Raw genomic sequence first — 284,039 nt, 5'->3', positions numbered from 1 at the left:
TATTTTTAGATATTTATACTGGCGGGGGTCTGTATTTAGTGCCCAGGCACTGTATACACTTGTGCCAGTCGCTATATGAGGTTTTATGCTGCCCAGGGCGCCCCCCCTGCGCCCTGCAGTGCCGTTTTGTATGTGGGAGCATGGCGCGCAGCGCGGTACCTCAAAAGCCGTCACTGAAATCTTCTGATCTTCTTCTACTCACCCGGCTTCTGACTTCTGGCTCTGCAAGGGGGTTGATGGCGCGGCTCCGGGAACGAGCATCTAGGCGTACCTAGCGATCAGACCCTCTGGAGCTAATGGTGTCCAGTAGCCTAAGAAGCAGAGCCTTGAAACTCACAGAAGTAGGTCTGCTTCTCTCCCCTCAGTCCCACGATGCAGGTAACCTGTTGCCAGCAGGTCTCCCTGAAAACAATAAACCTAACAAAAAAGTATTTTTTCTGAGAAACAACTGGAGTCTGGAGGAGGGGCATAGAGGGAGGAGCCAGTTCACACCCCTTTTAAAGTCTTAAAGTGCCCATGTCTCCTGCGGATCCCGTCTATACCCCATGGTTCTTGAAGCATCCCCGGCATCCTCTAGGACGTATGAGAAAAGATATTCAAATGATTAAAACTGATTTTCCACTATTTAAGAAGTTTCCTGAATTAAACCCCTTCAAAATTTTAGAACACTGGTGGGACCCTGAGCTGGGACTGTGAAGATACATTTGAATAGGAAGAAAGATGTGCTTGGACATTTCCATTTGGAGTTGCTCTCATTGTACTAGAAGAACAAACCTTTAAGTGCATAGATATGCCAGTCATGATCACCAACTCCAAAGCTTGCAGTAATGGGCCCTACACACTGGCCGATAACAGTGATCGATATGAACCTTCTCAACTCGTTCATATCGGTCAGTGTGTAGGCACCAATGATGAACAATGTGCGGCCCCACTGAATATGTGTTAATGCCGCGATCAATTTGGATAAACAGGACCAGCATGCTTGAATGAAAATGCACACTCCACCAGCTATTACACCCAGACGCAGGTAACACTTTTTTCTCCTTCAGCCCTCTCTCATTTCTGAATTGCGGCGTGACACCCTGCAATGTCATTTGATATCAGAGTGTCAGCTACGTTCTAACAAAAACAGCAGAAGGACCCTTTACTTTCCTTCATACCAGCAGAGGTCCGGCTACACTCTCATCCACCCTCCGCTGATTTAACCTGATTTGCCAGGCGATCAAGAGGGTCAGAAAGCAGATATCAGCAGGAACCAGATCTGCTGGACTATTCTCTACTCAATCCCTCTTTGATATTGCCTATGTGATACCATTTGCATTGAGGTCATTAAGCTTATATTGCTGGTGATATTATTTGCTGGCTGCTCACATAATATTATTTGGACTATAAGCAATGTTATGAGAATTTTTTTAATTGATTAATATATGTGATACAGTAAAGAGGTACAGTGTCAGTTAAAAATTTTGTGTTTCATACTATTCTGCTGTGTTTTACAACCTGAAGGTTTATATGACACATTGCTGTTGAATTAGGAGCAGCGATTGCACAGGATAAGTGCCCAAAGAGGTACAGACTCAGTTATACCCCTTTCACACCAGCACCTCTGAACACGGGTTATTGGCACATGAACGCGCATAACCCGTGTTCATGTGCGGTATGAAAGGTTACCGGGGTTGAAATACCAGGTCCAGTGACCCGGTATTTCAACCCTGCTCTTAGCCAGGGTTGAACCAGTGTTCAACTCGGCTCACTATGCGGTGTAAATGGGAGCCGGGTCAATGCGCCCCGGCTCCCGTTCACTCTCTATGTACAGGCGGCGCTTGGAGATCATGTGATCTCTAGCGCAGTCGCTGCTGACTGCGGTATGCAAGGCATCTTACCCGGGAATGTCCCTGCATGATCCCGGGACCGTATTCCCGGGTAAGACCCTGCATTTTTGGTCTGAAAGGGGTATTAAAGATTTTGTACTTTATACTGCTATACTGTTTTGCTGCACCTTACACCTTGAACGTATACTTGATACATTGCTGTCTGATACAGGAGCAGTTATTCTGCTACTAAAGGGAATTATTCTCTGGCTTTCAATGAGTGAGAATATTATCTCTGTGTTACTTATTGGGAATTGACAGTTTGTTTGTAAGCTGAATGGTGTTCTAGATGGAACCATAATACTTATTACATATGTCTGATACTGGTAACAGTTCCCTATCTTATTTGCAAAATAGCATTTTTTGGGACTTCTTTATCTGTGGTGTATACTGAACAAGCCCCATGGGCGTTCTAGTGATTATTACATAATATTGGAGTGTCCTCTCTAAGCGCATCTAACAATCAGGACTCATTACAGTCCGAATAATATTTTGGTCCCTAAAATCCACACATTATTTATAATGAACCTGCACTACACATTATTTATAATGAACCTGCACTACACATTATTTATAATGTACCGGCATTTATTTACTGTCCAGGAACATAGTTTTCCCCCTTTTTTGTGTGTATGTGTGTCTGTGTTTTTCCTCTTATTTTAATGCATAGCCAATAAATAGTAGATTTTAGACTGATCAATATTGATACCGTTCTGGAATTTTTTTCCTATTATAGTTAAGTGACCCCAGTATAGAGTCTTCTTTTTTCCTCACACCAAAACTATTCTCTTATGCAAACTGACCCAACTCACAGCCTGAAGAGAGATTTGCTAGAGAGTACACCAAAATTGCTAAATTATACAAAACCACAATGAAAAACCAACAGTTCTGCAGTAAATTCTGAAATTACCCACAAGCTTTGTGAATTTAATGTAATATATGTGACCGATATAATTATTCTTTTTATTAAATTAGCATTTTTAAATATATTCACTTTCTGGTTAATAACCCCCATTAATACATAGGAGCGCAGCATACTTTGATATTTTGGACAGCACTGCATTCTGTAGTGTGCATCAGTGAGCACTTGTAGATTTTTTTCTGGGGGCCTAGTAAAGTCCCCCCCTTGTACCCCTGTTATCATGCCTGATTCTGAGATAGTTTAAAATATACCTGGTGAAAGTACTCTTTGCATAATTACAAAAATTGAAAAATTAAAACAGTCAAATGGATCAACCAATTCTGGTACTATTTGTTTGGCCTGCACATGATAAATCATTTAAGGCACCTCTTAAAGAGAAGAAGATCTATACAAAGTGGCATAGGCATCATTTGAGACCCACCCAATATTTGTGCTGCCACAAACAGAAGGGTACAGACTGAATAGGGTACCCAGCAGTGCTGATGATCCCAGTTCTAGACTGCTTCTCCTTCACAATCTGTACCATGGAATACCAATTTGGTTTATATACTATTTCACAGGTTCTCAAACTCTGTCCTCAGGACCCCACACAGTGCATGTTTTGCAGGTCTCGCAAGTGAAATAATAAGCTCCACCTGTGGATCTTTTAAAATGTGTCAGTGAGTAATTAATACACCTGTGCACTTGCTGGGTTACCTGCAAAACATGCACTGTGTGGGGTCCTGAGGACCGAGTTTGAGAACCTGTGTACTATTCCAATCAACTACCCCTCTCAATTAACAGGCTGCTAATCAACACCTGCGGCTCCCCTCTGTCCTAATAAAACTGCATAGGATGCAGCAGTACTATGAAGACGGGAGTTGTACAAGTTCATTTGGGAGTTTTGGGGTGTCTGTGTGTGACAGGTAACTAACATTAGGCAGACCCATAGAGAAGATTCTGTTACTCCAGGACTGGTTTGACACTTCAAACAGGTAAAATACCATATTTTAATCATTAGGAGTTGTTCTATCATTACTATATCAGGCTGGTATATGCTCTCAAAGGGCACTTGAATTCTTCTCTCAATAAATGAGCTGGAGGACATATGTTATAGTGCGAGAAATATGTAATGGCAAATTTTTTATTTTTTTTTATTGAAGCCCGAGGTGCGGTGCTTCATCACCCAGTGTCTGTGACCAAACGTGCTGGGGGCGAAGGTTCTTGGACCCTCTCCCAGAGGAGAAGGGCCCCGTTACTCCTCTAACCCTCAGAGCCAAAAGGCCCTGAGGGAAAAAAGGGACTGTGGGTCCCCCTTTGCCAAAGCGCAGGGGAACCCTCGGGTGTCCCCAGGGTTAGCCGAAGCGTCCCCCTGGGGACCGATTTCTGCGTCTGGTCCTCCCCCCGTGGAGAGGACCTCAGCAACTTTAGAGGAGAGGGCGGCCCATAAGGGTCTCACCTTAACCCCAACGAAAAACGTGAAACGTGACACACTACGAAAACCAAATATAAGTGCTAAAGTTTGTGCAAGTGCGGGTGCAAGTGCAAAAACTCATATGTGGGCATAAATAAATAAATAAGCCCCAGCCAAAAGGCCGGGGTGGGGGGTAAAAAATTATCCCTGCCCTAGCCGGAAGGCCAGGGCAAAGGATGAGGTGCACCAGAAGTTGGGAAGAAGTGACAGTGCTAGTGCTCTCAAAGTGCAAAGGTTAGGACCAGTGCAAGTTAAGGCACCCTTAGGGTTTTCACCCTAAGGGCACATGTCACCTCGGGCTTCTAAGCAGCTCCCGGCCTCTCAGCCAGACCAAGTTTCGTACTGCTCTATGCCAGGGTAAACCCCCAGTACGAGAATGGGTGACACACCAGGCCGTTCCCGATCCATCGTAAGGCCTATTACACCTTACGAAGTAGGGATACTAAGCCCGGCGGTCCTCCCATCCCGACCGGGAGCCTTGCCAGCCCCCGTCAAGGGTGGGTACTAGACCAGGCCATTTACCCTAACAGTCGCAGGAAAATAGCCGTAACGCTGTAGGGAACTGAGCCTGGTTTTTCTCCATCCTCGACCGGAGCCTTCCTTACCCCGGCACGGTACTCCACAGGGTGTTTCTCCATTCCACATCTAGGAACCTCTCACGCTCCTAGTGTAAGAACGGGTACTCCACCCCATGTTTCTCTACCGCAGGTACTCCACCAGACCGCTCCCTATACCCATGGGGGTATGCTTAAATCCCCATGGGTTAGGGGTAGGCGGTCCAATGTTTCTCCACTGATAAGAACAGATACTACACTTGATCTTAGCCAAATGGCAAATATTACACTTCAGTAATATAGTGGTGGGCATCACAGCATGCACATTCTCTGGGCGCCATGACACTTGACTCCTGCATCAACCAGGCCATGGAGAAGAGCGCATTTGAGGGACTGCATATTTAATTTGTACTGGGCCCCAATATTTTTCATGGCCCGTGCTGCCACTAACAATGTCTATACATTGCATTATGCAGTTACTTTGGAGCTGGGGTTAACATGAATACCTACTAAATATTTAAAAAAAAAAGTAACATCCTATGTAAAATGAATATAAATTTATTCTAGGTTCCAAAATAACTTCACATAATTAAGACATGGCTATTATTCAATAAGTATCTTCTAAACCTCAAACTTAATATTCTCTAGCATACTGTACATAAACTGTTTTTTATATACATCAGCCATATATAACGCTAGAGTTTCCACAGACTGTACATGAAATAAATCTACTGCTTGCAATGGATGTCATGTATATACTTAGGAAACACAAAATACAATGGAACATACAGTACATGAACTTTTACTTTCAAGATCTGTGAACATGTTACATTTCAATCACACAAAAGTAAAATTTATACCATGCACAAGCAATTAAATACTTGGTGCCAATAACTGTTTGTGTTAACTTCAAATAACATTGACAACCACGTTGTCATTTTATTTATGACACACACCTGTGTGTAAGTTGCATTGCACTACCACTGCCATGCTCTGCTTATATGACACAGGGCCCCCACTCCATACATTGCTTAACGTTTCCTTGGTAACAGACAAAAGGCCTCCATCCTTACTCCAACCTCACCTGCTCTATAGCCTGTTGCACCTCCGGAGCCAGGTGCAGAACAGCCTCCAGCTCCTCCACCACCTCCAACTCTTCTTCCTCCATCCTGCCCAGCTGCTTCTGAGATCCGGCGTTTAGACAACACCGGCCACTTCCTGGAGCGCGTTGCACACTGGGAGCAGACGTAGTTACCATAGAGACGAAAAGAAACCACATGGCGGCCATGTTTGATTTGGGCGGGGGTAAGCAACCAGTGACGCTCTCAGTTGTGGAACTACACATGCCAGCATGTATTGTCACAGTTTAGCATTCCCTAACAGTTAAACTGTGGCATGTCTTGCAGGGATATGTAGTTACACAACACCTGGAGTGCCTCAGGTTGCCTACACCTGGGTCATGGCATTATTTATCTGGGGACTCGCGAAACTGTTGCATGTAGTTTATCAATTAATATTTGTGTTATGTCAGGGCACCGTGCATTAATGTGAATTCGATTTGGCACTACCAAATATGTCCGCTGTTGCACTGTTGGCGACAATGTCCTAATACTGTGTAGTGAGCCCTAACTCCTGTTTGTGTATATATTTCGTATCCGCAGCACACCTAATACAGGCTTTTACAGACAACATATTCCATAAGGGAACGACGTGCACGTACAAGAGCGCCCTCAGGTTGTCACCAGGCGGCGTGCCAGTGCCACGCTCGCTCTACACTGTCCGTAACTGGAAACGCCTAAAGCACGTGATGCCGCTATTGGCCGCAACCCGGCTGCGTGTGAGCCCTGCACAGCGCCGCCTATTGGCTGTACAGCTTTCACTAAACAGTGCTGAACAGACAACAGCGCGCCCTCTATCGGTGTAACCGAACCGGCCGTACCGGCGTGCAGACTAAACACAATATAGTAAAGGACACGGGGAGAGTGCGTCATAGCGCCCCCTATTGCCAGTTAATCTGTTAAGAGAGAGAAAGTAACAATATCATGTCTGCGGAAGGGTTGTCATAAACCTGAAGAGACATGTTTAAATATAGCCCCTTTCACATCTTCAATGCCGGATTCCACCAGGGAATTGGAAACGGGTCCCTCTCGGGCAGTGGGGGCGGGGAAGACGCTGGTAGACAAGCTTATCTCCGTGACTCCTCTCCCTATGTAGTAAACGGGTGCCGACTCGCATCGACCCCGGAACCCGTTTATACTGCCACTGACCTGGTATTCAACCCAGGAATAACCTGGGATGAATTATACCCCTTTCACACTGCACAAATAACCCATTATTGACCCGAAATATTGCTGGGTCGGCGTGCGGTGTGAAACGGGCATAGCCGAAATCGCGGGTCGCCTGACCCAGCAATTCAACCTGGGAATAAAGCAGTGTTATACCCGAGTTGAATACCGGGTCAGTAGTTGCGTAAATGGGCTCCCGGGTCGATGCGTCCTGAGACCCGTTTACTACAGCAGGGAGAGGCGGCGCAGAGATGATATCATCTCCCAGCTCCGCCTCCACCTCCGGCCCCACTGCTATGGCAACCAGCACGACATATTACCAGGTCGGGGAAGCCTGCGGCCAATGCCGTATCCCACCCGGGAAGGACCCGTTTCCAATTCCCGAGTGGGATCCGGCATTGGCAGTGTGAAAGAGGTATTACTGGATCAGGCGAACTGGGAAGTCCTCTATCACAACACAAACTGACCCATGTAATTTTTGCGATGTGAAAAGGGTATATGATGCAAAGTAGCATATCAGCGGAATTTCAGTATAACTTTTGTGGAACTGACGTTTTATATTAAAAACCATTTAGAGAAAATCCATGCCAAATGAAGGCTAGCAGTGAAACTAGCATGGTTCATTTGAATATCTTTATGGTTTTATTACAACTAACACCCAAAAGCAAGCAGGAGGTGGTTTGTATGTCATTTGTCGTGTTTATTCCCCATGTTTCTTATTTTTGTCATAAAAGAAAGATATAAAAGGTAGTATCTTTGTTACATTAATATTATGTAATCTGTCGCTCTTATTACTCTTCAAATACCAGCCTACATATGAGGTTCTGTTGCATCGAACAACCCCCCAGCGTAAAATGAACTAACAGTAGAGGAACAGAAACAAAAGCACCCATCCCACAGCAAATATAACATGATCGTCAGTGATCTACCAAGCAGAATTGTCACCATGCCAGAAAAGCACGTGTTTAGACTTTGTTTTTCTCTATAACATATGTTTGGTTTTGTGATCCTGACATTCTGTGTGCATAGTCCGTTATTAGCTGAGGCTGTTGTTGCTGCTTTAAGCTGTGTCTCGGCTGTTTCAGAGGTGCTTCCTGGTTGGCCAGAGTATCTTAAATATGCAGATGAGCAAGTGAGTGCACAATCATAGAAGAATACATTCTGTAAGAAAAGCTGAGTCCATCGTTGGTCCACATTTTAAAGGCAGCATAGTTTCTTACTATCTGATATATTCAAGATATGTTCAACTGTGAGATCATTTTAAAAATCTCCATTATATTAAAAAGACTCTCCTTCCCACGGCAGTAAAAATGCTAGGCTGTTATGGTTAAGACTATACTTTCAGGGATCATTTCTATAGTTTTTAACTTTTGGAAATGTGCTCTAAAGTGTCCAGACCTACCAACCATGAGGAAGAGCAATAGTAATCTTTTCTGAGCGCGAAGTGAGCTCTCAGTGCTGCTTCATTGTAGCTGCTGTTTGCTTTTGATGACCGTTCCTTTTCTTCTATCATGGGAGAAATGGAGGAAGAGATTACAAGCTGAGTGGTTGTTTTTAATGCTTGTTAATGACAGATTTTCTTACTCTTATGGCTCCATGTGTACTGCTATTGTCATGTGGCATGATGCGATGTGCCCAAAAACATTGATAATGTGCTCATGTCAAAGGATCCCTGCAAGGGACATGGTGACATCACCAAACATTAGGAACAAGCCATCGGAACAAAGGGGCCGATGGTTTCCACTTCTACAGAATCAAATTGAAAAGGACTGTCAATTGGAGGGAACAAAAAAAATATTGATGATTGTGGATCATTGCTTTCTGATGTCCATTCCTGTTGTGTGGCAAATTCAGGCACATTAGTAGTGATTTATCCCTATTACTGAGCTGGCTTTATATCTTCAAAATATTTTCAAGTGAAGCTTATTTGGGGATTGTCACTTCAAACTGGAAGTATTCTTAACACTATATGGCAAGTGCAGTTCTGCATGAATGGCCAGCAGGTGGTGCTCCATGTAACACTGCAGCTCTCTGCTCTGAGCTCCAGCACAAAAAAAATAAAAGCAAAACTGTCACGACTCATGGCATTGTCCCCTTCTCTGCACATAGGCACCTGGCACTCCTGTCACGGCAGTGTCCCCCTCTACTGCATCCATACACCCGAGTCTCCTGTCGCGGCAGTGTCTGCCTTGGGCATGAAGGGCCCACCGGGGAACTGCAATGGTAGGGGACCGTATTTTAGGATGTGGACAGTCTCCAGAGGGGGGGGTGGCCAGCTGCCACAGAGGCTTGGCTAATCATTTTATAGTAAAAACTGCTTGTTCATGCTTAATAATGTACCAGATTAATAACAGTAATGCAGAAAAAACACCATAGTCCTGTGCACTATAAAGCAACATGTGCGTAATCTATCATTCAAGTGCACAATCTGGAACCTGATCCCTAGAAGAGAAGGTGGGGCCCGCCGAGGGTTTCCCCTGTGCCCCTGCTGGACAGTCCAACCCTCTGTCACGGCATCATGTCCACTGCTCTGTATGCAGGACTTGATTCAAAGATGTACATAAAGCAAATGGTTTATGTACGTCTACGATGGTGGGCGCATGTGTGATCGCACGCAGTGTCCTCTGTGACGCAAGTCTGATGGACAGTCTGCAGACGTGTGGGGTGGGTAGATTTCACTAAAACAGGAAGTTGTACCTCTATTTTCTGGGAGTGGCGAGGCCAGGCTCTGCATCGTCTGATGCAAATTTCCTGGCCCCAGCAGCGCAAACAGCCTGGCCATCCTGAGTACTCGGTTGATGTTTACGCAATTGATCCGATGCTGTCTCTTTGGATGCAGAAGCACCCTGAGGACGCTTCGAGCTGTTGTACGTACTGTAGGGCTCCTGCCTGAAGCATCCAAAGGGCACTCCAGGTGGCACTGCTGCAGCAATACTGACTGCAGGGCAGCACCGATCGCAGACCCTTAGTTATGGCCCTGGTCCAGTGTAAGTGCTGAGTTTCTAGGTCTGATTATAAGTTGTACGGCAAGCAGTAGCAGCCATTAGATCACTTGCGTGAACATCGCCCATCTGAGCAACCAGGTTACTCAGGATGGCCTGGGGTTTCACTCTGCCAAGACCAGGAATTCTGCACTGGAGGACGCAGACCCTGGCCTCGGCAAGCCTACAAAACAGGGGTGGGATAACACCATTTTGGCCACAGCATGTGAATCATGTTGAGGCTTAGGGGGCCCTGCGAGCAATCTCGCAGTCACAGATCACCAAACATCACAGTTGTATGGAAACGGCTGCGTTTGCGTACAACTCTGAATTAGACCCTCTGTTTCACAACCTATTTATGTTCATGCTCACAAGACATAGGGATGGACGTTTGAGGTCGATGGCTACCAATCAACAGTCTTTCCAATTCGATCAAAGTACCCTTTTCCACTAAATTGCGAGGATTCGATGGTTGCCAATCCGTTGTTCAGGTACTTCTGTGCATTTGCGGACACCCGGAAAGGGGTGTCCGCAGCTCAGGTAAATGCACGCTTGCACAAAGCTCTGAAAGATTCTACACATGTTCACAGTAAAGCAATTGATGGTTACACCATTGCAATCATTCAATGTGCATGGCTGCGTTTGATGTCATCAGCCCGGCAACCAATTAATGCCAGGCTTCCGATGTCCATACCTGCTGTGGCGTGATGGGAAGCCTTCCGGGGAGCAGAGGACACATTATTTTGGAAGCATTTGTGATGTAAGGTAGAGTAGTTGCAACATTTCAGTACATATTTCGGGGAACCCCCTTTTTTTTAATATGAAAACCATTTAGAGGAAATCCATGCCAAATGAAGGCTAGCAGTGAAACTAACATGGTTCATTTGAATATCTTTATGGTTTTATTACAAATTACACCCAAAAGCAAGCAGGAGGTGGTTTGTATGTCATTTGTCGTGTTTATTCCCCATGTTTACTCATTTTTGTCATAAAAGAAAGATATAAAAGGTAGTATCTTTGTTACATTAATATTATGTAATCTATCGCTCTTATTACTCTTCAAATACCAGCCTACATATGAGGTTCTGTTGCATCGAACATCCCCCCAGCGTAAAATGAACTAACAGTAGAGGAACAGAAACAAAAGCACCCATCCCACAGCAAATATAACATGATCGTTAGTGATCTACCAAGCAGAATTGTCACCATGCCAGAAAAGCACGTGTTTAGACTTTGTTTTTCTCTATAACATATGTTTGGTTTTGTGATCCTGACATTCTGTGTGCATAGTCCGTTATTAGCTGAGGCTGTTGTTGCTGCTTTAAGCTGTGTCTCGGCTGTTTCAGAGGTGCTTCCTGGTTGGCCAGAGTATCTTAAATATGCAGATGAGCAAGTGAGTGCACAATCATAGAAGAATACATTCTGTAAGAAAAGCTGAGTCCATCGTTGGTCCACATTTTAAAGGCAGCATAGTTTCTTACTATCTGATATATTCAAGATATGTTCAACTGTGAGATCATTTTAAAAATCTCCATTATATTAAAAAGACTCTCCTTCCCACGGCAGTAAAAATGCTAGGCTGTTATGGTTAAGACTATACGTTCAGGGATCATTTCTATAGTTTTTAACTTTTGGAAATGTGCTCTAAAGTGTCCAGACCTACCAACCATGAGGAAGAGCAATAGTAATCTTTTCTGAGCGCGAAGTGAGCTCTCAGTGCTGCTTCATTGTAGCTGCTGTTTGCTTTTGATGACCGTTCCTTTTCTTCTATCATGGGAGAAATGGAGGAAGAGATTACAAGCTGAGTGGTTGTTTTTAATGCTTGTTAATGACAGATTTTCTTATGGCTCCATGTGTACTGCCATTGTCATGTGGCATGATGTGATGTGCCCAAAAACATTGATAATGTGCTCATGTCAAAGGATCCCTGCAAGGGACATGGTGACATCACCAAACATTAGGAACAAGCCATCGGAACAAAGGGGCCGATGGTTTCCACTTCTACAGAATCAAATTGAAAAGGACTGTCAATTGGAGGGAACAAAAAAAATATTGATGATTGTGGATCATTGCTTTCTGATGTCCATTCCTGTTGTTGTGTGGCAAATTCAGGCACATTAGTAGTGATTTATCCCTATTACTGAGCTGGCTTTATATCTTCAAAATATTTTCAAGTGAAGCTTATTTGGGGATTGTCACTTCAAACTGGAAGTATTCTTAACACTATATGGCAAGTGCAGTTCTGCATGAATGGCCAGCAGGTGGTGCTCCATGTAACACTGCAGCTCTCTGCTCTGAGCTCCAGCACAAAAAAATAAAAGCAAAACTGTCACGACTCATGGCATTGTCCCCTTCTCTGCACATAGGCACCTGGCACTCCTGTCACGGCAGTGTCCCCCTCTACTGCATCCATACACCCGAGTCTCCTGTCGCGGCAGTGTCTGCCTTGGGCATGAAGGGCCCACCGGGGAACTGCAATGGTAGGGGACCGTATTTTAGGATGTGGACAGTCTCCAGAGGGGGGGGTGGCCAGCTGCCACAGAGGCTTGGCTAATCATTTTATAGTAAAAACTGCTTGTTCATGCTTAATAATGTACCAGATTAATAACAGTAATGCAGAAAAAACACCATAGTCCTGTGCACTATAAGGCAACATGTGCGTAATCTATCATTCAAGTGCACAATCTGGAACCTGATCCCTAGAAGAGAAGGTGGGGCCCGCCGAGGGTTTCCCCTGTGCCCCTGCTGGACAGTCCAACCCTCTGTCACGGCATCATGTCCACTGCTCTGTATGCAGGACTTGATTCAAAGATGTACATAAAGCAAATGGTTTATGTACGTCTACGATGGTGGGCGCATGTGTGATCGCACGCAGTGTCCTCTGTGACGCAAGTCTGATGGACAGTCTGCAGACGTGTGGGGTGGGTAGATTTCACTAAAACAGGAAGTTGTACCTCTATTTTCTGGGAGTGGCGAGGCCAGGCTCTGCATCGTCTGATGCAAATTTCCTGGCCCCAGCAGCGCAAACAGCCTGGCCATCCTGAGTACTCGGTTGATGTTTACGCAATTGATCCGATGCTGTCTCTTTGGATGCAGAAGCACCCTGAGGACGCTTCGAGCTGTTGTACGTACTGTAGGGCTCCTGCCTGAAGCATCCAAAGGGCACTCCAGGTGGCACTGCTGCAGCAATACTGACTGCAGGGCAGCACCGATCGCAGACCCCTAGTTATGGCCCTGGTCCAGTGTAAGTGCTGAGTTTCTAGGTCTGATTATAAGTTGTACGGCAAGCAGTAGCAGCCATTAGATCACTTGCGTGAACATCGCCCATCTGAGCAACCAGGTTACTCGGGATGGCCTGGGGTTTCACTCTGCCAAGACCAGGAATTCTGCACTGGAGGACGCAGACCCTGGCCTCGGCAAGCCTACAAAGCAGGGGTGGGATAACACCATTTTGGCCACAGCATGTGAATCATGTTGAGGCTTAGGGGGCCCTGCGAGCAATCTCGCAGTCACAGATCACCAAACATCACAGTTGTATGGAAACGGCTGCGTTTGCGTACAACTCTGAATTAGACCCTCTGTTTCACAACCTATTTATGTACATGCTCACAAGACATAGGGATGGACGTTTGAGGTCGATGGCTACCAATCAACAGTCTTTCCAATTCGATCAAAGTACCCTTTTCCACTAAATTGCGAGGATTCGATGGTTGCCAATCCGATGTTCAGGTACTTCTGTGCATTTGCGGACACCCGGAAAGGGGTGTCCGCAGCTCAGGTAAATGCACGCTTGCACAAAGCTCTGAAAGATTCTACACATGTTCACAGTAAAGCAATTGATGGTTACACCATTGCAATCATTCAATGTGCATGGCTGCGTTTGATGTCATCAGCCCGGCAACCAATTAATGCCAGGCTTCCGATGTCCATACCTGCTGTGGCGTGATGGGAAGCCTTCCGGGGAGCAGAGGACACATTATTTTGGAAGCATTTGTGATGTAAGGTAGAGTAGTTGCAACATTTCAGTACATATTTCGGGGAACCCCCTTTTTTTTTAATATGAAAACCATTTAGAGGAAATCCATGCCAAATGAAGGCTAGCAGTGAAACTAACATGGTTCATTTGAATATCTTTATGGTTTTATTACAAATTACACCCAAAAGCAAGCAGGAGGTGGTTTGTATGTCATTTGTCGTGTTTATTCCCCATGTTTACTCATTTTTGTCATAAAAGAAAGATATAAAAGGTAGTATCTTTGTTACATTAATATTATGTAATCTATCGCTCTTATTACTCTTCAAATACCAGCCTACATATGAGGTTCTGTTGCATCGAACATCCCCCCAGCGTAAAATGAACTAACAGTAGAGGAACAGAAACAAAAGCACCCATCCCACAGCAAATATAACATGATCGTTAGTGATCTACCAAGCAGAATTGTCACCATGCCAGAAAAGCACGTGTTTAGACTTTGTTTTTCTCTATAACATATGTTTGGTTTTGTGATCCTGACATTCTGTGTGCATAGTCCGTTATTAGCTGAGGCTGTTGTTGCTGCTTTAAGCTGTGTCTCGGCTGTTTCAGAGGTGCTTCCTGGTTGGCCAGAGTATCTTAAATATGCAGATGAGCAAGTGAGTGCACAATCATAGAAGAATACATTCTGTAAGAAAAGCTGAGTCCATCGTTGGTCCACATTTTAAAGGCAGCATAGTTTCTTACTATCTGATATATTCAAGATATGTTCAACTGTGAGATCATTTTAAAAATCTCCATTATATTAAAAAGACTCTCCTTCCCACAGCAGTAAAAATGCTAGGCTGTTATGGTTAAGACTATACTTTCAGGGATCATTTCTATAGTTTTTAACTTTTGGAAATGTGCTCTAAAGTGTCCAGACCTACCAACCATGAGGAAGAGTAATAGTAATCTTTTCTGAGCGCGAAGTGAGCTCTCAGTGCTGCTTCATTGTAGCTGCTGTTTGCTTTTGATGACCGTTCCTTTTCTTCTATCATGGGAGAAATGGAGGAAGAGATTACAAGCTGAGTGGTTGTTTTTAATGCTTGTTAATGACAGATTTTCTTATGGCTCCATGTGTACTGCTATTGTCATGTGGCATGATGCGATGTGCCCAAAAACATTGATAATGTGCTCATGTCAAAGGATCCCTGCAAGGGACATGGTGACATCACCAAACATTAGGAACAAGCCATCGGAACAAAGGGGCCGATGGTTTCCACTTCTACAGAATCAAATTGAAAAGGACTGTCAATTGGAGGGAACAAAAAAAATATTGATGATTGTGGATCATTGCTTTCTGATGTCCATTCCTGTTGTTGTGTGGCAAATTCAGGCACATTAGTAGTGATTTATCCCTATTACTGAGCTGGCTTTATATCTTCAAAATATTTTCAAGTGAAGCTTATTTGGGGATTGTCACTTCAAACTGGAAGTATTCTTAACACTATATGGCAAGTGCAGTTCTGCATGAATGGCCAGCAGGTGGTGCTCCATGTAACACTGCAGCTCTCTGCTCTGAGCTCCAGCACAAAAAAAGAAAAGCAAAACTGTCACGACTCATGGCATTGTCCCCTTCTCTGCACATAGGCACCTGGCACTCCTGTCACGGCAGTGTCCCCCTCTACTGCATCCATACACCCGAGTCTCCTGTCGCGGCAGTGTCTGCCTTGGGCATGAAGGGCCCACCGGGGAACTGCAATGGTAGGGGACCGTATTTTAGGATGTGGACAGTCTCCAGAGGGGGGGGTGGCCAGCTGCCACAGAGGCTTGGCTAATCATTTTATAGTAAAAACTGCTTGTTCATGCTTAATAATGTACCAGATTAATAACAGTAATGCAGAAAAAACACCATAGTCCTGTGCACTATAAGGCAACATGTGCGTAATCTATCATTCAAGTGCACAATCTGGAACCTGATCCCTAGAAGAGAAGGTGGGGCCCGCCGAGGGTTTCCCCTGTGCCCCTGCTGGACAGTCCAACCCTCTGTCACGGCATCATGTCCACTGCTCTGTATGCAGGACTTGATTCAAAGATGTACATAAAGCAAATGGTTTATGTACGTCTACGATGGTGGGCGCATGTGTGATCGCACGCAGTGTCCTCTGTGACGCAAGTCTGATGGACAGTCTGCAGACGTGTGGGGTGGGTAGATTTCACTAAAACAGGAAGTTGTACCTCTATTTTCTGGGAGTGGCGAGGCCAGGCTCTGCATCGTCTGATGCAAATTTCCTGGCCCCAGCAGCGCAAACAGCCTGGCCATCCTGAGTGCTCGGTTGATGTTTACGCAATTGATCCGATGCTGTCTCTTTGGATGCAGAAGCACCCTGAGGACGCTTCGAGCTGTTGTACGTACTGTAGGGCTCCTGCCTGAAGCATCCAAAGGGCACTCCAGGTGGCACTGCTGCAGCAATACTGACTGCAGGGCAGCACCGATCGCAGACCCCTAGTTATGGCCCTGGTCCAGTGTAAGTGCTGAGTTTCTAGGTCTGATTATAAGTTGTACGGCAAGCAGTAGCAGCCATTAGATCACTTGCGTGAACATCGCCCATCTGAGCAACCAGGTTACTCGGGATGGCCTGGGGTTTCACTCTGCCAAGACCAGGAATTCTGCACTGGAGGACGCAGACCCTGGCCTCGGCAAGCCTACAAAGCAGGGGTGGGATAACACCATTTTGGCCACAGCATGTGAATCATGTTGAGGCTTAGGGGGCCCTGCGAGCAATCTCGCAGTCACAGATCACCAAACATCACAGTTGTATGGAAACGGCTGCGTTTGCGTACAACTCTGAATTAGACCCTCTGTTTCACAACCTATTTATGTACATGCTCACAAGACATAGGGATGGACGTTTGAGGTCGATGGCTACCAATCAACAGTCTTTCCAATTCGATCAAAGTACCCTTTTCCACTAAATTGCGAGGATTCGATGGTTGCCAATCCGATGTTCAGGTACTTCTGTGCATTTGCGGACACCCGGAAAGGGGTGTCCGCAGCTCAGGTAAATGCACGCTTGCACAAAGCTCTGAAAGATTCTACACATGTTCACAGTAAAGCAATTGATGGTTACACCATTGCAATCATTCAATGTGCATGGCTGCGTTTGATGTCATCAGCCCGGCAACCAATTAATGCCAGGCTTCCGATGTCCATACCTGCTGTGGCGTGATGGGAAGCCTTCCGGGGAGCAGAGGACACATTATTTTGGAAGCATTTGTGATGTAAGGTAGAGTAGTTGCAACATTTCAGTACATATTTCGGGGAACCCCCTTTTTTTTAATATGAAAACCATTTAGAGGAAATCCATGCCAAATGAAGGCTAGCAGTGAAACTAACATGGTTCATTTGAATATCTTTATGGTTTTATTACAAATTACACCCAAAAGCAAGCAGGAGGTGGTTTGTATGTCATTTGTCGTGTTTATTCCCCATGTTTACTCATTTTTGTCATAAAAGAAAGATATAAAAGGTAGTATCTTTGTTACATTAATATTATGTAATCTATCGCTCTTATTACTCTTCAAATACCAGCCTACATATGAGGTTCTGTTGCATCGAACATCCCCCCCAGCGTAAAATGAACTAACAGTAGAGGAACAGAAACAAAAGCACCCATCCCACAGCAAATATAACATGATCGTTGGTGATCTACCAAGCAGAATTGTCACCATGCCAGAAAAGCACGTGTTTAGACTTTGTTTTTCTCTATAACATATGTTTGGTTTTGTGATCCTGACATTCTGTGTGCATAGTCCGTTATTAGCTGAGGCTGTTGTTGCTGCTTTAAGCTGTGTCTCGGCTGTTTCAGAGGTGCTTCCTGGTTGGCCAGAGTATCTTAAATATGCAGATGAGCAAGTGAGTGCACAATCATAGAAGAATACATTCTGTAAGAAAAGCTGAGTCCATCGTTGGTCCACATTTTAAAGGCAGCATAGTTTCTTACTATCTTCAAGATATGTTCAACTGTGAGATCATTTTAAAAATCTCCATTATATTAAAAAGACTCTCCTTCCCACAGCAGTAAAAATGCTAGGCTGTTATGGTTAAGACTATACTTTCAGGAATCATTTCTATAGTTTTTAACTTTAGAAAATGTGCTCTAAAGTGTCCAGACCTACCAACCATGAGGAAGAGTAATAGTAATCTTTTCTGAGCGCGAAGTGAGCTCTCAGTGCTGCTTCATTGTAGCTGCTGTTTGCTTTTGATGACCGTTCCTTTTCTTCTATCATGGGAGAAATGGAGGAAGAGATTACAAGCTGAGTGGTTGTTTTTAATGCTTGTTAATGACAGATTTTCTTATGGCTCCATGTGTACTGCTATTGTCATGTGGCATGATGCGATGTGCCCAAAAACATTGATAATGTGCTCATGTCAAAGGATCCCTGCAAGGGACATGGTGACATCACCAAACATTAGGAACAAGCCATCGGAACAAAGGGGCCGATGGTTTCCACTTCTACAGAATCAAATTGAAAAGGACTGTCAATTGGAGGGAACAAAAAAAATATTGATGATTGTGGATCATTGCTTTCTGATGTCCATTCCTGTTGTGTGGCAAATTCAGGCACATTAGTAGTGATTTATCCCTATTACTGAGCTGGCTTTATATCTTCAAAATATTTTCAAGTGAAGCTTATTTGGGGATTGTCACTTCAAACTGGAAGTATTCTTAACACTATATGGCAAGTGCAGTTCTGCATGAATGGCCAGCAGGTGGTGCTCCATGTAACACTGCAGCTCTCTGCTCTGAGCTCCAGCACAAAAAAATAAAAGCAAAACTGTCACGACTCATGGCATTGTCCCCTTCTCTGCACATAGGCACCTGGCACTCCTGTCACGGCAGTGTCCCCCTCTACTGCATCCATACACCCGAGTCTCCTGTCGCGGCAGTGTCTGCCTTGGGCATGAAGGGCCCACCGGGGAACTGCAATGGTAGGGGACCGTATTTTAGGATGTGGACAGTCTCCAGAGGGGGGGGTGGCCAGCTGCCACAGAGGCTTGGCTAATCATTTTATAGTAAAAACTGCTTGTTCATGCTTAATAATGTACCAGATTAATAACAGTAATGCAGAAAAAACACCATAGTCCTGTGCACTATAAGGCAACATGTGCGTAATCTATCATTCAAGTGCACAATCTGGAACCTGATCCCTAGAAGAGAAGGTGGGGCCCGCCGAGGGTTTCCCCTGTGCCCCTGCTGGACAGTCCAACCCTCTGTCACGGCATCATGTCCACTGCTCTGTATGCAGGACTTGATTCAAAGATGTACATAAAGCAAATGGTTTATGTACGTCTACGATGGTGGGCGCATGTGTGATCGCACGCAGTGTCCTCTGTGACGCAAGTCTGATGGACAGTCTGCAGACGTGTGGGGTGGGTAGATTTCACTAAAACAGGAAGTTGTACCTCTATTTTCTGGGAGTGGCGAGGCCAGGCTCTGCATCGTCTGATGCAAATTTCCTGGCCCCAGCAGCGCAAACAGCCTGGCCATCCTGAGTACTCGGTTGATGTTTACGCAATTGATCCGATGCTGTCTCTTTGGATGCAGAAGCACCCTGAGGACGCTTCGAGCTGTTGTACGTACTGTAGGGCTCCTGCCTGAAGCATCCAAAGGGCACTCCAGGTGGCACTGCTGCAGCAATACTGACTGCAGGGCAGCACCGATCGCAGACCCCTAGTTATGGCCCTGGTCCAGTGTAAGTGCTGAGTTTCTAGGTCTGATTATAAGTTGTACGGCAAGCAGTAGCAGCCATTAGATCACTTGCGTGAACATCGCCCATCTGAGCAACCAGGTTACTCAGGATGGCCTGGGGTTTCACTCTGCCAAGACCAGGAATTCTGCACTGGAGGACGCAGACCCTGGCCTCGGCAAGCCTACAAAGCAGGGGTGGGATAACACCATTTTGGCCACAGCATGTGAATCATGTTGAGGCTTAGGGGGCCCTGCGAGCAATCTCGCAGTCACAGATCACCAAACATCACAGTTGTATGGAAACGGCTGCGTTTGCGTACAACTCTGAATTAGACCCTCTGTTTCACAACCTATTTATGTACATGCTCACAAGACATAGGGATGGACGTTTGAGGTCGATGGCTACCAATCAACAGTCTTTCCAATTCGATCAAAGTACCCTTTTCCACTAAATTGCGAGGATTCGATGGTTGCCAATCCGATGTTCAGGTACTTCTGTGCATTTGCGGACACCCGGAAAGGGGTGTCCGCAGCTCAGGTAAATGCACGCTTGCACAAAGCTCTGAAAGATTCTACACATGTTCACAGTAAAGCAATTGATGGTTACACCATTGCAATCATTCAATGTGCATGGCTGCGTTTGATGTCATCAGCCCGGCAACCAATTAATGCCAGGCTTCCGATGTCCATACCTGCTGTGGCGTGATGGGAAGCCTTCCGGGGAGCAGAGGACACATTATTTTGGAAGCATTTGTGATGTAAGGTAGAGTAGTTGCAACATTTCAGTACATATTTCGGGGAACCCCCTTTTTTTTAATATGAAAACCATTTAGAGGAAATCCATGCCAAATGAAGGCTAGCAGTGAAACTAACATGGTTCATTTGAATATCTTTATGGTTTTATTACAAATTACACCCAAAAGCAAGCAGGAGGTGGTTTGTATGTCATTTGTCGTGTTTATTCCCCATGTTTACTCATTTTTGTCATAAAAGAAAGATATAAAAGGTAGTATCTTTGTTACATTAATATTATGTAATCTATCGCTCTTATTACTCTTCAAATACCAGCCTACATATGAGGTTCTGTTGCATCGAACATCCCCCCAGCGTAAAATGAACTAACAGTAGAGGAACAGAAACAAAAGCACCCATCCCACAGCAAATATAACATGATCGTTAGTGATCTACCAAGCAGAATTGTCACCATGCCAGAAAAGCACGTGTTTAGACTTTGTTTTTCTCTATAACATATGTTTGGTTTTGTGATCCTGACATTCTGTGTGCATAGTCCGTTATTAGCTGAGGCTGTTGTTGCTGCTTTAAGCTGTGTCTCGGCTGTTTCAGAGGTGCTTCCTGGTTGGCCAGAGTATCTTAAATATGCAGATGAGCAAGTGAGTGCACAATCATAGAAGAATACATTCTGTAAGAAAAGCTGAGTCCATCGTTGGTCCACATTTTAAAGGCAGCATAGTTTCTTACTATCTTCAAGATATGTTCAACTGTGAGATCATTTTAAAAATCTCCATTATATTAAAAAGACTCTCCTTCCCACAGCAGTAAAAATGCTAGGCTGTTATGGTTAAGACTATACTTTCAGGGATCATTTCTATAGTTTTTAACTTTTGGAAATGTGCTCTAAAGTGTCCAGACCTACCAACCATGAGGAAGAGTAATAGTAATCTTTTCTGAGCGCGAAGTGAGCTCTCAGTGCTGCTTCATTGTAGCTGCTTCATTGTAGCTGCTGTTTGCTTTTGATGACCGTTCCTTTTCTTCTATCATGGGAGAAATGGAGGAAGAGATTACAAGCTGAGTGGTTGTTTTTAATGCTTGTTAATGACAGATTTTCTTATGGCTCCATGTGTACTGCTATTGTCATGTGGCATGATGCGATGTGCCCAAAAACATTGATAATGTGCTCATGTCAAAGGATCCCTGCAAGGGACATGGTGACATCACCAAACATTAGGAACAAGCCATCGGAACAAAGGGGCCGATGGTTTCCACTTCTACAGAATCAAATTGAAAAGGACTGTCAATTGGAGGGAACAAAAAAAATATTGATGATTGTGGATCATTGCTTTCTGATGTCCATTCCTGTTGTGTGGCAAATTCAGGCACATTAGTAGTGATTTATCCCTATTACTGAGCTGGCTTTATATCTTCAAAATATTTTCAAGTGAAGCTTATTTGGGGATTGTCACTTCAAACTGGAAGTATTCTTAACACTATATGGCAAGTGCAGTTCTGCATGAATGGCCAGCAGGTGGTGCTCCATGTAACACTGCAGCTCTCTGCTCTGAGCTCCAGCACAAAAAAATAAAAGCAAAACTGTCACGACTCATGGCATTGTCCCCTTCTCTGCACATAGGCACCTGGCACTCCTGTCACGGCAGTGTCCCCCTCTACTGCATCCATACACCCGAGTCTCCTGTCGCGGCAGTGTCTGCCTTGGGCATGAAGGGCCCACCGGGGAACTGCAATGGTAGGGGACCGTATTTTAGGATGTGGACAGTCTCCAGAGGGGGGGGTGGCCAGCTGCCACAGAGGCTTGGCTAATCATTTTATAGTAAAAACTGCTTGTTCATGCTTAATAATGTACCAGATTAATAACAGTAATGCAGAAAAAACACCATAGTCCTGTGCACTATAAGGCAACATGTGCGTAATCTATCATTCAAGTGCACAATCTGGAACCTGATCCCTAGAAGAGAAGGTGGGGCCCGCCGAGGGTTTCCCCTGTGCCCCTGCTGGACAGTCCAACCCTCTGTCACGGCATCATGTCCACTGCTCTGTATGCAGGACTTGATTCAAAGATGTACATAAAGCAAATGGTTTATGTACGTCTACGATGGTGGGCGCATGTGTGATCGCACGCAGTGTCCTCTGTGACGCAAGTCTGATGGACAGTCTGCAGACGTGTGGGGTGGGTAGATTTCACTAAAACAGGAAGTTGTACCTCTATTTTCTGGGAGTGGCGAGGCCAGGCTCTGCATCGTCTGATGCAAATTTCCTGGCCCCAGCAGCGCAAACAGCCTGGCCATCCTGAGTACTCGGTTGATGTTTACGCAATTGATCCGATGCTGTCTCTTTGGATGCAGAAGCACCCTGAGGACGCTTCGAGCTGTTGTACGTACTGTAGGGCTCCTGCCTGAAGCATCCAAAGGGCACTCCAGGTGGCACTGCTGCAGCAATACTGACTGCAGGGCAGCACCGATCGCAGACCCCTAGTTATGGCCCTGGTCCAGTGTAAGTGCTGAGTTTCTAGGTCTGATTATAAGTTGTACGGCAAGCAGTAGCAGCCATTAGATCACTTGCGTGAACATCGCCCATCTGAGCAACCAGGTTACTCGGGATGGCCTGGGGTTTCACTCTGCCAAGACCAGGAATTCTGCACTGGAGGACGCAGACCCTGGCCTCGGCAAGCCTACAAAGCAGGGGTGGGATAACACCATTTTGGCCACAGCATGTGAATCATGTTGAGGCTTAGGGGGCCCTGCGAGCAATCTCGCAGTCACAGATCACCAAACATCACAGTTGTATGGAAACGGCTGCGTTTGCGTACAACTCTGAATTAGACCCTCTGTTTCACAACCTATTTATGTACATGCTCACAAGACATAGGGATGGACGTTTGAGGTCGATGGCTACCAATCAACAGTCTTTCCAATTCGATCAAAGTACCCTTTTCCACTAAATTGCGAGGATTCGATGGTTGCCAATCCGATGTTCAGGTACTTCTGTGCATTTGCGGACACCCGGAAAGGGGTGTCCGCAGCTCAGGTAAATGCACGCTTGCACAAAGCTCTGAAAGATTCTACACATGTTCACAGTAAAGCAATTGATGGTTACACCATTGCAATCATTCAATGTGCATGGCTGCGTTTGATGTCATCAGCCCGGCAACCAATTAATGCCAGGCTTCCGATGTCCATACCTGCTGTGGCGTGATGGGAAGCCTTCCGGGGAGCAGAGGACACATTATTTTGGAAGCATTTGTGATGTAAGGTAGAGTAGTTGCAACATTTCAGTACATATTTCGGGGAACCCCCTTTTTTTTAATATGAAAACCATTTAGAGGAAATCCATGCCAAATGAAGGCTAGCAGTGAAACTAACATGGTTCATTTGAATATCTTTATGGTTTTATTACAAATTACACCCAAAAGCAAGCAGGAGGTGGTTTGTATGTCATTTGTCGTGTTTATTCCCCATGTTTACTCATTTTTGTCATAAAAGAAAGATATAAAAGGTAGTATCTTTGTTACATTAATATTATGTAATCTATCGCTCTTATTACTCTTCAAATACCAGCCTACATATGAGGTTCTGTTGCATCGAACATCCCCCCAGCGTAAAATGAACTAACAGTAGAGGAACAGAAACAAAAGCACCCATCCCACAGCAAATATAACATGATCGTTAGTGATCTACCAAGCAGAATTGTCACCATGCCAGAAAAGCACGTGTTTAGACTTTGTTTTTCTCTATAACATATGTTTGGTTTTGTGATCCTGACATTCTGTGTGCATAGTCCGTTATTAGCTGAGGCTGTTGTTGCTGCTTTAAGCTGTGTCTCGGCTGTTTCAGAGGTGCTTCCTGGTTGGCCAGAGTATCTTAAATATGCAGATGAGCAAGTGAGTGCACAATCATAGAAGAATACATTCTGTAAGAAAAGCTGAGTCCATCGTTGGTCCACATTTTAAAGGCAGCATAGTTTCTTACTATCTGATATATTCAAGATATGTTCAACTGTGAGATCATTTTAAAAATCTCCATTATATTAAAAAGACTCTCCTTCCCACAGCAGTAAAAATGCTAGGCTGTTATGGTTAAGACTATACTTTCAGGGATCATTTCTATAGTTTTTAACTTTTGGAAATGTGCTCTAAAGTGTCCAGACCTACCAACCATGTGGAAGAGCAATAGTAATCTTTTCTGAGCGCGAAGTGAGCTCTCAGTGCTGCTTCATTGTAGCTGCTGTTTGCTTTTGATGACCGTTCCTTTTCTTCTATCATGGGAGAAATGGAGGAAAAGATTACAAGCTGAGTGGTTGTTTTTAATGCTTGTTAATGACAGATTTTCTTATGGCTCCATGTGTACTGCTATTGTCATGTGGCATGATGCAATGTGCCCAAAAACATTGATAATGTGCTCATGTCAAAGGATCCCTGCAAGGGACATGGTGACATCACCAAACATTAGGAACAAGCCATCGGAACAAAGGGGCCGATGGTTTCCACTTCTACAGAATCAAATTGAAAAGGACTGTCAATTGGAGGGAACAAAAAAAATATTGATGATTGTGGATCATTGCTTTCTGATGTCCATTCCTGTTGTGTGGCAAATTCAGGCACATTAGTAGTGATTTATCCCTATTACTGAGCTGGCTTTATATCTTCAAAATATTTTCAAGTGAAGCTTATTTGGGGATTGTCACTTCAAACTGGAAGTATTCTTAACACTATATGGCAAGTGCAGTTCTGCATGAATGGCCAGCAGGTGGTGCTCCATGTAACACTGCAGCTCTCTGCTCTGAGCTCCAGCACAAAAAAATAAAAGCAAAACTGTCACGACTCATGGCATTGTCCCCTTCTCTGCACATAGGCACCTGGCACTCCTGTCACGGCAGTGTCCCCCTCTACTGCATCCATACACCCGAGTCTCCTGTCGCGGCAGTGTCTGCCTTGGGCATGAAGGGCCCACCGGGGAACTGCAATGGTAGGGGACCGTATTTTAGGATGTGGACAGTCTCCAGAGGGGGGGGTGGCCAGCTGCCACAGAGGCTTGGCTAATCATTTTATAGTAAAAACTGCTTGTTCATGCTTAATAATGTACCAGATTAATAACAGTAATGCAGAAAAAACACCATAGTCCTGTGCACTATAAGGCAACATGTGCGTAATCTATCATTCAAGTGCACAATCTGGAACCTGATCCCTAGAAGAGAAGGTGGGGCCCGCCGAGGGTTTCCCCTGTGCCCCTGCTGGACAGTCCAACCCTCTGTCACGGCATCATGTCCACTGCTCTGTATGCAGGACTTGATTCAAAGATGTACATAAAGCAAATGGTTTATGTACGTCTACGATGGTGGGCGCATGTGTGATCGCACGCAGTGTCCTCTGTGACGCAAGTCTGATGGACAGTCTGCAGACGTGTGGGGTGGGTAGATTTCACTAAAACAGGAAGTTGTACCTCTATTTTCTGGGAGTGTCGAGGCCAGGCTCTGCATCGTCTGATGCAAATTTCCTGGCCCCAGCAGCGCAAACAGCCTGGCCATCCTGAGTACTCGGTTGATGTTTACGCAATTGATCCGATGCTGTCTCTTTGGATGCAGAAGCACCCTGAGGACGCTTCGAGCTGTTGTACGTACTGTAGGGCTCCTGCCTGAAGCATCCAAAGGGCACTCCAGGTGGCACTGCTGCAGCAATACTGACTGCAGGGCAGCACCGATCGCAGACCCCTAGTTATGGCCCTGGTCCAGTGTAAGTGCTGAGTTTCTAGGTCTGATTATAAGTTGTACGGCAAGCAGTAGCAGCCATTAGATCACTTGCGTGAACATCGCCCATCTGAGCAACCAGGTTACTCAGGATGGCCTGGGGTTTCACTCTGCCAAGACCAGGAATTCTGCACTGGAGGACGCAGACCCTGGCCTCGGCAAGCCTACAAAACAGGGGTGGGATAACACCATTTTGGCCACAGCATGTGAATCATGTTGAGGCTTAGGGGGCCCTGCGAGCAATCTCGCAGTCACAGATCACCAAACATCACAGTTGTATGGAAACGGCTGCGTTTGCGTACAACTCTGAATTAGACCCTCTGTTTCACAACCTATTTATGTACATGCTCACAAGACATAGGGATGGACGTTTGAGGTCGATGGCTACCAATCAACAGTCTTTCCAATTCGATCAAAGTACCCTTTTCCACTAAATTGCGAGGATTCGATGGTTGCCAATCCGATGTTCAGGTACTTCTGTGCATTTGCGGACACCCGGAAAGGGGTGTCCGCAGCTCAGGTAAATGCACGCTTGCACAAAGCTCTGAAAGATTCTACACATGTTCACAGTAAAGCAATTGATGGTTACACCATTGCAATCATTCAATGTGCATGGCTGCGTTTGATGTCATCAGCCCGGCAACCAATTAATGCCAGGCTTCCGATGTCCATACCTGCTGTGGCGTGATGGGAAGCCTTCCGGGGAGCAGAGGACACATTATTTTGGAAGCATTTGTGATGTAAGGTAGAGTAGTTGCAACATTTCAGTACATATTTCGGGGAACCCCCTTTTTTTTAATATGAAAACCATTTAGAGGAAATCCATGCCAAATGAAGGCTAGCAGTGAAACTAACATGGTTCATTTGAATATCTTTATGGTTTTATTACAAATTACACCCAAAAGCAAGCAGGAGGTGGTTTGTATGTCATTTGTCGTGTTTATTCCCCATGTTTACTCATTTTTGTCATAAAAGAAAGATATAAAAGGTAGTATCTTTGTTACATTAATATTATGTAATCTATCGCTCTTATTACTCTTCAAATACCAGCCTACATATGAGGTTCTGTTGCATCGAACATCCCCCCAGCGTACAATGAACTAACAGTAGAGGAACAGAAACAAAAGCACCCATCCCACAGCAAATATAACATGATCGTTAGTGATCTACCAAGCAGAATTGTCACCATGCCAGAAAAGCACGTGTTTAGACTTTGTTTTTCTCTATAACATATGTTTGGTTTTGTGATCCTGACATTCTGTGTGCATAGTCCGTTATTAGCTGAGGCTGTTGTTGCTGCTTTAAGCTGTGTCTCGGCTGTTTCAGAGGTGCTTCCTGGTTGGCCAGAGTATCTTAAATATGCAGATGAGCAAGTGAGTGCACAATCATAGAAGAATACATTCTGTAAGAAAAGCTGAGTCCATCGTTGGTCCACATTTTAAAGGCAGCATAGTTTCTTACTATCTGATATATTCAAGATATGTTCAACTGTGAGATCATTTTAAAAATCTCCATTATATTAAAAAGACTCTCCTTCCCACAGCAGTAAAAATGCTAGGCTGTTATGGTTAAGACTATAATTTCAGGGATCATTTCTATAGTTTTTAACTTTTGGAAATGTGCTCTAAAGTGTCCAGACCTACCAACCATGAGGAAGAGTAATAGTAATCTTTTCTGAGCGCGAAGTGAGCTCTCAGTGCTGCTTCATTGTAGCTGCTGTTTGCTTTTGATGACCGTTCCTTTTCTTCTATCATGGGAGAAATGGAGGAAGAGATTACAAGCTGAGTGGTTGTTTTTAATGCTTGTTAATGACAGATTTTCTTATGGCTCAATGTGTACTGCTATTGTCATGTGGCATGATGCGATGTGCCCAAAAACATTGATAATGTGCTCATGTCAAAGGATCCCTGCAAGGGACATGGTGACATCACCAAACATTAGGAACAAGCCATCGGAACAAAGGGGCCGATGGTTTCCACTTCTACAGAATCAAATTGAAAAGGACTGTCAATTGGAGGGAACAAAAAAAATATTGATGATTGTGGATCATTGCTTTCTGATGTCCATTCCTGTTGTGTGGCAAATTCAGGCACATTAGTAGTGATTTATCCCTATTACTGAGCTGGCTTTATATCTTCAAAATATTTTCAAGTGAAGCTTATTTGGGGATTGTCACTTCAAACTGGAAGTATTCTTAACACTATATGGCAAGTGCAGTTCTGCATGAATGGCCAGCAGGTGGTGCTCCATGTAACACTGCAGCTCTCTGCTCTGAGCTCCAGCACAAAAAAATAAAAGCAAAACTGTCACGACTCATGGCATTGTCCCCTTCTCTGCACATAGGCACCTGGCACTCCTGTCACGGCAGTGTCCCCCTCTACTGCATCCATACACCCGAGTCTCCTGTCGCGGCAGTGTCTGCCTTGGGCATGAAGGGCCCACCGGGGAACTGCAATGGTAGGGGACCGTATTTTAGGATGTGGACAGTCTCCAGAGGAGGGGGGGGGGGGGGGGTGGCCAGCTGCCACAGAGGCTTGGCTAATCATTTTATAGTAAAAACTGCTTGTTCATGCTTAATAATGTACCAGATTAATAACAGTAATGCAGAAAAAACACCATAGTCCTGTTCACTATAAGGCAACATGTGCGTAATCTATCATTCAAGTGCACAATCTGGAACCTGATCCCTAGAAGAGAAGGTGGGGCCCGCCGAGGGTTTCCCCTGTGCCCCTGCTGGACAGTCCAACCCTCTGTCACGGCATCATGTCCACTGCTCTGTATGCAGGACTTGATTCAAAGATGTACATAAAGCAAATGGTTTATGTACGTCTACGATGGTGGGCGCATGTGTGATCGCACGCAGTGTCCTCTGTGACGCAAGTCTGATGGACAGTCTGCAGACGTGTGGGGTGGGTAGATTTCACTAAAACAGGAAGTTGTACCTCTATTTTCTGGGAGTGGCGAGGCCAGGCTCTGCATCGTCTGATGCAAATTTCCTGGCCCCAGCAGCGCAAACAGCCTGGCCATCCTGAGTACTCGGTTGATGTTTACGCAATTGATCCGATGCTGTCTCTTTGGATGCAGAAGCACCCTGAGGACGCTTCGAGCTGTTGTACGTACTGTAGGGCTCCTGCCTGAAGCATCCAAAGGGCACTCCAGGTGGCACTGCTGCAGCAATACTGACTGCAGGGCAGCACCGATCGCAGACCCCTAGTTATGGCCCTGGTCCAGTGTAAGTGCTGAGTTTCTAGGTCTGATTATAAGTTGTACGGCAAGCAGTAGCAGCCATTAGATCACTTGCGTGAACATCGCCCATCTGAGCAACCAGGTTACTCAGGATGGCCTGGGGTTTCACTCTGCCAAGACCAGGAATTCTGCACTGGAGGACGCAGACCCTGGCCTCGGCAAGCCTACAAAACAGGGGTGGGATAACACCATTTTGGCCACAGCATGTGAATCATGTTGAGGCTTAGGGGGCCCTGCGAGCAATCTCGCAGTCACAGATCACCAAACATCACAGTTGTATGGAAACGGCTGCGTTTGCGTACAACTCTGAATTAGACCCTCTGTTTCACAACCTATTTATGTACATGCTCACAAGACATAGGGATGGACGTTTGAGGTCGATGGCTACCAATCAACAGTCTTTCCAATTCGATCAAAGTACCCTTTTCCACTAAATTGCGAGGATTCGATGGTTGCCAATCCGATGTTCAGGTACTTCTGTGCATTTGCGGACACCCGGAAAGGGGTGTCCGCAGCTCAGGGAAATGCACGCTTGCACAAAGCTCTGAAAGATTCTACACATGTTCACAGTAAAGCAATTGATGGTTACACCATTGCAATCATTCAATGTGCATGGCTGCGTTTGATGTCATCAGCCCGGCAACCAATTAATGCCAGGCTTCCGATGTCCATACCTGCTGTGGCGTGATGGGAAGCCTTCCGGGGAGCAGAGGACACATTATTTTGGAAGCATTTGTGATGTAAGGTAGAGTAGTTGCAACATTTCAGTACATATTTCGGGGAACCCCCTTTTTTTTAATATGAAAACCATTTAGAGGAAATCCATGCCAAATGAAGGCTAGCAGTGAAACTAACATGGTTCATTTGAATATCTTTATGGTTTTATTACAAAGTACACCCAAAAGCAAGCAGGAGGTGGTTTGTATGTCATTTGTCGTGTTTATTCCCCATGTTTACTCATTTTTGTCATAAAAGAAAGATATAAAAGGTAGTATCTTTGTTACATTAATATTATGTAATCTATCGCTCTTATTACTCTTCAAATACCAGCCTACATATGAGGTTCTGTTGCATCGAACATCCCCCCAGCGTAAAATGAACTAACAGTAGAGGAACAGAAACAAAAGCACCCATCCCACAGCAAATATAACATGATCGTTAGTGATCTACCAAGCAGAATTGTCACCATGCCAGAAAAGCACGTGTTTAGACTTTGTTTTTCTCTATAACATATGTTTGGTTTTGTGATCCTGACATTCTGTGTGCATAGTCCATTATTAGCTGAGGCTGTTGTTGCTGCTTTAAGCTGTGTCTCGGCTGTTTCAGAGGTGCTTCCTGGTTGGCCAGAGTATCTTAAATATGCAGATGAGCAAGTGAGTGCACAATCATAGAAGAATACATTCTGTAAGAAAAGCTGAGTCCATCGTTGGTCCACATTTTAAAGGCAGCATAGTTTCTTACTATCTGATATATTCAAGATATGTTCAACTGTGAGATCATTTTAAAAATCTCCATTATATTAAAAAGACTCTCCTTCCCACAGCAGTAAAAATGCTAGGCTGTTATGGTTAAGACTATACTTTCAGGGATCATTTCTATAGTTTTTAACTTTTGGAAATGTGCTCTAAAGTGTCCAGACCTACCAACCATGAGGAAGAGCAATAGTAATCTTTTCTGAGCGCGAAGTGAGCTCTCAGTGCTGCTTCATTGTAGCTGCTGTTTGCTTTTGATGACTGTTCCTTTTCTTCTATCATGGGAGAAATGGAGGAAGAGATTACAAGCTGAGTGGTTGTTTTTAATGCTTGTTAATGACAGATTTTCTTATGGCTCCATGTGTACTGCTATTGTCATGTGGCATGATGCGATGTGCCCAAAAACATTGATAATGTGCTCATGTCAAAGGATCCCTGCAAGGGACATGGTGACATCACCAAACATTAGGAACAAGCCATCGGAACAAAGGGGCCGATGGTTTCCACTTCTACAGAATCAAATTGAAAAGGACTGTCAATTGGAGGGAACAAAAAAAATATTGATGATTGTGGATCATTGCTTTCTGATGTCCATTCCTGTTGTGTGGCAAATTCAGGCACATTAGTAGTGATTTATCCCTATTACTGAGCTGGCTTTATATCTTCAAAATATTTTCAAGTGAAGCTTATTTGGGGATTGTCACTTCAAACTGGAAGTATTCTTAACACTATATGGCAAGTGCAGTTCTGCATGAATGGCCAGCAGGTGGTGCTCCATGTAACACTGCAGCTCTCTGCTCTGAGCTCCAGCACAAAAAAATAAAAGCAAAACTGTCACGACTCATGGCATTGTCCCCTTCTCTGCACATAGGCACCTGGCACTCCTGTCACGGCAGTGTCCCCCTCTACTGCATCCATACACCCGAGTCTCCTGTCGCGGCAGTGTCTGCCTTGGGCATGAAGGGCCCACCGGGGAACTGCAATGGTAGGGGACCGTATTTTAGGATGTGGACAGTCTCCAGAGGGGGGGGGTGGCCAGCTGCCACAGAGGCTTGGCTAATCATTTTATAGTAAAAACTGCTTGTTCATGCTTAATAATGTACCAGATTAATAACAGTAATGCAGAAAAAACACCATAGTCCTGTGCACTATAAGGCAACATGTGCGTAATCTATCATTCAAGTGCACAATCTGGAACCTGATCCCTAGAAGAGAAGGTGGGGCCCGCCGAGGGTTTCCCCTGTGCCCCTGCTGGACAGTCCAACCCTCTGTCACGGCATCATGTCCACTGCTCTGTATGCAGGACTTGATTCAAAGATGTACATAAAGCAAATGGTTTATGTACGTCTACGATGGTGGGCGCATGTGTGATCGCACGCAGTGTCCTCTGTGACGCAAGTCTGATGGACAGTCTGCAGACGTGTGGGGTGGGTAGATTTCACTAAAACAGGAAGTTGTACCTCTATTTTCTGGGAGTGGCGAGGCCAGGCTCTGCATCGTCTGATGCAAATTTCCTGGCCCCAGCAGCGCAAACAGCCTGGCCATCCTGAGTACTCGGTTGATGTTTACGCAATTGATCCGATGCTGTCTCTTTGGATGCAGAAGCACCCTGAGGACGCTTCGAGCTGTTGTACGTACTGTAGGGCTCCTGCCTGAAGCATCCAAAGGGCACTCCAGGTGGCACTGCTGCAGCAATACTGACTGCAGGGCAGCACCGATCGCAGACCCCTAGTTATGGCCCTGGTCCAGTGTAAGTGCTGAGTTTCTAGGTCTGATTATAAGTTGTACGGCAAGCAGTAGCAGCCATTAGATCACTTGCGTGAACATCGCCCATCTGAGCAACCAGGTTACTCAGGATGGCCTGGGGTTTCACTCTGCCAAGACCAGGAATTCTGCACTGGAGGACGCAGACCCTGGCCTCGGCAAGCCTACAAAACAGGGGTGGGATAACACCATTTTGGCCACAGCATGTGAATCATGTTGAGGCTTAGGGGGCCCTGCGAGCAATCTCGCAGTCACAGATCACCAAACATCACAGTTGTATGGAAACGGCTGCGTTTGCGTACAACTCTGAATTAGACCCTCTGTTTCACAACCTATTTATGTACATGCTCACAAGACATAGGGATGGACGTTTGAGGTCGATGGCTACCAATCAACAGTCTTTCCAATTCGATCAAAGTACCCTTTTCCACTAAATTGCGAGGATTCGATGGTTGCCAATCCGATGTTCAGGTACTTCTGTGCATTTGCGGACACCCGGAAAGGGGTGTCCGCAGCTCAGGTAAATGCACGCTTGCACAAAGCTCTGAAAGATTCTACACATGTTCACAGTAAAGCAATTGATGGTTACACCATTGCAATCATTCAATGTGCATGGCTGCGTTTGATGTCATCAGCCCGGCAACCAATTAATGCCAGGCTTCCGATGTCCATACCTGCTGTGGCGTGATGGGAAGCCTTCCGGGGAGCAGAGGACACATTATTTTGGAAGCATTTGTGATGTAAGGTAGAGTAGTTGCAACATTTCAGTACATATTTCGGGGAACCCCCTTTTTTTTAATATGAAAACCATTTAGAGGAAATCCATGCCAAATGAAGGCTAGCAGTGAAACTAACATGGTTCATTTGAATATCTTTATGGTTTTATTACAAATTACACCCAAAAGCAAGCAGGAGGTGGTTTGTATGTCATTTGTCGTGTTTATTCCCCATGTTTACTCATTTTTGTCATAAAAGAAAGATATAAAAGGTAGTATCTTTGTTACATTAATATTATGTAATCTATCGCTCTTATTACTCTTCAAATACCAGCCTACATATGAGGTTCTGTTGCATCGAACATCCCCCCAGCGTACAATGAACTAACAGTAGAGGAACAGAAACAAAAGCACCCATCCCACAGCAAATATAACATGATCGTTAGTGATCTACCAAGCAGAATTGTCACCATGCCAGAAAAGCACGTGTTTAGACTTTGTTTTTCTCTATAACATATGTTTGGTTTTGTGATCCTGACATTCTGTGTGCATAGTCCGTTATTAGCTGAGGCTGTTGTTGCTGCTTTAAGCTGTGTCTCGGCTGTTTCAGAGGTGCTTCCTGGTTGGCCAGAGTATCTTAAATATGCAGATGAGCAAGTGAGTGCACAATCATAGAAGAATACATTCTGTAAGAAAAGCTGAGTCCATCGTTGGTCCACATTTTAAAGGCAGCATAGTTTCTTACTATCTGATATATTCAAGATATGTTCAACTGTGAGATCATTTTAAAAATCTCCATTATATTAAAAAAGACTCTCCTTCCCACAGCAGTAAAAATGCTAGGCTGTTATGGTTAAGACTATACTTTCAGGGATCATTTCTATAGGTTTTAACTTTTGGAAATGTGCTCTAAAGTGTCCAGACCTACCAACCATGAGGAAGAGCAATAGTAATCTTTTCTGAGCGCGAAGTGAGCTCTCAGTGCTGCTTCATTGTAGCTGCTGTTTGCTTTTGATGACCGTTCCTTTTCTTCTATCATGGGAGAAATGGAGGAAGAGATTACAAGCTGAGTGGTTGTTTTTAATGCTTGTTAATGACAGATTTTCTTATGGCTCCATGTGTACTGCTATTGTCATGTGGCATGATGCGATGTGCCCAAAAACATTGATAATGTGCTCATGTCAAAGGATCCCTGCAAGGGACATGGTGACATCACCAAACATTAGGAACAAGCCATCGGAACAAAGGGGCCGATGGTTTCCACTTCTACAGAATCAAATTGAAAAGGACTGTCAATTGGAGGGAACAAAAAAAATATTGATGATTGTGGATCATTGCTTTCTGATGTCCATTCCTGTTGTGTGGCAAATTCAGGCACATTAGTAGTGATTTATCCCTATTACTGAGCTGGCTTTATATCTTCAAAATATTTTCAAGTGAAGCTTATTTGGGGATTGTCACTTCAAACTGGAAGTATTCTTAACACTATATGGCAAGTGCAGTTCTGCATGAATGGCCAGCAGGTGGTGCTCCATGTAACACTGCAGCTCTCTGCTCTGAGCTCCAGCACAAAAAAATAAAAGCAAAACTGTCACGACTCATGGCATTGTCCCCTTCTCTGCACATAGGCACCTGGCACTCCTGTCACGGCAGTGTCCCCCTCTACTGCATCCATACACCCGAGTCTCCTGTCGCGGCAGTGTCTGCCTTGGGCATGAAGGGCCCACCGGGGAACTGCAATGGTAGGGGACCGTATTTTAGGATGTGGACAGTCTCCAGAGGAGGGGGGGGGGGGGGTGGCCAGCTGCCACAGAGGCTTGGCTAATCATTTTATAGTAAAAACTGCTTGTTCATGCTTCATAATGTACCAGATTAATAACAGTAATGCAGAAAAAACACCATAGTCCTGTGCACCATAAGGCAACATGTGCGTAATCTATCATTCAAGTGCACAATCTGGAACCTGATCCCTAGAAGAGAAGGTGGGGCCCGCCGAGGGTTTCCCCTGTGCCCCTGCTGGACAGTCCAACCCTCTGTCACGGCATCATGTCCACTGCTCTGTATGCAGGACTTGATTCAAAGATGTACATAAAGCAAATGGTTTATGTACGTCTACGATGGTGGGCGCATGTGTGATCGCACGCAGTGTCCTCTGTGACGCAAGTCTGATGGACAGTCTGCAGACGTGTGGGGTGGGTAGATTTCACTAAAACAGGAAGTTGTACCTCTATTTTCTGGGAGTGGCGAGGCCAGGCTCTGCATCGTCTGATGCAAATTTCCTGGCCCCAGCAGCGCAAACAGCCTGGCCATCCTGAGTACTCGGTTGATGTTTACGCAATTGATCCGATGCTGTCTCTTTGGATGCAGAAGCACCCTGAGGACGCTTCGAGCTGTTGTACGTACTGTAGGGCTCCTGCCTGAAGCATCCAAAGGGCACTCCAGGTGGCACTGCTGCAGCAATACTGACTGCAGGGCAGCACCGATCGCAGACCCCTAGTTATGGCCCTGGTCCAGTGTAAGTGCTGAGTTTCTAGGTCTGATTATAAGTTGTACGGCAAGCAGTAGCAGCCATTAGATCACTTGCGTGAACATCGCCCATCTGAGCAACCAGGTTACTCAGGATGGCCTGGGGTTTCACTCTGCCAAGACCAGGAATTCTGCACTGGAGGACGCAGACCCTGGCCTCGGCAAGCCTACAAAACAGGGGTGGGATAACACCATTTTGGCCACAGCATGTGAATCATGTTGAGGCTTAGGGGGCCCTGCGAGCAATCTCGCAGTCACAGATCACCAAACATCACAGTTGTATGGAAACGGCTGCGTTTGCGTACAACTCTGAATTAGACCCTCTGTTTCACAACCTATTTATGTACATGCTCACAAGACATAGGGATGGACGTTTGAGGTCGATGGCTACCAATCAACAGTCTTTCCAATTCGATCAAAGTACCCTTTTCCACTAAATTGCGAGGATTCGATGGTTGCCAATCCGATGTTCAGGTACTTCTGTGCATTTGCGGACACCCGGAAAGGGGTGTCCGCAGCTCAGGTAAATGCACACTTGCACAAAGCTCTGAAAGATTCTACACATGTTCACAGTAAAGCAATTGATGGTTACACCATTGCAATCATTCAATGTGCATGGCTGCGTTTGATGTCATCAGCCCGGCAACCAATTAATGCCAGGCTTCCGATGTCCATACCTGCTGTGGCGTGATGGGAAGCCTTCCGGGGAGCAGAGGACACATTATTTTGGAAGCATTTGTGATGTAAGGTAGAGTAGTTGCAACATTTCAGTACATATTTCGGGGAACCCCCTTTTTTTTAATATGAAAACCATTTAGAGGAAATCCATGCCAAATGAAGGCTAGCAGTGAAACTAACATGGTTCATTTGAATATCTTTATGGTTTTATTACAAATTACACCCAAAAGCAAGCAGGAGGTGGTTTGTATGTCATTTGTCGTGTTTATTCCCCATGTTTACTCATTTTTGTCATAAAAGAAAGATATAAAAGGTAGTATCTTTGTTACATTAATATTATGTAATCTATCGCTCTTATTACTCTTCAAATACCAGCCTACATATGAGGTTCTGTTGCATCGAACATCCCCCCAGCGTACAATGAACTAACAGTAGAGGAACAGAAACAAAAGCACCCATCCCACAGCAAATATAACATGATCGTTAGTGATCTACCAAGCAGAATTGTCACCATGCCAGAAAAGCACGTGTTTAGACTTTGTTTTTCTCTATAACATATGTTTGGTTTTGTGATCCTGACATTCTGTGTGCATAGTCCGTTATTAGCTGAGGCTGTTGTTGCTGCTTTAAGCTGTGTCTCGGCTGTTTCAGAGGTGCTTCCTGGTTGGCCAGAGTATCTTAAATATGCAGATGAGCAAGTGAGTGCACAATCATAGAAGAATACATTCTGTAAGAAAAGCTGAGTCCATCGTTGGTCCACATTTTAAAGGCAGCATAGTTTCTTACTATCTGATATATTCAAGATATGTTCAACTGTGAGATCATTTTAAAAATCTCCATTATATTAAAAAGACTCTCCTTCCCACAGCAGTAAAAATGCTAGGCTGTTATGGTTAAGACTATACTTTCAGGGATCATTTCTATAGTTTTTAACTTTTGGAAATGTGCTCTAAAGTGTCCAGACCTACCAACCATGAGGAAGAGCAATAGTAATCTTTTCTGAGCGCGAAGTGAGCTCTCGGTGCTGCTTCATTGTAGCTGCTGTTTGCTTTTGATGACCGTTCCTTTTCTTCTATCATGGGAGAAATGGAGGAAGAGATTACAAGCTGAGTGGTTGTTTTTAATGCTTGTTAATGACAGATTTTCTTATGGCTCCATGTGTACTGCTATTGTCATGTGGCATGATGCAATGTGCCCAAAAACATTGATAATGTGCTCATGTCAAAGGATCCCTGCAAGGGACATGGTGACATCACCAAACATTAGGAACATGCCATCGGAACAAAGGGGCCGATGGTTTCCACTTCTACAGAATCAAATTGAAAAGGACTGTCAATTGGAGGGAACAAAAAAAATATTGATGATTGTGGATCATTGCTTTCTGATGTCCATTCCTGTTGTGTGGCAAATTCAGGCACATTAGTAGTGATTTATCCCTATTACTGAGCTGGCTTTATATCTTCAAAATATTTTCAAGTGAAGCTTATTTGGGGATTGTCACTTCAAACTGGAAGTATTCTTAACACTATATGGCAAGTGCAGTTCTGCATGAATGGCCAGCAGGTGGTGCTCCATGTAACACTGCAGCTCTCTGCTCTGAGCTCCAGCACAAAAAAATAAAAGCAAAACTGTCACGACTCATGGCATTGTCCCCTTCTCTGCACATAGGCACCTGGCACTCCTGTCACGGCAGTGTCCCCCTCTACTGCATCCATACACCCGAGTCTCCTGTCGCGGCAGTGTCTGCCTTGGGCATGAAGGGCCCACCGGGGAACTGCAATGGTAGGGGACCGTATTTTAGGATGTGGACAGTCTCCAGAGGGGGGGGTGGCCAGCTGCCACAGAGGCTTGGCTAATCATTTTATAGTAAAAACTGCTTGTTCATGCTTAATAATGTACCAGATTAATAACAGTAATGCAGAAAAAACACCATAGTCCTGTGCACTATAAGGCAACATGTGCGTAATCTATCATTCAAGTGCACAATCTGGAACCTGATCCCTAGAAGAGAAGGTGGGGCCCGCCGAGGGTTTCCCCTGTGCCCCTGCTGGACAGTCCAACCCTCTGTCACGGCATCATGTCCACTGCTCTGTATGCAGGACTTGATTCAAAGATGTACATAAAGCAAATGGTTTATGTACGTCTACGATGGTGGGCGCATGTGTGATCGCACGCAGTGTCCTCTGTGACGCAAGTCTGATGGACAGTCTGCAGACGTGTGGGGTGGGTAGATTTCACTAAAACAGGAAGTTGTACCTCTATTTTCTGGGAGTGGCGAGGCCAGGCTCTGCATCGTCTGATGCAAATTTCCTGGCCCCAGCAGCGCAAACAGCCTGGCCATCCTGAGTACTCGGTTGATGTTTACGCAATTGATCCGATGCTGTCTCTTTGGATGCAGAAGCACCCTGAGGACGCTTCGAGCTGTTGTACGTACTGTAGGGCTCCTGCCTGAAGCATCCAAAGGGCACTCCAGGTGGCACTGCTGCAGCAATACTGACTGCAGGGCAGCACCGATCGCAGACCCCTAGTTATGGCCCTGGTCCAGTGTAAGTGCTGAGTTTCTAGGTCTGATTATAAGTTGTACGGCAAGCAGTAGCAGCCATTAGATCACTTGCGTGAACATCGCCCATCTGAGCAACCAGGTTACTCAGGATGGCCTGGGGTTTCACTCTGCCAAGACCAGGAATTCTGCACTGGAGGACGCAGACCCTGGCCTCGGCAAGCCTACAAAACAGGGGTGGGATAACACCATTTTGGCCACAGCATGTGAATCATGTTGAGGCTTAGGGGGCCCTGCGAGCAATCTCGCAGTCACAGATCACCAAACATTACAGTTGTATGGAAACGGCTGCGTTTGCGTACAACTCTGAATTAGACCCTCTGTTTCACAACCTATTTATGTACATGCTCACAAGACATAGGGATGGACGTTTGAGGTCGATGGCTACCAATCAACAGTCTTTCCAATTCGATCAAAGTACCCTTTTCCACTAAATTGCGAGGATTCGATGGTTGCCAATCCGATGTTCAGGTACTTCTGTGCATTTGCGGACACCCGGAAAGGGGTGTCCGCAGCTCAGGTAAATGCACGCTTGCACAAAGCTCTGAAAGATTCTACACATGTTCACAGTAAAGCAATTGATGGTTACACCATTGCAATCATTCAATGTGCATGGCTGCGTTTGATGTCATCAGCCCGGCAACCAATTAATGCCAGGCTTCCGATGTCCATACCTGCTGTGGCGTGATGGGAAGCCTTCCGGGGAGCAGAGGACACATTATTTTGGAAGCATTTGTGATGTAAGGTAGAGTAGTTGCAACATTTCAGTACATATTTCGGGGAACCCCCTTTTTTTTTATATTAAAACCATTTAGAGGAAATCCATGCCAAATGAAGGCTAGCAGTGAAACTAACATGGTTCATTTGAATATCTTTATGGTTTTCTTACAAATTACACCCAAAAGCAAGCAGGAGGTGGTTTGTATGTCATTTGTCGTGTTTATTCCCCATGTTTACTCATTTTTGTCATAAAAGAAAGATATAAAAGGTAGTATCTTTGTTACATTAATATTATGTAATCTATCGCTCTTATTACTCTTCAAATACCAGCCTACATATGAGGTTCTGTTGCATCGAACATCCCCCCAGCGTAAAATGAACTAACAGTAGAGGAACAGAAACAAAAGCACCCATCCCACAGCAAATATAACATGATCGTTAGTGATCTACCAAGCAGAATTGTCACCATGCCAGAAAAGCACGTGTTTAGACTTTGTTTTTCTCTATAACATATGTTTGGTTTTGTGATCCTGACATTCTATGTGCATAGTCCGTTATTAGCTGAGGCTGTTGTTGCTGCTTTAAGCTGTGTCTCGGCTGTTTCAGAGGTGCTTCCTGGTTGGCCAGAGTATCTTAAATATGCAGATGAGCAAGTGAGTGCACAATCATAGAAGAATACATTCTGTAAGAAAAGCTGAGTCCATCGTTGGTCCACATTTTAAAGGCAGCATAGTTTCTTACTATCTGATATATTCAAGATATGTTCAACTGTGAGATCATTTTAAAAATCTCCATTATATTAAAAAGACTCTCCTTCCCACAGCAGTAAAAATGCTAGGCTGTTATGGTTAAGACTATACTTTCAGGGATCATTTCTATAGTTTTTAACTTTTGGAAATGTGCTCTAAAGTGTCCAGACCTACCAACCATGAGGAAGAGCAATAGTAATCTTTTCTGAGCGCGAAGTGAGCTCTCGGTGCTGCTTCATTGTAGCTGCTGTTTGCTTTTGATGACCGTTCCTTTTCTTCTATCATGGGAGAAATGGAGGAAGAGATTACAAGCTGAGTGGTTGTTTTTAATGCTTGTTCATGACAGATTTTCTTATGGCTCCATGTGTACTGCTATTGTCATGTGGCATGATGCAATGTGCCCAAAAACATTGATAATGTGCTCATGTCAAAGGATCCCTGCAAGGGACATGGTGACATCACCAAACATTAGGAACATGCCATCGGAACAAAGGGGCCGATGGTTTCCACTTCTACAGAATCAAATTGAAAAGGACTGTCAATTGGAGGGAACAAAAAAAATATTGATGATTGTGGATCATTGCTTTCTGATGTCCATTCCTGTTGTGTGGCAAATTCAGGCACATTAGTAGTGATTTATCCCTATTACTGAGCTGGCTTTATATCTTCAAAATATTTTCAAGTGAAGCTTATTTGGGGATTGTCACTTCAAACTGGAAGTATTCTTAACACTATATGGCAAGTGCAGTTCTGCATGAATGGCCAGCAGGTGGTGCTCCATGTAACACTGCAGCTCTCTGCTCTGAGCTCCAGCACAAAAAAATAAAAGCAAAACTGTCACGACTCATGGCATTGTCCCCTTCTCTGCACATAGGCACCTGGCACTCCTGTCACGGCAGTGTCCCCCTCTACTGCATCCATACACCCGAGTCTCCTGTCGCGGCAGTGTCTGCCTTGGGCATGAAGGGCCCACCGGGGAACTGCAATGGTAGGGGACCGTATTTTAGGATGTGGACAGTCTCCAGAGGGGGGGGGGGTGGCCAGCTGCCACAGAGGCTTGGCTAATCATTTTATAGTAAAAACTGCTTGTTCATGCTTAATAATGTACCAGATTAATAACAGTAATGCAGAAAAAACACCATAGTCCTGTGCACTATAAGGCAACATGTGCGTAATCTATCATTCAAGTGCACAATCTGGAACCTGATCCCTAGAAGAGAAGGTGGGGCCCGCCGAGGGTTTCCCCTGTGCCCCTGCTGGACAGTCCAACCCTCTGTCACGGCATCATGTCCACTGCTCTGTATGCAGGACTTGATTCAAAGATGTACATAAAGCAAATGGTTTATGTACGTCTACGATGGTGGGCGCATGTGTGATCGCACGCAGTGTCCTCTGTGACGCAAGTCTGATGGACAGTCTGCAGACGTGTGGGGTGGGTAGATTTCACTAAAACAGGAAGTTGTACCTCTATTTTCTGGGAGTGGCGAGGCCAGGCTCTGCATCGTCTGATGCAAATTTCCTGGCCCCAGCAACGCAAACAGCCTGGCCATCCTGAGTACTCGGTTGATGTTTACGCAATTGATCCGATGCTGTCTCTTTGGATGCAGAAGCACCCTGAGGACGCTTCGAGCTGTTGTACGTACTGTAGGGCTCCTGCCTGAAGCATCCAAAGGGCACTCCAGGTGGCACTGCTGCAGCAATACTGACTGCAGGGCAGCACCGATCGCAGACCCCTAGTTATGGCCCTGGTCCAGTGTAAGTGCTGAGTTTCTAGGTCTGATTATAAGTTGTACGGCAAGCAGTAGCAGCCATTAGATCACTTGCGTGAACATCGCCCATCTGAGCAACCAGGTTACTCAGGATGGCCTGGGGTTTCACTCTGCCAAGACCAGGAATTCTGCACTGGAGGACGCAGACCCTGGCCTCGGCAAGCCTACAAAACAGGGGTGGGATAACACCATTTTGGCCACAGCATGTGAATCATGTTGAGGCTTAGGGGGCCCTGCGAGCAATCTCGCAGTCACAGATCACCAAACATCACAGTTGTATGGAAACAGCTGCGTTTGCATACAACTCTGAATTAGACCCTCTGTTTCACAACCTATTTATGTACATGCTCACAAGACATAGGGATGGACGTTTGAGGTCGATGGCTACCAATCAACAGTCTTTCCAATTCGATCAAAGTACCCTTTTCCACTAAATTGCGAGGATTCGATGGTTGCCAATCCGATGTTCAGGTACTTCTGTGCATTTGCGGACACCCGGAAAGGGGTGTCCGCAGCTCAGGTAAATGCACGCTTGCACAAAGCTCTGAAAGATTCTACACATGTTCACAGTAAAGCAATTGATGGTTACACCATTGCAATCATTCAATGTGCATGGCTGCGTTTGATGTCATCAGCCCGGCAACCAATTAATGCCAGGCTTCCGATGTCCATACCTGCTGTGGCGTGATGGGAAGCCTTCCGGGGAGCAGAGGACACATTATTTTGGAAGCATTTGTGATGTAAGGTAGAGTAGTTGCAACATTTCAGTACATATTTCGGGGAACCCCCTTTTTTTTAATATGAAAACCATTTAGAGGAAATCCATGCCAAATGAAGGCTAGCAGTGAAACTAACATGGTTCATTTGAATATCTTTATGGTTTTCTTACAAATTACACCCAAAAGCAAGCAGGAGGTGGTTTGTATGTCATTTGTCGTGTTTATTCCCCATGTTTACTCATTTTTGTCATAAAAGAAAGATATAAAAGGTAGTATCTTTGTTACATTAATATTATGTAATCTATCGCTCTTATTACTCTTCAAATACCAGCCTACATATGAGGTTCTGTTGCATCGAACATCCCCCCAGCGTAAAATGAACTAACAGTAGAGGAACAGAAACAAAAGCACCCATCCCACAGCAAATATAACATGATCGTTAGTGATCTACCAAGCAGAATTGTCACCATGCCAGAAAAGCACGTGTTTAGACTTTGTTTTTCTCTATAACATATGTTTGGTTTTGTGATCCTGACATTCTGTGTGCATAGTCCGTTATTAGCTGAGGCTGTTGTTGCTGCTTTAAGCTGTGTCTCGGCTGTTTCAGAGGTGCTTCCTGGTTGGCCAGAGTATCTTAAATATGCAGATGAGCAAGTGAGTGCACAATCATAGAAGAATACATTCTGTAAGAAAAGCTGAGTCCATCGTTGGTCCACATTTTAAAGGCAGCATAGTTTCTTACTATCTTCAAGATATGTTCAACTGTGAGATCATTTTAAAAATCTCCATTATATTAAAAAGACTCTCCTTCCCACAGCAGTAAAAATGCTAGGCTGTTATGGTTAAGACTATACTTTCAGGGATCATTTCTATAGTTTTTAACTTTTGGAAATGTGCTCTAAAGTGTCCAGACCTACCAACCATGAGGAAGAGCAATAGTAATCTTTTCTGAGCGCGAAGTGAGCTCTCAGTGCTGCTTCATTGTAGCTGCTGTTTGCTTTTGATGACCGTTCCTTTTCTTCTATCATGGGAGAAATGGAGGAAGAGATTACAAGCTGAGTGGTTGTTTTTAATGCTTGTTAATGACAGATTTTCTTATGGCTCCTTGTGTACTGCTATTGTCATGTGGCATGATGCGATGTGCCCAAAAACATTGATAATGTGCTCATGTCAAAGGATCCCTGCAAGGGACATGGTGACATCACCAAACATTAGGAACAAGCCATCGGAACAAAGGGGCCGATGGTTTCCACTTCTACAGAATCAAATTGAAAAGGACTGTCAATTGGAGGGAACAAAAAAAATATTGATGATTGTGGATCATTGCTTTCTGATGTCCATTCCTGTTGTGTGGCAAATTCAGGCACATTAGTAGTGATTTATCCCTATTACTGAGCTGGCTTTATATCTTCAAAATATTTTCAAGTGAAGCTTATTTGGGGATTGTCACTTCAAACTGGAAGTATTCTTAACACTATATGGCAAGTGCAGTTCTGCATGAATGGCCAGCAGGTGGTGCTCCATGTAACACTGCAGCTCTCTGCTCTGAGCTCCAGCACAAAAAAATAAAAGCAAAACTGTCACGACTCATGGCATTGTCCCCTTCTCTGCACATAGGCACCTGGCACTCCTGTCACGGCAGTGTCCCCCTCTACTGCATCCATACACCCGAGTCTCCTGTCGCGGCAGTGTCTGCTTTGGGCATGAAGGGCCCACCGGGGAACTGCAATGGTAGGGGACCGTATTTTAGGATGTGGACAGTCTCCAGAGGGGGGGGGGGGGGGGGTGGCCAGCTGCCACAGAGGCTTGGCTAATCATTTTATAGTAAAAACTGCTTGTTCATGCTTAATAATGTACCAGATTAATAACAGTAATGCAGAAAAAACACCATAGTCCTGTGCACTATAAGGCAACATGTGCGTAATCTATCATTCAAGTGCACAATCTGGAACCTGATCCCTAGAAGAGAAGGTGGGGCCCGCCGAGGGTTTCCCCTGTGCCCCTGCTGGACAGTCCAACCCTCTGTCACGGCATCATGTCCACTGCTCTGTATGCAGGACTTGATTCAAAGATGTACATAAAGCAAATGGTTTATGTACGTCTACGATGGTGGGCGCATGTGTGATCGCACGCAGTGTCCTCTGTGACGCAAGTCTGATGGACAGTCTGCAGACGTGTGGGGTGGGTAGATTTCACTAAAACAGGAAGTTGTACCTCTATTTTCTGGGAGTGGCGAGGCCAGGCTCTGCATCGTCTGATGCAAATTTCCTGGCCCCAGCAGCGCAAACAGCCTGGCCATCCTGAGTACTCGGTTGATGTTTACGCAATTGATCCGATGCTGTCTCTTTGGATGCAGAAGCACCCTGAGGACGCTTCGAGCTGTTGTACGTACTGTAGGGCTCCTGCCTGAAGCATCCAAAGGGCACTCCAGGTGGCACTGCTGCAGCAATACTGACTGCAGGGCAGCACCGATCGCAGACCCCTAGTTATGGCCCTGGTCCAGTGTAAGTGCTGAGTTTCTAGGTCTGATTATAAGTTGTACGGCAAGCAGTAGCAGCCATTAGATCACTTGCGTGAACATCGCCCATCTGAGCAACCAGGTTACTCAGGATGGCCTGGGGTTTCACTCTGCCAAGACCAGGAATTCTGCACTGGAGGACGCAGACCCTGGCCTCGGCAAGCCTACAAAACAGGGGTGGGATAACACCATTTTGGCCACAGCATGTGAATCATGTTGAGGCTTAGGGGGCCCTGCGAGCAATCTCGCAGTCACAGATCACCAAACATCACAGTTGTATGGAAACGGCTGCGTTTGCGTACAACTCTGAATTAGACCCTCTGTTTCACAACCTATTTATGTACATGCTCACAAGACATAGGGATGGACGTTTGAGGTCGATGGCTACCAATCAACAGTCTTTCCAATTCGATCAAAGTACCCTTTTCCACTAAATTGCGAGGATTCGATGGTTGCCAATCCGATGTTCAGGTACTTCTGTGCATTTGCGGACACCCGGAAAGGGGTGTCCGCAGCTCAGGTAAATGCACGCTTGCACAAAGCTCTGAAAGATTCTACACATGTTCACAGTAAAGCAATTGATGGTTACACCATTGCAATCATTCAATGTGCATGGCTGCGTTTGATGTCATCAGCCGGCAACCAATTAATGCCAGGCTTCCGATGTCCATACCTGCTGTGGCGTGATGGGAAGCCTTCCGGGGAGCAGAGGACACATTATTTTGGAAGCATTTGTGATGTAAGGTGGAGTAGTTGCAACATTTCAGTACATATTTCGGGGAACCCCCTTTTTTTTTATATTAAAACCATTTAGAGGAAATCCATGCCAAATGAAGGCTAGCAGTGAAACTAACATGGTTCATTTGAATATCTTTATGGTTTTCTTACAAATTACACCCAAAAGCAAGCAGGAGGTGGTTTGTATGTCATTTGTCGTGTTTATTCCCCATGTTTACTCATTTTTGTCATAAAAGAAAGATATAAAAGGTAGTATCTTTGTTACATTAATATTATGTAATCTATCGCTCTTATTACTCTTCAAATACCAGCCTACATATGAGGTTCTGTTGCATCGAACATCCCCCCAGCGTAAAATGAACTAACAGTAGAGGAACAGAAACAAAAGCACCCATCCCACAGCAAATATAACATGATCGTTAGTGATCTACCAAGCAGAATTGTCACCATGCCAGAAAAGCACGTGTTTAGACTTTGTTTTTCTCTATAACATATGTTTGGTTTTGTGATCCTGACATTCTGTGTGCATAGTCCGTTATTAGCTGAGGCTGTTGTTGCTGCTTTAAGCTGTGTCTCGGCTGTTTCAGAGGTGCTTCCTGGTTGGCCAGAGTATCTTAAATATGCAGATGAGCAAGTGAGTGCACAATCATAGAAGAATACATTCTGTAAGAAAAGCTGAGTCCATCGTTGGTCCACATTTTAAAGGCAGCATAGTTTCTTACTATCTTCAAGATATGTTCAACTGTGAGATCATTTTAAAAATCTCCATTATATTAAAAAGACTCTCCTTCCCACAGCAGTAAAAATGCTAGGCTGTTATGGTTAAGACTATACTTTCAGGGATCATTTCTATAGTTTTTAACTTTTGGAAATGTGCTCTAAAGTGTCCAGACCTACCAACCATGAGGAAGAGCAATAGTAATCTTTTCTGAGCGCGAAGTGAGCTCTCAGTGCTGCTTCATTGTAGCTGCTGTTTGCTTTTGATGACCGTTCGTTTTCTTCTATCATGGGAGAAATGGAGGAAGAGATTACAAGCTGAGTGGTTGTTTTTAATGCTTGTTAATGACAGATTTTCTTATGGCTCCATGTGTACTGCTATTGTCATGTGGCATGATGCGATGTGCCCAAAAACATTGATAATGTGCTCATGTCAAAGGATCCCTGCAAGGGACATGGTGACATCACCAAACATTAGGAACAAGCCATCGGAACAAAGGGGCCGATGGTTTCCACTTCTACAGAATCAAATTGAAAAGGACTGTCAATTGGAGGGAACAAAAAAAATATTGATGATTGTGGATCATTGCTTTCTGATGTCCATTCCTGTTGTGTGGCAAATTCAGGCACATTAGTAGTGATTTATCCCTATTACTGAGCTGGCTTTATATCTTCAAAATATTTTCAAGTGAAGCTTATTTGGGGATTGTCACTTCAAACTGGAAGTATTCTTAACACTATATGGCAAGTGCAGTTCTGCATGAATGGCCAGCAGGTGGTGCTCCATGTAACACTGCAGCTCTCTGCTCTGAGCTCCAGCACAAAAAAATAAAAGCAAAACTGTCACGACTCATGGCATTGTCCCCTTCTCTGCACATAGGCACCTGGCACTCCTGTCACGGCAGTGTCCCCCTCTACTGCATCCATACACCCGAGTCTCCTGTCGCGGCAGTGTCTGCCTTGGGCATGAAGGGCCCACCGGGGAACTGCAATGGTAGGGGACCGTATTTTAGGATGTGGACAGTCTCCAGAGGGGGGGGTGGCCAGCTGCCACAGAGGCTTGGCTAATCATTTTATAGTAAAAACTGCTTGTTCATGCTTAATAATGTACCAGATTAATAACAGTAATGCAGAAAAAACACCATAGTCCTGTGCACTATTAGGCAACATGTGCGTAATCTATCATTCAAGTGCACAATCTGGAACCTGATCCCTAGAAGAGAAGGTGGGGCCCGCCGAGGGTTTCCCCTGTGCCCCTGCTGGACAGTCCAACCCTCTGTCACGGCATCATGTCCACTGCTCTGTATGCAGGACTTGATTCAAAGATGTACATAAAGCAAATGGTTTATGTACGTCTACGATGGTGGGCGCATGTGTGATCGCACGCAGTGTCCTCTGTGACGCAAGTCTGATGGACAGTCTGCAGACGTGTGGGGTGGGTAGATTTCACTAAAACAGGAAGTTGTACCTCTATTTTCTGGGAGTGGCGAGGCCAGGCTCTGCATCGTCTGATGCAAATTTCCTGGCCCCAGCAGCGCAAACAGCCTGGCCATCCTGAGTACTCGGTTGATGTTTACGCAATTGATCCGATGCTGTCTCTTTGGATGCAGAAGCACCCTGAGGACGCTTCGAGCTGTTGTACGTACTGTAGGGCTCCTGCCTGAAGCATCCAAAGGGCACTCCAGGTGGCACTGCTGCAGCAATACTGACTGCAGGGCAGCACCGATCGCAGACCCCTAGTTATGGCCCTGGTCCAGTGTAAGTGCTGAGTTTCTAGGTCTGATTATAAGTTGTACGGCAAGCAGTAGCAGCCATTAGATCACTTGCGTGAACATCGCCCATCTGAGCAACCAGGTTACTCAGGATGGCCTGGGGTTTCACTCTGCCAAGACCAGGAATTCTGCACTGGAGGACGCAGACCCTGGCCTCGGCAAGCCTACAAAACAGGGGTGGGATAACACCATTTTGGCCACAGCATGTGAATCATGTTGAGGCTTAGGGGGCCCTGCGAGCAATCTCGCAGTCACAGATCACCAAACATCACAGTTGTATGGAAACGGCTGCGTTTGCGTACAACTCTGAATTAGACCCTCTGTTTCACAACCTATTTATGTACATGCTCACAAGACATAGGGATGGACGTTTGAGGTCGATGGCTACCAATCAACAGTCTTTCCAATTCGATCAAAGTACCCTTTTCCACTAAATTGCGAGGATTCGATGGTTGCCAATCCGATGTTCAGGTACTTCTGTGCATTTGCGGACACCCGGAAAGGGGTGTCCGCAGCTCAGGTAAATGCACGCTTGCACAAAGCTCTGAAAGATTCTACACATGTTCACAGTAAAGCAATTGATGGTTACACCATTGCAATCATTCAATGTGCATGGCTGCGTTTGATGTCATCAGCCGGCAACCAATTAATGCCAGGCTTCCGATGTCCATACCTGCTGTGGCGTGATGGGAAGCCTTCCGGGGAGCAGAGGACACATTATTTTGGAAGCATTTGTGATGTAAGGTGGAGTAGTTGCAACATTTCAGTACATATTTCGGGGAACCCCCTTTTTTTTAATATTAAAACCATTTAGAGGAAATCCATGCCAAATGAAGGCTAGCAGTGAAACTAACATGGTTCATTTGAATATCTTTATGGTTTTCTTACAAATTACACCCAAAAGCAAGCAGGAGGTGGTTTGTATGTCATTTGTCGTGTTTATTCCCCATGTTTACTCATTTTTGTCATAAAAGAAAGATATAAAAGGTAGTATCTTTGTTACATTAATATTATGTAATCTATCGCTCTTATTACTCTTCAAATACCAGCCTACATATGAGGTTCTGTTGCATCGAACATCCCCCCAGCGTAAAATGAACTAACAGTAGAGGAACAGAAACAAAAGCACCCATCCCACAGCAAATATAACATGATCGTTAGTGATCTACCAAGCAGAATTGTCACCATGCCAGAAAAGCACGTGTTTAGACTTTGTTTTTCTCTATAACATATGTTTGGTTTTGTGATCCTGACATTCTGTGTGCATAGTCCGTTATTAGCTGAGGATGTTGTTGCTGCTTTAAGCTGTGTCTCGGCTGTTTCAGAGGTGCTTCCTGGTTGGCCAGAGTATCTTAAATATGCAGATGAGCAAGTGAGTGCACAATCATAGAAGAATACATTCTGTAAGAAAAGCGGAGTCCATCGTTGGTCCACATTTTAAAGGCAGCATAGTTTCTTACTATCTTCAAGATATGTTCAACTGTGAGATCATTTTAAAAATCTCCATTATATTAAAAAGACTCTCCTTCCCACAGCAGTAAAAATGCTAGGCTGTTATGGTTAAGACTATACTTTCAGGGATCATTTCTATAGTTTTTAACTTTTGGAAATGTGCTCTAAAGTGTCCAGACCTACCAACCATGAGGAAGAGCAATAGTAATCTTTTCTGAGCGCGAAGTGAGCTCTCAGTGCTGCTTCATTGTAGCTGCTGTTTGCTTTTGATGACCGTTCCTTTTCTTCTATCATGGGAGAAATGGAGGAAGAGATTACAAGCTGAGTGGTTGTTTTTAATGCTTGTTAATGACAGATTTTCTTATGGCTCCATGTGTACTGCTATTGTCATGTGGCATGATGCGATGTGCCCAAAAACATTGATAATGTGCTCATGTCAAAGGATCCCTGCAAGGGACATGGTGACATCACCAAACATTAGGAACAAGCCATCGGAACAAAGGGGCCGATGGTTTCCACTTCTACAGAATCAAATTGAAAAGGACTGTCAATTGGAGGGAACAAAAAAAATATTGATGATTGTGGATCATTGCTTTCTGATGTCCATTCCTGTTGTGTGGCAAATTCAGGCACATTAGTAGTGATTTATCCCTATTACTGAGCTGGCTTTATATCTTCAAAATATTTTCAAGTGAAGCTTATTTGGGGATTGTCACTTCAAACTGGAAGTATTCTTAACACTATATGGCAAGTGCAGTTCTGCATGAATGGCCAGCAGGTGGTGCTCCATGTAACACTGCAGCTCTCTGCTCTGAGCTCCAGCACAAAAAAATAAAAGCAAAACTGTCACGACTCATGGCATTGTCCCCTTCTCTGCACATAGGCACCTGGCACTCCTGTCACGGCAGTGTCCCCCTCTACTGCATCCATACACCCGAGTCTCCTGTCGCGGCAGTGTCTGCCTTGGGCATGAAGGGCCCACCGGGGAACTGCAATGGTAGGGTGAAGGGTTAAAACATGCTTTATGAACTCTTATGTGTTTGCAATGGATGCGTGCTGCCCTGTGTTAGATGCCTTTGTCTCTCATACAGATACCAGGCTTGTGTGGGTCTGGCATCCAAGGTCAGCTCTATACTAGATGAAACCTGCTTTTTCTACTTCTGTGTGTTACTAAAAGATCTTGTGTTAAGTTCCATCTGATGCAACGTATATAACATCTGCCTAGCAACTGCTATATCCAATTATGTTATGTCAAGTATTAACCACCCCTACGTACCCCACTAGGGCACCACCCCTAAGCCAATGAGCCCTGTTACACTTATCAGTTACACCCTTATGTGTTCTCTTTTTATACCAATGTTAAACATTCAATAAAACAGTGTGAATTCTTACTGCTTGTGTTGTGCATGTACCTTGTGGCTAAGAGTTTACACTCCAGACGTCTAAGAGGCCATCACATCGAGGGTTAAGGTATAAGGGCAAATCCTTTCAGCTGGGGGCTATGTCCGGAATTCAGTGATCGTCCCTGAATGGTAAAAATAGAGAATTTATTGTCTGTCTTTGCCATACAGGATTGCGGTCATACACTGAAGCTGAATCCGTGTCAGTGTTCCGGGAACACGTGACAAGGTAATATTTAAGTCCGGGACTTAATATTACGAAGTTTTATGTAAAAGCATAAAACAGGTATCAGGGATACCATAGAATCTTTAATGTCTGGGACTTAAAGAATACGTCTGAGAAAGGACCCGGGGTCCAAGCGCAATTCTCCAAAGACGTCAGTATCTGGGATACTTAAAAAAACATAGACCTGGGGTCTATACGTAACGTAGATTATACCTCGATTTGATCGCCTATATATTCTTGTATGTTTGTAGTGAGATAAGTTCTTATATTTGGTCCAGACGGCTGGTAAGTTTTCGTCTGCCAGATATCTTTACTCAAACACTTTTCTTGCTTCCTGTTTAAAACGCTGTATTTTTCTGACATCTTGTACGAAGGTAAGCGTACCCGTCAAAAGATTTCATGTTCTCACTGTACAGATAATATTGTGATATTGTCAATGACTAATTAACTGGTTAGCTGATGCATGTATAGTAAGTAGAGTGTTGTATATTTTAGATAATTTTCTTTTAAAAGTTGTATTGTTGATTTATATTACTGTCTGACAATGGGCTCTAGTCAGAGTAAAAAACTGCATATCCCCCGCCCCTCCCTGGTGAGACATGCAAGATGTATGTTGCCCGTAACTCTACCTCAGAGTATTATTTAGTTAACCCATGGGTGGATAATTTAGCGGGATGGACAGAGAAAGCAGGACAGGACCCATTCCTACGGGAAGGCAGTAATTACCTTTTCTATATGGAGATTTAAGAAAAAATGTCAGTTCCCAACAGCACAGAAGCGAGGCTGCAAAAAAAACCCTCTCCCTCCCCCCTTTGCATTCCAATGTATCCTGCGCTCAGAGACACAAATCTCTTGGCAGCAGTAACCCTTTCACACCAAATGGGATTGCCTCCAGCTCCACTGCTGGAGGGTGCGTCCACTAGCTCTATCCCTAGCACCAATAACCCAGAGTTTAGATAATAGTAAAACACTGTCCCAAGCCCACTATTACCCTCGATGGCTGTATATCTTATTTGCGCAAAGCTTGCAAAGGACGCAGCTATACACATATGAAGGAAGTCTTTTTTGCCTGTCGCTGTAGCTTGTAAACAGAAACCTTCATAGTCTGTTACTGCGTTTTGGAAAAGGTTTAAGGACTGCTGGACAGATGACGCTGGCTTACCTTTGCTTAACTCAGAAAGCTTACTCACTTCCCCACTCACTCATAACTATCAGAACTCCAGACGCTTTGACAGACAGAACCAACCCCGCAGTCAGGGAAGATTCCAAAGACCCCGCGCACTGACGGGGCCCGGAGGAGGGTATCCCAGCCTTTATTCAACTCTCCCGTCATAGTAAAGATTCACCTCTGCTGCCACTTATTATAAATGGAAGTAAAATTCCCTTTTTAGTGGACAGCGGTGCAACAACCAGTGTTTTGTGTTCTGACCTATGCAGTATCCCCTCTCACCAGAAAAGATAGAAGGTCTCCGCCCCATGATACAGCAATTCTTACAACAGGGTATCTCAGACATATTGTATCACCATACTGTACTCCTGTGAACCCTGTTGCCAAAGCTGATGGCAGTATAAGATTTGTACAGAATCTCAGAGCGATCAATCAGTTAATTGTCCCAATTGCACCAATTGTTCCAGATGTAAACTCACTCATTTCTGCAATCCCTGCAGATGCTGCGTTCTTCTCTGTATTTGATTTGAAGAATGCCTTTTTTTCAGCATGCCTGTAGATTCACAGACACAATTACTTTTGCCTTTTCTTTTGAGGGTAAACAACTTACCTGGTGCAGATTGTTGACGCACCTGTTGTCTCCAGGCCACATTGGGGCCCTGGCAACCTCACCATGGTTCAGTCCTGCTACAGTATGCAGATGATCTGCTGCTCTGTAGTCAAACTGAGGAGGCCTGCCGGGAGGATGGTATATCACTGTTAAACTGGCTCTGTGAATGTGGACACAAGGTGTCCAAAACAAAAATGCAATGGTGTAAGAAGCATGTGGATTACTTAGGTTTTGTGCTCACTCAGGGGGAAAGGAAAGTCAGTCCACAGCGCATTCAGTCTGTATTGGGCCTGGTCACCCCAACTACCCAGAAAGAACTGCTGTCTTTTCTGGGTATGGTAAATTACTGCAGACAGTGGATATCTGATTGTTCCTATTATGATAACATTTTGAGACAAGCCACACTGAAAGACAAACCTAAAACTGTACAATGGTCACAAGAAATGTTAACTGCATATGAAAGTTTAAAATGTATGTTGATGAAAAGTCCGGCACTTGGCCTCCCCAATTATGTACTACCTTTCCATCTATATGCAAGGGACAATTGTAAAACCATGGCGGGGGTGCTCACACAGTTTCATGGAGGGAAGTTGCGCCCCGTGGCATTTTTTTCCAAAGTCATGCCAGTGTCTGTGCAAGGTATGCCTGCCTGCCTCAGGGCTTTGGCAGCCTGTGCAATGGTTGCAGAAATGGCCACTACCCTCACTTTAGGCCACATCACAGTACTCCACACCACACATGATGTCCTGGCAATACTTAAAGGCTTACACACAGCACATGTCAGCACAACGCCTTAGTGGATATGAAGTACTCCTTTTGAGTAACCCTACCCTTACCATCAAGTACACTGCCAGTTCTTCTGGCCCTGCACCCATTCTCAATACCCTTTTAGGCTTGAAAGGTCCCGAGGATGAACCACCCGACCTACATGACTGTGCTGCTTCCATTGACGCTGAAACTTCTCCCAGACTTGACATGTCTCCCGTTCCCATACCAGGCGCAGACATAGTTTTTGTTGACGGCTCCTGTAGTAGGCCCAATGACAATACATACCAGGCTGGCTATGCCATTGTCACCCTCCCTGACACTGTGTTGGAAACCCTGCCAATACCTTATCAGTCCGCGCAAGCTGCAGAACTCATTGCACTCACTAGAGCATGTCCCTCCCTTTACAACGTCCATCTGCTCACTCAACTTCAAGCTGCTGCGACTAATACTGATCTCTCCGACTGGACTTACCCAATTCTGCAGAAAAAATCCTAAATCAGGATTAATCTGCAAAGAGGGGAAACCCTGTATGCCCCAGTCCAGTGCCCCTTTGCTCATTGCCCAGTGCCGTGGTGTTGGTCACCGTGGTGAAGCCACAACACTCCTCCTACTAACCAATGATTTTTGTGTGTTGCTAGTGCCAAATCACTTGTGGACCAGTATGTTAGCAGATGCATCACTTGCCTCAGGAACAACCCTAATAAAGCTAAACACCAGCATCTTGAATACCCCACCACACCCTTTACACACCTGCAAATTGACTTCACCCATATCCCAGGTACTGGTAAACAGGAATATGCCCTGGTCATTGTAGACATGTTCTCTCGATGGCCAGAGGTATTCCCCACTAAATCTGAGGATGCAAAGACAGTTGCTAGGATCCTAACTCAGGAAATCATCCCCAGATGGGGGTGCCCATTGCAAATCAATAGTGATAAAGGCTCCGCCTTTACAGCAAAAATTACACAGGCCTTGGTAAAGGCCCTGCAGGTGGAATGGAAGTTCCACATCCCGTATCACCCGCAGAGTTCAGGGGTCGTAGAACGCATGAATAGGACCCTCAAAGACAAGCTTAGGAAGGCCACAGGAGGCACCTTCCACAAATGGAAGCAAGTCCTTCCCATTATCTTGGCAGAAATTAGAATGACACCACAAAAGACTTTGGGTTACTCCCCCTTTGAAATATTAATGGGTAGGCCCTTCCCTACACCTTGGGCTAAGAAACCATTAGTAATACAGGAGGGAGATCTAGAACTTATCAGAGAAGAGTATGTCAGGTCCCTGATAATAAAACTGAATGAAATTGAACATGAGGTTGTTTGTAAAAACCCTTTGAATCCACAGGAACCTACACACCCCTTTAAAGTCGGAGACAGAGTCGTGGTGAAGGTGCTCCCCAGGAACAAGAGCCCAGGAGACTTTACCTACGGTCCAGAGACAGAGGTCGTAGCAGTAACCAGAACAGCAGTCCTGACAGAGGAAAGCCCCACCTGGATCCATGCATCCCGAGTGAAAAAGATTCCTAGACCAGACCTAGAGAGGGAAGCAAGTGATTCCAGCGAGGTACGAACGGGGGCAGACAGCCCTGACCTCCCACCTAGCGAAGACAGAAGAACAGAGGAAGATGAGGAACCTGTCCCCTACCTCTATCCTGGGGACTATGTTGATAATCCTAATGGTCCTCACTTGCCAAGCTACAGCTGAAGTAGACATTACACAAAAATCCGGCACCTACACATTTTGGTATAACTCCTCCAATACTGAGGTTGCCACCTACAAAATAGATTTCTGTACCATTGCTCCCTGTCTTAACAAATATTATGCCTGGCAATGTGATCAGTATGGTACACGTAATACCCCCACTGAAGCCTATATTTGTGTTACTAGTAAATATTGGGGAAATAAATGTGCGTATTGGGGATCAGTGGGATGGAATTCTGGCCATAGTTATGGATACCAGCCCAAAGAGGCTCTCTCAAGTAAAGACAAATATGGTGAGTCCCTGCTTACCCGTCTTACCCTTCATAGACAAAACAGATGTGATAGTAAATTCATATTAAGCATAAAACATCCCCAGTCTACTGATGCAGGCACCTATGTCCTAGGTGAATCCTTTTTTTTAAACCCATCCCTTACACCATTCTTGTTACAGGATATGTCTAACAATGAAAGGTATGCCCAGCTCAAGCCCTCTAAACCACGCCCCAACCTCTTGAAACCTCATATAACCACCCTCAAGGATATGATGGCCGTTAACAATCCCACCTTTAAAGACACCCTAGCTATTGAAACTGGTTTCTCTGACATCAATTTCTGGTTAGAATGGATGAAGTATAGTGCTAGCAAACATAATAAAAGTAACTGTTATGTCTGTGGCAAATCTAGGCCCCACCTAGGTACAGTGCCCCTTAATATACCCCTAGAACAGGAAAATTGTTTTTTCAGCCTTTTTAATGACACCAAAACAAATGACAGTCAGTGCGAAATGTGGAAAAGGGAATATCCCATATTGTCAAAAAATCCCAACCCAGGAAATACCATAACCATATATCCTGGAAACTATACCTGTTATACATCTAACATCACCACAGGGAGAAATTTAAAAACCTTCCCACCAGGGTATTGTGCAAATAAAAGAACAACTGTTTTAGTCAACCAAACTAGATCATTAGGCGACATTTATTACATATGTGGGGATATGAAACTTAGAAGTAAATTAGACACACCATGGTATGGTGAGTGTGCCCTGGCCAAAGTCATAATGCCACTCCTAATGATCACCGATGACCCCACTCCTCCCTCTAATACTCCTGCTAATCGAAAGAAAAGAGCACTCCCAGGAGGTAGCTTTGACCCCCACGTATACATTGATACTATAGGGGTCCCAAGAGGTGTTCCAAATGAGTTCAAAGCTAGAGATGAAGTGGCTGCGGGTTTTGAATCATTGTTTCCTATAGTAACTGTAAATAAAAACGTAGCCTGGATTAATTATATATATATTATAATCAACAAAGATTTGTTAATGATACCAAAGATGCTCTTAAAGGTACAGCTGAACAGCTAGAAGCCACTTCCCAAATGACATTTCAAAATAGAATGGCCCTTGACATGATTCTAGCAGAAAAAGGCGGTACATGTGTTTACATTAGTAAGGTGGAAGGCTGTTGTACATATATTCCTGACAACACTGGTCCCAATGGTAAGGTTACTTTAGCCATAAACAAGTTAGAAACCTTATCCATAGAACTTAAGAAAAATTCAGGTATTGATAACCCATGGAGCCAATATTTTGGGTGGTTTGAAAATTGGAAACAGGCTCTTGTGCAAATAAGCATATTTATACTCATAACTTTAATTCTTTTAGGCATTATAGTTTATTGTGTAATTCCCTGTGGAAAGAAACTTACCTCCAAAGGCATTGATAAGGCCCTGATGTATTATGACATAACCACCAGTCCTGTCACCTCCTCTGATAGTGAGGGACCCGACGATTATGTCCAATATCTCAAGAACTGGAGAAACAAGAAAGAAGCCTCACTCAAGAATCATGTCATATAATAATCATGATTCTAAGAGGGGATTGAAGGGTTAAAACATGCTTTATGAACTCTTATGTGTTTGCAATGGATGCGTGCTGCCCTGTGTTAGATGCCTTTGTCTCTCATACAGATACCAGGCTTGTGTGGGTCTGGCATCCAAGGTCAGCTCTATACTAGATGAAACCTGCTTTTTCTACTTCTGTGTGTTACTAAAAGATCTTGTGTTAAGTTCCATCTGATGCAACGTATATAACATCTGCCTAGCAACTGCTATATCCAATTATGTTATGTCAAGTATTAACCACCCCTACGTACCCCACTAGGGCACCACCCCTAAGCCAATGAGCCCTGTTACACTTATCAGTTACACCCTTATGTGTTCTCTTTTTATACCAATGTTAAACATTCAATAAAACAGTGTGAATTCTTACTGCTTGTGTTGTGCATGTACCTTGTGGCTAAGAGTTTACACTCCAGACGTCTAAGAGGCCATCACATCGAGGGTTAAGGTATAAGGGCAAATCCTTTCATAGGGGACCGTATTTTAGGATGTGGACAGTCTCCAGAGGGGGGGGTGGCCAGCTGCCACAGAGGCTTGGCTAATCATTTTATAGTAAAAACTGCTTGTTCATGCTTAATAATGTACCAGATTAATAACAGTAATGCAGAAAAAACACCATAGTCCTGTGCACTATTAGGCAACATGTGCGTAATCTATCATTCAAGTGCACAATCTGGAACCTGATCCCTAGAAGAGAAGGTGGGGCCCGCCGAGGGTTTCCCCTGTGCCCCTGCTGGACAGTCCAACCCTCTGTCACGGCATCATGTCCACTGCTCTGTATGCAGGACTTGATTCAAAGATGTACATAAAGCAAATGGTTTATGTACGTCTACGATGGTGGGCGCATGTGTGATCGCACGCAGTGTCCTCTGTGACGCAAGTCTGATGGACAGTCTGCAGACGTGTGGGGTGGGTAGATTTCACTAAAACAGGAAGTTGTACCTCTATTTTCTGGGAGTGGCGAGGCCAGGCTCTGCATCGTCTGATGCAAATTTCCTGGCCCCAGCAGCGCAAACAGCCTGGCCATCCTGAGTACTCGGTTGATGTTTACGCAATTGATCCGATGCTGTCTCTTTGGATGCAGAAGCACCCTGAGGACGCTTCGAGCTGTTGTACGTACTGTAGGGCTCCTGCCTGAAGCATCCAAAGGGCACTCCAGGTGGCACTGCTGCAGCAATACTGACTGCAGGGCAGCACCGATCGCAGACCCCTAGTTATGGCCCTGGTCCAGTGTAAGTGCTGAGTTTCTAGGTCTGATTATAAGTTGTACGGCAAGCAGTAGCAGCCATTAGATCACTTGCGTGAACATCGCCCATCTGAGCAACCAGGTTACTCAGGATGGCCTGGGGTTTCACTCTGCCAAGACCAGGAATTCTGCACTGGAGGACGCAGACCCTGGCCTCGGCAAGCCTACAAAACAGGGGTGGGATAACACCATTTTGGCCACAGCATGTGAATCATGTTGAGGCTTAGGGGGCCCTGCGAGCAATCTCGCAGTCACAGATCACCAAACATCACAGTTGTATGGAAACGGCTGCGTTTGCGTACAACTCTGAATTAGACCCTCTGTTTCACAACCTATTTATGTACATGCTCACAAGACATAGGGATGGACGTTTGAGGTCGATGGCTACCAATCAACAGTCTTTCCAATTCGATCAAAGTACCCTTTTCCACTAAATTGCGAGGATTCGATGGTTGCCAATCCGATGTTCAGGTACTTCTGTGCATTTGCGGACACCCGGAAAGGGGTGTCCGCAGCTCAGGTAAATGCATGCTTGCACAAAGCTCTGAAAGATTCTACACATGTTCACAGTAAAGCAATTGATGGTTACACCATTGCAATCATTCAATGTGCATGGCTGCGTTTGATGTCATCAGCCGGCAACCAATTAATGCCAGGCTTCCGATGTCCATACCTGCTGTGGCGTGATGGGAAGCCTTCCGGGGAGCAGAGGACACATTATTTTGGAAGCATTTGTGATGTAAGGTGGAGTAGTTGCAACATTTCAGTACATATTTCGGGGAACCCCCTTTTTTTTAATATTAAAACCATTTAGAGGAAATCCATGCCAAATGAAGGCTAGCAGTGAAACTAACATGGTTCATTTGAATATCTTTATGGTTTTCTTACAAATTACACCCAAAAGCAAGCAGGAGGTGGTTTGTATGTCATTTGTCGTGTTTATTCCCCATGTTTACTCATTTTTGTCATAAAAGAAAGATATAAAAGGTAGTATCTTTGTTACATTAATATTATGTAATCTATCGCTCTTATTACTCTTCAAATACCAGCCTACATATGAGGTTCTGTTGCATCGAACATCCCCCCAGCGTAAAATGAACTAACAGTAGAGGAACAGAAACAAAAGCACCCATCCCACAGCAAATATAACATGATCGTTAGTGATCTACCAAGCAGAATTGTCACCATGCCAGAAAAGCACGTGTTTAGACTTTGTTTTTCTCTATAACATATGTTTGGTTTTGTGATCCTGACATTCTGTGTGCATAGTCCGTTATTAGCTGAGGATGTTGTTGCTGCTTTAAGCTGTGTCTCGGCTGTTTCAGAGGTGCTTCCTGGTTGGCCAGAGTATCTTAAATATGCAGATGAGCAAGTGAGTGCACAATCATAGAAGAATACATTCTGTAAGAAAAGCTGAGTCCATCGTTGGTCCACATTTTAAAGGCAGCATAGTTTCTTACTATCTTCAAGATATGTTCAACTGTGAGATCATTTTAAAAATCTCCATTATATTAAAAAGACTCTCCTTCCCACAGCAGTAAAAATGCTAGGCTGTTATGGTTAAGACTATACTTTCAGGGATCATTTCTATAGTTTTTAACTTTTGGAAATGTGCTCTAAAGTGTCCAGACCTACCAACCATGAGGAAGAGCAATAGTAATCTTTTCTGAGCGCGAAGTGAGCTCTCAGTGCTGCTTCATTGCTGCTTCATTGTAGCTGCTGTTTGCTTTTGATGACCGTTCCTTTTCTTCTATCATGGGAGAAATGGAGGAAGAGATTACAAGCTGAGTGGTTGTTTTTAATGCTTGTTAATGACAGATTTTCTTATGGCTCCATGTGTACTGCTATTGTCATGTGGCATGATGCGATGTGCCCAAAAACATTGATAATGTGCTCATGTCAAAGGATCCCTGCAAGGGACATGGTGACATCACCAAACATTAGGAACAAGCCATCGGAACAAAGGGGCCGATGGTTTCCACTTCTACAGAATCAAATTGAAAAGGACTGTCAATTGGAGGGAACAAAAAAAATATTGATGATTGTGGATCATTGCTTTCTGATGTCCATTCCTGTTGTGTGGCAAATTCAGGCACATTAGTAGTGATTTATCCCTATTACTGAGCTGGCTTTATATCTTCAAAATATTTTCAAGTGAAGCTTATTTGGGGATTGTCACTTCAAACTGGAAGTATTCTTAACACTATATGGCAAGTGCAGTTCTGCATGAATGGCCAGCAGGTGGTGCTCCATGTAACACTGCAGCTCTCTGCTCTGAGCTCCAGCACAAAAAAATAAAAGCAAAACTGTCACGACTCATGGCATTGTCCCCTTCTCTGCACATAGGCACCTGGCACTCCTGTCACGGCAGTGTCCCCCTCTACTGCATCCATACACCCGAGTCTCCTGTCGCGGCAGTGTCTGCCTTGGGCATGAAGGGCCCACCGGGGAACTGCAATGGTAGGGGACCGTATTTTAGGATGTGGACAGTCTCCAGAGGGGGGGGGGGTGGCCAGCTGCCACAGAGGCTTGGCTAATCATTTTATAGTAAAAACTGCTTGTTCATGCTTAATAATGTACCAGATTAATAACAGTAATGCAGAAAAAACACCATAGTCCTGTGCACTATAAGGCAACATGTGCGTAATCTATCATTCAAGTGCACAATCTGGAACCTGATCCCTAGAAGAGAAGGTGGGGCCCGCCGAGGGTTTCCCCTGTGCCCCTGCTGGACAGTCCAACCCTCTGTCACGGCATCATGTCCACTGCTCTGTATGCAGGACTTGATTCAAAGATGTACATAAAGCAAATGGTTTATGTACGTCTACGATGGTGGGCGCATGTGTGATCGCACGCAGTGTCCTCTGTGACGCAAGTCTGATGGACAGTCTGCAGACGTGTGGGGTGGGTAGATTTCACTAAAACAGGAAGTTGTACCTCTATTTTCTGGGAGTGGCGAGGCCAGGCTCTGCATCGTCTGATGCAAATTTCCTGGCCCCAGCAGCGCAAACAGCCTGGCCATCCTGAGTACTCGGTTGATGTTTACGCAATTGATCCGATGCTGTCTCTTTGGATGCAGAAGCACCCTGAGGACGCTTCGAGCTGTTGTACGTACTGTAGGGCTCCTGCCTGAAGCATCCAAAGGGCACTCCAGGTGGCACTGCTGCAGCAATACTGACTGCAGGGCAGCACCGATCGCAGACCCCTAGTTATGGCCCTGGTCCAGTGTAAGTGCTGAGTTTCTAGGTCTGATTATAAGTTGTACGGCAAGCAGTAGCAGCCATTAGATCACTTGCGTGAACATCGCCCATCTGAGCAACCAGGTTACTCAGGATGGCCTGGGGTTTCACTCTGCCAAGACCAGGAATTCTGCACTGGAGGACGCAGACCCTGGCCTTGGCAAGCCTACAAAACAGGGGTGGGATAACACCATTTTGGCCACAGCATGTGAATCATGTTGAGGCTTAGGGGGCCCTGCGAGCAATCTCGCAGTCACAGATCACCAAACATCACAGTTGTATGGAAACGGCTGCGTTTGCGTACAACTCTGAATTAGACCCTCTGTTTCACAACCTATTTATGTACATGCTCACAAGACATAGGGATGGACGTTTGAGGTCGATGGCTACCAATCAACAGTCTTTCCAATTCGATCAAAGTACCCTTTTCCACTAAATTGCGAGGATTCGATGGTTGCCAATCCGATGTTCAGGTACTTCTGTGCATTTGCGGACACCCGGAAAGGGGTGTCCGCAGCTCAGGTAAATGCACGCTTGCACAAAGCTCTGAAAGATTCTACACATGTTCACAGTAAAGCAATTGATGGTTACACCATTGCAATCATTCAATGTGCATGGCTGCGTTTGATGTCATCAGCCGGCAACCAATTAATGCCAGGCTTCTGATGTCCATACCTGCTGTGGCGTGATGGGAAGCCTTCCGGGGAGCAGAGGACACATTATTTTGGAAGCATTTGTGATGTAAGGTGGAGTAGTTGCAACATTTCAGTACATATTTCGGGGAACCCCCTTTTTTTTAATATTAAAACCATTTAGAGGAAATCCATGCCAAATGAAGGCTAGCAGTGAAACTAACATGGTTCATTTGAATATCTTTATGGTTTTCTTACAAATTACACCCAAAAGCAAGCAGGAGGTGGTTTGTATGTCATTTGTCGTGTTTATTCCCCATGTTTACTCATTTTTGTCATAAAAGAAAGATATAAAAGGTAGTATCTTTGTTACATTAATATTATGTAATCTATCGCTCTTATTACTCTTCAAATACCAGCCTACATATGAGGTTCTGTTGCATCGAACATCCCCCCAGCGTAAAATGAACTAACAGTAGAGGAACAGAAACAAAAGCACCCATCCCACAGCAAATATAACATGATCGTTAGTGATCTACCAAGCAGAATTGTCACCATGCCAGAAAAGCACGTGTTTAGACTTTGTTTTTCTCTATAACATATGTTTGGTTTTGTGATCCTGACATTCTGTGTGCATAGTCCGTTATTAGCTGAGGCTGTTGTTGCTGCTTTAAGCTGTGTCTCGGCTGTTTCAGAGGTGCTTCCTGGTTGGCCAGAGTATCTTAAATATGCAGATGAGCAAGTGAGTGCACAATCATAGAAGAATACATTCTGTAAGAAAAGCTGAGTCCATCGTTGGTCCACATTTTAAAGGCAGCATAGTTTCTTACTATCTTCAAGATATGTTCAACTGTGAGATCATTTTAAAAATCTCCATTATATTAAAAAGACTCTCCTTCCCACAGCAGTAAAAATGCTAGGCTGTTATGGTTAAGACTATACTTTCAGGGATCATTTCTATAGTTTTTAACTTTTGGAAATGTGCTCTAAAGTGTCCAGACCTACCAACCATGAGGAAGAGCAATAGTAATCTTTTCTGAGCGCGAAGTGAGCTCTCAGTGCTGCTTCATTGTAGCTGCTGTTTGCTTTTGATGACCGTTCCTTTTCTTCTATCATGGGAGAAATGGAGGAAGAGATTACAAGCTGAGTGGTTGTTTTTAATGCTTGTTAATGACAGATTTTCTTATGGCTCCATGTGTACTGCTATTGTCATGTGGCATGATGCAATGTGCCCAAAAACATTGATAATGTGCTCATGTCAAAGGATCCCTGCAAGGGACATGGTGACATCACCAAACATTAGGAACAAGCCATCGGAACAAAGGGGCCGATGGTTTCCACTTCTACAGAATCAAATTGAAAAGGACTGGCAATTGGAGGGAACAAAAAAAATATTGATTGTGGATCATTGCTTTCTGATGTCCATTCCTGTTGTGTGGCAAATTCAGGCACATTAGTAGTGATTTATCCCTATTACTGAGCTGGCTTTATATCTTCAAAATATTTTCAAGTGAAGCTTATTTGGGGATTGTCACTTCAAACTGGAAGTATTCTTAACACTATATGGCAAGTGCAGTTCTGCATGAATGGCCAGCAGGTGGTGCTCCATGTAACACTGCAGCTCTCTGCTCTGAGCTCCAGCACAAAAAAATAAAAGCAAAACTGTCACGACTCATGGCATTGTCCCCTTCTCTGCACATAGGCACCTGGCACTCCTGTCACGGCAGTGTCCCCCTCTACTGCATCCATACACCCGAGTCTCCTGTCGCGGCAGTGTCTGCCTTGGGCATGAAGGGCCCACCGGGGAACTGCAATGGTAGGGGACCGTATTTTAGGATGTGGACAGTCTCCAGAGGGGGGGGTGGCCAGCTGCCACAGAGGCTTGGCTAATCATTTTATAGTAAAAACTGCTTGTTCATGCTTAATAATGTACCAGATTAATAACAGTAATGCAGAAAAAACACCATAGTCCTGTGCACTATAAGGCAACATGTGCGTAATCTATCATTCAAGTGCACAATCTGGAACCTGATCCCTAGAAGAGAAGGTGGGGCCCGCCGAGGGTTTCCCCTGTGCCCCTGCTGGACAGTCCAACCCTCTGTCACGGCATCATGTCCACTGCTCTGTATGCAGGACTTGATTCAAAGATGTACATAAAGCAAATGGTTTATGTACGTCTACGATGGTGGGCGCATGTGTGATCGCACGCAGTGTCCTCTGTGACGCAAGTCTGATGGACAGTCTGCAGACGTGTGGGGTGGGTAGATTTCACTAAAACAGGAAGTTGTACCTCTATTTTCTGGGAGTGGCGAGGCCAGGCTCTGCATCGTCTGATGCAAATTTCCTGGCCCCAGCAGCGCAAACAGCCTGGCCATCCTGAGTACTCGGTTGATGTTTACGCAATTGATCCGATGCTGTCTCTTTGGATGCAGAAGCACCCTGAGGACGCTTCGAGCTGTTGTACGTACTGTAGGGCTCCTGCCTGAAGCATCCAAAGGGCACTCCAGGTGGCACTGCTGCAGCAATACTGACTGCAGGGCAGCACCGATCGCAGACCCCTAGTTATGGCCCTGGTCCAGTGTAAGTGCTGAGTTTCTAGGTCTGATTATAAGTTGTACGGCAAGCAGTAGCAGCCATTAGATCACTTGCGTGAACATCGCCCATCTGAGCAACCAGGTTACTCAGGATGGCCTGGGGTTTCACTCTGCCAAGACCAGGAATTCTGCACTGGAGGACGCAGACCCTGGCCTCGGCAAGCCTACAAAACAGGGGTGGGATAACACCATTTTGGCCACAGCATGTGAATCATGTTGAGGCTTAGGGGGCCCTGCGAGCAATCTCGCAGTCACAGATCACCAAACATCACAGTTGTATGGAAACGGCTGCGTTTGCGTACAACTCTGAATTAGACCCTCTGTTTCACAACCTATTTATGTACATGCTCACAAGACATAGGGATGGACGTTTGAGGTCGATGGCTACCAATCAACAGTCTTTCCAATTCGATCAAAGTACCCTTTTCCACTAAATTGCGAGGATTCGATGGTTGCCAATCCGATGTTCAGGTACTTCTGTGCATTTGCGGACACCCGGAAAGGGGTGTCCGCAGCTCAGGTAAATGCACGCTTGCACAAAGCTCTGAAAGATTCTACACATGTTCACAGTAAAGCAATTGATGGTTACACCATTGCAATCATTCAATGTGCATGGCTGCGTTTGATGTCATCAGCCCGGCAACCAATTAATGCCAGGCTTCCGATGTCCATACCTGCTGTGGCGTGATGGGAAGCCTTCCGGGGAGCAGAGGACACATTATTTTGGAAGCATTTGTGATGTAAGGTAGAGTAGTTGCAACATTTCAGTACATATTTCGGGGAACCCCCTTTTTTTTAATATTAAAACCATTTAGAGGAAATCCATGCCAAATGAAGGCTAGCAGTGAAACTAACATGGTTCATTTGAATATCTTTATGGTTTTCTTACAAATTACACCCAAAAGCAAGCAGGAGGTGGTTTGTATGTCATTTGTCGTGTTTATTCCCCATGTTTACTCATTTTTGTCATAAAAGAAAGATATAAAAGGTAGTATCTTTGTTACATTAATATTATGTAATCTATCGCTCTTATTACTCTTCAAATACCAGCCTACATATGAGGTTCTGTTGCATCGAACATCCCCCCAGCGTAAAATGAACTAACAGTAGAGGAACAGAAACAAAAGCACCCATCCCACAGCAAATATAACATGATCGTTAGTGATCTACCAAGCAGAATTGTCACCATGCCAGAAAAGCACGTGTTTAGACTTTGTTTTTCTCTATAACATATGTTTGGTTTTGTGATCCTGACATTCTGTGTGCATAGTCCGTTATTAGCTGAGGCTGTTGTTGCTGCTTTAAAGCTGTGTCTCGGCTGTTTCAGAGGTGCTTCCTGGTTGGCCAGAGTATCTTAAATATGCAGATGAGCAAGTGAGTGCACAATCATAGAAGAATACATTCTGTAAGAAAAGCTGAGTCCATCGTTGGTCCACATTTTAAAGGCAGCATAGTTTCTTACTATCTTCAAGATATGTTCAACTGTGAGATCATTTTAAAAATCTCCATTATATTAAAAAGACTCTCCTTCCCACAGCAGTAAAAATGCTAGGCTGTTATGGTTAAGACTATACTTTCAGGGATCATTTCTATAGTTTTTAACTTTTGGAAATGTGCTCTAAAGTGTCCAGACCTACCAACCATGAGGAAGAGCAATAGTAATCTTTTCTGAGCGCGAAGTGAGCTCTCAGTGCTGCTTCATTGTAGCTGCTGTTTGCTTTTGATGACCGTTCCTTTTCTTCTATCATGGGAGAAATGGAGGAAGAGATTACAAGCTGAGTGGTTGTTTTTAATGCTTGTTAATGACAGATTTTCTTATGGCTCCATGTGTACTGCTATTGTCATGTGGCATGATGCAATGTGCCCAAAAACATTGATAATGTGCTCATGTCAAAGGATCCCTGCAAGGGACATGGTGACATCACCAAACATTAGGAACAAGCCATCGGAACAAAGGGGCCGATGGTTTCCACTTCTACAGAATCAAATTGAAAAGGACTGTCAATTGGAGGGAACAAAAAAAATATTGATGATTGTGGATCATTGCTTTCTGATGTCCATTCCTGTTGTGTGGCAAATTCAGGCACATTAGTAGTGATTTATCCCTATTACTGAGCTGGCTTTATATCTTCAAAATATTTTCAAGTGAAGCTTATTTGGGGATTGTCACTTCAAACTGGAAGTATTCTTAACACTATATGGCAAGTGCAGTTCTGCATGAATGGCCAGCAGGTGGTGCTCCATGTAACACTGCAGCTCTCTGCTCTGAGCTCCAGCACAAAAAAATAAAAGCAAAACTGTCACGACTCATGGCATTGTCCCCTTCTCTGCACATAGGCACCTGGCACTCCTGTCACGGCAGTGTCCCCCTCTACTGCATCCATACACCCGAGTCTCCTGTCGCGGCAGTGTCTGCCTTGGGCATGAAGGGCCCACCGGGGAACTGCAATGGTAGGGGACCGTATTTTAGGATGTGGACAGTCTCCAGAGGGGGGGGTGGCCAGCTGCCACAGAGGCTTGGCTAATCATTTTATAGTAAAAACTGCTTGTTCATGCTTAATAATGTACCAGATTAATAACAGTAATGCAGAAAAAACACCATAGTCCTGTGCACTATAAGGCAACATGTGCGTAATCTATCATTCAAGTGCACAATCTGGAACCTGATCCCTAGAAGAGAAGGTGGGGCCCGCCGAGGGTTTCCCCTGTGCCCCTGCTGGACAGTCCAACCCTCTGTCACGGCATCATGTCCACTGCTCTGTATGCAGGACTTGATTCAAAGATGTACATAAAGCAAATGGTTTATGTACGTCTACGATGGTGGGCGCATGTGTGATCGCACGCAGTGTCCTCTGTGACGCAAGTCTGATGGACAGTCTGCAGACGTGTGGGGTGGGTAGATTTCACTAAAACAGGAAGTTGTACCTCTATTTTCTGGGAGTGGCGAGGCCAGGCTCTGCATCGTCTGATGCAAATTTCCTGGCCCCAGCAGCGCAAACAGCCTGGCCATCCTGAGTACTCGGTTGATGTTTACGCAATTGATCCGATGCTGTCTCTTTGGATGCAGAAGCACCCTGAGGACGCTTCGAGCTGTTGTACGTACTGTAGGGCTCCTGCCTGAAGCATCCAAAGGGCACTCCAGGTGGCACTGCTGCAGCAATACTGACTGCAGGGCAGCACCGATCGCAGACCCCTAGTTATGGCCCTGGTCCAGTGTAAGTGCTGAGTTTCTAGGTCTGATTATAAGTTGTACGGCAAGCAGTAGCAGCCATTAGATCACTTGCGTGAACATCGCCCATCTGAGCAACCAGGTTACTCAGGATGGCCTGGGGTTTCACTCTGCCAAGACCAGGAATTCTGCACTGGAGGACGCAGACCCTGGCCTCGGCAAGCCTACAAAACAGGGGTGGGATAACACCATTTTGGCCACAGCATGTGAATCATGTTGAGGCTTAGGGGGCCCTGCGAGCAATCTCGCAGTCACAGATCACCAAACATCACAGTTGTATGGAAACGGCTGCGTTTGCGTACAACTCTGAATTAGACCCTCTGTTTCACAACCTATTTATGTACATGCTCACAAGACATAGGGATGGACGTTTGAGGTCGATGGCTACCAATCAACAGTCTTTCCAATTCGATCAAAGTACCCTTTTCCACTAAATTGCGAGGATTCGATGGTTGCCAATCCGATGTTCAGGTACTTCTGTGCATTTGCGGACACCCGGAAAGGGGTGTCCGCAGCTCAGGTAAATGCACGCTTGCACAAAGCTCTGAAAGATTCTACACATGTTCACAGTAAAGCAATTGATGGTTACACCATTGCAATCATTCAATGTGCATGGCTGCGTTTGATGTCATCAGCCGGCAACCAATTAATGCCAGGCTTCCGATGTCCATACCTGCTGTGGCGTGATGGGAAGCCTTCCGGGGAGCAGAGGACACATTATTTTGGAAGCATTTGTGATGTAAGGTGGAGTAGTTGCAACATTTCAGTACATATTTCGGGGAACCCCCTTTTTTTTAATATTAAAACCATTTAGAGGAAATCCATGCCAAATGAAGGCTAGCAGTGAAACTAACATGGTTCATTTGAATATCTTTATGGTTTTCTTACAAATTACACCCAAAAGCAAGCAGGAGGTGGTTTGTATGTCATTTGTCGTGTTTATTCCCCATATTTACTCATTTTTGTCATAAAAGAAAGATATAAAAGGTAGTATCTTTGTTACATTAATATTATGTAATCTATCGCTCTTATTACTCTTCAAATACCAGCCTACATATGAGGTTCTGTTGCATCGAACATCCCCCCAGCGTAAAATGAACTAACAGTAGAGGAACAGAAACAAAAGCACCCATCCCACAGCAAATATAACATGATCGTTAGTGATCTACCAAGCAGAATTGTCACCATGCCAGAAAAGCACGTGTTTAGACTTTGTTTTTCTCTATAACATATGTTTGGTTTTGTGATCCTGACATTCTGTGTGCATAGTCCGTTATTAGCTGAGGCTGTTGTTGCTGCTTTAAAGCTGTGTCTCGGCTGTTTCAGAGGTGCTTCCTGGTTGGCCAGAGTATCTTAAATATGCAGATGAGCAAGTGAGTGCACAATCATAGAAGAATACATTCTGTAAGAAAAGCCGAGTCCATCGTTGGTCCACATTTTAAAGGCAGCATAGTTTCTTACTATCTTCAAGATATGTTCAACTGTGAGATCATTTTAAAAATCTCCATTATATTAAAAAGACTCTCCTTCCCACAGCAGTAAAAATGCTAGGCTGTTATGGTTAAGACTATACTTTCAGGGATCATTTCTATAGTTTTTAACTTTTGGAAATGTGCTCTGAAGTGTCCAGACCTATCAACCATGAGGAAGAGCAATAGTAATCTTTTCTGAGCGCGAAGTGAGCTCTCAGTGCTGCTTCATTGTAGCTGCTGTTTGCTTTTGATGAACGTTCCTTTTCTTCTATCATGGGAGAAATGGAGGAAGAGATTACAAGCTGAGTGGTTGTTTTTAATGCTTGTTAATGACAGATTTTCTTATGGCTCCATGTGTACTGCTATTGTCATGTGGCATGATGCAATGTGCCCAAAAACATTGATAATGTGCTCATGTCAAAGGATCCCTGCAAGGGACATGGTGACATCACCAAACATTAGGAACAAGCCATCGGAACAAAGGGGCCGATGGTTTTTACTTCTACAGAATCAAATTGAAAAGGACTGTCAATTGGAGGGAACAAAAAAAATATTGATGATTGTGGATCATTGCTTTCTGATGTCCATTCCTGTTGTGTGGCAAATTCAGGCACATTAGTAGTGATTTATCCCTATTACTGAGCTGGCTTTATATCTTCAAAATATTTTCAAGTGAAGCTTATTTGGGGATTGTCACTTCAAACTGGAAGTATTCTTAACACTATATGGCAAGTGCAGTTCTGCATGAATGGCCAGCAGGTGGTGCTCCATGTAACACTGCAGCTCTCTGCTCTGAGCTCCAGCACAAAAAAATAAAAGCAAAACTGTCACGACTCATGGCATTGTCCCCTTCTCTGCACATAGGCACCTGGCACTCCTGTCACGGCAGTGTCCCCCTCTACTGCATCCATACACCCGAGTCTCCTGTCGCGGCAGTGTCTGCCTTGGGCATGAAGGGCCCACCGGGGAACTGCAATGGTAGGGGACCGTATTTTAGGATGTGGACAGTCTCCAGAGGGGGGGGTGGCCAGCTGCCACAGAGGCTTGGCTAATCATTTTATAGTAAAAACTGCTTGTTCATGCTTAATAATGTACCAGATTAATAACAGTAATGCAGAAAAAACACCATAGTCCTGTGCACTATAAGGCAACATGTGCGTAATCTATCATTCAAGTGCACAATCTGGAACCTGATCCCTAGAAGAGAAGGTGGGGCCCGCCGAGGGTTTCCCCTGTGCCCCTGCTGGACAGTCCAACCCTCTGTCACGGCATCATGTCCACTGCTCTGTATGCAGGACTTGATTCAAAGATGTACATAAAGCAAATGGTTTATGTACGTCTACGATGGTGGGCGCATGTGTGATCGCACGCAGTGTCCTCTGTGACGCAAGTCTGATGGACAGTCTGCAGACGTGTGGGGTGGGTAGATTTCACTAAAACAGGAAGTTGTACCTCTATTTTCTGGGAGTGGCGAGGCCAGGCTCTGCATCGTCTGATGCAAATTTCCTGGCCCCAGCAGCGCAAACAGCCTGGCCATCCTGAGTACTCGGTTGATGTTTACGCAATTGATCCGATGCTGTCTCTTTGGATGCAGAAGCACCCTGAGGACGCTTCGAGCTGTTGTACGTACTGTAGGGCTCCTGCCTGAAGCATCCAAAGGGCACTCCAGGTGGCACTGCTGCAGCAATACTGACTGCAGGGCAGCACCGATCGCAGACCCCTAGTTATGGCCCTGGTCCAGTGTAAGTGCTGAGTTTCTAGGTCTGATTATAAGTTGTACGGCAAGCAGTAGCAGCCATTAGATCACTTGCGTGAACATCGCCCATCTGAGCAACCAGGTTACTCAGGATGGCCTGGGGTTTCACTCTGCCAAGACCAGGAATTCTGCACTGGAGGACGCAGACCCTGGCCTCGGCAAGCCTACAAAACAGGGGTGGGATAACACCATTTTGGCCACAGCATGTGAATCATGTTGAGGCTTAGGGGGCCCTGCGAGCAATCTCGCAGTCACAGATCACCAAACATCACAGTTGTATGGAAACGGCTGCGTTTGCGTACAACTCTGAATTAGACCCTCTGTTTCACAACCTATTTATGTACATGCTCACAAGACATAGGGATGGACGTTTGAGGTCGATGGCTACCAATCAACAGTCTTTCCAATTCGATCAAAGTACCCTTTTCCACTAAATTGCGAGGATTCGATGGTTGCCAATCCGATGTTCAGGTACTTCTGTGCATTTGCGGACACCCGGAAAGGGGTGTCCGCAGCTCAGGTAAATGCACGCTTGCACAAAGCTCTGAAAGATTCTACACATGTTCACAGTAAAGCAATTGATGGTTACACCATTGCAATCATTCAATGTGCATGGCTGCGTTTGATGTCATCAGCCGGCAACCAATTAATGCCAGGCTTCCGATGTCCATACCTGCTGTGGCGTGATGGGAAGCCTTCCGGGGAGCAGAGGACACATTATTTTGGAAGCATTTGTGATGTAAGGTGGAGTAGTTGCAACATTTCAGTACATATTTCGGGGAACCCCCTTTTTTTTAATATTAAAACCATTTAGAGGAAATCCATGCCAAATGAAGGCTAGCAGTGAAACTAACATGGTTCATTTGAATATCTTTATGGTTTTCTTACAAATTACACCCAAAAGCAAGCAGGAGGTGGTTTGTATGTCATTTGTCGTGTTTATTCCCCATATTTACTCATTTTTGTCATAAAAGAAAGATATAAAAGGTAGTATCTTTGTTACATTAATATTATGTAATCTATCGCTCTTATTACTCTTCAAATACCAGCCTACATATGAGGTTCTGTTGCATCGAACATCCCCCCAGCGTAAAATGAACTAACAGTAGAGGAACAGAAACAAAAGCACCCATCCCACAGCAAATATAACATGATCGTTAGTGATCTACCAAGCAGAATTGTCACCATGCCAGAAAAGCACGTGTTTAGACTTTGTTTTTCTCTATAACATATGTTTGGTTTTGTGATCCTGACATTCTGTGTGCATAGTCCGTTATTAGCTGAGGCTGTTGTTGCTGCTTTAAAGCTGTGTCTCGGCTGTTTCAGAGGTGCTTCCTGGTTGGCCAGAGTATCTTAAATATGCAGATGAGCAAGTGAGTGCACAATCATAGAAGAATACATTCTGTAAGAAAAGCTGAGTCCATCGTTGGTCCACATTTTAAAGGCAGCATAGTTTCTTACTATCTTCAAGATATGTTCAACTGTGAGATCATTTTAAAAATCTCCATTATATTAAAAAGACTCTCCTTCCCACAGCAGTAAAAATGCTAGGCTGTTATGGTTAAGACTATACTTTCAGGGGTCATTTCTATAGTTTTTAACTTTTGGAAATGTGCTCTAAAGTGTCCAGACCTACCAACCATGAGGAAGAGCAATAGTAATCTTTTCTGAGCGCGAAGTGAGCTCTCAGTGCTGCTTCATTGTAGCTGCTGTTTGCTTTTGATGACCGTTCCTTTTCTTCTATCATGGGAGAAATGGAGGAAGAGATTACAAGCTGAGTGGTTGTTTTTAATGCTTGTTAATGACAGATTTTCTTATGGCTCCATGTGTACTGCTATTGTCATGTGGCATGATGCGATGTGCCCAAAAACATTGATAATGTGCTCATGTCAAAGGATCCCTGCAAGGGACATGGTGACATCACCAAACATTAGGAACAAGCCATCGGAACAAAGGGGCCGATGGTTTCCACTTCTACAGAATCAAATTGAAAAGGACTGTCAATTGGAGGGAACAAAAAAAATATTGATGATTGTGGATCATTGCTTTCTGATGTCCATTCCTGTTGTGTGGCAAATTCAGGCACATTAGTAGTGATTTATCCCTATTACTGAGCTGGCTTTATATCTTCAAAATATTTTCAAGTGAAGCTTATTTGGGGATTGTCACTTCAAACTGGAAGTATTCTTAACACTATATGGCAAGTGCAGTTCTGCATGAATGGCCAGCAGGTGGTGCTCCATGTAACACTGCAGCTCTCTGCTCTGAGCTCCAGCACAAAAAAATAAAAGCAAAACTGTCACGACTCATGGCATTGTCCCCTTCTCTGCACATAGGCACCTGGCACTCCTGTCACGGCAGTGTCCCCCTCTACTGCATCCATACACCCGAGTCTCCTGTCGCGGCAGTGTCTGCCTTGGGCATGAAGGGCCCACCGGGGAACTGCAATGGTAGGGGACCGTATTTTAGGATGTGGACAGTCTCCAGAGGGGGGGGTGGCCAGCTGCCACAGAGGCTTGGCTAATCATTTTATAGTAAAAACTGCTTGTTCATGCTTAATAATGTACCAGATTAATAACAGTAATGCAGAAAAAACACCATAGTCCTGTGCACTATAAGGCAACATGTGCGTAATCTATCATTCAAGTGCACAATCTGGAACCTGATCCCTAGAAGAGAAGGTGGGGCCCGCCGAGGGTTTCCCCTGTGCCCCTGCTGGACAGTCCAACCCTCTGTCACGGCATCATGTCCACTGCTCTGTATGCAGGACTTGATTCAAAGATGTACATAAAGCAAATGGTTTATGTACGTCTACGATGGTGGGCGCATGTGTGATCGCACGCAGTGTCCTCTGTGACGCAAGTCTGATGGACAGTCTGCAGACGTGTGGGGTGGGTAGATTTCACTAAAACAGGAAGTTGTACCTCTATTTTCTGGGAGTGGCGAGGCCAGGCTCTGCATCGTCTGATGCAAATTTCCTGGCCCCAGCAGCGCAAACAGCCTGGCCATCCTGAGTACTCGGTTGATGTTTACGCAATTGATCCGATGCTGTCTCTTTGGATGCAGAAGCACCCTGAGGACGCTTCGAGCTGTTGTACGTACTGTAGGGCTCCTGCCTGAAGCATCCAAAGGGCACTCCAGGTGGCACTGCTGCAGCAATACTGACTGCAGGGCAGCACCGATCGCAGACCCCTAGTTATGGCCCTGGTCCAGTGTAAGTGCTGAGTTTCTAGGTCTGATTATAAGTTGTACGGCAAGCAGTAGCAGCCATTAGATCACTTGCGTGAACATCGCCCATCTGAGCAACCAGGTTACTCAGGATGGCCTGGGGTTTCACTCTGCCAAGACCAGGAATTCTGCACTGGAGGACGCAGACCCTGGCCTCGGCAAGCCTACAAAACAGGGGTGGGATAACACCATTTTGGCCACAGCATGTGAATCATGTTGAGGCTTAGGGGGCCCTGCGAGCAATCTCGCAGTCACAGATCACCAAACATCACAGTTGTATGGAAACGGCTGCGTTTGCGTACAACTCTGAATTAGACCCTCTGTTTCACAACCTATTTATGTACATGCTCACAAGACATAGGGATGGACGTTTGAGGTCGATGGCTACCAATCAACAGTCTTTCCAATTCGATCAAAGTACCCTTTTCCACTAAATTGCGAGGATTCGATGGTTGCCAATCCGATGTTCAGGTACTTCTGTGCATTTGCGGACACCCGGAAAGGGGTGTCCGCAGCTCAGGTAAATGCACGCTTGCACAAAGCTCTGAAAGATTCTACACATGTTCACAGTAAAGCAATTGATGGTTACACCATTGCAATCATTCAATGTGCATGGCTGCGTTTGATGTCATCAGCCGGCAACCAATTAATGCCAGGCTTCCGATGTCCATACCTGCTGTGGCGTGATGGGAAGCCTTCCGGGGAGCAGAGGACACATTATTTTGGAAGCATTTGTGATGTAAGGTGGAGTAGTTGCAACATTTCAGTACATATTTCGGGGAACCCCCTTTTTTTTAATATTAAAACCATTTAGAGGAAATCCATGCCAAATGAAGGCTAGCAGTGAAACTAACATGGTTCATTTGAATATCTTTATGGTTTTCTTACAAATTACACCCAAAAGCAAGCAGGAGGTGGTTTGTATGTCATTTGTCGTGTTTATTCCCCATATTTACTCATTTTTGTCATAAAAGAAAGATATAAAAGGTAGTATCTTTGTTACATTAATATTATGTAATCTATCGCTCTTATTACTCTTCAAATACCAGCCTACATATGAGGTTCTGTTGCATCGAACATCCCCCCAGCGTAAAATGAACTAACAGTAGAGGAACAGAAACAAAAGCACCCATCCCACAGCAAATATAACATGATCGTTAGTGATCTACCAAGCAGAATTGTCACCATGCCAGAAAAGCACGTGTTTAGACTTTGTTTTTCTCTATAACATATGTTTGGTTTTGTGATCCTGACATTCTGTGTGCATAGTCCGTTATTAGCTGAGGCTGTTGTTGCTGCTTTAAAGCTGTGTCTCGGCTGTTTCAGAGGTGCTTCCTGGTTGGCCAGAGTATCTTAAATATGCAGATGAGCAAGTGAGTGCACAATCATAGAAGAATACATTCTGTAAGAAAAGCTGAGTCCATCGTTGGTCCACATTTTAAAGGCAGCATAGTTTCTTACTATCTTCAAGATATGTTCAACTGTGAGATCATTTTAAAAATCTCCATTATATTAAAAAGACTCTCCTTCCCACAGCAGTAAAAATGCTAGGCTGTTATGGTTAAGACTATACTTTCAGGGGTCATTTCTATAGTTTTTAACTTTTGGAAATGTGCTCTAAAGTGTCCAGACCTACCAACCATGAGGAAGAGCAATAGTAATCTTTTCTGAGCGCGAAGTGAGCTCTCAGTGCTGCTTCATTGTAGCTGCTGTTTGCTTTTGATGACCGTTCCTTTTCTTCTATCATGGGAGAAATGGAGGAAGAGATTACAAGCTGAGTGGTTGTTTTTAATGCTTGTTAATGACAGATTTTCTTATGGCTCCATGTGTACTGCTATTGTCATGTGGCATGATGCGATGTGCCCAAAAACATTGATAATGTGCTCATGTCAAAGGATCCCTGCAAGGGACATGGTGACATCACCAAACATTAGGAACAAGCCATCGGAACAAAGGGGCCGATGGTTTCCACTTCTACAGAATCAAATTGAAAAGGACTGTCAATTGGAGGGAACAAAAAAAATATTGATGATTGTGGATCATTGCTTTCTGATGTCCATTCCTGTTGTGTGGCAAATTCAGGCACATTAGTAGTGATTTATCCCTATTACTGAGCTGGCTTTATATCTTCAAAATATTTTCAAGTGAAGCTTATTTGGGGATTGTCACTTCAAACTGGAAGTATTCTTAACACTATATGGCAAGTGCAGTTCTGCATGAATGGCCAGCAGGTGGTGCTCCATGTAACACTGCAGCTCTCTGCTCTGAGCTCCAGCACAAAAAAATAAAAGCAAAACTGTCACGACTCATGGCATTGTCCCCTTCTCTGCACATAGGCACCTGGCACTCCTGTCACGGCAGTGTCCCCCTCTACTGCATCCATACACCCGAGTCTCCTGTCGCGGCAGTGTCTGCCTTGGGCATGAAGGGCCCACCGGGGAACTGCAATGGTAGGGGACCGTATTTTAGGATGTGGACAGTCTCCAGAGGGGGGGGGGGGGGTGGCCAGCTGCCACAGAGGCTTGGCTAATCATTTTATAGTAAAAACTGCTTGTTCATGCTTAATAATGTACCAGATTAATAACAGTAATGCAGAAAAAACACCATAGTCCTGTGCACTATAAGGCAACATGTGCGTAATCTATCATTCAAGTGCACAATCTGGAACCTGATCCCTAGAAGAGAAGGTGGGGCCCGCCGAGGGTTTCCCCTGTGCCCCTGCTGGACAGTCCAACCCTCTGTCACGGCATCATGTCCACTGCTCTGTATGCAGGACTTGATTCAAAGATGTACATAAAGCAAATGGTTTATGTACGTCTACGATGGTGGGCGCATGTGTGATCGCACGCAGTGTCCTCTGTGACGCAAGTCTGATGGACAGTCTGCAGACGTGTGGGGTGGGTAGATTTCACTAAAACAGGAAGTTGTACCTCTATTTTCTGGGAGTGGCGAGGCCAGGCTCTGCATCGTCTGATGCAAATTTCCTGGCCCCAGCAGCGCAAACAGCCTGGCCATCCTGAGTACTCGGTTGATGTTTACGCAATTGATCCGATGCTGTCTCTTTGGATGCAGAAGCACCCTGAGGACGCTTCGAGCTGTTGTACGTACTGTAGGGCTCCTGCCTGAAGCATCCAAAGGGCACTCCAGGTGGCACTGCTGCAGCAATACTGACTGCAGGGCAGCACCGATCGCAGACCCCTAGTTATGGCCCTGGTCCAGTGTAAGTGCTGAGTTTCTAGGTCTGATTATAAGTTGTACGGCAAGCAGTAGCAGCCATTAGATCACTTGCGTGAACATCGCCCATCTGAGCAACCAGGTTACTCAGGATGGCCTGGGGTTTCACTCTGCCAAGACCAGGAATTCTGCACTGGAGGACGCAGACCCTGGCCTCGGCAAGCCTACAAAACAGGGGTGGGATAACACCATTTTGGCCACAGCATGTGAATCATGTTGAGGCTTAGGGGGCCCTGCGAGCAATCTCGCAGTCACAGATCACCAAACATCACAGTTGTATGGAAACGGCTGCGTTTGCGTACAACTCTGAATTAGACCCTCTGTTTCACAACCTATTTATGTACATGCTCACAAGACATAGGGATGGACGTTTGAGGTCGATGGCTACCAATCAACAGTCTTTCCAATTCGATCAAAGTACCCTTTTCCACTAAATTGCGAGGATTCGATGGTTGCCAATCCGATGTTCAGGTACTTCTGTGCATTTGCGGACACCCGGAAAGGGGTGTCCGCAGCTCAGGTAAATGCACGCTTGCACAAAGCTCTGAAAGATTCTACACATGTTCACAGTAAAGCAATTGATGGTTACACCATTGCAATCATTCAATGTGCATGGCTGCGTTTGATGTCATCAGCCGGCAACCAATTAATGCCAGGCTTCCGATGTCCATACCTGCTGTGGCGTGATGGGAAGCCTTCCGGGGAGCAGAGGACACATTATTTTGGAAGCATTTGTGATGTAAGGTGGAGTAGTTGCAACATTTCAGTACATATTTCGGGGAACCCCCTTTTTTTTAATATTAAAACCATTTAGAGGAAATCCATGCCAAATGAAGGCTAGCAGTGAAACTAACATGGTTCATTTGAATATCTTTATGGTTTTCTTACAAATTACACCCAAAAGCAAGCAGGAGGTGGTTTGTATGTCATTTGTCGTGTTTATTCCCCATATTTACTCATTTTTGTCATAAAAGAAAGATATAAAAGGTAGTATCTTTGTTACATTAATATTATGTAATCTATCGCTCTTATTACTCTTCAAATACCAGCCTACATATGAGGTTCTGTTGCATCGAACATCCCCCCAGCGTAAAATGAACTAACAGTAGAGGAACAGAAACAAAAGCACCCATCCCACAGCAAATATAACATGATCGTTAGTGATCTACCAAGCAGAATTGTCACCATGCCAGAAAAGCACGTGTTTAGACTTTGTTTTTCTCTATAACATATGTTTGGTTTTGTGATCCTGACATTCTGTGTGCATAGTCCGTTATTAGCTGAGGCTGTTGTTGCTGCTTTAAAGCTGTGTCTCGGCTGTTTCAGAGGTGCTTCCTGGTTGGCCAGAGTATCTTAAATATGCAGATGAGCAAGTGAGTGCACAATCATAGAAGAATACATTCTGTAAGAAAAGCTGAGTCCATCGTTGGTCCACATTTTAAAGGCAGCATAGTTTCTTACTATCTTCAAGATATGTTCAACTGTGAGATCATTTTAAAAATCTCCATTATATTAAAAAGACTCTCCTTCCCACAGCAGTAAAAATGCTAGGCTGTTATGGTTAAGACTATACTTTCAGGGATCATTTCTATAGTTTTTAACTTTTGGAAATGTGCTCTAAAGTGTCCAGACCTACCAACCATGAGGAAGAGCAATAGTAATCTTTTCTGAGCGCGAAGTGAGCTCTCAGTGCTGCTTCATTGTAGCTGCTGTTTGCTTTTGATGACCGTTCCTTTTCTTCTATCATGGGAGAAATGGAGGAAGAGATTACAAGCTGAGTGGTTGTTTTTAATGCTTGTTAATGACAGATTTTCTTATGGCTCCATGTGTACTGCTATTGTCATGTGGCATGATGCGATGTGCCCAAAAACATTGATAATGTGCTCATGTCAAAGGATCCCTGCAAGGGACATGGTGACATCACCAAACATTAGGAACAAGCCATCGGAACAAAGGGGCCGATGGTTTCCACTTCTACAGAATCAAATTGAAAAGGACTGTCAATTGGAGGGAACAAAAAAAATATTGATGATTGTGGATCATTGCTTTCTGATGTCCATTCCTGTTGTGTGGCAAATTCAGGCACATTAGTAGTGATTTATCCCTATTACTGAGCTGGCTTTATATCTTCAAAATATTTTCAAGTGAAGCTTATTTGGGGATTGTCACTTCAAACTGGAAGTATTCTTAACACTATATGGCAAGTGCAGTTCTGCATGAAAGGCCAGCAGGTGGTGCTCCATGTAACACTGCAGCTCTCTGCTCTGAGCTCCAGCACAAAAAAATAAAAGCAAAACTGTCACGACTCATGGCATTGTCCCCTTCTCTGCACATAGGCACCTGGCACTCCTGTCACGGCAGTGTCCCCCTCTACTGCATCCATACACCCGAGTCTCCTGTCGCGGCAGTGTCTGCCTTGGGCATGAAGGGCCCACCGGGGAACTGCAATGGTAGGGGACCGTATTTTAGGATGTGGACAGTCTCCAGAGGGGGGGGGGTGGCCAGCTGCCACAGAGGCTTGGCTAATCATTTTATAGTAAAAACTGCTTGTTCATGCTTAATAATGTACCAGATTAATAACAGTAATGCAGAAAAAACACCATAGTCCTGTGCACTATAAGGCAACATGTGCGTAATCTATCATTCAAGTGCACAATCTGGAACCTGATCCCTAGAAGAGAAGGTGGGGCCCGCCGAGGGTTTCCCCTGTGCCCCTGCTGGACAGTCCAACCCTCTGTCACGGCATCATGTCCACTGCTCTGTATGCAGGACTTGATTCAAAGATGTACATAAAGCAAATGGTTTATGTACGTCTACGATGGTGGGCGCATGTGTGATCGCACGCAGTGTCCTCTGTGACGCAAGTCTGATGGACAGTCTGCAGACGTGTGGGGTGGGTAGATTTCACTAAAACAGGAAGTTGTACCTCTATTTTCTGGGAGTGGCGAGGCCAGGCTCTGCATCGTCTGATGCAAATTTCCTGGCCCCAGCAGCGCAAACAGCCTGGCCATCCTGAGTACTCGGTTGATGTTTACGCAATTGATCCGATGCTGTCTCTTTGGATGCAGAAGCACCCTGAGGACGCTTCGAGCTGTTGTACGTACTGTAGGGCTCCTGCCTGAAGCATCCAAAGGGCACTCCAGGTGGCACTGCTGCAGCAATACTGACTGCAGGGCAGCACCGATCGCAGACCCCTAGTTATGGCCCTGGTCCAGTGTAAGTGCTGAGTTTCTAGGTCTGATTATAAGTTGTACGGCAAGCAGTAGCAGCCATTAGATCACTTGCGTGAACATCGCCCATCTGAGCAACCAGGTTACTCAGGATGGCCTGGGGTTTCACTCTGCCAAGACCAGGAATTCTGCACTGGAGGACGCAGACCCTGGCCTCGGCAAGCCTACAAAACAGGGGTGGGATAACACCATTTTGGCCACAGCATGTGAATCCATGTTGAGGCTTAGGGGGCCCTGCGAGCAATCTCGCAGTCACAGATCACCAAACATCACAGTTGTATGGAAACGGCTGCGTTTGCGTACAACTCTGAATTAGACCCTCTGTTTCACAACCTATTTATGTACATGCTCACAAGACATAGGGATGGACGTTTGAGGTCGATGGCTACCAATCAACAGTCTTTCCAATTCGATCAAAGTACCCTTTTCCACTAAATTGCGAGGATTCGATGGTTGCCAATCCGATGTTCAGGTACTTCTGTGCATTTGCGGACACCCGGAAAGGGGTGTCCGCAGCTCAGGTAAATGCACGCTTGCACAAAGCTCTGAAAGATTCTACACATGTTCACAGTAAAGCAATTGATGGTTACACCATTGCAATCATTCAATGTGCATGGCTGCGTTTGATGTCATCAGCCGGCAACCAATTAATGCCAGGCTTCCGATGTCCATACCTGCTGTGGCGTGATGGGAAGCCTTCCGGGGAGCAGAGGACACATTATTTTGGAAGCATTTGTGATGTAAGGTGGAGTAGTTGCAACATTTCAGTACATATTTCAGGGAACCCCCTTTTTTTTAATATTAAAACCATTTAGAGGAAATCCATGCCAAATGAAGGCTAGCAGTGAAACTAACATGGTTCATTTGAATATCTTTATGGTTTTCTTACAAATTACACCCAAAAGCAAGCAGGAGGTGGTTTGTATGTCATTTGTCGTGTTTATTCCCCATGTTTACTCATTTTTGTCATAAAAGAAAGATATAAAAGGTAGTATCTTTGTTACATTAATATTATGTAATCTATCGCTCTTATTACTCTTCAAATACCAGCCTACATATGAGGTTCTGTTGCATCGAACATCCCCCCAGCGTAAAATGAACCAACAGTAGAGGAACAGAAACAAAAGCACCCATCCCACAGCAAATATAACATGATCGTTAGTGATCTACCACGCAGAATTGTCACCATGCCAGAAAAGCACGTGTTTAGACTTTGTTTTTCTCTATAACATATGTTTGGTTTTGTGATCCTGACATTCTGTGTGCATAGTCCGTTATTAGCTGAGGCTGTTGTTGCTGCTTTAAGCTGTGTCTCGGCTGTTTCAGAGGTGCTTCCTGGTTGGCCAGAGTATCTTAAATATGCAGATGAGCAAGTGAGTGCACAATCATAGAAGAATACATTCTGTAAGAAAAGCTGAGTCCATCGTTGGTCCACATTTTAAAGGCAGCATAGTTTCTTACTATCTTCAAGATCTGTTCAACTGTGAGATCATTTTAAAAATCTCCATTATATTAAAAAGACTCTCCTTCCCACAGCAGTAAAAATGCTAGGCTGTTATGGTTAAGACTATACTTTCAGGGATCATTTCTATAGTTTTTAACTTTTGGAAATGTGCTCTAAAGTGTCCAGACCTACCAACCATGAGGAAGAGCAATAGTAATCTTTTCTGAGCGCGAAGTGAGCTCTCAGTGCTGCTTCATTGTAGCTGCTGTTTGCTTTTGATGACCGTTCCTTTTCTTCTATCATGGGAGAAATGGAGGAAGAGATTACAAGCTGAGTGGTTGTTTTTAATGCTTGTTAATGACAGATTTTCTTATGGCTCCATGTGTACTGCTATTGTCATGTGGCATGATGTGATGTGCCCAAAAACATTGATAATGTGCTCATGTCAAAGGATCCCTGCAAGGGACATGGTGACATCACCAAACATTAGGAACAAGCCATCGGAACAAAGGGGCCGATGGTTTCCACTTCTACAGAATCAAATTGAAAAGGACTGTCAATTGGAGGGAACAAAAAAAATATTGATGATTGTGGATCATTGTTCTGATGTCCATTCCTGTTGTGTGGCAAATTCAGGCACATTAGTAGTGATTTATCCCTATTACTGAGCTGGCTTTATATCTTCAAAATATTTTCAAGTGAAGCTTATTTGGGGATTGTCACTTCAAACTGGAAGTATTCTTAACACTATATGGCAAGTGCAGTTCTGCATGAATGGCCAGCAGGTGGTGCTCCATGTAACACTGCAGCTCTCTGCTCTGAGCTCCAGCACAAAAAAATAAAAGCAAAACTGTCACGACTCATGGCATTGTCCCCTTCTCTGCACATAGGCACCTGGCACTCCTGTCACGGCAGTGTCCCCCTCTACTGCATCCATACACCCGAGTCTCCTGTCGCGGCAGTGTCTGCCTTGGGCATGAAGGGCCCACCGGGGAACTGCAATGGTAGGGGACCGTATTTTAGGATGTGGACAGTCTCCAGAGGGGGGGGTGGCCAGCTGCCACAGAGGCTTGGCTAATCATTTTATAGTAAAAACTGCTTGTTCATGCTTAATAATGTACCAGATTAATAACAGTAATGCAGAAAAAACACCATAGTCCTGTGCACTATAAGGCAACATGTGCGTAATCTATCATTCAAGTGCACAATCTGGAACCTGATCCCTAGAAGAGAAGGTGGGGCCCGCCGAGGGTTTCCCCTGTGCCCCTGCTGGACAGTCCAACCCTCTGTCACGGCATCATGTCCACTGCTCTGTATGCAGGACTTGATTCAAAGATGTACATAAAGCAAATGGTTTATGTACGTCTACGATGGTGGGCGCATGTGTGATCGCACGCAGTGTCCTCTGTGACGCAAGTCTGATGGACAGTCTGCAGACGTGTGGGGTGGGTAGATTTCACTAAAACAGGAAGTTGTACCTCTATTTTCTGGGAGTGGCGAGGCCAGGCTCTGCATCGTCTGATGCAAATTTCCTGGCCCCAGCAGCGCAAACAGCCTGGCCATCCTGAGTACTCGGTTGATGTTTACGCAATTGATCCGATGCTGTCTCTTTGGATGCAGAAGCACCCTGAGGACGCTTCGAGCTGTTGTACGTACTGTAGGGCTCCTGCCTGAAGCATCCAAAGGGCACTCCAGGTGGCACTGCTGCAGCAATACTGACTGCAGGGCAGCACCGATCGCAGACCCCTAGTTATGGCCCTGGTCCAGTGTAAGTGCTGAGTTTCTAGGTCTGATTATAAGTTGTACGGCAAGCAGTAGCAGCCATTAGATCACTTGCGTGAACATCGCCCATCTGAGCAACCAGGTTACTCAGGATGGCCTGGGGTTTCACTCTGCCAAGACCAGGAATTCTGCACTGGAGGACGCAGACCCTGGCCTCGGCAAGCCTACAAAACAGGGGTGGGATAACACCATTTTGGCCACAGCATGTGAATCCATGTTGAGGCTTAGGGGGCCCTGCGAGCAATCTCGCAGTCACAGATCACCAAACATCACAGTTGTATGGAAACGGCTGCGTTTGCGTACAACTCTGAATTAGACCCTCTGTTTCACAACCTATTTATGTACATGCTCACAAGACATAGGGATGGACGTTTGAGGTCGATGGCTACCAATCAACAGTCTTTCCAATTCGATCAAAGTACCCTTTTCCACTAAATTGCGAGGATTCGATGGTTGCCAATCCGATGTTCAGGTACTTCTGTGCATTTGCGGACACCCGGAAAGGGGTGTCCGCAGCTCAGGTAAATGCACGCTTGCACAAAGCTCTGAAAGATTCTACACATGTTCACAGTAAAGCAATTGATGGTTACACCATTGCAATCATTCAATGTGCATGGCTGCGTTTGATGTCATCAGCCGGCAACCAATTAATGCCAGGCTTCCGATGTCCATACCTGCTGTGGCGTGATGGGAAGCCTTCCGGGGAGCAGAGGACACATTATTTTGGAAGCATTTGTGATGTAAGGTGGAGTAGTTGCAACATTTCAGTACATATTTCGGGGAACCCCCTTTTTTTTAATATTAAAACCATTTAGAGGAAATCCATGCCAAATGAAGGCTAGCAGTGAAACTAACATGGTTCATTTGAATATCTTTATGGTTTTCTTACAAATTACACCCAAAAGCAAGCAGGAGGTGGTTTGTATGTCATTTGTCGTGTTTATTCCCCATGTTTACTCATTTTTGTCATAAAAGAAAGATATAAAAGGTAGTATCTTTGTTACATTAATATTATGTAATCTATCGCTCTTATTACTCTTCAAATACCAGCCTACATATGAGGTTCTGTTGCATCGAACATCCCCCCAGCGTAAAATGAACTAACAGTAGAGGAACAGAAACAAAAGCACCCATCCCACAGCAAATATAACATGATCGTTAGTGATCTACCAAGCAGAATTGTCACCATGCCAGAAAAGCACGTGTTTAGACTTTGTTTTTCTCTATAACATATGTTTGGTTTTGTGATCCTGACATTCTGTGTGCATAGTCCGTTATTAGCTGAGGCTGTTGTTGCTGCTTTAAGCTGTGTCTCGGCTGTTTCAGAGGTGCTTCCTGGTTGGCCAGAGTATCTTAAATATGCAGATGAGCAAGTGAGTGCACAATCATAGAAGAATACATTCTGTAAGAAAAGCTGAGTCCATCGTTGGTCCACATTTTAAAGGCAGCATAGTTTCTTACTATCTTCAAGATATGTTCAACTGTGAGATCATTTTAAAAATCTCCATTATATTAAAAAGACTCTCCTTCCCACAGCAGTAAAAATGCTAGGCTGTTATGGTTAAGACTATACTTTCAGGGATCATTTCTATAGTTTTTAACTTTTGGAAATGTGCTCTAAAGTGTCCAGACCTACCAACCATGAGGAAGAGCAATAGTAATCTTTTCTGAGCGCGAAGTGAGCTCTCAGTGCTGCTTCATTGTAGCTGCTGTTTGCTTTTGATGACCGTTCCTTTTCTTCTATCATGGGAGAAATGGAGGAAGAGATTACAAGCTGAGTGGTTGTTTTTAATGCTTGTTAATGACAGATTTTCTTATGGCTCCATGTGTACTGCTATTGTCATGTGGCATGATGCGATGTGCCCAAAAACATTGATAATGTGCTCATGTCAAAGGATCCCTGCAAGGGACATGGTGACATCACCAAACATTAGGAACAAGCCATCGGAACAAAGGGGCCGATGGTTTCCACTTCTACAGAATCAAATTGAAAAGGACTGTCAATTGGAGGGAACAAAAAAAATATTGATGATTGTGGATCATTGCTTTCTGATGTCCATTCCTGTTGTGTGGCAAATTCAGGCACATTAGTAGTGATTTATCCCTATTACTGAGCTGGCTTTATATCTTCAAAATATTTTCAAGTGAAGCTTATTTGGGGATTGTCACTTCAAACTGGAAGTATTCTTAACACTATATGGCAAGTGCAGTTCTGCATGAATGGCCAGCAGGTGGTGCTCCATGTAACACTGCAGCTCTCTGCTCTGAGCTCCAGCACAAAAAAATAAAAGCAAAACTGTCACGACTCATGGCATTGTCCCCTTCTCTGCACATAGGCACCTGGCACTCCTGTCACGGCAGTGTCCCCCTCTACTGCATCCATACACCCGAGTCTCCTGTCGCGGCAGTGTCTGCCTTGGGCATGAAGGGCCCACCGGGGAACTGCAATGGTAGGGGACCGTATTTTAGGATGTGGACAGTCTCCAGAGGGGGGGGGTGGCCAGCTGCCACAGAGGCTTGGCTAATCATTTTATAGTAAAAACTGCTTGTTCATGCTTAATAATGTACCAGATTAATAACAGTAATGCAGAAAAAACACCATAGTCCTGTGCACTATAAGGCAACATGTGCGTAATCTATCATTCAAGTGCACAATCTGGAACCTGATCCCTAGAAGAGAAGGTGGGGCCCGCCGAGGGTTTCCCCTGTGCCCCTGCTGGACAGTCCAACCCTCTGTCACGGCATCATGTCCACTGCTCTGTATGCAGGACTTGATTCAAAGATGTACATAAAGCAAATGGTTTATGTACGTCTACGATGGTGGGCGCATGTGTGATCGCACGCAGTGTCCTCTGTGACGCAAGTCTGATGGACAGTCTGCAGACGTGTGGGGTGGGTAGATTTCACTAAAACAGGAAGTTGTACCTCTATTTTCTGGGAGTGGCGAGGCCAGGCTCTGCATCGTCTGATGCAAATTTCCTGGCCCCAGCAGCGCAAACAGCCTGGCCATCCTGAGTACTCGGTTGATGTTTACGCAATTGATCCGATGCTGTCTCTTTGGATGCAGAAGCACCCTGAGGACGCTTCGAGCTGTTGTACGTACTGTAGGGCTCCTGCCTGAAGCATCCAAAGGGCACTCCAGGTGGCACTGCTGCAGCAATACTGACTGCAGGGCAGCACCGATCGCAGACCCCTAGTTATGGCCCTGGTCCAGTGTAAGTGCTGAGTTTCTAGGTCTGATTATAAGTTGTACGGCAAGCAGTAGCAGCCATTAGATCACTTGCGTGAACATCGCCCATCTGAGCAACCAGGTTACTCAGGATGGCCTGGGGTTTCACTCTGCCAAGACCAGGAATTCTGCACTGGAGGACGCAGACCCTGGCCTCGGCAAGCCTACAAAACAGGGGTGGGATAACACCATTTTGGCCACAGCATGTGAATCATGTTGAGGCTTAGGGGGCCCTGCGAGCAATCTCGCAGTCACAGATCACCAAACATCACAGTTGTATGGAAACGGCTGCGTTTGCGTACAACTCTGAATTAGACCCTCTGTTTCACAACCTATTTATGTACATGCTCACAAGACATAGGGATGGACGTTTGAGGTCGATGGCTACCAATCAACAGTCTTTCCAATTCGATCAAAGTACCCTTTTCCACTAAATTGCGAGGATTCGATGGTTGCCAATCCGATGTTCAGGTACTTCTGTGCATTTGCGGACACCCGGAAAGGGGTGTCCGCAGCTCAGGTAAATGCACGCTTGCACAAAGCTCTGAAAGATTCTACACATGTTCACAGTAAAGCAATTGATGGTTACACCATTGCAATCATTCAATGTGCATGGCTGCGTTTGATGTCATCAGCCGGCAACCAATTAATGCCAGGCTTCCGATGTCCATACCTGCTGTGGCGTGATGGGAAGCCTTCCGGGGAGCAGAGGACACATTATTTTGGAAGCATTTGTGATGTAAGGTGGAGTAGTTGCAACATTTCAGTACATATTTCGGGGAACCCCCTTTTTTTTAATATTAAAACCATTTAGAGGAAATCCATGCCAAATGAAGGCTAGCAGTGAAACTAATATGGTTCATTTGAATATCTTTATGGTTTTCTTACAAATTACACCCAAAAGCAAGCAGGAGGTGGTTTGTATGTCATTTGTCGTGTTTATTCCCCATGTTTACTCATTTTTGTCATAAAAGAAAGATATAAAAGGTAGTATCTTTGTTACATTAATATTATGTAATCTATCGCTCTTATTACTCTTCAAATACCAGCCTACATATGAGGTTCTGTTGCATCGAACATCCCCCCAGCGTAAAATGAACTAACAGTAGAGGAACAGAAACAAAAGCACCCATCCCACAGCAAATATAACATGATCGTTAGTGATCTACCAAGCAGAATTGTCACCATGCCAGAAAAGCACGTGTTTAGACTTTGTTTTTCTCTATAACATATGTTTGGTTTTGTGATCCTGACATTCTGTGTGCATAGTCCGTTATTAGCTGAGGCTGTTGTTGCTGCTTTAAGCTGTGTCTCGGCTGTTTCAGAGGTGCTTCCTGGTTGGCCAGAGTATCTTAAATATGCAGATGAGCAAGTGAGTGCACAATCATAGAAGAATACATTCTGTAAGAAAAGCTGAGTCCATCGTTGGTCCACATTTTAAAGGCAGCATAGTTTCTTACTATCTTCAAGATATGTTCAACTGTGAGATCATTTTAAAAATCTCCATTATATTAAAAAGACTCTCCTTCCCACAGCAGTAAAAATGCTAGGCTGTTATGGTTAAGACTATACTTTCAGGGATCATTTCTATAGTTTTTAACTTTTGGAAATGTGCTCTAAAGTGTCCAGACCTACCAACCATGAGGAAGAGCAATAGTAATCTTTTCTGAGCGCGAAGTGAGCTCTCAGTGCTGCTTCATTGTAGCTGCTGTTTGCTTTTGATGACCGTTCCTTTTCTTCTATCATGGGAGAAATGGAGGAAGAGATTACAAGCTGAGTGGTTGTTTTTAATGCTTGTTAATGACAGATTTTCTTATGGCTCCATGTGTACTGCTATTGTCATGTGGCATGATGCAATGTGCCCAAAAACATTGATAATGTGCTCATGTCAAAGGATCCCTGCAAGGGACATGGTGACATCACCAAACATTAGGAACAAGCCATCGGAACAAAGGGGCCGATGGTTTCCACTTCTACAGAATCAAATTGAAAAGGACTGTCAATTGGAGGGAACAAAAAAAATATTGATGATTGTGGATCATTGCTTTCTGATGTCCATTCCTGTTGTGTGGCAAATTCAGGCACATTAGTAGTGATTTATCCCTATTACTGAGCTGGCTTTATATCTTCAAAATATTTTCAAGTGAAGCTTATTTGGGGATTGTCACTTCAAACTGGAAGTATTCTTAACACTATATGGCAAGTGCAGTTCTGCATGAATGGCCAGCAGGTGGTGCTCCATGTAACACTGCAGCTCTCTGCTCTGAGCTCCAGCACAAAAAAATAAAAGCAAAACTGTCACGACTCATGGCATTGTCCCCTTCTCTGCACATAGGCACCTGGCACTCCTGTCACGGCAGTGTCCCCCTCTACTGCATCCATACACCCGAGTCTCCTGTCGCGGCAGTGTCTGCCTTGGGCATGAAGGGCCCACCGGGGAACTGCAATGGTAGGGGACCGTATTTTAGGATGTGGACAGTCTCCAGAGGGGGGGGGGGGGGGGGGTGGCCAGCTGCCACAGAGGCTTGGCTAATCATTTTATAGTAAAAACTGCTTGTTCATGCTTAATAATGTACCAGATTAATAACAGTAATGCAGAAAGAACACCATAGTCCTGTGCACTATAAGGCAACATGTGCGTAATCTATCATTCAAGTGCACAATCTGGAACCTGATCCCTAGAAGAGAAGGTGGGGCCCGCCGAGGGTTTCCCCTGTGCCCCTGCTGGACAGTCCAACCCTCTGTCACGGCATCATGTCCACTGCTCTGTATGCAGGACTTGATTCAAAGATGTACATAAAGCAAATGGTTTATGTACGTCTACGATGGTGGGCGCATGTGTGATCGCACGCAGTGTCCTCTGTGACGCAAGTCTGATGGACAGTCTGCAGACGTGTGGGGTGGGTAGATTTCACTAAAACAGGAAGTTGTACCTCTATTTTCTGGGAGTGGCGAGGCCAGGCTCTGCATCGTCTGATGCAAATTTCCTGGCCCCAGCAGCGCAAACAGCCTGGCCATCCTGAGTACTCGGTTGATGTTTACGCAATTGATCCGATGCTGTCTCTTTGGATGCAGAAGCACCCTGAGGACGCTTCGAGCTGTTGTACGTACTGTAGGGCTCCTGCCTGAAGCATCCAAAGGGCACTCCAGGTGGCACTGCTGCAGCAATACTGACTGCAGGGCAGCACCGATCGCAGACCCCTAGTTATGGCCCTGGTCCAGTGTAAGTGCTAAGTTTCTAGGTCTCATTATAAGTTGTACGGCAAGCAGTAGCAGCCATTAGATCACTTGCGTGAACATCGCCCATCTGAGCAACCAGGTTACTCAGGATGGCCTGGGGTTTCACTCTGCCAAGACCAGGAATTCTGCACTGGAGGACGCAGACCCTGGCCTCGGCAAGCCTACAAAACAGGGGTGGGATAACACCATTTTGGCCACAGCATGTGAATCATGTTGAGGCTTAGGGGGCCCTGCGAGCAATCTCGCAGTCACAGATCACCAAACATAACAGTTGTATGGAAACGGCTGCGTTTGCGTACAACTCTGAATTAGACCCTCTGTTTCACAACCTATTTATGTACATGCTCACAAGACATAGGGATGGACGTTTGAGGTCGATGGCTACCAATCAACAGTCTTTCCAATTCGATCAAAGTACCCTTTTCCACTAAATTGCGAGGATTCGATGGTTGCCAATCCGATGTTCAGGTACTTCTGTGCATTTGCGGACACCCGGAAAGGGGTGTCCGCAGCTCAGGTAAATGCACGCTTGCACAAAGCTCTGAAAGATTCTACACATGTTCACAGTAAAGCAATTGATGGTTACACCATTGCAATCATTCAATGTGCATGGCTGCGTTTGATGTCATCAGCCGGCAACCAATTAATGCCAGGCTTCCGATGTCCATACCTGCTGTGGCGTGATGGGAAGCCTTCCGGGGAGCAGAGGACACATTATTTTGGAAGCATTTGTGATGTAAGGTGGAGTAGTTGCAACATTTCAGTACATATTTCGGGGAACCCCCTTTTTTTTAATATTAAAACCATTTAGAGGAAATCCATGCCAAATGAAGGCTAGCAGTGAAACTAACATGGTTCATTTGAATATCTTTATGGTTTTCTTACAAATTACACCCAAAAGCAAGCAGGAGGTGGTTTGTATGTCATTTGTCGTGTTTATTCCCCATGTTTACTCATTTTTGTCATAAAAGAAAGATATAAAAGGTAGTATCTTTGTTACATTAATATTATGTAATCTATCGCTCTTATTACTCTTCAAATACCAGCCTACATATGAGGTTCTGTTGCATCGAACATCCCCCCAGCGTAAAATGAACTAACAGTAGAGGAACAGAAACAAAAGCACCCATCCCACAGCAAATATAACATGATCGTTAGTGATCTACCAAGCAGAATTGTCACCATGCCAGAAAAGCACGTGTTTAGACTTTGTTTTTCTCTATAACATATGTTTGGTTTTGTGATCCTGACATTCTGTGTGCATAGTCCGTTATTAGCTGAGGCTGTTGTTGCTGCTTTAAGCTGTGTCTCGGCTGTTTCAGAGGTGCTTCCTGGTTGGCCAGAGTATCTTAAATATGCAGATGAGCAAGTGAGTGCACAATCATAGAAGAATACATTCTGTAAGAAAAGCTGAGTCCATCGTTGGTCCACATTTTAAAGGCAGCATAGTTTCTTACTATCTTCAAGATATGTTCAACTGTGAGATCATTTTAAAAATCTCCATTATATTAAAAAGACTCTCCTTCCCACAGCAGTAAAAATGCTAGGCTGTTATGGTTAAGACTATACTTTCAGGGATCATTTCTATAGTTTTTAACTTTTGGAAATGTGCTCTAAAGTGTCCAGACCTACCAACCATGAGGAAGAGCAATAGTAATCTTTTCTGAGCGCGAAGTGAGCTCTCAGTGCTGCTTCATTGTAGCTGCTGTTTGCTTTTGATGACCGTTCCTTTTCTTCTATCATGGGAGAAATGGAGGAAGAGATTACAAGCTGACTGGTTGTTTTTAATGCTTGTTAATGACAGATTTTCTTATGGCTCCATGTGTACTGCTATTGTCATGTGGCATGATGCAATGTGCCCAAAAACATTGATAATGTGCTCATGTCAAAGGATCCCTGCAAGGGACATGGTGACATCACCAAACATTAGGAACAAGCCATCGGAACAAAGGGGCCGATGGTTTCCACTTCTACAGAATCAAATTGAAAAGGACTGTCAATTGGAGGGAACAAAAAAAATATTGATGATTGTGGATCATTGCTTTCTGATGTCCATTCCTGTTGTGTGGCAAATTCAGGCACATTAGTAGTGATTTATCCCTATTACTGAGCTGGCTTTATATCTTCAAAATATTTTCAAGTGAAGCTTATTTGGGGATTGTCACTTCAAACTGGAAGTATTCTTAACACTATATGGCAAGTGCAGTTCTGCATGAATGGCCAGCAGGTGGTGCTCCATGTAACACTGCAGCTCTCTGCTCTGAGCTCCAGCACAAAAAAATAAAAGCAAAACTGTCACGACTCATGGCATTGTCCCCTTCTCTGCACATAGGCACCTGGCACTCCTGTCACGGCAGTGTCCCCCTCTACTGCATCCATACACCCGAGTCTCCTGTCGCGGCAGTGTCTGCCTTGGGCATGAAGGGCCCACCGGGGAACTGCAATGGTAGGGGACCGTATTTTAGGATGTGGACAGTCTCCAGAGGGGGGGGGGGGGGGGGGGGGTGGCCAGCTGCCACAGAGGCTTGGCTAATCATTTTATAGTAAAAACTGCTTGTTCATGCTTAATAATGTACCAGATTAATAACCGTAATGCAGAAAAAACACCATAGTCCTGTGCACTATAAGGCAACATGTGCGTAATCTATCATTCAAGTGCACAATCTGGAACCTGATCCCTAGAAGAGAAGGTGGGGCCCGCCGAGGGTTTCCCCTGTGCCCCTGCTGGACAGTCCAACCCTCTGTCACGGCATCATGTCCACTGCTCTGTATGCAGGACTTGATTCAAAGATGTACATAAAGCAAATGGTTTATGTACGTCTACGATGGTGGGCGCATGTGTGATCGCACGCAGTGTCCTCTGTGACGCAAGTCTGATGGACAGTCTGCAGACGTGTGGGGTGGGTAGATTTCACTAAAACAGGAAGTTGTACCTCTATTTTCTGGGAGTGGCGAGGCCAGGCTCTGCATCGTCTGATGCAAATTTCCTGGCCCCAGCAGCGCAAACAGCCTGGCCATCCTGAGTACTCGGTTGATGTTTACGCAATTGATCCGATGCTGTCTCTTTGGATGCAGAAGCACCCTGAGGACGCTTCGAGCTGTTGTACGTACTGTAGGGCTCCTGCCTGAAGCATCCAAAGGGCACTCCAGGTGGCACTGCTGCAGCAATACTGACTGCAGGGCAGCACCGATCGCAGACCCCTAGTTATGGCCCTGGTCCAGTGTAAGTGCTGAGTTTCTAGGTCTGATTATAAGTTGTACGGCAAGCAGTAGCAGCCATTAGATCACTTGCGTGAACATCGCCCATCTGAGCAACCAGGTTACTCAGGATGGCCTGGGGTTTCACTCTGCCAAGACCAGGAATTCTGCACTGGAGGACGCAGACCCTGGCCTCGGCAAGCCTACAAAACAGGGGTGGGATAACACCATTTTGGCCACAGCATGTGAATCCATGTTGAGGCTTAGGGGGCCCTGCGAGCAATCTCGCAGTCACAGATCACCAAACATCACAGTTGTATGGAAACGGCTGCGTTTGCGTACAACTCTGAATTAGACCCTCTGTTTCACAACCTATTTATGTACATGCTCACAAGACATAGGGATGGACGTTTGAGGTCGATGGCTACCAATCAACAGTCTTTCCAATTCGATCAAAGTACCCTTTTCCACTAAATTGCGAGGATTCGATGGTTGCCAATCCGATGTTCAGGTACTTCTGTGCATTTGCGGACACCCGGAAAGGGGTGTCCGCAGCTCAGGTAAATGCACGCTTGCACAAAGCTCTGAAAGATTCTACACATGTTCACAGTAAAGCAATTGATGGTTACACCATTGCAATCATTCAATGTGCATGGCTGCGTTTGATGTCATCAGCCGGCAACCAATTAATGCCAGGCTTCCGATGTCCATACCTGCTGTGGCGTGATGGGAAGCCTTCCGGGGAGCAGAGGACACATTATTTTGGAAGCATTTGTGATGTAAGGTGGAGTAGTTGCAACATTTCAGTACATATTTCGGGGAACCCCCTTTTTTTTAATATTAAAACCATTTAGAGGAAATCCATGCCAAATGAAGGCTAGCAGTGAAACTAACATGGTTCATTTGAATATCTTTATGGTTTTCTTACAAATTACACCCAAAAGCAAGCAGGAGGTGGTTTGTATGTCATTTGTCGTGTTTATTCCCCATGTTTACTCATTTTTGTCATAAAAGAAAGATATAAAAGGTAGTATCTTTGTTACATTAATATTATGTAATCTATCGCTCTTATTACTCTTCAAATACCAGCCTACATATGAGGTTCTGTTGCATCGAACATCCCCCCAGCGTAAAATGAACTAACAGTAGAGGAACAGAAACAAAAGCACCCATCCCACAGCAAATATAACATGATCGTTAGTGATCTACCAAGCAGAATTGTCACCATGCCAGAAAAGCACGTGTTTAGACTTTGTTTTTCTCTATAACATATGTTTGGTTTTGTGATCCTGACATTCTGTGTGCATAGTCCGTTATTAGCTGAGGCTGTTGTTGCTGCTTTAAGCTGTGTCTCGGCTGTTTCAGAGGTGCTTCCTGGTTGGCCAGAGTATCTTAAATATGCAGATGAGCAAGTGAGTGCACAATCATAGAAGAATACATTCTGTAAGAAAAGCTGAGTCCATCGTTGGTCCACATTTTAAAGGCAGCATAGTTTCTTACTATCTGATATATTCAAGATATGTTCAACTGTGAGATCATTTTAAAAATCTCCATTATATTAAAAAGACTCTCCTTCCCACAGCAGTAAAAATGCTAGGCTGTTATGGTTAAGACTATACTTTCAGGGATCATTTCTATAGTTTTTAACTTTTGGAAATGTGCTCTAAAGTGTCCAGACCTACCAACCATGAGGAAGAGCAATAGTAATCTTTTCTGAGCGCGAAGTGAGCTCTCAGTGCTGCTTCATTGTAGCTGCTGTTTGCTTTTGATGACCGTTCCTTTTCTTCTATCATGGGAGAAATGGAGGAAGAGATTACAAGCTGAGTGGTTGTTTTTAATGCTTGTTAATGACAGATTTTCTTATGGCTCCATGTGTACTGCTATTGTCATGTGGCATGATGCAATGTGCCCAAAAACATTGATAATGTGCTCATGTCAAAGGATCCCTGCAAGGGACATGGTGACATCACCAAACATTAGGAACAAGCCATCGGAACAAAGGGGCCGATGGTTTCCACTTCTACAGAATCAAATTGAAAAGGACTGTCAATTGGAGGGAACAAAAAAAATATTGATGATTGTGGATCATTGCTTTCTGATGTCCATTCCTGTTGTGTGGCAAATTCAGGCACATTAGTAGTGATTTATCCCTATTACTGAGCTGGCTTTATATCTTCAAAATATTTTCAAGTGAAGCTTATTTGGGGATTGTCACTTCAAACTGGAAGTATTCTTAACACTATATGGCAAGTGCAGTTCTGCATGAATGGCCAGCAGGTGGTGCTCCATGTAACACTGCAGCTCTCTGCTCTGAGCTCCAGCACAAAAAAATAAAAGCAAAACTGTCCCGACTCATGGCATTGTCCCCTTCTCTGCACATAGGCACCTGGCACTCCTGTCACGGCAGTGTCCCCCTCTACTGCATCCATACACCCGAGTCTCCTGTCGCGGCAGTGTCTGCCTTGGGCATGAAGGGCCCACCGGGGAACTGCAATGGTAGGGGACTGTATTTTAGGATGTGGACAGTCTCCAGAGGGGGGGGGGTGGCCAGCTGCCACAGAGGCTTGGCTAATCATTTTATAGTAAAAACTGCTTGTTCATGCTTAATAATGTACCAGATTAATAACAGTAATGCAGAAAAAACACCATAGTCCTGTGCACTATAAGGCAACATGTGCGTAATCTATCATTCAAGTGCACAATCTGGAACCTGATCCCTAGAAGAGAAGGTGGGGCCCGCCGAGGGTTTCCCCTGTGCCCCTGCTGGACAGTCCAACCCTCTGTCACGGCATCATGTCCACTGCTCTGTATGCAGGACTTGATTCAAAGATGTACATAAAGCAAATGGTTTATGTACGTCTACGATGGTGGGCGCATGTGTGATCGCACGCAGTGTCCTCTGTGACGCAAGTCTGATGGACAGTCTGCAGACGTGTGGGGTGGGTAGATTTCACTAAAACAGGAAGTTGTACCTCTATTTTCTGGGAGTGGCGAGGCCAGGCTCTGCATCGTCTGATGCAAATTTCCTGGCCCCAGCAGCGCAAACAGCCTGGCCATCCTGAGTACTCAGTTGATGTTTACGCAATTGATCCGATGCTGTCTCTTTGGATGCAGAAGCACCCTGAGGACGCTTCGAGCTGTTGTACGTACTGTAGGGCTCCTGCCTGAAGCATCCAAAGGGCACTCCAGGTGGCACTGCTGCAGCAATACTGACTGCAGGGCAGCACCGATCGCAGACCCCTAGTTATGGCCCTGGTCCAGTGTAAGTGCTGAGTTTCTAGGTCTGATTATAAGTTGTACGGCAAGCAGTAGCAGCCATTAGATCACTTGCGTGAACATCGCCCATCTGAGCAACCAGGTTACTCAGGATGGCCTGGGGTTTCACTCTGCCAAGACCAGGAATTCTGCACTGGAGGACGCAGACCCTGGCCTCGGCAAGCCTACAAAACAGGGGTGGGATAACACCATTTTGGCCACAGCATGTGAATCCATGTTGAGGCTTAGGGGGCCCTGCGAGCAATCTCGCAGTCACAGATCACCAAACATCACAGTTGTATGGAAACGGCTGCGTTTGCGTACAACTCTGAATTAGACCCTCTGTTTCACAACCTATTTATGTACATGCTCACAAGACATAGGGATGGACGTTTGAGGTCGATGGCTACCAATCAACAGTCTTTCCAATTCGATCAAAGTACCCTTTTCCACTAAATTGCGAGGATTCGATGGTTGCCAATCCGATGTTCAGGTACTTCTGTGCATTTGCGGACACCCGGAAAGGGGTGTCCGCAGCTCAGGTAAATGCACGCTTGCACAAAGCTCTGAAAGATTCTACACATGTTCACAGTAAAGCAATTGATGGTTACACCATTGCAATCATTCAATGTGCATGGCTGCGTTTGATGTCATCAGCCGGCAACCAATTAATGCCAGGCTTCCGATGTCCATACCTGCTGTGGCGTGATGGGAAGCCTTCCGGGGAGCAGAGGACACATTATTTTGGAAGCATTTGTGATGTAAGGTGGAGTAGTTGCAACATTTCAGTACATATTTCGGGGAACCCCCTTTTTTTTAATATGAAAACCATTTAGAGGAAATCCATGCCAAATGAAGGCTAGCAGTGAAACTAACATGGTTCATTTGAATATCTTTATGGTTTTATTACAAATTACACCCAAAAGCAAGCAGGAGGTGGTTTGTATGTCATTTGTCGTGTTTATTCCCCATGTTTACTCATTTTTGTCATAAAAGAAAGATATAAAAGGTAGTATCTTTGTTACATTAATATTATGTAATCTATCGCTCTTATTACTCTTCAAATACCAGCCTACATATGAGGTTCTGTTGCATCGAACATCCCCCCAGCGTAAAATGAACTAACAGTAGAGGAACAGAAACAAAAGCACCCATCCCACAGCAAATATAACATGATCGTTAGTGATCTACCAAGCAGAATTGTCACCATGCCAGAAAAGCACGTGTTTAGACTTTGTTTTTCTCTATAACATATGTTTGGTTTTGTGATCCTGACATTCTGTGTGCATAGTCCGTTATTAGCTGAGGCTGTTGTTGCTGCTTTAAGCTGTGTCTCGGCTGTTTCAGAGGTGCTTCCTGGTTGGCCAGAGTATCTTAAATATGCAGATGAGCAAGTGAGTGCACAATCATAGAAGAATACATTCTGTAAGAAAAGCTGAGTCCATCGTTGGTCCACATTTTAAAGGCAGCATAGTTTCTTACTATCTTCAAGATATGTTCAACTGTGAGATCATTTTAAAAATCTCCATTATATTAAAAAGACTCTCCTTCCCACAGCAGTAAAAATGCTAGGCTGTTATGGTTAAGACTATACTTTCAGGGATCATTTTTATAGGTTTTAACTTTTGGAAATGTGCTCTAAAGTGTCCAGACCTACCAACCATGAGGAAGAGCAATAGTAATCTTTTCTGAGCGCGAAGTGAGCTCTCAGTGCTGCTTCATTGTAGCTGCTGTTTGCTTTTGATGACCGTTCCTTTTCTTCTATCATGGGAGAAATGGAGGAAGAGATTACAAGCTGACTGGTTGTTTTTAATGCTTGTTAATGACAGATTTTCTTATGGCTCCATGTGTACTGCTATTGTCATGTGGCATGATGCAATGTGCCCAAAAACATTGATAATGTGCTCATGTCAAAGGATCCCTGCAAGGGACATGGTGACATCACCAAACATTAGGAACAAGCCATCGGAACAAAGGGGCCGAAGGTTTCCACTTCTACAGAATCAAATTGAAAAGGACTGTCAATTGGAGGGAACAAAAAAAATATTGATGATTGTGGATCATTGCTTTCTGATGTCCATTCCTGTTGTGTGGCAAATTCAGGCACATTAGTAGTGATTTATCCCTATTACTGAGCTGGCTTTATATCTTCAAAATATTTTCAAGTGAAGCTTATTTGGGGATTGTCACTTCAAACTGGAAGTATTCTTAACACTATATGGCAAGTGCAGTTCTGCATGAATGGCCAGCAGGTGGTGCTCCATGTAACACTGCAGCTCTCTGCTCTGAGCTCCAGCACAAAAAAATAAAAGCAAAACTGTCACGACTCATGGCATTGTCCCCTTCTCTGCACATAGGCACCTGGCACTCCTGTCACGGCAGTGTCCCCCTCTACTGCATCCATACACCCGAGTCTCCTGTCGCGGCAGTGTCTGCCTTGGGCATGAAGGGCCCACCGGGGAACTGCAATGGTAGGGGACCGTATTTTAGGATGTGGACAGTCTCCAGAGGGGGGGGGTGGCCAGCTGCCACAGAGGCTTGGCTAATCATTTTATAGTAAAAACTGCTTGTTCATGCTTAATAATGTACCAGATTAATAACAGTAATGCAGAAAAAACACCATAGTCCTGTGCACTATAAGGCAACATGTGCGTAATCTATCATTCAAGTGCACAATCTGGAACCTGATCCCTAGAAGAGAAGGTGGGGCCCGCCGAGGGTTTCCCCTGTGCCCCTGCTGGACAGTCCAACCCTCTGTCACGGCATCATGTCCACTGCTCTGTATGCAGGACTTGATTCAAAGATGTACATAAAGCAAATGGTTTATGTACGTCTACGATGGTGGGCGCATGTGTGATCGCACGCAGTGTCCTCTGTGACGCAAGTCTGATGGACAGTCTGCAGACGTGTGGGGTGGGTAGATTTCACTAAAACAGGAAGTTGTACCTCTATTTTCTGGGAGTGGCGAGGCCAGGCTCTGCATCGTCTGATGCAAATTTCCTGGCCCCAGCAGCGCAAACAGCCTGGCCATCCTGAGTACTCGGTTGATGTTTACGCAATTGATCCGATGCTGTCTCTTTGGATGCAGAAGCACCCTGAGGACGCTTCGAGCTGTTGTACGTACTGTAGGGCTCCTGCCTGAAGCATCCAAAGGGCACTCCAGGTGGCACTGCTGCAGCAATACTGACTGCAGGGCAGCACCGATCGCAGACCCCTAGTTATGGCCCTGGTCCAGTGTAAGTGCTGAGTTTCTAGGTCTGATTATAAGTTGTACGGCAAGCAGTAGCAGCCATTAGATCACTTGCGTGAACATCGCCCATCTGAGCAACCAGGTTACTCAGGATGGCCTGGGGTTTCACTCTGCCAAGACCAGGAATTCTGCACTGGAGGACGCAGACCCTGGCCTCGGCAAGCCTACAAAACAGGGGTGGGATAACACCATTTTGGCCACAGCATGTGAATCATGTTGAGGCTTAGGGGGCCCTGCGAGCAATCTCGCAGTCACAGATCACCAAACATCACAGTTGTATGGAAACGGCTGCGTTTGCGTACAACTCTGAATTAGACCCTCTGTTTCACAACCTATTTATGTACATGCTCACAAGACATAGGGATGGACGTTTGAGGTCGATGGCTACCAATCAACAGTCTTTCCAATTCGATCAAAGTACCCTTTTCCACTAAATTGCGAGGATTCGATGGTTGCCAATCCGATGTTCAGGTACTTCTGTGCATTTGCGGACACCCGGAAAGGGGTGTCCGCAGCTCAGGTAAATGCACGCTTGCACAAAGCTCTGAAAGATTCTACACATGTTCACAGTAAAGCAATTGATGGTTACACCATTGCAATCATTCAATGTGCATGGCTGCGTTTGATGTCATCAGCCCGGCAACCAATTAATGCCAGGCTTCCGATGTCCATACCTGCTGTGGCGTGATGGGAAGCCTTCCGGGGAGCAGAGGACACATTATTTTGGAAGCATTTGTGATGTAAGGTAGAGTAGTTGCAACATTTCAGTACATATTTCGGGGAACCCCCTTTTTTTTAATATGAAAACCATTTAGAGGAAATCCATGCCAAATGAAGGCTAGCAGTGAAACTAACATGGTTCATTTGAATATCTTTATGGTTTTATTACAAATTACACCCAAAAGCAAGCAGGAGGTGGTTTGTATGTCATTTGTCGTGTTTATTCCCCATGTTTACTCATTTTTGTCATAAAAGAAAGATATAAAAGGTAGTATCTTTGTTACATTAATATTATGTAATCTATCGCTCTTATTACTCTTCAAATACCAGCCTACATATGAGGTTCTGTTGCATCGAACATCCCCCCAGCGTAAAATGAACTAACAGTAGAGGAACAGAAACAAAAGCACCCATCCCACAGCAAATATAACATGATCGTTAGTGATCTACCAAGCAGAATTGTCACCATGCCAGAAAAGCACGTGTTTAGACTTTGTTTTTCTCTATAACATATGTTTGGTTTTGTGATCCTGACATTCTGTGTGCATAGTCCGTTATTAGCTGAGGCTGTTGTTGCTGCTTTAAGCTGTGTCTCGGCTGTTTCAGAGGTGCTTCCTGGTTGGCCAGAGTATCTTAAATATGCAGATGAGCAAGTGAGTGCACAATCATAGAAGAATACATTCTGTAAGAAAAGCTGAGTCCATCGTTGGTCCACATTTTAAAGGCAGCATAGTTTCTTACTATCTTCAAGATATGTTCAACTGTGAGATCATTTTAAAAATCTCCATTATATTAAAAAGACTCTCCTTCCCACAGCAGTAAAAATGCTAGGCTGTTATGGTTAAGACTATACTTTCAGGGATCATTTTTATAGGTTTTAACTTTTGGAAATGTGCTCTAAAGTGTCCAGACCTACCAACCATGAGGAAGAGCAATAGTAATCTTTTCTGAGCGCGAAGTGAGCTCTCAGTGCTGCTTCATTGTAGCTGCTGTTTGCTTTTGATGACCGTTCCTTTTCTTCTATCATGGGAGAAATGGAGGAAGAGATTACAAGCTGACTGGTTGTTTTTAATGCTTGTTAATGACAGATTTTCTTATGGCTCCATGTGTACTGCTATTGTCATGTGGCATGATGCAATGTGCCCAAAAACATTGATAATGTGCTCATGTCAAAGGATCCCTGCAAGGGACATGGTGACATCACCAAACATTAGGAACAAGCCATCGGAACAAAGGGGCCGATGGTTTCCACTTCTACAGAATCAAATTGAAAAGGACTGTCAATTGGAGGGAACAAAAAAAATATTGATGATTGTGGATCATTGCTTTCTGATGTCCATTCCTGTTGTGTGGCAAATTCAGGCACATTAGTAGTGATTTATCCCTATTACTGAGCTGGCTTTATATCTTCAAAATATTTTCAAGTGAAGCTTATTTGGGGATTGTCACTTCAAACTGGAAGTATTCTTAACACTATATGGCAAGTGCAGTTCTGCATGAATGGCCAGCAGGTGGTGCTCCATGTAACACTGCAGCTCTCTGCTCTGAGCTCCAGCACAAAAAAATAAAAGCAAAACTGTCACGACTCATGGCATTGTCCCCTTCTCTGCACATAGGCACCTGGCACTCCTGTCACGGCAGTGTCCCCCTCTACTGCATCCATACACCCGAGTCTCCTGTCGCGGCAGTGTCTGCCTTGGGCATGAAGGGCCCACCGGGGAACTGCAATGGTAGGGGACCGTATTTTAGGATGTGGACAGTCTCCAGAGGGGGGGGGGGGGGGGGGGTGGCCAGCTGCCACAGAGGCTTGGCTAATCATTTTATAGTAAAAACTGCTTGTTCATGCTTAATAATGTACCAGATTAATAACAGTAATGCAGAAAAAACACCATAGTCCTGTGCACTATAAGGCAACATGTGCGTAATCTATCATTCAAGTGCACAATCTGGAACCTGATCCCTAGAAGAGAAGGTGGGGCCCGCCGAGGGTTTCCCCTGTGCCCCTGCTGGACAGTCCAACCCTCTGTCACGGCATCATGTCCACTGCTCTGTATGCAGGACTTGATTCAAAGATGTACATAAAGCAAATGGTTTATGTACGTCTACGATGGTGGGCGCATGTGTGATCGCACGCAGTGTCCTCTGTGACGCAAGTCTGATGGACAGTCTGCAGACGTGTGGGGTGGGTAGATTTCACTAAAACAGGAAGTTGTACCTCTATTTTCTGGGAGTGGCGAGGCCAGGCTCTGCATCGTCTGATGCAAATTTCCTGGCCCCAGCAGCGCAAACAGCCTGGCCATCCTGAGTACTCGGTTGATGTTTACGCAATTGATCCGATGCTGTCTCTTTGGATGCAGAAGCACCCTGAGGACGCTTCGAGCTGTTGTACGTACTGTAGGGCTCCTGCCTGAAGCATCCAAAGGGCACTCCAGGTGGCACTGCTGCAGCAATACTGACTGCAGGGCAGCACCGATCGCAGACCCCTAGTTATGGCCCTGGTCCAGTGTAAGTGCTGAGTTTCTAGGTCTGATTATAAGTTGTACGGCAAGCAGTAGCAGCCATTAGATCACTTGCGTGAACATCGCCCATCTGAGCAACCAGGTTACTCAGGATGGCCTGGGGTTTCACTCTGCCAAGACCAGGAATTCTGCACTGGAGGATGCAGACCCTGGCCTCGGCAAGCCTACAAAACAGGGGTGGGATAACACCATTTTGGCCACAGCATGTGAATCATGTTGAGGCTTAGGGGGCCCTGCGAGCAATCTCGCAGTCACAGATCACCAAACATCACAGTTGTATGGAAACGGCTGCGTTTGCGTACAACTCTGAATTAGACCCTCTGTTTCACAACCTATTTATGTACATGCTCACAAGACATAGGGATGGACGTTTGAGGTCGATGGCTACCAATCAACAGTCTTTCCAATTCGATCAAAGTACCCTTTTCCACTAAATTGCGAGGATTCGATGGTTGCCAATCCGATGTTCAGGTACTTCTGTGCATTTGCGGACACCCGGAAAGGGGTGTCCGCAGCTCAGGTAAATGCACGCTTGCACAAAGCTCTGAAAGATTCTACACATGTTCACAGTAAAGCAATTGATGGTTACACCATTGCAATCATTCAATGTGCATGGCTGCGTTTGATGTCATCAGCCCGGCAACCAATTAATGCCAGGCTTCCGATGTCCATACCTGCTGTGGCGTGATGGGAAGCCTTCCGGGGAGCAGAGGACACATTATTTTGGAAGCATTTGTGATGTAAGGTAGAGTAGTTGCAACATTTCAGTACATATTTCGGGGAACCCCCTTTTTTTTAAGATGAAAACCATTTAAAGGAAATCCATGCCAAATGAAGGCTAGCAGTGAAACTAACATGGTTCATTTGAATATCTTTATGGTTTTATTACAAATTACACCCAAAAGCAAGCAGGAGGTGGTTTGTATGTCATTTGTCGTGTTTATTCCCCATGTTTACTCATTTTTGTCATAAAAGAAAGATATAAAAGGTAGTATCTTTGTTACATTAATATTATGTAATCTATCGCTCTTATTACTCTTCAAATACCAGCCTACATATGAGGTTCTGTTGCATCGAACATCCCCCCAGCGTAAAATGAACTAACAGTGGAGGAACAGAAACAAAAGCACCCATCCCACAGCAAATATAACATGATCGTTAGTGATCTACCAAGCAGAATTGTCACCATGCCAGAAAAGCACGTGTTTAGACTTTGTTTTTCTCTATAACATATGTTTGGTTTTGTGATCCTGACATTCTGTGTGCATAGTCCGTTATTAGCTGAGGCTGTTGTTGCTGCTTTAAGCTGTGTCTCGGCTGTTTCAGAGGTGCTTCCTGGTTGGCCAGAGTATCTTAAATATGCAGATGAGCAAGTGAGTGCACAATCATAGAAGAATACATTCTGTAAGAAAAGCTGAGTCCATCGTTGGTCCACATTTTAAAGGCAGCATAGTTTCTTACTATCTGATATATTCAAGATATGTTCAACTGTGAGATCATTTTAAAAATCTCCATTATATTAAAAAGACTCTCCTTCCCACAGCAGTAAAAATGCTAGGCTGTTATGGTTAAGACTATACTTTCAGGGATCATTTCTATAGGTTTTAACTTTTGGAAATGTGCTCTAAAGTGTCCAGACCTACCAACCATGAGGAAGAGCAATAGTAATCTTTTCTGAGCGCGAAGTGAGCTCTCAGTGCTGCTTCATTGTAGCTGCTGTTTGCTTTTGATGACCGTTCCTTTTCTTCTATCATGGGAGAAATGGAGGAAGAGATTACAAGCTGAGTGGTTGTTTTTAATGCTTGTTAATGACAGATTTTCTTATGGCTCCATGTGTACTGCTATTGTCATGTGGCATGATGCAATGTGCCCAAAAACATTGATAATGTGCTCATGTCAAAGGATCCCTGCAAGGGACATGGTGACATCACCAAACATTAGGAACAAGCCATCGGAACAAAGGGGCCGATGGTTTCCACTTCTACAGAATCAAATTGAAAAGGACTGTCAATTGGAGGGAACAAAAAAAATATTGATGATTGTGGATCATTGCTTTCTGATGTCCATTCCTGTTGTGTGGCAAATTCAGGCACATTAGTAGTGATTTATCCCTATTACTGAGCTGGCTTTATATCTTCAAAATATTTTCAAGTGAAGCTTATTTGGGGATTGTCACTTCAAACTGGAAGTATTCTTAACACTATATGTCAAGTGCAGTTCTGCATGAATGGCCAGCAGGTGGTGCTCCATGTAACACTGCAGCTCTCTGCTCTGAGCTCCAGCACAAAAAAATAAAAGCAAAACTGTCACGACTCATGGCATTGTCCCCTTCTCTGCACATAGGCACCTGGCACTCCTGTCACGGCAGTGTCCCCCTCTACTGCATCCATACACCCGAGTCTCCTGTCGCGGCAGTGTCTGCCTTGGGCATGAAGGGCCCACCGGGGAACTGCAATGGTAGGGGACCGTATTTTAGGATGTGGACAGTCTCCAGAGGGGGGGGTGGCCAGCTGCCACAGAGGCTTGGCTAATCATTTTATAGTAAAAACTGCTTGTTCATGCTTAATAATGTACCAGATTAATAACAGTAATGCAGAAAAAACACCATAGTCCTGTGCACTATAAGGCAACATGTGCGGAATCTATCATTCAAGTGCACAATCTGGAACCTGATCCCTAGAAGAGAAGGTGGGGCCCGCCGAGGGTTTCCCCTGTGCCCCTGCTGGACAGTCCAACCCTCTGTCACGGCATCATGTCCACTGCTCTGTATGCAGGACTTGATTCAAAGATGTACATAAAGCAAATGGTTTATGTACGTCTACGATGGTGGGCGCATGTGTGATCGCACGCAGTGTCCTCTGTGACGCAAGTCTGATGGACAGTCTGCAGACGTGTGGGGTGGGTAGATTTCACTAAAACAGGAAGTTGTACCTCTATTTTCTGGGAGTGGCGAGGCCAGGCTCTGCATCGTCTGATGCAAATTTCCTGGCCCCAGCAGCGCAAACAGCCTGGCCATCCTGAGTACTCGGTTGATGTTTACGCAATTGATCCGATGCTGTCTCTTTGGATGCAGAAGCACCCTGAGGACGCTTCGAGCTGTTGTACGTACTGTAGGGCTCCTGCCTGAAGCATCCAAAGGGCACTCCAGGTGGCACTGCTGCAGCAATACTGACTGCAGGGCAGCACCGATCGCAGACCCCTAGTTATGGCCCTGGTCCAGTGTAAGTGCTGAGTTTCTAGGTCTGATTATAAGTTGTACGGCAAGCAGTAGCAGCCATTAGATCACTTGCGTGAACATCGCCCATCTGAGCAACCAGGTTACTCAGGATGGCCTGGGGTTTCACTCTGCCAAGACCAGGAATTCTGCACTGGAGGATGCAGACCCTGGCCTCGGCAAGCCTACAAAACAGGGGTGGGATAACACCATTTTGGCCACAGCATGTGAATCATGTTGAGGCTTAGGGGGCCCTGCGAGCAATCTCGCAGTCACAGATCACCAAACATCACAGTTGTATGGAAACGGCTGCGTTTGCGTACAACTCTGAATTAGACCCTCTGTTTCACAACCTATTTATGTACATGCTCACAAGACATAGGGATGGACGTTTGAGGTCGATGGCTACCAATCAACAGTCTTTCCAATTCGATCAAAGTACCCTTTTCCACTAAATTGCGAGGATTCGATGGTTGCCAATCCGATGTTCAGGTACTTCTGTGCATTTGCGGACACCCGGAATGGGGTGTCCGCAGCTCAGGTAAATGCACGCTTGCACAAAGCTCTGAAAGATTCTACACATGTTCACAGTAAAGCAATTGATGGTTACACCATTGCAATCATTCAATGTGCATGGCTGCGTTTGATGTCATCAGCCCGGCAACCAATTAATGCCAGGCTTCCGATGTCCATACCTGCTGTGGCGTGATGGGAAGCCTTCCGGGGAGCAGAGGACACATTATTTTGGAAGCATTTGTGATGTAAGGTAGAGTAGTTGCAACATTTCAGTACATATTTCGGGGAACCCCCTTTTTTTTAAGATGAAAACCATTTAGAGGAAATCCATGCCAAATGAAGGCTAGCAGTGAAACTAACATGGTTCATTTGAATATCTTTATGGTTTTCTTACAAATTACACCCAAAAGCAAGCAGGAGGTGGTTTGTATGTCATTTGTCGTGTTTATTCCCCATGTTTACTCATTTTTGTCATAAAAGAAAGATATAAAAGGTAGTATCTTTGTTACATTAATATTATGTAATCTATCGCTCTTATTACTCTTCAAATACCAGCCTACATATGAGGTTCTGTTGCATCGAACATCCCCCCAGCGTAAAATGAACTAACAGTAGAGGAACAGAAACAAAAGCACCCATCCCACAGCAAATATAACATGATCGTTAGTGATCTACCAAGCAGAATTGTCACCATGCCAGAAAAGCACGTGTTTAGACTTTGTTTTTCTCTATAACATATGTTTGGTTTTGTGATCCTGACATTCTGTGTGCATAGTCCGTTATTAGCTGAGGCTGTTGTTGCTGCTTTAAGCTGTGTCTCGGCTGTTTCAGAGGTGCTTCCTGGTTGGCCAGAGTATCTTAAATATGCAGATGAGCAAGTGAGTGCACAATCATAGAAGAATACATTCTGTAAGAAAAGCTGAGTCCATCGTTGGTCCACATTTTAAAGGCAGCATAGTTTCTTACTATCTGATATATTCAAGATATGTTCAACTGTGAGATCATTTTAAAAATCTCCATTATATTAAAAAGACTCTCCTTCCCACAGCAGTAAAAATGCTAGGCTGTAATGGTTAAGACTATACTTTCAGGGATCATTTCTATAGTTTTTAACTTTTGGAAATGTGCTCTAAAGTGTCCAGACCTACCAACCATGAGGAAGAGCAATAGTAATCTTTTCTGAGCGCGAAGTGAGCTCTCAGTGCTGCTTCATTGTAGCTGCTGTTTGCTTTTGATGACCGTTCCTTTTCTTCTATCATGGGAGAAATGGAGGAAGAGATTACAAGCTGAGGGGTTGTTTTTAATGCTTGTTAATGACAGATTTTCTTATGGCTCCATGTGTACTGCTATTGTCATGTGGCATGATGCAATGTGCCCAAAAACATTGATAATGTGCTCATGTCAAAGGATCCCTGCAAGGGACATGGTGACATCACCAAACATTAGGAACAAGCCATCGGAACAAAGGGGCTGATGGTTTCCACTTCTACAGAATCAAATTGAAAAGGACTGTCAATTGGAGGGAACAAAAAAAATATTGATGATTGTGGATCATTGCTTTCTGATGTCCATTCCTGTTGTGTGGCAAATTCAGGCACATTAGTAGTGATTTATCCCTATTACTGAGCTGGCTTTATATCTTCAAAATATTTTCAAGTGAAGCTTATTTGGGGATTGTCACTTCAAACTGGAAGTATTCTTAACACTATATGGCAAGTGCAGTTCTGCATGAATGGCCAGCAGGTGGTGCTCCATGTAACACTGCAGCTCTCTGCTCTGAGCTCCAGCACAAAAAAATAAAAGCAAAACTGTCACGACTCATGGCATTGTCCCCTTCTCTGCACATAGGCACCTGGCACTCCTGTCACGGCAGTGTCCCCCTCTACTGCATCCATACACCCGAGTCTCCTGTCGCGGCAGTGTCTGCCTTGGGCATGAAGGGCCCACCGGGGAACTGCAATGGTAGGGGACCGTATTTTAGGATGTGGACAGTCTCCAGAGGGGGGGGGGGGGGGGGGGGGTGGCCAGCTGCCACAGAGGCTTGGCTAATCATTTTATAGTAAAAACTGCTTGTTCATGCTTAATAATGTACCAGATTAATAACAGTAATGCAGAAAAAACACCATAGTCCTGTGCACTATAAGGCAACATGTGCGTAATCTATCATTCAAGTGCACAATCTGGAACCTGATCCCTAGAAGAGAAGGTGGGGCCCGCCGAGGGTTTCCCCTGTGCCCCTGCTGGACAGTCCAACCCTCTGTCACGGCATCATGTCCACTGCTCTGTATGCAGGACTTGATTCAAAGATGTACATAAAGCAAATGGTTTATGTACGTCTACGATGGTGGGCGCATGTGTGATCGCACGCAGTGTCCTCTGTGACGCAAGTCTGATGGACAGTCTGCAGACGTGTGGGGTGGGTAGATTTCACTAAAACAGGAAGTTGTACCTCTATTTTCTGGGAGTGGCGAGGCCAGGCTCTGCATCGTCTGATGCAAATTTCCTGGCCCCAGCAGCGCAAACAGCCTGGCCATCCTGAGTACTCGGTTGATGTTTACGCAATTGATCCGATGCTGTCTCTTTGGATGCAGAAGCACCCTGAGGACGCTTCGAGCTGTTGTACGTACTGTAGGGCTCCTGCCTGAAGCATCCAAAGGGCACTCCAGGTGGCACTGCTGCAGCAATACTGACTGCAGGGCAGCACCGATCGCAGACCCCTAGTTATGGCCCTGGTCCAGTGTAAGTGCTGAGTTTCTAGGTCTGATTATAAGTTGTACGGCAAGCAGTAGCAGCCATTAGATCACTTGCGTGAACATCGCCCATCTGAGCAACCAGGTTACTCAGGATGGCCTGGGGTTTCACTCTGCCAAGACCAGGAATTCTGCACTGGAGGATGCAGACCCTGGCCTCGGCAAGCCTACAAAACAGGGGTGGGATAACACCATTTTGGCCACAGCATGTGAATCATGTTGAGGCTTAGGGGGCCCTGCGAGCAATCTCGCAGTCACAGATCACCAAACATCACAGTTGTATGGAAACGGCTGCGTTTGCGTACAACTCTGAATTAGACCCTCTGTTTCACAACCTATTTATGTACATGCTCACAAGACATAGGGATGGACGTTTGAGGTCGATGGCTACCAATCAACAGTCTTTCCAATTCGATCAAAGTACCCTTTTCCACTAAATTGCGAGGATTCGATGGTTGCCAATCCGATGTTCAGGTACTTCTGTGCATTTGCGGACACCCGGAAAGGGGTGTCCGCAGCTCAGGTAAATGCACGCTTGCACAAAGCTCTGAAAGATTCTACACATGTTCACAGTAAAGCAATTGATGGTTACACCATTGCAATCATTCAATGTGCATGGCTGCGTTTGATGTCATCAGCCCGGCAACCAATTAATGCCAGGCTTCCGATGTCCATACCTGCTGTGGCGTGATGGGAAGCCTTCCGGGGAGCAGAGGACACATTATTTTGGAAGCATTTGTGATGTAAGGTAGAGTAGTTGCAACATTTCAGTACATATTTCGGGGAACCCCCTTTTTTTTAAGATGAAAACCATTTAGAGGAAATCCATGCCAAATGAAGGCTAGCAGTGAAACTAACATGGTTCATTTGAATATCTTTATGGTTTTATTACAAATTACACCCAAAAGCAAGCAGGAGGTGGTTTGTATGTCATTTGTCGTGTTTATTCCCCATGTTTACTCATTTTTGTCATAAAAGAAAGATATAAAAGGTAGTATCTTTGTTACATTAATATTATGTAATCTATCGCTCTTATTACTCTTCAAATACCAGCCTACATATGAGGTTCTGTTGCATCGAACATCCCCCCAGCGTAAAATGAACTAACAGTAGAGGAACAGAAACAAAAGCACCCATCCCACAGCAAATATAACATGATCGTTAGTGATCTACCAAGCAGAATTGTCACCATGCCAGAAAAGCACGTGTTTAGACTTTGTTTTTCTCTATAACATATGTTTGGTTTTGTGATCCTGACATTCTGTGTGCATAGTCTGTTATTAGCTGAGGCTGTTGTTGCTGCTTTAAGCTGTGTCTCGGCTGTTTCAGAGGTGCTTCCTGGTTGGCCAGAGTATCTTAAATATGCAGATGAGCAAGTGAGTGCACAATCATAGAAGAATACATTCTGTAAGAAAAGCTGAGTCCATCGTTGGTCCACATTTTAAAGGCAGCATAGTTTCTTACTATCTGATATATTCAAGATATGTTCAACTGTGAGATCATTTTAAAAATCTCCATTATATTAAAAAGACTCTCCTTCCCACAGCAGTAAAAATGCTAGGCTGTTATGGTTAAGACTATACTTTCAGGGATCATTTCTATAGTTTTTAACTTTTGGAAATGTGTTCTAAAGTGTCCAGACCTACCAACCATGAGGAAGAGCAATAGTAATCTTTTCTGAGCGCGAAGTGAGCTCTCAGTGCTGCTTCATTGTAGCTGCTGTTTGCTTTTGATGACTGTTCCTTTTCTTCTATCATGGGAGAAATGGAGGAAGAGATTGCAAGCTGAGTGGTTGTTTTTAATGCTTGTTAATGACAGATTTTCTTATGGCTCCATGTGTACTGCTATTGTCATGTGGCATGATGCAATGTGCCCAAAAACATTGATAATGTGCTCATGTCAAAGGATGTGTAAAGAGTTGGTACAATAGGGTGCGCTTCAATTAAATGTGGTAAGAGGTCACCAATTTGCTTAGGTGCAAAAATAAAAAGTCATACTTCCCTCAATACTTCACAAATGCAAGTGATGTCCTTAGAGAGATTCCATATGGAAAAGAGCAGATGAAAAGCATATAGTGTAGTATGTTGGTTTAGGGAAGATTTATTATACTAATTTTTTAAAATACAAATAACATAAAAAAGATACACATAAAAAAAATTAATAATTAATCCTTCTTTAAAATGAATTCCCCAAATGGAGGGTAATGCAAGTGGAGGATTACCAGAAGAGAGTGTATAGTGGGCGTTTTAAGATGTAACCTTAGGGTAACCGGCTCCGGAACCTCGTTCCCTCGTCCACGTCACTAACGTCTGGTCAGCCTTTTCCCCTGTCTGTGGTTCATCCGAATCTCCAGTTCTCCTGCTGCCAAAAAGAGACTGTTGAATTGTCGTCTTTCATGTGTATAAAGGGGTCCTTACCCTCTTTCTTATAATAGTCATGGTCTCGTTTAAGTTTCTTTTGTTTCTTGATTACGATTTCTTTTGTGTTCACCATGATTTTCTGTTGGATCTCCTTTTCCTTCTTCTTATATTCTGGCTTTTCTTGGAATGGTTCAATTTGTGTCTGGATTATGGTAATTTGTTCTTTGATAATTTTCAATTTGTCCTTCCGTTCTTTCATGATGAGTTCTATTAGTGTATATGAGCAGATCTCCAACGTACGCATCCACTCATCTTTGAATTTTTCACTGCTGTCGTCAAATGAGGGTAATTTCTTAATCCTCAAACCTTTTGGGATAATTTGGTCCGCAACATATTTCTCTAAAGTTGCGCATTCCCACCAGATACGATTTTCTTTTAACAACAGTTTTTCTAGACGATCCATTATGGTGGTTAGTTCTTCATCGATAATCACCGATGGTGAGGTCAGGAAGATTTCTTTGCATTTTTCTTCTCTGCTCTTTAAGTGTGTGAACATAATGTCGCCTAAACAGCTTTCTAAATTAGGGAGTTTTTGTGATTATTTTATATAGATTTTATAGAGAGCTATTAAGGCGCCAATCAAAGCCGCTACCCCCTTTGTGCCAATGGTAATCCCTATTACCAGAGTATCAAATGTGGGTGTGTAAAGAGTTGGTACAATAGGGTGCGCTTCAATTAAATGTGGTAAGAGGTCACCAATTTGCTTAGGTGCAAAAATAAAAAGTCATACTTCCCTCAATACTTCACAAATGCAAGTGATGTCCTTAGAGAGATTCCATATGGAAAAGAGCAGATGAAAAGCATATAGTGTAGTATGTTGGTTTAGGGAAGATTTATTATACTAATTTTTTAAAATACAAATAACATAAAAAAGATACACATAAAAAAAAATTAATAATTAATCCTTCTTTAAAATGAATTCCCCAAATGGAGGGTAATGCAAGTGGAGGATTACCAGAAGAGAGTGTATAGTGGGCGTTTTAAGATGTAACCTTAGGGTAACCGGCTCCGGAACCTCGTTCCCTCGTCCACGTCACTAACGTCTGGTCAGCCTTTTCCCCTGTCTGTGGTTCATCCGAATCTCCAGTTCTCCTGCTGCCAAAAAGAGACTGTTGAATTGTCGTCTTTCATGTGTATAAAGGGGTCCTTACCCTCTTTCTTATAATAGTCATGGTCTCGTTTAAGTTTCTTTTGTTTCTTGATTACGATTTCTTTTGTGTTCACCATGATTTTCTGTTGGATCTCCTTTTCCTTCTTCTTATATTCTGGCTTTTCTTGGAATGGTTCAATTTGTGTCTGGATTATGGTAATTTGTTCTTTGATAATTTTCAATTTGTCCTTCCGTTCTTTCATGATGAGTTCTATTAGTGTATATGAGCAGATCTCCAACGTACGCATCCACTCATCTTTGAATTTTTCACTGCTGTCGTCAAATGAGGGTAATTTCTTAATCCTCAAACCTTTTGGGATAATTTGGTCCGCAACATATTTCTCTAAAGTTGCGCATTCCCACCAGATACGATTTTCTTTTAACAACAGTTTTTCTAGACGATCCATTATGGTGGTTAGTTCTTCATCGATAATCACCGATGGTGAGGTCAGGAAGATTTCTTTGCATTTTTCTTCTCTGCTCTTTAAGTGTGTGAACATAATGTCGCCTAAACAGCTTTCTAAATTAGGGAGTTTTTGTGATTATTTTATATAGATTTTATAGAGAGCTATTAAGGCGCCAATCAAAGCCGCTACCCCCTTTGTGCCAATGGTAATCCCTATTACCAGAGTATCAAATGTGGGTGTGTAAAGAGTTGGTACAATAGGGTGCGCTTCAATTAAATGTGGTAAGAGGTCACCAATTTGCTTAGGTGCAAAAATAAAAAGTCATACTTCCCTCAATACTTCACAAATGCAAGTGATGTCCTTAGAGAGATTCCATATGGAAAAGAGCAGATGAAAAGCATATAGTGTAGTATGTTGGTTTAGGGAAGATTTATTATACTAATTTTTTAAAATACAAATAACATAAAAAAGATACACATAAAAAAAAATTAATAATTAATCCTTCTTTAAAATGAATTCCCCAAATGGAGGGTAATGCAAGTGGAGGATTACCAGAAGAGAGTGTATAGTGGGCGTTTTAAGATGTAACCTTAGGGTAACCGGCTCCGGAACCTCGTTCCCTCGTCCACGTCACTAACGTCTGGTCAGCCTTTTCCCCTGTCTGTGGTTCATCCGAATCTCCAGTTCTCCTGCTGCCAAAAAGAGACTGTTGAATTGTCGTCTTTCATGTGTATAAAGGGGTCCTTACCCTCTTTCTTATAATAGTCATGGTCTCGTTTAAGTTTCTTTTGTTTCTTGATTACGATTTCTTTTGTGTTCACCATGATTTTCTGTTGGATCTCCTTTTCCTTCTTCTTATATTCTGGCTTTTCTTGGAATGGTTCAATTTGTGTCTGGATTATGGTAATTTGTTCTTTGATAATTTTCAATTTGTCCTTCCGTTCTTTCATGATGAGTTCTATTAGTGTATATGAGCAGATCTCCAACGTACGCATCCACTCATCTTTGAATTTTTCACTGCTGTCGTCAAATGAGGGTAATTTCTTAATCCTCAAACCTTTTGGGATAATTTGGTCCGCAACATATTTCTCTAAAGTTGCGCATTCCCACCAGATACGATTTTCTTTTAACAACAGTTTTTCTAGACGATCCATTATGGTGGTTAGTTCTTCATCGATAATCACCGATGGTGAGGTCAGGAAGATTTCTTTGCATTTTTCTTCTCTGCTCTTTAAGTGTGTGAACATAATGTCGCCTAAACAGCTTTCTAAATTAGGGAGTTTTTGTGATTATTTTATATAGATTTTATAGAGAGCTATTAAGGCGCCAATCAAAGCCGCTACCCCCTTTGTGCCAATGGTAATCCCTATTACCAGAGTATCAAATGTGGGTGTGTAAAGAGTTGGTACAATAGGGTGCGCTTCAATTAAATGTGGTAAGAGGTCACCAATTTGCTTAGGTGCAAAAATAAAAAGTCATACTTCCCTCAATACTTCACAAATGCAAGTGATGTCCTTAGAGAGATTCCATATGGAAAAGAGCAGATGAAAAGCATATAGTGTAGTATGTTGGTTTAGGGAAGATTTATTATACTAATTTTTTAAAATACAAATAACATAAAAAAGATACACATAAAAAAAAATTAATAATTAATCCTTCTTTAAAATGAATTCCCCAAATGGAGGGTAATGCAAGTGGAGGATTACCAGAAGAGAGTGTATAGTGGGCGTTTTAAGATGTAACCTTAGGGTAACCGGCTCCGGAACCTCGTTCCCTCGTCCACGTCACTAACGTCTGGTCAGCCTTTTCCCCTGTCTGTGGTTCATCCGAATCTCCAGTTCTCCTGCTGCCAAAAAGAGACTGTTGAATTGTCGTCTTTCATGTGTATAAAGGGGTCCTTACCCTCTTTCTTATAATAGTCATGGTCTCGTTTAAGTTTCTTTTGTTTCTTGATTACGATTTCTTTTGTGTTCACCATGATTTTCTGTTGGATCTCCTTTTCCTTCTTCTTATATTCTGGCTTTTCTTGGAATGGTTCAATTTGTGTCTGGATTATGGTAATTTGTTCTTTGATAATTTTCAATTTGTCCTTCCGTTCTTTCATGATGAGTTCTATTAGTGTATATGAGCAGATCTCCAACGTACGCATCCACTCATCTTTGAATTTTTCACTGCTGTCGTCAAATGAGGGTAATTTCTTAATCCTCAAACCTTTTGGGATAATTTGGTCCGCAACATATTTCTCTAAAGTTGCGCATTCCCACCAGATACGATTTTCTTTTAACAACAGTTTTTCTAGACGATCCATTATGGTGGTTAGTTCTTCATCGATAATCACCGATGGTGAGGTCAGGAAGATTTCTTTGCATTTTTCTTCTCTGCTCTTTAAGTGTGTGAACATAATGTCGCCTAAACAGCTTTCTAAATTAGGGAGTTTTTGTGATTATTTTATATAGATTTTATAGAGAGCTATTAAGGCGCCAATCAAAGCCGCTACCCCCTTTGTGCCAATGGTAATCCCTATTACCAGAGTATCAAATGTGGGTGTGTAAAGAGTTGGTACAATAGGGTGCGCTTCAATTAAATGTGGTAAGAGGTCACCAATTTGCTTAGGTGCAAAAATAAAAAGTCATACTTCCCTCAATACTTCACAAATGCAAGTGATGTCCTTAGAGAGATTCCATATGGAAAAGAGCAGATGAAAAGCATATAGTGTAGTATGTTGGTTTAGGGAAGATTTATTATACTAATTTTTTAAAATACAAATAACATAAAAAAGATACACATAAAAAAAAATTAATAATTAATCCTTCTTTAAAATGAATTCCCCAAATGGAGGGTAATGCAAGTGGAGGATTACCAGAAGAGAGTGTATAGTGGGCGTTTTAAGATGTAACCTTAGGGTAACCGGCTCCGGAACCTCGTTCCCTCGTCCACGTCACTAACGTCTGGTCAGCCTTTTCCCCTGTCTGTGGTTCATCCGAATCTCCAGTTCTCCTGCTGCCAAAAAGAGACTGTTGAATTGTCGTCTTTCATGTGTATAAAGGGGTCCTTACCCTCTTTCTTATAATAGTCATGGTCTCGTTTAAGTTTCTTTTGTTTCTTGATTACGATTTCTTTTGTGTTCACCATGATTTTCTGTTGGATCTCCTTTTCCTTCTTCTTATATTCTGGCTTTTCTTGGAATGGTTCAATTTGTGTCTGGATTATGGTAATTTGTTCTTTGATAATTTTCAATTTGTCCTTCCGTTCTTTCATGATGAGTTCTATTAGTGTATATGAGCAGATCTCCAACGTACGCATCCACTCATCTTTGAATTTTTCACTGCTGTCGTCAAATGAGGGTAATTTCTTAATCCTCAAACCTTTTGGGATAATTTGGTCCGCAACATATTTCTCTAAAGTTGCGCATTCCCACCAGATACGATTTTCTTTTAACAACAGTTTTTCTAGACGATCCATTATGGTGGTTAGTTCTTCATCGATAATCACCGATGGTGAGGTCAGGAAGATTTCTTTGCATTTTTCTTCTCTGCTCTTTAAGTGTGTGAACATAATGTCGCCTAAACAGCTTTCTAAATTAGGGAGTTTTTGTGATTATTTTATATAGATTTTATAGAGAGCTATTAAGGCGCCAATCAAAGCCGCTACCCCCTTTGTGCCAATGGTAATCCCTATTACCAGAGTATCAAATGTGGGTGTGTAAAGAGTTGGTACAATAGGGTGCGCTTCAATTAAATGTGGTAAGAGGTCACCAATTTGCTTAGGTGCAAAAATAAAAAGTCATACTTCCCTCAATACTTCACAAATGCAAGTGATGTCCTTAGAGAGATTCCATATGGAAAAGAGCAGATGAAAAGCATATAGTGTAGTATGTTGGTTTAGGGAAGATTTATTATACTAATTTTTTAAAATACAAATAACATAAAAAAGATACACATAAAAAAAAATTAATAATTAATCCTTCTTTAAAATGAATTCCCCAAATGGAGGGTAATGCAAGTGGAGGATTACCAGAAGAGAGTGTATAGTGGGCGTTTTAAGATGTAACCTTAGGGTAACCGGCTCCGGAACCTCGTTCCCTCGTCCACGTCACTAACGTCTGGTCAGCCTTTTCCCCTGTCTGTGGTTCATCCGAATCTCCAGTTCTCCTGCTGCCAAAAAGAGACTGTTGAATTGTCGTCTTTCATGTGTATAAAGGGGTCCTTACCCTCTTTCTTATAATAGTCATGGTCTCGTTTAAGTTTCTTTTGTTTCTTGATTACGATTTCTTTTGTGTTCACCATGATTTTCTGTTGGATCTCCTTTTCCTTCTTCTTATATTCTGGCTTTTCTTGGAATGGTTCAATTTGTGTCTGGATTATGGTAATTTGTTCTTTGATAATTTTCAATTTGTCCTTCCGTTCTTTCATGATGAGTTCTATTAGTGTATATGAGCAGATCTCCAACGTACGCATCCACTCATCTTTGAATTTTTCACTGCTGTCGTCAAATGAGGGTAATTTCTTAATCCTCAAACCTTTTGGGATAATTTGGTCCGCAACATATTTCTCTAAAGTTGCGCATTCCCACCAGATACGATTTTCTTTTAACAACAGTTTTTCTAGACGATCCATTATGGTGGTTAGTTCTTCATCGATAATCACCGATGGTGAGGTCAGGAAGATTTCTTTGCATTTTTCTTCTCTGCTCTTTAAGTGTGTGAACATAATGTCGCCTAAACAGCTTTCTAAATTAGGGAGTTTTTGTGATTATTTTATATAGATTTTATAGAGAGCTATTAAGGCGCCAATCAAAGCCGCTACCCCCTTTGTGCCAATGGTAATCCCTATTACCAGAGTATCAAATGTGGGTGTGTAAAGAGTTGGTACAATAGGGTGCGCTTCAATTAAATGTGGTAAGAGGTCACCAATTTGCTTAGGTGCAAAAATAAAAAGTCATACTTCCCTCAATACTTCACAAATGCAAGTGATGTCCTTAGAGAGATTCCATATGGAAAAGAGCAGATGAAAAGCATATAGTGTAGTATGTTGGTTTAGGGAAGATTTATTATACTAATTTTTTAAAATACAAATAACATAAAAAAGATACACATAAAAAAAAATTAATAATTAATCCTTCTTTAAAATGAATTCCCCAAATGGAGGGTAATGCAAGTGGAGGATTACCAGAAGAGAGTGTATAGTGGGCGTTTTAAGATGTAACCTTAGGGTAACCGGCTCCGGAACCTCGTTCCCTCGTCCACGTCACTAACGTCTGGTCAGCCTTTTCCCCTGTCTGTGGTTCATCCGAATCTCCAGTTCTCCTGCTGCCAAAAAGAGACTGTTGAATTGTCGTCTTTCATGTGTATAAAGGGGTCCTTACCCTCTTTCTTATAATAGTCATGGTCTCGTTTAAGTTTCTTTTGTTTCTTGATTACGATTTCTTTTGTGTTCACCATGATTTTCTGTTGGATCTCCTTTTCCTTCTTCTTATATTCTGGCTTTTCTTGGAATGGTTCAATTTGTGTCTGGATTATGGTAATTTGTTCTTTGATAATTTTCAATTTGTCCTTCCGTTCTTTCATGATGAGTTCTATTAGTGTATATGAGCAGATCTCCAACGTACGCATCCACTCATCTTTGAATTTTTCACTGCTGTCGTCAAATGAGGGTAATTTCTTAATCCTCAAACCTTTTGGGATAATTTGGTCCGCAACATATTTCTCTAAAGTTGCGCATTCCCACCAGATACGATTTTCTTTTAACAACAGTTTTTCTAGACGATCCATTATGGTGGTTAGTTCTTCATCGATAATCACCGATGGTGAGGTCAGGAAGATTTCTTTGCATTTTTCTTCTCTGCTCTTTAAGTGTGTGAACATAATGTCGCCTAAACAGCTTTCTAAATTAGGGAGTTTTTGTGATTATTTTATATAGATTTTATAGAGAGCTATTAAGGCGCCAATCAAAGCCGCTACCCCCTTTGTGCCAATGGTAATCCCTATTACCAGAGTATCAAATGTGGGTGTGTAAAGAGTTGGTACAATAGGGTGCGCTTCAATTAAATGTGGTAAGAGGTCACCAATTTGCTTAGGTGCAAAAATAAAAAGTCATACTTCCCTCAATACTTCACAAATGCAAGTGATGTCCTTAGAGAGATTCCATATGGAAAAGAGCAGATGAAAAGCATATAGTGTAGTATGTTGGTTTAGGGAAGATTTATTATACTAATTTTTTAAAATACAAATAACATAAAAAAGATACACATAAAAAAAAATTAATAATTAATCCTTCTTTAAAATGAATTCCCCAAATGGAGGGTAATGCAAGTGGAGGATTACCAGAAGAGAGTGTATAGTGGGCGTTTTAAGATGTAACCTTAGGGTAACCGGCTCCGGAACCTCGTTCCCTCGTCCACGTCACTAACGTCTGGTCAGCCTTTTCCCCTGTCTGTGGTTCATCCGAATCTCCAGTTCTCCTGCTGCCAAAAAGAGACTGTTGAATTGTCGTCTTTCATGTGTATAAAGGGGTCCTTACCCTCTTTCTTATAATAGTCATGGTCTCGTTTAAGTTTCTTTTGTTTCTTGATTACGATTTCTTTTGTGTTCACCATGATTTTCTGTTGGATCTCCTTTTCCTTCTTCTTATATTCTGGCTTTTCTTGGAATGGTTCAATTTGTGTCTGGATTATGGTAATTTGTTCTTTGATAATTTTCAATTTGTCCTTCCGTTCTTTCATGATGAGTTCTATTAGTGTATATGAGCAGATCTCCAACGTACGCATCCACTCATCTTTGAATTTTTCACTGCTGTCGTCAAATGAGGGTAATTTCTTAATCCTCAAACCTTTTGGGATAATTTGGTCCGCAACATATTTCTCTAAAGTTGCGCATTCCCACCAGATACGATTTTCTTTTAACAACAGTTTTTCTAGACGATCCATTATGGTGGTTAGTTCTTCATCGATAATCACCGATGGTGAGGTCAGGAAGATTTCTTTGCATTTTTCTTCTCTGCTCTTTAAGTGTGTGAACATAATGTCGCCTAAACAGCTTTCTAAATTAGGGAGTTTTTGTGATTATTTTATATAGATTTTATAGAGAGCTATTAAGGCGCCAATCAAAGCCGCTACCCCCTTTGTGCCAATGGTAATCCCTATTACCAGAGTATCAAATGTGGGTGTGTAAAGAGTTGGTACAATAGGGTGCGCTTCAATTAAATGTGGTAAGAGGTCACCAATTTGCTTAGGTGCAAAAATAAAAAGTCATACTTCCCTCAATACTTCACAAATGCAAGTGATGTCCTTAGAGAGATTCCATATGGAAAAGAGCAGATGAAAAGCATATAGTGTAGTATGTTGGTTTAGGGAAGATTTATTATACTAATTTTTTAAAATACAAATAACATAAAAAAGATACACATAAAAAAAAAATTAATAATTAATCCTTCTTTAAAATGAATTCCCCAAATGGAGGGTAATGCAAGTGGAGGATTACCAGAAGAGAGTGTATAGTGGGCGTTTTAAGATGTAACCTTAGGGTAACCGGCTCCGGAACCTCGTTCCCTCGTCCACGTCACTAACGTCTGGTCAGCCTTTTCCCCTGTCTGTGGTTCATCCGAATCTCCAGTTCTCCTGCTGCCAAAAAGAGACTGTTGAATTGTCGTCTTTCATGTGTATAAAGGGGTCCTTACCCTCTTTCTTATAATAGTCATGGTCTCGTTTAAGTTTCTTTTGTTTCTTGATTACGATTTCTTTTGTGTTCACCATGATTTTCTGTTGGATCTCCTTTTCCTTCTTCTTATATTCTGGCTTTTCTTGGAATGGTTCAATTTGTGTCTGGATTATGGTAATTTGTTCTTTGATAATTTTCAATTTGTCCTTCCGTTCTTTCATGATGAGTTCTATTAGTGTATATGAGCAGATCTCCAACGTACGCATCCACTCATCTTTGAATTTTTCACTGCTGTCGTCAAATGAGGGTAATTTCTTAATCCTCAAACCTTTTGGGATAATTTGGTCCGCAACATATTTCTCTAAAGTTGCGCATTCCCACCAGATACGATTTTCTTTTAACAACAGTTTTTCTAGACGATCCATTATGGTGGTTAGTTCTTCATCGATAATCACCGATGGTGAGGTCAGGAAGATTTCTTTGCATTTTTCTTCTCTGCTCTTTAAGTGTGTGAACATAATGTCGCCTAAACAGCTTTCTAAATTAGGGAGTTTTTGTGATTATTTTATATAGATTTTATAGAGAGCTATTAAGGCGCCAATCAAAGCCGCTACCCCCTTTGTGCCAATGGTAATCCCTATTACCAGAGTATCAAATGTGGGTGTGTAAAGAGTTGGTACAATAGGGTGCGCTTCAATTAAATGTGGTAAGAGGTCACCAATTTGCTTAGGTGCAAAAATAAAAAGTCATACTTCCCTCAATACTTCACAAATGCAAGTGATGTCCTTAGAGAGATTCCATATGGAAAAGAGCAGATGAAAAGCATATAGTGTAGTATGTTGGTTTAGGGAAGATTTATTATACTAATTTTTTAATTGAAGCGCACCCTATTGTACCAACTCTTTACACACCCACATTTGATACTCTGGTAATAGGGATTACCATTGGCACAAAGGGGGTAGCGGCTTTGATTGGCGCCTTAATAGCTCTCTATAAAATCTATATAAAATAATCATGTCAAAGGATCCCTGCAAGGGACATGGTGACATCACCAAACATTAGGAACAAGCCATCGGAACAAAGGGGCCGATGGTTTCCACTTCTACAGAATCAAATTGAAAAGGACTGTCAATTGGAGGGAACAAAAAAAATATTGATGATTGTGGATCATTGCTTTCTGATGTCCATTCCTGTTGTGTGGCAAATTCAGGCACATTAGTAGTGATTTATCCCTATTACTGAGCTGGCTTTATATCTTCAAAATATTTTCAAGTGAAGCTTATTTGGGGATTGTCACTTCAAACTGGAAGTATTCTTAACACTATATGGCAAGTGCAGTTCTGCATGAATGGCCAGCAGGTGGTGCTCCATGTAACACTGCAGCTCTCTGCTCTGAGCTCCAGCACAAAAAAATAAAAGCAAAACTGTCACGACTCATGGCATTGTCCCCTTCTCTGCACATAGGCACCTGGCACTCCTGTCACGGCAGTGTCCCCCTCTACTGCATCCATACACCCGAGTCTCCTGTCGCGGCAGTGTCTGCCTTGGGCATGAAGGGCCCACCGGGGAACTGCAATGGTAGGGGACCGTATTTTAGGATGTGGACAGTCTCCAGAGGGGGGGGGGGGGGGGGGGGGTGGCCAGCTGCCACAGAGGCTTGGCTAATCATTTTATAGTAAAAACTGCTTGTTCATGCTTAATAATGTACCAGATTAATAACAGTAATGCAGAAAAAACACCATAGTCCTGTGCACTATAAGGCAACATGTGCGTAATCTATCATTCAAGTGCACAATCTGGAACCTGATCCCTAGAAGAGAAGGTGGGGCCCGCCGAGGGTTTCCCCTGTGCCCCTGCTGGACAGTCCAACCCTCTGTCACGGCATCATGTCCACTGCTCTGTATGCAGGACTTGATTCAAAGATGTACATAAAGCAAATGGTTTATGTACGTCTACGATGGTGGGCGCATGTGTGATCGCACGCAGTGTCCTCTGTGACGCAAGTCTGATGGACAGTCTGCAGACGTGTGGGGTGGGTAGATTTCACTAAAACAGGAAGTTGTACCTCTATTTTCTGGGAGTGGCGAGGCCAGGCTCTGCATCGTCTGATGCAAATTTCCTGGCCCCAGCAGCGCAAACAGCCTGGCCATCCTGAGTACTCGGTTGATGTTTACGCAATTGATCCGATGCTGTCTCTTTGGATGCAGAAGCACCCTGAGGACGCTTCGAGCTGTTGTACGTACTGTAGGGCTCCTGCCTGAAGCATCCAAAGGGCACTCCAGGTGGCACTGCTGCAGCAATACTGACTGCAGGGCAGCACCGATCGCAGACCCCTAGTTATGGCCCTGGTCCAGTGTAAGTGCTAAGTTTCTAGGTCTGATTATAAGTTGTACGGCAAGCAGTAGCAGCCATTAGATCACTTGCGTGAACATCGCCCATCTGAGCAACCAGGTTACTCAGGATGGCCTGGGGTTTCACTCTGCCAAGACCAGGAATTCTGCACTGGAGGACGCAGACCCTGGCCTCGGCAAGCCTACAAAACAGGGGTGGGATAACACCATTTTGGCCACAGCATGTGAATCATGTTGAGGCTTAGGGGGCCCTGCGAGCAATCTCGCAGTCACAGATCACCAAACATCACAGTTGTATGGAAACGGCTGCGTTTGCGTACAACTCTGAATTAGACCCTCTGTTTCACAACCTATTTATGTACATGCTCACAAGACATAGGGATGGACGTTTGAGGTCGATGGCTACCAATCAACAGTCTTTCCAATTCGATCAAAGTACCCTTTTCCACTAAATTGCGAGGATTCGATGGTTGCCAATCCGATGTTCAGGTACTTCTGTGCATTTGCGGACACCCGGAAAGGGGTGTCCGCAGCTCAGGTAAATGCACGCTTGCACAAAGCTCTGAAAGATTCTACACATGTTCACAGTAAAGCAATTGATGGTTACACCATTGCAATCATTCAATGTGCATGGCTGCGTTTGATGTCATCAGCCCGGCAACCAATTAATGCCAGGCTTCCGATGTCCATACCTGCTGTGGCGTGATGGGAAGCCTTCCGGGGAGCAGAGGACACATTATTTTGGAAGCATTTGTGATGTAAGGTAGAGTAGTTGCAACATTTCAGTACATATTTCGGGGAACCCCCTTTTTTTTTAAGATGAAAACCATTTAGAGGAAATCCATGCCAAATGAAGGCTAGCAGTGAAACTAACATGGTTCATTTGAATATCTTTATGGTTTTATTACAAATTACACCCAAAAGCAAGCAGGAGGTGGTTTGTATGTCATTTGTCGTGTTTATTCCCCATGTTTACTCATTTTTGTCATAAAAGAAAGATATAAAAGGTAGTATCTTTGTTACATTAATATTATGTAATCTATCGCTCTTATTACTCTTCAAATACCAGCCTACATATGAGGTTCTGTTGCATCGAACATCCCCCCAGCGTAAAATGAACTAACAGTAGAGGAACAGAAACAAAAGCACCCATCCCACAGCAAATATAACATGATCGTTAGTGATCTACCAAGCAGAATTGTCACCATGCCAGAAAAGCACGTGTTTAGACTTTGTTTTTCTCTATAACATATGTTTGGTTTTGTGATCCTGACATTCTGTGTGCATAGTCCGTTATTAGCTGAGGCTGTTGTTGCTGCTTTAAGCTGTGTCTCGGCTGTTTCAGAGGTGCTTCCTGGTTGGCCAGAGTATCTTAAATATGCAGATGAGCAAGTGAGTGCACAATCATAGAAGAATACATTCTGTAAGAAAAGCTGAGTCCATCGTTGGTCCACATTTTAAAGGCAGCATAGTTTCTTACTATCTGATATATTCAAAATATGTTCAACTGTGAGATCATTTTAAAAATCTCCATTATATTAAAAAGACTCTCCTTCCCACAGCAGTAAAAATGCTAGGCTGTTATGGTTAAGACTATACTTTCAGGGATCATTTCTATAGTTTTTAACTTTTGGAAATGTGCTCTAAAGTGTCCAGATCTACCAACCATGAGGAAGAGCAATAGTAATCTTTTCTGAGCGCGAAGTGAGCTCTCAGTGCTGCTTCATTGTAGCTGCTGTTTGCTTTTGATGACCGTTCCTTTTCTTCTATCATGGGAGAAATGGAGGAAGAGATTACAAGCTGAGTGGTTGTTTTTAATGCTTGTTAATGACAGATTTTCTTATGGCTCCATGTGTACTGCTATTGTCATGTGGCATGATGCAACGTGCCCAAAAACATTGATAATGTGCTCATGTCAAAGGATCCCTGCAAGGGACATGGTGACATCACCAAACATTAGGAACAAGCCATCGGAACAAAGGGGCCGATGGTTTCCACTTCTACAGAATCAAATTGAAAAGGACTGTCAATTGGAGGGAACAAAAAAAATATTGATGATTGTGGATCATTGCTTTCTGATGTCCATTCCTGTTGTGTGGCAAATTCAGGCACATTAGTAGTGATTTATCCCTATTACTGAGCTGGCTTTATATCTTCAAAATATTTTCAAGTGAAGCTTATTTGGGGATTGTCACTTCAAACTGGAAGTATTCTTAACACTATATGGCAAGTGCAGTTCTGCATGAATGGCCAGCAGGTGGTGCTCCATGTAACACTGCAGCTCTCTGCTCTGAGCTCCAGCACAAAAAAATAAAAGCAAAACTGTCACGACTCATGGCATTGTCCCCTTCTCTGCACATAGGCACCTGGCACTCCTGTCACGGCAGTGTCCCCCTCTACTGCATCCATACACCCGAGTCTCCTGTCGCGGCAGTGTCTGCCTTGGGCATGAAGGGCCCACCGGGGAACTGCAATGGTAGGGGACCGTATTTTAGGATGTGGACAGTCTCCAGAGGGGGGGGGGTGGCCAGCTGCCACAGAGGCTTGGCTAATCATTTTATAGTAAAAACTGCTTGTTCATGCTTAATAATGTACCAGATTAATAACAGTAATGCAGAAAAAACACCATAGTCCTGTGCACTATAAGGCAACATGTGCGTAATCTATCATTCAAGTGCACAATCTGGAACCTGATCCCTAGAAGAGAAGGTGGGGCCCGCCGAGGGTTTCCCCTGTGCCCCTGCTGGACAGTCCAACCCTCTGTCACGGCATCATGTCCACTGCTCTGTATGCAGGACTTGATTCAAAGATGTACATAAAGCAAATGGTTTATGTACGTCTACGATGGTGGGCGCATGTGTGATCGCACGCAGTGTCCTCTGTGACGCAAGTCTGATGGACAGTCTGCAGACGTGTGGGGTGGGTAGATTTCACTAAAACAGGAAGTTGTACCTCTATTTTCTGGGAGTGGCGAGGCCAGGCTCTGCATCGTCTGATGCAAATTTCCTGGCCCCAGCAGCGCAAACAGCCTGGCCATCCTGAGTACTCGGTTGATGTTTACGCAATTGATCCGATGCTGTCTCTTTGGATGCAGAAGCACCCTGAGGACGCTTCGAGCTGTTGTACGTACTGTAGGGCTCCTGCCTGAAGCATCCAAAGGGCACTCCAGGTGGCACTGCTGCAGCAATACTGACTGCAGGGCAGCACCGATCGCAGACCCCTAGTTATGGCCCTGGTCCAGTGTAAGTGCTGAGTTTCTAGGTCTGATTATAAGTTGTACGGCAAGCAGTAGCAGCCATTAGATCACTTGCGTGAACATCGCCCATCTGAGCAACCAGGTTACTCAGGATGGCCTGGGGTTTCACTCTGCCAAGACCAGGAATTCTGCACTGGAGGACGCAGACCCTGGCCTTGGCAAGCCTACAAAACAGGGGTGGGATAACACCATTTTGGCCACAGCATGTGAATCATGTTGAGGCTTAGGGGGCCCTGCGAGCAATCTCGCAGTCACAGATCACCAAACATCACAGTTGTATGGAAACGGCTGCGTTTGCGTACAACTCTGAATTAGACCCTCTGTTTCACAACCTATTTATGTACATGCTCACAAGACATAGGGATGGACGTTTGAGGTCGATGGCTACCAATCAACAGTCTTTCCAATTCGATCAAAGTACCCTTTTCCACTAAATTGCGAGGATTCGATGGTTGCCAATCCGATGTTCAGGTACTTCTGTGCATTTGCGGACACCCGGAAAGGGGTGTCCGCAGCTCAGGTAAATGCACGCTTGCACAAAGCTCTGAAAGATTCTACACATGTTCACAGTAAAGCAATTGATGGTTACACCATTGCAATCATTCAATGTGCATGGCTGCGTTTGATGTCATCAGCCCGGCAACCAATTAATGCCAGGCTTCCGATGTCCATACCTGCTGTGGCGTGATGGGAAGCCTTCCGGGGAGCAGAGGACACATTATTTTGGAAGCATTTGTGATGTAAAGTAGAGTAGATGCAACATTTCAGTACATATTTCGGGGAACCCCCTTTTTTTAATATGAAAACCATTTAGAGGAAATCCATGCCAAATGAAGGCTAGCAGTGAAACTAACATGGTTCATTTGAATATCTTTATGGTTTTATTACAAATTACACCCAAAAGCAAGCAGGAGGTGGTTTGTATGTCATTTGTCGTGTTTATTCCCCATGTTTACTCATTTTTGTCATAAAAGAAAGATATAAAAGGTAGTATCTTTGTTACATTAATATTATGTAATCTATCGCTCTTATTACTCTTCAAATACCAGCCTACATATGAGGTTCTGTTGCATCGAACATCCCCCCAGCGTAAAATGAACTAACAGTAGAGGAACAGAAACAAAAGCACCCATCCCACAGCAAATATAATATGATCGTTAGTGATCTACCAAGCAGAATTGTCACCATGCCAGAAAAGCATGTGTTTAGACTTTGTTTTTCTCTATAACATATGTTTGGTTTTGTGATCCTGACATTCTGTGTGCATAGTCCGTTATTAGCTGAGGCTGTTGTTGCTGCTTTAAGCTGTGTCTCGGCTGTTTCAGAGGTGCTTCCTGGTTGGCCAGAGTATCTTAAATATGCAGATGAGCAAGTGAGTGCACAATCATAGAAGAATACATTCTGTAAGAAAAGCTGAGTCCATCGTTGGTCCACATTTTAAAGGCAGCATAGTTTCTTACTATCTTCAAGATATGTTCAACTGTGAGATCATTTTAAAAATCTCCATTATATTAAAAAGACTCTCCTTCCCACAGCAGTAAAAATGCTAGGCTGTTATGGTTAAGACTATACTTTCAGGGATCATTTCTATAGTTTTTAACTTTTGGAAATGTGCTCTAAAGTGTCCAGACCTACCAACCATGAGGAAGAGCAATAGTAATCTTTTCTGAGCGCGAAGTGAGCTCTCAGTGCTGCTTCATTGTAGCTGCTGTTTGCTTTTGATGACCGTTGCTTTTTTTCTATCATGGGAGAAATGGAGGAAGAGATTACAAGCTGAGTGGTTGTTTTTAATGCTTGTTAATGACAGATTTTCTTATGGCTCCATGTGTACTGCTATTGTCATGTGGCATGATGCAATGTGCCCAAAAACATTGATAATGTGCTCATGTCAAAGGATCCCTGCAAGGGACATGGTGACATCACCAAACATTAGGAACAAGCCATCGGAACAAAGGGGCCGATGGTTTCCACTTCTACAGAATCAAATTGAAAAGGACTGTCAATTGGAGGGAACAAAAAAAAATATTGATGATTGTGGATCATTGCTTTCTGATGTCCATTCCTGTTGTGTGGCAAATTCAGGCACATTAGTAGTGATTTATCCCTATTACTGAGCTGGCTTTATATCTTCAAAATATTTTCAAGTGAAGCTTATTTGGGGATTGTCACTTCAAACTGGAAGTATTCTTAACACTATATGGCAAGTGCAGTTCTGCATGAATGGCCAGCAGGTGGTGCTCCATGTAACACTGCAGCTCTCTGCTCTGAGCTCCAGCACAAAAAAATAAAAGCAAAACGGTCACGACTCATGGCATTGTCCCCTTCTCTGCACATAGGCACCTGGCACTCCTGTCACGGCAGTGTCCCCCTCTACTGCATCCATACACCCGAGTCTCCTGTCGCGGCAGTGTCTGCCTTGGGCATGAAGGGCCCACCGGGGAACTACAATGGTAGGGGACCGTATTTTAGGATGTGGACAGTCTCCAGAGGGGGGGGTGGCCAGCTGCCACAGAGGCTTGGCTAATCATTTTATAGTAAAAACTGCTTGTTCATGCTTAATAATGTACCAGATTAATAACAGTAATGCAGAAAAAACACCATAGTCCTGTGCACTATAAGGCAACATGTGCGTAATCTATCATTCAAGTGCACAATCTGGAACCTGATCCCTAGAAGAGAAGGTGGGGCCCGCCGAGGGTTTCCCCTGTGCCCCTGCTGGACAGTCCAACCCTCTGTCACGGCATCATGTCCACTGCTCTGTATGCAGGACTTGATTCAAAGATGTACATAAAGCAAATGGTTTATGTACGTCTACGATGGTGGGCGCATGTGTGATCGCACGCAGTGTCCTCTGTGACGCAAGTCTGATGGACAGTCTGCAGACGTGTGGGGTGGGTAGATTTCACTAAAACAGGAAGTTGTACCTCTATTTTCTGGGAGTGGCGAGGCCAGGCTCTGCATCGTCTGATGCAAATTTCCTGGCCCCAGCAGCGCAAACAGCCTGGCCATCCTGAGTACTCGGTTGATGTTTACGCAATTGATCCGATGCTGTCTCTTTGGATGCAGAAGCACCCTGAGGACGCTTCGAGCTGTTGTACGTACTGTAGGGCTCCTGCCTGAAGCATCCAAAGGGCACTCCAGGTGGCACTGCTGCAGCAATACTGACTGCAGGGCAGCACCGATCGCAGACCCCTAGTTATGGCCCTGGTCCAGTGTAAGTGCTGAGTTTCTAGGTCTGATTATAAGTTGTACGGCAAGCAGTAGCAGCCATTAGATCACTTGCGTGAACATCGCCCATCTGAGCAACCAGGTTACTCAGGATGGCCTGGGGTTTCACTCTGCCAAGACCAGGAATTCTGCACTGGAGGACGCAGACCCTGGCCTCGGCAAGCCTACAAAACAGGGGTGGGATAACACCATTTTGGCCACAGCATGTGAATCATGTTGAGGCTTAGGGGGCCCTGCGAGCAATCTCGCAGTCACAGATCACCAAACATCACAGTTGTATGGAAACGGCTGCGTTTGCGTACAACTCTGAATTAGACCCTCTGTTTCACAACCTATTTATGTACATGCTCACAAGACATAGGGATGGACGTTTGAGGTCGATGGCTACCAATCAACAGTCTTTCCAATTCGATCAAAGTACCCTTTTCCACTAAATTGCGAGGATTCGATGGTTGCCAATCCGATGTTCAGGTACTTCTGTGCATTTGCGGACACCCGGAAAGGGGTGTCCGCAGCTCAGGTAAATGCACGCTTGCACAAAGCTCTGAAAGATTCTACACATGTTCACAGTAAAGCAATTGATGGTTACACCATTGCAATCATTCAATGTGCATGGCTGCGTTTGATGTCATCAGCCCGGCAACCAATTAATGCCAGGCTTCCGATGTCCATACCTGCTGTGGCGTGATGGGAAGCCTTCCGGGGAGCAGAGGACACATTATTTTGGAAGCATTTGTGATGTAAGGTGGAGTAGTTGCAACATTTCAGTACATATTTCGGGGAACCCCCTTTTTTTTAATATTAAAACCATTTAGAGGAAATCCATGCCAAATGAAGGCTAGCAGTGAAACTAACATGGTTCATTTGAATATCTTTATGGTTTTATTACAAATTACACCCAAAAGCAAGCAGGAGGTGGTTTGTATGTCATTTGTCGTGTTTATTCCCCATGTTTACTCATTTTTGTCATAAAAGAAAGATATAAAAGGTAGTATCTTTGTTACATTAATATTATGTAATCTATCGCTCTTATTACTCTTCAAATACCAGCCTACATATGAGGTTCTGTTGCATCGAACATCCCCCCAGCGTAAAATGAACTAACAGTAGAGGAACAGAAACAAAAGCACCCATCCCACAGCAAATATAACATGATCGTTAGTGATCTACCAAGCAGAATTGTCACCATGCCAGAAAAGCACGTGTTTAGACTTTGTTTTTCTCTATAACATATGTTTGGTTTTGTGATCCTGACATTCTGTGTGCATAGTCCGTTATTAGCTGAGGCTGTTGTTGCTGCTTTAAGCTGTGTCTCGGCTGTTTCAGAGGTGCTTCCTGGTTGGCCAGAGTATCTTAAATATGCAGATGAGCAAGTGAGTGCACAATCATAGAAGAATACATTCTGTAAGAAAAGCTGAGTCCATCGTTGGTCCACATTTTAAAGGCAGCATAGTTTCTTACTATCTTCAAGATATGTTCAACTGTGAGATCATTTTAAAAATCTCCATTATATTAAAAAGACTCTCCTTCCCACAGCAGTAAAAATGCTAGGCTGTTATGGTTAAGACTATACTTTCAGGGATCATTTCTATAGGTTTTAACTTTTGGAAATGTGCTCTAAAGTGTCCAGACCTACCAACCATGAGGAATAGCAATCTTTTCTGAGCGCGAAGTGAGCTCTCAGTGCTGCTTCATTGTAGCTGCTGTTTGCTTTTGATGACCGTTCCTTTTCTTCTATCATGGGAGAAATGGAGGAAGAGATTACAAGCTGAGTGGTTGTTTTTAATGCTTGTTAATGACAGATTTTCTTATGGCTCCATGTGTACTGCTATTGTCATGTGGCATGATGCAATGTGCCCAAAAACATTGATAATGTGCTCATGTCAAAGGATCCCTGCAAGGGACATGGTGACATCACCAAACATTAGGAACAAGCCATCGGAACAAAGGGGCCGATGGTTTCCACTTCTACAGAATCAAATTGAAAAGGACTGTCAATTGGAGGGAACAAAAAAAATATTGATGATTGTGGATCATTGCTTTCTGATGTCCATTCCTGTTGTGTGGCAAATTCAGGCACATTAGTAGTGATTTATCCCTATTACTGAGCTGGCTTTATATCTTCAAAATATTTTCAAGTGAAGCTTATTTGGGGATTGTCACTTCAAACTGGAAGTATTCTTAACACTATATGGCAAGTGCAGTTCTGCATGAATGGCCAGCAGGTGGTGCTCCATGTAACACTGCAGCTCTCTGCTCTGAGCTCCAGCACAAAAAAATAAAAGCAAAACTGTCACGACTCATGGCATTGTCCCCTTCTCTGCACATAGGCACCTGGCACTCCTGTCACGGCAGTGTCCCCCTCTACTGCATCCATACACCCGAGTCTCCTGTCGCGGCAGTGTCTGCCTTGGGCATGAAGGGCCCACCGGGGAACTACAATGGTAGGGGACCGTATTTTAGGATGTGGACAGTCTCCAGAGGGGGGGGTGGCCAGCTGCCACAGAGGCTTGGCTAATCATTTTATAGTAAAAACTGCTTGTTCATGCTTAATAATGTACCAGATTAATAACAGTAATGCAGAAAAAACACCATAGTCCTGTGCACTATAAGGCAACATGTGCGTAATCTATCATTCAAGTGCACAATCTGGAACCTGATCCCTAGAAGAGAAGGTGGGGCCCGCCGAGGGTTTCCCCTGTGCCCCTGCTGGACAGTCCAACCCTCTGTCACGGCATCATGTCCACTGCTCTGTATGCAGGACTTGATTCAAAGATGTACATAAAGCAAATGGTTTATGTACGTCTACGATGGTGGGCGCATGTGTGATCGCACGCAGTGTCCTCTGTGACGCAAGTCTGATGGACAGTCTGCAGACGTGTGGGGTGGGTAGATTTCACTAAAACAGGAAGTTGTACCTCTATTTTCTGGGAGTGGCGAGGCCAGGCTCTGCATCGTCTGATGCAAATTTCCTGGCCCCAGCAGCGCAAACAGCCTGGCCATCCTGAGTACTCGGTTGATGTTTACGCAATTGATCCGATGCTGTCTCTTTGGATGCAGAAGCACCCTGAGGACGCTTCGAGCTGTTGTACGTACTGTAGGGCTCCTGCCTGAAGCATCCAAAGGGCACTCCAGGTGGCACTGCTGCAGCAATACTGACTGCAGGGCAGCACCGATCGCAGACCCCTAGTTATGGCCCTGGTCCAGTGTAAGTGCTGAGTTTCTAGGTCTGATTATAAGTTGTACGGCAAGCAGTAGCAGCCATTAGATCACTTGCGTGAACATCGCCCATCTGAGCAACCAGGTTACTCAGGATGGCCTGGGGTTTCACTCTGCCAAGACCAGGAATTCTGCACTGGAGGACGCAGACCCTGGCCTCGGCAAGCCTACAAAACAGGGGTGGGATAACACCATTTTGGCCACAGCATGTGAATCATGTTGAGGCTTAGGGGGCCCTGCGAGCAATCTCGCAGTCACAGATCACCAAACATCACAGTTGTATGGAAACGGCTGCGTTTGCGTACAACTCTGAATTAGACCCTCTGTTTCACAACCTATTTATGTACATGCTCACAAGACATAGGGATGGACGTTTGAGGTCGATGGCTACCAATCAACAGTCTTTCCAATTCGATCAAAGTACCCTTTTCCACTAAATTGCGAGGATTCGATGGTTGCCAATCCGATGTTCAGGTACTTCTGTGCATTTGCGGACACCCGGAAAGGGGTGTCCGCAGCTCAGGTAAATGCACGCTTGCACAAAGCTCTGAAAGATTCTACACATGTTCACAGTAAAGCAATTGATGGTTACACCATTGCAATCATTCAATGTGCATGGCTGCGTTTGATGTCATCAGCCCGGCAACCAATTAATGCCAGGCTTCCGATGTCCATACCTGCTGTGGCGTGATGGGAAGCCTTCCGGGGAGCAGAGGACACATTATTTTGGAAGCATTTGTGATGTAAGGTGGAGTAGTTGCAACATTTCAGTACATATTTCGGGGAACCCCCTTTTTTTAATATTAAAACCATTTAGTGGAAATCCATGCCAAATGAAGGCTAGCAGTGAAACTAACATGGTTCATTTGAATATCTTTATGGTTTTATTACAAATTACACCCAAAAGCAAGCAGGAGGTGGTTTGTATGTCATTTGTCGTGTTTATTCCCCATGTTTACTCATTTTTGTCATAAAAGAAAGATATAAAAGGTAGTATCTTTGTTACATTAATATTATGTAATCTATCACTCTTATTACTCTTCAAATACCAGCCTACATATGAGGTTCTGTTGCATCGAACATCCCCCCAGCGTAAAATGAACTAACAGTAGAGGAACAGAAACAAAAGCACCCATCCCACAGCAAATATAACATGATCGTTAGTGATCTACCAAGCAGAATTGTCACCATGCCAGAAAAGCACGTGTTTAGACTTTGTTTTTCTCTATAACATATGTTTGGTTTTGTGATCCTGACATTCTGTGTGCATAGTCCGTTATTAGCTGAGGCTGTTGTTGCTGCTTTAAGCTGTGTCTCGGCTGTTTCAGAGGTGCTTCCTGGTTGGCCAGAGTATCTTAAATATGCAGATGAGCAAGTGAGTGCACAATCATAGAAGAATACATTCTGTAAGAAAAGCTGAGTCCATCGTTGGTCCACATTTTAAAGGCAGCATAGTTTCTTACTATCTTCAAGATATGTTCAACTGTGAGATCATTTTAAAAATCTCCATTATATTAAAAAGACTCTCCTTCCCACAGCAGTAAAAATGCTAGGCTGTTATGGTTAAGACTATACTTTCAGGGATCATTTCTATAGTTTTTAACTTTTGGAAATGTGCTCTAAAGTGTCCAGATCTACCAACCATGAGGAAGAGCAATAGTAATCTTTTCTGAGCGCGAAGTGAGCTCTCAGTGCTGCTTCATTGTAGCTGCTGTTTGCTTTTGATGACCGTTCCTTTTCTTCTATCATGGGAGAAATGGAGGAAGAGATTACAAGCTGAGTGGTTGTTTTTAATGCTTGTTAATGACAGATTTTCTTATGGCTCCATGTGTACTGCTATTGTCATGTGGCATGATGCAACGTGCCCAAAAACATTGATAATGTGCTCATGTCAAAGGATCCCTGCAAGGGACATGGTGACATCACCAAACATTAGGAACAAGCCATCGGAACAAAGGGGCCGATGGTTTCCACTTCTACAGAATCAAATTGAAAAGGACTGTCAATTGGAGGGAACAAAAAAAATATTGATGATTGTGGATCATTGCTTTCTGATGTCCATTCCTGTTGTGTGGCAAATTCAGGCACATTAGTAGTGATTTATCCCTATTACTGAGCTGGCTTTATATCTTCAAAATATTTTCAAGTGAAGCTTATTTGGGGATTGTCACTTCAAACTGGAAGTATTCTTAACACTATATGGCAAGTGCAGTTCTGCATGAATGGCCAGCAGGTGGTGCTCCATGTAACACTGCAGCTCTCTGCTCTGAGCTCCAGCACAAAAAAATAAAAGCAAAACTGTCACGACTCATGGCATTGTCCCCTTCTCTGCACATAGGCACCTGGCACTCCTGTCACGGCAGTGTCCCCCTCTACTGCATCCATACACCCGAGTCTCCTGTCGCGGCAGTGTCTGCCTTGGGCATGAAGGGCCCACCGGGGAACTACAATGGTAGGGGACCGTATTTTAGGATGTGGACAGTCTCCAGAGGGGGGGGTGGCCAGCTGCCACAGAGGCTTGGCTAATCATTTTATAGTAAAAACTGCTTGTTCATGCTTAATAATGTACCAGATTAATAACAGTAATGCAGAAAAAACACCATAGTCCTGTGCACTATAAGGCAACATGTGCGTAATCTATCATTCAAGTGCACAATCTGGAACCTGATCCCTAGAAGAGAAGGTGGGGCCCGCCGAGGGTTTCCCCTGTGCCCCTGCTGGACAGTCCAACCCTCTGTCACGGCATCATGTCCACTGCTCTGTATGCAGGACTTGATTCAAAGATGTACATAAAGCAAATGGTTTATGTACGTCTACGATGGTGGGCGCATGTGTGATCGCACGCAGTGTCCTCTGTGACGCAAGTCTGATGGACAGTCTGCAGACGTGTGGGGTGGGTAGATTTCACTAAAACAGGAAGTTGTACCTCTATTTTCTGGGAGTGGCGAGGCCAGGCTCTGCATCGTCTGATGCAAATTTCCTGGCCCCAGCAGCGCAAACAGCCTGGCCATCCTGAGTACTCGGTTGATGTTTACGCAATTGATCCGATGCTGTCTCTTTGGATGCAGAAGCACCCTGAGGACGCTTCGAGCTGTTGTACGTACTGTAGGGCTCCTGCCTGAAGCATCCAAAGGGCACTCCAGGTGGCACTGCTGCAGCAATACTGACTGCAGGGCAGCACCGATCGCAGACCCCTAGTTATGGCCCTGGTCCAGTGTAAGTGCTGAGTTTCTAGGTCTGATTATAAGTTGTACGGCAAGCAGTAGCAGCCATTAGATCACTTGCGTGAACATCGCCCATCTGAGCAACCAGGTTACTCAGGATGGCCTGGGGTTTCACTCTGCCAAGACCAGGAATTCTGCACTGGAGGACGCAGACCCTGGCCTCGGCAAGCCTACAAAACAGGGGTGGGATAACACCATTTTGGCCACAGCATGTGAATCATGTTGAGGCTTAGGGGGCCCTGCGAGCAATCTCGCAGTCACAGATCACCAAACATCACAGTTGTATGGAAACGGCTGCGTTTGCGTACAACTCTGAATTAGACCCTCTGTTTCACAACCTATTTATGTACATGCTCACAAGACATAGGGATGGACGTTTGAGGTCGATGGCTACCAATCAACAGTCTTTCCAATTCGATCAAAGTACCCTTTTCCACTAAATTGCGAGGATTCGATGGTTGCCAATCCGATGTTCAGGTACTTCTGTGCATTTGCGGACACCCGGAAAGGGGTGTCCGCAGCTCAGGTAAATGCACGCTTGCACAAAGCTCTGAAAGATTCTACACATGTTCACAGTAAAGCAATTGATGGTTACACCATTGCAATCATTCAATGTGCATGGCTGCGTTTGATGTCATCAGCCCGGCAACCAATTAATGCCAGGCTTCCGATGTCCATACCTGCTGTGGCGTGATGGGAAGCCTTCCGGGGAGCAGAGGACACATTATTTTGGAAGCATTTGTGATGTAAGGTGGAGTAGTTGCAACATTTCAGTACATATTTCGGGGAACCCCCTTTTTTTAATATTAAAACCATTTAGTGGAAATCCATGCCAAATGAAGGCTAGCAGTGAAACTAACATGGTTCATTTGAATATCTTTATGGTTTTATTACAAATTACACCCAAAAGCAAGCAGGAGGTGGTTTGTATGTCATTTGTCGTGTTTATTCCCCATGTTTACTCATTTTTGTCATAAAAGAAAGATATAAAAGGTAGTATCTTTGTTACATTAATATTATGTAATCTATCACTCTTATTACTCTTCAAATACCAGCCTACATATGAGGTTCTGTTGCATCGAACATCCCCCCAGCGTAAAATGAACTAACAGTAGAGGAACAGAAACAAAAGCACCCATCCCACAGCAAATATAACATGATCGTTAGTGATCTACCAAGCAGAATTGTCACCATGCCAGAAAAGCACGTGTTTAGACTTTGTTTTTCTCTATAACATATGTTTGGTTTTGTGATCCTGACATTCTGTGTGCATAGTCCGTTATTAGCTGAGGCTGTTGTTGCTGCTTTAAGCTGTGTCTCGGCTGTTTCAGAGGTGCTTCCTGGTTGGCCAGAGTATCTTAAATATGCAGATGAGCAAGTGAGTGCACAATCATAGAAGAATACATTCTGTAAGAAAAGCTGAGTCCATCGTTGGTCCACATTTTAAAGGCAGCATAGTTTCTTACTATCTTCAAGATATGTTCAACTGTGAGATCATTTTAAAAATCTCCATTATATTAAAAAGACTCTCCTTCCCACAGCAGTAAAAATGCTAGGCTGTTATGGTTAAGACTATACTTTCAGGGATCATTTCTATAGTTTTTAACTTTTGGAAATGTGCTCTAAAGTGTCCAGACCTACCAACCATGAGGAAGAGCAATAGCAATCTTTTCTGAGCGCGAAGTGAGCTCTCAGTGCTGCTTCATTGTAGCTGCTGTTTGCTTTTGATGACCGTTCCTTTTCTTCTATCATGGGAGAAATGGAGGAAGAGATTACATGCTGAGTGGTTGTTTTTAATGCTTGTTAATGACAGATTTTCTTATGGCTCCATGTGTACTGCTATTGTCATGTGGCATGATGCAATGTGCCCAAAAACATTGATAATGTGCTCATGTCAAAGGATCCCTGCAAGGGACATGGTGACATCACCAAACATTAGGAACAAGCCATCGGAACAAAGGGGCCGATGGTTTCCACTTCTACAGAATCAAATTGAAAAGGACTGTCAATTGGAGGGAACAAAAAAAATATTGATGATTGTGGATCATTGCTTTCTGATGTCCATTCCTGTTGTGTGGCAAATTCAGGCACATTAGTAGTGATTTATCCCTATTACTGAGCTGGCTTTATATCTTCAAAATATTTTCAAGTGAAGCTTATTTGGGGATTGTCACTTCAAACTGGAAGTATTCTTAACACTATATGGCAAGTGCAGTTCTGCATGAATGGCCAGCAGGTGGTGCTCCATGTAACACTGCAGCTCTCTGCTCTGAGCTCCAGCACAAAAAAATAAAAGCAAAACTGTCACGACTCATGGCATTGTCCCCTTCTCTGCACATAGGCACCTGGCACTCCTGTCACGGCAGTGTCCCCCTCTACTGCATCCATACACCCGAGTCTCCTGTCGCGGCAGTGTCTGCCTTGGGCATGAAGGGCCCACCGGGGAACTGCAATGGTAGGGGACCGTATTTTAGGATGTGGACAGTCTCCAGAGGGGGGGGGGGGGGGGGGAACCTGATCCCTAGAAGAGAAGGTGGGGCCCGCCGAGGGTTTCCCCTGTGCCCCTGCTGGACAGTCCAACCCTCTGTCACGGCATTATGTCCACTGCTCTGTATGCAGGACTTGATTCAAAGATGTACATAAAGCAAATGGTTTATGTACGTCTACGATGGTGGGCGCATGTGTGATCGCACGCAGTGTCCTCTGTGACGCAAGTCTGATGGACAGTCTGCAGACGTGTGGGGTGGGTAGATTTCACTAAAACAGGAAGTTGTACCTCTATTTTCTGCCAGGCTCTGCATCGTCTGATGCAAATTTCCTGGCCCCAGCAGCGCAAACAGCCTGGCCATCCTGAGTACTCGGTTGATGTTTACGCAATTGATCCGATGCTGTCTCTTTGGATGCAGAAGCACCCTGAGGACGCTTCGAGCTGTTGTACGTACTGTAGGGCTCCTGCCTGAAGCATCCAAAGGGCACTCCAGGTGGCACTGCTGCAGCAATACTGACTGCAGGGCAGCACCGATCGCAGACCCCTAGTTATGGCCCTGGTCCAGTGTAAGTGCTGAGTTTCTAGGTCTGATTATAAGTTGTACGGCAAGCAGTAGCAGCCATTAGATCACTTGCGTGAACATCGCCCATCTGAGCAACCAGGTTACTCAGGATGGCCTGGGGTTTCACTCTGCCAAGACCAGGAATTCTGCACTGGAGGACGCAGACCCTGGCCTCGGCAAGCCTACAAAACAGGGGTGGGATAACACCATTTTGGCCACAGCATGTGAATCCATGTTGAGGCTTAGGGGGCCCTGCGAGCAATCTCGCAGTCACAGATCACCAAACATCACAGTTGTATGGAAACGGCTGCGTTTGCGTACAACTCTGAATTAGACCCTCTGTTTCACAACCTATTTATGTACATGCTCACAAGACATAGGGATGGACGTTTGAGGTCGATGGCTACCAATCAACAGTCTTTCCAATTCGATCAAAGTACCCTTTTCCACTAAATTGCGAGGATTCGATGGTTGCCAATCCGATGTTCAGGTACTTCTGTGCATTTGCGGACACCCGGAAAGGGGTGTCCGCAGCTCAGGTAAATGCACGCTTGCACCAAGCTCTGAAAGATTCTACACATGTTCACAGTAAAGCAATTGATGGTTACACCATTGCAATCATTCAATGTGCATGGCTGCGTTTGATGTCATCAGCCGGCAACCAATTAATGCCAGGCTTCCGATGTCCATACCTGCTGTGGCGTGATGGGAAGCCTTCCGGGGAGCAGAGGACACATTATTTTGGAAGCATTTGTGATGTAAGGTGGAGTAGTTGCAACATTTCAGTACATATTTCGGGGAACCCCCTTTTTTTTAATATTAAAACCATTTAGAGGAAATCCATGCCAAATGAAGGCTAGCAGTGAAACTAACATGGTTCATTTGAATATCTTTATGGTTTTCTTACAAATTACACCCAAAAGCAAGCAGGAGGTGGTTTGTATGTCATTTGTCGTGTTTATTCCCCATGTTTACTCATTTTTGTCATAAAAGAAAGATATAAAAGGTAGTATCTTTGTTACATTAATATTATGTAATCTATCGCTCTTATTACTCTTCAAATACCAGCCTACATATGAGGTTCTGTTGCATCGAACATCCCCCCAGCGTAAAATGAACTAACAGTAGAGGAACAGAAACAAAAGCACCCATCCCACAGCAAATATAACATGATCGTTAGTGATCTACCAAGCAGAATTGTCACCATGCCAGAAAAGCACGTGTTTAGACTTTGTTTTTCTCTATAACATATGTTTGGTTTTGTGATCCTGACATTCTGTGTGCATAGTCCGTTATTAGCTGAGGCTGTTGTTGCTGCTTTAAGCTGTGTCTCGGCTGTTTCAGAGGTGCTTCCTGGTTGGCCAGAGTATCTTAAATATGCAGATGAGCAAGTGAGTGCACAATCATAGAAGAATACATTCTGTAAGAAAAGCTGAGTCCATCGTTGGTCCACATTTTAAAGGCAGCATAGTTTCTTACTATCTTCAAGATATGTTCAACTGTGAGATCATTTTAAAAATCTCCATTATATTAAAAAGACTCTCCTTCCCACAGCAGTAAAAATGCTAGGCTGTTATGGTTAAGACTATACTTTCAGGGATCATTTCTATAGTTTTTAACTTTTGGAAATGTGCTCTAAAGTGTCCAGATCTACCAACCATGAGGAAGAGCAATAGTAATCTTTTCTGAGCGCGAAGTGAGCTCTCAGTGCTGCTTCATTGTAGCTTCATTGTAGCTGCTGTTTGCTTTTGATGACCGTTCCTTTTCTTCTATCATGGGAGGAAGAGATTACAAGCTGAGTGGTTGTTTTTAATGCTTGTTAATGACAGATTTTCTTATGGCTCCATGTGTACTGCTATTGTCATGTGGCATGATGCGATGTGCCCAAAAACATTGATAATGTGCTCATGTCAAAGGATCCCTGCAAGGGACATGGTGACATCACCAAACATTAGGAACAAGCCATCGGAACAAAGGGGCCGATGGTTTCCACTTCTACAGAATCAAATTGAAAAGGACTGTCAATTGGAGGGAACAAAAAAAATATTGATGATTGTGGATCATTGCTTTCTGATGTCCATTCCTGTTGTGTGGCAAATTCAGGCACATTAGTAGTGATTTATCCCTATTACTGAGCTGGCTTTATATCTTCAAAATATTTTCAAGTGAAGCTTATTTGGGGATTGTCACTTCAAACTGGAAGTATTCTTAACACTATATGGCAAGTGCAGTTCTGCATGAATGGCCAGCAGGTGGTGCTCCATGTAACACTGCAGCTCTCTGCTCTGAGCTCCAGCACAAAAAAATAAAAGCAAAACTGTCACGACTCATGGCATTGTCCCCTTCTCTGCACATAGGCACCTGGCACTCCTGTCACGGCAGTGTCCCCCTCTACTGCATCCATACACCCGAGTCTCCTGTCGCGGCAGTGTCTGCCTTGGGCATGAAGGGCCCACCGGGGAACTGCAATGGTAGGGGACCGTATTTTAGGATGTGGACAGTCTCCAGAGGGGGGGGGGGGGGGGGACCTGATCCCTAGAAGAGAAGGTGGGGCCCGCCGAGGGTTTCCCCTGTGCCCCTGCTGGACAGTCCAACCCTCTGTCACGGCATCATGTCCACTGCTCTGTATGCAGGACTTGATTCAAAGATGTACATAAAGCAAATGGTTTATGTACGTCTACGATGGTGGGCGCATGTGTGATCGCACGCAGTGTCCTCTGTGACGCAAGTCTGATGGACAGTCTGCAGACGTGTGGGGTGGGTAGATTTCACTAAAACAGGAAGTTGTACCTCTATTTTCTGGGAGTGGCGAGGCCAGGCTCTGCATCGTCTGATGCAAATTTCCTGGCCCCAGCAGCGCAAACAGCCTGGCCATCCTGAGTACTCGGTTGATGTTTACGCAATTGATCCGATGCTGTCTCTTTGGATGCAGAAGCACCCTGAGGACGCTTCGAGCTGTTGTACGTACTGTAGGGCTCCTGCCTGAAGCATCCAAAGGGCACTCCAGGTGGCACTGCTGCAGCAATACTGACTGCAGGGCAGCACCGATCGCAGACCCCTAGTTATGGCCCTGGTCCAGTGTAAGTGCTGAGTTTCTAGGTCTGATTATAAGTTGTACGGCAAGCAGTAGCAGCCATTAGATCACTTGCGTGAACATCGCCCATCTGAGCAACCAGGTTACTCAGGATGGCCTGGGGTTTCACTCTGCCAAGACCAGGAATTCTGCACTGGAGGACGCAGACCCTGGCCTCGGCAAGCCTACAAAACAGGGGTGGGATAACACCATTTTGGCTACAGCATGTGAATCCATGTTGAGGCTTAGGGGGCCCTGCGAGCAATCTCGCAGTCACAGATCACCAAACATCACAGTTGTATGGAAACGGCTGCGTTTGCGTACAACTCTGAATTAGACCCTCTGTTTCACAACCTATTTATGTACATGCTCACAAGACATAGGGATGGACGTTTGAGGTCGATGGCTACCAATCAACAGTCTTTCCAATTCGATCAAAGTACCCTTTTCCACTAAATTGCGAGGATTCGATGGTTGCCAATCCGATGTTCAGGTACTTCTGTGCATTTGCGGACACCCGGAAAGGGGTGTCCGCAGCTCAGGTAAATGCACGCTTGCACAAAGCTCTGAAAGATTCTACACATGTTCACAGTAAAGCAATTGATGGTTACACCATTGCAATCATTCAATGTGCATGGCTGCGTTTGATGTCATCAGCCGGCAACCAATTAATGCCAGGCTTCCGATGTCCATACCTGCTGTGGCGTGATGGGAAGCCTTCCGGGGAGCAGAGGACACATTATTTTGGAAGCATTTGTGATGTAAGGTGGAGTAGTTGCAACATTTCAGTACATATTTCGGGGAACCCCCTTTTTTTTAATATTAAAACCATTTAGAGGAAATCCATGCCAAATGAAGGCTAGCAGTGAAACTAACATGGTTCATTTGAATATCTTTATGGTTTTCTTACAAATTACACCCAAAAGCAAGCAGGAGGTGGTTTGTATGTCATTTGTCGTGTTTATTCCCCATGTTTACTCATTTTTGTCATAAAAGAAAGATATAAAAGGTAGTATCTTTGTTACATTAATATTATGTAATCTATCGCTCTTATTACTCTTCAAATACCAGCCTACATATGAGGTTCTGTTGCATCGAACATCCCCCCAGCGTAAAATGAACTAACAGTAGAGGAACAGAAACAAAAGCACCCATCCCACAGCAAATATAACATGATCGTTAGTGATCTACCAAGCAGAATTGTCACCATGCCAGAAAAGCACGTGTTTAGACTTTGTTTTTCTCTATAACATATGTTTGGTTTTGTGATCCTGACATTCTGTGTGCATAGTCCGTTATTAGCTGAGGCTGTTGTTGCTGCTTTAAGCTGTGTCTCGGCTGTTTCAGAGGTGCTTCCTGGTTGGCCAGAGTATCTTAAATATGCAGATGAGCAAGTGAGTGCACAATCATAGAAGAATACATTCTGTAAGAAAAGCTGAGTCCATCGTTGGTCCACATTTTAAAGGCAGCATAGTTTCTTACTATCTTCAAGATATGTTCAACTGTGAGATCATTTTAAAAATCTCCATTATATTAAAAAGACTCTCCTTCCCACAGCAGTAAAAATGCTAGGCTGTTATGGTTAAGACTATACTTTCAGGGATCATTTCTATAGTTTTTAACTTTTGGAAATGTGCTCTAAAGTGTCCAGACCTACCAACCATGAGGAAGAGCAATAGTAATCTTTTCTGAGCGCGAAGTGAGCTCTCAGTGCTGCTTCATTGTAGCTTCATTGTAGCTGCTGTTTGCTTTTGGTGACCGTTCCTTTTCTTCTATCATGGGAGAAATGGAGGAAGAGATTACAAGCTGAGTGGTTGTTTTTAATGCTTGTTAATGACAGATTTTCTTATGGCTCCATGTGTACTGCTATTGTCATGTGGCATGATGCGATGTGCCCAAAAACATTGATAATGTGCTCATGTCAAAGGATCCCTGCAAGGGACATGGTGACATCACCAAACATTAGGAACAAGCCATCGGAACAAAGGGGCCGATGGTTTCCACTTCTACAGAATCAAATTGAAAAGGACTGTCAATTGGAGGGAACAAAAAAAATATTGATGATTGTGGATCATTGCTTTCTGATGTCCATTCCTGTTGTGTGGCAAATTCAGGCACATTAGTAGTGATTTATCCCTATTACTGAGCTGGCTTTATATCTTCAAAATATTTTCAAGTGAAGCTTATTTGGGGATTGTCACTTCAAACTGGAAGTATTCTTAACACTATATGGCAAGTGCAGTTCTGCATGAATGGCCAGCAGGTGGTGCTCCATGTAACACTGCAGCTCTCTGCTCTGAGCTCCAGCACAAAAAAATAAAAGCAAAACTGTCACGACTCATGGCATTGTCCCCTTCTCTGCACATAGGCACCTGGCACTCCTGTCACGGCAGTGTCCCCCTCTACTGCATCCATACACCCGAGTCTCCTGTCGCGGCAGTGTCTGCCTTGGGCATGAAGGGCCCACCGGGGAACTGCAATGGTAGGGGACCGTATTTTAGGATGTGGACAGTCTCCAGAGGGGGGGGTGGCCAGCTGCCACAGAGGCTTGGCTAATCATTTTATAGTAAAAACTGCTTGTTCATGCTTAATAATGTACCAGATTAATAACAGTAATGCAGAAAAAACACCATAGTCCTGTGCACTATAAGGCAACATGTGCGTAATCTATCATTCAAGTGCACAATCTGGAACCTGATCCCTAGAAGAGAAGGTGGGGCCCGCCGAGGGTTTCCCCTGTGCCCCTGCTGGACAGTCCAACCCTCTGTCACGGCATCATGTCCACTGCTCTGTATGCAGGACTTGATTCAAAGATGTACATAAAGCAAATGGTTTATGTACGTCTACGATGGTGGGCGCATGTGTGATCGCACGCAGTGTCCTCTGTGACGCAAGTCTGATGGACAGTCTGCAGACGTGTGGGGTGGGTAGATTTCACTAAAACAGGAAGTTGTACCTCTATTTTCTGGGAGTGGCGAGGCCAGGCTCTGCATCGTCTGATGCAAATTTCCTGGCCCCAGCAGCGCAAACAGCCTGGCCATCCTGAGTACTCGGTTGATGTTTACGCAATTGATCCGATGCTGTCTCTTTGGATGCAGAAGCACCCTGAGGACGCTTCGAGCTGTTGTACGTACTGTAGGGCTCCTGCCTGAAGCATCCAAAGGGCACTCCAGGTGGCACTGCTGCAGCAATACTGACTGCAGGGCAGCACCGATCGCAGACCCCTAGTTATGGCCCTGGTCCAGTGTAAGTGCTGAGTTTCTAGGTCTGATTATAAGTTGTACGGCAAGCAGTAGCAGCCATTAGATCACTTGCGTGAACATCGCCCATCTGAGCAACCAGGTTACTCAGGATGGCCTGGGGTTTCACTCTGCCAAGACCAGGAATTCTGCACTGGAGGACGCAGACCCTGGCCTCGGCAAGCCTACAAAACAGGGGTGGGATAACACCATTTTGGCCACAGCATGTGAATCCATGTTGAGGCTTAGGGGGCCCTGCGAGCAATCTCGCAGTCACAGATCACCAAACATCACAGTTGTATGGAAACGGCTGCGTTTGCGTACAACTCTGAATTAGACCCTCTGTTTCACAACCTATTTATGTACATGCTCACAAGACATAGGGATGGACGTTTGAGGTCGATGGCTACCAATCAACAGTCTTTCCAATTCGATCAAAGTACCCTTTTCCACTAAATTGCGAGGATTCGATGGTTGCCAATCCGATGTTCAGGTACTTCTGTGCATTTGCGGACACCCGGAAAGGGGTGTCCGCAGCTCAGGTAAATGCACGCTTGCACAAAGCTCTGAAAGATTCTACACATGTTCACAGTAAAGCAATTGATGGTTACACCATTGCAATCATTCAATGTGCATGGCTGCGTTTGATGTCATCAGCCCGGCAACCAATTAATGCCAGGCTTCCGATGTCCATACCTGCTGTGGCGTGATGGGAAGCCTTCCGGGGAGCAGAGGACACATTATTTTGGAAGCATTTGTGATGTAAGGTGGAGTAGTTGCAACATTTCAGTACATATTTCGGGGAACCCCCTTTTTTTTAATATTAAAACCATTTAGAGGAAATCCATGCCAAATGAAGGCTAGCAGTGAAACTAACATGGTTCATTTGAATATCTTTATGGTTTTCTTACAAATTACACCCAAAAGCAAGCAGGAGGTGGTTTGTATGTCATTTGTCGTGTTTATTCCCCATGTTTACTCATTTTTGTCATAAAAGAAAGATATAAAAGGTAGTATCTTTGTTACATTAATATTATGTAATCTATCGCTCTTATTACTCTTCAAATACCAGCCTACATATGAGGTTCTGTTGCATCGAACATCCCCCCAGCGTAAAATGAACTAACAGTAGAGGAACAGAAACAAAAGCACCCATCCCACAGCAAATATAACATGATCGTTAGTGATCTACCAAGCAGAATTGTCACCATGCCAGAAAAGCACGTGTTTAGACTTTGTTTTTCTCTATAACATATGTTTGGTTTTGTGATCCTGACATTCTGTGTGCCATAGTCCGTTATTAGCTGAGGCTGTTGTTGCTGCTTTAAGCTGTGTCTCGGCTGTTTCAGAGGTGCTTCCTGGTTGGCCAGAGTATCTTAAATATGCAGATGAGCAAGTGAGTGCACAATCATAGAAGAATACATTCTGTAAGAAAAGCTGAGTCCATCGTTGGTCCACATTTTAAAGGCAGCATAGTTTCTTACTATCTTCAAGATATGTTCAACTGTGAGATCATTTTAAAAATCTCCATTATATTAAAAAGACTCTCCTTCCCACAGCAGTAAAAATGCTAGGCTGTTATGGTTAAGACTATACTTTCAGGGATCATTTCTATAGTTTTTAACTTTTGGAAATGTGCTCTAAAGTGTCTAGACCTACCAACCATGAGGAAGAGCAATAGTAATCTTTTCTGAGCGCGAAGTGAGCTCTCAGTGCTGCTTCATTGTAGCTGCTGTTTGCTTTTGATGACCGTTCCTTTTCTTCTATCATGGGAGAAATGGAGGAAGAGATTACAAGCTGAGTGGTTGTTTTTAATGCTTGTTAATGACAGATTTTCTTATGGCTCCATGTGTACTGCTATTGTCATGTGGCATGATGCGATGTGCCCAAAAACATTGATAATGTGCTCATGTCAAAGGATCCCTGCAAGGGACATGGTGACATCACCAAACATTAGGAACAAGCCATCGGAACAAAGGGGCCGATGGTTTCCACTTCTACAGAATCAAATTGAAAAGGACTGTCAATTGGAGGGAACAAAAAAAATATTGATGATTGTGGATCATTGCTTTCTGATGTCCATTCCTGTTGTGTGGCAAATTCAGGCACATTAGTAGTGATTTATCCCTATTACTGAGCTGGCTTTATATCTTCAAAATATTTTCAAGTGAAGCTTATTTGGGGATTGTCACTTCAAACTGGAAGTATTCTTAACACTATATGGCAAGTGCAGTTCTGCATGAATGGCCAGCAGGTGGTGCTCCATGTAACACTGCAGCTCTCTGCTCTGAGCTCCAGCACAAAAAAATAAAAGCAAAACTGTCACGACTCATGGCATTGTCCCCTTCTCTGCACATAGGCACCTGGCACTCCTGTCACGGCAGTGTCCCCCTCTACTGCATCCATACACCCGAGTCTCCTGTCGCGGCAGTGTCTGCCTTGGGCATGAAGGGCCCACCGGGGAACTGCAATGGTAGGGGACCGTATTTTAGGATGTGGACAGTCTCCAGAGGGGGGGGTGGCCAGCTGCCACAGAGGCTTGGCTAATCATTTTATAGTAAAAACTGCTTGTTCATGCTTAATAATGTACCAGATTAATAACAGTAATGCAGAAAAAACACCATAGTCCTGTGCACTATAAGGCAACATGTGCGTAATCTATCATTCAAGTGCACAATCTGGAACCTGATCCCTAGAAGAGAAGGTGGGGCCCGCCGAGGGTTTCCCCTGTGCCCCTGCTGGACAGTCCAACCCTCTGTCACGGCATCATGTCCACTGCTCTGTATGCAGGACTTGATTCAAAGATGTACATAAAGCAAATGGTTTATGTACGTCTACGATGGTGGGCGCATGTGTGATCGCACGCAGTGTCCTCTGTGACGCAAGTCTGATGGACAGTCTGCAGACGTGTGGGGTGGGTAGATTTCACTAAAACAGGAAGTTGTACCTCTATTTTCTGGGAGTGGCGAGGCCAGGCTCTGCATCGTCTGATGCAAATTTCCTGGCCCCAGCAGCGCAAACAGCCTGGCCATCCTGAGTACTCGGTTGATGTTTACGCAATTGATCCGATGCTGTCTCTTTGGATGCAGAAGCACCCTGAGGACGCTTCGAGCTGTTGTACGTACTGTAGGGCTCCTGCCTGAAGCATCCAAAGGGCACTCCAGGTGGCACTGCTGCAGCAATACTGACTGCAGGGCAGCACCGATCGCAGACCCCTAGTTATGGCCCTGGTCCAGTGTAAGTGCTGAGTTTCTAGGTCTGATTATAAGTTGTACGGCAAGCAGTAGCAGCCATTAGATCACTTGCGTGAACATCGCCCATCTGAGCAACCAGGTTACTCAGGATGGCCTGGGGTTTCACTCTGCCAAGACCAGGAATTCTGCACTGGAGGACGCAGACCCTGGCCTCGGCAAGCCTACAAAACAGGGGTGGGATAACACCATTTTGGCCACAGCATGTGAATCATGTTGAGGCTTAGGGGGCCCTGCGAGCAATCTCGCAGTCACAGATCACCAAACATCACAGTTGTATGGAAACGGCTGCGTTTGCGTACAACTCTGAATTAGACCCTCTGTTTCACAACCTATTTATGTACATGCTCACAAGACATAGGGATGGACGTTTGAGGTCGATGGCTACCAATCAACAGTCTTTCCAATTCGATCAAAGTACCCTTTTCCACTAAATTGCGAGGATTCGATGGTTGCCAATCCGATGTTCAGGTACTTCTGTGCATTTGCGGACACCCGGAAAGGGGTGTCCGCAGCTCAGGTAAATGCACGCTTGCACAAAGCTCTGAAAGATTCTACACATGTTCACAGTAAAGCAATTGATGGTTACACCATTGCAATCATTCAATGTGCATGGCTGCGTTTGATGTCATCAGCCCGGCAACCAATTAATGCCAGGCTTCCGATGTCCATACCTGCTGTGGCGTGATGGGAAGCCTTCCGGGGAGCAGAGGACACATTATTTTGGAAGCATTTGTGATGTAAGGTAGAGTAGTTGCAACATTTCAGTACATATTTCGGGGAACCCCCTTTTTTTTAATATGAAAACCATTTAGAGGAAATCCATGCCAAATGAAGGCTAGCAGTGAAACTAACATGGTTCATTTGAATATCTTTATGGTTTTATTACAAATTACACCCAAAAGCAAGCAGGAGGTGGTTTGTATGTCATTTGTCGTGTTTATTCCCCATGTTTACTCATTTTTGTCATAAAAGAAAGATATAAAAGGTAGTATCTTTGTTACATTAATATTATGTAATCTATCGCTCTTATTACTCTTCAAATACCAGCCTACATATGAGGTTCTGTTGCATCGAACATCCCCCCAGCGTAAAATGAACTAACAGTAGAGGAACAGAAACAAAAGCACCCATCCCACAGCAAATATAACATGATCGTTAGTGATCTACCAAGCAGAATTGTCACCATGCCAGAAAAGCACGTGTTTAGACTTTGTTTTTCTCTATAACATATGTTTGGTTTTGTGATCCTGACATTCTGTGTGCATAGTCCGTTATTAGCTGAGGCTGTTGTTGCTGCTTTAAGCTGTGTCTCGGCTGTTTCAGAGGTGCTTCCTGGTTGGCCAGAGTATCTTAAATATGCAGATGAGCAAGTGAGTGCACAATCATAGAAGAATACATTCTGTAAGAAAAGCTGAGTCCATCGTTGGTCCACATTTTAAAGGCAGCATAGTTTCTTACTATCTGATATATTCAAGATATGTTCAACTGTGAGATCATTTTAAAAATCTCCATTATATTAAAAAGACTCTCCTTCCCACAGCAGTAAAAATGCTAGGCTGTTATGGTTAAGACTATACTTTCAGGGATCATTTCTATAGGTTTTAACTTTTGGAAATGTGCTCTAAAGTGTCCAGACCTACCAACCATGAGGAAGAGCAATAGTAATCCTTTCTGAGCGCGAAGTGAGCTCTCAGTGCTGCTTCATTGTAGCTGCTGTTTGCTTTTGATGACCGTTCCTTTTCTTCTATCATGGGAGAAATGGAGGAAGAGATTACAAGCTGAGTGGTTGTTTTTAATGCTTGTTAATGACAGATTTTCTTATGGCTCCATGTGTACTGCTATTGTCATGTGGCATGATGCAATGTGCCCAAAAACATTGATAATGTGCTCATGTCAAAGGATCCCTGCAAGGGACATGGTGACATCACCAAACATTAGGAACAAGCCATCGGAACAAAGGGGCCGATGGTTTCCACTTCTACAGAATCAAATTGAAAAGGACTGTCAATTGGAGGGAACAAAAAAAATATTGATGATTGTGGATCATTGCTTTCTGATGTCCATTCCTGTTGTGTGGCAAATTCAGGCACATTAGTAGTGATTTATCCCTATTACTGAGCTGGCTTTATATCTTCAAAATATTTTCAAGTGAAGCTTATTTGGGGATTGTCACTTCAAACTGGAAGTATTCTTAACACTATATGGCAAGTGCAGTTCTGCATGAATGGCCAGCAGGTGGTGCTCCATGTAACACTGCAGCTCTCTGCTCTGAGCTCCAGCACAAAAAAATAAAAGCAAAACTGTCACGACTCATGGCATTGTCCCCTTCTCTGCACATAGGCACCTGGCACTCCTGTCACGGCAGTGTCCCCCTCTACTGCATCCATACACCCGAGTCTCCTGTCGCGGCAGTGTCTGCCTTGGGCATGAAGGGCCCACCGGGGAACTGCAATGGTAGGGGACCGTATTTTAGGATGTGGACAGTCTCCAGAGGGGGGGGTGGCCAGCTGCCACAGAGGCTTGGCTAATCATTTTATAGTAAAAACTGCTTGTTCATGCTTAATAATGTACCAGATTAATAACAGTAATGCAGAAAAAACACCATAGTCCTGTGCACTATAAGGCAACATGTGCGTAATCTATCATTCAAGTGCACAATCTGGAACCTGATCCCTAGAAGAGAAGGTGGGGCCCGCCGAGGGTTTCCCCTGTGCCCCTGCTGGACAGTCCAACCCTCTGTCACGGCATCATGTCCACTGCTCTGTATGCAGGACTTGATTCAAAGATGTACATAAAGCAAATGGTTTATGTACGTCTACGATGGTGGGCGCATGTGTGATCGCACGCAGTGTCCTCTGTGACGCAAGTCTGATGGACAGTCTGCAGACGTGTGGGGTGGGTAGATTTCACTAAAACAGGAAGTTGTACCTCTATTTTCTGGGAGTGGCGAGGCCAGGCTCTGCATCGTCTGATGCAAATTTCCTGGCCCCAGCAGCGCAAACAGCCTGGCCATCCTGAGTACTCGGTTGATGTTTACGCAATTGATCCGATGCTGTCTCTTTGGATGCAGAAGCACCCTGAGGACGCTTCGAGCTGTTGTACGTACTGTAGGGCTCCTGCCTGAAGCATCCAAAGGGCACTCCAGGTGGCACTGCTGCAGCAATACTGACTGCAGGGCAGCACCGATCGCAGACCCCTAGTTATGGCCCTGGTCCAGTGTAAGTGCTGAGTTTCTAGGTCTGATTATAAGTTGTACGGCAAGCAGTAGCAGCCATTAGATCACTTGCGTGAACATCGCCCATCTGAGCAACCAGGTTACTCAGGATGGCCTGGGGTTTCACTCTGCCAAGACCAGGAATTCTGCACTGGAGGACGCAGACCCTGGCCTCGGCAAGCCTACAAAACAGGGGTGGGATAACACCATTTTGGCCACAGCATGTGAATCATGTTGAGGCTTAGGGGGCCCTGCGAGCAATCTCGCAGTCACAGATCACCAAACATCACAGTTGTATGGAAACGGCTGCGTTTGCGTACAACTCTGAATTAGACCCTCTGTTTCACAACCTATTTATGTACATGCTCACAAGACATAGGGATGGACGTTTGAGGTCGATGGCTACCAATCAACAGTCTTTCCAATTCGATCAAAGTACCCTTTTCCACTAAATTGCGAGGATTCGATGGTTGCCAATCCGATGTTCAGGTACTTCTGTGCATTTGCGGACACCCGGAAAGGGGTGTCCGCAGCTCAGGTAAATGCACGCTTGCACAAAGCTCTGAAAGATTCTACACATGTTCACAGTAAAGCAATTGATGGTTACACCATTGCAATCATTCAATGTGCATGGCTGCGTTTGATGTCATCAGCCCGGCAACCAATTAATGCCAGGCTTCCGATGTCCATACCTGCTGTGGCGTGATGGGAAGCCTTCCGGGGAGCAGAGGACACATTATTTTGGAAGCATTTGTGATGTAAGGTAGAGTAGTTGCAACATTTCAGTACATATTTCGGGGAACCCCCTTTTTTTTAATATGAAAACCATTTAGAGGAAATCCATGCCAAATGAAGGCTAGCAGTGAAACTAACATGGTTCATTTGAATATCTTTATGGTTTTATTACAAATTACACCCAAAAGCAAGCAGGAGGTGGTTTGTATGTCATTTGTCGTGTTTATTCCCCATGTTTACTCATTTTTGTCATAAAAGAAAGATATAAAAGGTAGTATCTTTGTTACATTAATATTATGTAATCTATCGCTCTTATTACTCTTCAAATACCAGCCTACATATGAGGTTCTGTTGCATCGAACATCCCCCCAGCGTAAAATGAACTAACAGTAGAGGAACAGAAACAAAAGCACCCATCCCACAGCAAATATAACATGATCGTTAGTGATCTACCAAGCAGAATTGTCACCATGCCAGAAAAGCACGTGTTTAGACTTTGTTTTTCTCTATAACATATGTTTGGTTTTGTGATCCTGACATTCTGTGTGCATAGTCCGTTATTAGCTGAGGCTGTTGTTGCTGCTTTAAGCTGTGTCTCGGCTGTTTCAGAGGTGCTTCCTGGTTGGCCAGAGTATCTTAAATATGCAGATGAGCAAGTGAGTGCACAATCATAGAAGAATACATTCTGTAAGAAAAGCTGAGTCCATCGTTGGTCCACATTTTAAAGGCAGCATAGTTTCTTACTATCTGATATATTCAAGATATGTTCAACTGTGAGATCATTTTAAAAATCTCCATTATATTAAAAAGACTCTCCTTCCCACAGCAGTAAAAATGCTAGGCTGTTATGGTTAAGACTATACTTTCAGGGATCATTTCTATAGGTTTTAACTTTTGGAAATGTGCTCTAAAGTGTCCAGACCTACCAACCATGAGGAAGAGCAATAGTAATCTTTTCTGAGCGCGAAGTGAGCTCTCAGTGCTGCTTCATTGTAGCTGCTGTTTGCTTTTGATGACCGTTCCTTTTCTTCTATCATGGGAGAAATGGAGGAAGAGATTACAAGCTGAGTGGATGTTTTTAATGCTTGTTAATGACAGATTTTCTTATGGCTCCATGTGTACTGCTATTGGCATGATGCGATGTGCCCAAAAACATTGATAATGTGCTCATGTCAAAGGATCCCTGCAAGGGACATGGTGACATCACCAAACATTAGGAACAAGCCATCGGAACAAAGGGGCCGATGGTTTCCACTTCTACAGAATCAAATTGAAAAGGACTGTCAATTGGAGGGAACAAAAAAAATATTGATGATTGTGGATCATTGCTTTCTGATGTCCATTCCTGTTGTGTGGCAAATTCAGGCACATTAGTAGTGATTTATCCCTATTACTGAGCTGGCTTTATATCTTCAAAATATTTTCAAGTGAAGCTTATTTGGGGATTGTCACTTCAAACTGGAAGTATTCTTAACACTATATGGCAAGTGCAGTTCTGCATGAATGGCCAGCAGGTGGTGCTCCATGTAACACTGCAGCTCTCTGCTCTGAGCTCCAGCACAAAAAAATAAAAGCAAAACTGTCACGACTCATGGCATTGTCCCCTTCTCTGCACATAGGCACCTGGCACTCCTGTCACGGCAGTGTCCCCCTCTACTGCATCCATACACCCGAGTCTCCTGTCGCGGCAGTGTCTGCCTTGGGCATGAAGGGCCCACCGGGGAACTACAATGGTAGGGGACCGTATTTTAGGATGTGGACAGTCTCCAGAGGGGGGGGTGGCCAGCTGCCACAGAGGCTTGGCTAATCATTTTATAGTAAAAACTGCTTGTTCATGCTTAATAATGTACCAGATTAATAACAGTAATGCAGAAAAAACACCATAGTCCTGTGCACTATAAGGCAACATGTGCGTAATCTATCATTCAAGTGCACAATCTGGAACCTGATCCCTAGAAGAGAAGGTGGGGCCCGCCGAGGGTTTCCCCTGTGCCCCTGCTGGACAGTCCAACCCTCTGTCACGGCATCATGTCCACTGCTCTGTATGCAGGACTTGATTCAAAGATGTACATAAAGCAAATGGTTTATGTACGTCTACGATGGTGGGCGCATGTGTGATCGCACGCAGTGTCCTCTGTGATGCAAGTCTGATGGACAGTCTGCAGACGTGTGGGGTGGGTAGATTTCACTAAAACAGGAAGTTGTACCTCTATTTTCTGGGAGTGGCGAGGCCAGGCTCTGCATCGTCTGATGCAAATTTCCTGGCCCCAGCAGCGCAAACAGCCTGGCCATCCTGAGTACTCGGTTGATGTTTACGCAATTGATCCGATGCTGTCTCTTTGGATGCAGAAGCACCCTGAGGACGCTTCGAGCTGTTGTACGTACTGTAGGGCTCCTGCCTGAAGCATCCAAAGGGCACTCCAGGTGGCACTGCTGCAGCAATACTGACTGCAGGGCAGCACCGATCGCAGACCCCTAGTTATGGCCCTGGTCCAGTGTAAGTGCTGAGTTTCTAGGTCTGATTATAAGTTGTACGGCAAGCAGTAGCAGCCATTAGATCACTTGCGTGAACATCGCCCATCTGAGCAACCAGGTTACTCAGGATGGCCTGGGGTTTCACTCTGCCAAGACCAGGAATTCTGCACTGGAGGACGCAGACCCTGGCCTCGGCAAGCCTACAAAACAGGGGTGGGATAACACCATTTTGGCCACAGCATGTGAATCCATGTTGAGGCTTAGGGGGCCCTGCGAGCAATCTCGCAGTCACAGATCACCAAACATCACAGTTGTATGGAAACGGCTGCGTTTGCGTACAACTCTGAATTAGACCCTCTGTTTCACAACCTATTTATGTACATGCTCACAAGACATAGGGATGGACGTTTGAGGTCGATGGCTACCAATCAACAGTCTTTCCAATTCGATCAAAGTACCCTTTTCCACTAAATTGCGAGGATTCGATGGTTGCCAATCCGATGTTCAGGTACTTCTGTGCATTTGCGGACACCCGGAAAGGGGTGTCCGCAGCTCAGGTAAATGCACGCTTGCACAAAGCTCTGAAAGATTCTACACATGTTCACAGTAAAGCAATTGATGGTTACACCATTGCAATCATTCAATGTGCATGGCTGCGTTTGATGTCATCAGCCCGGCAACCAATTAATGCCAGGCTTCCGATGTCCATACCTGCTGTGGCGTGATGGGAAGCCTTCCGGGGAGCAGAGGACACATTATTTTGGAAGCATTTGTGATGTAAGGTGGAGTAGTTGCAACATTTCAGTACATATTTCGGGGAACCCCCTTTTTTTTAATATTAAAACCATTTAGAGGAAATCCATGCCAAATGAAGGCTAGCAGTGAAACTAACATGGTTCATTTGAATATCTTTATGGTTTTATTACAAATTACACCCAAAAGCAAGCAGGAGGTGGTTTGTATGTCATTTGTCGTGTTTATTCCCCATGTTTACTCATTTTTGTCATAAAAGAAAGATATAAAAGGTAGTATCTTTGTTACATTAATATTATGTAATCTATCGCTCTTATTACTCTTCAAATACCAGCCTACATATGAGGTTCTGTTGCATCGAACATCCCCCCAGCGTAAAATGAACTAACAGTAGAGGAACAGAAACAAAAGCACCCATCCCACAGCAAATATAACATGATCGTTAGTGATCTACCAAGCAGAATTGTCACCATGCCAGAAAAGCACGTGTTTAGACTTTGTTTTTCTCTATAACATATGTTTGGTTTTGTGATCCTGACATTCTGTGTGCATAGTCCGTTATTAGCTGAGGCTGTTGTTGCTGCTTTAAGCTGTGTCTCGGCTGTTTCAGAGGTGCTTCCTGGTTGGCCAGAGTATCTTAAATATGCAGATGAGCAAGTGAGTGCACAATCATAGAAGAATACATTCTGTAAGAAAAGCTGAGTCCATCGTTGGTCCACATTTTAAAGGCAGCATAGTTTCTTACTATCTTCAAGATATGTTCAACTGTGAGATCATTTTAAAAATCTCCATTATATTAAAAAGACTCTCCTTCCCACAGCAGTAAAAATGCTAGGCTGTTATGGTTAAGACTATACTTTCAGGGATCATTTCTATAGGTTTTAACTTTTGGAAATGTGCTCTAAAGTGTCCAGACCTACCAACCATGAGGAAGAGCAATAGTAATCTTTTCTGAGCGTGAAGTGAGCTCTCAGTGCTGCTTCATTGTAGCTGCTGTTTGCTTTTGATGACCGTTCCTTTTCTTCTATCATGGGAGAAATGGAGGAAGAGATTACAAGCTGAGTGGATGTTTTTAATGCTTGTTAATGACAGATTTTCTTATGGCTCCATGTGTACTGCTATTGGCATGATGCGATGTGCCCAAAAACATTGATAATGTGCTCATGTCAAAGGATCCCTGCAAGGGACATGGTGACATCACCAAACATTAGGAACAAGCCATCGGAACAAAGGGGCCGATGGTTTCCACTTCTACAGAATCAAATTGAAAAGGACTGTCAATTGGAGGGAACAAAAAAAATATTGATGATTGTGGATCATTGCTTTCTGATGTCCATTCCTGTTGTGTGGCAAATTCAGGCACATTAGTAGTGATTTATCCCTATTACTGAGCTGGCTTTATATCTTCAAAATATTTTCAAGTGAAGCTTATTTGGGGATTGTCACTTCAAACTGGAAGTATTCTTAACACTATATGGCAAGTGCAGTTCTGCATGAATGGCCAGCAGGTGGTGCTCCATGTAACACTGCAGCTCTCTGCTCTGAGCTCCAGCACAAAAAAATAAAAGCAAAACTGTCACGACTCATGGCATTGTCCCCTTCTCTGCACATAGGCACCTGGCACTCCTGTCACGGCAGTGTCCCCCTCTACTGCATCCATACACCCGAGTCTCCTGTCGCGGCAGTGTCTGCCTTGGGCATGAAGGGCCCACCGGGGAACTGCAATGGTAGGGGACCGTATTTTAGGATGTGGACAGTCTCCAGAGGGGGGGGTGGCCAGCTGCCACAGAGGCTTGGCTAATCATTTTATAGTAAAAACTGCTTGTTCATGCTTAATAATGTACCAGATTAATAACAGTAATGCAGAAAAAACACCATAGTCCTGTGCACTATAAGGCAACATGTGCGTAATCTATCATTCAAGTGCACAATCTGGAACCTGATCCCTAGAAGAGAAGGTGGGGCCCGCCGAGGGTTTCCCCTGTGCCCCTGCTGGACAGTCCAACCCTCTGTCACGGCATCATGTCCACTGCTCTGTATGCAGGACTTGATTCAAAGATGTACATAAAGCAAATGGTTTATGTACGTCTACGATGGTGGGCGCATGTGTGATCGCACGCAGTGTCCTCTGTGACGCAAGTCTGATGGACAGTCTGCAGACGTGTGGGGTGGGTAGATTTCACTAAAACAGGAAGTTGTACCTCTATTTTCTGGGAGTGGCGAGGCCAGGCTCTGCATCGTCTGATGCAAATTTCCTGGCCCCAGCAGCGCAAACAGCCTGGCCATCCTGAGTACTCGGTTGATGTTTACGCAATTGATCCGATGCTGTCTCTTTGGATGCAGAAGCACCCTGAGGACGCTTCGAGCTGTTGTACGTACTGTAGGGCTCCTGCCTGAAGCATCCAAAGGGCACTCCAGGTGGCACTGCTGCAGCAATACTGACTGCAGGGCAGCACCGATCGCAGACCCCTAGTTATGGCCCTGGTCCAGTGTAAGTGCTGAGTTTCTAGGTCTGATTATAAGTTGTACGGCAAGCAGTAGCAGCCATTAGATCACTTGCGTGAACATCGCCCATCTGAGCAACCAGGTTACTCAGGATGGCCTGGGGTTTCACTCTGCCAAGACCAGGAATTCTGCACTGGAGGACGCAGACCCTGGCCTCGGCAAGCCTACAAAACAGGGGTGGGATAACACCATTTTGGCCACAGCATGTGAATCATGTTGAGGCTTAGGGGGCCCTGCGAGCAATCTCGCAGTCACAGATCACCAAACATCACAGTTGTATGGAAACGGCTGCGTTTGCGTACAACTCTGAATTAGACCCTCTGTTTCACAACCTATTTATGTACATGCTCACAAGACATAGGGATGGACGTTTGAGGTCGATGGCTACCAATCAACAGTCTTTCCAATTCGATCAAAGTACCCTTTTCCACTAAATTGCGAGGATTCGATGGTTGCCAATCCGATGTTCAGGTACTTCTGTGCATTTGCGGACACCCGGAAAGGGGTGTCCGCAGCTCAGGTAAATGCACGCTTGCACAAAGCTCTGAAAGATTCTACACATGTTCACAGTAAAGCAATTGATGGTTACACCATTGCAATCATTCAATGTGCATGGCTGCGTTTGATGTCATCAGCCCGGCAACCAATTAATGCCAGGCTTCCGATGTCCATACCTGCTGTGGCGTGATGGGAAGCCTTCCGGGGAGCAGAGGACACATTATTTTGGAAGCATTTGTGATGTAAGGTGGAGTAGTTGCAACATTTCAGTACATATTTCGGGGAACCCCCTTTTTTTTAATATTAAAACCATTTAGAGGAAATCCATGCCAAATGAAGGCTAGCAGTGAAACTAACATGGTTCATTTGAATATCTTTATGGTTTTATTACAAATTACACCCAAAAGCAAGCAGGAGGTGGTTTGTATGTCATTTGTCGTGTTTATTCCCCATGTTTACTCATTTTTGTCATAAAAGAAAGATATAAAAGGTAGTATCTTTGTTACATTAATATTATGTAATCTATCGCTCTTATTACTCTTCAAATACCAGCCTACATATGAGGTTCTGTTGCATCGAACATCCCCCCAGCGTAAAATGAACTAACAGTAGAGGAACAGAAACAAAAGCACCCATCCCACAGCAAATATAACATGATCGTTAGTGATCTACCAAGCAGAATTGTCACCATGCCAGAAAAGCACGTGTTTAGACTTTGTTTTTCTCTATAACATATGTTTGGTTTTGTGATCCTGACATTCTGTGTGCATAGTCCGTTATTAGCTGAGGCTGTTGTTGCTGCTTTAAGCTGTGTCTCGGCTGTTTCAGAGGTGCTTCCTGGTTGGCCAGAGTATCTTAAATATGCAGATGAGCAAGTGAGTGCACAATCATAGAAGAATACATTCTGTAAGAAAAGCTGAGTCCATCGTTGGTCCACATTTTAAAGGCAGCATAGTTTCTTACTATCTGATATATTCAAGATATGTTCAACTGTGAGATCATTTTAAAAATCTCCATTATATTAAAAAGACTCTCCTTCCCACAGCAGTAAAAATGCTAGGCTGTTATGGTTAAGACTATACTTTCAGGGATCATTTCTATAGTTTTTAAGTTTTGGAAATGTGCTCTAAAGTGTCCAGACCTACCAACCATGAGGAAGAGCAATAGTAATCTTTTCTGAGCGTGAAGTGAGCTCTCAGTGCTGCTTCATTGTAGCTGCTGTTTGCTTTTGATGACCGTTCCTTTTCTTCTATCATGGGAGAAATGGAGGAAGAGATTACAAGCTGAGTGGTTGTTTTTAATGCTTGTTAATGACAGATTTTCTTATGGCTCCATGTGTACTGCTATTGTCATGTGGCATGATGCAATGTGCCCAAAAACATTGATAATGTGCTCATGTCAAAGGATCCCTGCAAGGGACATGGTGACATCACCAAACATTAGGAACAAGCCATCGGAACAAAGGGGCCGATGGTTTCCACTTCTACAGAATCAAATTGAAAAGGACTGTCAATTGGAGGGAACAAAAAAAATATTGATGATTGTGGATCATTGCTTTCTGATGTCCATTCCTGTTGTGTGGCAAATTCAGGCACATTAGTAGTGATTTATCCCTATTACTGAGCTGGCTTTATATCTTCAAAATATTTTCAAGTGAAGCTTATTTGGGGATTGTCACTTCAAACTGGAAGTATTCTTAACACTATATGGCAAGTGCAGTTCTGCATGAATGGCCAGCAGGTGGTGCTCCATGTAACACTGCAGCTCTCTGCTCTGAGCTCCAGCACAAAAAAATAAAAGCAAAACTGTCACGACTCATGGCATTGTCCCCTTCTCTGCACATAGGCACCTGGCACTCCTGTCACGGCAGTGTCCCCCTCTACTGCATCCATACACCCGAGTCTCCTGTCGCGGCAGTGTCTGCCTTGGGCATGAAGGGCCCACCGGGGAACTACAATGGTAGGGGACCGTATTTTAGGATGTGGACAGTCTCCAGAGGGGGGGGTGGCCAGCTGCCACAGAGGCTTGGCTAATCATTTTATAGTAAAAACTGCTTGTTCATGCTTAATAATGTACCAGATTAATAACAGTAATGCAGAAAAAACACCATAGTCCTGTGCACTATAAGGCAACATGTGCGTAATCTATCATTCAAGTGCACAATCTGGAACCTGATCCCTAGAAGAGAAGGTGGGGCCCGCCGAGGGTTTCCCCTGTGCCCCTGCTGGACAGTCCAACCCTCTGTCACGGCATCATGTCCACTGCTCTGTATGCAGGACTTGATTCAAAGATGTACATAAAGCAAATGGTTTATGTACGTCTACGATGGTGGGCGCATGTGTGATCGCACGCAGTGTCCTCTGTGATGCAAGTCTGATGGACAGTCTGCAGACGTGTGGGGTGGGTAGATTTCACTAAAACAGGAAGTTGTACCTCTATTTTCTGGGAGTGGCGAGGCCAGGCTCTGCATCGTCTGATGCAAATTTCCTGGCCCCAGCAGCGCAAACAGCCTGGCCATCCTGAGTACTCGGTTGATGTTTACGCAATTGATCCGATGCTGTCTCTTTGGATGCAGAAGCACCCTGAGGACGCTTCGAGCTGTTGTACGTACTGTAGGGCTCCTGCCTGAAGCATCCAAAGGGCACTCCAGGTGGCACTGCTGCAGCAATACTGACTGCAGGGCAGCACCGATCGCAGACCCCTAGTTATGGCCCTGGTCCAGTGTAAGTGCTGAGTTTCTAGGTCTGATTATAAGTTGTACGGCAAGCAGTAGCAGCCATTAGATCACTTGCGTGAACATCGCCCATCTGAGCAACCAGGTTACTCAGGATGGCCTGGGGTTTCACTCTGCCAAGACCAGGAATTCTGCACTGGAGGACGCAGACCCTGGCCTCGGCAAGCCTACAAAACAGGGGTGGGATAACACCATTTTGGCCACAGCATGTGAATCCATGTTGAGGCTTAGGGGGCCCTGCGAGCAATCTCGCAGTCACAGATCACCAAACATCACAGTTGTATGGAAACGGCTGCGTTTGCGTACAACTCTGAATTAGACCCTCTGTTTCACAACCTATTTATGTACATGCTCACAAGACATAGGGATGGACGTTTGAGGTCGATGGCTACCAATCAACAGTCTTTCCAATTCGATCAAAGTACCCTTTTCCACTAAATTGCGAGGATTCGATGGTTGCCAATCCGATGTTCAGGTACTTCTGTGCATTTGCGGACACCCGGAAAGGGGTGTCCGCAGCTCAGGTAAATGCACGCTTGCACAAAGCTCTGAAAGATTCTACACATGTTCACAGTAAAGCAATTGATGGTTACACCATTGCAATCATTCAATGTGCATGGCTGCGTTTGATGTCATCAGCCCGGCAACCAATTAATGCCAGGCTTCCGATGTCCATACCTGCTGTGGCGTGATGGGAAGCCTTCCGGGGAGCAGAGGACACATTATTTTGGAAGCATTTGTGATGTAAGGTGGAGTAGTTGCAACATTTCAGTACATATTTCGGGGAACCCCCTTTTTTTTAATATTAAAACCATTTAGAGGAAATCCATGCCAAATGAAGGCTAGCAGTGAAACTAACATGGTTCATTTGAATATCTTTATGGTTTTATTACAAATTACACCCAAAAGCAAGCAGGAGGTGGTTTGTATGTCATTTGTCGTGTTTATTCCCCATGTTTACTCATTTTTGTCATAAAAGAAAGATATAAAAGGTAGTATCTTTGTTACATTAATATTATGTAATCTATCGCTCTTATTACTCTTCAAATACCAGCCTACATATGAGGTTCTGTTGCATCGAACATCCCCCCAGCGTAAAATGAACTAACAGTAGAGGAACAGAAACAAAAGCACCCATCCCACAGCAAATATAACATGATCGTTAGTGATCTACCAAGCAGAATTGTCACCATGCCAGAAAAGCACGTGTTTAGACTTTGTTTTTCTCTATAACATATGTTTGGTTTTGTGATCCTGACATTCTGTGTGCATAGTCCGTTATTAGCTGAGGCTGTTGTTGCTGCTTTAAGCTGTGTCTCGGCTGTTTCAGAGGTGCTTCCTGGTTGGCCAGAGTATCTTAAATATGCAGATGAGCAAGTGAGTGCACAATCATAGAAGAATACATTCTGTAAGAAAAGCTGAGTCCATCGTTGGTCCACATTTTAAAGGCAGCATAGTTTCTTACTATCTTCAAGATATGTTCAACTGTGAGATCATTTTAAAAATCTCCATTATATTAAAAAGACTCTCCTTCCCACAGCAGTAAAAATGCTAGGCTGTTATGGTTAAGACTATACTTTCAGGGATCATTTCTATAGGTTTTAACTTTTGGAAATGTGCTCTAAAGTGTCCAGACCTACCAACCATGAGGAAGAGCAATAGTAATCTTTTCTGAGCGCGAAGTGAGCTCTCAGTGCTGCTTCATTGTAGCTGCTGTTTGCTTTTGATGACCGTTCCTTTTCTTCTATCATGGGAGAAATGGAGGAAGAGATTACAAGCTGAGTGGATGTTTTTAATGCTTGTTAATGACAGATTTTCTTATGGCTCCATGTGTACTGCTATTGGCATGATGCGATGTGCCCAAAAACATTGATAATGTGCTCATGTCAAAGGATCCCTGCAAGGGACATGGTGACATCACCAAACATTAGGAACAAGCCATCGGAACAAAGGGGCCGATGGTTTCCACTTCTACAGAATCAAATTGAAAAGGACTGTCAATTGGAGGGAACAAAAAAAATATTGATGATTGTGGATCATTGCTTTCTGATGTCCATTCCTGTTGTGTGGCAAATTCAGGCACATTAGTAGTGATTTATCCCTATTACTGAGCTGGCTTTATATCTTCAAAATATTTTCAAGTGAAGCTTATTTGGGGATTGTCACTTCAAACTGGAAGTATTCTTAACACTATATGGCAAGTGCAGTTCTGCATGAATGGCCAGCAGGTGGTGCTCCATGTAACACTGCAGCTCTCTGCTCTGAGCTCCAGCACAAAAAAATAAAAGCAAAACTGTCACGACTCATGGCATTGTCCCCTTCTCTGCACATAGGCACCTGGCACTCCTGTCACGGCAGTGTCCCCCTCTACTGCATCCATACACCCGAGTCTCCTGTCGCGGCAGTGTCTGCCTTGGGCATGAAGGGCCCACCGGGGAACTGCAATGGTAGGGGACCGTATTTTAGGATGTGGACAGTCTCCAGAGGGGGGGGTGGCCAGCTGCCACAGAGGCTTGGCTAATCATTTTATAGTAAAAACTGCTTGTTCATGCTTAATAATGTACCAGATTAATAACAGTAATGCAGAAAAAACACCATAGTCCTGTGCACTATAAGGCAACATGTGCGTAATCTATCATTCAAGTGCACAATCTGGAACCTGATCCCTAGAAGAGAAGGTGGGGCCCGCCGAGGGTTTCCCCTGTGCCCCTGCTGGACAGTCCAACCCTCTGTCACGGCATCATGTCCACTGCTCTGTATGCAGGACTTGATTCAAAGATGTACATAAAGCAAATGGTTTATGTACGTCTACGATGGTGGGCGCATGTGTGATCGCACGCAGTGTCCTCTGTGACGCAAGTCTGATGGACAGTCTGCAGACGTGTGGGGTGGGTAGATTTCACTAAAACAGGAAGTTGTACCTCTATTTTCTGGGAGTGGCGAGGCCAGGCTCTGCATCGTCTGATGCAAATTTCCTGGCCCCAGCAGCGCAAACAGCCTGGCCATCCTGAGTACTCGGTTGATGTTTACGCAATTGATCCGATGCTGTCTCTTTGGATGCAGAAGCACCCTGAGGACGCTTCGAGCTGTTGTACGTACTGTAGGGCTCCTGCCTGAAGCATCCAAAGGGCACTCCAGGTGGCACTGCTGCAGCAATACTGACTGCAGGGCAGCACCGATCGCAGACCCCTAGTTATGGCCCTGGTCCAGTGTAAGTGCTGAGTTTCTAGGTCTGATTATAAGTTGTACGGCAAGCAGTAGCAGCCATTAGATCACTTGCGTGAACATCGCCCATCTGAGCAACCAGGTTACTCAGGATGGCCTGGGGTTTCACTCTGCCAAGACCAGGAATTCTGCACTGGAGGACGCAGACCCTGGCCTCGGCAAGCCTACAAAACAGGGGTGGGATAACACCATTTTGGCCACAGCATGTGAATCCATGTTGAGGCTTAGGGGGCCCTGCGAGCAATCTCGCAGTCACAGATCACCAAACATCACAGTTGTATGGAAACGGCTGCGTTTGCGTACAACTCTGAATTAGACCCTCTGTTTCACAACCTATTTATGTACATGCTCACAAGACATAGGGATGGACGTTTGAGGTCGATGGCTACCAATCAACAGTCTTTCCAATTCGATCAAAGTACCCTTTTCCACTAAATTGCGAGGATTCGATGGTTGCCAATCCGATGTTCAGGTACTTCTGTGCATTTGCGGACACCCGGAAAGGGGTGTCCGCAGCTCAGGTAAATGCACGCTTGCACAAAGCTCTGAAAGATTCTACACATGTTCACAGTAAAGCAATTGATGGTTACACCATTGCAATCATTCAATGTGCATGGCTGCGTTTGATGTCATCAGCCCGGCAACCAATTAATGCCAGGCTTCCGATGTCCATACCTGCTGTGGCGTGATGGGAAGCCTTCCGGGGAGCAGAGGACACATTATTTTGGAAGCATTTGTGATGTAAGGTGGAGTAGTTGCAACATTTCAGTACATATTTCGGGGAACCCCCTTTTTTTTAATATTAAAACCATTTAGAGGAAATCCATGCCAAATGAAGGCTAGCAGTGAAACTAACATGGTTCATTTGAATATCTTTATGGTTTTATTACAAATTACACCCAAAAGCAAGCAGGAGGTGGTTTGTATGTCATTTGTCGTGTTTATTCCCCATGTTTACTCATTTTTGTCATAAAAGAAAGATATAAAAGGTAGTATCTTTGTTACATTAATATTATGTAATCTATCGCTCTTATTACTCTTCAAATACCAGCCTACATATGAGGTTCTGTTGCATCGAACATCCCCCCAGCGTAAAATGAACTAACAGTAGAGGAACAGAAACAAAAGCACCCATCCCACAGCAAATATAACATGATCGTTAGTGATCTACCAAGCAGAATTGTCACCATGCCAGAAAAGCACGTGTTTAGACTTTGTTTTTCTCTATAACATATGTTTGGTTTTGTGATCCTGACATTCTGTGTGCATAGTCCGTTATTAGCTGAGGCTGTTGTTGCTGCTTTAAGCTGTGTCTCGGCTGTTTCAGAGGTGCTTCCTGGTTGGCCAGAGTATCTTAAATATGCAGATGAGCAAGTGAGTGCACAATCATAGAAGAATACATTCTGTAAGAAAAGCTGAGTCCATCGTTGGTCCACATTTTAAAGGCAGCATAGTTTCTTACTATCTTCAAGATATGTTCAACTGTGAGATCATTTTAAAAATCTCCATTATATTAAAAAGACTCTCCTTCCCACAGCAGTAAAAATGCTAGGCTGTTATGGTTAAGACTATACTTTCAGGGATCATTTCTATAGGTTTTAACTTTTGGAAATGTGCTCTAAAGTGTCCAGACCTACCAACCATGAGGAAGAGCAATAGTAATCTTTTCTGAGCGCGAAGTGAGCTCTCAGTGCTGCTTCATTGTAGCTGCTGTTTGCTTTTGATGACCGTTCCTTTTCTTCTATCATGGGAGAAATGGAGGAAGAGATTACAAGCTGAGTGGTTGTTTTTAATGCTTGTTAATGACAGATTTTCTTATGGCTCCATGTGTACTGGTATTGGCATGATGCGATGTGCCCAAAAACATTGATAATGTGCTCATGTCAAAGGATCCCTGCAAGGGACATGGTGACATCACCAAACATTAGGAACAAGCCATCGGAACAAAGGGGCCGATGGTTTCCACTTCTACAGAATCAAATTGAAAAGGACTGTCAATTGGAGGGAACAAAAAAAATATTGATGATTGTGGATCATTGCTTTCTGATGTCCATTCCTGTTGTGTGGCAAATTCAGGCACATTAGTAGTGATTTATCCCTATTACTGAGCTGGCTTTATATCTTCAAAATATTTTCAAGTGAAGCTTATTTGGGGATTGTCACTTCAAACTGGAAGTATTCTTAACACTATATGGCAAGTGCAGTTCTGCATGAATGGCCAGCAGGTGGTGCTCCATGTAACACTGCAGCTCTCTGCTCTGAGCTCCAGCACAAAAAAATAAAAGCAAAACTGTCACGACTCATGGCATTGTCCCCTTCTCTGCACATAGGCACCTGGCACTCCTGTCACGGCAGTGTCCCCCTCTACTGCATCCATACACCCGAGTCTCCTGTCGCGGCAGTGTCTGCCTTGGGCATGAAGGGCCCACCGGGGAACTGCAATGGTAGGGGACCGTATTTTAGGATGTGGACAGTCTCCAGAGGGGGGGGTGGCCAGCTGCCACAGAGGCTTGGCTAATCATTTTATAGTAAAAACTGCTTGTTCATGCTTAATAATGTACCAGATTAATAACAGTAATGCAGAAAAAACACCATAGTCCTGTGCACTATAAGGCAACATGTGCGTAATCTATCATTCAAGTGCACAATCTGGAACCTGATCCCTAGAAGAGAAGGTGGGGCCCGCCGAGGGTTTCCCCTGTGCCCCTGCTGGACAGTCCAACCCTCTGTCACGGCATCATGTCCACTGCTCTGTATGCAGGACTTGATTCAAAGATGTACATAAAGCAAATGGTTTATGTACGTCTACGATGGTGGGCGCATGTGTGATCGCACGCAGTGTCCTCTGTGACGCAAGTCTGATGGACAGTCTGCAGACGTGTGGGGTGGGTAGATTTCACTAAAACAGGAAGTTGTACCTCTATTTTCTGGGAGTGGCGAGGCCAGGCTCTGCATCGTCTGATGCAAATTTCCTGGCCCCAGCAGCGCAAACAGCCTGGCCATCCTGAGTACTCGGTTGATGTTTACGCAATTGATCCGATGCTGTCTCTTTGGATGCAGAAGCACCCTGAGGACGCTTCGAGCTGTTGTACGTACTGTAGGGCTCCTGCCTGAAGCATCCAAAGGGCACTCCAGGTGGCACTGCTGCAGCAATACTGACTGCAGGGCAGCACCGATCGCAGACCCCTAGTTATGGCCCTGGTCCAGTGTAAGTGCTGAGTTTCTAGGTCTGATTATAAGTTGTACGGCAAGCAGTAGCAGCCATTAGATCACTTGCGTGAACATCGCCCATCTGAGCAACCAGGTTACTCAGGATGGCCTGGGGTTTCACTCTGCCAAGACCAGGAATTCTGCACTGGAGGACGCAGACCCTGGCCTCGGCAAGCCTACAAAACAGGGGTGGGATAACACCATTTTGGCCACAGCATGTGAATCATGTTGAGGCTTAGGGGGCCCTGCGAGCAATCTCGCAGTCACAGATCACCAAACATCACAGTTGTATGGAAACGGCTGCGTTTGCGTACAACTCTGAATTAGACCCTCTGTTTCACAACCTATTTATGTACATGCTCACAAGACATAGGGATGGACGTTTGAGGTCGATGGCTACCAATCAACAGTCTTTCCAATTCGATCAAAGTACCCTTTTCCACTAAATTGCGAGGATTCGATGGTTGCCAATCCGATGTTCAGGTACTTCTGTGCATTTGCGGACACCCGGAAAGGGGTGTCCGCAGCTCAGGTAAATGCACGCTTGCACAAAGCTCTGAAAGATTCTACACATGTTCACAGTAAAGCAATTGATGGTTACACCATTGCAATCATTCAATGTGCATGGCTGCGTTTGATGTCATCAGCCCGGCAACCAATTAATGCCAGGCTTCCGATGTCCATACCTGCTGTGGCGTGATGGGAAGCCTTCCGGGGAGCAGAGGACACATTATTTTGGAAGCATTTGTGATGTAAGGTAGAGTAGTTGCAACATTTCAGTACATATTTCGGGGAACCCCCTTTTTTTTAATATGAAAACCATTTAGAGGAAATCCATGCCAAATGAAGGCTAGCAGTGAAACTAACATGGTTCATTTGAATATCTTTATGGTTTTATTACAAATTACACCCAAAAGCAAGCAGGAGGTGGTTTGTATGTCATTTGTCGTGTTTATTCCCCATGTTTACTCATTTTTGTCATAAAAGAAAGATATAAAAGGTAGTATCTTTGTTACATTAATATTATGTAATCTATCGCTCTTATTACTCTTCAAATACCAGCCTACATATGAGGTTCTGTTGCATCGAACATCCCCCCAGCGTAAAATGAACTAACAGTAGAGGAACAGAAACAAAAGCACCCATCCCACAGCAAATATAACATGATCGTTAGTGATCTACCAAGCAGAATTGTCACCATGCCAGAAAAGCACGTGTTTAGACTTTGTTTTTCTCTATAACATATGTTTGGTTTTGTGATCCTGACATTCTGTGTGCATAGTCCGTTATTAGCTGAGGCTGTTGTTGCTGCTTTAAGCTGTGTCTCGGCTGTTTCAGAGGTGCTTCCTGGTTGGCCAGAGTATCTTAAATATGCAGATGAGCAAGTGAGTGCACAATCATAGAAGAATACATTCTGTAAGAAAAGCTGAGTCCATCGTTGGTCCACATTTTAAAGGCAGCATAGTTTCTTACTATCTGATATATTCAAGATATGTTCAACTGTGAGATCATTTTAAAAATCTCCATTATATTAAAAAGACTCTCCTTCCCACAGCAGTAAAAATGCTAGGCTGTTATGGTTAAGACTATACTTTCAGGGATCATTTCTATAGGTTTTAACTTTTGGAAATGTGCTCTAAAGTGTCCAGACCTACCAACCATGAGGAAGAGCAATAGTAATCTTTTCTGAGCGCGAAGTGAGCTCTCAGTGCTGCTTCATTGTAGCTGCTGTTTGCTTTTGATGACCGTTCCTTTTCTTCTATCATGGGAGAAATGGAGGAAGAGATTACAAGCTGAGTGGTTGTTTTTAATGCTTGTTAATGACAGATTTTCTTATGGCTCCATGTGTACTGCTATTGTCATGTGGCATGATGCAATGTGCCCAAAAACATTGATAATGTGCTCATGTCAAAGGATCCCTGCAAGGGACATGGTGACATCACCAAACATTAGGAACAAGCCATCGGAACAAAGGGGCCGATGGTTTCCACTTCTACAGAATCAAATTGAAAAGGACTGTCAATTGGAGGGAACAAAAAAAATATTGATGATTGTGGATCATTGCTTTCTGATGTCCATTCCTGTTGTGTGGCAAATTCAGGCACATTAGTAGTGATTTATCCCTATTACTGAGCTGGCTTTATATCTTCAAAATATTTTCAAGTGAAGCTTATTTGGGGATTGTCACTTCAAACTGGAAGTATTCTTAACACTATATGGCAAGTGCAGTTCTGCATGAATGGCCAGCAGGTGGTGCTCCATGTAACACTGCAGCTCTCTGCTCTGAGCTCCAGCACAAAAAAATAAAAGCAAAACTGTCACGACTCATGGCATTGTCCCCTTCTCTGCACATAGGCACCTGGCACTCCTGTCACGGCAGTGTCCCCCTCTACTGCATCCATACACCCGAGTCTCCTGTCGCGGCAGTGTCTGCCTTGGGCATGAAGGGCCCACCGGGGAACTGCAATGGTAGGGGACCGTATTTTAGGATGTGGACAGTCTCCAGAGGGGGGGGGGGGGGGTGGCCAGCTGCCACAGAGGCTTGGCTAATCATTTTATAGTAAAAACTGCTTGTTCATGCTTAATAATGTACCAGATTAATAACAGTAATGCAGAAAAAACACCATAGTCCTGTGCACTATAAGGCAACATGTGCGTAATCTATCATTCAAGTGCACAATCTGGAACCTGATCCCTAGAAGAGAAGGTGGGGCCCGCCGAGGGTTTCCCCTGTGCCCCTGCTGGACAGTCCAACCCTCTGTCACGGCATCATGTCCACTGCTCTGTATGCAGGACTTGATTCAAAGATGTACATAAAGCAAATGGTTTATGTACGTCTACGATGGTGGGCGCATGTGTGATCGCACGCAGTGTCCTCTGTGACGCAAGTCTGATGGACAGTCTGCAGACGTGTGGGGTGGGTAGATTTCACTAAAACAGGAAGTTGTACCTCTATTTTCTGGGAGTGGCGAGGCCAGGCTCTGCATCGTCTGATGCAAATTTCCTGGCCCCAGCAGCGCAAACAGCCTGGCCATCCTGAGTACTCGGTTGATGTTTACGCAATTGATCCGATGCTGTCTCTTTGGATGCAGAAGCACCCTGAGGACGCTTCGAGCTGTTGTACGTACTGTAGGGCTCCTGCCTGAAGCATCCAAAGGGCACTCCAGGTGGCACTGCTGCAGCAATACTGACTGCAGGGCAGCACCGATCGCAGACCCCTAGTTATGGCCCTGGTCCAGTGTAAGTGCTGAGTTTCTAGGTCTGATTATAAGTTGTACGGCAAGCAGTAGCAGCCATTAGATCACTTGCGTGAACATCGCCCATCTGAGCAACCAGGTTACTCAGGATGGCCTGGGGTTTCACTCTGCCAAGACCAGGAATTCTGCACTGGAGGACGCAGACCCTGGCCTCGGCAAGCCTACAAAACAGGGGTGGGATAACACCATTTTGGCCACAGCATGTGAATCATGTTGAGGCTTAGGGGGCCCTGCGAGCAATCTCGCAGTCACAGATCACCAAACATCACAGTTGTATGGAAACGGCTGCGTTTGCGTACAACTCTGAATTAGACCCTCTGTTTCACAACCTATTTATGTACATGCTCACAAGACATAGGGATGGACGTTTGAGGTCGATGGCTACCAATCAACAGTCTTTCCAATTCGATCAAAGTACCCTTTTCCACTAAATTGCGAGGATTCGATGGTTGCCAATCCGATGTTCAGGTACTTCTGTGCATTTGCGGACACCCGGAAAGGGGTGTCCGCAGCTCAGGTAAATGCACGCTTGCACAAAGCTCTGAAAGATTCTACACATGTTCACAGTAAAGCAATTGATGGTTACACCATTGCAATCATTCAATGTGCATGGCTGCGTTTGATGTCATCAGCCCGGCAACCAATTAATGCCAGGCTTCCGATGTCCATACCTGCTGTGGCGTGATGGGAAGCCTTCCGGGGAGCAGAGGACACATTATTTTGGAAGCATTTGTGATGTAAGGTAGAGTAGTTGCAACATTTCAGTACATATTTCGGGGAACCCCCTTTTTTTTAATATGAAAACCATTTAGAGGAAATCCATGCCAAATGAAGGCTAGCAGTGAAACTAACATGGTTCATTTGAATATCTTTATGGTTTTATTACAAATTACACCCAAAAGCAAGCAGGAGGTGGTTTGTATGTCATTTGTCGTGTTTATTCCCCATGTTTACTCATTTTTGTCATAAAAGAAAGATATAAAAGGTAGTATCTTTGTTACATTAATATTATGTAATCTATCGCTCTTATTACTCTTCAAATACCAGCCTACATATGAGGTTCTGTTGCATCGAACATCCCCCCAGCGTAAAATGAACTAACAGTAGAGGAACAGAAACAAAAGCACCCATCCCACAGCAAATATAACATGATCGTTAGTGATCTACCAAGCAGAATTGTCACCATGCCAGAAAAGCACGTGTTTAGACTTTGTTTTTCTCTATAACATATGTTTGGTTTTGTGATCCTGACATTCTGTGTGCATAGTCCGTTATTAGCTGAGGCTGTTGTTGCTGCTTTAAGCTGTGTCTCGGCTGTTTCAGAGGTGCTTCCTGGTTGGCCAGAGTATCTTAAATATGCAGATGAGCAAGTGAGTGCACAATCATAGAAGAATACATTCTGTAAGAAAAGCTGAGTCCATCGTTGGTCCACATTTTAAAGGCAGCATAGTTTCTTACTATCTTCAAGATATGTTCAACTGTGAGATCATTTTAAAAATCTCCATTATATTAAAAAGACTCTCCTTCCCACAGCAGTAAAAATGCTAGGCTGTTATGGTTAAGACTATACTTTCAGGGATCATTTCTATAGTTTTTAACTTTTGGAAATGTGCTCTAAAGTGTCCAGACCTACCAACCATGAGGAAGAGCAATAGTAATCTTTTCTGAGCGCGAAGTGAGCTCTCAGTGCTGCTTCATTGTAGCTGCTGTTTGCTTTTGATGACCGTTCCTTTTCTTCTATCATGGGAGAAATGGAGGAAGAGATTACAAGCTGAGTGGTTGTTTTTAATGCTTGTTAATGACAGATTTTCTTATGGCTCCATGTGTACTGCTATTGTCATGTGGCATGATGCAATGTGCCCAAAAACATTGATAATGTGCTCATGTCAAAGGATCCCTGCAAGGGACATGGTGACATCACCAAACATTAGGAACAAGCCATCGGAACAAAGGGGCCGATGGTTTCCACTTCTACAGAATCAAATTGAAAAGGACTGTCAATTGGAGGGAACAAAAAAAATATTGATGATTGTGGATCATTGCTTTCTGATGTCCATTCCTGTTGTGTGGCAAATTCAGGCACATTAGTAGTGATTTATCCCTATTACTGAGCTGGCTTTATATCTTCAAAATATTTTCAAGTGAAGCTTATTTGGGGATTGTCACTTCAAACTGGAAGTATTCTTAACACTATATGGCAAGTGCAGTTCTGCATGAATGGCCAGCAGGTGGTGCTCCATGTAACACTGCAGCTCTCTGCTCTGAGCTCCAGCACAAAAAAATAAAAGCAAAAGTGTCACGACTCATGGCATTGTCCCCTTCTCTGCACATAGGCACCTGGCACTCCTGTCACGGCAGTGTCCCCCTCTACTGCATCCATACACCCGAGTCTCCTGTCGCGGCAGTGTCTGCCTTGGGCATGAAGGGCCCACCGGGGAACTGCAATGGTAGGGGACCGTATTTTAGGATGTGGACAGTCTCCAGAGGGGGGGGGGGGGGGGGGGGGGGGGGGGGGGGTGGCCAGCTGCCACAGAGGCTTGGCTAATCATTTTATAGTAAAAACTGCTTGTTCATGCTTAATAATGTACCAGATTAATAACAGTAATGCAGAAAAAACACCATAGTCCTGTGCACTATAAGGCAACATGTGCGTAATCTATCATTCAAGTGCACAATCTGGAACCTGATCCCTAGAAGAGAAGGTGGGGCCCGCCGAGGGTTTCCCCTGTGCCCCTGCTGGACAGTCCAACCCTCTGTCACGGCATCATGTCCACTGCTCTGTATGCAGGACTTGATTCAAAGATGTACATAAAGCAAATGGTTTATGTACGTCTACGATGGTGGGCGCATGTGTGATCGCACGCAGTGTCCTCTGTGACGCAAGTCTGATGGACAGTCTGCAGACGTGTGGGGTGGGTAGATTTCACTAAAACAGGAAGTTGTACCTCTATTTTCTGGGAGTGGCGAGGCCAGGCTCTGCATCGTCTGATGCAAATTTCCTGGCCCCAGCAGCGCAAACAGCCTGGCCATCCTGAGTGCTCGGTTGATGTTTACGCAATTGATCCGATGCTGTCTCTTTGGATGCAGAAGCACCCTGAGGACGCTTCGAGCTGTTGTACGTACTGTAGGGCTCCTGCCTGAAGCATCCAAAGGGCACTCCAGGTGGCACTGCTGCAGCAATACTGACTGCAGGGCAGCACCGATCGCAGACCCCTAGTTATGGCCCTGGTCCAGTGTAAGTGCTGAGTTTCTAGGTCTGATTATAAGTTGTACGGCAAGCAGTAGCAGCCATTAGATCACTTGCGTGAACATCGCCCATCTGAGCAACCAGGTTACTCAGGATGGCCTGGGGTTTCACTCTGCCAAGACCAGGAATTCTGCACTGGAGGACGCAGACCCTGGCCTCGGCAAGCCTACAAAACAGGGGTGGGATAACACCATTTTGGCCACAGCATGTGAATCATGTTGAGGCTTAGGGGGCCCTGCGAGCAATCTCGCAGTCACAGATCACCAAACATCACAGTTGTATGGAAACGGCTGCGTTTGCGTACAACTCTGAATTAGACCCTCTGTTTCACAACCTATTTATGTACATGCTCACAAGACATAGGGATGGACGTTTGAGGTCGATGGCTACCAATCAACAGTCTTTCCAATTCGATCAAAGTACCCTTTTCCACTAAATTGCGAGGATTCGATGGTTGCCAATCCGATGTTCAGGTACTTCTGTGCATTTGCGGACACCCGGAAAGGGGTGTCCGCAGCTCAGGTAAATGCACGCTTGCACAAAGCTCTGAAAGATTCTACACATGTTCACAGTAAAGCAATTGATGGTTACACCATTGCAATCATTCAATGTGCATGGCTGCGTTTGATGTCATCAGCCCGGCAACCAATTAATGCCAGGCTTCCGATGTCCATACCTGCTGTGGCGTGATGGGAAGCCTTCCGGGGAGCAGAGGACACATTATTTTGGAAGCATTTGTGATGTAAGGTAGAGTAGTTGCAACATTTCTGTACATATTTCGGGGAACCCCCTTTTTTTTAATATGAAAACCATTTAGAGGAAATCCATGCCAAATGAAGGCTAGCAGTGAAACTAACATGGTTCATTTGAATATCTTTATGGTTTTATTACAAATTACACCCAAAAGCAAGCAGGAGGTGGTTTGTATGTCATTTGTCGTGTTTATTCCCCATGTTTACTCATTTTTGTCATAAAAGAAAGATATAAAAGGTAGTATCTTTGTTACATTAATATTATGTAATCTATCGCTCTTATTACTCTTCAAATACCAGCCTACATATGAGGTTCTGTTGCATCGAACATCCCCCCAGCGTAAAATGAACTAACAGTAGAGGAACAGAAACAAAAGCACCCATCCCACAGCAAATATAACATGATCGTTAGTGATCTACCAAGCAGAATTGTCACCATGCCAGAAAAGCACGTGTTTAGACTTTGTTTTTCTCTATAACATATGTTTGGTTTTGTGATCCTGACATTCTGTGTGCATAGTCCGTTATTAGCTGAGGCTGTTGTTGCTGCTTTAAGCTGTGTCTCGGCTGTTTCAGAGGTGCTTCCTGGTTGGCCAGAGTATCTTAAATATGCAGATGAGCAAGTGAGTGCACAATCATAGAAGAATACATTCTATAAGAAAAGCTGAGTCCATCGTTGGTCCACATTTTAAAGGCAGCATAGTTTCTTACTATCTTCAAGATATGTTCAACTGTGAGATCATTTTAAAAATCTCCATTATATTAAAAAGACTCTCCTTCCCACAGCAGTAAAAATGCTAGGCTGTTATGGTTAAGACTATACTTTCAGGGATCATTTCTATAGTTTTTAACTTTTGGAAATGTGCTCTAAAGTGTCCAGACCTACCAATCATGAGGAAGAGCAATAGTAATCTTTTCTGAGCGCGAAGTGAGCTCTCAGTGCTGCTTCATTGTAGCTGCTGTTTGCTTTTGATGACCGTTCCTTTTCTTCTATCATGGGAGAAATGGAGGAAGAGATTACAAGCTGAGTATTTGTTTTTAATGCTTGTTAATGACAGATTTTCTTATGGCTCCATGTGTACTGCTATTGTCATGTGGCATGATGCAATGTGCCCAAAAACATTGATAATGTGCTCATGTCAAAGGATCCCTGCAAGGGACATGGTGACATCACCAAACATTAGGAACAAGCCATCGGAACAAAGGGGCCGATGGTTTCCACTTCTACAGAATCAAATTGAAAAGGACTGTCAATTGGAGGGAACAAAAAAAATATTGATGATTGTGGATCATTGCTTTCTGATGTCCATTCCTGTTGTGTGGCAAATTCAGGCACATTAGTAGTGATTTATCCCTATTACTGAGCTGGCTTTATATCTTCAAAATATTTTCAAGTGAAGCTTATTTGGGGATTGTCACTTCAAACTGGAAGTATTCTTAACACTATATGGCAAGTGCAGTTCTGCATGAATGGCCAGCAGGTGGTGCTCCATGTAACACTGCAGCTCTCTGCTCTGAGCTCCAGCACAAAAAAATAAAAGCAAAACTGTCACGACTCATGGCATTGTCCCCTTCTCTGCACATAGGCACCTGGCACTCCTGTCACGGCAGTGTCCCCCTCTACTGCATCCATACACCCGAGTCTCCTGTCGCGGCAGTGTCTGCCTTGGGCATGAAGGGCCCACCGGGGAACTGCAATGGTAGGGGACCGTATTTTAGGATGTGGACAGTCTCCAGAGGGGGGGGTGGCCAGCTGCCACAGAGGCTTGGCTAATCATTTTATAGTAAAAACTGCTTGTTCATGCTTAATAATGTACCAGATTAATAACAGTAATGCAGAAAAAACACCATAGTCCTGTGCACTATAAGGCAACATGTGCGTAATCTATCATTCAAGTGCACAATCTGGAACCTGATCCCTAGAAGAGAAGGTGGGGCCCGCCGAGGGTTTCCCCTGTGCCCCTGCTGGACAGTCCAACCCTCTGTCACGGCATCATGTCCACTGCTCTGTATGCAGGACTTGATTCAAAGATGTACATAAAGCAAATGGTTTATGTACGTCTACGATGGTGGGCGCATGTGTGATCGCACGCAGTGTCCTCTGTGACGCAAGTCTGATGGACAGTCTGCAGACGTGTGGGGTGGGTAGATTTCACTAAAACAGGAAGTTGTACCTCTATTTTCTGGGAGTGGCGAGGCCAGGCTCTGCATCGTCTGATGCAAATTTCCTGGCCCCAGCAGCGCAAACAGCCTGGCCATCCTGAGTGCTCGGTTGATGTTTACGCAATTGATCCGATGCTGTCTCTTTGGATGCAGAAGCACCCTGAGGACGCTTCGAGCTGTTGTACGTACTGTAGGGCTCCTGCCTGAAGCATCCAAAGGGCACTCCAGGTGGCACTGCTGCAGCAATACTGACTGCAGGGCAGCACCGATCGCAGACCCCTAGTTATGGCCCTGGTCCAGTGTAAGTGCTGAGTTTCTAGGTCTGATTATAAGTTGTACGGCAAGCAGTAGCAGCCATTAGATCACTTGCGTGAACATCGCCCATCTGAGCAACCAGGTTACTCAGGATGGCCTGGGGTTTCACTCTGCCAAGACCAGGAATTCTGCACTGGAGGACGCAGACCCTGGCCTCGGCAAGCCTACAAAACAGGGGTGGGATAACACCATTTTGGCCACAGCATGTGAATCATGTTGAGGCTTAGGGGGCCCTGCGAGCAATCTCGCAGTCACAGATCACCAAACATCACAGTTGTATGGAAACGGCTGCGTTTGCGTACAACTCTGAATTAGACCCTCTGTTTCACAACCTATTTATGTACATGCTCACAAGACATAGGGATGGACGTTTGAGGTCGATGGCTACCAATCAACAGTCTTTCCAATTCGATCAAAGTACCCTTTTCCACTAAATTGCGAGGATTCGATGGTTGCCAATCCGATGTTCAGGTACTTCTGTGCATTTGCGGACACCCGGAAAGGGGTGTCCGCAGCTCAGGTAAATGCACGCTTGCACAAAGCTCTGAAAGATTCTACACATGTTCACAGTAAAGCAATTGATGGTTACACCATTGCAATCATTCAATGTGCATGGCTGCGTTTGATGTCATCAGCCCGGCAACCAATTAATGCCAGGCTTCCGATGTCCATACCTGCTGTGGCGTGATGGGAAGCCTTCCGGGGAGCAGAGGACACATTATTTTGGAAGCATTTGTGATGTAAGGTAGAGTAGTTGCAACATTTCAGTACATATTTCGGGGAACCCCCTTTTTTTTAATATGAAAACCATTTAGAGGAAATCCATGCCAAATGAAGGCTAGCAGTGAAACTAACATGGTTCATTTGAATATCTTTATGGTTTTATTACAAATTACACCCAAAAGCAAGCAGGAGGTGGTTTGTATGTCATTTGTCGTGTTTATTCCCCATGTTTACTCATTTTTGTCATAAAAGAAAGATATAAAAGGTAGTATCTTTGTTACATTAATATTATGTAATCTATCGCTCTTATTACTCTTCAAATACCAGCCTACATATGAGGTTCTGTTGCATCGAACATCCCCCCAGCGTAAAATGAACTAACAGTAGAGGAACAGAAACAAAAGCACCCATCCCACAGCAAATATAACATGATCGTTAGTGATCTACCAAGCAGAATTGTCACCATGCCAGAAAAGCACGTGTTTAGACTTTGTTTTTCTCTATAACATATGTTTGGTTTTGTGATCCTGACATTCTGTGTGCATAGTCCGTTATTAGCTGAGGCTGTTGTTGCTGCTTTAAGCTGTGTCTCGGCTGTTTCAGAGGTGCTTCCTGGTTGGCCAGAGTATCTTAAATATGCAGATGAGCAAGTGAGTGCACAATCATAGAAGAATACATTCTATAAGAAAAGCTGAGTCCATCGTTGGTCCACATTTTAAAGGCAGCATAGTTTCTTACTATCTTCAAGATATGTTCAACTGTGAGATCATTTTAAAAATCTCCATTATATTAAAAAGACTCTCCTTCCCACAGCAGTAAAAATGCTAGGCTGTTATGGTTAAGACTATACTTTCAGGGATCATTTCTATAGTTTTTAACTTTTGGAAATGTGCTCTAAAGTGTCCAGACCTACCAATCATGAGGAAGAGCAATAGTAATCTTTTCTGAGCGCGAAGTGAGCTCTCAGTGCTGCTTCATTGTAGCTGCTGTTTGCTTTTGATGGCCGTTCCTTTTCTTCTATCATGGGAGAAATGGAGGAAGAGATTACAAGCTGAGTGGTTGTTTTTAATGCTTGTTAATGACAGATTTTCTTATGGCTCCATGTGTACTGCTATTGTCATGTGGCATGATGCAATGTGCCCAAAAACATTGATAATGTGCTCATGTCAAAGGATCCCTGCAAGGGACATGGTGACATCACCAAACATTAGGAACAAGCCATCGGAACAAAGGGGCCAATGGTTTCCACTTCTACAGAATCAAATTGAAAAGGACTGTCAATTGGAGGGAACAAAAAAAATATTGATGATTGTGGATCATTGCTTTCTGATGTCCATTCCTGTTGTGTGGCAAATTCAGGCACATTAGTAGTGATTTATCCCTATTACTGAGCTGGCTTTATATCTTCAAAATATTTTCAAGTGAAGCTTATTTGGGGATTGTCACTTCAAACTGGAAGTATTCTTAACACTATATGGCAAGTGCAGTTCTGCATGAATGGCCAGCAGGTGGTGCTCCATGTAACACTGCAGCTCTCTGCTCTGAGCTCCAGCACAAAAAAATAAAAGCAAAACTGTCACGACTCATGGCATTGTCCCCTTCTCTGCACATAGGCACCTGGCACTCCTGTCACGGCAGTGTCCCCCTCTACTGCATCCATACACCCGAGTCTCCTGTCGCGGCAGTGTCTGCCTTGGGCATGAAGGGCCCACCGGGGAACTGCAATGGTAGGGGACCGTATTTTAGGATGTGGACAGTCTCCAGAGGGGGGGGTGGCCAGCTGCCACAGAGGCTTGGCTAATCATTTTATAGTAAAAACTGCTTGTTCATGCTTAATAATGTACCAGATTAATAACAGTAATGCAGAAAAAACACCATAGTCCTGTGCACTATAAGGCAACATGTGCGTAATCTATCATTCAAGTGCACAATCTGGAACCTGATCCCTAGAAGAGAAGGTGGGGCCCGCCGAGGGTTTCCCCTGTGCCCCTGCTGGACAGTCCAACCCTCTGTCACGGCATCATGTCCACTGCTCTGTATGCAGGACTTGATTCAAAGATGTACATAAAGCAAATGGTTTATGTACGTCTACGATGGTGGGCGCATGTGTGATCGCACGCAGTGTCCTCTGTGACGCAAGTCTGATGGACAGTCTGCAGACGTGTGGGGTGGGTAGATTTCACTAAAACAGGAAGTTGTACCTCTATTTTCTGGGAGTGGCGAGGCCAGGCTCTGCATCGTCTGATGCAAATTTCCTGGCCCCAGCAGCGCAAACAGCCTGGCCATCCTGAGTGCTCGGTTGATGTTTACGCAATTGATCCGATGCTGTCTCTTTGGATGCAGAAGCACCCTGAGGACGCTTCGAGCTGTTGTACGTACTGTAGGGCTCCTGCCTGAAGCATCCAAAGGGCACTCCAGGTGGCACTGCTGCAGCAATACTGACTGCAGGGCAGCACCGATCGCAGACCCCTAGTTATGGCCCTGGTCCAGTGTAAGTGCTGAGTTTCTAGGTCTGATTATAAGTTGTACGGCAAGCAGTAGCAGCCATTAGATCACTTGCGTGAACATCGCCCATCTGAGCAACCAGGTTACTCAGGATGGCCTGGGGTTTCACTCTGCCAAGACCAGGAATTCTGCACTGGAGGACGCAGACCCTGGCCTCGGCAAGCCTACAAAACAGGGGTGGGATAACACCATTTTGGCCACAGCATGTGAATCATGTTGAGGCTTAGGGGGCCCTGCGAGCAATCTCGCAGTCACAGATCACCAAACATCACAGTTGTATGGAAACGGCTGCGTTTGCGTACAACTCTGAATTAGACCCTCTGTTTCACAACCTATTTATGTACATGCTCACAAGACATAGGGATGGACGTTTGAGGTCGATGGCTACCAATCAACAGTCTTTCCAATTCGATCAAAGTACCCTTTTCCACTAAATTGCGAGGATTCGATGGTTGCCAATCCGATGTTCAGGTACTTCTGTGCATTTGCGGACACCCGGAAAGGGGTGTCCGCAGCTCAGGTAAATGCACGCTTGCACAAAGCTCTGAAAGATTCTACACATGTTCACAGTAAAGCAATTGATGGTTACACCATTGCAATCATTCAATGTGCATGGCTGCGTTTGATGTCATCAGCCCGGCAACCAATTAATGCCAGGCTTCCGATGTCCATACCTGCTGTGGCGTGATGGGAAGCCTTCCGGGGAGCAGAGGACACATTATTTTGGAAGCATTTGTGATGTAAGGTAGAGTAGTTGCAACATTTCAGTACATATTTCGGGGAACCCCCTTTTTTTTAATATGAAAACCATTTAGAGGAAATCCATGCCAAATGAAGGCTAGCAGTGAAACTAACATGGTTCATTTGAATATCTTTATGGTTTTATTACAAATTACACCCAAAAGCAAGCAGGAGGTGGTTTGTATGTCATTTGTCGTGTTTATTCCCCATGTTTACTCATTTTTGTCATAAAAGAAAGATATAAAAGGTAGTATCTTTGTTACATTAATATTATGTAATCTATCGCTCTTATTACTCTTCAAATACCAGCCTACATATGAGGTTCTGTTGCATCGAACATCCCCCCAGCGTAAAATGAACTAACAGTAGAGGAACAGAAACAAAAGCACCCATCCCACAGCAAATATAACATGATCGTTAGTGATCTACCAAGCAGAATTGTCACCATGCCAGAAAAGCACGTGTTTAGACTTTGTTTTTCTCTATAACATATGTTTGGTTTTGTGATCCTGACATTCTGTGTGCATAGTCCGTTATTAGCTGAGGCTGTTGTTGCTGCTTTAAGCTGTGTCTCGGCTGTTTCAGAGGTGCTTCCTGGTTGGCCAGAGTATCTTAAATATGCAGATGAGCAAGTGAGTGCACAATCATAGAAGAATACATTCTATAAGAAAAGCTGAGTCCATCGTTGGTCCACATTTTAAAGGCAGCATAGTTTCTTACTATCTTCAAGATATGTTCAACTGTGAGATCATTTTAAAAATCTCCATTATATTAAAAAGACTCTCCTTCCCACAGCAGTAAAAATGCTAGGCTGTTATGGTTAAGACTATACTTTCAGGGATCATTTCGATAGTTTTTAACTTTTGGAAATGTGCTCTAAAGTGTCCAGACCTACCAATCATGAGGAAGAGCAATAGTAATCTTTTCTGAGCGCGAAGTGAGCTCTCAGTGCTGCTTCATTGTAGCTGCTGTTTGCTTTTGATGGCCGTTCCTTTTCTTCTATCATGGGAGAAATGGAGGAAGAGATTACAAGCTGAGTGGTTGTTTTTAATGCTTGTTAATGACAGATTTTCTTATGGCTCCATGTGTACTGCTATTGTCATGTGGCATGATGCAATGTGCCCAAAAACATTGATAATGTGCTCATGTCAAAGGATCCCTGCAAGGGACATGGTGACATCACCAAACATTAGGAACAAGCCATCGGAACAAAGGGGCCAATGGTTTCCACTTCTACAGAATCAAATTGAAAAGGACTGTCAATTGGAGGGAACAAAAAAAATATTGATGATTGTGGATCATTGCTTTCTGATGTCCATTCCTGTTGTGTGGCAAATTCAGGCACATTAGTAGTGATTTATCCCTATTACTGAGCTGGCTTTATATCTTCAAAATATTTTCAAGTGAAGCTTATTTGGGGATTGTCACTTCAAACTGGAAGTATTCTTAACACTATATGGCAAGTGCAGTTCTGCATGAATGGCCAGCAGGTGGTGCTCCATGTAACACTGCAGCTCTCTGCTCTGAGCTCCAGCACAAAAAAATAAAAGCAAAACTGTCACGACTCATGGCATTGTCCCCTTCTCTGCACATAGGCACCTGGCACTCCTGTCACGGCAGTGTCCCCCTCTACTGCATCCATACACCCGAGTCTCCTGTCGCGGCAGTGTCTGCCTTGGGCATGAAGGGCCCACCGGGGAACTGCAATGGTAGGGGACCGTATTTTAGGATGTGGACAGTCTCCAGAGGGGGGGGGGGTGGCCAGCTGCCACAGAGGCTTGGCTAATCATTTTATAGTAAAAACTGCTTGTTCATGCTTAATAATGTACCAGATTAATAACAGTAATGCAGAAAAAACACCATAGTCCTGTGCACTATAAGGCAACATGTGCGTAATCTATCATTCAAGTGCACAATCTGGAACCTGATCCCTAGAAGAGAAGGTGGGGCCCGCCGAGGGTTTCCCCTGTGCCCCTGCTGGACAGTCCAACCCTCTGTCACGGCATCATGTCCACTGCTCTGTATGCAGGACTTGATTCAAAGATGTACATAAAGCAAATGGTTTATGTACGTCTACGATGGTGGGCGCATGTGTGATCGCACGCAGTGTCCTCTGTGACGCAAGTCTGATGGACAGTCTGCAGACGTGTGGGGTGGGTAGATTTCACTAAAACAGGAAGTTGTACCTCTATTTTCTGGGAGTGGCGAGGCCAGGCTCTGCATCGTCTGATGCAAATTTCCTGGCCCCAGCAGCGCAAACAGCCTGGCCATCCTGAGTACTCGGTTGATGTTTACGCAATTGATCCGATGCTGTCTCTTTGGATGCAGAAGCACCCTGAGGACGCTTCGAGCTGTTGTACGTACTGTAGGGCTCCTGCCTGAAGCATCCAAAGGGCACTCCAGGTGGCACTGCTGCAGCAATACTGACTGCAGGGCAGCACCGATCGCAGACCCCTAGTTATGGCCCTGGTCCAGTGTAAGTGCTAAGTTTCTAGGTCTGATTATAAGTTGTACGGCAAGCAGTAGCAGCCATTAGATCACTTGCGTGAACATCGCCCATCTGAGCAACCAGGTTACTCAGGATGGCCTTGGGTTTCACTCTGCCAAGACCAGGAATTCTGCACTGGAGGACGCAGACCCTGGCCTCGGCAAGCCTACAAAACAGGGGTGGGATAACACCATTTTGGCCACAGCATGTGAATCATGTTGAGGCTTAGGGGGCCCTGCGAGCAATCTCGCAGTCACAGATCACCAAACATCACAGTTGTATGGAAACGGCTGCGTTTGCGTACAACTCTGAATTAGACCCTCTGTTTCACAACCTATTTATGTACATGCTCACAAGACATAGGGATGGACGTTTGAGGTCGATGGCTACCAATCAACAGTCTTTCCAATTCGATCAAAGTACCCTTTTCCACTAAATTGCGAGGATTCGATGGTTGCCAATCCGATGTTCAGGTACTTCTGTGCATTTGCGGACACCCGGAAAGGGGTGTCCGCAGCTCAGGTAAATGCACGCTTGCACAAAGCTCTGAAAGATTCTACACATGTTCACAGTAAAGCAATTGATGGTTACACCATTGCAATCATTCAATGTGCATGGCTGCGTTTGATGTCATCAGCCGGCAACCAATTAATGCCAGGCTTCCGATGTCCATACCTGCTGTGGCGTGATGGAAAGCCTTCCGGGGAGCAGAGGACACATTATTTTGGAAGCATTTGTGATGTAAGGTAGAGTAGTTGCAACATTTCAGTACATATTTCAGGGAACCCCCTTTTTTTTAATATGAAAACCATTTAGAGGAAATCCATGCCAAATGAAGGCTAGCAGTGAAACTAACATGGTTCATTTGAATATCTTTATGGTTTTATTACAAATTACACCCAAAAGCAAGCAGGAGGTGGTTTGTATGTCATTTGTCGTGTTTATTCCCCATGTTTACTCATTTTTGTCATAAAAGAAAGATATAAAAGGTAGTATCTTTGTTACATTAATATTATGTAATCTATCGCTCTTATTACTCTTCAAATACCAGCCTACATATGAGGTTCTGTTGCATCGAACATCCCCCCAGCGTAAAATGAACTAACAGTAGAGGAACAGAAACAAAAGCACCCATCCCACAGCAAATATAACATGATCGTTAGTGATCTACCAAGCAGAATTGTCACCATGCCAGAAAAGCACGTGTTTAGACTTTGTTTTTCTCTATAACATATGTTTGGTTTTGTGATCCTGACATTCTGTGTGCATAGTCCGTTATTAGCTGAGGCTGTTGTTGCTGCTTTAAGCTGTGTCTCGGCTGTTTCAGAGGTGCTTCCTGGTTGGCCAGAGTATCTTAAATATGCAGATGAGCAAGTGAGTGCACAATCATAGAAGAATACATTCTGTAAGAAAAGCTGAGTCCATCGTTGGTCCACATTTTAAAGGCAGCATAGTTTCTTACTATCTTCAAGATATGTTCAACTGTGAGATCATTTTAAAAATCTCCATTATATTAAAAAGACTCTCCTTCCCACAGCAGTAAAAATGCTAGGCTGTTATGGTTAAGACTATACTTTCAGGGATCATTTCTATAGTTTTTAACTTTTGGAAATGTGCTCTAAAGTGTCCAGACCTACCAACCATGAGGAAGAGCAATAGTAATCTTTTCTGAGCGCGAAGTGAGCTCTCAGTGCTGCTTCATTGTAGCTGCTGTTTGCTTTTGATGACCGTTCCTTTTCTTCTATCATGGGAGAAATGGAGGAAGAGATTACAAGCTGAGTGGTTGTTTTTAATGCTTGTTAATGACAGATTTTCTTATGGCTCCATGTGTACTGCTATTGTCATGTGGCATGATGCGATGTGCCCAAAAACATTGATAATGTGCTCATGTCAAAGGATCCCTGCAAGGGACATGGTGACATCACCAAACATTAGGAACAAGCCATCGGAACAAAGGGGCCGATGGTTTCCACTTCTACAGAATCAAATTGAAAAGGACTGTCAATTGGAGGGAACAAAAAAAATATTGATGATTGTGGATCATTGCTTTCTGATGTCCATTCCTGTTGTGTGGCAAATTCAGGCACATTAGTAGTGATTTATCCCTATTACTGAGCTGGCTTTATATCTTCAAAATATTTTCAAGTGAAGCTTATTTGGGGATTGTCACTTCAAACTGGAAGTATTCTTAACACTATATGGCAAGTGCAGTTCTGCATGAATGGCCAGCAGGTGGTGCTCCATGTAACACTGCAGCTCTCTGCTCTGAGCTCCAGCACAAAAAAATAAAAGCAAAACTGTCACGACTCATGGCATTGTCCCCTTCTCTGCACATAGGCACCTGGCACTCCTGTCACGGCAGTGTCCCCCTCTACTGCATCCATACACCCGAGTCTCCTGTCGCGGCAGTGTCTGCCTTGGGCATGAAGGGCCCACCGGGGAACTGCAATGGTAGGGGACCGTATTTTAGGATGTAGACAGTCTCCAGAGGGGGGGGGGGGGGTGGCCAGCTGCCACAGAGGCTTGGCTAATCATTTTATAGTAAAAACTGCTTGTTCATGCTTAATAATGTACCAGATTAATAACAGTAATGCAGAAAAAACACCATAGTCCTGTGCACTATAAGGCAACATGTGCGTAATCTATCATTCAAGTGCACAATCTGGAACCTGATCCCTAGAAGAGAAGGTGGGGCCCGCCGAGGGTTTCCCCTGTGCCCCTGCTGGACAGTCCAACCCTCTGTCACGGCATCATGTCCACTGCTCTGTATGCAGGACTTGATTCAAAGATGTACATAAAGCAAATGGTTTATGTACGTCTACGATGGTGGGCGCATGTGTGATCGCACGCAGTGTCCTCTGTGACGCAAGTCTGATGGACAGTCTGCAGACGTGTGGGGTGGGTAGATTTCACTAAAACAGGAAGTTGTACCTCTATTTTCTGGGAGTGGCGAGGCCAGGCTCTGCATCGTCTGATGCAAATTTCCTGGCCCCAGCAGCGCAAACAGCCTGGCCATCCTGAGTACTCGGTTGATGTTTACGCAATTGATCCGATGCTGTCTCTTTGGATGCAGAAGCACCCTGAGGACGCTTCGAGCTGTTGTACGTACTGTAGGGCTCCTGCCTGAAGCATCCAAAGGGCACTCCAGGTGGCACTGCTGCAGCAATACTGATTGCAGGGCAGCACCGATCGCAGACCCCTAGTTATGGCCCTGGTCCAGTGTAAGTGCTGAGTTTCTAGGTCTGATTATAAGTTGTACGGCAAGCAGTAGCAGCCATTAGATCACTTGCGTGAACATCGCCCATCTGAGCAACCAGGTTACTCAGGATGGCCTGGGGTTTCACTCTGCCAAGACCAGGAATTCTGCACTGGAGGACGCAGACCCTGGCCTCGGCAAGCCTACAAAACAGGGGTGGGATAACACCATTTTGGCCACAGCATGTGAATCATGTTGAGGCTTAGGGGGCCCTGCGAGCAATCTCGCAGTCACAGATCACCAAACATCACAGTTGTATGGAAACGGCTGCGTTTGCGTACGACTCTGAATTAGACCCTCTGTTTCACAACCTATTTATGTACATGCTCACAAGACATAGGGATGGACGTTTGAGGTCGATGGCTACCAATCAACAGTCTTTCCAATTCGATCAAAGTACCCTTTTCCACTAAATTGCGAGGATTCGATGGTTGCCAATCCGATGTTCAGGTACTTCTGTGCATTTGCGGACACCCGGAAAGGGGTGTCCGCAGCTCAGGTAAATGCACGCTTGCACAAAGCTCTGAAAGATTCTACACATGTTCACAGTAAAGCAATTGATGGTTACACCATTGCAATCATTCAATGTGCATGGCTGCGTTTGATGTCATCAGCCCGGCAACCAATTAATGCCAGGCTTCCGATGTCCATACCTGCTGTGGCGTGATGGGAAGCCTTCCGGGGAGCAGAGGACACATTATTTTGGAAGCATTTGTGATGTAAGGTAGAGTAGTTGCAACATTTCAGTACATATTTCGGGGAACCCCCTTTTTTTTAATATGAAAACCATTTAGAGGAAATCCATGCCAAATGAAGGCTAGCAGTGAAACTAACATGGTTCATTTGAATATCTTTATGGTTTTATTACAAATTACACCCAAAAGCAAGCAGGAGGTGGTTTGTATGTCATTTGTCGTGTTTATTCCCCATGTTTACTCATTTTTGTCATAAAAGAAAGATATAAAAGGTAGTATCTTTGTTACATTAATATTATGTAATCTATCGCTCTTATTACTCTTCAAATACCAGCCTACATATGAGGTTCTGTTGCATCGAACATCCCCCCAGCGTAAAATGAACTAACAGTAGAGGAACAGAAACAAAAGCACCCATCCCACAGCAAATATAACATGATCGTTAGTGATCTACCAAGCAGAATTGTCACCATGCCAGAAAAGCACGTGTTTAGACTTTGTTTTTCTCTATAACATATGTTTGGTTTTGTGATCCTGACATTCTGTGTGCATAGTCCGTTATTAGCTGAGGCTGTTGTTGCTGCTTTAAGCTGTGTCTCGGCTGTTTCAGAGGTGCTTCCTGGTTGGCCAGAGTATCTTAAATATGCAGATGAGCAAGTGAGTGCACAATCATAGAAGAATACATTCTGTAAGAAAAGCTGAGTCCATCGTTGGTCCACATTTTAAAGGCAGCATAGTTTCTTACTATCTGATATATTCAAGATATGTTCAACTGTGAGATCATTTTAAAAATCTCCATTATATTAAAAAGACTCTCCTTCCCACAGCAGTAAAAATGCTAGGCTGTTATGGTTAAGACTATACTTTCAGGGATCATTTCTATAGTTTTTAACTTTTGGAAATGTGCTCTAAAGTGTCCAGACCTACCAACCATGAGGAAGAGCAATAGTAATCTTTTCTGAGTGCGAAGTGAGCTCTCAGTGCTGCTTCATTGTAGCTGCTGTTTGCTTTTGATGACCGTTCCTTTTCTTCTATCATGGGAGAAATGGAGGAAGAGATTACAAGCTGAGTGGTTGTTTTTAATGCTTGTTAATGACAGATTTTCTTATGGCTCCATGTGTACTGCTATTGTCATGTGGCATGATGCGATGTGCCCAAAAACATTGATAATGTGCTCATGTCAAAGGATCCCTGCAAGGGACATGGTGACATCACCAAACATTAGGAACAAGCCATCGGAACAAAGGGGCCGATGGTTTCCACTTCTACAGAATCAAATTGAAAAGGACTGTCAATTGGAGGGAACAAAAAAAATATTGATGATTGTGGATCATTGCTTTCTGATGTCCATTCCTGTTGTGTGGCAAATTCAGGCACATTAGTAGTGATTTATCCCTATTACTGAGCTGGCTTTATATCTTCAAAATATTTTCAAGTGAAGCTTATTTGGGGATTGTCACTTCAAACTGGAAGTATTCTTAACACTATATGGCAAGTGCAGTTCTGCATGAATGGCCAGCAGGTGGTGCTCCATGTAACACTGCAGCTCTCTGCTCTGAGCTCCAGCACAAAAAAATAAAAGCAAAACTGTCACGACTCATGGCATTGTCCCCTTCTCTGCACATAGGCACCTGGCACTCCTGTCACGGCAGTGTCCCCCTCTACTGCATCCATACACCCGAGTCTCCTGTCGCGGCAGTGTCTGCCTTGGGCATGAAGGGCCCACCGGGGAACTGCAATGGTAGGGGACCGTATTTTAGGATGTGGACAGTCTCCAGAGGGGGGGGGGGGGGGGGGTGGCCAGCTGCCACAGAGGCTTGGCTAATCATTTTATAGTAAAAACTGCTTGTTCATGCTTAATAATGTACCAGATTAATAACAGTAATGCAGAAAAAACACCATAGTCCTGTGCACTATAAGGCAACATGTGCGTAATCTATCATTCAAGTGCACAATCTGGAACCTGATCCCTAGAAGAGAAGGTGGGGCCCGCCGAGGGTTTCCCCTGTGCCCCTGCTGGACAGTCCAACCCTCTGTCACGGCATCATGTCCACTGCTCTGTATGCAGGACTTGATTCAAAGATGTACATAAAGCAAATGGTTTATGTACGTCTACGATGGTGGGCGCATGTGTGATCGCACGCAGTGTCCTCTGTGACGCAAGTCTGATGGACAGTCTGCAGACGTGTGGGGTGGGTAGATTTCACTAAAACAGGAAGTTGTACCTCTATTTTCTGGGAGTGGCGAGGCCAGGCTCTGCATCGTCTGATGCAAATTTCCTGGCCCCAGCAGCGCAAACAGCCTGGCCATCCTGAGTACTCGGTTGATGTTTACGCAATTGATCCGATGCTGTCTCTTTGGATGCAGAAGCACCCTGAGGACGCTTCGAGCTGTTGTACGTACTGTAGGGCTCCTGCCTGAAGCATCCAAAGGGCACTCCAGGTGGCACTGCTGCAGCAATACTGATTGCAGGGCAGCACCGATCGCAGACCCCTAGTTATGGCCCTGGTCCAGTGTAAGTGCTGAGTTTCTAGGTCTGATTATAAGTTGTACGGCAAGCAGTAGCAGCCATTAGATCACTTGCGTGAACATCGCCCATCTGAGCAACCAGGTTACTCAGGATGGCCTGGGGTTTCACTCTGCCAAGACCAGGAATTCTGCACTGGAGGACGCAGACCCTGGCCTCGGCAAGCCTACAAAACAGGGGTGGGATAACACCATTTTGGCCACAGCATGTGAATCATGTTGAGGCTTAGGGGGCCCTGCGAGCAATCTCGCAGTCACAGATCACCAAACATCACAGTTGTATGGAAACGGCTGCGTTTGCGTACGACTCTGAATTAGACCCTCTGTTTCACAACCTATTTATGTACATGCTCACAAGACATAGGGATGGACGTTTGAGGTCGATGGCTACCAATCAACAGTCTTTCCAATTCGATCAAAGTACCCTTTTCCACTAAATTGCGAGGATTCGATGGTTGCCAATCCGATGTTCAGGTACTTCTGTGCATTTGCGGACACCCGGAAAGGGGTGTCCGCAGCTCAGGTAAATGCACGCTTGCACAAAGCTCTGAAAGATTCTACACATGTTCACAGTAAAGCAATTGATGGTTACACCATTGCAATCATTCAATGTGCATGGCTGCGTTTGATGTCATCAGCCCGGCAACCAATTAATGCCAGGCTTCCGATGTCCATACCTGCTGTGGCGTGATGGGAAGCCTTCCGGGGAGCAGAGGACACATTATTTTGGAAGCATTTGTGATGTAAGGTAGAGTAGTTGCAACATTTCAGTACATATTTCGGGGAACCCCCTTTTTTTTAATATGAAAACCATTTAGAGGAAATCCATGCCAAATGAAGGCTAGCAGTGAAACTAACATGGTTCATTTGAATATCTTTATGGTTTTATTACAAATTACACCCAAAAGCAAGCAGGAGGTGGTTTGTATGTCATTTGTCGTGTTTATTCCCCATGTTTACTCATTTTTGTCATAAAAGAAAGATATAAAAGGTAGTATCTTTGTTACATTAATATTATGTAATCTATCGCTCTTATTACTCTTCAAATACCAGCCTACATATGAGGTTCTGTTGCATCGAACATCCCCCCAGCGTAAAATGAACTAACAGTAGAGGAACAGAAACAAAAGCACCCATCCCACAGCAAATATAACATGATCGTTAGTGATCTACCAAGCAGAATTGTCACCATGCCAGAAAAGCACGTGTTTAGACTTTGTTTTTCTCTATAACATATGTTTGGTTTTGTGATCCTGACATTCTGTGTGCATAGTCCGTTATTAGCTGAGGCTGTTGTTGCTGCTTTAAGCTGTGTCTCGGCTGTTTCAGAGGTGCTTCCTGGTTGGCCAGAGTATCTTAAATATGCAGATGAGCAAGTGAGTGCACAATCATAGAAGAATACATTCTGTAAGAAAAGCTGAGTCCATCGTTGGTCCACATTTTAAAGGCAGCATAGTTTCTTACTATCTGATATATTCAAGATATGTTCAACTGTGAGATCATTTTAAAAATCTCCATTATATTAAAAAGACTCTCCTTCCCACAGCAGTAAAAATGCTAGGCTGTTATGGTTAAGACTATACTTTCAGGGATCATTTCTATAGTTTTTAACTTTTGGAAATGTGCTCTAAAGTGTCCAGACCTACCAACCATGAGGAAGAGCAATAGTAATCTTTTCTGAGTGCGAAGTGAGCTCTCAGTGCTGCTTCATTGTAGCTGCTGTTTGCTTTTGATGACCGTTCCTTTTCTTCTATCATGGGAGAAATGGAGGAAGAGATTACAAGCTGAGTGGTTGTTTTTAATGCTTGTTAATGACAGATTTTCTTATGGCTCCATGTGTACTGCTATTGTCATGTGGCATGATGCGATGTGCCCAAAAACATTGATAATGTGCTCATGTCAAAGGATCCCTGCAAGGGACATGGTGACATCACCAAACATTAGGAACAAGCCATCGGAACAAAGGGGCCGATGGTTTCCACTTCTACAGAATCAAATTGAAAAGGACTGTCAATTGGAGGGAACAAAAAAAATATTGATGATTGTGGATCATTGCTTTCTGATGTCCATTCCTGTTGTGTGGCAAATTCAGGCACATTAGTAGTGATTTATCCCTATTACTGAGCTGGCTTTATATCTTCAAAATATTTTCAAGTGAAGCTTATTTGGGGATTGTCACTTCAAACTGGAAGTATTCTTAACACTATATGGCAAGTGCAGTTCTGCATGAATGGCCAGCAGGTGGTGCTCCATGTAACACTGCAGCTCTCTGCTCTGAGCTCCAGCACAAAAAAATAAAAGCAAAACTGTCACGACTCATGGCATTGTCCCCTTCTCTGCACATAGGCACCTGGCACTCCTGTCACGGCAGTGTCCCCCTCTACTGCATCCATACACCCGAGTCTCCTGTCGCGGCAGTGTCTGCCTTGGGCATGAAGGGCCCACCGGGGAACTGCAATGGTAGGGGACCGTATTTTAGGATGTGGACAGTCTCCAGAGGGGGGGGGGGGGGGGGGTGGCCAGCTGCCACAGAGGCTTGGCTAATCATTTTATAGTAAAAACTGCTTGTTCATGCTTAATAATGTACCAGATTAATAACAGTAATGCAGAAAAAACACCATAGTCCTGTGCACTATAAGGCAACATGTGCGTAATCTATCATTCAAGTGCACAATCTGGAACCTGATCCCTAGAAGAGAAGGTGGGGCCCGCCGAGGGTTTCCCCTGTGCCCCTGCTGGACAGTCCAACCCTCTGTCACGGCATCATGTCCACTGCTCTGTATGCAGGACTTGATTCAAAGATGTACATAAAGCAAATGGTTTATGTACGTCTACGATGGTGGGCGCATGTGTGATCGCACGCAGTGTCCTCTGTGACGCAAGTCTGATGGACAGTCTGCAGACGTGTGGGGTGGGTAGATTTCACTAAAACAGGAAGTTGTACCTCTATTTTCTGGGAGTGGCGAGGCCAGGCTCTGCATCGTCTGATGCAAATTTCCTGGCCCCAGCAGCGCAAACAGCCTGGCCATCCTGAGTACTCGGTTGATGTTTACGCAATTGATCCGATGCTGTCTCTTTGGATGCAGAAGCACCCTGAGGACGCTTCGAGCTGTTGTACGTACTGTAGGGCTCCTGCCTGAAGCATCCAAAGGGCACTCCAGGTGGCACTGCTGCAGCAATACTGATTGCAGGGCAGCACCGATCGCAGACCCCTAGTTATGGCCCTGGTCCAGTGTAAGTGCTGAGTTTCTAGGTCTGATTATAAGTTGTACGGCAAGCAGTAGCAGCCATTAGATCACTTGCGTGAACATCGCCCATCTGAGCAACCAGGTTACTCAGGATGGCCTGGGGTTTCACTCTGCCAAGACCAGGAATTCTGCACTGGAGGACGCAGACCCTGGCCTCGGCAAGCCTACAAAACAGGGGTGGGATAACACCATTTTGGCCACAGCATGTGAATCATGTTGAGGCTTAGGGGGCCCTGCGAGCAATCTCGCAGTCACAGATCACCAAACATCACAGTTGTATGGAAACGGCTGCGTTTGCGTACGACTCTGAATTAGACCCTCTGTTTCACAACCTATTTATGTACATGCTCACAAGACATAGGGATGGACGTTTGAGGTCGATGGCTACCAATCAACAGTCTTTCCAATTCGATCAAAGTACCCTTTTCCACTAAATTGCGAGGATTCGATGGTTGCCAATCCGATGTTCAGGTACTTCTGTGCATTTGCGGACACCCGGAAAGGGGTGTCCGCAGCTCAGGTAAATGCACGCTTGCACAAAGCTCTGAAAGATTCTACACATGTTCACAGTAAAGCAATTGATGGTTACACCATTGCAATCATTCAATGTGCATGGCTGCGTTTGATGTCATCAGCCCGGCAACCAATTAATGCCAGGCTTCCGATGTCCATACCTGCTGTGGCGTGATGGGAAGCCTTCCGGGGAGCAGAGGACACATTATTTTGGAAGCATTTGTGATGTAAGGTAGAGTAGTTGCAACATTTCAGTACATATTTCGGGGAACCCCCTTTTTTTTAATATGAAAACCATTTAGAGGAAATCCATGCCAAATGAAGGCTAGCAGTGAAACTAACATGGTTCATTTGAATATCTTTATGGTTTTATTACAAATTACACCCAAAAGCAAGCAGGAGGTGGTTTGTATGTCATTTGTCGTGTTTATTCCCCATGTTTACTCATTTTTGTCATAAAAGAAAGATATAAAAGGTAGTATCTTTGTTACATTAATATTATGTAATCTATCGCTCTTATTACTCTTCAAATACCAGCCTACATATGAGGTTCTGTTGCATCGAACATCCCCCCAGCGTAAAATGAACTAACAGTAGAGGAACAGAAACAAAAGCACCCATCCCACAGCAAATATAACATGATCGTTAGTGATCTACCAAGCAGAATTGTCACCATGCCAGAAAAGCACGTGTTTAGACTTTGTTTTTCTCTATAACATATGTTTGGTTTTGTGATCCTGACATTCTGTGTGCATAGTCCGTTATTAGCTGAGGCTGTTGTTGCTGCTTTAAGCTGTGTCTCGGCTGTTTCAGAGGTGCTTCCTGGTTGGCCAGAGTATCTTAAATATGCAGATGAGCAAGTGAGTGCACAATCATAGAAGAATACATTCTGTAAGAAAAGCTGAGTCCATCGTTGGTCCACATTTTAAAGGCAGCATAGTTTCTTACTATCTGATATATTCAAGATATGTTCAACTGTGAGATCATTTTAAAAATCTCCATTATATTAAAAAGACTCTCCTTCCCACAGCAGTAAAAATGCTAGGCTGTTATGGTTAAGACTATACTTTCAGGGATCATTTCTATAGTTTTTAACTTTTGGAAATGTGCTCTGAAGTGTCCAGACCTACCAACCATGAGGAAGAGCAATAGTAATCTTTTCTGAGTGCGAAGTGAGCTCTCAGTGCTGCTTCATTGTAGCTGCTGTTTGCTTTTGATGACCGTTCCTTTTCTTCTATCATGGGAGAAATGGAGGAAGAGATTACAAGCTGAGTGGTTGTTTTTAATGCTTGTTAATGACAGATTTTCTTATGGCTCCATGTGTACTGCTATTGTCATGTGGCATGATGCAATGTGCCCAAAAACATTGATAATGTGCTCATGTCAAAGGATCCCTGCAAGGGACATGGTGACATCACCAAACATTAGGAACAAGCCATCGGAACAAAGGGGCCGATGGTTTCCACTTCTACAGAATCAAATTGAAAAGGACTGTCAATTGGAGGGAACAAAAAAAATATTGATGATTGTGGATCATTGCTTTCTGATGTCCATTCCTGTTGTGTGGCAAATTCAGGCACATTAGTAGTGATTTATCCCTATTACTGAGCTGGCTTTATATCTTCAAAATATTTTCAAGTGAAGCTTATTTGGGGATTGTCACTTCAAACTGGAAGTATTCTTAACACTATATGGCAAGTGCAGTTCTGCATGAATGGCCAGCAGGTGGTGCTCCATGTAACACTGCAGCTCTCTGCTCTGAGCTCCAGCACAAAAAAATAAAAGCAAAACTGTCACGACTCATGGCATTGTCCCCTTCTCTGCACATAGGCACCTGGCACTCCTGTCACGGCAGTGTCCCCCTCTACTGCATCCATACACCCGAGTCTCCTGTCGCGGCAGTGTCTGCCTTGGGCATGAAGGGCCCACCGGGGAACTGCAATGGTAGGGGACCGTATTTTAGGATGTGGACAGTCTCCAGAGGGGGGGGGGGGGGGGTGGCCAGCTGCCACAGAGGCTTGGCTAATCATTTTATAGTAAAAACTGCTTGTTCATGCTTAATAATGTACCAGATTAATAACAGTAATGCAGAAAAAACACCATAGTCCTGTGCACTATAAGGCAACATGTGCGTAATCTATCATTCAAGTGCACAATCTGGAACCTGATCCCTAGAAGAGAAGGTGGGGCCCGCCGAGGGTTTCCCCTGTGCCCCTGCTGGACAGTCCAACCCTCTGTCACGGCATCATGTCCACTGCTCTGTATGCAGGACTTGATTCAAAGATGTACATAAAGCAAATGGTTTATGTACGTCTACGATGGTGGGCGCATGTGTGATCGCACGCAGTGTCCTCTGTGACGCAAGTCTGATGGACAGTCTGCAGACGTGTGGGGTGGGTAGATTTCACTAAAACAGGAAGTTGTACCTCTATTTTCTGGGAGTGGCGAGGCCAGGCTCTGCATCATCTGATGCAAATTTCCTGGCCCCAGCAGCGCAAACAGCCTGGCCATCCTGAGTACTCGGTTGATGTTTACGCAATTGATCCGATGCTGTCTCTTTGGATGCAAAAGCACCCTGAGGACGCTTCGAGCTGTTGTACGTACTGTAGGGCTCCTGCCTGAAGCATCCAAAGGGCACTCCAGGTGGCACTGCTGCAGCAATACTGACTGCAGGGCAGCACCGATCGCAGACCCCTAGTTATGGCCCTGGTCCAGTGTAAGTGCTGAGTTTCTAGGTCTGATTATAAGTTGTACGGCAAGCAGTAGCAGCCATTAGATCACTTGCGTGAACATCGCCCATCTGAGCAACCAGGTTACTCAGGATGGCCTGGGGTTTCACTCTGCCAAGACCAGGAATTCTGCACTGGAGGACGCAGACCCTGGCCTTGGCAAGCCTACAAAGCAGGGGTGGGATAACACCATTTTGGCCACAGCATGTGAATCATGTTGAGGCTTAGGGGGCCCTGCGAGCAATCTCGCAGTCACAGATCACCAAACATCACAGTTGTATGGAAACGGCTGCGTTTGCGTACAACTCTGAATTAGACCCTCTGTTTCACAACCTATTTATGTACATGCTCACAAGACATAGGGATGGACGTTTGAGGTCGATGGCTACCAATCAACAGTCTTTCCAATTCGATCAAAGTACCCTTTTCCACTAAATTGCGAGGATTCGATGGTTGCCAATCCGATGTTCAGGTACTTCTGTGCATTTGCGGACACCCGGAAAGGGGTGTCCGCAGCTCAGGTAAATGCACGCTTGCACAAAGCTCTGAAAGATTCTACACATGTTCACAGTAAAGCAATTGATGGTTACACCATTGCAATCATTCAATGTGCATGGCTGCGTTTGATGTCATCAGCCCGGCAACCAGTTAATGCCAGGCTTCCGATGTCCATACCTGCTGTGGCGTGATGGGAAGCCTTCCGGGGAGCAGAGGACACATTATTTTGGAAGCATTTGTGATGTAAGGTAGAGTAGTTGCAACATTTCAGTACATATTTCGGGGAACCCCCTTTTTTTTAATATGAAAACCATTTAGAGGAAATCCATGCCAAATGAAGGCTAGCAGTGAAACTAACATGGTTCATTTGAATATCTTTATGGTTTTATTACAAATTACACCCAAAAGCAAGCAGGAGGTGGTTTGTATGTCATTTGTCGTGTTTATTCCCCATGTTTACTCGTTTTTGTCATAAAAGAAAGATATAAAAGGTAGTATCTTTGTTACATTAACATTATGTAATCTATCGCTCTTATTACTCTTCAAATACCAGCCTACATATGAGGTTCTGTTGCATCGAACATCCCCCCAGCGTAAAATGAACTAACAGTAGAGGAACAGAAACAAAAGCACCCATCCCACAGCAAATATAACATGATCGTTAGTGATCTACCAAGCAGAATTGTCACCATGCCAGAAAAGCACGTGTTTAGACTTTGTTTTTCTCTATAACATATGTTTGGTTTTGTGATCCTGACATTCTGTGTGCATAGTCCGTTATTAGCTGAGGCTGTTGTTGCTGCTTTAAGCTGTGTCTCGGCTGTTTCAGAGGTGCTTCCTGGTTGGCCAGAGTATCTTAAATATGCAGATGAGCAAGTGAGTGCACAATCATAGAAGAATACATTCTGTAAGAAAAGCTGAGTCCATCGTTGGTCCACATTTTAAAGGCAGCATAGTTTCTTACTATCTGATATATTCAAGATATGTTCAACTGTGAGATCATTTTAAAAATCTCCATTATATTAAAAAGACTCTCCTTCCCACAGCAGTAAAAATGCTAGGCTGTTATGGTTAAGACTATACTTTCAGGGATCATTTCTATAGTTTTTAACTTTTGGAAATGTGCTCTAAAGTGTCCAGACCTACCAACCATGAGGAAGAGCAATAGTAATCTTTTCTGAGCGCGAAGTGAGCTCTCAGTGCTGCTTCATTGTAGCTGCTGTTTGCTTTTGATGACCGTTCCTTTTCTTCTATCATGGGAGAAATGGAGGAAGAGATTACAAGCTGAGTGGTTGTTTTTAATGCTTGTTAATGACAGATTTTCTTATGGCTCCATGTGTACTGCTATTGTCATGTGGCATGATGCGATGTGCCCAAAAACATTGATAATGTGCTCATGTCAAAGGATCCCTGCAAGGGACATGGTGACATCACCAAACATTAGGAACAAGCCATCGGAACAAAGGGGCCGATGGTTTCCACTTCTACAGAATCAAATTGAAAAGGACTGTCAATTGGAGGGAACAAAAAAAATATTGATGATTGTGGATCATTGCTTTCTGATGTCCATTCCTGTTGTGTGGCAAATTCAGGCACATTAGTAGTGATTTATCCCTATTACTGAGCTGGCTTTATATCTTCAAAATATTTTCAAGTGAAGCTTATTTGGGGATTGTCACTTCAAACTGGAAGTATTCTTAACACTATATGGCAAGTGCAGTTCTGCATGAATGGCCAGCAGGTGGTGCTCCATGTAACACTGCAGCTCTCTGCTCTGAGCTCCAGCACAAAAAAATAAAAGCAAAACTGTCACGACTCATGGCATTGTCCCCTTCTCTGCACATAGGCACCTGGCACTCCTGTCACGGCAGTGTCCCCCTCTACTGCATCCATACACCCGAGTCTCCTGTCGCGGCAGTGTCTGCCTTGGGCATGAAGGGCCCACCGGGGAACTGCAATGGTAGGGGACCGTATTTTAGGATGTGGACAGTCTCCAGAGGGGGGGGGGGGGGGGGGTGGCCAGCTGCCACAGAGGCTTGGCTAATCATTTTATAGTAAAAACTGCTTGTTCATGCTTAATAATGTACCAGATTAATAACAGTAATGCAGAAAAAACACCATAGTCCTGTGCACTATAAGGCAACATGTGCGTAATCTATCATTCAAGTGCACAATCTGGAACCTGATCCCTAGAAGAGAAGGTGGGGCCCGCCGAGGGTTTCCCCTGTGCCCCTGCTGGACAGTCCAACCCTCTGTCACGGCATCATGTCCACTGCTCTGTATGCAGGACTTGATTCAAAGATGTACATAAAGCAAATGGTTTATGTACGTCTACGATGGTGGGCGCATGTGTGATCGCACGCAGTGTCCTCTGTGACGCAAGTCTGATGGACAGTCTGTAGACGTGTGGGGTGGGTAGATTTCACTAAAACAGGAAGTTGTACCTTAATTTTCTGGGAGTGGCGAGGCCAGGCTCTGCATCGTCTGATGCAAATTTCCTGGCCCCAGCAGCGCAAACAGCCTGGCCATCCTGAGTACTCGGTTGATGTTTACGCAATTGATCCGATGCTGTCTCTTTGGATGCAGAAGCACCCTGAGGACGCTTCGAGCTGTTGTACGTACTGTAGGGCTCCTGCCTGAAGCATCCAAAGGGCACTCCAGGTGGCACTGCTGCAGCAATACTGACTGCAGGGCAGCACCGATCGCAGACCCCTAGTTATGGCCCTGGTCCAGTGTAAGTGCTGAGTTTCTAGGTCTGATTATAAGTTGTACGGCAAGCAGTAGCAGCCATTAGATCACTTGCGTGAACATCGCCCATCTGAGCAACCAGGTTACTCAGGATGGCCTGGGGTTTCACTCTGCCAAGACCAGGAATTCTGCACTGGAGGACGCAGACCCTGGCCTTGGCAAGCCTACAAAACAGGGGTGGGATAACACCATTTTGGCCACAGCATGTGAATCATGTTGAGGCTTAGGGGGCCCTGCGAGCAATCTCGCAGTCACAGATCACCAAACATCACAGTTGTATGGAAACGGCTGCGTTTGCGTACAACTCTGAATTAGACCCTCTGTTTCACAACCTATTTATGTACATGCTCACAAGACATAGGGATGGACGTTTGAGGTCGATGGCTACCAATCAACAGTCTTTCCAATTCGATCAAAGTACCCTTTTCCACTAAATTGCGAGGATTCGATGGTTGCCAATCCGATGTTCAGGTACTTCTGTGCATTTGCGGACACCCGGAAAGGGGTGTCCGCAGCTCAGGTAAATGCACGCTTGCACAAAGCTCTGAAAGATTCTACACATGTTCACAGTAAAGCAATTGATGGTTACACCATTGCAATCATTCAATGTGCATGGCTGCGTTTGATGTCATCAGCCCGGCAACCAATTAATGCCAGGCTTCCGATGTCCATACCTGCTGTGGCGTGATGGGAAGCCTTCCGGGGAGCAGAGGACACATTATTTTGGAAGCATTTGTGATGTAAGGTAGAGTAGTTGCAACATTTCAGTACATATTTCGGGGAACCCCCTTTTTTTTAATATGAAAACCATTTAGAGGAAATCCATGCCAAATGAAGGCTAGCAGTGAAACTAACATGGTTCATTTGAATATCTTTATGGTTTTATTACAAATTACACCCAAAAGCAAGCAGGAGGTGGTTTGTATGTCATTTGTCGTGTTTATTCCCCATGTTTACTCATTTTTGTCATAAAAGAAAGATATAAAAGGTAGTATCTTTGTTACATTAATATTATGTAATCTATCGCTCTTATTACTCTTCAAATACCAGCCTACATATGAGGTTCTGTTGCATCGAACATCCCCCCAGCGTAAAATGAACTAACAGTAGAGGAACAGAAACAAAAGCACCCATCCCACAGCAAATATAACATGATCGTTAGTGATCTACCAAGCAGAATTGTCACCATGCCAGAAAAGCACGTGTTTAGACTTTGTTTTTCTCTATAACATATGTTTGGTTTTGTGATCCTGACATTCTGTGTGCATAGTCCGTTATTAGCTGAGGCTGTTGTTGCTGCTTTAAGCTGTGTCTCGGCTGTTTCAGAGGTGCTTCCTGGTTGGCCAGAGTATCTTAAATATGCAGATGAGCAAGTGAGTGCACAATCATAGAAGAATACATTCTATAAGAAAAGCTGAGTCCATCGTTGGTCCACATTTTAAAGGCAGCATAGTTTCTTACTATCTTCAAGATATGTTCAACTGTGAGATCATTTTAAAAATCTCCATTATATTAAAAAGACTCTCCTTCCCACAGCAGTAAAAATGCTAGGCTGTTATGGTTAAGACTATACTTTCAGGGATCATTTCTATAGTTTTTAACTTTTGGAAATGTGCTCTAAAGTGTCCAGACCTACCAATCATGAGGAAGAGTAACAGTAATCTTTTCTGAGCGCGAAGGGAGCTCTCAGTGCTGCTTCATTGTAGTTGCTGTTTGCTTTTGATGACCTTTCCTTTTCTTCTATCATGGGAGAAATGGAGGAAGAGATTACAAGCTGAGTGGTTGTTTTTAATGCTTGTTAATGACAGATTTTCTTATGGCTCCATGTGTACTGCTATTGTCATGTGGCATGATGCAATGTGCCCAAAAACATTGATAATGTGCTCATGTCAAAGGATCCCTGCAAGGGACATGGTGACATCACCAAACATTAGGAACAAGCCATCGGAACAAAGGGGCCGATGGTTTCCACTTCTACAGAATCAAATTGAAAAGGACTGTCAATTGGAGGGAACAAAAAAAATATTGATGATTGTGGATCATTGCTTTCTGATGTCCATTCCTGTTGTGTGGCAAATTCAGGCACATTAGTAGTGATTTATCCCTATTACTGAGCTGGCTTTATATCTTCAAAATATTTTCAAGTGAAGCTTATTTGGGGATTGTCACTTCAAACTGGAAGTATTCTTAACACTATATGGCAAGTGCAGTTCTGCATGAATGGCCAGCAGGTGGTGCTCCATGTAACACTGCAGCTCTCTGCTCTGAGCTCCAGCACAAAAAAATAAAAGCAAAACTGTCACGACTCATGGCATTGTCCCCTTCTCTGCACATAGGCACCTGGCACTCCTGTCACGGCAGTGTCCCCCTCTACTGCATCCATACACCCGAGTCTCCTGTCGCGGCAGTGTCTGCCTTGGGCATGAAGGGCCCACCGGGGAACTGCAATGGTAGGGGACCGTATTTTAGGATGTGGACAGTCTCCAGAGGGGGGGGTGGCCAGCTGCCACAGAGGCTTGGCTAATCATTTTATAGTAAAAACTGCTTGTTCATGCTTAATAATGTACCAGATTAATAACAGTAATGCAGAAAAAACACCATAGTCCTGTGCACTATAAGGCAACATGTGCGTAATCTATCATTCAAGTGCACAATCTGGAACCTGATCCCTAGAAGAGAAGGTGGGGCCCGCCGAGGGTTTCCCCTGTGCCCCTGCTGGACAGTCCAACCCTCTGTCACGGCATCATGTCCACTGCTCTGTATGCAGGACTTGATTCAAAGATGTACATAAAGCAAATGGTTTATGTACGTCTACGATGGTGGGCGCATGTGTGATCGCACGCAGTGTCCTCTGTGACGCAAGTCTGATGGACAGTCTGCAGACGTGTGGGGTGGGTAGATTTCACTAAAACAGGAAGTTGTACCTCTATTTTCTGGGAGTGGCGAGGCCAGGCTCTGCATCGTCTGATGCAAATTTCCTGGCCCCAGCAGCGCAAACAGCCTGGCCATCCTGAGTGCTCGGTTGATGTTTACGCAATTGATCCGATGCTGTCTCTTTGGATGCAGAAGCACCCTGAGGACGCTTCGAGCTGTTGTACGTACTGTAGGGCTCCTGCCTGAAGCATCCAAAGGGCACTCCAGGTGGCACTGCTGCAGCAATACTGACTGCAGGGCAGCACCGATCGCAGACCCCTAGTTATGGCCCTGGTCCAGTGTAAGTGCTGAGTTTCTAGGTCTGATTATAAGTTGTACGGCAAGCAGTAGCAGCCATTAGATCACTTGCGTGAACATCGCCCATCTGAGCAACCAGGTTACTCAGGATGGCCTTGGGTTTCACTCTGCCAAGACCAGGAATTCTGCACTGGAGGACGCAGACCCTGGCCTCGGCAAGCCTACAAAACAGGGGTGGGATAACACCATTTTGGCCACAGCATGTGAATCATGTTGAGGCTTAGGGGGCCCTGCGAGCAATCTCGCAGTCACAGATCACCAAACATCACAGTTGTATGGAAACGGCTGCGTTTGCGTACAACTCTGAATTAGACCCTCTGTTTCACAACCTATTTATGTACATGCTCACAAGACATAGGGATGGACGTTTGAGGTCGATGGCTACCAATCAACAGTCTTTCCAATTCGATCAAAGTACCCTTTTCCACTAAATTGCGAGGATTCGATGGTTGCCAATCCGATGTTCAGGTACTTCTGTGCATTTGCGGACACCCGGAAAGGGGTGTCCGCAGCTCAGGTAAATGCACGCTTGCACAAAGCTCTGAAAGATTCTACACATGTTCACAGTAAAGCAATTGATGGTTACACCATTGCAATCATTCAATGTGCATGGCTGCGTTTGATGTCATCAGCCCGGCAACCAATTAATGCCAGGCTTCCGATGTCCATACCTGCTGTGGCGTGATGGGAAGCCTTCCGGGGAGCAGAGGACACATTATTTTGGAAGCATTTGTGATGTAAGGTAGAGTAGTTGCAACATTTCAGTACATATTTCGGGGAACCCCCTTTTTTTTAATATGAAAACCATTTAGAGGAAATCCATGCCAAATGAAGGCTAGCAGTGAAACTAACATGGTTCATTTGAATATCTTTATGGTTTTATTACAAATTACACCCAAAAGCAAGCAGGAGGTGGTTTGTATGTCATTTGTCGTGTTTATTCCCCATGTTTACTCATTTTTGTCATAAAAGAAAGATATAAAAGGTAGTATCTTTGTTACATTAATATTATGTAATCTATCGCTCTTATTACTCTTCAAATACCAGCCTACATATGAGGTTCTGTTGCATCGAACATCCCCCCAGCGTAAAATGAACTAACAGTAGAGGAACAGAAACAAAAGCACCCATCCCACAGCAAATATAACATGATCGTTAGTGATCTACCAAGCAGAATTGTCACCATGCCAGAAAAGCACGTGTTTAGACTTTGTTTTTCTCTATAACATATGTTTGGTTTTGTGATCCTGACATTCTGTGTGCATAGTCCGTTATTAGCTGAGGCTGTTGTTGCTGCTTTAAGCTGTGTCTCGGCTGTTTCAGAGGTGCTTCCTGGTTGGCCAGAGTATCTTAAATATGCAGATGAGCAAGTGAGTGCACAATCATAGAAGAATACATTCTATAAGAAAAGCTGAGTCCATCGTTGGTCCACATTTTAAAGGCAGCATAGTTTCTTACTATCTTCAAGATATGTTCAACTGTGAGATCATTTTAAAAATCTCCATTATATTAAAAAGACTCTCCTTCCCACAGCAGTAAAAATGCTAGGCTGTTATGGTTAAGACTATACTTTCAGGGATCATTTCTATAGTTTTTAACTTTTGGAAATGTGCTCTAAAGTGTCCAGACCTACCAATCATGAGGAAGAGCAATAGTAATCTTTTCTGAGCGCGAAGTGAGCTCTCAGTGCTGCTTCATTGTAGCTGCTGTTTGCTTTTGATGACCGTTCCTTTTCTTCTATCATGGGAGAAATGGAGGAAGAGATTACAAGCTGAGTGGTTGTTTTTAATGCTTGTTAATGACAGATTTTCTTATGGCTCCATGTGTACTGCTATTGTCATGTGGCATGATGCAATGTGCCCAAAAACATTGATAATGTGCTCATGTCAAAGGATCCCTGCAAGGGACATGGTGACATCACCAAACATTAGGAACAAGCCATCGGAACAAAGGGGCCGATGGTTTCCACTTCTACAGAATCAAATTGAAAAGGACTGTCAATTGGAGGGAACAAAAAAAATATTGATGATTGTGGATCATTGCTTTCTGATGTCCATTCCTGTTGTGTGGCAAATTCAGGCACATTAGTAGTGATTTATCCCTATTACTGAGCTGGCTTTATATCTTCAAAATATTTTCAAGTGAAGCTTATTTGGGGATTGTCACTTCAAACTGGAAGTATTCTTAACACTATATGGCAAGTGCAGTTCTGCATGAATGGCCAGCAGGTGGTGCTCCATGTAACACTGCAGCTCTCTGCTCTGAGCTCCAGCACAAAAAAATAAAAGCAAAAGTGTCACGACTCATGGCATTGTCCCCTTCTCTGCACATAGGCACCTGGCACTCCTGTCACGGCAGTGTCCCCCTCTACTGCATCCATACACCCGAGTCTCCTGTCGCGGCAGTGTCTGCCTTGGGCATGAAGGGCCCACCGGGGAACTGCAATGGTAGGGGACCGTATTTTAGGATGTGGACAGTCTCCAGAGGGGGGGGGGGGGGGGGGGTGGCCAGCTGCCACAGAGGCTTGGCTAATCATTTTATAGTAAAAACTGCTTGTTCATGCTTAATAATGTACCAGATTAATAACAGTAATGCAGAAAAAACACCATAGTCCTGTGCACTATAAGGCAACATGTGCGTAATCTATCATTCAAGTGCACAATCTGGAACCTGATCCCTAGAAGAGAAGGTGGGGCCCGCCGAGGGTTTCCCCTGTGCCCCTGCTGGACAGTCCAACCCTCTGTCACGGCATCATGTCCACTGCTCTGTATGCAGGACTTGATTCAAAGATGTACATAAAGCAAATGGTTTATGTACGTCTACGATGGTGGGCGCATGTGTGATCGCACGCAGTGTCCTCTGTGACGCAAGTCTGATGGACAGTCTGCAGACGTGTGGGGTGGGTAGATTTCACTAAAACAGGAAGTTGTACCTCTATTTTCTGGGAGTGGCGAGGCCAGGCTCTGCATCGTCTGATGCAAATTTCCTGGCCCCAGCAGCGCAAACAGCCTGGCCATCCTGAGTGCTCGGTTGATGTTTACGCAATTGATCCGATGCTGTCTCTTTGGATGCAGAAGCACCCTGAGGACGCTTCGAGCTGTTGTACGTACTGTAGGGCTCCTGCCTGAAGCATCCAAAGGGCACTCCAGGTGGCACTGCTGCAGCAATACTGACTGCAGGGCAGCACCGATCGCAGACCCCTAGTTATGGCCCTGGTCCAGTGTAAGTGCTGAGTTTCTAGGTCTGATTATAAGTTGTACGGCAAGCAGTAGCAGCCATTAGATCACTTGCGTGAACATCGCCCATCTGAGCAACCAGGTTACTCAGGATGGCCTTGGGTTTCACTCTGCCAAGACCAGGAATTCTGCACTGGAGGACGCAGACCCTGGCCTCGGCAAGCCTACAAAACAGGGGTGGGATAACACCATTTTGGCCACAGCATGTGAATCATGTTGAGGCTTAGGGGGCCCTGCGAGCAATCTCGCAGTCACAGATCACCAAACATCACAGTTGTATGGAAACGGCTGCGTTTGCGTACAACTCTGAATTAGACCCTCTGTTTCACAACCTATTTATGTACATGCTCACAAGACATAGGGATGGACGTTTGAGGTCGATGGCTACCAATCAACAGTCTTTCCAATTCGATCAAAGTACCCTTTTCCACTAAATTGCGAGGATTCGATGGTTGCCAATCCGATGTTCAGGTACTTCTGTGCATTTGCGGACACCCGGAAAGGGGTGTCCGCAGCTCAGGTAAATGCACGCTTGCACAAAGCTCTGAAAGATTCTACACATGTTCACAGTAAAGCAATTGATGGTTACACCATTGCAATCATTCAATGTGCATGGCTGCGTTTGATGTCATCAGCCCGGCAACCAATTAATGCCAGGCTTCCGATGTCCATACCTGCTGTGGCGTGATGGGAAGCCTTCCGGGGAGCAGAGGACACATTATTTTGGAAGCATTTGTGATGTAAGGTAGAGTAGTTGCAACATTTCAGTACATATTTCGGGGAACCCCCTTTTTTTTAATATGAAAACCATTTAGAGGAAATCCATGCCAAATGAAGGCTAGCAGTGAAACTAACATGGTTCATTTGAATATCTTTATGGTTTTATTACAAATTACACCCAAAAGCAAGCAGGAGGTGGTTTGTATGTCATTTGTCGTGTTTATTCCCCATGTTTACTCATTTTTGTCATAAAAGAAAGATATAAAAGGTAGTATCTTTGTTACATTAATATTATGTAATCTATCGCTCTTATTACTCTTCAAATACCAGCCTACATATGAGGTTCTGTTGCATCGAACATCCCCCCAGCGTAAAATGAACTAACAGTAGAGGAACAGAAACAAAAGCACCCATCCCACAGCAAATATAACATGATCGTTAGTGATCTACCAAGCAGAATTGTCACCATGCCAGAAAAGCACGTGTTTAGACTTTGTTTTTCTCTATAACATATGTTTGGTTTTGTGATCCTGACATTCTGTGTGCATAGTCCGTTATTAGCTGAGGCTGTTGTTGCTGCTTTAAGCTGTGTCTCGGCTGTTTCAGAGGTGCTTCCTGGTTGGCCAGAGTATCTTAAATATGCAGATGAGCAAGTGAGTGCACAATCATAGAAGAATACATTCTATAAGAAAAGCTGAGTCCATCGTTGGTCCACATTTTAAAGGCAGCATAGTTTCTTACTATCTTCAAGATATGTTCAACTGTGAGATCATTTTAAAAATCTCCATTATATTAAAAAGACTCTCCTTCCCACAGCAGTAAAAATGCTAGGCTGTTATGGTTAAGACTATACTTTCAGGGATCATTTCTATAGTTTTTAACTTTTGGAAATGTGCTCTAAAGTGTCCAGACCTACCAATCATGAGGAAGAGCAATAGTAATCTTTTCTGAGCGCGAAGTGAGCTCTCAGTGCTGCTTCATTGTAGCTGCTGTTTGCTTTTGATGACCGTTCCTTTTCTTCTATCATGGGAGAAATGGAGGAAGAGATTACAAGCTGAGTGGTTGTTTTTAATGCTTGTTAATGACAGATTTTCTTATGGCTCCATGTGTACTGCTATTGTCATGTGGCATGATGCAATGTGCCCAAAAACATTGATAATGTGCTCATGTCAAAGGATCCCTGCAAGGGACATGGTGACATCACCAAACATTAGGAACAAGCCATCGGAACAAAGGGGCCGATGGTTTCCACTTCTACAGAATCAAATTGAAAAGGACTGTCAATTGGAGGGAACAAAAAAAATATTGATGATTGTGGATCATTGCTTTCTGATGTCCATTCCTGTTGTGTGGCAAATTCAGGCACATTAGTAGTGATTTATCCCTATTACTGAGCTGGCTTTATATCTTCAAAATATTTTCAAGTGAAGCTTATTTGGGGATTGTCACTTCAAACTGGAAGTATTCTTAACACTATATGGCAAGTGCAGTTCTGCATGAATGGCCAGCAGGTGGTGCTCCATGTAACACTGCAGCTCTCTGCTCTGAGCTCCAGCACAAAAAAATAAAAGCAAAACTGTCACGACTCATGGCATTGTCCCCTTCTCTGCACATAGGCACCTGGCACTCCTGTCACGGCAGTGTCCCCCTCTACTGCATCCATACACCCGAGTCTCCTGTCGCGGCAGTGTCTGCCTTGGGCATGAAGGGCCCACCGGGGAACTGCAATGGTAGGGGACCGTATTTTAGGATGTGGACAGTCTCCAGAGGGGGGGGGTGGCCAGCTGCCACAGAGGCTTGGCTAATCATTTTATAGTAAAAACTGCTTGTTCATGCTTAATAATGTACCAGATTAATAACAGTAATGCAGAAAAAACACCATAGTCCTGTGCACTATAAGGCAACATGTGCGTAATCTATCATTCAAGTGCACAATCTGGAACCTGATCCCTAGAAGAGAAGGTGGGGCCCGCCGAGGGTTTCCCCTGTGCCCCTGCTGGACAGTCCAACCCTCTGTCACGGCATCATGTCCACTGCTCTGTATGCAGGACTTGATTCAAAGATGTACATAAAGCAAATGGTTTATGTACGTCTACGATGGTGGGCGCATGTGTGATCGCACGCAGTGTCCTCTGTGACGCAAGTCTGATGGACAGTCTGCAGACGTGTGGGGTGGGTAGATTTCACTAAAACAGGAAGTTGTACCTCTATTTTCTGGGAGTGGCGAGGCCAGGCTCTGCATCGTCTGATGCAAATTTCCTGGCCCCAGCAGCGCAAACAGCCTGGCCATCCTGAGTACTCGGTTGATGTTTACGCAATTGATCCGATGCTGTCTCTTTGGATGCAGAAGCACCCTGAGGACGCTTCGAGCTGTTGTACGTACTGTAGGGCTCCTGCCTGAAGCATCCAAAGGGCACTCCAGGTGGCACTGCTGCAGCAATACTGACTGCAGGGCAGCACCGATCGCAGACCCCTAGTTATGGCCCTGGTCCAGTGTAAGTGCTAAGTTTCTAGGTCTGATTATAAGTTGTACGGCAAGCAGTAGCAGCCATTAGATCACTTGCGTGAACATCGCCCATCTGAGCAACCAGGTTACTCAGGATGGCCTTGGGTTTCACTCTGCCAAGACCAGGAATTCTGCACTGGAGGACGCAGACCCTGGCCTCGGCAAGCCTACAAAACAGGGGTGGGATAACACCATTTTGGCCACAGCATGTGAATCATGTTGAGGCTTAGGGGGCCCTGCGAGCAATCTCGCAGTCACAGATCACCAAACATCACAGTTGTATGGAAACGGCTGCGTTTGCGTACAACTCTGAATTAGACCCTCTGTTTCACAACCTATTTATGTACATGCTCACAAGACATAGGGATGGACGTTTGAGGTCGATGGCTACCAATCAACAGTCTTTCCAATTCGATCAAAGTACCCTTTTCCACTAAATTGCGAGGATTCGATGGTTGCCAATCCGATGTTCAGGTACTTCTGTGCATTTGCGGACACCCGGAAAGGGGTGTCCGCAGCTCAGGTAAATGCACGCTTGCACAAAGCTCTGAAAGATTCTACACATGTTCACAGTAAAGCAATTGATGGTTACACCATTGCAATCATTCAATGTGCATGGCTGCGTTTGATGTCATCAGCCGGCAACCAATTAATGCCAGGCTTCCGATGTCCATACCTGCTGTGGCGTGATGGAAAGCCTTCCGGGGAGCAGAGGACACATTATTTTGGAAGCATTTGTGATGTAAGGTAGAGTAGTTGCAACATTTCAGTACATATTTCAGGGAACCCCCTTTTTTTTAATATGAAAACCATTTAGAGGAAATCCATGCCAAATGAAGGCTAGCAGTGAAACTAACATGGTTCATTTGAATATCTTTATGGTTTTATTACAAATTACACCCAAAAGCAAGCAGGAGGTGGTTTGTATGTCATTTGTCGTGTTTATTCCCCATGTTTACTCATTTTTGTCATAAAAGAAAGATATAAAAGGTAGTATCTTTGTTACATTAATATTATGTAATCTATCGCTCTTATTACTCTTCAAATACCAGCCTACATATGAGGTTCTGTTGCATCGAACATCCCCCCAGCGTAAAATGAACTAACAGTAGAGGAACAGAAACAAAAGCACCCATCCCACAGCAAATATAACATGATCGTTAGTGATCTACCAAGCAGAATTGTCACCATGCCAGAAAAGCACGTGTTTAGACTTTGTTTTTCTCTATAACATATGTTTGGTTTTGTGATCCTGACATTCTGTGTGCATAGTCCGTTATTAGCTGAGGCTGTTGTTGCTGCTTTAAGCTGTGTCTCGGCTGTTTCAGAGGTGCTTCCTGGTTGGCCAGAGTATCTTAAATATGCAGATGAGCAAGTGAGTGCACAATCATAGAAGAATACATTCTGTAAGAAAAGCTGAGTCCATCGTTGGTCCACATTTTAAAGGCAGCATAGTTTCTTACTATCTTCAAGATATGTTCAACTGTGAGATCATTTTAAAAATCTCCATTATATTAAAAAGACTCTCCTTCCCACAGCAGTAAAAATGCTAGGCTGTTATGGTTAAGACTATACTTTCAGGGATCATTTCTATAGTTTTTAACTTTTGGAAATGTGCTCTAAAGTGTCCAGACCTACCAACCATGAGGAAGAGCAATAGTAATCTTTTCTGAGCGCGAAGTGAGCTCTCAGTGCTGCTTCATTGTAGCTGCTTCATTGTAGCTGCTGTTTGCTTTTGATGACCGTTCCTTTTCTTCTATCATGGGAGAAATGGAGGAAGAGATTACAAGCTGAGTGGTTGTTTTTAATGCTTGTTAATGACAGATTTTCTTATGGCTCCATGTGTACTGCTATTGTCATGTGGCATGATGCAATGTGCCCAAAAACATTGATAATGTGCTCATGTCAAAGGATCCCTGCAAGGGACATGGTGACATCACCAAACATTAGGAACAAGCCATCGGAACAAAGGGGCCGATGGTTTCCACTTCTACAGAATCAAATTGAAAAGGACTGTCAATTGGAGGGAACAAAAAAAATATTGATGATTGTGGATCATTGCTTTCTGATGTCCATTCCTGTTGTGTGGCAAATTCAGGCACATTAGTAGTGATTTATCCCTATTACTGAGCTGGCTTTATATCTTCAAAATATTTTCAAGTGAAGCTTATTTGGGGATTGTCACTTCAAACTGGAAGTATTCTTAACACTATATGGCAAGTGCAGTTCTGCATGAATGGCCAGCAGGTGGTGCTCCATGTAACACTGCAGCTCTCTGCTCTGAGCTCCAGCACAAAAAAATAAAAGCAAAACTGTCACGACTCATGGCATTGTCCCCTTCTCTGCACATAGGCACCTGGCACTCCTGTCACGGCAGTGTCCCCCTCTACTGCATCCATACACCCGAGTCTCCTGTCGCGGCAGTGTCTGCCTTGGGCATGAAGGGCCCACCGGGGAACTGCAATGGTAGGGGACCGTATTTTAGGATGTGGACAGTCTCCAGAGGGGGGGGGGGGGGGGGGGTGGCCAGCTGCCACAGAGGCTTGGCTAATCATTTTATAGTAAAAACTGCTTGTTCATGCTTAATAATGTACCAGATTAATAACAGTAATGCAGAAAAAACACCATAGTCCTGTGCACTATAAGGCAACATGTGCGTAATCTATCATTCAAGTGCACAATCTGGAACCTGATCCCTAGAAGAGAAGGTGGGGCCCGCCGAGGGTTTCCCCTGTGCCCCTGCTGGACAGTCCAACCCTCTGTCACGGCATCATGTCCACTGCTCTGTATGCAGGACTTGATTCAAAGATGTACATAAAGCAAATGGTTTATGTACGTCTACGATGGTGGGCGCATGTGTGATCGCACGCAGTGTCCTCTGTGACGCAAGTCTGATGGACAGTCTGCAGACTTGTGGGGTGGGTAGATTTCACTAAAACAGGAAGTTGTACCTCTATTTTCTGGGAGTGGCGAGGCCAGGCTCTGCATCGTCTGATGCAAATTTCCTGGCCCCAGCAGCGCAAACAGCCTGGCCATCCTGAGTACTCGGTTGATGTTTACGCAATTGATCCGATGCTGTCTCTTTGGATGCAGAAGCACCCTGAGGACGCTTCGAGCTGTTGTACGTACTGTAGGGCTCCTGCCTGAAGCATCCAAAGGGCACTCCAGGTGGCACTGCTGCAGCAATACTGACTGCAGGGCAGCACCGATCGCAGACCCCTAGTTATGGCCCTGGTCCAGTGTAAGTGCTAAGTTTCTAGGTCTGATTATAAGTTGTACGGCAAGCAGTAGCAGCCATTAGATCACTTGCGTGAACATCGCCCATCTGAGCAACCAGGTTACTCAGGATGGCCTTGGGTTTCACTCTGCCAAGACCAGGAATTCTGCACTGGAGGACGCAGACCCTGGCCTCGGCAAGCCTACAAAACAGGGGTGGGATAACACCATTTTGGCCACAGCATGTGAATCATGTTGAGGCTTAGGGGGCCCTGCGAGCAATCTCGCAGTCACAGATCACCAAACATCACAGTTGTATGGAAACGGCTGCGTTTGCGTACAACTCTGAATTAGACCCTCTGTTTCACAACCTATTTATGTACATGCTCACAAGACATAGGGATGGACGTTTGAGGTCGATGGCTACCAATCAACAGTCTTTCCAATTCGATCAAAGTACCCTTTTCCACTAAATTGCGAGGATTCGATGGTTGCCAATCCGATGTTCAGGTACTTCTGTGCATTTGCGGACACCCGGAAAGGGGTGTCCGCAGCTCAGGTAAATGCACGCTTGCACAAAGCTCTGAAAGATTCTACACATGTTCACAGTAAAGCAATTGATGGTTACACCATTGCAATCATTCAATGTGCATGGCTGCGTTTGATGTCATCAGCCGGCAACCAATTAATGCCAGGCTTCCGATGTCCATACCTGCTGTGGCGTGATGGAAAGCCTTCCGGGGAGCAGAGGACACATTATTTTGGAAGCATTTGTGATGTAAGGTAGAGTAGTTGCAACATTTCAGTACATATTTCAGGGAACCCCCTTTTTTTTAATATGAAAACCATTTAGAGGAAATCCATGCCAAATGAAGGCTAGCAGTGAAACTAACATGGTTCATTTGAATATCTTTATGGTTTTATTACAAATTACACCCAAAAGCAAGCAGGAGGTGGTTTGTATGTCATTTGTCGTGTTTATTCCCCATGTTTACTCATTTTTGTCATAAAAGAAAGATATAAAAGGTAGTATCTTTGTTACATTAATATTATGTAATCTATCGCTCTTATTACTCTTCAAATACCAGCCTACATATGAGGTTCTGTTGCATCGAACATCCCCCCAGCGTAAAATGAACTAACAGTAGAGGAACAGAAACAAAAGCACCCATCCCACAGCAAATATAACATGATCGTTAGTGATCTACCAAGCAGAATTGTCACCATGCCAGAAAAGCACGTGTTTAGACTTTGTTTTTCTCTATAACATATGTTTGGTTTTGTGATCCTGACATTCTGTGTGCATAGTCCGTTATTAGCTGAGGCTGTTGTTGCTGCTTTAAGCTGTGTCTCGGCTGTTTCAGAGGTGCTTCCTGGTTGGCCAGAGTATCTTAAATATGCAGATGAGCAAGTGAGTGCACAATCATAGAAGAATACATTCTGTAAGAAAAGCTGAGTCCATCGTTGGTCCACATTTTAAAGGCAGCATAGTTTCTTACTATCTTCAAGATATGTTCAACTGTGAGATCATTTTAAAAATCTCCATTATATTAAAAAGACTCTCCTTCCCACAGCAGTAAAAATGCTAGGCTGTTATGGTTAAGACTATACTTTCAGGGATCATTTCTATAGTTTTTAACTTTTGGAAATGTGCTCTAAAGTGTCCAGACCTACCAACCATGAGGAAGAGCAATAGTAATCTTTTCTGAGCGCGAAGTGAGCTCTCAGTGCTGCTTCATTGTAGCTGCTTCATTGTAGCTGCTGTTTGTTTTTGATGACCGTTCCTTTTCTTCTATCATGGGAGAAATGGAGGAAGAGATTACAAGCTGAGTGGTTGTTTTTAATGCTTGTTAATGACAGATTTTCTTATGGCTCCATGTGTACTGCTATTGTCATGTGGCATGATGCAATGTGCCCAAAAACATTGATAATGTGCTCATGTCAAAGGATCCCTGCAAGGGACATGGTGACATCACCAAACATTAGGAACAAGCCATCGGAACAAAGGGGCCGATGGTTTCCACTTCTACAGAATCAAATTGAAAAGGACTGTCAATTGGAGGGAACAAAAAAAATATTGATGATTGTGGATCATTGCTTTCTGATGTCCATTCCTGTTGTGTGGCAAATTCAGGCACATTAGTAGTGATTTATCCCTATTACTGAGCTGGCTTTATATCTTCAAAATATTTTCAAGTGAAGCTTATTTGGGGATTGTCACTTCAAACTGGAAGTATTCTTAACACTATATGGCAAGTGCAGTTCTGCATGAATGGCCAGCAGGTGGTGCTCCATGTAACACTGCAGCTCTCTGCTCTGAGCTCCAGCACAAAAAAATAAAAGCAAAACTGTCACGACTCATGGCATTGTCCCCTTCTCTGCACATAGGCACCTGGCACTCCTGTCACGGCAGTGTCCCCCTCTACTGCATCCATACACCCGAGTCTCCTGTCGCGGCAGTGTCTGCCTTGGGCATGAAGGGCCCACCGGGGAACTGCAATGGTAGGGGACCGTATTTTAGGATGTGGACAGTCTCCAGAGGGGGGGGGGGGGTGGCCAGCTGCCACAGAGGCTTGGCTAATCATTTTATTGGGCGCATGTGTGATCGCACGCAGTGTCCTCTGTGACGCAAGTCTGATGGACAGTCTGCAGACGTGTGGGGTGGGTAGATTTCACTAAAACAGGAAGTTGTACCTCTATTTTCTGGGAGTGGCGAGGCCAGGCTCTGCATCGTCTGATGCAAATTTCCTGGCCCCAGCAGCGCAAACAGCCTGGCCATCCTGAGTACTCGGTTGATGTTTACGCAATTGATCCGATGCTGTCTCTTTGGATGCAGAAGCACCCTGAGGACGCTTCGAGCTGTTGTACGTACTGTAGGGCTCCTGCCTGAAGCATCCAAAGGGCACTCCAGGTGGCACTGCTGCAGCAATACTGACTGCAGGGCAGCACCGATCGCAGACCCCTAGTTATGGCCCTGGTCCAGTGTAAGTGCTGAGTTTCTAGGTCTGATTATAAGTTGTACGGCAAGCAGTAGCAGCCATTAGATCACTTGCGTGAACATCGCCCATCTGAGCAACCAGGTTACTCAGGATGGCCTGGGGTTTCACTCTGCCAAGACCAGGAATTCTGCACTGGAGGACGCAGACCCTGGCCTCGGCAAGCCTACAAAACAGGGGTGGGATAACACCATTTTGGCCACAGCATGTGAATCATGTTGAGGCTTAGGGGGCCCTGCGAGCAATCTCGCAGTCACAGATCACCAAACATCACAGTTGTATGGAAACGGCTGCGTTTGCGTACGACTCTGAATTAGACCCTCTGTTTCACAACCTATTTATGTACATGCTCACAAGACATAGGGATGGACGTTTGAGGTCGATGGCTACCAATCAACAGTCTTTCCAATTCGATCAAAGTACCCTTTTCCACTAAATTGCGAGGATTCGATGGTTGCCAATCCGATGTTCAGGTACTTCTGTGCATTTGCGGACACCCGGAAAGGGGTGTCCGCAGCTCAGGTAAATGCACGCTTGCACAAAGCTCTGAAAGATTCTACACATGTTCACAGTAAAGCAATTGATGGTTACACCATTGCAATCATTCAATGTGCATGGCTGCGTTTGATGTCATCAGCCCGGCAACCAATTAATGCCAGGCTTCCGATGTCCATACCTGCTGTGGCGTGATGGGAAGCCTTCCGGGGAGCAGAGGACACATTATTTTGGAAGCATTTGTGATGTAAGGTAGAGTAGTTGCAACATTTCAGTACATATTTCGGGGAACCCCCTTTTTTTTAATATGAAAACCATTTAGAGGAAATCCATGCCAAATGAAGGCTAGCAGTGAAACTAACATGGTTCATTTGAATATCTTTATGGTTTTATTACAAATTACACCCAAAAGCAAGCAGGAGGTGGTTTGTATGTCATTTGTCGTGTTTATTCCCCATGTTTACTCATTTTTGTCATAAAAGAAAGATATAAAAGGTAGTATCTTTGTTACATTAATATTATGTAATCTATCGCTCTTATTACTCTTCAAATACCAGCCTACATATGAGGTTCTGTTGCATCGAACATCCCCCCAGCGTAAAATGAACTAACAGTAGAGGAACAGAAACAAAAGCACCCATCCCACAGCAAATATAACATGATCGTTAGTGATCTACCAAGCAGAATTGTCACCATGCCAGAAAAGCACGTGTTTAGACTTTGTTTTTCTCTATAACATATGTTTGGTTTTGTGATCCTGACATTCTGTGTGCATAGTCCGTTATTAGCTGAGGCTGTTGTTGCTGCTTTAAGCTGTGTCTCGGCTGTTTCAGAGGTGCTTCCTGGTTGGCCAGAGTATCTTAAATATGCAGATGAGCAAGTGAGTGCACAATCATAGAAGAATACATTCTGTAAGAAAAGCTGAGTCCATCGTTGGTCCACATTTTAAAGGCAGCATAGTTTCTTACTATCTGATATATTCAAGATATGTTCAACTGTGAGATCATTTTAAAAATCTCCATTATATTAAAAAGACTCTCCTTCCCACAGCAGTAAAAATGCTAGGCTGTTATGGTTAAGACTATACTTTCAGGGATCATTTCTATAGGTTTTAACTTTTGGAAATGTGCTCTAAAGTGTCCAGACCTACCAACCATGAGGAAGAGCAATAGTAATCTTTTCTGAGCGCGAAGTGAGCTCTCAGTGCTGCTTCATTGTAGCTGCTGTTTGCTTTTGATGACCGTTCCTTTTCTTCTATCATGGGAGAAATGGAGGAAGAGATTACAAGCTGAGTGGTTGTTTTTAATGCTTGTTAATGACAGATTTTCTTATGGCTCCATGTGTACTGCTATTGTCATGTGGCATGATGCAATGTGCCCAAAAACATTGATAATGTGCTCATGTCAAAGGATCCCTGCAAGGGACATGGTGACATCACCAAACATTAGGAACAAGCCATCGGAACAAAGGGGCCGATGGTTTCCACTTCTACAGAATCAAATTGAAAAGGACTGTCAATTGGAGGGAACAAAAAAAATATTGATGATTGTGGATCATTGCTTTCTGATGTCCATTCCTGTTGTGTGGCAAATTCAGGCACATTAGTAGTGATTTATCCCTATTACTGAGCTGGCTTTATATCTTCAAAATATTTTCAAGTGAAGCTTATTTGGGGATTGTCACTTCAAACTGGAAGTATTCTTAACACTATATGGCAAGTGCAGTTCTGCATGAATGGCCAGCAGGTGGTGCTCCATGTAACACTGCAGCTCTCTGCTCTGAGCTCCAGCACAAAAAAATAAAAGCAAAACTGTCACGACTCATGGCATTGTCCCCTTCTCTGCACATAGGCACCTGGCACTCCTGTCACGGCAGTGTCCCCCTCTACTGCATCCATACACCCGAGTCTCCTGTCGCGGCAGTGTCTGCCTTGGGCATGAAGGGCCCACCGGGGAACTGCAATGGTAGGGGACCGTATTTTAGGATGTGGACAGTCTCCAGAGGGGGGGGGGGGTGGCCAGCTGCCACAGAGGCTTGGCTAATCATTTTATAGTAAAAACTGCTTGTTCATGCTTAATAATGTACCAGATTAATAACAGTAATGCAGAAAAAACACCATAGTCCTGTGCACTATAAGGCAACATGTGCGTAATCTATCATTCAAGTGCACAATCTGGAACCTGATCCCTAGAAGAGAAGGTGGGGCCCGCCGAGGGTTTCCCCTGTGCCCCTGCTGGACAGTCCAACCCTCTGTCACGGCATCATGTCCACTGCTCTGTATGCAGGACTTGATTCAAAGATGTACATAAAGCAAATGGTTTATGTACGTCTACGATGGTGGGCGCATGTGTGATCGCACGCAGTGTCCTCTGTGACGCAAGTCTGATGGACAGTCTGCAGACGTGTGGGGTGGGTAGATTTCACTAAAACAGGAAGTTGTACCTCTATTTTCTGGGAGTGGCGAGGCCAGGCTCTGCATCGTCTGATGCAAATTTCCTGGCCCCAGCAGCGCAAACAGCCTGGCCATCCTGAGTACTCGGTTGATGTTTACGCAATTGATCCGATGCTGTCTCTTTGGATGCAGAAGCACCCTGAGGACGCTTCGAGCTGTTGTACGTACTGTAGGGCTCCTGCCTGAAGCATCCAAAGGGCACTCCAGGTGGCACTGCTGCAGCAATACTGACTGCAGGGCAGCACCGATCGCAGACCCCTAGTTATGGCCCTGGTCCAGTGTAAGTGCTGAGTTTCTAGGTCTGATTATAAGTTGTACGGCAAGCAGTAGCAGCCATTAGATCACTTGCGTGAACATCGCCCATCTGAGCAACCAGGTTACTCAGGATGGCCTGGGGTTTCACTCTGCCAAGACCAGGAATTCTGCACTGGAGGACGCAGACCCTGGCCTCGGCAAGCCTACAAAACAGGGGTGGGATAACACCATTTTGGCCACAGCATGTGAATCATGTTGAGGCTTAGGGGGCCCTGCGAGCAATCTCGCAGTCACAGATCACCAAACATCACAGTTGTATGGAAACGGCTGCGTTTGCGTACAACTCTGAATTAGACCCTCTGTTTCACAACCTATTTATGTACATGCTCACAAGACATAGGGATGGACGTTTGAGGTCGATGGCTACCAATCAACAGTCTTTCCAATTCGATCAAAGTACCCTTTTCCACTAAATTGCGAGGATTCGATGGTTGCCAATCCGATGTTCAGGTACTTCTGTGCATTTGCGGACACCCGGAAAGGGGTGTCCGCAGCTCAGGTAAATGCACGCTTGCACAAAGCTCTGAAAGATTCTACACATGTTCACAGTAAAGCAATTGATGGTTACACCATTGCAATCATTCAATGTGCATGGCTGCGTTTGATGTCATCAGCCCGGCAACCAATTAATGCCAGGCTTCCGATGTCCATACCTGCTGTGGCGTGATGGGAAGCCTTCCGGGGAGCAGAGGACACATTATTTTGGAAGCATTTGTGATGTAAGGTAGAGTAGTTGCAACATTTCAGTACATATTTCGGGGAACCCCCTTTTTTTTAATATGAAAACCATTTAGAGGAAATCCATGCCAAATGAAGGCTAGCAGTGAAACTAACATGGTTCATTTGAATATCTTTATGGTTTTATTACAAATTACACCCAAAAGCAAGCAGGAGGTGGTTTGTATGTCATTTGTCGTGTTTATTCCCCATGTTTACTCATTTTTGTCATAAAAGAAAGATATAAAAGGTAGTATCTTTGTTACATTAATATTATGTAATCTATCGCTCTTATTACTCTTCAAATACCAGCCTACATATGAGGTTCTGTTGCATCGAACATCCCCCCAGCGTAAAATGAACTAACAGTAGAGGAACAGAAACAAAAGCACCCATCCCACAGCAAATATAACATGATCGTTAGTGATCTACCAAGCAGAATTGTCACCATGCCAGAAAAGCACGTGTTTAGACTTTGTTTTTCTCTATAACATATGTTTGGTTTTGTGATCCTGACATTCTGTGTGCATAGTCCGTTATTAGCTGAGGCTGTTGTTGCTGCTTTAAGCTGTGTCTCGGCTGTTTCAGAGGTGCTTCCTGGTTGGCCAGAGTATCTTAAATATGCAGATGAGCAAGTGAGTGCACAATCATAGAAGAATACATTCTGTAAGAAAAGCTGAGTCCATCGTTGGTCCACATTTTAAAGGCAGCATAGTTTCTTACTATCTGATATATTCAAGATATGTTCAACTGTGAGATCATTTTAAAAATCTCCATTATATTAAAAAGACTCTCCTTCCCACAGCAGTAAAAATGCTAGGCTGTTATGGTTAAGACTATACTTTCAGGGATCATTTCTATAGGTTTTAACTTTTGGAAATGTGCTCTAAAGTGTCCAGACCTACCAACCATGAGGAAGAGCAATAGTAATCTTTTCTGAGCGTGAAGTGAGCTCTCAGTGCTGCTTCATTGTAGCTGCTGTTTGCTTTTGATGACCGTTCCTTTTCTTCTATCATGGGAGAAATGGAGGAAGAGATTACAAGCTGAGTGGTTGTTTTTAATGCTTGTTAATGACAGATTTTCTTATGGCTCCATGTGTACTGCTATTGTCATGTGGCATGATGCAATGTGCCCAAAAACATTGATAATGTGCTCATGTCAAAGGATCCCTGCAAGGGACATGGTGACATCACCAAACATTAGGAACAAGCCATCGGAACAAAGGGGCCGATGGTTTCCACTTCTACAGAATCAAATTGAAAAGGACTGTCAATTGGAGGGAACAAAAAAAATATTGATGATTGTGGATCATTGCTTTCTGATGTCCATTCCTGTTGTGTGGCAAATTCAGGCACATTAGTAGTGATTTATCCCTATTACTGAGCTGGCTTTATATCTTCAAAATATTTTCAAGTGAAGCTTATTTGGGGATTGTCACTTCAAACTGGAAGTATTCTTAACACTATATGGCAAGTGCAGTTCTGCATGAATGGCCAGCAGGTGGTGCTCCATGTAACACTGCAGCTCTCTGCTCTGAGCTCCAGCACAAAAAAATAAAAGCAAAACTGTCACGACTCATGGCATTGTCCCCTTCTCTGCACATAGGCACCTGGCACTCCTGTCACGGCAGTGTCCCCCTCTACTGCATCCATACACCCGAGTCTCCTGTCGCGGCAGTGTCTGCCTTGGGCATGAAGGGCCCACCGGGGAACTACAATGGTAGGGGACCGTATTTTAGGATGTGGACAGTCTCCAGAGGGGGGGGGTGGCCAGCTGCCACAGAGGCTTGGCTAATCATTTTATAGTAAAAACTGCTTGTTCATGCTTAATAATGTACCAGATTAATAACAGTAATGCAGAAAAAACACCATAGTCCTGTGCACTATAAGGCAACATGTGCGTAATCTATCATTCAAGTGCACAATCTGGAACCTGATCCCTAGAAGAGAAGGTGGGGCCCGCCGAGGGTTTCCCCTGTGCCCCTGCTGGACAGTCCAACCCTCTGTCACGGCATCATGTCCACTGCTCTGTATGCAGGACTTGATTCAAAGATGTACATAAAGCAAATGGTTTATGTACGTCTACGATGGTGGGCGCATGTGTGATCGCACGCAGTGTCCTCTGTGATGCAAGTCTGATGGACAGTCTGCAGACGTGTGGGGTGGGTAGATTTCACTAAAACAGGAAGTTGTACCTCTATTTTCTGGGAGTGGCGAGGCCAGGCTCTGCATCGTCTGATGCAAATTTCCTGGCCCCAGCAGCGCAAACAGCCTGGCCATCCTGAGTACTCGGTTGATGTTTACGCAATTGATCCGATGCTGTCTCTTTGGATGCAGAAGCACCCTGAGGACGCTTCGAGCTGTTGTACGTACTGTAGGGCTCCTGCCTGAAGCATCCAAAGGGCACTCCAGGTGGCACTGCTGCAGCAATACTGACTGCAGGGCAGCACCGATCGCAGACCCCTAGTTATGGCCCTGGTCCAGTGTAAGTGCTGAGTTTCTAGGTCTGATTATAAGTTGTACGGCAAGCAGTAGCAGCCATTAGATCACTTGCGTGAACATCGCCCATCTGAGCAACCAGGTTACTCAGGATGGCCTGGGGTTTCACTCTGCCAAGACCAGGAATTCTGCACTGGAGGACGCAGACCCTGGCCTCGGCAAGCCTACAAAACAGGGGTGGGATAACACCATTTTGGCCACAGCATGTGAATCCATGTTGAGGCTTAGGGGGCCCTGCGAGCAATCTCGCAGTCACAGATCACCAAACATCACAGTTGTATGGAAACGGCTGCGTTTGCGTACAACTCTGAATTAGACCCTCTGTTTCACAACCTATTTATGTACATGCTCACAAGACATAGGGATGGACGTTTGAGGTCGATGGCTACCAATCAACAGTCTTTCCAATTCGATCAAAGTACCCTTTTCCACTAAATTGCGAGGATTCGATGGTTGCCAATCCGATGTTCAGGTACTTCTGTGCATTTGCGGACACCCGGAAAGGGGTGTCCGCAGCTCAGGTAAATGCACGCTTGCACAAAGCTCTGAAAGATTCTACACATGTTCACAGTAAAGCAATTGATGGTTACACCATTGCAATCATTCAATGTGCATGGCTGCGTTTGATGTCATCAGCCCGGCAACCAATTAATGCCAGGCTTCCGATGTCCATACCTGCTGTGGCGTGATGGGAAGCCTTCCGGGGAGCAGAGGACACATTATTTTGGAAGCATTTGTGATGTAAGGTGGAGTAGTTGCAACATTTCAGTACATATTTCGGGGAACCCCCTTTTTTTTAATATTAAAACCATTTAGAGGAAATCCATGCCAAATGAAGGCTAGCAGTGAAACTAACATGGTTCATTTGAATATCTTTATGGTTTTATTACAAATTACACCCAAAAGCAAGCAGGAGGTGGTTTGTATGTCATTTGTCGTGTTTATTCCCCATGTTTACTAATTTTTGTCTTAAAAGAAAGATATAAAAGGTAGTATCTTTGTTACATTAATATTATGTAATCTATCGCTCTTATTACTCTTCAAATACCAGCCTACATATGAGGTTCTGTTGCATCGAACATCCCCCCAGCGTAAAATGAACTAACAGTAGAGGAACAGAAACAAAAGCACCCATCCCACAGCAAATATAACATGATCGTTAGTGATCTACCAAGCAGAATTGTCACCATGCCAGAAAAGCACGTGTTTAGACTTTGTTTTTCTCTATAACATATGTTTGGTTTTGTGATCCTGACATTCTGTGTGCATAGTCCGTTATTAGCTGAGGCTGTTGTTGCTGCTTTAAGCTGTGTCTCGGCTGTTTCAGAGGTGCTTCCTGGTTGGCCAGAGTATCTTAAATATGCAGATGAGCAAGTGAGTGCACAATCATAGAAGAATACATTCTGTAAGAAAAGCTGAGTCCATCGTTGGTCCACATTTTAAAGGCAGCATAGTTTCTTACTATCTTCAAGATATGTTCAACTGTGAGATCATTTTAAAAATCTCCATTATATTAAAAAGACTCTCCTTCCCACAGCAGTAAAAATGCTAGGCTGTTATGGTTAAGACTATACTTTCAGGGATCATTTCTATAGTTTTTAACTTTTGGAAATGTGCTCTAAAGTGTCCAGACCTACCAACCATGAGGAAGAGCAATAGTAATCTTTTCTGAGCGCGAAGTGAGCTCTCAGTGCTGCTTCATTGTAGCTGCTGTTTGCTTTTGATGACCGTTCCTTTTCTTCTATCATGGGAGAAATGGAGGAAGAGATTACAAGCTGAGTGGTTGTTTTTAATGCTTGTTAATGACAGATTTTCTTATGGCTCCATGTGTACTGCTATTGTCATGTGGCATGATGCAATGTGCCCAAAAACATTGATAATGTGCTCATGTCAAAGGATCCCTGCAAGGGACATGGTGACATCACCAAACATTAGGAACAAGCCATCGGAACAAAGGGGCCGATGGTTTCCACTTCTACAGAATCAAATTGAAAAGGACTGTCAATTGGAGGGAACAAAAAAAATATTGATGATTGTGGATCATTGCTTTCTGATGTCCATTCCTGTTGTGTGGCAAATTCAGGCACATTAGTAGTGATTTATCCCTATTACTGAGCTGGCTTTATATCTTCAAAATATTTTCAAGTGAAGCTTATTTGGGGATTGTCACTTCAAACTGGAAGTATTCTTAACACTATATGGCAAGTGCAGTTCTGCATGAATGGCCAGCAGGTGGTGCTCCATGTAACACTGCAGCTCTCTGCTCTGAGCTCCAGCACAAAAAAATAAAAGCAAAAGTGTCACGACTCATGGCATTGTCCCCTTCTCTGCACATAGGCACCTGGCACTCCTGTCACGGCAGTGTCCCCCTCTACTGCATCCATACACCCGAGTCTCCTGTCGCGGCAGTGTCTGCCTTGGGCATGAAGGGCCCACCGGGGAACTGCAATGGTAGGGGACCGTATTTTAGGATGTGGACAGTCTCCAGAGGGGGGGGGGGGGGGGGGGGGGGGGGGTGGCCAGCTGCCACAGAGGCTTGGCTAATCATTTTATAGTAAAAACTGCTTGTTCATGCTTAATAATGTACCAGATTAATAACAGTAATGCAGAAAAAACACCATAGTCCTGTGCACTATAAGGCAACATGTGCGTAATCTATCATTCAAGTGCACAATCTGGAACCTGATCCCTAGAAGAGAAGGTGGGGCCCGCCGAGGGTTTCCCCTGTGCCCCTGCTGGACAGTCCAACCCTCTGTCACGGCATCATGTCCACTGCTCTGTATGCAGGACTTGATTCAAAGATGTACATAAAGCAAATGGTTTATGTACGTCTACGATGGTGGGCGCATGTGTGATCGCACGCAGTGTCCTCTGTGACGCAAGTCTGATGGACAGTCTGCAGACGTGTGGGGTGGGTAGATTTCACTAAAACAGGAAGTTGTACCTTAATTTTCTGGGAGTGGCGAGGCCAGGCTCTGCATCGTCTGATGCAAATTTCCTGGCCCCAGCAGCGCAAACAGCCTGGCCATCCTGAGTGCTCGGTTGATGTTTACGCAATTGATCCGATGCTGTCTCTTTGGATGCAGAAGCACCCTGAGGACGCTTCGAGCTGTTGTACGTACTGTAGGGCTCCTGCCTGAAGCATCCAAAGGGCACTCCAGGTGGCACTGCTGCAGCAATACTGACTGCAGGGCAGCACCGATCGCAGACCCCTAGTTATGGCCCTGGTCCAGTGTAAGTGCTGAGTTTCTAGGTCTGATTATAAGTTGTACGGCAAGCAGTAGCAGCCATTAGATCACTTGCGTGAACATCGCCCATCTGAGCAACCAGGTTACTCAGGATGGCCTTGGGTTTCACTCTGCCAAGACCAGGAATTCTGCACTGGAGGACGCAGACCCTGGCCTCGGCAAGCCTACAAAACAGGGGTGGGATAACACCATTTTGGCCACAGCATGTGAATCATGTTGAGGCTTAGGGGGCCCTGCGAGCAATCTCGCAGTCACAGATCACCAAACATCACAGTTGTATGGAAACGGCTGCGTTTGCGTACAACTCTGAATTAGACCCTCTGTTTCACAACCTATTTATGTACATGCTCACAAGACATAGGGATGGACGTTTGAGGTCGATGGCTACCAATCAACAGTCTTTCCAATTCGATCAAAGTACCCTTTTCCACTAAATTGCGAGGATTCGATGGTTGCCAATCCGATGTTCAGGTACTTCTGTGCATTTGCGGACACCCGGAAAGGGGTGTCCGCAGCTCAGGTAAATGCACGCTTGCACAAAGCTCTGAAAGATTCTACACATGTTCACAGTAAAGCAATTGATGGTTACACCATTGCAATCATTCAATGTGCATGGCTGCGTTTGATGTCATCAGCCCGGCAACCAATTAATGCCAGGCTTCCGATGTCCATACCTGCTGTGGCGTGATGGGAAGCCTTCCGGGGAGCAGAGGACACATTATTTTGGAAGCATTTGTGATGTAAGGTAGAGTAGTTGCAACATTTCAGTACATATTTCGGGGAACCCCCTTTTTTTTAATATGAAAACCATTTAGAGGAAATCCATGCCAAATGAAGGCTAGCAGTGAAACTAACATGGTTCATTTGAATATCTTTATGGTTTTATTACAAATTACACCCAAAAGCAAGCAGGAGGTGGTTTGTATGTCATTTGTCGTGTTTATTCCCCATGTTTACTCATTTTTGTCATAAAAGAAAGATATAAAAGGTAGTATCTTTGTTACATTAATATTATGTAATCTATCGCTCTTATTACTCTTCAAATACCAGCCTACATATGAGGTTCTGTTGCATCGAACATCCCCCCAGCGTAAAATGAACTAACAGTAGAGGAACAGAAACAAAAGCACCCATCCCACAGCAAATATAACATGATCGTTAGTGATCTACCAAGCAGAATTGTCACCATGCCAGAAAAGCACGTGTTTAGACTTTGTTTTTCTCTATAACATATGTTTGGTTTTGTGATCCTGACATTCTGTGTGCATAGTCCGTTATTAGCTGAGGCTGTTGTTGCTGCTTTAAGCTGTGTCTCGGCTGTTTCAGAGGTGCTTCCTGGTTGGCCAGAGTATCTTAAATATGCAGATGAGCAAGTGAGTGCACAATCATAGAAGAATACATTCTATAAGAAAAGCTGAGTCCATCGTTGGTCCACATTTTAAAGGCAGCATAGTTTCTTACTATCTTCAAGATATGTTCAACTGTGAGATCATTTTAAAAATCTCCATTATATTAAAAAGACTCTCCTTCCCACAGCAGTAAAAATGCTAGGCTGTTATGGTTAAGACTATACTTTCAGGGATCATTTCTATAGTTTTTAACTTTTGGAAATGTGCTCTAAAGTGTCCAGACCTACCAATCATGAGGAAGAGCAATAGTAATCTTTTCTGAGCGCGAAGTGAGCTCTCAGTGCTGCTTCATTGTAGCTGCTGTTTGCTTTTGATGACCGTTCCTTTTCTTCTATCATGGGAGAAATGGAGGAAGAGATTACAAGCTGAGTGGTTGTTTTTAATGCTTGTTAATGACAGATTTTCTTATGGCTCCATGTGTACTGCTATTGTCATGTGGCATGATGCAATGTGCCCAAAAACATTGATAATGTGCTCATGTCAAAGGATCCCTGCAAGGGACATGGTGACATCACCAAACATTAGGAACAAGCCATCGGAACAAAGGGGCCGATGGTTTCCACTTCTACAGAATCAAATTGAAAAGGACTGTCAATTGGAGGGAACAAAAAAAATATTGATGATTGTGGATCATTGCTTTCTGATGTCCATTCCTGTTGTGTGGCAAATTCAGGCACATTAGTAGTGATTTATCCCTATTACTGAGCTGGCTTTATATCTTCAAAATATTTTCAAGTGAAGCTTATTTGGGGATTGTCACTTCAAACTGGAAGTATTCTTAACACTATATGGCAAGTGCAGTTCTGCATGAATGGCCAGCAGGTGGTGCTCCATGTAACACTGCAGCTCTCTGCTCTGAGCTCCAGCACAAAAAAATAAAAGCAAAAGTGTCACGACTCATGGCATTGTCCCCTTCTCTGCACATAGGCACCTGGCACTCCTGTCACGGCAGTGTCCCCCTCTACTGCATCCATACACCCGAGTCTCCTGTCGCGGCAGTGTCTGCCTTGGGCATGAAGGGCCCACCGGGGAACTGCAATGGTAGGGGACCGTATTTTAGGATGTGGACAGTCTCCAGAGGGGGGGGGGGGGTGGCCAGCTGCCACAGAGGCTTGGCTAATCATTTTATAGTAAAAACTGCTTGTTCATGCTTAATAATGTACCAGATTAATAACAGTAATGCAGAAAAAACACCATAGTCCTGTGCACTATAAGGCAACATGTGCGTAATCTATCATTCAAGTGCACAATCTGGAACCTGATCCCTAGAAGAGAAGGTGGGGCCCGCCGAGGGTTTCCCCTGTGCCCCTGCTGGACAGTCCAACCCTCTGTCACGGCATCATGTCCACTGCTCTGTATGCAGGACTTGATTCAAAGATGTACATAAAGCAAATGGTTTATGTACGTCTACGATGGTGGGCGCATGTGTGATCGCACGCAGTGTCCTCTGTGACGCAAGTCTGATGGACAGTCTGCAGACGTGTGGGGTGGGTAGATTTCACTAAAACAGGAAGTTGTACCTCTATTTTCTGGGAGTGGCGAGGCCAGGCTCTGCATCGTCTGATGCAAATTTCCTGGCCCCAGCAGCGCAAACAGCCTGGCCATCCTGAGTGCTCGGTTGATGTTTACGCAATTGATCCGATGCTGTCTCTTTGGATGCAGAAGCACCCTGAGGACGCTTCGAGCTGTTGTACGTACTGTAGGGCTCCTGCCTGAAGCATCCAAAGGGCACTCCAGGTGGCACTGCTGCAGCAATACTGACTGCAGGGCAGCACCGATCGCAGACCCCTAGTTATGGCCCTGGTCCAGTGTAAGTGCTGAGTTTCTAGGTCTGATTATAAGTTGTACGGCAAGCAGTAGCAGCCATTAGATCACTTGCGTGAACATCGCCCATCTGAGCAACCAGGTTACTCAGGATGGCCTTGGGTTTCACTCTGCCAAGACCAGGAATTCTGCACTGGAGGACGCAGACCCTGGCCTCGGCAAGCCTACAAAACAGGGGTGGGATAACACCATTTTGGCCACAGCATGTGAATCATGTTGAGGCTTAGGGGGCCCTGCGAGCAATCTCGCAGTCACAGATCACCAAACATCACAGTTGTATGGAAACGGCTGCGTTTGCGTACAACTCTGAATTAGACCCTCTGTTTCACAACCTATTTATGTACATGCTCACAAGACATAGGGATGGACGTTTGAGGTCGATGGCTACCAATCAACAGTCTTTCCAATTCGATCAAAGTACCCTTTTCCACTAAATTGCGAGGATTCGATGGTTGCCAATCCGATGTTCAGGTACTTCTGTGCATTTGCGGACACCCGGAAAGGGGTGTCCGCAGCTCAGGTAAATGCACGCTTGCACAAAGCTCTGAAAGATTCTACACATGTTCACAGTAAAGCAATTGATGGTTACACCATTGCAATCATTCAATGTGCATGGCTGCGTTTGATGTCATCAGCCCGGCAACCAATTAATGCCAGGCTTCCGATGTCCATACCTGCTGTGGCGTGATGGGAAGCCTTCCGGGGAGCAGAGGACACATTATTTTGGAAGCATTTGTGATGTAAGGTAGAGTAGTTGCAACATTTCAGTACATATTTCGGGGAACCCCCTTTTTTTTAATATGAAAACCATTTAGAGGAAATCCATGCCAAATGAAGGCTAGCAGTGAAACTAACATGGTTCATTTGAATATCTTTATGGTTTTATTACAAATTACACCCAAAAGCAAGCAGGAGGTGGTTTGTATGTCATTTGTCGTGTTTATTCCCCATGTTTACTCATTTTTGTCATAAAAGAAAGATATAAAAGGTAGTATCTTTGTTACATTAATATTATGTAATCTATCGCTCTTATTACTCTTCAAATACCAGCCTACATATGAGGTTCTGTTGCATCGAACATCCCCCCAGCGTAAAATGAACTAACAGTAGAGGAACAGAAACAAAAGCACCCATCCCACAGCAAATATAACATGATCGTTAGTGATCTACCAAGCAGAATTGTCACCATGCCAGAAAAGCACGTGTTTAGACTTTGTTTTTCTCTATAACATATGTTTGGTTTTGTGATCCTGACATTCTGTGTGCATAGTCCGTTATTAGCTGAGGCTGTTGTTGCTGCTTTAAGCTGTGTCTCGGCTGTTTCAGAGGTGCTTCCTGGTTGGCCAGAGTATCTTAAATATGCAGATGAGCAAGTGAGTGCACAATCATAGAAGAATACATTCTATAAGAAAAGCTGAGTCCATCGTTGGTCCACATTTTAAAGGCAGCATAGTTTCTTACTATCTTCAAGATATGTTCAACTGTGAGATCATTTTAAAAATCTCCATTATATTAAAAAGACTCTCCTTCCCACAGCAGTAAAAATGCTAGGCTGTTATGGTTAAGACTATACTTTCAGGGATCATTTCTATAGTTTTTAACTTTTGGAAATGTGCTCTAAAGTGTCCAGACCTACCAATCATGAGGAAGAGCAATAGTAATCTTTTCTGAGCGCGAAGTGAGCTCTCAGTGCTGCTTCATTGTAGCTGCTGTTTGCTTTTGATGACCGTTCCTTTTCTTCTATCATGGGAGAAATGGAGGAAGAGATTACAAGCTGAGTGGTTGTTTTTAATGCTTGTTAATGACAGATTTTCTTATGGCTCCATGTGTACTGCTATTGTCATGTGGCATGATGCAATGTGCCCAAAAACATTGATAATGTGCTCATGTCAAAGGATCCCTGCAAGGGACATGGTGACATCACCAAACATTAGGAACAAGCCATCGGAACAAAGGGGCCGATGGTTTCCACTTCTACAGAATCAAATTGAAAAGGACTGTCAATTGGAGGGAACAAAAAAAATATTGATGATTGTGGATCATTGCTTTCTGATGTCCATTCCTGTTGTGTGGCAAATTCAGGCACATTAGTAGTGATTTATCCCTATTACTGAGCTGGCTTTATATCTTCAAAATATTTTCAAGTGAAGCTTATTTGGGGATTGTCACTTCAAACTGGAAGTATTCTTAACACTATATGGCAAGTGCAGTTCTGCATGAATGGCCAGCAGGTGGTGCTCCATGTAACACTGCAGCTCTCTGCTCTGAGCTCCAGCACAAAAAAATAAAAGCAAAAGTGTCACGACTCATGGCATTGTCCCCTTCTCTGCACATAGGCACCTGGCACTCCTGTCACGGCAGTGTCCCCCTCTACTGCATCCATACACCCGAGTCTCCTGTCGCGGCAGTGTCTGCCTTGGGCATGAAGGGCCCACCGGGGAACTGCAATGGTAGGGGACCGTATTTTAGGATGTGGACAGTCTCCAGAGGGGGGGGGGGGGGGGGGGTGGCCAGCTGCCACAGAGGCTTGGCTAATCATTTTATAGTAAAAACTGCTTGTTCATGCTTAATAATGTACCAGATTAATAACAGTAATGCAGAAAAAACACCATAGTCCTGTGCACTATAAGGCAACATGTGCGTAATCTATCATTCAAGTGCACAATCTGGAACCTGATCCCTAGAAGAGAAGGTGGGGCCCGCCGAGGGTTTCCCCTGTGCCCCTGCTGGACAGTCCAACCCTCTGTCACGGCATCATGTCCACTGCTCTGTATGCAGGACTTGATTCAAAGATGTACATAAAGCAAATGGTTTATGTACGTCTACGATGGTGGGCGCATGTGTGATCGCACGCAGTGTCCTCTGTGACGCAAGTCTGATGGACAGTCTGCAGACGTGTGGGGTGGGTAGATTTCACTAAAACAGGAAGTTGTACCTCTATTTTCTGGGAGTGGCGAGGCCAGGCTCTGCATCGTCTGATGCAAATTTCCTGGCCCCAGCAGCGCAAACAGCCTGGCCATCCTGAGTGCTCGGTTGATGTTTACGCAATTGATCCGATGCTGTCTCTTTGGATGCAGAAGCACCCTGAGGACGCTTCGAGCTGTTGTACGTACTGTAGGGCTCCTGCCTGAAGCATCCAAAGGGCACTCCAGGTGGCACTGCTGCAGCAATACTGACTGCAGGGCAGCACCGATCGCAGACCCCTAGTTATGGCCCTGGTCCAGTGTAAGTGCTGAGTTTCTAGGTCTGATTATAAGTTGTACGGCAAGCAGTAGCAGCCATTAGATCACTTGCGTGAACATCGCCCATCTGAGCAACCAGGTTACTCAGGATGGCCTTGGGTTTCACTCTGCCAAGACCAGGAATTCTGCACTGGAGGACGCAGACCCTGGCCTCGGCAAGCCTACAAAACAGGGGTGGGATAACACCATTTTGGCCACAGCATGTGAATCATGTTGAGGCTTAGGGGGCCCTGCGAGCAATCTCGCAGTCACAGATCACCAAACATCACAGTTGTATGGAAACGGCTGCGTTTGCGTACAACTCTGAATTAGACCCTCTGTTTCACAACCTATTTATGTACATGCTCACAAGACATAGGGATGGACGTTTGAGGTCGATGGCTACCAATCAACAGTCTTTCCAATTCGATCAAAGTACCCTTTTCCACTAAATTGCGAGGATTCGATGGTTGCCAATCCGATGTTCAGGTACTTCTGTGCATTTGCGGACACCCGGAAAGGGGTGTCCGCAGCTCAGGTAAATGCACGCTTGCACAAAGCTCTGAAAGATTCTACACATGTTCACAGTAAAGCAATTGATGGTTACACCATTGCAATCATTCAATGTGCATGGCTGCGTTTGATGTCATCAGCCCGGCAACCAATTAATGCCAGGCTTCCGATGTCCATACCTGCTGTGGCGTGATGGGAAGCCTTCCGGGGAGCAGAGGACACATTATTTTGGAAGCATTTGTGATGTAAGGTAGAGTAGTTGCAACATTTCAGTACATATTTCGGGGAACCCCCTTTTTTTTAATATGAAAACCATTTAGAGGAAATCCATGCCAAATGAAGGCTAGCAGTGAAACTAACATGGTTCATTTGAATATCTTTATGGTTTTATTACAAATTACACCCAAAAGCAAGCAGGAGGTGGTTTGTATGTCATTTGTCGTGTTTATTCCCCATGTTTACTCATTTTTGTCATAAAAGAAAGATATAAAAGGTAGTATCTTTGTTACATTAATATTATGTAATCTATCGCTCTTATTACTCTTCAAATACCAGCCTACATATGAGGTTCTGTTGCATCGAACATCCCCCCAGCGTAAAATGAACTAACAGTAGAGGAACAGAAACAAAAGCACCCATCCCACAGCAAATATAACATGATCGTTAGTGATCTACCAAGCAGAATTGTCACCATGCCAGAAAAGCACGTGTTTAGACTTTGTTTTTCTCTATAACATATGTTTGGTTTTGTGATCCTGACATTCTGTGTGCATAGTCCGTTATTAGCTGAGGCTGTTGTTGCTGCTTTAAGCTGTGTCTCGGCTGTTTCAGAGGTGCTTCCTGGTTGGCCAGAGTATCTTAAATATGCAGATGAGCAAGTGAGTGCACAATCATAGAAGAATACATTCTATAAGAAAAGCTGAGTCCATCGTTGGTCCACATTTTAAAGGCAGCATAGTTTCTTACTATCTTCAAGATATGTTCAACTGTGAGATCATTTTAAAAATCTCCATTATATTAAAAAGACTCTCCTTCCCACAGCAGTAAAAATGCTAGGCTGTTATGGTTAAGACTATACTTTCAGGGATCATTTCTATAGTTTTTAACTTTTGGAAATGTGCTCTAAAGTGTCCAGACCTACCAATCATGAGGAAGAGCAATAGTAATCTTTTCTGAGCGCGAAGTGAGCTCTCAGTGCTGCTTCATTGTAGCTGCTGTTTGCTTTTGATGACCGTTCCTTTTCTTCTATCATGGGAGAAATGGAGGAAGAGATTACAAGCTGAGTGGTTGTTTTTAATGCTTGTTAATGACAGATTTTCTTATGGCTCCATGTGTACTGCTATTGTCATGTGGCATGATGCAATGTGCCCAAAAACATTGATAATGTGCTCATGTCAAAGGATCCCTGCAAGGGACATGGTGACATCACCAAACATTAGGAACAAGCCATCGGAACAAAGGGGCCGATGGTTTCCACTTCTACAGAATCAAATTGAAAAGGACTGTCAATTGGAGGGAACAAAAAAAATATTGATGATTGTGGATCATTGCTTTCTGATGTCCATTCCTGTTGTGTGGCAAATTCAGGCACATTAGTAGTGATTTATCCCTATTACTGAGCTGGCTTTATATCTTCAAAATATTTTCAAGTGAAGCTTATTTGGGGATTGTCACTTCAAACTGGAAGTATTCTTAACACTATATGGCAAGTGCAGTTCTGCATGAATGGCCAGCAGGTGGTGCTCCATGTAACACTGCAGCTCTCTGCTCTGAGCTCCAGCACAAAAAAATAAAAGCAAAACTGTCACGACTCATGGCATTGTCCCCTTCTCTGCACATAGGCACCTGGCACTCCTGTCACGGCAGTGTCCCCCTCTACTGCATCCATACACCCGAGTCTCCTGTCGCGGCAGTGTCTGCCTTGGGCATGAAGGGCCCACCGGGGAACTGCAATGGTAGGGGACCGTATTTTAGGATGTGGACAGTCTCCAGAGGGGGGGGGGGGGGGTGGCCTGCTGCCACAGAGGCTTGGCTAATCATTTTATAGTAAAAACTGCTTGTTCATGCTTAATAATGTACCAGATTAATAACAGTAATGCAGAAAAAACACCATAGTCCTGTGCACTATAAGGCAACATGTGCGTAATCTATCATTCAAGTGCACAATCTGGAACCTGATCCCTAGAAGAGAAGGTGGGGCCCGCCGAGGGTTTCCCCTGTGCCCCTGCTGGACAGTCCAACCCTCTGTCACGGCATCATGTCCACTGCTCTGTATGCAGGACTTGATTCAAAGATGTACATAAAGCAAATGGTTTATGTACGTCTACGATGGTGGGCGCATGTGTGATCGCACGCAGTGTCCTCTGTGACGCAAGTCTGATGGACAGTCTGCAGACGTGTGGGGTGGGTAGATTTCACTAAAACAGGAAGTTGTACCTCTATTTTCTGGGAGTGGCGAGGCCAGGCTCTGCATCGTCTGATGCAAATTTCCTGGCCCCAGCAGCGCAAACAGCCTGGCCATCCTGAGTACTCGGTTGATGTTTACGCAATTGATCCGATGCTGTCTCTTTGGATGCAGAAGCACCCTGAGGACGCTTCGAGCTGTTGTACGTACTGTAGGGCTCCTGCCTGAAGCATCCAAAGGGCACTCCAGGTGGCACTGCTGCAGCAATACTGACTGCAGGGCAGCACCGATCGCAGACCCCTAGTTATGGCCCTGGTCCAGTGTAAGTGCTGAGTTTCTAGGTCTGATTATAAGTTGTACGGCAAGCAGTAGCAGCCATTAGATCACTTGCGTGAACATCGCCCATCTGAGCAACCAGGTTACTCAGGATGGCCTGGGGTTTCACTCTGCCAAGACCAGGAATTCTGCACTGGAGGACGCAGACCCTGGCCTCGGCAAGCCTACAAAACAGGGGTGGGATAACACCATTTTGGCCACAGCATGTGAATCATGTTGAGGCTTAGGGGGCCCTGCGAGCAATCTCGCAGTCACAGATCACCAAACATCACAGTTGTATGGAAACGGCTGCGTTTGCGTACGACTCTGAATTAGACCCTCTGTTTCACAACCTATTTATGTACATGCTCACAAGACATAGGGATGGACGTTTGAGGTCGATGGCTACCAATCAACAGTCTTTCCAATTCGATCAAAGTACCCTTTTCCACTAAATTGCGAGGATTCGATGGTTGCCAATCCGATGTTCAGGTACTTCTGTGCATTTGCGGACACCCGGAAAGGGGTGTCCGCAGCTCAGGTAAATGCACGCTTGCACAAAGCTCTGAAAGATTCTACACATGTTCACAGTAAAGCAATTGATGGTTACACCATTGCAATCATTCAATGTGCATGGCTGCGTTTGATGTCATCAGCCCGGCAACCAATTAATGCCAGGCTTCCGATGTCCATACCTGCTGTGGCGTGATGGGAAGCCTTCCGGGGAGCAGAGGACACATTATTTTGGAAGCATTTGTGATGTAAGGTAGAGTAGTTGCAACATTTCAGTACATATTTCGGGGAACCCCCTTTTTTTTAATATGAAAACCATTTAGAGGAAATCCATGCCAAATGAAGGCTAGCAGTGAAACTAACATGGTTCATTTGAATATCTTTATGGTTTTATTACAAATTACACCCAAAAGCAAGCAGGAGGTGGTTTGTATGTCATTTGTCGTGTTTATTCCCCATGTTTACTCATTTTTGTCATAAAAGAAAGATATAAAAGGTAGTATCTTTGTTACATTAATATTATGTAATCTATCGCTCTTATTACTCTTCAAATACCAGCCTACATATGAGGTTCTGTTGCATCGAACATCCCCCCAGCGTAAAATGAACTAACAGTAGAGGAACAGAAACAAAAGCACCCATCCCACAGCAAATATAACATGATCGTTAGTGATCTACCAAGCAGAATTGTCACCATGCCAGAAAAGCACGTGTTTAGACTTTGTTTTTCTCTATAACATATGTTTGGTTTTGTGATCCTGACATTCTGTGTGCATAGTCCGTTATTAGCTGAGGCTGTTGTTGCTGCTTTAAGCTGTGTCTCGGCTGTTTCAGAGGTGCTTCCTGGTTGGCCAGAGTATCTTAAATATGCAGATGAGCAAGTGAGTGCACAATCATAGAAGAATACATTCTGTAAGAAAAGCTGAGTCCATCGTTGGTCCACATTTTAAAGGCAGCATAGTTTCTTACTATCTGATATATTCAAGATATGTTCAACTGTGAGATCATTTTAAAAATCTCCATTATATTAAAAAGACTCTCCTTCCCACAGCAGTAAAAATGCTAGGCTGTTATGGTTAAGACTATACTTTCAGGGATCATTTCTATAGTTTTTAACTTTTGGAAATGTGCTCTAAAGTGTCCAGACCTACCAACCATGAGGAAGAGCAATAGTAATCTTTTCTGAGCGCGAAGTGAGCTCTCAGTGCTGCTTCATTGTAGCTGCTGTTTGCTTTTGATGACCGTTCCTTTTCTTCTATCATGGGAGAAATGGAGGAAGAGATTACAAGCTGAGTGGTTGTTTTTAATGCTTGTTAATGACAGATTTTCTTATGGCTCCATGTGTACTGCTATTGTCATGTGGCATGATGCAATGTGCCCCAAAACATTGATAATGTGCTCATGTCAAAGGATCCCTGCAAGGGACATGGTGACATCACCAAACATTAGGAACAAGCCATCGGAACAAAGGGGCCGATGGTTTCCACTTCTACAGAATCAAATTGAAAAGGACTGTCAATTGGAGGGAACAAAAAAAATATTGATGATTGTGGATCATTGCTTTCTGATGTCCATTCCTGTTGTGTGGCAAATTCAGGCACATTAGTAGTGATTTATCCCTATTACTGAGCTGGCTTTATATCTTCAAAATATTTTCAAGTGAAGCTTATTTGGGGATTGTCACTTCAAACTGGAAGTATTCTTAACACTATATGGCAAGTGCAGTTCTGCATGAATGGCCAGCAGGTGGTGCTCCATGTAACACTGCAGCTCTCTGCTCTGAGCTCCAGCACAAAAAAATAAAAGCAAAACTGTCACGACTCATGGCATTGTCCCCTTCTCTGCACATAGGCACCTTGCACTCCTGTCACGGCAGTGTCCCCTTCTACTGCATCCATACACCCGAGTCTCCTGTCGCGGCAGTGTCTGCCTTGGGCATGAAGGGCCCACCGGGGAACTGCAATGGTAGGGGACCGTATTTTAGGATGTGGACAGTCTCCAGAGGGGGGGGGGGGGGGGGTGGCCAGCTGCCACAGAGGCTTGGCTAATCATTTTATAGTAAAAACTGCTTGTTCATGCTTAATAATGTACCAGATTAATAACAGTAATGCAGAAAAAACACCATAGTCCTGTGCACTATAAGGCAACATGTGCGTAATCTATCATTCAAGTGCACAATCTGGAACCTGATCCCTAGAAGAGAAGGTGGGGCCCGCCGAGGGTTTCCCCTGTGCCCCTGCTGGACAGTCCAACCCTCTGTCACGGCATCATGTCCACTGCTCTGTATGCAGGACTTGATTCAAAGATGTACATAAAGCAAATGGTTTATGTACGTCTACGATGGTGGGCGCATGTGTGATCGCACGCAGTGTCCTCTGTGACGCAAGTCTGATGGACAGTCTGCAGACGTGTGGGGTGGGTAGATTTCACTAAAACAGGAAGTTGTACCTCTATTTTCTGGGAGTGGCGAGGCCAGGCTCTGCATCATCTGATGCAAATTTCCTGGCCCCAGCAGCGCAAACAGCCTGGCCTTCCTGAGTACTCGGTTGATGTTTACGCAATTGATCCGATGCTGTCTCTTTGGATGCAAAAGCACCCTGAGGACGCTTCGAGCTGTTGTACGTACTGTAGGGCTCCTGCCTGAAGCATCCAAAGGGCACTCCAGGTGGCACTGCTGCAGCAATACTGACTGCAGGGCAGCACCGATCGCAGACCCCTAGTTATGGCCCTGGTCCAGTGTAAGTGCTGAGTTTCTAGGTCTGATTATAAGTTGTACGGCAAGCAGTAGCAGCCATTAGATCACTTGCGTGAACATCGCCCATCTGAGCAACCAGGTTACTCAGGATGGCCTGGGGTTTCACTCTGCCAAGACCAGGAATTCTGCACTGGAGGACGCAGACCCTGGCCTCGGCAAGCCTACAAAGCAGGGGTGGGATAACACCATTTTGGCCACAGCATGTGAATCATGTTGAGGCTTAGGGGGCCCTGCGAGCAATCTCGCAGTCACAGATCACCAAACATCACAGTTGTATGGAAACGGCTGCGTTTGCGTACAACTCTGAATTAGACCCTCTGTTTCACAACCTATTTATGTACATGCTCACAAGACATAGGGATGGACGTTTGAGGTCGATGGCTACCAATCAACAGTCTTTCCAATTCGATCAAAGTACCCTTTTCCACTAAATTGCGAGGATTCGATGGTTGCCAATCCGATGTTCAGGTACTTCTGTGCATTTGCGGACACCCGGAAAGGGGTGTCCGCAGCTCAGGTAAATGCACGCTTGCACAAAGCTCTGAAAGATTCTACACATGTTCACAGTAAAGCAATTGATGGTTACACCATTGCAATCATTCAATGTGCATGGCTGCGTTTGATGTCATCAGCCCGGCAACCAATTAATGCCAGGCTTCCGATGTCCATACCTGCTGTGGCGTGATGGGAAGCCTTCCGGGGAGCAGAGGACACATTATTTTGGAAGCATTTGTGATGTAAGGTAGAGTAGTTGCAACATTTCAGTACATATTTCGGGGAACCCCCTTTTTTTTAATATGAAAACCATTTAGAGGAAATCCATGCCAAATGAAGGCTAGCAGTGAAACTAACATGGTTCATTTGAATATCTTTATGGTTTTATTACAAATTACACCCAAAAGCAAGCAGGAGGTGGTTTGTATGTCATTTGTCGTGTTTATTCCCCATGTTTACTCGTTTTTGTCATAAAAGAAAGATATAAAAGGTAGTATCTTTGTTACATTAATATTATGTAATCTATCGCTCTTATTACTCTTCAAATACCAGCCTACATATGAGGTTCTGTTGCATCGAACATCCCCCCAGCGTAAAATGAACTAACAGTAGAGGAACAGAAACAAAAGCACCCATCCCACAGCAAATATAACATGATCGTTAGTGATCTACCAAGCAGAATTGTCACCATGCCAGAAAAGCACGTGTTTAGACTTTGTTTTTCTCTATAACATATGTTTGGTTTTGTGATCCTGACATTCTGTGTGCATAGTCCGTTATTAGCTGAGGCTGTTGTTGCTGCTTTAAGCTGTGTCTCGGCTGTTTCAGAGGTGCTTCCTGGTTGGCCAGAGTATCTTAAATATGCAGATGAGCAAGTGAGTGCACAATCATAGAAGAATACATTCTGTAAGAAAAGCTGAGTCCATCGTTGGTCCACATTTTAAAGGCAGCATAGTTTCTTACTATCTGATATATTCAAGATATGTTCAACTGTGAGATCATTTTAAAAATCTCCATTATATTAAAAAGACTCTCCTTCCCACAGCAGTAAAAATGCTAGGCTGTTATGGTTAAGACTATACTTTCAGGGATCATTTCTATAGTTTTTAACTTTTGGAAATGTGCTCTAAAGTGTCCAGACCTACCAACCATGAGGAAGAGCAATAGTAATCCTTTCTGAGCGCGAAGTGAGCTCTCAGTGCTGCTTCATTGTAGCTGCTGTTTGCTTTTGATGACCGTTCCTTTTCTTCTATCATGGGAGAAATGGAGGAAGAGATTACAAGCTGAGTGGTTGTTTTTAATGCTTGTTAATGACAGATTTTCTTATGGCTCCATGTGTACTGCTATTGTCATGTGGCATGATGCAATGTGCCCAAAAACATTGATAATGTGCTCATGTCAAAGGATCCCTGCAAGGGACATGGTGACATCACCAAACATTAGGAACAAGCCATCGGAACAAAGGGGCCGATGGTTTCCACTTCTACAGAATCAAATTGAAAAGGACTGTCAATTGGAGGGAACAAAAAAAATATTGATGATTGTGGATCATTGCTTTCTGATGTCCATTCCTGTTGTGTGGCAAATTCAGGCACATTAGTAGTGATTTATCCCTATTACTGAGCTGGCTTTATATCTTCAAAATATTTTCAAGTGAAGCTTATTTGGGGATTGTCACTTCAAACTGGAAGTATTCTTAACACTATATGGCAAGTGCAGTTCTGCATGAATGGCCAGCAGGTGGTGCTCCATGTAACACTGCAGCTCTCTGCTCTGAGCTCCAGCACAAAAAAATAAAAGCAAAACTGTCACGACTCATGGCATTGTCCCCTTCTCTGCACATAGGCACCTGGCACTCCTGTCACGGCAGTGTCCCCCTCTACTGCATCCATACACCCGAGTCTCCTGTCGCGGCAGTGTCTGCCTTGGGCATGAAGGGCCCACCGGGGAACTACAATGGTAGGGGACCGTATTTTAGGATGTGGACAGTCTCCAGAGGGGGGGGTGGCCAGCTGCCACAGAGGCTTGGCTAATCATTTTATAGTAAAAACTGCTTGTTCATGCTTAATAATGTACCAGATTAATAACAGTAATGCAGAAAAAACACCATAGTCCTGTGCACTATAAGGCAACATGTGCGTAATCTATCATTCAAGTGCACAATCTGGAACCTGATCCCTAGAAGAGAAGGTGGGGCCCGCCGAGGGTTTCCCCTGTGCCCCTGCTGGACAGTCCAACCCTCTGTCACGGCATCATGTCCACTGCTCTGTATGCAGGACTTGATTCAAAGATGTACATAAAGCAAATGGTTTATGTACGTCTACGATGGTGGGCGCATGTGTGATCGCACGCAGTGTCCTCTGTGACGCAAGTCTGATGGACAGTCTGCAGACGTGTGGGGTGGGTAGATTTCACTAAAACAGGAAGTTGTACCTCTATTTTCTGGGAGTGGCGAGGCCAGGCTCTGCATCGTCTGATGCAAATTTCCTGGCCCCAGCAGCGCAAACAGCCTGGCCATCCTGAGTACTCGGTTGATGTTTACGCAATTGATCCGATGCTGTCTCTTTGGATGCAGAAGCACCCTGAGGACGCTTCGAGCTGTTGTACGTACTGTAGGGCTCCTGCCTGAAGCATCCAAAGGGCACTCCAGGTGGCACTGCTGCAGCAATACTGACTGCAGGGCAGCACCGATCGCAGACCCCTAGTTATGGCCCTGGTCCAGTGTAAGTGCTGAGTTTCTAGGTCTGATTATAAGTTGTACGGCAAGCAGTAGCAGCCATTAGATCACTTGCGTGAACATCGTCCATCTGAGCAACCAGGTTACTCAGGATGGCCTGGGGTTTCACTCTGCCAAGACCAGGAATTCTGCACTGGAGGACGCAGACCCTGGCCTCGGCAAGCCTACAAAACAGGGGTGGGATAACACCATTTTGGCCACAGCATGTGAATCATGTTGAGGCTTAGGGGGCCCTGCGAGCAATCTCGCAGTCACAGATCACCATCACAGTTGTATGGAAACGGCTGCGTTTGCGTACAACTCTGAATTAGACCCTCTGTTTCACAACCTATTTATGTACATGCTCACAAGACATAGGGATGGACGTTTGAGGTCGATGGCTACCAATCAACAGTCTTTCCAATTCGATCAAAGTACCCTTTTCCACTAAATTGCGAGGATTCGATGGTTGCCAATCCGATGTTCAGGTACTTCTGTGCATTTGCGGACACCCGGAAAGGGGTGTCCGCAGCTCAGGTAAATGCACGCTTGCACAAAGCTCTGAAAGATTCTACACATGTTCACAGTAAAGCAATTGATGGTTACACCATTGCAATCATTCAATGTGCATGGCTGCGTTTGATGTCATCAGCCCGGCAACCAATTAATGCCAGGCTTCCGATGTCCATACCTGCTGTGGCGTGATGGGAAGCCTTCCGGGGAGCAGAGGACACATTATTTTGGAAGCATTTGTGATGTAAGGTAGAGTAGTTGCAACATTTCAGTACATATTTCGGGGAACCCCCTTTTTTTTAATATTAAAACCATTTAGAGGAAATCCATGCCAAATGAAGGCTAGCAGTGAAACTAACATGGTTCATTTGAATATCTTTATGGTTTTATTACAAATTACACCCAAAAGCAAGCAGGAGGTGGTTTGTATGTCATTTGTCGTGTTTATTCCCCATGTTTACTCATTTTTGTCATAAAAGAAAGATATAAAAGGTAGTATCTTTGTTACATTAATATTATGTAATCTATCGCTCTTATTACTCTTCAAATACCAGCCTACATATGAGGTTCTGTTGCATCGAACATCCCCCCAGCGTAAAATGAACTAACAGTAGAGGAACAGAAACAAAAGCACCCATCCCACAGCAAATATAACATGATCGTTAGTGATCTACCAAGCAGAATTGTCACCATGCCAGAAAAGCACGTGTTTAGACTTTGTTTTTCTCTATAACATATGTTTGGTTTTGTGATCCTGACATTCTGTGTGCATAGTCTGTTATTAGCTGAGGCTGTTGTTGCTGCTTTAAGCTGTGTCTCGGCTGTTTCAGAGGTGCTTCCTGGTTGGCCAGAGTATCTTAAATATGCAGATGAGCAAGTGAGTGCACAATCATAGAAGAATACATTCTGTAAGAAAAGCTGAGTCCATCGTTGGTCCACATTTTAAAGGCAGCATAGTTTCTTACTATCTTCAAGATATGTTCAACTGTGAGATCATTTTAAAAATCTCCATTATATTAAAAAGACTCTCCTTCCCACAGTAGTAAAAATGCTAAGCTGTTATGGTTAAGACTATACTTTCAGGGATCATTTCTATAGTTTTTAACTTTTGGAAATGTGCTCTAAAGTGTTCCGACCTACCAACCATGAGGAAGAGCAATAGTAATCTTTCTGAGCGCGAAGTGAGCTCTCAGTGCTGCTTCATTGTAGCTGCTGTTTGCTTTTGATGACCGTTCCTTTTCTTCTATCATGGGAGAAATGGAGGAAGAGATTACAAGCTGAGTGGTTGTTTTTAATGCTTGTTAATGTCAGATTTTCTTATGGCTCCATGTGTACTGCTATTGTCATGTGGCATGATGCAATGTGCCCAAAAACATTGATAATGTGCTCATGTCAAAGGATCCCTGCAAGGGACATGGTGACATCACCAAACATTAGGAACAAGCCATCGGAACAAAGGGGACGATGGTTTCCACTTCTACAGAATCAAATTGAAAAGGACTGTCAATTGGAGGGAACAAAAAAAATATTGATGATTGTGGATCATTGCTTTCTGATGTCCATTCCTGTTGTGTGGCAAATTCAGGCACATTAGTAGTGATTTATCCCTATTACTGAGCTGGCTTTATATCTTCAAAATATTTTCAAGTGAAGCTTATTTGGGGATTGTCACTTCAAACTGGAAGTATTCTTAACACTATATGGCAAGTGCAGTTCTGCATGAATGGCCAGCAGGTGGTGCTCCATGTAACACTGCAGCTCTCTGCTCTGAGCTCCAGCACAAAAAAATAAAAGCAAAACTGTCACGACTCATGGCATTGTCCCCTTCTCTGCACATAGGCACCTGGCACTCCTGTCACGGCAGTGTCCCCCTCTACTGCATCCATACACCCGAGTCTCCTGTCGCGGCAGTGTCTGCCTTGGGCATGAAGGGCCCACCGGGGAACTACAATGGTAGGGGACCGTATTTTAGGATGTGGACAGTCTCCAGAGGGGGGGTGGCCAGCTGCCACAGAGGCTTGGCTAATCATTTTATAGTAAAAACTGCTTGTTCATGCTTAATAATGTACCAGATTAATAACAGTAATGCAGAAAAAACACCATAGTCCTGTGCACTATAAGGCAACATGTGCGTAATCTATCATTCAAGTGCACAATCTGGAACCTGATCCCTAGAAGAGAAGGTGGGGCCCGCCGAGGGTTTCCCCTGTGCCCCTGCTGGACAGTCCAACCCTCTGTCACGGCATCATGTCCACTGCTCTGTATGCAGGACTTGATTCAAAGATGTACATAAAGCAAATGGTTTATGTACGTCTACGATGGTGGGCGCATGTGTGATCGCACGCAGTGTCCTCTGTGACGCAAGTCTGATGGACAGTCTGCAGACGTGTGGGGTGGGTAGATTTCACTAAAACAGGAAGTTGTACCTCTATTTTCTGGGAGTGGCGAGGCCAGGCTCTGCATCGTCTGATGCAAATTTCCTGGCCCCAGCAGCGCAAACAGCCTGGCCATCCTGAGTACTCGGTTGATGTTTACGCAATTGATCCGATGCTGTCTCTTTGGATGCAGAAGCACCCTGAGGATGCTTCGAGCTGTTGTACATACTGTAGGGCTCCTGCCTGAAGCATCCAAAGGGCACTCCAGGTGGCACTGCTGCAGCAATACTGACTGCAGGGCAGCACCGATCGCAGACCCCTAGTTATGGCCCTGGTCCAGTGTAAGTGCTGAGTTTCTAGGTCTGATTATAAGTTGTACGGCAAGCAGTAGCAGCCATTAGATCACTTGCGTGAACATCGTCCATCTGAGCAACCAGGTTACTCAGGATGGCCTGGGGTTTCACTCTGCCAAGACCAGGAATTCTGCACTGGAGGACGCAGACCCTGGCCTCGGCAAGCCTACAAAACAGGGGTGGGATAACACCATTTTGGCCACAGCATGTGAATCATGTTGAGGCTTAGGGGGCCCTGCGAGCAATCTCGCAGTCACAGATCACCAAACATCACAGTTGTATGGAAACGGCTGCGTTTGCGTACAACTCTGAATTAGACCCTCTGTTTCACAACCTATTTATGTACATGCTCACAAGACATAGGGATGGACGTTTGAGGTCGATGGCTACCAATCAACAGTCTTTCCAATTCGATCAAAGTACCCTTTTCCACTAAATTGCGAGGATTCGATGGTTGCCAATCCGATGTTCAGGTACTTCTGTGCATTTGCGGACACCCGGAAAGGGGTGTCCGCAGCTCAGGTAAATGCACGCTTGCACAAAGCTCTGAAAGATTCTACACATGTTCACAGTAAAGCAATTGATGGTTACACCATTGCAATCATTCAATGTGCATGGCTGCGTTTGATGTCATCAGCCCGGCAACCAATTAATGCCAGGCTTCCGATGTCCATACCTGCTGTGGCGTGATGGGAAGCCTTCCGGGGAGCAGAGGACACATTATTTTGGAAGCATTTGTGATGTAAGGTAGAGTAGTTGCAACATTTCAGTACATATTTCGGGGAACCCCCTTTTTTTTAATATTAAAACCATTTAGAGGAAATCCATGCCAAATGAAGGCTAGCAGTGAAACTAACATGGTTCATTTGAATATCTTTATGGTTTTATTACAAATTACACCCAAAAGCAAGCAGGAGGTGGTTTGTATGTCATTTGTCGTGTTTATTCCCCATGTTTACTCATTTTTGTCATAAAAGAAAGATATAAAAGGTAGTATCTTTGTTACATTAATATTATGTAATCTATCGCTCTTATTACTCTTCAAATACCAGCCTACATATGAGGTTCTGTTGCATCGAACATCCCCCCAGCGTAAAATGAACTAACAGTAGAGGAACAGAAACAAAAGCACCCATCCCACAGCAAATATAACATGATCGTTAGTGATCTACCAAGCAGAATTGTCACCATGCCAGAAAAGCACGTGTTTAGACTTTGTTTTTCTCTATAACATATGTTTGGTTTTGTGATCCTGACATTCTGTGTGCATAGTCCGTTATTAGCTGAGGCTGTTGTTGCTGCTTTAAGCTGTGTCTCGGCTGTTTCAGAGGTGCTTCCTGGTTGGCCAGAGTATCTTAAATATGCAGATGAGCAAGTGAGTGCACAATCATAGAAGAATACATTCTGTAAGAAAAGCTGAGTCCATCGTTGGTCCACATTTTAAAGGCAGCATAGTTTCTTACTATCTTCAAGATATGTTCAACTGTGAGATCATTTTAAAAATCTCCATTATATTAAAAAGACTCTCCTTCCCACAGCAGTAAAAATGCTAAGCTGTTATGGTTAAGACTATACTTTCAGGGATCATTTCTATAGTTTTTAACTTTTGGAAATGTGCTCTAAAGTGTCCAGACCTACCAACCATGAGGAAGAGCAATAGTAATCTTTTCTGAGCGCGAAGTGAGCTCTCAGTGCTGCTTCATTGTAGCTGCTGTTTGCTTTTGATGACCGTTCCTTTTCTTCTATCATGGGAGAAATGGAGGAAGAGATTACAAGCTGAGTGGTTGTTTTTAATGCTTGTTAATGACAGATTTTCTTATGGCTCCATGTGTACTGCTATTGTCATGTGGCATGATGCAATGTGCCCAAAAACATTGATAATGTGCTCATGTCAAAGGATCCCTGCAAGGGACATGGTGACATCACCAAACATTAGGAACAAGCCATCGGAACAAAGGGGCCGATGGTTTCCACTTCTACAGAATCAAATTGAAAAGGACTGTCAATTGGAGGGAACAAAAAAAATATTGATGATTGTGGATCATTGCTTTCTGATGTCCATTCCTGTTGTGTGGCAAATTCAGGCACATTAGTAGTGATTTATCCCTATTACTGAGCTGGCTTTATATCTTCAAAATATTTTCAAGTGAAGCTTATTTGGGGATTGTCACTTCAAACTGGAAGTATTCTTAACACTATATGGCAAGTGCAGTTCTGCATGAATGGCCAGCAGGTGGTGCTCCATGTAACACTGCAGCTCTCTGCTCTGAGCTCCAGCACAAAAAAATAAAAGCAAAACTGTCACGACTCATGGCATTGTCCCCTTCTCTGCACATAGGCACCTGGCACTCCTGTCACGGCAGTGTCCCCCTCTACTGCATCCATACACCCGAGTCTCCTGTCGCGGCAGTGTCTGCCTTGGGCATGAAGGGCCCACCGGGGAACTACAATGGTAGGGGACCGTATTTTAGGATGTGGACAGTCTCCAGAGGGGGGGGTGGCCAGCTGCCACAGAGGCTTGGCTAATCATTTTATAGTAAAAACTGCTTGTTCATGCTTAATAATGTACCAGATTAATAACAGTAATGCAGAAAAAACACCATAGTCCTGTGCACTATAAGGCAACATGTGCGTAATCTATCATTCAAGTGCACAATCTGGAACCTGATCCCTAGAAGAGAAGGTGGGGCCCGCCGAGGGTTTCCCCTGTGCCCCTGCTGGACAGTCCAACCCTCTGTCACGGCATCATGTCCACTGCTCTGTATGCAGGACTTGATTCAAAGATGTACATAAAGCAAATGGTTTATGTACGTCTACGATGGTGGGCGCATGTGTGATCGCACGCAGTGTCCTCTGTGACGCAAGTCTGATGGACAGTCTGCAGACGTGTGGGGTGGGTAGATTTCACTAAAACAGGAAGTTGTACCTCTATTTTCTGGGAGTGGCGAGGCCAGGCTCTGCATCGTCTGATGCAAATTTCCTGGCCCCAGCAGCGCAAACAGCCTGGCCATCCTGAGTACTCGGTTGATGTTTACGCAATTGATCCGATGCTGTCTCTTTGGATGCAGAAGCACCCTGAGGACGCTTCGAGCTGTTGTACGTACTGTAGGGCTCCTGCCTGAAGCATCCAAAGGGCACTCCAGGTGGCACTGCTGCAGCAATACTGACTGCAGGGCAGCACCGATCGCAGACCCCTAGTTATGGCCCTGGTCCAGTGTAAGTGCTGAGTTTCTAGGTCTGATTACAAGTTGTACGGCAAGCAGTAGCAGCCATTAGATCACTTGCGTGAACATCGTCCATCTGAGCAACCAGGTTACTCAGGATGGCCTGGGGTTTCACTCTGCCAAGACCAGGAATTCTGCACTGGAGGACGCAGACCCTGGCCTCGGCAAGCCTACAAAACAGGGGTGGGATAACACCATTTTGGCCACAGCATGTGAATCATGTTGAGGCTTAGGGGGCCCTGCGAGCAATCTCGCAGTCACAGATCACCAAACATCACAGTTGTATGGAAACGGCTGCGTTTGCGTACAACTCTGAATTAGACCCTCTGTTTCACAACCTATTTATGTACATGCTCACAAGACATAGGGATGGACGTTTGAGGTCGATGGCTACCAATCAACAGTCTTTCCAATTCGATCAAAGTACCCTTTTCCACTAAATTGCGAGGATTCGATGGTTGCCAATCCGATGTTCAGGTACTTCTGTGCATTTGCGGACACCCGGAAAGGGGTGTCCGCAGCTCAGGTAAATGCACGCTTGCACAAAGCTCTGAAAGATTCTACACATGTTCACAGTAAAGCAATTGATGGTTACACCATTGCAATCATTCAATGTGCATGGCTGCGTTTGATGTCATCAGCCCGGCAACCAATTAATGCCAGGCTTCCGATGTCCATACCTGCTGTGGCGTGATGGGAAGCCTTCCGGGGAGCAGAGGACACATTATTTTGGAAGCATTTGTGATGTAAGGTAGAGTAGTTGCAACATTTCAGTACATATTTCGGGGAACCCCCTTTTTTTTAATATGAAAACCATTTAGAGGAAATCCATGCCAAATGAAGGCTAGCAGTGAAACTAACATGGTTCATTTGAATATCTTTATGGTTTTATTACAAATTACACCCAAAAGCAAGCAGGAGGTGGTTTGTATGTCATTTGTCGTGTTTATTCCCCATGTTTACTCATTTTTGTCATAAAAGAAAGATATAAAAGGTAGTATCTTTGTTACATTAATATTATGTAATCTATCGCTCTTATTACTCTTCAAATACCAGCCTACATATGAGGTTCTGTTGCATCGAACATCCCCCCAGCGTAAAATGAACTAACAGTAGAGGAACAGAAACAAAAGCACCCATCCCACAGCAAATATAACATGATCGTTAGTGATCTACCAAGCAGAATTGTCACCATGCCAGAAAAGCACGTGTTTAGACTTTGTTTTTCTCTATAACATATGTTTGGTTTTGTGATCCTGACATTCTGTGTGCATAATCCGTTATTAGCTGAGGCTGTTGTTGCTGCTTTAAGCTGTGTCTCGGCTGTTTCAGAGGTGCTTCCTGGTTGGCCAGAGTATCTTAAATATGCAGATGAGCAAGTGAGTGCACAATCATAGAAGAATACATTCTGTAAGAAAAGCTGAGTCCATCGTTGGTCCACATTTTAAAGGCAGCATAGTTTCTAACTATCTTCAAGATATGTTCAACTGTGAGATCATTTTAAAAATCTCCATTATATTAAAAAGACTCTCCTTCCCACAGTAGTAAAAATGCTAAGCTGTTATGGTTAAGACTATACTTTCAGGGATCATTTCTATAGTTTTTAACTTTTGGAAATGTGCTCTAAAGTGTCCAGACCTACCAACCATGAGGAAGAGCAATAGTAATCTTTTCTGAGCGCGAAGTGAGCTCTCAGTGCTGCTTCATTGTAGCTGCTGTTTGCTTTTGATGACCGTTCCTTTTCTTCTATCATGGGAGAAATGGAGGAAGAGATTACAAGCTGAGTGGTTGTTTTTAATGCTTGTTAATGTCAGATTTTCTTATGGCTCCATGTGTACTGCTATTGTCATGTGGCATGATGCAATGTGCCCAAAAACATTGATAATGTGCTCATGTCAAAGGATCCCTGCAAGGGACATGGTGACATCACCAAACATTAGGAACAAGCCATCGGAACAAAGGGGCCGATGGTTTCCACTTCTACAGAATCAAATTGAAAAGGACTGTCAATTGGAGGGAACAAAAAAAATATTGATGATTGTGGATCATTGCTTTCTGATGTCCATTCCTGTTGTGTGGCAAATTCAGGCACATTAGTAGTGATTTATCCCTATTACTGAGCTGGCTTTATATCTTCAAAATATTTTCAAGTGAAGCTTATTTGGGGATTGTCACTTCAAACTGGAAGTATTCTTAACACTATATGGCAAGTGCAGTTCTGCATGAATGGCCAGCAGGTGGTGCTCCATGTAACACTGAAGCTCTCTGCTCTGAGCTCCAGCACAAAAAAATAAAAGCAAAACTGTCACGACTCATGGCATTGTCCCCTTCTCTGCACATAGGCACCTGGCACTCCTGTCACGGCAGTGTCCCCCTCTACTGCATCCATACACCCGAGTCTCCTGTTGCGGCAGTGTCTGCCTTGGGCATGAAGGGCCCACCGGGCAACTGCAATGGTAGGGGACCGTATTTTAGGATGTGGACAGTCTCCAGAGGGGGGGGTGGCCAGCTGCCACAGAGGCTTGGCTAATCATTTTATAGTAAAAACTGCTTGTTCATGCTTAATAATGTACCAGATTAATAACAGTAATGCAGAAAAAACACCATAGTCCTGTGCACTATAAGGCAACATGTGCGTAATCTATCATTCAAGTGCACAATCTGGAACCTGATCCCTAGAAGAGAAGGTGGGGCCCGCCGAGGGTTTCCCCTGTGCCCCTGCTGGACAGTCCAACCCTCTGTCACGGCATCATGTCCACTGCTCTGTATGCAGGACTTGATTCAAAGATGTACATAAAGCAAATGGTTTATGTACGTCTACGATGGTGGGCGCATGTGTGATCGCACGCAGTGTCCTCTGTGACGCAAGTCTGATGGACAGTCTGCAGACGTGTGGGGTGGGTAGATTTCACTAAAACAGGAAGTTGTACCTCTATTTTCTGGGAGTGGCGAGGCCAGGCTCTGCATCGTCTGATGCAAATTTCCTGGCCCCAGCAGCGCAAACAGCCTGGCCATCCTGAGTACTCGGTTGATGTTTACGCAATTGATCCGATGCTGTCTCTTTGGATGCAGAAGCACCCTGAGGACGCTTCGAGCTGTTGTACGTACTGTAGGGCTCCTGCCTGAAGCATCCAAAGGGCACTCCAGGTGGCACTGCTGCAGCAATACTGACTGCAGGGCAGCACCGATCGCAGACCCCTAGTTATGGCCCTGGTCCAGTGTAAGTGCTGAGTTTCTAGGTCTGATTATAAGTTGTACGGCAAGCAGTAGCAGCCATTAGATCACTTGCGTGAACATCGCCCATCTGAGCAACCAGGTTACTCAGGATGGCCTGGGGTTTCACTCTGCCAAGACCAGGAATTCTGCACTGGAGGACGCAGACCCTGGCCTTGGCAAGCCTACAAAACAGGGGTGGGATAACACCATTTTGGCCACAGCATGTGAATCATGTTGAGGCTTAGGGGGCCCTGCGAGCAATCTCGCAGTCACAGATCACCAAACATCACAGTTGTATGGAAACGGCTGCGTTTGCGTACAACTCTGAATTAGACCCTCTGTTTCACAACCTATTTATGTACATGCTCACAAGACATAGGGATGGACGTTTGAGGTCGATGGCTACCAATCAACAGTCTTTCCAATTCGATCAAAGTACCCTTTTCCACTAAATTGCGAGGATTCGATGGTTGCCAATCCGATGTTCAGGTACTTCTGTGCATTTGCGGACACCCGGAAAGGGGTGTCCGCAGCTCAGGTAAATGCACGCTTGCACAAAGCTCTGAAAGATTCTACACATGTTCACAGTAAAGCAATTGATGGTTACACCATTGCAATCATTCAATGTGCATGGCTGCGTTTGATGTCATCAGCCCGGCAACCAATTAATGCCAGGCTTCCGATGTCCATACCTGCTGTGGCGTGATGGGAAGCCTTCCGGGGAGCAGAGGACACATTATTTTGGAAGCATTTGTGATGTAAGGTAGAGTAGTTGCAACATTTCAGTACATATTTCGGGGAACCCCCTTTTTTTTAATATGAAAACCATTTAGAGGAAATCCATGCCAAATGAAGGCTAGCAGTGAAACTAACATGGTTCATTTGAATATCTTTATGGTTTTATTACAAATTACACCCAAAAGCAAGCAGGAGGTGGTTTGTATGTCATTTGTCGTGTTTATTCCCCATGTTTACTCATTTTTGTCATAAAAGAAAGATATAAAAGGTAGTATCTTTGTTACATTAATATTATGTAATCTATCGCTCTTATTACTCTTCAAATACCAGCCTACATATGAGGTTCTGTTGCATCGAACATCCCCCCAGCGTAAAATGAACTAACAGTAGAGGAACAGAAACAAAAGCACCCATCCCACAGCAAATATAACATGATCGTTAGTGATCTACCAAGCAGAATTGTCACCATGCCAGAAAAGCACGTGTTTAGACTTTGTTTTTCTCTATAACATATGTTTGGTTTTGTGATCCTGACATTCTGTGTGCATAGTCCGTTATTAGCTGAGGCTGTTGTTGCTGCTTTAAGCTGTGTCTCGGCTGTTTCAGAGGTGCTTCCTGGTTGGCCAGAGTATCTTAAATATGCAGATGAGCAAGTGAGTGCACAATCATAGAAGAATACATTCTGTAAGAAAAGCTGAGTCCATCGTTGGTCCACATTTTAAAGGCAGCATAGTTTCTTACTATCTGATATATTCAAGATATGTTCAACTGTGAGATCATTTTAAAAATCTCCATTATATTAAAAAGACTCTCCTTCCCACAGCAGTAAAAATGCTAGGCTGTTATGGTTAAGACTATACTTTCAGGGATCATTTCTATAGGTTTTAACTTTTGGAAATGTGCTCTAAAGTGTCCAGACCTACCAACCATGAGGAAGAGCAATAGTAATCTTTTCTGAGCGCGAAGTGAGCTCTCAGTGCTGCTTCATTGTAGCTGCTGTTTGCTTTTGATGACCGTTCCTTTTCTTCTATCATGGGAGAAATGGAGGAAGAGATTACAAGCTGAGTGGTTGTTTTTAATGCTTGTTAATGACAGATTTTCTTATGGCTCCATGTGTACTGCTATTGTCATGTGGCATGATGCGATGTGCCCAAAAACATTGATAATGTGCTCATGTCAAAGGATCCCTGCAAGGGACATGGTGACATCACCAAACATTAGGAACAAGCCATCGGAACAAAGGGGCCGATGGTTTCCACTTCTACAGAATCAAATTGAAAAGGACTGTCAATTGGAGGGAACAAAAAAAATATTGATGATTGTGGATCATTGCTTTCTGATGTCCATTCCTGTTGTGTGGCAAATTCAGGCACATTAGTAGTGATTTATCCCTATTACTGAGCTGGCTTTATATCTTCAAAATATTTTCAAGTGAAGCTTATTTGGGGATTGTCACTTCAAACTGGAAGTATTCTTAACACTATATGGCAAGTGCAGTTCTGCATGAATGGCCAGCAGGTGGTGCTCCATGTAACACTGAAGCTCTCTGCTCTGAGCTCCAGCACAAAAAAATAAAAGCAAAACTGTCACGACTCATGGCATTGTCCCCTTCTCTGCACATAGGCACCTGGCACTCCTGTCACGGCAGTGTCCCCCTCTACTGCATCCATACACCCGAGTCTCCTGTCGCGGCAGTGTCTGCCTTGGGCATGAAGGGCCCACCGGGGAACTGCAATGGTAGGGGACCGTATTTTAGGATGTGGACAGTCTCCAGAGGGGGGGGTGGCCAGCTGCCACAGAGGCTTGGCTAATCATTTTATAGTAAAAACTGCTTGTTCATGCTTAATAATGTACCAGATTAATAACAGTAATGCAGAAAAAACACCATAGTCCTGTGCACTATAAGGCAACATGTGCGTAATCTATCATTCAAGTGCACAATCTGGAACCTGATCCCTAGAAGAGAAGGTGGGGCCCGCCGAGGGTTTCCCCTGTGCCCCTGCTGGACAGTCCAACCCTCTGTCACGGCATCATGTCCACTGCTCTGTATGCAGGACTTGATTCAAAGATGTACATAAAGCAAATGGTTTATGTACGTCTACGATGGTGGGCGCATGTGTGATCGCACGCAGTGTCCTCTGTGACGCAAGTCTGATGGACAGTCTGCAGACGTGTGGGGTGGGTAGATTTCCCTAAAACAGGAAGTTGTACCTCTATTTTCTGGGAGTGGCGAGGCCAGGCTCTGCATCGTCTGATGCAAATTTCCTGGCCCCAGCAGCGCAAACAGCCTGGCCATCCTGAGTACTCGGTTGATGTTTACGCAATTGATCCGATGCTGTCTCTTTGGATGCAGAAGCACCCTGAGGACGCTTCGAGCTGTTGTACGTACTGTAGGGCTCCTGCCTGAAGCATCCAAAGGGCACTCCAGGTGGCACTGCTGCAGCAATACTGACTGCAGGGCAGCACCGATCGCAGACCCCTAGTTATGGCCCTGGTCCAGTGTAAGTGCTGAGTTTCTAGGTCTGATTATAAGTTGTACGGCAAGCAGTAGCAGCCATTAGATCACTTGCGTGAACATCGCCCATCTGAGCAACCAGGTTACTCAGGATGGCCTGGGGTTTCACTCTGCCAAGACCAGGAATTCTGCACTGGAGGACGCAGACCCTGGCCTTGGCAAGCCTACAAAACAGGGGTGGGATAACACCATTTTGGCCACAGCATGTGAATCATGTTGAGGCTTAGGGGGCCCTGCGAGCAATCTCGCAGTCACAGATCACCAAACATCACAGTTGTATGGAAACGGCTGCGTTTGCGTACAACTCTGAATTAGACCCTCTGTTTCACAACCTATTTATGTACATGCTCACAAGACATAGGGATGGACGTTTGAGGTCGATGGCTACCAATCAACAGTCTTTCCAATTCGATCAAAGTACCCTTTTCCACTAAATTGCGAGGATTCGATGGTTGCCAATCCGATGTTCAGGTACTTCTGTGCATTTGCGGACACCCGGAAAGGGGTGTCCGCAGCTCAGGTAAATGCACGCTTGCACAAAGCTCTGAAAGATTCTACACATGTTCACAGTAAAGCAATTGATGGTTACACCATTGCAATCATTCAATGTGCATGGCTGCGTTTGATGTCATCAGCCCGGCAACCAATTAATGCCAGGCTTCCGATGTCCATACCTGCTGTGGCGTGATGGGAAGCCTTCCGGGGAGCAGAGGACACATTATTTTGGAAGCATTTGTGATGTAAGGTAGAGTAGTTGCAACATTTCAGTACATATTTCGGGGAACCCCCTTTTTTTTAATATGAAAACCATTTAGAGGAAATCCATGCCAAATGAAGGCTAGCAGTGAAACTAACATGGTTCATTTGAATATCTTTATGGTTTTATTACAAATTACACCCAAAAGCAAGCAGGAGGTGGTTTGTATGTCATTTGTCGTGTTTATTCCCCATGTTTACTCATTTTTGTCATAAAAGAAAGATATAAAAGGTAGTATCTTTGTTACATTAATATTATGTAATCTATCGCTCTTATTACTCTTCAAATACCAGCCTACATATGAGGTTCTGTTGCATCGAACATCCCCCCAGCGTAAAATGAACTAACAGTAGAGGAACAGAAACAAAAGCACCCATCCCACAGCAAATATAACATGATCGTTAGTGATCTACCAAGCAGAATTGTCACCATGCCAGAAAAGCACGTGTTTAGACTTTGTTTTTCTCTATAACATATGTTTGGTTTTGTGATCCTGACATTCTGTGTGCATAGTCCGTTATTAGCTGAGGCTGTTGTTGCTGCTTTAAGCTGTGTCTCGGCTGTTTCAGAGGTGCTTCCTGGTTGGCCAGAGTATCTTAAATATGCAGATGAGCAAGTGAGTGCACAATCATAGAAGAATACATTCTGTAAGAAAAGCTGAGTCCATCGTTGGTCCACATTTTAAAGGCAGCATAGTTTCTTACTATCTGATATATTCAAGATATGTTCAACTGTGAGATCATTTTAAAAATCTCCATTATATTAAAAAGACTCTCCTTCCCACAGCAGTAAAAATGCTAGGCTGTTATGGTTAAGACTATACTTTCAGGGATCATTTCTATAGGTTTTAACTTTTGGAAATGTGCTCTAAAGTGTCCAGACCTACCAACCATGAGGAAGAGCAATAGTAATCTTTTCTGAGCGCGGAGTGAGCTCTCAGTGCTGCTTCATTGTAGCTGCTGTTTGCTTTTGATGACCGTTCCTTTTCTTCTATCATGGGAGAAATGGAGGAAGAGATTACAAGCTGAGTGGTTGTTTTTAATGCTTGTTAATGACAGATTTTCTTATGGCTCCATGTGTACTGCTATTGTCATGTGGCATGATGCGATGTGCCCAAAAACATTGATAATGTGCTCATGTCAAAGGATCCCTGCAAGGGACATGGTGACATCACCAAACATTAGGAACAAGCCATCGGAACAAAGGGGCCGATGGTTTCCACTTCTACAGAATCAAATTGAAAAGGACTGTCAATTGGAGGGAACAAAAAAAATATTGATGATTGTGGATCATTGCTTTCTGATGTCCATTCCTGTTGTGTGGCAAATTCAGGCACATTAGTAGTGATTTATCCCTATTACTGAGCTGGCTTTATATCTTCAAAATATTTTCAAGTGAAGCTTATTTGGGGATTGTCACTTCAAACTGGAAGTATTCTTAACACTATATGGCAAGTGCAGTTCTGCATGAATGGCCAGCAGGTGGTGCTCCATGTAACACTGAAGCTCTCTGCTCTGAGCTCCAGCACAAAAAAATAAAAGCAAAACTGTCACGACTCATGGCATTGTCCCCTTCTCTGCACATAGGCACCTGGCACTCCTGTCACGGCAGTGTCCCCCTCTACTGCATCCATACACCCGAGTCTCCTGTCGCGGCAGTGTCTGCCTTGGGCATGAAGGGCCCACCGGGGAACTGCAATGGTAGGGGACCGTATTTTAGGATGTGGACAGTCTCCAGAGGGGGGGGGTGGCCAGCTGCCACAGAGGCTTGGCTAATCATTTTATAGTAAAAACTGCTTGTTCATGCTTAATAATGTACCAGATTAATAACAGTAATGCAGAAAAAACACCATAGTCCTGTGCACTATAAGGCAACATGTGCGTAATCTATCATTCAAGTGCACAATCTGGAACCTGATCCCTAGAAGAGAAGGTGGGGCCCGCCGAGGGTTTCCCCTGTGCCCCTGCTGGACAGTCCAACCCTCTGTCACGGCATCATGTCCACTGCTCTGTATGCAGGACTTGATTCAAAGATGTACATAAAGCAAATGGTTTATGTACGTCTACGATGGTGGGCGCATGTGTGATCGCACGCAGTGTCCTCTGTGACGCAAGTCTGATGGACAGTCTGCAGACGTGTGGGGTGGGTAGATTTCACTAAAACAGGAAGTTGTACCTCTATTTTCTGGGAGTGGCAAGGCCAGGCTCTGCATCGTCTGATGCAAATTTCCTGGCCCCAGCAGCGCAAACAGCCTGGCCATCCTGAGTACTCGGTTGATGTTTACGCAATTGATCCGATGCTGTCTCTTTGGATGCAGAAGCACCCTGAGGACGCTTCGAGCTGTTGTACGTACTGTAGGGCTCCTGCCTGAAGCATCCAAAGGGCACTCCAGGTGGCACTGCTGCAGCAATACTGACTGCAGGGCAGCACCGATCGCAGACCCCTAGTTATGGCCCTGGTCCAGTGTAAGTGCTGAGTTTCTAGGTCTGATTATAAGTTGTACGGCAAGCAGTAGCAGCCATTAGATCACTTGCGTGAACATCGCCCATCTGAGCAACCAGGTTACTCAGGATGGCCTGGGGTTTCACTCTGCCAAGACCAGGAATTCTGCACTGGAGGACGCAGACCCTGGCCTTGGCAAGCCTACAAAACAGGGGTGGGATAACACCATTTTGGCCACAGCATGTGAATCATGTTGAGGCTTAGGGGGCCCTGCGAGCAATCTCGCAGTCACAGATCACCAAACATCACAGTTGTATGGAAACGGCTGCGTTTGCGTACAACTCTGAATTAGACCCTCTGTTTCACAACCTATTTATGTACATGCTCACAAGACATAGGGATGGACGTTTGAGGTCGATGGCTACCAATCAACAGTCTTTCCAATTCGATCAAAGTACCCTTTTCCACTAAATTGCGAGGATTCGATGGTTGCCAATCCGATGTTCAGGTACTTCTGTGCATTTGCGGACACCCGGAAAGGGGTGTCCGCAGCTCAGGTAAATGCACGCTTGCACAAAGCTCTGAAAGATTCTACACATGTTCACAGTAAAGCAATTGATGGTTACACCATTGCAATCATTCAATGTGCATGGCTGCGTTTGATGTCATCAGCCCGGCAACCAATTAATGCCAGGCTTCCGATGTCCATACCTGCTGTGGCGTGATGGGAAGCCTTCCGGGGAGCAGAGGACACATTATTTTGGAAGCATTTGTGATGTAAGGTAGAGTAGTTGCAACATTTCAGTACATATTTCGGGGAACCCCCTTTTTTTAATATGAAAACCATTTAGAGGAAATCCATGCCAAATGAAGGCTAGCAGTGAAACTAACATGGTTCATTTGAATATCTTTATGGCTTTATTACAAATTACACCCAAAAGCAAGCAGGAGGTGGTTTGTATGTCATTTGTCGTGTTTATTCCCCATGTTTACTCATTTTTGTCATAAAAGAAAGATATAAAAGGTAGTATCTTTGTTACATTAATATTATGTAATCTATCGCTCTTATTACTCTTCAAATACCAGCCTACATATGAGGTTCTGTTGCATCGAACATCCCCCCAGCGTAAAATGAACTAACAGTAGAGGAACAGAAACAAAAGCACCCATCCCACAGCAAATATAACATGATCGTTAGTGATCTACCAAGCAGAATTGTCACCATGCCAGAAAAGCACGTGTTTAGACTTTGTTTTTCTCTATAACATATGTTTGGTTTTGTGATCCTGACATTCTGTGTGCATAGTCCGTTATTAGCTGAGGCTGTTGTTGCTGCTTTAAGCTGTGTCTCGGCTGTTTCAGAGGTGCTTCCTGGTTGGCCAGAGTATCTTAAATATGCAGATGAGCAAGTGAGTGCACAATCATAGAAGAATACATTCTGTAAGAAAAGCTGAGTCCATCGTTGGTCCACATTTTAAAGGCAGCATAGTTTCTTACTATCTTCAAGATATGTTCAACTGTGAGATCATTTTAAAAATCTCCATTATATTAAAAAGACTCTCCTTCCCACAGCAGTAAAAATGCTAGGCTGTTATGGTTAAGACTATACTTTCAGGGATCATTTCTATAGTTTTTAACTTTTGGAAATGTGCTCTAAAGTAGGGATGGACATCGAAAGCAAACCATCATATGATGGCAATGTTCCACCATTGAAACTTTCGATGCAATGGTTACTAACCATCACATCAAAAGTATTCGATGGTGAAAACTATTTATATGACTAGTTCATGCGCGAAAGCCTGCATTTTCGTTTGCAATGTGGGAATTGGGATCGGGGACAGGGCCAGACTATGAGCAACATATTACTTTATCACTGGACATTGTGTGTATAATATACATATATAATATACACACAATGCCCAATGATGAAGTAACATTACCCCATCAGTGCCAGATATACAATGCCCCCACAGTGCCAGAGATACATTGCCCCCACTGTGCCAGATATACAATGCCCCCACAGTGCCAGATATGCAATGCCCCCACAGTGCCAGATATACATTGCCCCCACAGTGCCAGATATACATTGCCCCCACTGTGCCAGATATACAATGCCCCCACAGTGCCAGATATACAATGCCCCCACAGTGCCAGATATACAATGCTCCACTGTGCCAGATATACATTGCCCCCACTGTGCCAGATATACATTGCCCCCACTGTGCCAGATATACATTGCCCCCACTGTGCCAGATATACATTGCCCCCACTGTGCCAGATATACAATGCCCCCACAGTGCCAGATATACAATGCCCCCACTGTGTCAGATATACAATGCCCCCACTGTGTCAGATATACAATACTCCCCTGTGGCAGATATACATTGCCCCCACAGTACCAGATATACAATGCCCCCACTGTGTCAGATATACAATACTCCCCTGTGGCAGATATACATTGTCCCACTGTGCGCTCATTGCCCCCCACCCCTTGCCGCTGGCTCTGTTTCTTCTATGTGAGGGGAGGAGAGCGTAGCATAGCGTCTCTCTTGCCCCTCAATTCTCTTTGATGCCCGGTCTCACTCTCCAACGGCGGCGGGGTCAATCTGAAATGATGCGCCGGTTCGTTAGCCAATCAGAGCTCGCGCACCGGCAGCCAATCAGGAGCCGCGGCTGCCGGTCCATGAGCTCTGATTGGCTAGTTAACAGGTGCCTTATTCAGATTGACCGCGCCGCCGCCGATGGAGAGTGAGACTGGGCATCCAAGAGAATTGAGGGGCAGGAGAGGCACTGCGCTGCGCTCTCCTCCCCTCACACAGAACGAAGCCAGCGGAATGCAGTATTGTGGACGACCCAGCGGTACGGCGTACCGGCTGGGAATTTCTTACAATAATGTGGATGGCAACTTGCTCAGTGCGCGGTTTGCTTTGCTGTCTCACATGGGACCAATTCCGATGATTATGGTGTGGAGTTTGTATGTTCTTTCCATGGTTTTTGTGTTTTCTCTTGGTTTTTCCCACAGTCCAAAACATACTCAAGCAAGGACTTTGTCCATAGCCCTCCTAAATTATTCCCCCTGATCAGTGGTGGTGTATAGCTGGAGTGATATAAAGATCAGTGAGGTCACTCTGTCTCCTCTGAATCCTCCTGAGCTCCGAGTGTCTGTGGCTTCTGCTGCTGCAGGGTAAGTAAGGTCTGGGATCTGATTGGCTCTCTGAGTCAGTGAGAGCCAATCAGAGCTTGCAGTGGGCCATGTTGCCTAGCAGCAGTCTAGAGAGGGAAGGGGGTGAGGGGACTGGCTGAGCAGGCTCATGTCTGAAACAGACAGCCTCCAACGGACTTAGGAAGTTTCCCTGATAGACACAGCAGCAAGGGAAGGCATAGCTATTTGGAATAAGAAAAAAACAAGCCACCATCGGAAGACCATCGAATGACTATCATTCGATGGTGAAAAACATCGGGAGGGCACCATTAAATGCTAAAAACACTACCATCGAAACGAAAACATCGATGGTTCTGAAACATCGACCATCGATGTCCATCCCTACTCTAAAGTGTCCAGACCTACCAACCATGAGGAAGAGCAATAGTAATCTTTTCTGAGCGCGAAGTGAGCTCTCAGTGCTGCTTCATTGTAGCTGCTGTTTGCTTTTGATGACCGTTCCTTTTCTTCTATCATGGGAGAAATGGAGGAAGAGATTACAAGCTGAGTGGTTGTTTTTAATGCTTGTTAATGACAGATTTTCTTATGGCTCCATGTGTACTGCTATTGTCATGTGGCATGATGTGATGTGCCCAAAAACATTGATAATGTGCTCATGTCAAAGGATCCCTGCAAGGGACATGGTGACATCACCAAACATTAGGAACAAGCCATCGGAACAAAGGGGCCGATGGTTTCCACTTCTACAGAATCAAATTGAAAAGGACTGTCAATTGGAGGGAACAAAAAAAATATTGATGATTGTGGATCATTGCTTTCTGATGTCCATTCCTGTTGTGTGGCAAATTCAGGCACATTAGTAGTGATTTATCCCTATTACTGAGCTGGCTTTATATCTTCAAAATATTTTCAAGTGAAGCTTATTTGGGGATTGTCACTTCAAACTGGAAGTATTCTTAACACTATATGGCAAGTGCAGTTCTGCATGAATGGCCAGCAGGTGGTGCTCCATGTAACACTGCAGCTCTCTGCTCTGAGCTCCAGCACAAAAAAATAAAAGCAAAACTGTCACGACTCATGGCATTGTCCCCTTCTCTGCACATAGGCACCTGGCACTCCTGTCACGGCAGTGTCCCCCTCTACTGCATCCATACACCCGAGTCTCCTGTCGCGGCAGTGTCTGCCTTGGGCATGAAGGGCCCACCGGGGAACTGCAATGGTAGGGGACCGTATTTTAGGATGTGGACAGTCTCCAGAGGGGGGGGGTGGCCTGCTGCCACAGAGGCTTGGCTAATCATTTTATAGTAAAAACTGCTTGTTCATGCTTAATAATGTACCAGATTAATAACAGTAATGCAGAAAAAACACCATAGTCCTGTGCACTATAAGGCAACATGTGCGTAATCTATCATTCAAGTGCACAATCTGGAACCTGATCCCTAGAAGAGAAGGTGGGGCCCGCCGAGGGTTTCCCCTGTGCCCCTGCTGGACAGTCCAACCCTCTGTCACGGCATCATGTCCACTGCTCTGTATGCAGGACTTGATTCAAAGATGTACATAAAGCAAATGGTTTATGTACGTCTACGATGGTGGGCGCATGTGTGATCGCACGCAGTGTCCTCTGTGACGCAAGTCTGATGGACAGTCTGCAGACGTGTGGGGTGGGTAGATTTCACTAAAACAGGAAGTTGTACCTCTATTTTCTGGGAGTGGCGAGGCCAGGCTCTGCATCGTCTGATGCAAATTTCCTGGCCCCAGCAGCGCAAACAGCCTGGCCATCCTGAGTACTCGGTTGATGTTTACGCAATTGATCCGATGCTGTCTCTTTGGATGCAGAAGCACCCTGAGGACGCTTCGAGCTGTTGTACGTACTGTAGGGCTCCTGCCTGAAGCATCCAAAGGGCACTCCAGGTGGCACTGCTGCAGCAATACTGACTGCAGGGCAGCACCGATCGCAGACCCCTAGTTATGGCCCTGGTCCAGTGTAAGTGCTGAGTTTCTAGGTCTGATTATAAGTTGTACGGCAAGCAGTAGCAGCCATTAGATCACTTGCGTGAACATCGCCCATCTGAGCAACCAGGTTACTCAGGATGGCCTGGGGTTTCACTCTGCCAAGACCAGGAATTCTGCACTGGAGGACGCAGACCCTGGCCTCGGCAAGCCTACAAAACAGGGGTGGGATAACACCATTTTGGCCACAGCATGTGAATCATGTTGAGGCTTAGGGGGCCCTGCGAGCAATCTCGCAGTCACAGATCACCAAACATCACAGTTGTATGGAAACGGCTGCGTTTGCGTACAACTCTGAATTAGACCCTCTGTTTCACAACCTATTTATGTGCATGCTCACAAGACATAGGGATGGACGTTTGAGGTCGATGGCTACCAATCAACAGTCTTTCCAATTCGATCAAAGTACCCTTTTCCACTAAATTGCGAGGATTCGATGGTTGCCAATCCGATGTTCAGGTACTTCTGTGCATTTGCGGACACCCGGAAAGGGGTGTCCGCAGCTCAGGTAAATGCACGCTTGCACAAAGCTCTGAAAGATTCTACACATGTTCACAGTAAAGCAATTGATGGTTACACCATTGCAATCATTCAATGTGCATGGCTGCGTTTGATGTCATCAGCCCGGCAACCAATTAATGCCAGGCTTCCGATGTCCATACCTGCTGTGGCGTGATGGGAAGCCTTCCGGGGAGCAGAGGACACATTATTTTGGAAGCATTTGTGATGTAAGGTAGAGTAGTTGCAACATTTCAGTACATATTTCGGGGAACCCCCTTTTTTTTAATATGAAAACCATTTAGAGGAAATCCATGCCAAATGAAGGCTAGCAGTGAAACTAACATGGTTCATTTGAATATCTTTATGGTTTTATTACAAATTACACCCAAAAGCAAGCAGGAGGTGGTTTGTATGTCATTTGTCGTGTTTATTCCCCATGTTTACTCATTTTTGTCATAAAAGAAAGATATAAAAGGTAGTATCTTTGTTACATTAATATTATGTAATCTATCGCTCTTATTACTCTTCAAATACCAGCCTACATATGAGGTTCTGTTGCATCGAACATCCCCCCAGCGTAAAATGAACTAACAGTAGAGGAACAGAAACAAAAGCACCCATCCCACAGCAAATATAACATAATCGTTAGTGATCTACCAAGCAGAATTGTCACCATGCCAGAAAAGCACGTGTTTAGACTTTGTTTTTCTCTATAACATATGTTTGGTTTTGTGATCCTGACATTCTGTGTGCATAGTCCGTTATTAGCTGAGGCTGTTGTTGCTGCTTTAAGCTGTGTCTCGGCTGTTTCAGAGGTGCTTCCTGGTTGGCCAGAGTATCTTAAATATGCAGATGAGCAAGTGAGTGCACAATCATAGAAGAATACATTCTGTAAGAAAAGCTGAGTCCATCGTTGGTCCACATTTTAAAGGCAGCATAGTTTCTTACTATCTGATATATTCAAGATATGTTCAACTGTGAGATCATTTTAAAAATCTCCATTATATTAAAAAGACTCTCCTTCCCACAGCAGTAAAAATGCTAGGCTGTTATGGTTAAGACTATACTTTCAGGGATCATTTCTATAGTTTTTAACTTTTGGAAATGTGCTCTAAAGTGTCCAGACCTACCAACCATGAGGAAGAGCAATAGTAATCTTTTCTGAGCGCGAAGTGAGCTCTCAGTGCTGCTTCATTGTAGCTGCTGTTTGCTTTTGATGACCGTTCCTTTTCTTCTATCATGGGAGAAATGGAGGAAGAGATTACAAGCTGAGTGGTTGTTTTTAATGCTTGTTAATGACAGATTTTCTTATGGCTCCATGTGTACTGCTATTGTCATGTGGCATGATGCGATGTGCCCAAAAACATTGATAATGTGCTCATGTCAAAGGATCCCTGCAAGGGACATGGTGACATCACCAAACATTAGGAACAAGCCATCGGAACAAAGGGGCCGATGGTTTCCACTTCTACAGAATCAAATTGAAAAGGACTGTCAATTGGAGGGAACAAAAAAAATATTGATGATTGTGGATCATTGCTTTCTGATGTCCATTCCTGTTGTGTGGCAAATTCAGGCACATTAGTAGTGATTTATCCCTATTACTGAGCTGGCTTTATATCTTCAAAATATTTTCAAGTGAAGCTTATTTGGGGATTGTCACTTCAAACTGGAAGTATTCTTAACACTATATGGCAAGTGCAGTTCTGCATGAATGGCCAGCAGGTGGTGCTCCATGTAACACTGCAGCTCTCTGCTCTGAGCTCCAGCACAAAAAAATAAAAGCAAAACTGTCACGACTCATGGCATTGTCCCCTTCTCTGCACATAGGCACCTGGCACTCCTGTCACGGCAGTGTCCCCCTCTACTGCATCCATACACCCGAGTCTCCTGTCGCGGCAGTGTCTGCCTTGGGCATGAAGGGCCCACCGGGGAACTGCAATGGTAGGGGACCGTATTTTAGGATGTGGACAGTCTCCAGAGGGGGGGGGTGGCCAGCTGCCACAGAGGCTTGGCTAATCATTTTATAGTAAAAACTGCTTGTTCATGCTTAATAATGTACCAGATTAATAACAGTAATGCAGAAAAAACACCATAGTCCTGTGCACTATAAGGCAACATGTGCGTAATCTATCATTCAAGTGCACAATCTGGAACCTGATCCCTAGAAGAGAAGGTGGGGCCCGCCGAGGGTTTCCCCTGTGCCCCTGCTGGACAGTCCAACCCTCTGTCACGGCATCATGTCCACTGCTCTGTATGCAGGACTTGATTCAAAGATGTACATAAAGCAAATGGTTTATGTACGTCTACGATGGTGGGCGCATGTGTGATCGCACGCAGTGTCCTCTGTGACGCAAGTCTGATGGACAGTCTGCAGACGTGTGGGGTGGGTAGATTTCACTAAAACAGGAAGTTGTACCTCTATTTTCTGGGAGTGGCGAGGCCAGGCTCTGCATCGTCTGATGCAAATTTCCTGGCCCCAGCAGCGCAAACAGCCTGGCCATCCTGAGTACTCGGTTGATGTTTACGCAATTGATCCGATGCTGTCTCTTTGGATGCAGAAGCACCCTGAGGACGCTTCGAGCTGTTGTACGTACTGTAGGGCTCCTGCCTGAAGCATCCAAAGGGCACTCCAGGTGGCACTGCTGCAGCAATACTGACTGCAGGGCAGCACCGATCGCAGACCCCTAGTTATGGCCCTGGTCCAGTGTAAGTGCTGAGTTTCTAGGTCTGATTATAAGTTGTACGGCAAGCAGTAGCAGCCATTAGATCACTTGCGTGAACATCGCCCATCTGAGCAACCAGGTTACTCAGGATGGCCTGGGGTTTCACTCTGCCAAGACCAGGAATTCTGCACTGGAGGACGCAGACCCTGGCCTCGGCAAGCCTACAAAACAGGGGTGGGATAACACCATTTTGGCCACAGCATGTGAATCATGTTGAGGCTTAGGGGGCCCTGCGAGCAATCTCGCAGTCACAGATCACCAAACATCACAGTTGTATGGAAACGGCTGCGTTTGCGTACAACTCTGAATTAGACCCTCTGTTTCACAACCTATTTATGTACATGCTCACAAGACATAGGGATTGACGTTTGAGGTCGATGGCTACCAATCAACAGTCTTTCCAATTCGATCAAAGTACCCTTTTCCACTAAATTGCGAGGATTCGATGGTTGCCAATCCGATGTTCAGGTACTTCTGTGCATTTGCGGACACCCGGAAAGGGGTGTCCGCAGCTCAGGTAAATGCACGCTTGCACAAAGCTCTGAAAGATTCTACACATGTTCACAGTAAAGCAATTGATGGTTACACCATTGCAATCATTCAATGTGCATGGCTGCGTTTGATGTCATCAGCCCGGCAACCAATTAATGCCAGGCTTCCGATGTCCATACCTGCTGTGGCGTGATGGGAAGCCTTCCGGGGAGCAGAGGACACATTATTTTGGAAGCATTTGTGATGTAAGGTAGAGTAGTTGCAACATTTCAGTACATATTTCGGGGAACCCCCTTTTTTTTAATATGAAAACCATTTAGAGGAAATCCATGCCAAATGAAGGCTAGCAGTGAAACTAACATGGTTCATTTGAATATCTTTATGGTTTTATTACAAATTACACCCAAAAGCAAGCAGGAGGTGGTTTGTATGTCATTTGTCGTGTTTATTCCCCATGTTTACTCATTTTTGTCATAAAAGAAAGATATAAAAGGTAGTATCTTTGTTACATTAATATTATGTAATCTATCGCTCTTATTACTCTTCAAATACCAGCCTACATATGAGGTTCTGTTGCATCGAACATCCCCCCAGCGTAAAATGAACTAACAGTAGAGGAACAGAAACAAAAGCACCCATCCCACAGCAAATATAACATGATCGTTAGTGATCTACCAAGCAGAATTGTCACCATGCCAGAAAAGCACGTGTTTAGACTTTGTTTTTCTCTATAACATATGTTTGGTTTTGTGATCCTGACATTCTGTGTGCATAGTCCGTTATTAGCTGAGGCTGTTGTTGCTGCTTTAAGCTGTGTCTCGGCTGTTTCAGAGGTGCTTCCTGGTTGGCCAGAGTATCTTAAATATGCAGATGAGCAAGTGAGTGCACAATCATAGAAGAATACATTCTGTAAGAAAAGCTGAGTCCATCGTTGGTCCACATTTTAAAGGCAGCATAGTTTCTTACTATCTGATATATTCAAGATATGTTCAACTGTGAGATCATTTTAAAAATCTCCATTATATTAAAAAGACTCTCCTTCCCACAGCAGTAAAAATGCTAGGCTGTTATGGTTAAGACTATACTTTCAGGGATCATTTCTATAGTTTTTAACTTTTGGAAATGTGCTCTAAAGTGTCCAGACCTACCAACCATGAGGAAGAGCAATAGTAATCTTTTCTGAGCGCGAAGTGAGCTCTCAGTGCTGCTTCATTGTAGCTGCTGTTTGCTTTTGATGACCGTTCCTTTTCTTCTATCATGGGAGAAATGGAGGAAGAGATTACAAGCTGAGTGGTTGTTTTTAATGCTTGTTAATGACAGATTTTCTTATGGCTCCATGTGTACTGCTATTGTCATGTGGCATGATGCGATGTGCCCAAAAACATTGATAATGTGCTCATGTCAAAGGATCCCTGCAAGGGACATGGTGACATCACCAAACATTAGGAACAAGCCATCGGAACAAAGGGGCCGATGGTTTCCACTTCTACAGAATCAAATTGAAAAGGACTGTCAATTGGAGGGAACAAAAAAAATATTGATGATTGTGGATCATTGCTTTCTGATGTCCATTCCTGTTGTGTGGCAAATTCAGGCACATTAGTAGTGATTTATCCCTATTACTGAGCTGGCTTTATATCTTCAAAATATTTTCAAGTGAAGCTTATTTGGGGATTGTCACTTCAAACTGGAAGTATTCTTAACACTATATGGCAAGTGCAGTTCTGCATGAATGGCCAGCAGGTGGTGCTCCATGTAACACTGCAGCTCTCTGCTCTGAGCTCCAGCACAAAAAAATAAAAGCAAAACTGTCACGACTCATGGCATTGTCCCCTTCTCTGCACATAGGCACCTGGCACTCCTGTCACGGCAGTGTCCCCCTCTACTGCATCCATACACCCGAGTCTCCTGTCGCGGCAGTGTCTGCCTTGGGCATGAAGGGCCCACCGGGGAACTGCAATGGTAGGGGACCGTATTTTAGGATGTGGACAGTCTCCAGAGGGGGGGGTGGCCAGCTGCCACAGAGGCTTGGCTAATCATTTTATAGTAAAAACTGCTTGTTCATGCTTAATAATGTACCAGATTAATAACAGTAATGCAGAAAAAACACCATAGTCCTGTGCACTATAAGGCAACATGTGCGTAATCTATCATTCAAGTGCACAATCTGGAACCTGATCCCTAGAAGAGAAGGTGGGGCCCGCCGAGGGTTTCCCCTGTGCCCCTGCTGGACAGTCCAACCCTCTGTCACGGCATCATGTCCACTGCTCTGTATGCAGGACTTGATTCAAAGATGTACATAAAGCAAATGGTTTATGTACGTCTACGATGGTGGGCGCATGTGTGATCGCACGCAGTGTCCTCTGTGATGCAAGTCTGATGGACAGTCTGCAGACGTGTGGGGTGGGTAGATTTCACTAAAACAGGAAGTTGTACCTCTATTTTCTGGGAGTGGCGAGGCCAGGCTCTGCATCGTCTGATGCAAATTTCCTGGCCCCAGCAGCGCAAACAGCCTGGCCATCCTGAGTACTCGGTTGATGTTTACGCAATTGATCCGATGCTGTCTCTTTGGATGCAGAAGCACCCTGAGGACGCTTCGAGCTGTTGTACGTACTGTAGGGCTCCTGCCTGAAGCATCCAAAGGGCACTCCAGGTGGCACTGCTGCAGCAATACTGACTGCAGGGCAGCACCGATCGCAGACCCCTAGTTATGGCCCTGGTCCAGTGTAAGTGCTGAGTTTCTAGGTCTGATTATAAGTTGTACGGCAAGCAGTAGCAGCCATTAGATCACTTGCGTGAACATCGCCCATCTGAGCAACCAGGTTACTCAGGATGGCCTGGGGTTTCACTCTGCCAAGACCAGGAATTCTGCACTGGAGGACTCAGACCCTGGCCTCGGCAAGCCTACAAAACAGGGGTGGGATAACACCATTTTGGCCACAGCATGTGAATCATGTTGAGGCTTAGGGGGCCCTGCGAGCAATCTCGCAGTCACAGATCACCAAACATCACAGTTGTATGGAAACGGCTGCGTTTGCGTACAACTCTGAATTAGACCCTCTGTTTCACAACCTATTTATGTACATGCTCACAAGACATAGGGATGGACGTTTGAGGTCGATGGCTACCAATCAACAGTCTTTCCAATTCGATCAAAGTACCCTTTTCCACTAAATTGCGAGGATTCGATGGTTGCCAATACGATGTTCAGGTACTTCTGTGCATTTGCGGACACCCGGAAAGGGGTGTCCGCAGCTCAGGTAAATGCACGCTTGCACAAAGCTCTGAAAGATTCTACACATGTTCACAGTAAAGCAATTGATGGTTACACCATTGCAATCATTCAATGTGCATGGCTGCGTTTGATGTCATCAGCCCGGCAACCAATTAATGCCAGGCTTCCGATGTCCATACCTGCTGTGGCGTGATGGGAAGCCTTCCGGGGAGCAGAGGACACATTATTTTGGAAGCATTTGTGATGTAAGGTAGAGTAGTTGCAACATTTCAGTACATATTTCGGGGAACCCCCTTTTTTTTAATATGAAAACCATTTAGAGGAAATCCATGCCAAATGAAGGCTAGCAGTGAAACTAACATGGTTCATTTGAATATCTTTATGGTTTTATTACAAATTACACCCAAAAGCAAGCAGGAGGTGGTTTGTATGTCATTTGTCGTGTTTATTCCCCATGTTTACTCATTTTTGTCATAAAAGAAAGATATAAAAGGTAGTATCTTTGTTACATTAATATTATGTAATCTATCGCTCTTATTACTCTTCAAATACCAGCCTACATATGAGGTTCTGTTGCATCGAACATCCCCCCAGCGTAAAATGAACTAACAGTAGAGGAACAGAAACAAAAGCACCCATCCCACAGCAAATATAACATGATCGTTAGTGATCTACCAAGCAGAATTGTCACCATGCCAGAAAAGCACGTGTTTAGACTTTGTTTTTCTCTATAACATATGTTTGGTTTTGTGATCCTGACATTCTGTGTGCATAGTCCGTTATTAGCTGAGGCTGTTGTTGCTGCTTTAAGCTGTGTCTCGGCTGTTTCAGAGGTGCTTCCTGGTTGGCCAGAGTATCTTAAATATGCAGATGAGCAAGTGAGTGCACAATCATAGAAGAATACATTCTGTAAGAAAAGCTGAGTCCATCGTTGGTCCACATTTTAAAGGCAGCATAGTTTCTTACTATCTGATATATTCAAGATATGTTCAACTGTGAGATCATTTTAAAAATCTCCATTATATTAAAAAGACTCTCCTTCCCACAGCAGTAAAAATGCTAGGCTGTTATGGTTAAGACTATACTTTCAGGGATCATTTCTATAGTTTTTAACTTTTGGAAATGTGCTCTAAAGTGTCCAGACCTACCAACCATGAGGAAGAGCAATAGTAATCTTTTCTGAGCGCGGAGTGAGCTCTCAGTGCTGCTTCATTGTAGCTGCTGTTTGCTTTTGATGACCGTTCCTTTTCTTCTATCATGGGAGAAATGGAGGAAGAGATTACAAGCTGAGTGGTTGTTTTTAATGCTTGTTAATGACAGATTTTCTTATGGCTCCATGTGTACTGCTATTGTCATGTGGCATGATGCGATGTGCCCAAAAACATTGATAATGTGCTCATGTCAAAGGATCCCTGCAAGGGACATGGTGACATCACCAAACATTAGGAACAAGCCATCGGAACAAAGGGGCCGATGGTTTCCACTTCTACAGAATCAAATTGAAAAGGACTGTCAATTGGAGGGAACAAAAAAAATATTGATGATTGTGGATCATTGCTTTCTGATGTCCATTCCTGTTGTGTGGCAAATTCAGGCACATTAGTAGTGATTTATCCCTATTACTGAGCTGGCTTTATATCTTCAAAATATTTTCAAGTGAAGCTTATTTGGGGATTGTCACTTCAAACTGGAAGTATTCTTAACACTATATGGCAAGTGCAGTTCTGCATGAATGGCCAGCAGGTGGTGCTCCATGTAACACTGAAGCTCTCTGCTCTGAGCTCCAGCACAAAAAAATAAAAGCAAAACTGTCACGACTCATGGCATTGTCCCCTTCTCTGCACATAGGCACCTGGCACTCCTGTCACGGCAGTGTCCCCCTCTACTGCATCCATACACCCGAGTCTCCTGTCGCGGCAGTGTCTGCCTTGGGCATGAAGGGCCCACCGGGGAACTGCAATGGTAGGGGACCGTATTTTAGGATGTGGACAGTCTCCAGAGGGGGGGGTGGCCAGCTGCCACAGAGGCTTGGCTAATCATTTTATAGTAAAAACTGCTTGTTCATGCTTAATAATGTACCAGATTAATAACAGTAATGCAGAAAAAACACCATAGTCCTGTGCACTATAAGGCAACATGTGCGTAATCTATCATTCAAGTGCACAATCTGGAACCTGATCCCTAGAAGAGAAGGTGGGGCCCGCCGAGGGTTTCCCCTGTGCCCCTGCTGGACAGTCCAACCCTCTGTCACGGCATCATGTCCACTGCTCTGTATGCAGGACTTGATTCAAAGATGTACATAAAGCAAATGGTTTATGTACGTCTACGATGGTGGGCGCATGTGTGATCGCACGCAGTGTCCTCTGTGACGCAAGTCTGATGGACAGTCTGCAGACGTGTGGGGTGGGTAGATTTCACTAAAACAGGAAGTTGTACCTCTATTTTCTGGGAGTGGCGAGGCCAGGCTCTGCATCGTCTGATGCAAATTTCCTGGCCCCAGCAGCGCAAACAGCCTGGCCATCCTGAGTACTCGGTTGATGTTTACGCAATTGATCCGATGCTGTCTCTTTGGATGCAGAAGCACCCTGAGGACGCTTCGAGCTGTTGTACGTACTGTAGGGCTCCTGCCTGAAGCATCCAAAGGGCACTCCAGGTGGCACTGCTGCAGCAATACTGACTGCAGGGCAGCACCGATCGCAGACCCCTAGTTATGGCCCTGGTCCAGTGTAAGTGCTGAGTTTCTAGGTCTGATTATAAGTTGTACGGCAAGCAGTAGCAGCCATTAGATCACTTGCGTGAACATCGCCCATCTGAGCAACCAGGTTACTCAGGATGGCCTGGGGTTTCACTCTGCCAAGACCAGGAATTCTGCACTGGAGGACGCAGACCCTGGCCTCGGCAAGCCTACAAAACAGGGGTGGGATAACACCATTTTGGCCACAGCATGTGAATCATGTTGAGGCTTAGGGGGCCCTGCGAGCAATCTCGCAGTCACAGATCACCAAACATCACAGTTGTATGGAAACGGCTGCGTTTGCGTACAACTCTGAATTAGACCCTCTGTTTCACAACCTATTTATGTACATGCTCACAAGACATAGGGATTGACGTTTGAGGTCGATGGCTACCAATCAACAGTCTTTCCAATTCGATCAAAGTACCCTTTTCCACTAAATTGCGAGGATTCGATGGTTGCCAATCCGATGTTCAGGTACTTCTGTGCATTTGCGGACACCCGGAAAGGGGTGTCCGCAGCTCAGGTAAATGCACGCTTGCACAAAGCTCTGAAAGATTCTACACATGTTCACAGTAAAGCAATTGATGGTTACACCATTGCAATCATTCAATGTGCATGGCTGCGTTTGATGTCATCAGCCCGGCAACCAATTAATGCCAGGCTTCCGATGTCCATACCTGCTGTGGCGTGATGGGAAGCCTTCCGGGGAGCAGAGGACACATTATTTTGGAAGCATTTGTGATGTAAGGTAGAGTAGTTGCAACATTTCAGTACATATTTCGGGGAACCCCCTTTTTTTTAATATGAAAACCATTTAGAGGAAATCCATGCCAAATGAAGGCTAGCAGTGAAACTAACATGGTTCATTTGAATATCTTTATGGTTTTATTACAAATTACACCCAAAAGCAAGCAGGAGGTGGTTTGTATGTCATTTGTCGTGTTTATTCCCCATGTTTACTCATTTTTGTCATAAAAGAAAGATATAAAAGGTAGTATCTTTGTTACATTAATATTATGTAATCTATCGCTCTTATTACTCTTCAAATACCAGCCTACATATGAGGTTCTGTTGCATCGAACATCCCCCCAGCGTAAAATGAACTAACAGTAGAGGAACAGAAACAAAAGCACCCATCCCACAGCAAATATAACATGATCGTTAGTGATCTACCAAGCAGAATTGTCACCATGCCAGAAAAGCACGTGTTTAGACTTTGTTTTTCTCTATAACATATGTTTGGTTTTGTGATCCTGACATTCTGTGTGCATAGTCCGTTATTAGCTGAGGCTGTTGTTGCTGCTTTAAGCTGTGTCTCGGCTGTTTCAGAGGTGCTTCCTGGTTGGCCAGAGTATCTTAAATATGCAGATGAGCAAGTGAGTGCACAATCATAGAAGAATACATTCTGTAAGAAAAGCTGAGTCCATCGTTGGTCCACATTTTAAAGGCAGCATAGTTTCTTACTATCTGATATATTCAAGATATGTTCAACTGTGAGATCATTTTAAAAATCTCCATTATATTAAAAAGACTCTCCTTCCCACAGCAGTAAAAATGCTAGGCTGTTATGGTTAAGACTATACTTTCAGGGATCATTTCTATAGTTTTTAACTTTTGGAAATGTGCTCTAAAGTGTCCAGACCTACCAACCATGAGGAAGAGCAATAGTAATCTTTTCTGAGCGCGAAGTGAGCTCTCAGTGCTGCTTCATTGTAGCTGCTGTTTGCTTTTGATGACCGTTCCTTTTCTTCTATCATGGGAGAAATGGAGGAAGAGATTACAAGCTGAGTGGTTGTTTTTAATGCTTGTTAATGACAGATTTTCTTATGGCTCCATGTGTACTGCTATTGTCATGTGGCATGATGCGATGTGCCCAAAAACATTGATAATGTGCTCATGTCAAAGGATCCCTGCAAGGGACATGGTGACATCACCAAACATTAGGAACAAGCCATCGGAACAAAGGGGCCGATGGTTTCCACTTCTACAGAATCAAATTGAAAAGGACTGTCAATTGGAGGGAACAAAAAAAATATTGATGATTGTGGATCATTGCTTTCTGATGTCCATTCCTGTTGTGTGGCAAATTCAGGCACATTAGTAGTGATTTATCCCTATTACTGAGCTGGCTTTATATCTTCAAAATATTTTCAAGTGAAGCTTATTTGGGGATTGTCACTTCAAACTGGAAGTATTCTTAACACTATATGGCAAGTGCAGTTCTGCATGAATGGCCAGCAGGTGGTGCTCCATGTAACACTGCAGCTCTCTGCTCTGAGCTCCAGCACAAAAAAATAAAAGCAAAACTGTCACGACTCATGGCATTGTCCCCTTCTCTGCACATAGGCACCTGGCACTCCTGTCACGGCAGTGTCCCCCTCTACTGCATCCATACACCCGAGTCTCCTGTCGCGGCAGTGTCTGCCTTGGGCATGAAGGGCCCACCGGGGAACTGCAATGGTAGGGGACCGTATTTTAGGATGTGGACAGTCTCCAGAGGGGGGGGTGGCCAGCTGCCACAGAGGCTTGGCTAATCATTTTATAGTAAAAACTGCTTGTTCATGCTTAATAATGTACCAGATTAATAACAGTAATGCAGAAAAAACACCATAGTCCTGTGCACTATAAGGCAACATGTGCGTAATCTATCATTCAAGTGCACAATCTGGAACCTGATCCCTAGAAGAGAAGGTGGGGCCCGCCGAGGGTTTCCCCTGTGCCCCTGCTGGACAGTCCAACCCTCTGTCACGGCATCATGTCCACTGCTCTGTATGCAGGACTTGATTCAAAGATGTACATAAAGCAAATGGTTTATGTACGTCTACGATGGTGGGCGCATGTGTGATCGCACGCAGTGTCCTCTGTGATGCAAGTCTGATGGACAGTCTGCAGACGTGTGGGGTGGGTAGATTTCACTAAAACAGGAAGTTGTACCTCTATTTTCTGGGAGTGGCGAGGCCAGGCTCTGCATCGTCTGATGCAAATTTCCTGGCCCCAGCAGCGCAAACAGCCTGGCCATCCTGAGTACTCGGTTGATGTTTACGCAATTGATCCGATGCTGTCTCTTTGGATGCAGAAGCACCCTGAGGACGCTTCGAGCTGTTGTACGTACTGTAGGGCTCCTGCCTGAAGCATCCAAAGGGCACTCCAGGTGGCACTGCTGCAGCAATACTGACTGCAGGGCAGCACCGATCGCAGACCCCTAGTTATGGCCCTGGTCCAGTGTAAGTGCTGAGTTTCTAGGTCTGATTATAAGTTGTACGGCAAGCAGTAGCAGCCATTAGATCACTTGCGTGAACATCGCCCATCTGAGCAACCAGGTTACTCAGGATGGCCTGGGGTTTCACTCTGCCAAGACCAGGAATTCTGCACTGGAGGACTCAGACCCTGGCCTCGGCAAGCCTACAAAACAGGGGTGGGATAACACCATTTTGGCCACAGCATGTGAATCATGTTGAGGCTTAGGGGGCCCTGCGAGCAATCTCGCAGTCACAGATCACCAAACATCACAGTTGTATGGAAACGGCTGCGTTTGCGTACAACTCTGAATTAGACCCTCTGTTTCACAACCTATTTATGTACATGCTCACAAGACATAGGGATGGACGTTTGAGGTCGATGGCTACCAATCAACAGTCTTTCCAATTCGATCAAAGTACCCTTTTCCACTAAATTGCGAGGATTCGATGGTTGCCAATACGATGTTCAGGTACTTCTGTGCATTTGCGGACACCCGGAAAGGGGTGTCCGCAGCTCAGGTAAATGCACGCTTGCACAAAGCTCTGAAAGATTCTACACATGTTCACAGTAAAGCAATTGATGGTTACACCATTGCAATCATTCAATGTGCATGGCTGCGTTTGATGTCATCAGCCCGGCAACCAATTAATGCCAGGCTTCCGATGTCCATACCTGCTGTGGCGTGATGGGAAGCCTTCCGGGGAGCAGAGGACACATTATTTTGGAAGCATTTGTGATGTAAGGTAGAGTAGTTGCAACATTTCAGTACATATTTCGGGGAACCCCCTTTTTTTTTAATATGAAAACCATTTAGAGGAAATCCATGCCAAATGAAGGCTAGCAGTGAAACTAACATGGTTCATTTGAATATCTTTATGGTTTTATTACAAATTACACCCAAAAGCAAGCAGGAGGTGGTTTGTATGTCATTTGTCGTGTTTATTCCCCATGTTTACTCATTTTTGTCATAAAAGAAAGATATAAAAGGTAGTATCTTTGTTACATTAATATTATGTAATCTATCGCTCTTATTACTCTTCAAATACCAGCCTACATATGAGGTTCTGTTGCATCGAACATCCCCCCAGCGTAAAATGAACTAACAGTAGAGGAACAGAAACAAAAGCACCCATCCCACAGCAAATATAACATGATCGTTAGTGATCTACCAAGCAGAATTGTCACCATGCCAGAAAAGCACGTGTTTAGACTTTGTTTTTCTCTATAACATATGTTTGGTTTTGTGATCCTGACATTCTGTGTGCATAGTCCGTTATTAGCTGAGGCTGTTGTTGCTGCTTTAAGCTGTGTCTCGGCTGTTTCAGAGGTGCTTCCTGGTTGGCCAGAGTATCTTAAATATGCAGATGAGCAAGTGAGTGCACAATCATAGAAGAATACATTCTGTAAGAAAAGCTGAGTCCATCGTTGGTCCACATTTTAAAGGCAGCATAGTTTCTTACTATCTGATATATTCAAGATATGTTCAACTGTGAGATCATTTTAAAAATCTCCATTATATTAAAAAGACTCTCCTTCCCACAGCAGTAAAAATGCTAGGCTGTTATGGTTAAGACTATACTTTCAGGGATCATTTCTATAGTTTTTAACTTTTGGAAATGTGCTCTAAAGTGTCCAGACCTACCAACCATGAGGAAGAGCAATAGTAATCTTTTCTGAGCGCGAAGTGAGCTCTCAGTGCTGCTTCATTGTAGCTGCTGTTTGCTTTTGATGACCGTTCCTTTTCTTCTATCATGGGAGAAATGGAGGAAGAGATTACAAGCTGAGTGGTTGTTTTTAATGCTTGTTAATGACAGATTTTCTTATGGCTCCATGTGTACTGCTATTGTCATGTGGCATGATGCGATGTGCCCAAAAACATTGATAATGTGCTCATGTCAAAGGATCCCTGCAAGGGACATGGTGACATCACCAAACATTAGGAACAAGCCATCGGAACAAAGGGGCCGATGGTTTCCACTTCTACAGAATCAAATTGAAAAGGACTGTCAATTGGAGGGAACAAAAAAAATATTGATGATTGTGGATCATTGCTTTCTGATGTCCATTCCTGTTGTGTGGCAAATTCAGGCACATTAGTAGTGATTTATCCCTATTACTGAGCTGGCTTTATATCTTCAAAATATTTTCAAGTGAAGCTTATTTGGGGATTGTCACTTCAAACTGGAAGTATTCTTAACACTATATGGCAAGTGCAGTTCTGCATGAATGGCCAGCAGGTGGTGCTCCATGTAACACTGCAGCTCTCTGCTCTGAGCTCCAGCACAAAAAAATAAAAGCAAAACTGTCACGACTCATGGCATTGTCCCCTTCTCTGCACATAGGCACCTGGCACTCCTGTCACGGCAGTGTCCCCCTCTACTGCATCCATACACCCGAGTCTCCTGTCGCGGCAGTGTCTGCCTTGGGCATGAAGGGCCCACCGGGGAACTGCAATGGTAGGGGACCGTATTTTAGGATGTGGACAGTCTCCAGAGGGGGGGGTGGCCAGCTGCCACAGAGGCTTGGCTAATCATTTTATAGTAAAAACTGCTTGTTCATGCTTAATAATGTACCAGATTAATAACAGTAATGCAGAAAAAACACCATAGTCCTGTGCACTATAAGGCAACATGTGCGTAATCTATCATTCAAGTGCACAATCTGGAACCTGATCCCTAGAAGAGAAGGTGGGGCCCGCCGAGGGTTTCCCCTGTGCCCCTGCTGGACAGTCCAACCCTCTGTCACGGCATCATGTCCACTGCTCTGTATGCAGGACTTGATTCAAAGATGTACATAAAGCAAATGGTTTATGTACGTCTACGATGGTGGGCGCATGTGTGATCGCACGCAGTGTCCTCTGTGATGCAAGTCTGATGGACAGTCTGCAGACGTGTGGGGTGGGTAGATTTCACTAAAACAGGAAGTTGTACCTCTATTTTCTGGGAGTGGCGAGGCCAGGCTCTGCATCGTCTGATGCAAATTTCCTGGCCCCAGCAGCGCAAACAGCCTGGCCATCCTGAGTACTCGGTTGATGTTTACGCAATTGATCCGATGCTGTCTCTTTGGATGCAGAAGCACCCTGAGGACGCTTCGAGCTGTTGTACGTACTGTAGGGCTCCTGCCTGAAGCATCCAAAGGGCACTCCAGGTGGCACTGCTGCAGCAATACTGACTGCAGGGCAGCACCGATCGCAGACCCCTAGTTATGGCCCTGGTCCAGTGTAAGTGCTGAGTTTCTAGGTCTGATTATAAGTTGTACGGCAAGCAGTAGCAGCCATTAGATCACTTGCGTGAACATCGCCCATCTGAGCAACCAGGTTACTCAGGATGGCCTGGGGTTTCACTCTGCCAAGACCAGGAATTCTGCACTGGAGGACTCAGACCCTGGCCTCGGCAAGCCTACAAAACAGGGGTGGGATAACACCATTTTGGCCACAGCATGTGAATCATGTTGAGGCTTAGGGGGCCCTGCGAGCAATCTCGCAGTCACAGATCACCAAACATCACAGTTGTATGGAAACGGCTGCGTTTGCGTACAACTCTGAATTAGACCCTCTGTTTCACAACCTATTTATGTACATGCTCACAAGACATAGGGATGGACGTTTGAGGTCGATGGCTACCAATCAACAGTCTTTCCAATTCGATCAAAGTACCCTTTTCCACTAAATTGCGAGGATTCGATGGTTGCCAATACGATGTTCAGGTACTTCTGTGCATTTGCGGACACCCGGAAAGGGGTGTCCGCAGCTCAGGTAAATGCACGCTTGCACAAAGCTCTGAAAGATTCTACACATGTTCACAGTAAAGCAATTGATGGTTACACCATTGCAATCATTCAATGTGCATGGCTGCGTTTGATGTCATCAGCCCGGCAACCAATTAATGCCAGGCTTCCGATGTCCATACCTGCTGTGGCGTGATGGGAAGCCTTCCGGGGAGCAGAGGACACATTATTTTGGAAGCATTTGTGATGTAAGGTAGAGTAGTTGCAACATTTCAGTACATATTTCGGGGAACCCCCTTTTTTTTAATATGAAAACCATTTAGAGGAAATCCATGCCAAATGAAGGCTAGCAGTGAAACTAACATGGTTCATTTGAATATCTTTATGGTTTTATTACAAATTACACCCAAAAGCAAGCAGGAGGTGGTTTGTATGTCATTTGTCGTGTTTATTCCCCATGTTTACTCATTTTTGTCATAAAAGAAAGATATAAAAGGTAGTATCTTTGTTACATTAATATTATGTAATCTATCGCTCTTATTACTCTTCAAATACCAGCCTACATATGAGGTTCTGTTGCATCGAACATCCCCCCAGCGTAAAATGAACTAACAGTAGAGGAACAGAAACAAAAGCACCCATCCCACAGCAAATATAACATGATCGTTAGTGATCTACCAAGCAGAATTGTCACCATGCCAGAAAAGCACGTGTTTAGACTTTGTTTTTCTCTATAACATATGTTTGGTTTTGTGATCCTGACATTCTGTGTGCACAGAGGTATTGTTTCTGCAGGCAAAGGGAATAGGAAGCATATCCACAGCAACAGAAAATAATTCAGATCAAAACCAAATAAAAATAGGCAGAGAGAAGAACATAGCTAGGAACAGAAAAAGCACAAACAAAACTCTAAAAGCTATGTGTGCAAATGCTAGGAGCTTAGGAAATAAAATCCCAGAACTAACTGCAATAATGACAAGGGATGATCTAGACATTGTGGCAATTACAGAGTCATGGTACAATGAAAATCATGACTGGGACATAGCTATACCGGGATATACTTTGTTTAGGAAGGACAGAATTGGAAAAATTGGAGGAGGGGTAGCAATGTATGTAAAAAATGGCATAAATACTACATTAATACAAAGTATTGAAGAAAAAACTGAGGCCCTTTGGGTGACCATAGAAACAGGGGAAAAGTTGATTATTCGTATTGGCGTGATATACAGGCCACCAGGTCAGGAAGAGGAACTTGACAAGAACCTATTGCAGGACATAACTAAAATGGCATTAAAAGGAGAGGTAATAATCATGGGAGACTTTAATCTTCCTGATGTAAACTGGGAGGTGTCTGTTGCTAGTTCCACTAGAAGTAGGAACTTTTTAAATTCCCTTCAGGGAGCATCCCTCCACCAATTGGTGAGGGAGCCCACTCGGAAAGACGCAATATTAGACTTAATACTTACAAATGGAGACAGATTATCGGACGTAAAAGTGGGTGAAAACCTCGGATCCAGTGATCATCAAGCAGTATGGTTCAGCATTAAGACAGAGACTGACTCGTCCCATACAAAAACAAAGGTGTTGGATTTTAGGAAGGCTGATTTTGTAGGGATGGGAAAATGTGTAAGTGATTCTTTGGCAGAGTGGAGGAACTTGGAAACAGTGCAGGAGAGGTGGAAAACATTCAAATGTGCAATATTGAAGGCAACAGACCTTTGTATCAAAACTGTTAGGAAAAACACAAGGAAAAGGAAGCCAGTGTGGTTTGAAAAAGAAGTAGCAAATATTGTGAGAGCAAAAAAGATGGCTTTTAGGAAATATAAGCAGACACAAAATAATGAAGACAAAAAAATATATCTTGTTAGA

The 284,039-nt window shown here is 44.7% G+C and overlaps 1 protein-coding gene, 74 non-coding genes and 6 pseudogenes across 75 annotated transcripts in view; 80 read left to right on the top strand and 1 right to left on the bottom strand.

Annotated features, from left to right (window-relative positions):
- Positions 1-6,103, bottom strand: part of VPS53 (VPS53 subunit of GARP complex) — a 472,189-nt gene extending 466,086 nt beyond the window's left edge. Inside the window, exon 1 of the mRNA XM_063953873.1 lies at positions 5,885-6,103. Coding sequence (XP_063809943.1) covers positions 5,885-6,088 — 204 coding nt within the window. The 5' untranslated portion in view covers positions 6,089-6,103. The remainder of the gene's footprint in view (positions 1-5,884) is intronic.
- A 2,311-nt stretch (positions 6,104-8,414) lies between these two features.
- LOC135052957 (small nucleolar RNA U3) lies at positions 8,415-8,634 on the top strand. Its single transcript, XR_010242375.1, has one exon. It is a non-coding gene; the product is annotated as a small nucleolar RNA U3 (small nucleolar RNA).
- Positions 8,635-11,656: 3,022 nt separating this feature from the next.
- LOC135053038 (small nucleolar RNA U3) lies at positions 11,657-11,876 on the top strand. Its single transcript, XR_010242441.1, has one exon. It is a non-coding gene; the product is annotated as a small nucleolar RNA U3 (small nucleolar RNA).
- Positions 11,877-14,895: 3,019 nt separating this feature from the next.
- LOC135052895 (small nucleolar RNA U3) lies at positions 14,896-15,115 on the top strand. Its single transcript, XR_010242321.1, has one exon. It is a non-coding gene; the product is annotated as a small nucleolar RNA U3 (small nucleolar RNA).
- Positions 15,116-18,127: 3,012 nt separating this feature from the next.
- Positions 18,128-18,347, top strand: LOC135052894 (small nucleolar RNA U3). Its single transcript, XR_010242320.1, has one exon. It is a non-coding gene; the product is annotated as a small nucleolar RNA U3 (small nucleolar RNA).
- Positions 18,348-21,355: 3,008 nt separating this feature from the next.
- On the top strand, positions 21,356-21,589 carry LOC135052999 (small nucleolar RNA U3; annotated as a pseudogene).
- Positions 21,590-24,604: 3,015 nt separating this feature from the next.
- LOC135052961 (small nucleolar RNA U3) lies at positions 24,605-24,824 on the top strand. Its single transcript, XR_010242379.1, has one exon. It is a non-coding gene; the product is annotated as a small nucleolar RNA U3 (small nucleolar RNA).
- A 3,015-nt stretch (positions 24,825-27,839) lies between these two features.
- LOC135053030 (small nucleolar RNA U3) lies at positions 27,840-28,059 on the top strand. The gene has a single exon (XR_010242436.1). It is a non-coding gene; the product is annotated as a small nucleolar RNA U3 (small nucleolar RNA).
- Positions 28,060-31,085: 3,026 nt separating this feature from the next.
- On the top strand, positions 31,086-31,305 carry LOC135052974 (small nucleolar RNA U3). The gene has a single exon (XR_010242390.1). It is a non-coding gene; the product is annotated as a small nucleolar RNA U3 (small nucleolar RNA).
- A 3,017-nt stretch (positions 31,306-34,322) lies between these two features.
- LOC135053022 (small nucleolar RNA U3) lies at positions 34,323-34,542 on the top strand. The gene has a single exon (XR_010242430.1). It is a non-coding gene; the product is annotated as a small nucleolar RNA U3 (small nucleolar RNA).
- A 3,024-nt stretch (positions 34,543-37,566) lies between these two features.
- Positions 37,567-37,786, top strand: LOC135052964 (small nucleolar RNA U3). Its single transcript, XR_010242382.1, has one exon. It is a non-coding gene; the product is annotated as a small nucleolar RNA U3 (small nucleolar RNA).
- A 3,015-nt stretch (positions 37,787-40,801) lies between these two features.
- Positions 40,802-41,021, top strand: LOC135052963 (small nucleolar RNA U3). Its single transcript, XR_010242381.1, has one exon. It is a non-coding gene; the product is annotated as a small nucleolar RNA U3 (small nucleolar RNA).
- Positions 41,022-44,032: 3,011 nt separating this feature from the next.
- Positions 44,033-44,252, top strand: LOC135052956 (small nucleolar RNA U3). Its single transcript, XR_010242374.1, has one exon. It is a non-coding gene; the product is annotated as a small nucleolar RNA U3 (small nucleolar RNA).
- A 3,016-nt stretch (positions 44,253-47,268) lies between these two features.
- LOC135052962 (small nucleolar RNA U3) lies at positions 47,269-47,488 on the top strand. Its single transcript, XR_010242380.1, has one exon. It is a non-coding gene; the product is annotated as a small nucleolar RNA U3 (small nucleolar RNA).
- Positions 47,489-50,495: 3,007 nt separating this feature from the next.
- Positions 50,496-50,715, top strand: LOC135052953 (small nucleolar RNA U3). The gene has a single exon (XR_010242373.1). It is a non-coding gene; the product is annotated as a small nucleolar RNA U3 (small nucleolar RNA).
- A 10,250-nt stretch (positions 50,716-60,965) lies between these two features.
- Positions 60,966-61,196, top strand: LOC135052992 (small nucleolar RNA U3; annotated as a pseudogene).
- Positions 61,197-64,206: 3,010 nt separating this feature from the next.
- LOC135052952 (small nucleolar RNA U3) lies at positions 64,207-64,426 on the top strand. Its single transcript, XR_010242372.1, has one exon. It is a non-coding gene; the product is annotated as a small nucleolar RNA U3 (small nucleolar RNA).
- Positions 64,427-67,432: 3,006 nt separating this feature from the next.
- Positions 67,433-67,652, top strand: LOC135052951 (small nucleolar RNA U3). Its single transcript, XR_010242371.1, has one exon. It is a non-coding gene; the product is annotated as a small nucleolar RNA U3 (small nucleolar RNA).
- A 3,008-nt stretch (positions 67,653-70,660) lies between these two features.
- On the top strand, positions 70,661-70,880 carry LOC135052969 (small nucleolar RNA U3). The gene has a single exon (XR_010242386.1). It is a non-coding gene; the product is annotated as a small nucleolar RNA U3 (small nucleolar RNA).
- A 3,008-nt stretch (positions 70,881-73,888) lies between these two features.
- LOC135052959 (small nucleolar RNA U3) lies at positions 73,889-74,108 on the top strand. Its single transcript, XR_010242377.1, has one exon. It is a non-coding gene; the product is annotated as a small nucleolar RNA U3 (small nucleolar RNA).
- Positions 74,109-77,116: 3,008 nt separating this feature from the next.
- LOC135052958 (small nucleolar RNA U3) lies at positions 77,117-77,336 on the top strand. The gene has a single exon (XR_010242376.1). It is a non-coding gene; the product is annotated as a small nucleolar RNA U3 (small nucleolar RNA).
- Positions 77,337-80,350: 3,014 nt separating this feature from the next.
- LOC135052950 (small nucleolar RNA U3) lies at positions 80,351-80,570 on the top strand. Its single transcript, XR_010242370.1, has one exon. It is a non-coding gene; the product is annotated as a small nucleolar RNA U3 (small nucleolar RNA).
- A 3,010-nt stretch (positions 80,571-83,580) lies between these two features.
- On the top strand, positions 83,581-83,800 carry LOC135052949 (small nucleolar RNA U3). Its single transcript, XR_010242369.1, has one exon. It is a non-coding gene; the product is annotated as a small nucleolar RNA U3 (small nucleolar RNA).
- Positions 83,801-86,806: 3,006 nt separating this feature from the next.
- On the top strand, positions 86,807-87,026 carry LOC135052948 (small nucleolar RNA U3). The gene has a single exon (XR_010242368.1). It is a non-coding gene; the product is annotated as a small nucleolar RNA U3 (small nucleolar RNA).
- A 3,008-nt stretch (positions 87,027-90,034) lies between these two features.
- LOC135052947 (small nucleolar RNA U3) lies at positions 90,035-90,254 on the top strand. Its single transcript, XR_010242367.1, has one exon. It is a non-coding gene; the product is annotated as a small nucleolar RNA U3 (small nucleolar RNA).
- A 3,017-nt stretch (positions 90,255-93,271) lies between these two features.
- On the top strand, positions 93,272-93,491 carry LOC135052987 (small nucleolar RNA U3). Its single transcript, XR_010242401.1, has one exon. It is a non-coding gene; the product is annotated as a small nucleolar RNA U3 (small nucleolar RNA).
- Positions 93,492-96,519: 3,028 nt separating this feature from the next.
- Positions 96,520-96,739, top strand: LOC135052946 (small nucleolar RNA U3). The gene has a single exon (XR_010242366.1). It is a non-coding gene; the product is annotated as a small nucleolar RNA U3 (small nucleolar RNA).
- Positions 96,740-99,749: 3,010 nt separating this feature from the next.
- On the top strand, positions 99,750-99,969 carry LOC135053050 (small nucleolar RNA U3). The gene has a single exon (XR_010242451.1). It is a non-coding gene; the product is annotated as a small nucleolar RNA U3 (small nucleolar RNA).
- A 3,009-nt stretch (positions 99,970-102,978) lies between these two features.
- LOC135053049 (small nucleolar RNA U3) lies at positions 102,979-103,198 on the top strand. The gene has a single exon (XR_010242450.1). It is a non-coding gene; the product is annotated as a small nucleolar RNA U3 (small nucleolar RNA).
- A 3,026-nt stretch (positions 103,199-106,224) lies between these two features.
- LOC135053021 (small nucleolar RNA U3) lies at positions 106,225-106,444 on the top strand. The gene has a single exon (XR_010242429.1). It is a non-coding gene; the product is annotated as a small nucleolar RNA U3 (small nucleolar RNA).
- Positions 106,445-109,459: 3,015 nt separating this feature from the next.
- On the top strand, positions 109,460-109,679 carry LOC135052986 (small nucleolar RNA U3). The gene has a single exon (XR_010242400.1). It is a non-coding gene; the product is annotated as a small nucleolar RNA U3 (small nucleolar RNA).
- A 3,028-nt stretch (positions 109,680-112,707) lies between these two features.
- Positions 112,708-112,927, top strand: LOC135052981 (small nucleolar RNA U3). The gene has a single exon (XR_010242395.1). It is a non-coding gene; the product is annotated as a small nucleolar RNA U3 (small nucleolar RNA).
- Positions 112,928-126,705: 13,778 nt separating this feature from the next.
- Positions 126,706-126,925, top strand: LOC135052899 (small nucleolar RNA U3). The gene has a single exon (XR_010242324.1). It is a non-coding gene; the product is annotated as a small nucleolar RNA U3 (small nucleolar RNA).
- A 3,009-nt stretch (positions 126,926-129,934) lies between these two features.
- Positions 129,935-130,154, top strand: LOC135052965 (small nucleolar RNA U3). The gene has a single exon (XR_010242383.1). It is a non-coding gene; the product is annotated as a small nucleolar RNA U3 (small nucleolar RNA).
- A 3,009-nt stretch (positions 130,155-133,163) lies between these two features.
- LOC135053216 (small nucleolar RNA U3) lies at positions 133,164-133,377 on the top strand. The gene has a single exon (XR_010242595.1). It is a non-coding gene; the product is annotated as a small nucleolar RNA U3 (small nucleolar RNA).
- Positions 133,378-136,384: 3,007 nt separating this feature from the next.
- Positions 136,385-136,604, top strand: LOC135052898 (small nucleolar RNA U3). Its single transcript, XR_010242323.1, has one exon. It is a non-coding gene; the product is annotated as a small nucleolar RNA U3 (small nucleolar RNA).
- A 3,007-nt stretch (positions 136,605-139,611) lies between these two features.
- LOC135052980 (small nucleolar RNA U3) lies at positions 139,612-139,831 on the top strand. The gene has a single exon (XR_010242394.1). It is a non-coding gene; the product is annotated as a small nucleolar RNA U3 (small nucleolar RNA).
- Positions 139,832-142,674: 2,843 nt separating this feature from the next.
- LOC135053047 (small nucleolar RNA U3) lies at positions 142,675-142,897 on the top strand. Its single transcript, XR_010242449.1, has one exon. It is a non-coding gene; the product is annotated as a small nucleolar RNA U3 (small nucleolar RNA).
- Positions 142,898-145,750: 2,853 nt separating this feature from the next.
- On the top strand, positions 145,751-145,981 carry LOC135053044 (small nucleolar RNA U3; annotated as a pseudogene).
- Positions 145,982-148,991: 3,010 nt separating this feature from the next.
- On the top strand, positions 148,992-149,211 carry LOC135052960 (small nucleolar RNA U3). The gene has a single exon (XR_010242378.1). It is a non-coding gene; the product is annotated as a small nucleolar RNA U3 (small nucleolar RNA).
- Positions 149,212-152,226: 3,015 nt separating this feature from the next.
- On the top strand, positions 152,227-152,446 carry LOC135053042 (small nucleolar RNA U3). The gene has a single exon (XR_010242445.1). It is a non-coding gene; the product is annotated as a small nucleolar RNA U3 (small nucleolar RNA).
- Positions 152,447-155,461: 3,015 nt separating this feature from the next.
- On the top strand, positions 155,462-155,681 carry LOC135053035 (small nucleolar RNA U3). The gene has a single exon (XR_010242439.1). It is a non-coding gene; the product is annotated as a small nucleolar RNA U3 (small nucleolar RNA).
- A 3,002-nt stretch (positions 155,682-158,683) lies between these two features.
- Positions 158,684-158,903, top strand: LOC135053026 (small nucleolar RNA U3). The gene has a single exon (XR_010242432.1). It is a non-coding gene; the product is annotated as a small nucleolar RNA U3 (small nucleolar RNA).
- A 3,008-nt stretch (positions 158,904-161,911) lies between these two features.
- Positions 161,912-162,131, top strand: LOC135052976 (small nucleolar RNA U3). The gene has a single exon (XR_010242392.1). It is a non-coding gene; the product is annotated as a small nucleolar RNA U3 (small nucleolar RNA).
- Positions 162,132-165,140: 3,009 nt separating this feature from the next.
- Positions 165,141-165,360, top strand: LOC135053033 (small nucleolar RNA U3). Its single transcript, XR_010242438.1, has one exon. It is a non-coding gene; the product is annotated as a small nucleolar RNA U3 (small nucleolar RNA).
- Positions 165,361-168,362: 3,002 nt separating this feature from the next.
- Positions 168,363-168,582, top strand: LOC135053020 (small nucleolar RNA U3). Its single transcript, XR_010242428.1, has one exon. It is a non-coding gene; the product is annotated as a small nucleolar RNA U3 (small nucleolar RNA).
- Positions 168,583-171,590: 3,008 nt separating this feature from the next.
- Positions 171,591-171,810, top strand: LOC135053018 (small nucleolar RNA U3). Its single transcript, XR_010242426.1, has one exon. It is a non-coding gene; the product is annotated as a small nucleolar RNA U3 (small nucleolar RNA).
- A 3,015-nt stretch (positions 171,811-174,825) lies between these two features.
- LOC135052945 (small nucleolar RNA U3) lies at positions 174,826-175,045 on the top strand. The gene has a single exon (XR_010242365.1). It is a non-coding gene; the product is annotated as a small nucleolar RNA U3 (small nucleolar RNA).
- A 3,032-nt stretch (positions 175,046-178,077) lies between these two features.
- LOC135053046 (small nucleolar RNA U3) lies at positions 178,078-178,294 on the top strand. The gene has a single exon (XR_010242448.1). It is a non-coding gene; the product is annotated as a small nucleolar RNA U3 (small nucleolar RNA).
- Positions 178,295-181,305: 3,011 nt separating this feature from the next.
- On the top strand, positions 181,306-181,525 carry LOC135053036 (small nucleolar RNA U3). The gene has a single exon (XR_010242440.1). It is a non-coding gene; the product is annotated as a small nucleolar RNA U3 (small nucleolar RNA).
- A 3,008-nt stretch (positions 181,526-184,533) lies between these two features.
- Positions 184,534-184,753, top strand: LOC135053053 (small nucleolar RNA U3). Its single transcript, XR_010242454.1, has one exon. It is a non-coding gene; the product is annotated as a small nucleolar RNA U3 (small nucleolar RNA).
- Positions 184,754-187,763: 3,010 nt separating this feature from the next.
- On the top strand, positions 187,764-187,983 carry LOC135052944 (small nucleolar RNA U3). The gene has a single exon (XR_010242364.1). It is a non-coding gene; the product is annotated as a small nucleolar RNA U3 (small nucleolar RNA).
- A 3,021-nt stretch (positions 187,984-191,004) lies between these two features.
- On the top strand, positions 191,005-191,224 carry LOC135052983 (small nucleolar RNA U3). The gene has a single exon (XR_010242397.1). It is a non-coding gene; the product is annotated as a small nucleolar RNA U3 (small nucleolar RNA).
- A 3,025-nt stretch (positions 191,225-194,249) lies between these two features.
- Positions 194,250-194,469, top strand: LOC135052982 (small nucleolar RNA U3). Its single transcript, XR_010242396.1, has one exon. It is a non-coding gene; the product is annotated as a small nucleolar RNA U3 (small nucleolar RNA).
- A 3,025-nt stretch (positions 194,470-197,494) lies between these two features.
- Positions 197,495-197,714, top strand: LOC135053000 (small nucleolar RNA U3). Its single transcript, XR_010242411.1, has one exon. It is a non-coding gene; the product is annotated as a small nucleolar RNA U3 (small nucleolar RNA).
- Positions 197,715-200,737: 3,023 nt separating this feature from the next.
- On the top strand, positions 200,738-200,957 carry LOC135052942 (small nucleolar RNA U3). Its single transcript, XR_010242363.1, has one exon. It is a non-coding gene; the product is annotated as a small nucleolar RNA U3 (small nucleolar RNA).
- A 3,018-nt stretch (positions 200,958-203,975) lies between these two features.
- On the top strand, positions 203,976-204,195 carry LOC135053051 (small nucleolar RNA U3). Its single transcript, XR_010242452.1, has one exon. It is a non-coding gene; the product is annotated as a small nucleolar RNA U3 (small nucleolar RNA).
- Positions 204,196-207,203: 3,008 nt separating this feature from the next.
- Positions 207,204-207,423, top strand: LOC135052997 (small nucleolar RNA U3). Its single transcript, XR_010242409.1, has one exon. It is a non-coding gene; the product is annotated as a small nucleolar RNA U3 (small nucleolar RNA).
- Positions 207,424-210,442: 3,019 nt separating this feature from the next.
- LOC135052996 (small nucleolar RNA U3) lies at positions 210,443-210,662 on the top strand. The gene has a single exon (XR_010242408.1). It is a non-coding gene; the product is annotated as a small nucleolar RNA U3 (small nucleolar RNA).
- Positions 210,663-213,670: 3,008 nt separating this feature from the next.
- Positions 213,671-213,904, top strand: LOC135053023 (small nucleolar RNA U3; annotated as a pseudogene).
- Positions 213,905-216,922: 3,018 nt separating this feature from the next.
- On the top strand, positions 216,923-217,156 carry LOC135053031 (small nucleolar RNA U3; annotated as a pseudogene).
- A 2,733-nt stretch (positions 217,157-219,889) lies between these two features.
- LOC135053017 (small nucleolar RNA U3) lies at positions 219,890-220,109 on the top strand. Its single transcript, XR_010242425.1, has one exon. It is a non-coding gene; the product is annotated as a small nucleolar RNA U3 (small nucleolar RNA).
- Positions 220,110-223,128: 3,019 nt separating this feature from the next.
- Positions 223,129-223,348, top strand: LOC135052984 (small nucleolar RNA U3). Its single transcript, XR_010242398.1, has one exon. It is a non-coding gene; the product is annotated as a small nucleolar RNA U3 (small nucleolar RNA).
- Positions 223,349-226,358: 3,010 nt separating this feature from the next.
- Positions 226,359-226,578, top strand: LOC135052941 (small nucleolar RNA U3). Its single transcript, XR_010242362.1, has one exon. It is a non-coding gene; the product is annotated as a small nucleolar RNA U3 (small nucleolar RNA).
- Positions 226,579-229,605: 3,027 nt separating this feature from the next.
- LOC135052995 (small nucleolar RNA U3) lies at positions 229,606-229,825 on the top strand. Its single transcript, XR_010242407.1, has one exon. It is a non-coding gene; the product is annotated as a small nucleolar RNA U3 (small nucleolar RNA).
- A 3,013-nt stretch (positions 229,826-232,838) lies between these two features.
- On the top strand, positions 232,839-233,058 carry LOC135052994 (small nucleolar RNA U3). Its single transcript, XR_010242406.1, has one exon. It is a non-coding gene; the product is annotated as a small nucleolar RNA U3 (small nucleolar RNA).
- A 3,019-nt stretch (positions 233,059-236,077) lies between these two features.
- LOC135052993 (small nucleolar RNA U3) lies at positions 236,078-236,297 on the top strand. Its single transcript, XR_010242405.1, has one exon. It is a non-coding gene; the product is annotated as a small nucleolar RNA U3 (small nucleolar RNA).
- Positions 236,298-239,319: 3,022 nt separating this feature from the next.
- On the top strand, positions 239,320-239,539 carry LOC135052940 (small nucleolar RNA U3). Its single transcript, XR_010242361.1, has one exon. It is a non-coding gene; the product is annotated as a small nucleolar RNA U3 (small nucleolar RNA).
- Positions 239,540-242,563: 3,024 nt separating this feature from the next.
- LOC135052978 (small nucleolar RNA U3) lies at positions 242,564-242,783 on the top strand. The gene has a single exon (XR_010242393.1). It is a non-coding gene; the product is annotated as a small nucleolar RNA U3 (small nucleolar RNA).
- Positions 242,784-245,787: 3,004 nt separating this feature from the next.
- LOC135053032 (small nucleolar RNA U3) lies at positions 245,788-246,006 on the top strand. Its single transcript, XR_010242437.1, has one exon. It is a non-coding gene; the product is annotated as a small nucleolar RNA U3 (small nucleolar RNA).
- Positions 246,007-249,013: 3,007 nt separating this feature from the next.
- On the top strand, positions 249,014-249,233 carry LOC135052938 (small nucleolar RNA U3). The gene has a single exon (XR_010242360.1). It is a non-coding gene; the product is annotated as a small nucleolar RNA U3 (small nucleolar RNA).
- Positions 249,234-252,241: 3,008 nt separating this feature from the next.
- LOC135052937 (small nucleolar RNA U3) lies at positions 252,242-252,461 on the top strand. Its single transcript, XR_010242359.1, has one exon. It is a non-coding gene; the product is annotated as a small nucleolar RNA U3 (small nucleolar RNA).
- A 3,015-nt stretch (positions 252,462-255,476) lies between these two features.
- On the top strand, positions 255,477-255,696 carry LOC135053016 (small nucleolar RNA U3). Its single transcript, XR_010242424.1, has one exon. It is a non-coding gene; the product is annotated as a small nucleolar RNA U3 (small nucleolar RNA).
- A 3,015-nt stretch (positions 255,697-258,711) lies between these two features.
- Positions 258,712-258,931, top strand: LOC135053045 (small nucleolar RNA U3). Its single transcript, XR_010242447.1, has one exon. It is a non-coding gene; the product is annotated as a small nucleolar RNA U3 (small nucleolar RNA).
- A 3,008-nt stretch (positions 258,932-261,939) lies between these two features.
- LOC135054083 (small nucleolar RNA U3) lies at positions 261,940-262,071 on the top strand (annotated as a pseudogene).
- A 1,773-nt stretch (positions 262,072-263,844) lies between these two features.
- LOC135054021 (small nucleolar RNA U3) lies at positions 263,845-264,055 on the top strand. Its single transcript, XR_010243300.1, has one exon. It is a non-coding gene; the product is annotated as a small nucleolar RNA U3 (small nucleolar RNA).
- A 3,016-nt stretch (positions 264,056-267,071) lies between these two features.
- Positions 267,072-267,291, top strand: LOC135052936 (small nucleolar RNA U3). The gene has a single exon (XR_010242358.1). It is a non-coding gene; the product is annotated as a small nucleolar RNA U3 (small nucleolar RNA).
- Positions 267,292-270,307: 3,016 nt separating this feature from the next.
- LOC135052935 (small nucleolar RNA U3) lies at positions 270,308-270,527 on the top strand. The gene has a single exon (XR_010242357.1). It is a non-coding gene; the product is annotated as a small nucleolar RNA U3 (small nucleolar RNA).
- A 3,015-nt stretch (positions 270,528-273,542) lies between these two features.
- LOC135052991 (small nucleolar RNA U3) lies at positions 273,543-273,762 on the top strand. The gene has a single exon (XR_010242404.1). It is a non-coding gene; the product is annotated as a small nucleolar RNA U3 (small nucleolar RNA).
- Positions 273,763-276,777: 3,015 nt separating this feature from the next.
- On the top strand, positions 276,778-276,997 carry LOC135052934 (small nucleolar RNA U3). Its single transcript, XR_010242356.1, has one exon. It is a non-coding gene; the product is annotated as a small nucleolar RNA U3 (small nucleolar RNA).
- A 3,016-nt stretch (positions 276,998-280,013) lies between these two features.
- On the top strand, positions 280,014-280,233 carry LOC135052933 (small nucleolar RNA U3). Its single transcript, XR_010242355.1, has one exon. It is a non-coding gene; the product is annotated as a small nucleolar RNA U3 (small nucleolar RNA).
- The last annotated feature ends 3,806 nt before the right edge of the window (positions 280,234-284,039 follow it).

Source organism: Pseudophryne corroboree, chromosome 2, assembly GCF_028390025.1.
Source record: "Pseudophryne corroboree isolate aPseCor3 chromosome 2, aPseCor3.hap2, whole genome shotgun sequence".
NCBI lineage: Eukaryota > Metazoa > Chordata > Amphibia > Anura > Myobatrachidae > Pseudophryne > Pseudophryne corroboree.
This window is presented reverse-complemented; position numbering and strand designations above follow the sequence as displayed.